The following is a 244,327-nucleotide window of genomic DNA, read 5'->3' on the forward strand; positions in this document are numbered from 1 at the left end:
GGTCCTGGGATGGAGCCCTGCATCAGGCTCTCTGCTCAGCAGGAGGCTCTGCTCTCTGCCTGCCTCTCTGTCTACTCGTGATCTCTCTCTGTCAGATAAATAAATAAAATCTTTTTTAAAAAATGGTATAGAACACACACACACACACACACACACACGAGAACAAGGAAAATGAAAGAAATCCAAAATACACTGGAGGGTTGTATCAATGCAAACAACCTATTTTTGATACTATATTTATGGCTTTGTAAGTCTTATTATTAGTGGAAGTGGGGAAAAATTTACAAGTCATCACTCTATATTTCTTTCTAACAACTCTACATGAATGTACAATTATCCAAATAAAAATTTTCAAAAATTATTAAATTATTAAAGCATCTCTTAGTCTTTCAGTATGATAACCACCCCCCCAACTGCTGATGTAATGGAATTTTCTTCAAAGTGATTAATAATTGATCTTGTAATTCAAAAAGGAGGAAACTAAATCTGTCCAGAACTAAAACCATCAGGGAATACTGGATGAGAACACATTACACGAGAAAATATTGCTAAAACCCCAATTTCAACATTTTTGTAGAGCATATGCCAGCTTGAATTCCTGTTCGGGGGGTCTGATATAAATAAGGAAGTTCTTCAGAATCTTAGACTTCAAAAGTAGACCCTAGGCGTCTTTTGAGTCTTATCCCTTCACTGTTGCAGGTTTGATATAAGAAGAGTGAAATCATAGTTATGCTGTTGAAGTTGTAGTTTCAGTTTTTCAGATTTCACTTCTTTATACTCCTCAGGTAGAGGGTAAAGGTAGAGAACATTATTGGTATGTCAGTGTTGCTGGAATGTTTTTGTCTCCTGTTATTTCTAAGTCTCACAGTCTGTTTCTCTTTATTTGCATTTCTTCTTACAGTGTATGGGAGAGTTGCAATGAGAAAGTTGTTTGATGGATTAAAAGCTACTAAAGGTCAGTGGGAAGTTATATAAAACCAAGATTGTCAGGCTTTATGCCATAGTAGAGTTTTAAATAATATTTTCCACCATTCTCTTAGTGATTTGTACATTTTAGCTTTCAACATTTCCTAATAAAACATTTGCCCCTGATGTCCCGTAGTTTGCCTTTTTATATACTAATTAAAAGTCTCTAACTTACAATTTCTGAACTTTCTGGAGTTTTTACACCAATACAGTAGTATTCACTTCAATGTTAATAATAGATTCCCACATTAGGATTTACCAAGCAACAACATAAAGCTTTTTTATTATCAGTATTGAAAGTAAATAACATTTCAGAAAACAAATTTGAAATACATTAATACTCTCTGGTAAGATGTATAAGTGAATTGATACTGATATCTTCATTAACCAGATAATTATTCAGATAAAATTTATTCTCTTCTGCTTTGACTCCTTGTCAGATTCGGAAATCATACTTTTCAGTATCTTTACATAAATTTGATATATGATCCTTCTCAATTCTGTAAAGATGTGTATATCTTATTATATCCTTGAAATTCCAAGAATTGGGTTGAAATATGTTTCACATTATGAAATTATTATTTGAAATAACTAATCTCTAAAATTCTTGAATGGTCACATTTCATATTTTCAAAGGAAAAAAGATGAGTGTGCAACATGTACCAGATTTTGTAAGCAATTTGGGTGTTGAGCTAACAGATAAAGAAAATAAGAGGCTGCTGAAGAAGCTTCCAGTTGATGGTGAGTCATAAAGATACCTTAGTTGCCTTCGAGAGTACTTAGTGGGATAGTACGCTGGGAGAAGTTTTTAAAAGTTCTCTTTTAGCTTTAAAAATACAGCCTGAAAAGGACCACAGAGGAAAGGAGGGAAAACTGAATGGGAAGAGGTCAGAGAAGGAGAAAAACCATGAGAGACTTTGAACTCTGGGAACCAAACTGAGAGTTACAGAAGGGAGGGGCTGGGGGAATGGGGTAGCTGGGTGATGGGCATTAAGGAGGCCATATATGGTGATGAACACTAGTTGTTATATGCAGCTAATGAATCCTTGAACACTACTTCAAAAACTAATGATGTATTATATGTTGCCTAATTGAACATAATTAGAAAAAAAAAAGATCTCCTAGAGCATTATAGCCAGTCCATGGCCTATGCCCCTGGGTGACTTTTTGGGGTTCCAAGTACACACCTTGAAAGAAAGGGAAAAAAAATGTGTGTGTGTGTGTGTGTGTGTGTGTGTGTGTAATTACAAAAGGTAGGTCTTAGAAAAGGTAGGCCTTCTGTTCATTTTAGCCCAGGCCATCATGAGCAAAAAAAATGTTTTATGTGATGACCTCTAGTCAATGACAAAACTACAAGAATGAAAATGAAGCAATGTGACCTGGGGAGAGATTTTTTTTTAAATTTTTTTTATTTATTTTCAGCATAACAGTATTCGTTATTTTTGCACCACACCCAGTGCTCCATGCAATCCGTGCCCTCTCTAATACCCACCACCTTGTTCCCCCAACCTCCCACCCCCCCCCACCTCTTCAAAACCCTCAGATTGGTTTTCAGAGTCCATAGTCTCTCATGGTTCACCTCCCCTTCCAATTCTGGGGAGAGATTTTTAGAAGAATTAGACACAAGAGATCAAAGAAGAAAGAAATATCAGCATAGAGAGCCTGTTAACAGTTTTGTCAGGTGTTTAAAATTGCATAATTCTCACTGAAAGTTCTCACATAGTCTCCATTTTTTTAAACTGGAGGATGAAATAGGAATATATTTATTCAGTAAATGAAAACTCTCCCTGAAATTATGGAATATATGTAGCATCTTTCTGACCATCAACATAGTATTTTATCTGACATAGAGTATACTTTGCGTTGTAGCTTCTGGGAAGATCTATCAAAATAGATTGTTGGATAATCTGAAGTCTTTCACAGGTGAGTTAATGAGCAGTTTGAGAGTTCACAGTTTATTTATTTTTTTTTAAAGATTTTATTTATTTATTTGTCAGAGAGAGAGTGAGTGAGAGCGAGCACAGGTAGACAGAGTGGAAGGAAGAGTCAGAGGGAGAAGCAGGCTCCCTGTGGAGCAAGGAGCCCGATGTGGGACTCGATCCCAGGACGCTGGGATCATGACCTGAGCCGAAGGCAGCTGCTCAACCAACTGAGCCACCCAGGCGTCCCGAGAGTTCACAGTTTAAATTACTTCATTAGTGTTTTAACCAAGCTACCATACTATGAATTGACTTTTACTTTATTTTTCTAAAGATTTTATTTATTTTTTGACAAAGAGAGAGAAACAAGCAAGGGAAGTGACAGGCAGAGGGAGAGGAAGAAGCAGGCTTTATGCAGAGCAGGGAGGCTGACCTGGGGCTCTATCCCAGAACCCTGGGAACATGAGCTAAGCCGAGGATAAGCATTTAACTGACTGAGCCACCTAGGCTCCCCTAGTAACTGATTTTTAAATGTAGTTTCTTTATTTTAAATGTGGTATTTTATTACAAAATTTGTTTAATTTTTGTAGGTAGTTCCCACACTTTATTATATTTTCCAAAACTTAATCTTGAAAGCATAAGTTAAAGTTGAATTCTAGGGTAGATACCTCAAAACATGAAAAGGACGAGAGGTAGCTAGTCTGAGGATTAGTTAAACAAGCAAAGAAAACAAAAATAGGTCCTTTCTCTTTTCTTTTTGATAAGTCGGGCCAGGGGTTTATCCATTTTATTAATTCTTTCAAAGAACCAGCTCCTAGTTTCGTTGATTTGTTCTATGTTTTTTTTGGTTTCTATTTCATTGATTTCTGCTCTGATCTTTATGATTTCTCTTCTCCTGCTGGGCTTAGGGTTTCTTTCTTGTTCTTTCTCCAGCTCCTTTAGGTATAGGGTTAGGTTGTGTACCTGAGACCTTTCTTGTTTCTTGAGAAAGGCTTGTACCGCTATATATTTTCCTCTCAGGACTGCCTTTGTTGTGTCCCACAGATTTTGAACCGTTGTATTTTCATTATCATTTGTTTCCATGATTTTTTTCAATTCTTCTTTAATTTCCCGGTTGACCCATTCATTCTTTAGAAGGATGCTGTTTAGTCTCCATGTATTTGGGTTCTTTTCAAACTTCCTTTTGTGGTTGAGTTCTAGCTTCAGAGCATTGTGGTCTGAAAATATGCAGGGAATGATCCCAATCTTTTGATACCGGTTGAGTCCTGATTTAGGACCGAGGATGTGATCTATTCTGGAGAATGTTCCATGTGCACTAGAGAAGAATGTGTATTCTGTTGCTTTGGGATGAAATGTTCTGAATATATCTGTGATGTCCATCTGGTCCAGTGTGTCGTTTAAGGCCTTTATTTCCTTGCTGATCTTTTGCTTGGATGCTCTGTCCATTTCAGTGAGGGGAGTGTTAAAGTCCCCTACTATTATTGTATTATTGTTGATGTGTTTCTTTGATTTTGTTATTAATTGGTTTATATAGTTGGCTGCTCCCACGTTGGGGGCATAGATATTTAAAATTGTTAAATCTTCTTGTTGGACAGACCCTTTGAGTATGATATAGTGTCCTTCCTCATCTCTTATTATAGTTTTTGGCTTAAAATCTAATTGATCTGATATAAGGATTGCCACTCCTGCTTTCAAAAATAGTTTCTATTTCAGAAAGATTGGGCAATGTTTCCTGACAGAATCAAAATAATAAATAAATGTTCATTATAGTTTCTTTTAAAAGAATGTTTTTTAGTGAGATTCAGTTAACAAAAAAAAAGTAGACAAAGGCTGTGCCTAGGATTTGTTTTTGTTTTTGTTTTGCTTTCCCTCTTCCCAGTGCTTAATCCAAAGGAAGAGAAGAGCATAAAGAGAATGAAGGAGAGACTTAGAAGCTCTGCCTCTTGAAACCTATGGAGGGGAGTCTCCTGCCACAAGAAGAATGCCTCTGAGCATTCCTGGGCCCTTTGGAAGAGTGGCAGCAGGATTGTTTTCTCATTTAATGTGGACTTAACCATGTTGCTTGATAACTTGATAATATCTTGCTGTGTATGTCTATCAACTACATCATGTGTCCCCTTAGAAATGGGACAATGATAGCCAGAACCTTGTATTGGCAGTCTCTCTGTGGTTGTCTTCCCCCATCTAGCTACTTTTCTCTAGCCTCTAGGCCTCCTGATTTATAGATTGCTTGATAAATTTTCCTTTCCATGCACACCCAGCCTCAGCTCCTGCTTCAGTTTCAGAACATTTTTAACTAAAGTCCTCTCTGATACCAGGCCAGGTAGTTTCAAAGATAATATATATTCTTTTATACCAATAAATAGTTTTCTGTGTTAACATATTCACAAAAAAAAAACTGTGTTCATAAACTATGTCACAGCATGGATTCACCAGGCTCAAGGGAATCGTCAAGCTCCTGTGGAAACCAGTACAAGTTTTCTTGCAACTGAGGCTGTATTCAAAATCTTTCTCTACTATAAATTCCATAAGTTGTCTTTATCTTCAGTTACAAAACCCCTTCATACATTATTTCTTATGCATAGTTTCGTCAAGGTAAAGCTTAAGGTTCCTTAACACAATGTTAAATCAAGTTTGGTACTCATGTTTCAAAGCAATATTTTAAAGATTTTATTTACTTATTTGACAGAGAGAGAGAGATCACAAGTAGGCAGAGAGGCAGGCGGGTGGGGGGGGCAGTAGGCTCCCCGTTGAGCAGAGAGCCTGATGTGGGGCCCCATCCCAGGACCTTGAGATCATGACCTGAGCTGAAGGCAGAGGCTTTAACCCACTGAGCCACCCAGGCACCCCATCAAAGCAATATTAATAGTAGTGAAAAATGGATTCTATTTTTCCTTACTCCTAATTCTTTTTCATTTTAACAGTAAAACAATGTTAAGACAATAGTAATAGAGCACTGATATATTTCTAGTATTTTTTCTTTATTTTTCTTTATTTTTAGAGTGAGAGAGCACATGGGTGAATGGGACAGAGGGAGAATGAGAGGGAGACTCTTGGTTAGGCTCCACACCTAATTCAGAACCAGGCAGGGGGCTTGATTTCATGACCCTGAGAGCATGACTTGAGCCTAAATCAAGATTCAGACACTTAAACGACTGAACCTCACAGGCACCCCAATATTTCTAGTATTTAATGTGCTTCTATACTTTAATGGTTTTTTCTCACCTTTTCTGTCTCTTTCCTAAGGAGGGAAGGTTGAAAGAAGTAAAGTCAATACCGTTCTAGAAAACATGGGACTCGAGCTCACAGGAAAGGAGATTCAAAGTCTAACAGATAACCTATCAGTTGATGGTGAGCACTATAGTCATCACTTGACTTTCTGCAGAGCTTTACCTGTGATTTCTAAAGTAAAAAGAGATACTGCCTCTTTTTTTTTTATTTAAAATTAACAACTTGTTGTTTTGTAGATAACAGAGGAACCAGGGTGTTTTCAGAATAGTTAGAATGTAGAATAAAAATTTTATGGATTAAGTTTGAAAGTGATTATATGCTTGCTAACCCTTTATTTCTTAGCTCCTCCAATCCTGAAACATTTTTTTAAATTTTACATGCCCTCCCTGAGTGACTTGACGAATTCCCACTTTTAACCATTTATTTGAACCATCAGATTTTTAAAAGGTTTTATTTATTTATTTGAGATGGAGCATGAGAGCAGGGAGGGGGCAGGGGCAAAGGGAGAAGCAGACTCCCTGCTGAGCGAAGAAGCCAGATGTGCTGCTCTATGCCAGGACCCTGGGATCATGACCTGAGCCAAAGGCAGATGCTTAAATGACTGCCACCCAGATGCCCTGAACCATCAAATTTTATATTCTTTCCAGTCTTTCCTCCAATCTTCAAGCTATTTTATTCTAAATCTTATAAGACATTTATATTTACTCACCTCAAACAGCTATTCAAACTTAATTTTCTTAATCTTATATATTCCATATCTTCTTAAACTGATCCTTTTTTCTACCTCATAGGCTCTGCTGGAAACATATCCACTGGATTACTTTATGCTGCCTATTTAAGCCACTAAATATTCCTTAAATCCATTCCTACTCCTTATCTCTGTATCACTGTCTTATTTTTATTTCTTTTTGTCTCTGCTTAGACTGCTAGGTAACTCTCTCTCTGCCTACAATTTTGTTACTTCATATCCACTCTTCACATGATAGACAAAATGATCCATTATATGTAAATCTGATCATAACTACATGGAGTTTCTTTCTCTCTCTCTAGTCTTCCCCTCTTCTACTTTTCTCTACCTTCTTTCAAAATGTTGAAGTACCTCAAGGCTCAAATAGGTTCTCTAAGTGATCTTACCTGATTTCTTAGCTCTAAATTTTATTTGTATGATAATGAAGCACTAATATATATTCCTAACCTAAAGCTCTCCTTGGGTCTCTCTCTGGCTTACCTGTTACCTATTTTCAATCTCCATTTGGATGGCTCAAATAATCTGTAACTTGTTTAAGTCTGAGCTCTTGATTTTCCTACTAAAACCCATGCCTTCCCAATGTCATTACAAGGCATCAACACTGTAATTCATTTGTCTTGTGATGTGTTTGTCTAGCTTTCGGATCAGGGTAGCACTGGCCTCATAGAATGAACTGTGTTTTTCCTGCCTCTGTTTTCTAAGATAATTTGTGTAGAGTTGCTATTTTTTCTTTAAACATTTGAAATAATTAACCAAAGAAACCATCTAGGCCTAGGCCTTTCTTTCTGAGAAAATTTCTAATACTTAATCAGTGTTTTTATTTGTTATAAGACTATTCATATCTGTTTCTTCTTGATTCAGTTTTGGCAATTTGTGTCCTTTTCAGGATCTATTTCATGTAAATTGTTTAATTTCTGGCATATAGTTAATCATAGTATTCCCTTTATAGCCTTTAACTACTGTAAATTTAGAAGGTTATCCCTTCTTACATTACTGATATTAGTTATCTGTGTCATCTTCCTTTTTCTTGTCAGTCTAGGTTAGGATTTCCCAATTTTTGTGATGTTTTCAAAGACCAAACTTTTGGTTTTACTGATTTTTCTCTGTCATTTTTCTATTTTCTGTTGCTTTATATCTAGTCTCATCTTTATTTTCTTCCTTCTGCTTGACTTTGCTTTGGCTTGCTTTTACTTTCCTAGATTAAGTAAAGCCATAATTATTGATTTGATCTAAGATAGTTATTTAAGATTATAAATTTTACTCTAAGAACCACCTTCACTGCATCCCATACATTTCATTTTCATTCAGATCAAAATATATTCTAACTTCTCTTATAATTTCTTCTTTGACTCATGGGCTATTTTGAAATGTGTTATTTGATTTCAAAATATTTTTGAGTTCTTAGATTTCCTTTGGTTGTTCATTTCTTTTTTTTTTTTTTTAAGATTATTTATTTTGGGAGGAAGGGACAGAGGGAGAGAGAGGCTTCCAAGCAGACTCGGGGCTTGATCTCACGACCTCAAGATCATGACCCTGAGATCATGACCTGAGCCAAAATCAAGAGTAAGAGACTTAATCCTCTGAACTACCCAGGCTTCCCTGGTTGTTCATTTCTAATTTAACTCTGTTATGGTCAGAGAACATACTTGGGATGATATCAGTCCTTTAGATTGCTTTACGATTTAACATACAAAATAATCAAATCCTCTTTAGAGTCTCCAAAAGCTTTTATGAGTTATCCCCTTATAAATAAAGGATTCTATGATCAAAATGTGTGATTTAAACATTTTTAATATAATTTTTTAATATAATTCTAACATTTGAGTCATCTCAGGGTTGCATGTGTTGGTTACCTTTTCGCCTGGTAATTGATCTCATTTTTCTTAGCTCTTTGTGTGTTAAATAATTCTGAATTATATCCTTAACCTTGTTGACTGTTACGTTGTATAGACCCTGAGTCCTGTTAAAATTCCTTGAACAACATTCACTGTTTTTGTTTTAGTAGATAATCAACTCACTGAAATTGAGAACACAAATTCCATCTCTCCCTCTCTGGATGATTTCAATCTCCGTTCACTCTTCAAAGCTTTGTTTTACTGTTTTGGGTCTATATCTTGCATGTGCCACTTGGGTTAGTCTGACATGGGCCCTGGTTTAACCTTAATTAAGTTCTCAAAGCCTTTGCTATAATACTTTGTGTCTGTCCCATGCATGCAAAATTCAAAAGTAAGTCCAAGAATTTGCAGATTCATATATAGAATTAGGGGGTCTCTTTCTCCATTTTTCTCTTCTCTCTGGAATTCCCCCATGTTTTCCAACCTGAAGGGGGGGCTCCTTTTCCAGGTTTCCCTGGCCAGGGGGATGGAGTTTTTTATCAGTTTAGCTTCCTACTCTGCCTTGTTGTTCTGAGACTGGGGCTCCACCCTCAGGACGAAGCCATTAGGGAAAAGAGAAAGAAAACCAAAAACAGAAGGCTTACCCCCTTGCCAGTCATTTGTGCAAGTTTTGGTTCTCTTGTGTATTATAATGTTGTTGCTTTCCATGTTTTCTTCAGAGTTTTTAGTCTAATCATCAGGAAAAATAAGCTGTAGAGAGCTGATAATGTCATGACAGAATCAGAACCAGCCTCCTATTTCGTCATTTAAAAAATGTTCTTTCACATTTTGATAGGTGCATTAGGATACATCTTGTAATTGTTGTCAATCACATAATAGAGTTATAACATACTTGTCATTGGGTCTGCGTATGTGAACTTGCTTTTAGGTCATCATTGTGGCATATTACCACTTTAAGTTGTGTACTGTTGGTACCACATGTGTTGAGTTTAATTGCTGTTTAAAAACACATCAAAAAAAAAAAAGTCTCCAAAATTTTGCGCTATGGTTAACAATTAAACAGAAAGTTTTATAAATAGGAAAAGCATGGAAATAGTGGCAAGGTATAAATTTGTTATTAGTGAATAAAACAATGTATCATTGGAAGAATGATCACAATTCCATTTTTCCAAATTTTATTGCAAAGCTATAGTGAAATGCTTTTTGGACCCAAGGAAGGAACATGCCCACAAGTAGAGAATCTCTATTACCTGTTGTTAATGATACATATGCAGAAGAATTTTCTGTGATACATTATATACTGCTGTTGAGGCAAAAAAAAAAAAACCTGCCAAATCCTTCAAAATAAGTGGAACAAAATTCAAAGCAACGAAAAGGATGGGCATCAAACAGCAACTTGTCAAAATTTCTTATTAACTTTAATTGCACCAAAAAGAATGAAATGCCTAGGAATAAACTTAACCAAAGAGGTAAAATATGCTTGGAAAAACTATGAAACATTGGTGAAAGAATTTGAAGATGACACCAAAAAATGGAAAGATATTCCATACTCAGGGATTGGAAGAACAAAATTGTTAAAATGTCCATACTACCCAAAGCAACCTACAAATCCAGTGCAATACTTATCATGATACCAATAGCATGTTCTACAAAACTGGGACAAATAATTCTAAAATTTGCATAGAACCACAAAAGACATAAATAACATAAAGACATAAAGTAATCTCAAGAAAGAAAAACAAAGCTGGAGATACCACAATTCCATTTTTCAAAGTATACTATAAAGCTATAGTCATCAAAATAGTATGGTACTGGTACAAAATAGACACGTGGCTCAATGGAACAGAATAGGGAGCCCACAAATAAACCCATGATGATATGGTCAATTAATCTATGAAAAAGGAGGCAAGAATATACAATGTGTAATGAATAGTCTTTTCAACAAATGGTGTTGGGGAAATTGGACAGATTGAAACTAGACCACTTTCTAATACAATACACAAAAATAAACTCAAAATGGATTAAAAACCAAGGTGCCTGGGTTCAGTTCAGTCAATTAAGTGTCTGCCTGTGGCTCAGGTCATGATCCCAGGGTCCTGGGGTAGAGCCAGCATCAAGCTCCCTGCTCAGCAGGGAGTCTGCTTGCCCCTCTCCCTTGCCCCCCCCCCTTCATGCTCTCTCTCTCTCTCACTGCCTCTCTCTCTCAAATAAATAAAATCTTCTTAAAAATGGATTAAAACCTAAATATAAAACCCAAAATGATAAAAATCCTAGAAGAGAACACAGGTGGTAATCTCTCAGACATCTCTCTGACATCAGCCATAGCAGTATTTTTCTAGATATGTCTTCTAAGGCAAGGAAAACAAAAGCAAAAATAATATATTAGGACTACACCAAAATAAAAAACTTTTGCACAGTGAAGGAAACCATCAATGAAATAAAAAACCAACCTACCAAATGGGAGAAGATATTTGCAAATGATATATCCAATAAGGGGTTAGCATCCAAAGTATATAAAGAAGTTTTACAACTCAACTCCAAAAAAAAAATATATAGTGGCAGAGGATCTGAAAAGACATTTTCCCAAAGAAGATATAAGATAGCCAACAGACACATGAAAAGGTCCTCAGTATCACTCATCAGCAGGGAAATGCAAATCAAAACCACAGTGAAATATCTCACACTTGTCAGAAGGACTAAAATAAAAAACCTAAGAAATAACTAGTGTTGGTGAGGTCGTAGTAGGAAAAGGAACTATCACTCACCATTGGTGGGGATGTAAATTGATATAGCAACTGTGGAAAACAATATGGAGGTTCCTCAAGAAATTAGAAATAGAAATACTATATGATCCAATAATTCTACTATTGGGTATTTACCCAAAGAAAATGAAAATGTTAATTCAAAAAGATCTATGCCCCAGTGATTCTGAGTTGAAAAGATGAACAGCAACTAAAAAGAATTAAACTAAAAAAAAAAAAAAGAATTAAACTCTATTATAAAAAATAATAAATTAAAAGACAAAAAACAAAAGAATTAAACTCTAAATATGAATTTATAATAATTGCTAGTTTATTTCACATATTCCTGTGTTTGCATAAGAGTATTTTAAAAATCTGTTTGAATCTAAACATCATTCAATAAATATAAAATAAACATTCTAAATGATAAGATAAACATTCTAAATGATAAAAAAAAGTAAATTTCCAGGCCTAGATGATTTTCATATTCTTATTGTAGTTTTTCATCTATCTTTTGAAGTAGGACACATGTATATTTAAAATATTTTGCTTAATTTGTTATATAGGGAAAAGGAAAATTAGTATGTGGCATGTATGGGAAAACTTCAGGCAATTGGAACAGGAGTCTTCCATAACTGTACACTTTCTCTGAATTTTATTTACTCAGCATACCAGTTTTTCTAAACTCTGAAGTAATAGTAGAAAGTATACTTTAATCATCTTTGTACGCTTGTGACCTAACATATTTCAAATATTAGGTATGTAACTTGAGGGAAATGGCTCTTTTCTGACAACTTTGCTTATCTCCACATAGGCCACATAAATACATCTTGAGGCAAATCTAACCTAAGTCTTTTTTTTTTAATTTATTTTTTATTTATTTCCGGCATAACAGTATTCATTATCTTTTCACCACACCCAGTGCTCCATGCAATCCGTGCCCTCTGTAATACCCACAACCTAAGTCTTAGTTGAAAGCTTCATGATTCCTCGCAGAACAAGGGGAGGTAAGCAGCCTCGTGAGAAGCTGCCACCAGTTTCTCTATCTGTTTCCCTATCTGCAGGAGACTGTTACAAGTTCATTTCTCACCCATCTGCCTAGTTTCTGTTGAACATGAACTTTCCCCCTCTCTCCCTTAGGGTACAGCTGCAGGGTTCTGTGTAAGTCCATAGAACTAATTGATTACAGTTTTGAGTGAGCTCCTCAGCAGTAAAACAACTTATTGTATGTGCCAGTCATTTGGCCCAGCTGGTTCAGTGATGTATCTTGGGATGAAAGAGGCAAGGTTCGACCCTGTGCTGATCTTGCTTCTAGTTTATAAGTAACTGTCTAAACCCATTTATGTTTATTGTCTCATTACCATCAAAATCTGTGGAAATGGGGCAAGCCAAGCTAGGAGCTTCAGTGATGACTTTTGTGACCCTGTTAAACACACACAACACACCATTTATAGGGACTTTTTGGCCACTTGTCTTGGCTAAATATATAGTGACTAAATAAATAAAAGTATTGGAAAATAAGAAAGGAAGGGGAATTTACCTATATGAGATGAACAAAGTCTTTAACAGTTTTTTTATAGGTTTTTTATGTGTCACAAATAACATCCTTTTGGGTTTTTCAACCATTTAAAAATGTAAAAATGATTCTTGGCTCATGGACCATATAAAAATAAGTGATAAAAAAATAAAAAGATATATGGACCTAAAAAAAAAGATCGTGGGCTGGATTTGGCCAGTGTTCCATAGTTCACTGGTCTCTGATAGGGAATATGGCATGTGTTCTATTATAGAAGTTCTGAAAACCAGGATTTGTAAGTTGAAGATTAACATAGGGCACAATGAGAAAAAGTAGACTTTCACAATATAGGGGTTTCATACATTGTTCCTCTGAGCCTGGGTCACTTTATTATTCTTATTTATTCTTATTTTTACCTTTTCTTATAGGTAATGGGAAGGTTGATTTTGATAAGTTGATGGATGGTGTGAAAGCTCTTACAGGTGAGAAGTTGATACTAGCCTAAGAGTATAAATTTTTCTCAAAATTATATTTTAAAGATTTTTTTACTACTTGTTTATTCTACCATTTTATCTTTCATCTGATAGAATTTTTAAAATCTAATTTCTTAGAGTTGGGCTTTTGCTCATCTATACTTTAGTAATAAAATTTCAGTTCTGTGTCTTGGTAGCAAATTCTGTGTTTTTTGAACTTGACATTATCACTTTTCCTATGTTGGGGGAAAATATTCTAGATCAAATCAATGAATAGTAAAGTAAAGCTCTAATAAAGATATAGGTGATTATATTATTTAAAGATGATCAGAAACATTGTCTAATCTGATGACAGAATTATTTGGATCAATCCTAATAAAATCCTAATTCACTAGAAAAATATGTAAACCTTCTTTTCTTGTGTTGATAGCCCATACTTTCTGTAATTATTATTTTATCTCCATTAATAGAACGTGGGTCATTTTAGTAGTGTTAAGGGAAGGGATTTATTTGCATGAATGCTACTGGTTATGTAACTAGATATGTCTACTCTGCCTTCATCAAGCAGTGGAGTTCACATGAACAGGATTAGATGATTTTTTTTCACATTTTGAAATTAGGTCATCCTTAAAGTTCTTATCTGATACCATCTTGTGTTTTTGAAGGAGAGGAGATTGATGCCAGTGATGTGAGAGACAGTCTAGGAAACATGGGACTAGAGCTCACAAAAAAGGAATTGTTGACGCTCCTGAAAAATCTACCAGTAACTGGTAAGAATTTCAAATACTCGTATAGACTTTAAGGGAACATACATATTTGTGAAAAGTTTAAACATTGTCTTTATTTGATCGTGGAAGGAAGAATATGTATCTTGAAATATTAAGCATGACCTTATTCTGCCTCAGAATCAAGAAGTTCCATTTCAGTTTAGGAATCACAAATACAGCAGTCATGGATCCTGCCATTAAGGGAAAAAAATTCATATCGTCACTTTTGAGACCACCTGAGAGGCAAAAAACCATTAAACTGTGAATATGAGAAACAGAAAGTATGCACTAGAGGTAAAGAAGGATAAGTCAAAGCAAGAAATGAAGAAGAATGTGTTTCATTAGCCAAGAGTAGCTGCCTCTACTGCTCATGATTAGGTGGAATGTCTGCATTGTGTATCTTCTTTATTTCTTGATGTCCTTGTTTTAGAGTAAAGTGGGTATTTCTAGTGTAAGTAATCATATATGTGCTGCCAAAGCGAGCACTCTAGTGTAATTAATTAAATATATCTTTTTAAAATTCTAGATCTTATATTTTATCTTAGTGAATTTCTACATAATTTGTGACCCTAATTGTGCAATTTCTTACAGCAGATGGAAAGATCTATCAAAATAGGCTAATGGATGCTGTTAAGTCTCTTAGAGGTGGGTAAGAATTGTGAGAAAATACAGATAGATCTGAAATCTGTCAAGTATTTTATTTCCACTCTTTCCTAGTCACTAAATTTTGGGTATAACTGGGCATCTATATTGATCTTACACTCCTTCATAAGACCGTAATTTGCTATTGTATTTTTACTTTCATGTGCTAGGAAGAAGTCTCATACTCTTAGGGATTTTTTTTGAACTCAGAGGAAAAAAATGAATGAAACCTGTCTGTAATTTTTTTAAATTAAGTAATGATTCAGTTATGCAGGTAATCTGGTCACTAGTAGAAATTAGCTGGAGTTTTAGCTAACAAAAGTAAACTTCACTTATTGGTTAAAAAAATACAAAAGTTATCTCCCTATGACTCTAATACTGAATTGACTTTACAGTAATATCCCCTTATTCATAAGGGATGTGTTCTAAGAGCCCCAGTGGATGCCTGAAACCATGAATAGTACTGAACCCCATATATACTGTTTTTCCTATACAAATATTCCTCTGATAAAATTTAATTTATAAATTAAGTGCAGTAAGAGATTAACAATAGTAACTAATAATAGAATAGAACAGCTATAATAATATACTATAATAAAAGTTATATGAATGTCTCTTTCTCTTTCTAAATAGCTTATAGTACTATGTACTCATCCTTCTTTTTGTGATGATGTGAGGCGGTAAAATGCCTATAATGATGAGATGAGAGGATGTGAATGACGTAGGCGTTGTGATGTATCATTGGGCTACTATTGACCTTCTGAGGTCAGGAAGATATCTGCTTCCAGACCATGGCTGACAGTGTATAACTGTGGAAAGCTAAACTGCAGATAAGGAGGGGGGATCTATTGTAACCTTCAAATTAATTAACTTTCCCCTTTAAAACTTTATGCTATGTAGCTTAGTCCTTGGAACCAGATTTATTTGAAGAGGTTTTAATTATTATGCCTGTTATTGGTTTTTGTTATTTTATCAGACTTACTGACCCTTGGGTCTTAGTCCCTTATGCTAATGGGTTAATCATAATACATAAGAATTAGTAGTTTTGTCACTTTTTGGATTCCTTAAATTTTGTCTATATACATGTCTCTTTCCCAAGGAGGAATGGTTGATGTCAACAAGCTGGACACAGTTCTGGGAAATATGGGCATGAGCCTCACAGAAGAGGAACTTAAAGATCTGACACAGAATCTTCCAGAAAATGGTAAACATGTAAACATTACTGTGCTCCACAAGAGCACAGGAAAATGTGCATTTTTTTTAATTTTTTATTTTTTATAAACATATATTTTTATCCCCAGGGGTACACGTCTGTGAATCACCAGGTTTACACACTTCACAGCACTCACCAAAGCACATACTCTCCCCAATGTCCATAATCCCACCCCCTTCTCCCAAACCCCCTCCCCCCAGCAACCCTCAGTTTGTTTTGTGAGATTAAGAGTCACTTATGGTTTGTCTCCCTCCCAATCCCATCTTGTTTCAAAAACCCTAGAGTATGATTATTTGGAATCAAAGAGCCCTTTTGGGAAAATTACAAGAAAAAATAGGCTTAATGTAAGAATCTTTTCTCCCATCAGTCTCATCAACTTCATGACAGCTTTTTGCACTGTGGAGCTGGGCTCAGGGAAATTCCCAGGACTACTGGCAGGGCAGAGAAAAAGAATAAATCAGAAAAGAGGAAACAGCACTCACCAAATCACATACCCTCCCCAATGTCTATAATCCCACCCCCTTCTCCCAAACCCCCTCCCCCCGGTGATTTGGTGAGTGCTGTGAAGTGTGTAAACCTGTTGATTCACAGACCTGTACCCCTGGGGATAAAAATATATGTTTATCAAAAATAAAAAATTAAAAAAAAAAAAAAAAAAGAAAAGAGGAAACAGTGAAAGAGATAAAGAGGAAGATGAGGAGGAATGAAAGTAGGATATAATGAGGAATAGAAGGAAGAAACTATAATCATTGAAAATTATTAAAGTGCTGATAAGAATTCTCTTAAATAGTGATGGTCATATTTTCTGTAGCTATTCAAAATAGAGAGTTAAAAGGAACAAGGAGTAATGAACATGACTGCTCCTCCACCACAGATGGCAGCTACTGCAGAGGAAAACCATTGTGGTGACTCTAGGAAGTATGTCATGTTTCTCCTATTCCTGGCACTGTGGATTCCCACATCTCTGAGCAAGTCTCCATGAGTGTATGTAGTGTTCAGGAGCTTGAAATCCCAGTTGAAAGATGGAAACAATGAGACTTTTCCTAACCTCCCTATTCATATTTCAGAATTGATGAACGAGGTGTATGTAATTTTAGTTGGCATATTTTCTTTGTAACCTGCCATTTGTTTGATCCCAGGAAACAGACCTGTAACAGAGATTTATATGCAAGAGGTTTCTTGGGGAATACTCTTAGGACAATACCTATAAGAGAGTGAGGGAAGCAGGATTGGGCAGTATGGTTGCTACAGAAGCCTCTGCTGATCCCACAGGGGTTGGGCCTTTGTGCCCGCACCAACCAGTCATTGGATGTAGGCTGTTCTCTGAGAGGGGACATAATCTTAGGTGAGGCAGCTCCTCTGATGTTGATGGTGAGCCTCCGATGGTGAAGGATCATTCAGAGACACATCAGTACATTGGTTAAAGACACAGACTCTTGAGCCAGACAGACTAGGTTTGAATTCTGAACCGTCTGCTTAAAATTTGTGTCCTCTTACTGTTTCTATGCCTTAGTTTCTTCGTCTATGAAAGGGTTATATTAATACCACCTACTTAATAAGAGTTTTTTATAGGGATTAAATGAGACCAGTGCCTGGCACATAATAGTTCAATGAAGTTGCTTATTATTATTATCATCTGTTATTATTATAATCATGATGATTGTTATTAAGTCCCTCTAAAAGCTTATGGGATTATATTTGCAAACCTTTGCAAAATATTTACTTGATACGAGTCATTTAGAAAAACTTTGAGTAGGACCCAATACTAAAGTAAGAACAAACATTTCTCTTGACATTTACTTCAATCTATGTTAGTGATTTCTTATACTGTGAAGTCTACACACTGCTGAGAATGTCACCAGGATTGGTGAAGGGCCAGGAGGGAGGCAAGGAAGGAGAAAAAAAAATGTGGAAAGAGGGTGCAGAGGCCAGGACCTGTGACTGGAATGTAAGAGAATTTAAAAGGGTCAAATGGAAGAGATCATGCTGAGTGAAATAAGTCAAACAGAGAGACTCAACTATCATATGGTTTCACTTATTTGTGGAGCATAACAAATATCATGGAGGACAAGGGTTGTTAGAGAGGAGAAGGGAGTTGGGGGAAATTGGAAGGGGAGGTGAATCATGAGAGACATTGGACTCTGAAAAACAATCTGAGGGGTTTGAAGTGGCGGGGGGGGGGGGTGAGAGGTTGGGGTACCAGGTGGTGGGTATTATAGAGCGCACGGATTGCATGGAGCACTGGGTGTGGTGAAAAAATAATGAATGCTGTTATGCTGAAAATAAATAAATTAATATAAAAAAGAAAAAAAACTAATAAAAAAAAAAAATAAAAATAAATAAATAAAAGGGTCAAATGGAAATAAATAAGGGAGAAACACAGAAATAAATAAGGGAAATAAATAAAGGAAGTATAATAATGATTAAAATTTCACCCAAGATTGCTTTAAATTTTCAGAGACCATGTTCCCCCAGCTATTTACAATACAGAGAAAGAGATATTATATCACCTTTTTTGTTCCCTTATAGACACTTGTCACAGAGCAAAGTTATCCGTAATTTGGGCCAGCATGTTTAACATGTTCTCCCTACTTGAAGGCTTTAGGGATTCCCATGGATGTTAACTAATGAGTCATTGACAACTACATCAAAAACAAATGATAATACTGTATGTTGGCTAATTGAATGTAATTTTTATTTTTTTTAATTTTTTATTTTTTATAAACATATATTTTTATCCCCAGAGGTACAGGTCTGTGAATCACCAGGTTTACACACTTCACAGCACTCACCAAATCACATTTTTAAAAAAAGAAACAAGCCCTGGTTTTTAAGAAATGTTAAATAAAGTTGAAGTGTGACTGTTCACAAAGCAATTCCTTTCCAGAAGGGCAAGAACTAGAATATGTTAACCTTAGAAGATTCCAATAAGGCCAAGAAATATCTCCCCTAGAACATTTCCTACCTAGCTACTCCCATTGGGCAAGTCAGTTTTTTCTCGCCTTATTCTGATGGTGTTCAGTGGCATCTTTGCCATTTCTAGGTTCCTTTTGTCAGAGATAAGCTCTTTATAGAAGACATTTTGTTAAATTACTTTTGATTTTTCCATTATTTTTGATCCACTTGTGCAACATGTGTGTTTTGTTTCCTTATTTTGTTTGTGGCTTGAATTTACACTAACGTATAGAGAAACATGATTCTAGATGTGAGCCAATCAACTTTTGCCTTGAAGACCTTCTTTCGGCTCAAAATGCCTGTGTGAGATCATGGTGGATTTTTGTATTGCCTTTATTAGTTGTATTTTCTCAATAATGTAGTTCACGTTTCACTAATTTTGTCTTCTGCTGTTAGTCAAACAATAGTGCAAAATAAAGGTGCAAACGTATTTTTGCTGCTTTTCTCTTTCTAGAAACACAATACAGTTGAAATTCTGACTTAGTGAGCTAATTCTAAGTAATTTTTATACTTTCTTGTCCGTTTAAAAACTAATATAGGGGCAGCTGGTGGCTCAGTTGGTTAAGCATAAAACTCTTGGTTTTGGCTCAAATCATGATCTCAGGGTTATGAAATCAAGTCCCAGCTCAGGCTCCGTGATCAGTGGGGAGTCTGCTTGAGATTCTCTCTCTCCCTCTCACTTTGCCCCTCCCCACCCACGTGCTTACTCACTTGCATGCTCTCTCTCAAATAAATAAATAAATAAATAAATCTTTAAAAAAAAAAGCTAATGCAACAAACCATTGAATATCTATTATATATCTAAAGGCTATAGTTAACCTCTAGTATGTCTTAAATCATTTCTGACTTGCACATCTAATTTAAAGGGTTGATGAAGTCTTTTCAGTTTAATTGTAATAATGAATAAGTAGTGAGTGTGGGCTGGCTTTACATGAATGGAAATTTTCCAAACTTAAAACATTGAAATATTGTAGATATTAAATTTTTTATTTTTTCCACAATAGCATTGGTAAATAATAATTTTCTAAGATCTAAATGCTAAAAAGCAACTAAGATAGAAGGGATTTCCTTTATATATCATTCTTTTATGACTAAAAGTTTTAATATCTTAAAGGAAAAAAGTTAAAGTCACATTAACTGTGTTTGTGAAGTGTAAAACCTTTCTCTTCACACTAATGAAGGGGGAAAATAGAATAAGATTCTAGAACAGGTAATAATTACTAAATTCTTTTGGCTTAATTTCTCATCTCTAGTGTTACATATGAATATAATTTGTATGTTGTCTTTCAGTTGATGGGAAAGTTGCTATGGAACAGGTTATGGATGCAGTGAAATCTTTCATAGGTTAGTGATACTTTAGTAATAAACTGGGGGCCCCACAGCTTTATAATAGTTTCTGTTTTTCTGTGGTGTTTTTCAGGTATTCTACCACTAGATCCAATAGAAAGTTTTTTCTTAGATTATATAAATTTAAGTTTGGCAAAAGGAAGTAAAAGTAAAACAATACAAAAAAATACCTGTAAGACTAAATCTTAGTAAGATCCTGCATCCTATAGAATTTTACTTCCTAATAAAATGTTTCCCTGCATGAAACTCTAAGCAGGCACAGGAAATGGCACTGTGAATTTTCAAAGGATTGAGTTAACAGTGTCAACAATTACATTATTAATAAAATCACATAACACTTTCTTACATTAGCCACCTCTGTGAATTAACTTGAACAGTAATAGAAATGAATTTATTTTTCCCCAAAGTTAAAAAGATCCCCTTACCTATTAGTACTGAAAGATCAACTAAGATTTCCATACTATGTAATGAATGAGGACTGTGCTGTGCTTTTGTTATTCAACCGAAAACTTGAGATCATCAATAATATGTACACCTATCTCTAACTTTTTGAAGGTGAAAAGGTTGATTTGGATAACTTGGAAAACGTACTGAAAAATATGGGGATTCAACTCACTGATCCTGAATATACAAAGCTGGTGAAAGCACTGCCCGTTAGCGGTAAGCCTAAAAAAATGCAGCCAGAACCTTAACAACTAGACTCTGTACAGCCTGAGAGCAAAAGCCTAAAGCTTTAGAATTTAATGCCTAAAGACTACTGGAAAATAGAAACTTCGGGTTATTTTTAAAAACCTGTCAGCCAGGTTGTTTTACAAAATGAATGTTTTGTACTCTCCAAAAATGTGAAAATCATAAAATACAGATTGATGAATTGTCCCCCATTAAAGGATATCAAGAGGGGGCGCCTGGTGGCTCAGTCAGTTAAGCATCAGTCTTTGGCTCAGGTCATGATTCCTGCCTTGGGCTCCCTACTCAGTGGGGACTCTGCTTCTCCTTCACCCTCTGTCCCTCCCCACTGCTTGTGTTTTTGCTCTCTCAAATAAATAAAGTCTTAAAAAAAAAATAAAGAGCCATGACAACTTAATGCTTAATTGTTATAGATGACATCAGTGGAGCAATTGGTGAAATTGAGTAAATTTTGTGCATTAGTTAGGTACTGCATTGGTGTACTGCACCAATTTTAATCTTTTAATTTGGATAATTATATGGTGGTTGTGTGAGAAGTGTATATATGTGTGTGTATATATGTATGTATATATATTTTTAATTTCGATTTAAATTCAATTAAATCAACATATACTATATTATTAGTTTCAGAGGTAGAATTTAGTGAGACATCAGTTGCATACTTTTTTTAAAGAAAATACACACTAAAGGATTCAGGGATTAAGGGCATTGTGTCTGCAACTCACAAACATTCAGAAAAAAAGGAACATTCACATACAGAAAGGATGACAAAACAAAATGGTAAAATGTTAACACTTGAAAAATCTGGGTGAAGAGTAAAAATTTTTTGTACTATTTTTGCCATTTTCTGTAAGTCTCAAATCATATTAAAATAAAAAGCTACAATTAAAAATTAATAAATCTCTGTCAGTGTCATATAGATTTTGGCTTGAGACTCTGAACTCTCCAGTAAAAACCTGCCATGATAAGGTAAGCAATGACCCAAATGTTGCTTTAAAATGATTTTAGTATTTTTAGATGGTTGGGGGTTTTTGGTTCCTATTATTTTAACTTTTTATTTCTATTTTGACATAATTTCAAACTTACAGAAAAGTCTTAAGAATAGTACAAAGAATTCCCTTTATCCAGATTGACCAATTTGTTCAGTTTACCCATTTGTTTTATCATTTATTCACACCCTCCCTTTCTCCCCAACACACACACACACACACACACACATGTGCATGCACACTTTTTTCCTGAATCACTTGCAGAAATATTACCATCAAATACCCAAAAATAATAAATTCACAAGATTTAAAACCTCTGCATCAAAAAAAGAACAAACCACAATTTTAAAAAAAGCATTTGCGTCAGGTATGACAAAGACATAATGAAGAGCTTCTTAAAGACCTTTATGGTAAGTAAAAAGACAACCTAATGTAAGAATGGACACTGGACAAGGAACATCAACATGTGTGTGTGTAAATGGGTGTGAAATACCTTAGACACTTTTTTTTTACAACCATGTGTATTTCAGCATGATAGAATTCTGCTAAAAATAGTCTTATGAGACAAAGTGTACATTTGTACATTTAAAGATTTCACATTCCTTTAGTGCTACTTCAAGGTAAAACAATAAAATTCTTGGACAAATTGTTATTCTTTTTAAATATAAGAAATAAATTGTATTCTCATGTATTCCCTTATAAATTTCCCTGTATCATAAACCAGCTCCATTTTTTTTAAACAGATGATGGAAGGGTGTATCAAAATGGGATATTAGAGGCCATGAAGTCTTTAAAAAGTGAGTAAGAATTCTAAGATATTGTTGTTTTTGTCTGAAATCTTTAGGCTTTGCTAAGGATTTTGAGTCCTGTGTCTCTCTTTATATTTTTAGGCCTTACTTTTGCTTCTTTCCATATATTTTCACTTGACAGAGAAATAGCGTCTGTATTTTTATCTTCATAGGAAATAACATACTTGAAATTTTCCTGATTTTGTTCCAAAATAAATAACTGGTATCTGGATATGTGCAGCAAAATTGAAGTAGAGGATTAGCTTCACTTTCCCACATTAGGAAAGTTGTCCAGCAACAAACAACAGCCAATCTTGGAGTCTGAGCAATTAAATAAATACTTCTTACTGTGTGTTAGGACTATTAGAAATATTGAACGAGTAGGTGCCAGTTGCCATTAAGTCTGATAATCTTGTTAAGAACTCCTTTTCTATGTATATTTGTCACCAATATAGGTTTTAAAGAAATGTATGCAAAAACAATGAATACTGTTTCGCTGAAAAGAAATGAAAAAAAAATTAAAAAATTAAAAAATAAAATAAGGGACAGTATACCTAAAAATAAAAGAGACAGAGAAAGAAAGAGAAATGTAGGGGGCGCCTGGGTGGCTCAGTGAGTTAAGCCGCTGCCTTCGGCTCAGGTCATGATCCCAGGGTTTCTCTGCTCAGCAGGGAGCCTACTCCTACTTTCTTTGTCTGCCTCTTGAAATCTCTCTCTGTCAAATAAAAAATCTTAAAAAAAAAAAATTTTAAAAAAAAAAGAAAGAGAAATGTATTCCATTTCCATTTTTCCTACTTACTTTCTTTGTCCTCTTGGAAAAGTCAAATGAAAATTATAGTCTTATCAGGACTGTCAGTAACAATCCAAAGAAACAAATCATATTTTTTGTCGTCTCTTTTATTATAAATATCTATACATACTCATTAAAAACATTCAAAGGCATGAATGTATTTTTCACGTTTTAGATCATTTAGTTACTCTCCTGTTCCTTTTCTGCCTTTCTTAAGGAGGAAAAGTTGGTATCAACAACCTGATACCTCTTCTGGAAAAAATGGGTATCAAGCTCACGGAAAAAGAACTTGCACAGCTGAGAAAAAATCTACCTGCTGATGGTATGGATAACAGATAACTATTGTCAGTCCCTAAAAGGGACTTTTTTCTGTCTTGTAGATGATCATCTCTAACACTAGATGTAGTTAGTGGTATAATAAATGCTCAAAATCCTGGAGAACCCTAAAATGAGGAACAAGGCACAGATGCCTACTGATGTTACTGCCACACAACATTATTTTAAAAGTTATAGCTACTTCAGTGAGAAAGTAATATTAAATAGTATCAGGAAAGACACAATATTATCTTTAGTTTCAGATGACATGATCATGTGTCTAGGAAACCCAAGAAGCACACAACCTAAAGGAAATCTATTAAAACTATTGAGTCTTCAATAAGACATTTTTGTTCAGGTTGGCTCAACATGAGATAAATGTGCAAAAACTTAATTGCTTTCCCTAAGCTCACAATAAACAAGTAGAAATAGAAATGGGGAAAATATCAAACCATAGAATATCTAGGAATGAATTTTGTAAGAAATAGGCAAACTGAACATAAAAAAGAAGAAACATGATTCATATGAAGAAAACTATAAAATCTTAAATGGAACATAAAACAAAAAATTAATGTCCTTGAAGCACTAACATACAGGATCAGATATGTTAAATCAGACTCACATGAAACAGAGATCTTATCAAGTATCAAGCTTTACTAAATAATGTCAAGGATAAAAGCATCAAAAAATCAAAACAGGTCCAAGATGTCAAAGACAGCTCCATAGTTTTCTTCCTTCCCATGTTGGACATACCATTCTGACCCAGAATAGATGAAGTCTCTGTACGAAGACCACAAGGTCGCCTTACACAACAGAAGGATTTAAATTATGAAGCCTCTTCAGAGAGTTCTATAGATTGTGTTACATTTCCAATGAGCCATGCCTCATAAGTCATGGGCTCTATTTACTGTAGGTTATTCTTAGCTAGAGACCTACTGGGTTTTTTTAAATTAATTTATTTATTTTCAGCATAACAGTATCATTATTTTTTCACCACACCCAGTGCTCCATGCAATCCATGCCCTCTGTAATACCCACCACCTGGTACCCCATCCTCCCACCCCCCACCCCTTCAAACCCCTTAGATTGTTTTTCAGAGTCCATGAGAGTCAATTATCATATGGTTTCACTTATTTGTGGAGCATAACAAATAGCATGGAGACCTACTGTTAAAGGCATTTCTAACATAAAGCCTCTTCCTATAGCAAATATCATTAGTCTGTTTATCTAGAGGATCATTTGACAAAGATATTAAAGTCACTTACCTTCTTTTCTTTCCTCCAAAGGCATCCCCCTCAGTAAGGGAAGTTAATGGATTATAGACCATCTGCTTTAACACTTTCCTCTCAGAAATATTTACTTACTATAAAATATTTAATTTAATATAAAATTTTCAGAATCCCAGTGGGGTGTTATCATAAGAACTTAGAAATGATTTAAAAGAACAAATGAAAAAAGAAATTCCCAACTATAGCCAAGAAAATTATGAAAAAAGAAAACTAGAATGGAGATTTGCCTTGTCATATATTAGCACTTACTATAAAACTACTATGTAATCAAAAAAAACTTCATTGGCAAGTAATAAATAAATAAATAGATGTAACAAAATAGTTTAAAATAGAGCCCAGTATAATGGCTATCTTGATTCATATTAAAGAATGATTTTAAAATAGTATTAGCTGGGGCACCTGGGTGGCTCAGGTCATGATCCCAGGGTCCTGGGATCGAGCCCCACATCAGGCTCTCTGCTCAGCAGGGAGTCTGCTTCCTCCTCTCTCTCTGCCTGCCTCTCTGCCTACTTGTGATTTCTGTCCATCAAATAAATAAAGAAAATCTTTAAAAAATTAAAATAAAATAAAATAGCAATGGCCACAGTCGCCAAACTGTGGAAAGCACCAAAATGCCCTTCAACTGACGAATGGATAAGGAAGATGTGGTCCATTTACACTATGGAGTATTATGCCTCCATCAGAAAGGACGAATACCCAACTTTTGTAGCAACATGGACGGGACTGGAAGAGATTATGCTGAGTGAAATAAGTCAAGCAGAGAGAGTCAATTATCATATGGTTTCACTTATTTGTGGAGCATAACAAATAGCATGGAGGACATGGGGAGATAGAGAGGAGAAGGGAGTTGGGGGAAATTGGAAGGGGAGGTGAACCATGAGAGACTATGGACTCTGAAAAACAATCTGAGGGTTTTGAAGGGGCGGGGGGTGGGAGGTTGGGGTACCAGGTGGTGGGTATTATGGAGGGCATGGATTGCATGGAGCACTGGGTATTGTGCAAAAATAATGAATACTGCTATGCTGAAAATAAATAAAAAATAAATTTAAAAAATAGTATTGGCTATCTGTCTAAAAGAAAAAATTAGAAACCGCCTTACATTACAGTATAAACAAAAATGCTTCCTATGTGAATTGAAGCTCTAAATATAAAATATAAATAAATTAATTATTGGGAAAAATTGGGGGACTATTTTGTAACATTAAGTTGAGGGAGACTTTCTTAAATAACACAGTTATCCAGAAGTAGGAAAAGAAAAAAAATCATGAGTTTGTGGGGTTTTTTAAGATTAAACATATAAAGGAGATCATACAGTATTTGCCTTTCTCTGTCTGTTTTATTTCACTTAGCCCTCAAGGTCTATCCATATTATTGCAAATGGTAGATTTTCTTCTTATTTATAACTAAATAATATTTCATTGTATATAAACACAATATTTTCTTTATCCATTCATCCACTGATAGATGCCTAAGTTGTTTCCATGTCTTTGCTGTTGTAAATTATGCTACAGTGGATGTGGGGGTACAGATCTCTCTTCAAGATAGTGATTTTGTTAACTTTGGACGTATACACAGAACTGTAATTGCTGGATCACATGATAGTTCTGTTTTAATTTTTTGAGGAACCTTCATATATTTCACATTGGCTGTACCAATTTTCATTTTTTTTTTTTCCTTTAATTTATATAACAGAGAGAGAGAGAGAGATCACAAGTAGGCAGAGAGGCAGGCAGAGAGATGGGGGGAAGCAGGCTTCCTGCTGAGCAGAGACCCTGATGCAGGGCTTTACCCCAGGACCTGGAGATCATGACCTGAGCTGAGGGCAGAGGCTTAACCCACTGAGCCACCCAGGCGCCTGGCTGTACCAATTTTCACCTTCACCAACAGTACACAAGGGTTCCCTTTTCCCCATGTCCTTGCCAGTACTTATTATCTCTAGTCTTTTTGATACTAGCCATTCTCACAGGTGTGAGATGATATCTCGCTGTGGTTTTGATTTGCATCTCCCTGATGATTAGTGAGGATGAGCCACTTTCTCATAGACATGTTGGCTATTTGAATATCTTCTTTGGGAAAATAACTTTCCGGGTCTTTCACCCATTTTTAAATTGTATTATTTTATTTCTATGCTGTTGATGTATATCAGTTTCCTATATAGATATTATGGATATTAACTATAATGGATATTAACCTCTTACCAGATACATGGTTCATAAATATTTTCTTCCATTCTATAGGTTACCTTTTTACTTTGTTGATTGTTTTTTTTTTTTTTTTTTTTTTTTTTGCTGTGCAGAGAAGCTTTTCAGTCTGATGTAGTCCCACTTGTTTATTTTTTATGTTGTTGCTTGTGCTTTGGTGTCACATCCAAAAAAATCATTGCCAAGACCAGCATCAAGGAACTTTTTCTCAATTTCCCTTGGGAGTTTTATCATTATCAGGTCTTACATTTAAGTCTTTAGTTCATTTTGAGTTAATTTTTGTAAATGGTCTAAGACAGGAGTCTAATCTCATTCTTTAACATGGAAATACCCAATTTTCCAAGAACCATTTAATGAAGACACTTCCTTTTCTCCACTGAGTATTCTTAGCTCCCTTGCCAGATATTTGTTGGCCATGTATGTATGAGTTTATATCTAAGCCATTAATTTTATTTCATTGGTCTAAAGCATGTGTGTTGTATGTCAATACCATACTCTTTTGATTACTATAGATTTGTAATACAGTTTGAAATAAAGAAGTGTGATACTCCAGCTTTTTTCTTCTTCTGAGGATTGGTTTGGCTTTTGTGATTCCAAATGAATTTTAGGGTTATGTTTTATATATCTGTCAAAAATGCCATTGGACTCCTGATGAGAATTGCATTGAATTTGTAGGCAGCTTTGACTTAGTATGGACATTTTAGCATTATTAATTTTTCCAGTCTTTGAACACAGGATATCTTTCCATTTAGTGGGTGTCTCTTCCAAATTTATTCCTAAGCCCTTGTTTGTGATGCTATTGTAAATGAGATTGCTTTCTTTATTTCTTTTTCTGATAATTCATTACTAGTGTAGAGAAACACCACTGATTTTTATATGTTGATTTTGCATCCTGCATCTTTAGTGAATTCATTGATTAAATCTAACAAGATTTGTTGGGTTTGGTTGTTTTTTGTTTTGTTTTGTTTTGTTTTGTTTTCTAGTCTTTAGGATTTTATGTATCTAAAATCATGTGATCTGCAAATAGAGACAATTTTACTCTTCCTTTCTGGTTCTGATGCCTTTTATTTCTTTATCTTGCCTAATTTTTCTGGCTAAGACTTAAGAGTACTGTGTTGAATAGAAATAGTGGACATGAGCACCTTTGTCTTATTCCTGATTTTAGAGAAAAGGCTTTCAACCTTTCACTACTGAGTATGATGTTAGATGTGGGTTTGTCTACAGATGGGCAGAGCCAATGGCTGGGCTCTTCACTCAGGCACTGCTGCAAGTGGAACTGTAGGGTGACCTACACAGCCTCTGGAATCCTCTCAATAGATTTCCTGGTCATGTGGGACAGAAGGCTATACTCAGCAATAGGCAGAGGCCATGAATTTGCCTTTTTACCTGGGTGGGGTGGCAGAACAGGCCACAAGACCAGGGTGGCTTATTGGCTGGGGACCCAAATCAGGCAGAGTCCCCAAGCAACCAGCTTGGCTCTGTAGATGGGCAAAGCCACTGTCTACGATAGCTACTCAGGTACTGCTGCTAGGAGAAACAGTCTGCCAAGATCCAAATTCTGGTTTCTATAAGCCATTCTCCCTTTCCCCATTTCAATCTGATCTCCATTGGTCAAGTCCCACAGATTCCTCCCACATTATCTATGGGACAAGACCCAACTGGGTCTTCCAGGAAGCAACCCACAATTCTGGAGGAGTTAGATGTCCACCTTGGGCTCTCTTTTTCCCAACAGAGAAAATGTAGCTCTGGGAGGCCCTCTCAGTGCAGCACTATACCAGCCTGAGAGAGGGGTAGTACAGTTCGAGTGTAGCCGGTTCCCTTACCCTTCTAAGGCAGTCCTTCTCAGTCTCTATAGTTCAGGAAGGTACTTCACCCTTATTCTCATACCCTATATTCTGGGATTTTCATAATGGTGACTTGTCTATGGATACTTGCAAGATGGTCTTTTTATGCGGGGGACTGAAGTTGAGAACAACCTATGTCACCGTCTTGATGACATCACTCTATATTTCAATGCAAATGTAATTTTGTAATGATAAAAGTAATTATAATTTAAAGAAAGTTAGAAGAAAATATAAATCAGTCCACATCATTCCTGAACTTCCCTTCAATGATTCTATATAGCCTAGTAGATGAAGGCTAAGCTTCTTAAAATAGCTTGCAAATCCCTCAATAATCTCAGCCCAACCTGACTCTCTTATATCAGCTTTCCTCTTCCAAATCCATACTTTATGGAGGGCACCTACTGCATGGAGCACTGGGTATGGTGCATAAACAATGAATTCTGAAACACTGAAAATAAATTTTAAAAATAAAATATTTTTTAAAAAATCATACTTTATTCTTCATGCTGAACTGACTCTAGTTCTCCATACCTTGCTTATGTATACAATGTATATATTGTGCCTAGGTTTTTGGCAGGTTTTGTTTTGTTTTGTTTTGTTTCTACATTTCTCAGACTCTCTTCCATGTGGAAGATTCTTTCTACGCATTCCCCTTTCCTTTAGTTAAAGTCTCATATTTTCACTTGCTCATGTACTGCATACTCCGAGATACAATCATTTAACACCCTAGTTCCACCCAGTAGTGGTTCCTATATGAGCTGTGGCCCTCATGGTTCCCTATTAGCTGACCAATACCAATGATCCAGAAACACTGGAAAAGGTACCTTTTTCTTTCTGCAAACTCCAATATCCAAGACATCTTTTTGAAAATACATAGATCCCTGAAATTCAGAGATTTAATGAAAGTGTGGTAAAATTATGATATAAGTGGAACTTACCTGTCATTTTCCATCAATATATGTCCGTTTTTTATGTTTTTGGAGCTCATGACATTGATTACATGTCTCAATTTTCCCCTTTCAAAGCTGATGGAAAAGCTGATCTGAGTGAAGTAATGGATGGAGTGAAAGCTATTACAGGTGAGTGAGAAGCTAATATAAACATAGAAGCCTAATTTTTATAGGAACTGTTTTTCTTCATGCCTTAATTGCTATGCTAATTCTATCATTTTTACCTCCTATTTGTTTAATGTTTTCATATCCAGTAGCCCAGAAGTCAGAGTATTTTCTGATGTTATTTTCCACTAAAACACTTCATTTTCCTTATTTTAAGACAGCCCAAATCTACAATAAAAGGTGAAATTCTTTGGAAAAGACTGTGGTAATCACTTAAAGAAGAAATAATATTTCCTTATGTCAATAGAATTAAGATACACCGTCTGCAGTTTGCTAATTAACAAAAGAGATATGTAATACCCATTTCTTATCATTGTCATTTTGAGTATGTTAGTTCAAGCCTTCCAAGAAGTAGGATTACATGTGAAGGACATTATTATGGGAAATGCCTAAGAGAAAATAAGGAGGGGAGGTGAAAACACTGGGAGGTTGTCAGAGTGCAGTGCAAATCTGACACCAAGTGAAGGAAAGAGGAAGAAATGTTTGGGTGAAAGCATCCAAGACTGCCATGCAGTCTGAGGAAGGTCTGGCAATACTGTTTTCAAGAATCCTCTGGTCAGGGGCACCTGGGTGGCTCAGTTGGTTAAGCCTCTCCCTTCAGCTCAGGTCATGGGATGGTTAGGTCATGGGATCAGGTCAGGTCCTGGGATCTAGCCTCACATCAGTCTCCCTGCTCAGAAGGGTGTCTGCTTCTCCCTCTCCCTCTGCTCCTTCACCCAACTTGTGCTCTTGCTCTCTCTCCCTCAAATAAATAAATAATCTGTTTTTTAAAATCCCCTGGTTAAAGTCATCATATTCCCCAGGAACTGGGCTCCCTTAGGAGCTGCACCCAGCCCTTGACCAGTGCCAATGGTAGGTGTGGATTTTGTGCAAAAAAACACAGATTAATTTCAAAGCAGAAGGTGGGGCCCTTGGTTAATTATGTTCTCCATAGTTGGAAGTCCTGCACGTACATTATCATGATTACCAGTGAGGTTGCCCTCTCTTATTAGCCTTTAGAAAACCAATTATGTTTCTGTGAATGACATCACCTCAGTGTAATTGGTCAGAGCTCAGCAACCCTCACTTCCCCCAGCTCATCCTCATTTTGTATGGGCATCATAATGTAGTTTTATTATTTGCAATCATTTGATTATACTTAAATTCATTGGATGTCATTATTTTAATCTTTTTATTAAGGAGAAAAGGCTGATATCAACAGTGTGAAAACTGTTCTGGAAAACCTGGGGAAAGATCTCAAAGATAAAGTATTCTTGGACCTGATAAAACATCGTCCTTCTAAGGGTAAACGTTTTAAATACTAATGTGACCAAAAAGAAGCTTTAGATTTTCGGTGTCTGTGGGAGCCTCTACAATTATTTCCATTTCCTCAGTTCCAGGAAAAAGAAAGTCTATTTTAAAAAAATTTTTTAGAATGTCCATTTATACCTGAAATGAATCCCTATCTACACAGTTTTACTTTTAGATTGGGAAACAGCATTTCCATTATGATGAGCCTTATTATCAAGAATGGGGAAAAAAAAAAGTGTGATCTGGGATTTGTAGAAAGAGGAAAAGGATTGTTTAGAAGTGAAAAAAGCGAGATTGGACAGAAGAAAAGTTGAATGCCTGATGTGCTAAATTTCACCCAATTTCCTCTCAAATTTTATTATAAAAGAAATTTCTAGTGAAAACTCTTGAAAAGCCATTTATCCCAAGAGTATCCTAATGATTTTCCACATTTCTCTGTGACTTAAATTCTGCCTTTTCTTATAGAAGATGACAAGATCTTTCAAAACAGGTTGCTAGAAGTTGTGAAGTCTCTAAAAGGTATGTGAGCAGCATAATGAAAGTGCAGACAAATACGGCAGCTCCGCATTTATACTGTTTCCAAGACATTAGTGGATGCTGCTCTCTTTCTACACTGATTGTAAATTTATGCTCCCACTGAAGATCAAGCTACACTTAGCTGCCAATCTTTTACTTCTTATCTAGGAAGAAAATCTTGTACTTTTTCAAGGTTTTCCAAACTTTTAAAGAAAACAAGTATCAGATTTCAAGTTGAATAACAAAATATAACAGAAGAGATTAGCACTGACTCAGGGAAGTTAATCAGCTGCCAACAAGTACTAAACTAAATAAACTAAATAACAAAATATTGTTTTTACTACATTTTCCTTCTGCTGTCAACATGGACAAGTAAATGAAACAAATATTGTTCAGAAGTCTTAATCTCACAAAACAAACTTTTCCTCCAGAACTTGAATTCGCTTAGCATTTATTCAGTGCTGAAGTGTGTAAACCTGGTGATTCACAGACCTGTACCCCTGGGGATAAAAATATATGTTTATAAAAAAAAAAATTAAAAAAAAAAAAAAACCTTGTGTTTTATAGTCTAGTCCCCAAGACAAGTCTCAAGAAAAGGACCTTAATTCTAATGTCATAGCTGACTTTCTCTATAGACATAAGGTCCTTAGTCTCTTGTTCTAAAATTGATGGGTTTTTTTCCCCACACTTTACAACAAGAATCATTAACCCTACTACTTGGGGAGGGGGGGATGTCTGTGAATAGGCTTTAAAGAATATATGACCCCCCTGAAATTGTATGTAATCTTTGTGAACACAGATATATAGTTCATGAAATTCACAACAAGAGGTTTAAGAACCTCTTTTTTGGAGTTACATAATTTTCTTCATGGACTGTCTCTCTCCTTAGATGGGAAATTCAATGCCAGCGACTTGAGTGCTATACTGGATAATATGGGAATCAAGATATCAGATAAGGAACTTAAGGCTCTGACTAAAAATTTCCCTGCTGATGGTGAGCAAGTTTTCAGATACCATAGTTACATGCTGGGAGAGTTTAAGAACCATAGCCAGTGGTCTGAAGGAAAGGGGCCTTAGGAATGGTAATCTACCCTGAAAATAATCAAGAAGCTATAAATATCAGCAAAACAAGTAACCAGCATCCAAGCAGGCAATTACCAAAATCAACATGAAAATATTGCACTTTGTATGTATGTCTTTTATGCTCTTTACCCATCTTACGGTCGCTAGAAAACAGTCTTCCACATTTTGAATAGAAAAATGCAGGCAACTTAGATGATGGTACTTCCGAATGTCTTCCAATTACTAACACATATGGGTTTGAAATATTATAAAACTCTAAGTAAAATTTATATTACTGAAATGGCTTATTTTTATATTTAAGTTTTTCTTTCTAATATTAAGGAAGGAAATAAAAACTGCATAAATCAATAACCTAGAAAAATATTGTTCAGTAGGTATTTCTTAAGTAAGCATATATGCTTAAGATAGTGCCTGGCACAAAGTTAATAAGATTTATTATCTTTACTCCTGTGTTTTCTTTCACAGTATTTTCTGAGTCTTTTTTATCTTTTTTGATTTTCTCCTACAGTTGATAGGAAGATTTCAATAAAGAGACCAATGAATGAAATGAAAGCTAACTTTACAGGTAAATGAGAACTTAAGGTTCTTAGGGTTTCCGCCCTTTATATTAGTTTTTTAAATGGCATTTTTAGTATCTTACTTAATTCTGATGTTTCATTATTAAATACATGCTTCTAAGGCCCCTTGGATTGACATTAGGAAGGCTTCTGCAATAGAATACAAGACTATATGTTAATTTTAAATCCTAAGTTTTCTGTTGCTTATGTAAGTAAAGGCTTCATGTCACACAAATGTGTATGGTGAAGCTTAGAAGTGATTAAGATAATGTATTCCCTGAAATCATCAATAATTCTTGCCAAAACAATCAGATGGTTTTGAATAATAATTCAGGTACAAATCTACATTATCTTAATTCACTCAACAGATTTTATTCTGGAAGTTGTCTTTTCCAACTTTAGAAAAAAACTCCCTTTAATTCATTTTAAATATGGTATTTTATAAATACCATAAATCATTCTCAGTGGTTCTACAATTGAGACTATCTTTGCCTAACTCTTCATCTTGAAATTGGCATCTCATTAAGGGGCAGAGAGCATATCTCATAACTTGAGATACTCTGAGAGTACCAGAAGCTCATACATGTACCATCCCCCCTCTTGAAAGGTGAGAAGATTGATCCTAGTGACTTGAAAAATTTCCTGGGAAGCCTGGGGATTGAGCTCACAGATGAGGAAAAAGAGAAACTGCTGAAAACCCTGCCAGTTGATGGTGAGCTATCATAGAAGGGCCATGGTCTTTTGTGGGTCTTTACGTCTGCGTAAATATCTCCAAATTCATTTCTGTTTATTTTTTTCAAAAGTACGAAAGAAAAAATATTAAATTGAGTTCTAAGGTATGTAGCAACCTGAAGGTATATAGCAACCTGTCTTAGTATTTATAATGGAAATTAAGTAACCCTTTAGACAAGAGTGGACATTAATAACTAAACATGTTGTTACTTGTCAAGCCACTAATTTGTTTATAGCATGAGAAGGGAAGAGAGAGAGATTGGAGATCCATGAAGAAAAGAATAAAGATAGGAAGCAGAAATAAAAAGAAAGGGAAGTTCTATATGATTTCACTCATATGTGGAATTTAAGAAACAAAACAGATGGACATAGGGGAAATGAAGGAAAAATAAAATAAAAACAGAGAGGAAGGAAACCCATAAGAGATTCTTAACTATAAGAAACAATTTGTGGGTTGCTGGGGGAGGGGTTGGTGAGAGATGGGGTAACTGGGTGATGGGCATTAAGGAGGGCACATGATGTAATGAGCACTGGGTGTTATATGCCACTGATGAATCACTAAATTCTACCCCTGAAACTAATAACACTGTATGTTAACTAAACTGAATTTAAATTTTAAAAATTGGGGAAAAAAAAAAGAAAGAAAGAAAGGTTGGCTATACTCATGTTTGAGCAAGTAGACTCCCTCGGGTACTGGAATAGGAAGGTTTGTCACCATGAAGTTTCTGTTTCCAAACTTTGCTATATAAGATGAAGTAATCTAAAAATTAGAGACAAGTCTTCTTAAAATGTTTTTTTCTCCATTTATTTAATTCAGGCCATTTTTGTGGTTTTATGTTAGTTTCATCATTACATGAATTATGGCTTTTTTCACAGCTGCTGGGAAGGTATATCAGGATGGGTTGCTGAAGGGTATGAAATCTCTCTATGGTAAGTAAGAAACCCAGTTAAAATTCATATTGTCTGTCTTCCCCAACTTGACACCATTCAATTATGAATCCTGGCTCCTTGCTTTGGTATCATTTCTTATTTATGATTGTTTTCAGTATATCCACATTTTAACCAGTAACAGCATATATTTTTATCTTGTAGGAAATTCCATATACTCGCATTTTTTTTCAACTGTGTACACCCCTCTCCCACCGAAAAAACAAGCAAACCTAGGAAGTCACAGCATAAGTGAAAGGAAGGGTTAGCCTTGTTCAAGGGATTTGGTCAGTTCTATGGGTAGCTAATATAGAAACTCATACAAAAAACATTATATATATGCAGCCCCTATTTTTTACATACAAGTATTAGATTGGTTGTCTGCAGTTTCACTTGCTTAAACTGCTTAATTTGTTTTGTTATATAGGCTTGTTATTAAGACAAGCTCTAATTTGAACTGTTTTCCTGATTTTGTATACTTGAACAAGTCTGTTTCGGATTTGGGCTTTGTTGAAAGGTGATTATACAAAGACACAAAATTTCTCTTTTTTGTTCTGTTTTACTTTAATAGAATTTATGATTATTATATTCATTAGGGGTTTATTAAAGAAGCAAAATCACTATAAGTGACATGGAATAAGAGATTTATTGTAAGAATTAGATTTTATGCAATTGTGAGAGCTGGTAAAGAAGTCTGTGAAAACTGTCACCTCTGCTTTTGGTGGTGGGCCTAAGGCCCTGAAATCAACATAGTCAGCAATGCCAGCACTCAGGAGGAAAAACTGGTATGAAAAAGTTGGAGAGAAAAAGAAAAAACTAGAACCCATGAAGACAAACTGGAATTCATGTCTCTCTTGTTTCCCCCACCCTTAAGACTGTAAGTGACCTGAGAAAGAAACTGGCATCTCCCTTCAAGGAGATAGACATGTGCTTAGCCTAAGACTAGAAGTGGTGAGAGCCAGATCTGGATGCCTGGCTTCCACCCTATGCCAACAAGGTGATCCAGAAGATTAAGAACACTATCAGGGGCTGTAATGGCACCTGGAACCCAACACCGACATTTATGATTGATTGATTATATTTTTTGAGAGAGAAAGAGAGTGTGTGTGAGCCAGGGCAGGGATTGGTGGGGAGTAGGAGCATAGGAAGAGGTGGAAAATCTTTTCTTTTTAAGATTTATGTATTTATTTGACACAGAGAGTGAGATCACAAGTAGGCAGAGAGGCAGGCAGGGGCGGGGTGGGGAAGCAGGCTCCCTGCTGAGCAGGGAACCCGATGTGGGTCTCTATCCCAGGACCCTGAGATCATGACCTGAGCCGAAGGTAGAGGCTTAACCCACTGAGCCACTCAGGTGCCCCGAGGTGGAAAATCTTAAACTCAACCTCACAACCCTGAGATCATGACCTGAGGAGTGAGATGTTTAACTGATTGAGCCACCCAGGGGCCCCCTGACACTGACCTTTAGAGTATAGGAGCAGCTCCTTCACTTGTGCCTTCCAGATCTCCTGCAAAATTTTCTGTGGCCTTGCCAGAACTCTATAGGTGAGGGAAGTCCTAGAAATATAATTCCAGTTTAGCCAATTTGATACAGTCACAGTCTACCATCATCTTCCCCTTGGCAACTTGGCAGCCACATATATATATATATATATATATATATATATATATATATATATATATATATATATTAGCCTCTCTTATATTTCTAATAAAAACAGTAATCACAGTTTCTCATACAACCAAAACTATGCTAACCCTCTTCTCAGGATATGTTTCAAAATCCCAGCTATCACTATCCATCTCTAGGTTATGTTCATTTTCTAACTGACTCACATTCTTCCTTGACATCCTATAATTTAAATAATGATATAAGACTAGCTACTGTTCACAAATCTTCTGTTCACAAATCTCATGTAGATGCAGGGAAAATGGAGGAGGAGATAAAAAGAAAAGAATTGGTTAAATACTCATAACTGTTACAGTCTTGTGCAGTCCTTTAGCAACTGGTCACGTGGATATAGCTAGTATTTATCTTTCCTTTTGCATTTCTATTTCATATTGCCCTCTCTCTCACCAAGAACTTCAGCTGCTCCTACCTCCTTACCTGGTAGGTGACCCTAAATTTTGTTCCTGAAGGATAAGGGCCATTGTCGGACCTGTCTCTATTGTATTGCGTTATTTAATTTACAATTAGCTTTAATCACAGAACAAGGGAATACCAGCAGGTGTCCTAGATTCTAGACATATCTATCCCTATCCCCACTGTGTAGTAGCAGCAGCCCAGTTTCCCCTGATGTTCAGAATAAATCACTCCAACCAGTAAAGTCATCCCTTTTTTTACTTGTAGACACATAGGAACAGGAAGACCAAGTGGCTCAGATTCAGTTTTTTTTTTTTTTCTTCCTCATTCAGTTGGCCATGGGATAGTCTTTTCTTTATCAACTTTATTGGTGCATAATTGACATATAACATGTAGGTTTAAAGTATACAGTGTGATATTTGATACACTTATATATTGTGAAATGATTACCACATTCATCACCTCACCTTATAAAAACCAAAAAATAGAATGTTGATATGCATGCAAAATCTTGGTATAATATACTTATATACTTTTTTCATAATTCCTACATTGTCTCCTTCCTAAGGGGGAAAGGTTCATACAAATGAGCTGGACAACACTCTAAAAAAATTGGGAATTGAGCTCACAGAAGAGGAACTTGCAAATCTCTCAGAAAACCTAGAAGTTGATGGTGAGCTCCTACAGATATCTTCAGGGCATCTTCTATTTTGCTTTATATCTAATGTGTTTAAAAATAGATAGATTTGACAGATGCATATTAGAGAGGTTGGAGGAGAGCCTAATTTCATTTTTTAAATTTGTTTTTAAAATTTTAATTCCTATAAGGTTAACATACTATGCTATATTATCTCAAGTGGACAGTATAGTAATTCAACGATTCTGTATGTTACTCAGTGCTCATCATGACGGGTGTACTCATTGAGCCCCATCATAAATTTCATCCGTTCTCCCACAGACCTCCCCTCTGGTAACCACCAGTTTGTCCTCTATAGTTAAGGGTCTGTTTCTTGGTTTGTCTCCTCTCTCTTTTTGTTTTTATTTTTTATTTTTGTTTTTGTTGTTGTTGTTGTTGTTGTTGTTCATTTGTTTTGTTTCTTAAATACCACAGATAAGTGAAATTGTGTGGTATTTGTCTTTCTCTGAGTGATTTATTTCACTTAGCATTATACCCTTTAGCTCCATCCGCATTGTTGTTGCTGATGGCCAGATCGCATCCTTTTTAATGGCTATAATATTTGCCTGTGTGTGTGTGTGTGTATCCCATCTTTATCCATTCGTTTATCTATGGATACTTGGGGGGAGCCTAATTTGATTTTTTTTAAAGATTCTATTTTTTTATTTGACACAAACCCTGAGAGAGATCACAAGTAGGCAGAGCAGCAGGTACAAGGGGAGGGAGACGCAGGCTCTTTGCTGAGCAAGGAGACCGATGCAGGTTTTGATCCTAGGACCCTGGGATCATGACCTAAGCTGAAGGCAGAGGTTTAACTGACTGAGCCACCCAGGTGCCCCTGGAGAGCCTGATTTTAAAGTCAGAGTAAATCTTGGATCATCATTACAAATAATCAAAGTAGCATCACCTTTCCCTGTGTATACCAAGAATTGCAGAGTGTACTGTCAGAATCTAATAGGTCTAGATAATAAGAAAGCGAAATAATAAGGATTTGAAAATCTATTTATAGAGAAGTCAACAGGCCCATTTTTCTATCTATCCTTCTGTTTACCAAAATCTTCACTCTAAAATGTATTCAAAGATTCTTATCATAGTGCATGAGACCTTCAGTCTCCATCTGCCCATCTGAATATCTTCTCTCATTTTCCTTCTGTTCAAGCCATGTTGAACTATTTGTAGTTTCACACACATAGAATGATAGCCCTCTACTTTTCCCTTTTCTCAGCTTCTCCATATGAAGTTTTTTCCATCCCTCCATATTTTAGATCAGCCGCTCTGATACATTAATATAGTTCGTGCATTATCTCCTGCAGGAAGCAGTCTTAAAACATACCAAGCTAGATTTTTAATGGTCCATTTCTCAGCTGTTTGTTGCTACATGAAGTAAAGTTTCCAGAATACCTAGTCAACTCCGCTATCTTCAACTATGGCTTATAATGGCATCCAAAACACGAGGAAGAGCACAATTTTCCTGACCCAGTTTCTAAGTTATGAGACCTTTGTATTTTTTTTTTAAGAGACCTTTGTATTAACGGAGATCATTTTAACTCCCTGAGATCCAGGCATTTAATAGATGGTCTCAGGTAAAATGAAAATATGGGGAATTTTTCATGGAATTGTTTCCACAAAATATGTGTCTTACGTTTATGTTCTGTACTTCTGACATTATTTGCATTGTGCCTTTTTTGGTAGCTAATGGAATGGTTGGTCTGAAAAAGGTGATGGATGAAGTCAAAGTTACTACAGGTAAGTGAGAAATTATCAATCCAAGACATTTAGTATTTATAGTAATTATATTTTATCATTATCCCTCAATTGCCTTCTAGTTATGGCATTTATTTCCTTATTCATTAAATTACTAACAATTCATGTATTTTCTGGTATATTTTTTATTTATATATTTTCTTCTTTCTTTTAGAACAGCCAAATTTTTTTTTTTAATGAAGGGGCCCAGGTACAAGGATCTTTTTTTTTTAAATGTTATGTTAGTCACCATACAATATAGCCAAATTCTATATTAGTAAAATAATATATGAAGTAAAATTTTGGTAAAGACTACAGAAAGCTTATAAAAATGAGACTAACATATCTTACTTGATATAATTATTTGAATAATTAATTTACAGTATTCTAGTTGAAAAGACAGATACACAATGTCAGTTTCACTGGGTTCAGAGTTGCTTTGCCATTGTCAATATGATTGTGACTTCTTTTGTTAGCATTTAAAGGTCAAATTCTTTTTTCGTGAATGTCGTATTATACTTGGAGAGGTCCCATTGGCTTTCGTTTTTTATTCATATATTTGTATTTATACATTTATATTTATATTTATACATATTCAAGCTATGTAGCCATAGATTGATTTTTCCTATTTGGAATCATTAAATGATCCTCTAAATTCATATATGTCATGATGTCTGCCTTTTTTAAGGAGGGGAGGTTGATGCCAAAGATGTGAAAACTCTTCTGAAAAACATGGGAATAGAATTCACAGATAAGGAACGTTTGAAGCTGATGAAAAGTCTGCCTTTCAATGGTAAATATTTCAAATTAGATGTGACCTTAAAGGGTGTTTAAAAGTTAGTTAACATACAGTGTAATATTAGTTTCAGTTATAGAATTTAGTGATTCATCACTTCTATACCCACTGTTCATCACAAGGGCCCCCCTTAATCCTCAGTACCTATTTCACCCATCTCCCTACCCACCTCCCCTCTGGTGACCATCAGTTTGTTCTCTATAGTTGAGAGTCTGTTTCTTGGTTTTATTCTCTCTTTTTTCCCCCGTTCATTTGTTTTGTTCTGTTTCCTTTTGAGCTCTTTTTTAAAACTCACACTATCCCCATTTGCTAAGATGCAAAAATAAATTTAAAAATTATATCCATCTCAAAATAATTCAAATGTTTACTTATTCCTGAGGGAATTGTCCATCTATGCAGTTTATCTTTCAGTTTTGGGATAAGCATCTCCAACATACTGACTCATACCATTGAAGGGAATAAATTTCTGAGGATACCCTTACCTTGTAGATAGCTACAGGCAATTGTGGGAAGTAAACAAGAGAAAGAGGGGTGTTAAACTGTGAGGGGACAAAAGGTGAGAGGTGTTGTTACCAAAAAAGTTGTGTATATTATAGGGCACCTTGTGCGCTAAATTTTGGATAGACTTACCATGTTATAAGCTTTCCCTAATTTTCTCTCATACTTTATATTAATGGGGGAAATTTCTAGAGTATATCATGAAAATCCCAGTTTTACTGAAATAATTTTAGTGAAAAGCCACCTCATTCCCCCATGACCTTAAATGTACCCTTTTTTATAGATGATAACAAAGTTTTCAAGAACAGGTTGCTAGAAGGTGTGAAGTCTCTTAAAGGTGAGTGAGAAACATAATGAGAATACAAATGAATATGAGATCTTCATTTTATACTGTTTCTGAAATATGAATTTGCTGCCATCTGTCATATATACTGATTGCAAATGTATACTTTTTTAGAGCTTAATCTTTATTTTAGCAGATAATCTCATGTTCTATCTTGGAAGTAAAGCACCATACTTTCTTGTCATTTTCCAAATTTTCAGGAAGAAAAATATCAAATTTCAAGTTTGCATAGCAAAAAAAAATATAGAAAGGATTAGCAATGATTCAGGGAATTTAATAAATAGCAGAAAAAACTAGACTGAGTTCATTCATCAAAAGTCAATCTACAACCGTTGAGAACTGAAGAATATTTACCTCCAGTACCAGAATTCCCTGAGCATTTATTGAACACCATTTATTTTTTCTCCACCAGATTTTTTTTTTAATTCTCCAAGAAAATTGAGGCTAGCAAGACTGATAACCCTCAACTTTCTATCCCCAATGCCTACCTTTACAGGTATCTTTAAGCATACCCATCCTAGTATCAAAGGATGAGTGAAGAGTAGCTCTTCCTCTTCAAGCCTTACCAGGATTGACTCCGTTCTCTCCCACATCTTTAAGACTTCATCCCATTCACCATTTTCAACCTCTTCCTCAGTGGACAAGCTTTCCTTTCAGCCCATCTACATGCTCAGCGTATCCCATCCTATAAAATAAGCAAACTAAAACTCTTCATACCTTTTTGGCCACAACTCAATCTCTTTCTTCCCTTTCTCATTCACTTATTGAGAGACTTGTCCATACTCTGAGCCTCTATTTCTATACCTTTTCAAACTAATTTCAGTACTGAGTGCCCTTTAAAACCTTGTGTTTGTGTAGGCTGGTCCCCAAGACAAATCTCAAGGGAAGTAGCCTTAATTCGAATTTTGTAGTTGAGGGCTTAAAATATTTGGTCTCTGTGTTAAAATTGCTGAACATTAATTAATTTATTTTTTCACTTTATTTGTTTAATGGAGAAGTATATTTTACTAGTGAACAAGATATATTCTACTAGTAAACAATACAAGTGTATTGGCACCAAAGAAGTGGCAATTTTCCCAAATTATTCTTTTTTATTATTATTATGTTCACTTTAGAGCAAATATTCTTTACTTTAGGTAAGTAGTATACTTTGGGGGAATCCTTGAATAGGCTTTAGTGAGTATATAACCTGTCTGAAACAGTGTGCGTATTATATGAGTAATGATCTACTGTTTAAGAAATTCACAATGGAATATGTGTATCAAAAGTGTGTAAGCACTTCTCCTTTGGACTGTTACATTTCTTAGGTGGGAAAGTCAATATCAACAACCTGGACACCTTTCTGAACAACCTGGGGATCAAGCTTGCAGATACAGAACTTAAAGATCTAGTTGAAAACATGCATGTTGGTGGTAAGGATGTTATCAGACACACAGGTTAACCATGGAGAGTGTTTAGTTAAAAGAATCTTTAAGGAAAGAAATGTCCTTTTCCATAAGGGGAAGGGAAGGCCCAAGAGCCAAGTGGTGATATAGCACAGCAATGACTAAAACATGGAGAATGTCATTTGAGTTTATGAGTATCCAGTTAACAAAGTCAAAATTGAAAGATTTTTTATATGTGTTTTTATATGACTTTCATACTCTCTGCAAGTATCATGGTTAGTAGTCTTTCCAATTCTGAATACAAGAATGGAGCATTCTTTCAGCACACTCACTTCTGAATAACTTCCTCTAACACAAATAAATTTGAGATATTATAGGCCAAATTGCATCACTGCAATTGTATGGTTTTCATGTTGGGCTGTTCCTCCCATTCATGCTAATCTTAAAAACTGGAGAGAATAATAATCTAGAAAGTGTGTTCAAAAATATTTGTTAAGGGCTCCTGGGTGTCTCAGTGGGTTAAGCCTCTGCCTTTGGTCGTGGGATCAAGCCCCGCATTAGGCTCTCTGCTCAGCGGGGAGCCTGCCTCCCCCTCTCTCTCTGCCTGCCTCTCTGCCTACTTGTGATCTCTCTGTCAAATAAATAAATAAAATCTTTTTAAAAAAATTGTTAAATAAACATATATAACAATTAGGATGAGGTCTGACACATAGAAGTACAACTATTATACTTGTTCCTATGTTTTTCCACCAACTTTGTATTGTATCTCATAATATGAAATCTATATGATATATGAGATCTAAAACATATGAGATCTATAATATAATATACTGTGATTTTGATCTTCTATAGTTGATGAGAAAATTCCTCTAGAGACACTGATGGAAAACATCACAGACTTTACAGGTGAGAGAAAAGTTACCATAAAATTAGGATTCCTATTATCTACATTAAATTTTTTTTCTGATATTTCCTAGTACTCCATCATTGACTTATAAATTCTGGTATTTCTCTTTATTTTTAATGAAGTATTTGTCTCTAATGTTTCATGTATTGATATAAAATTATCTCTTTTTACAATGAAATTACCATGCTATCCTTGCTTTCAAGTTCTATAATCTCTGTTGTTTATGTCAATAATATAATTCAGTTCACCAGTGATTAATAACCACATATAGAATGACACAGAAAATCAGAATGGAGCCTAAAATTGATTGAGGTAATGTCTTCATTATATTTATCATTTAATTCTTATTTTTTTAATTAAAATACTTTTTCAAAGAAAAATTCATGTAAGCATCTATTTTTTTAATCAATAGATCAAATTTTATTCTGAAAGTAGTCTGTCCCTAATTTTTAGAAGAAACTCTCTTGCTCATATTAAGGAAATAAATTTGACCTAACATCTATACTGATTTTGTTGTTGAAATGTTTTATTTTTACTTTATTCTTCAATCAGAAAGTGAGATGATGATATTAATTATCCTAAAATAATTTTTTCACTAGAAATAATTACTGTTATGTGAAATAAAGGTGTGTACCAAATTTCCTATTTTTTCAAAGGTGAGAAGATTGAGTCAAGTAATCTAAAAAATGTTCTGGGAAATCTGGGAATTGAGTTTACAGATAAGGAACTAGAGGAGATGCTGAAAATACTGCCGATTGATGGTGAGTCATACAAGTGTCTGTGTAAGCTTCCAGGGAACTTAGATTTTTGTGGATCTGCATGCAACTTTTTAATTTCTTCTAAAACATGATAGAACATTTTTTTAGAAACCAAAATGTAATCTACATATAAAAACTGTGAATGTCATTTAGAGTTTATTTTAGAAGCCAAGCAATTCCTCAGATGTAAGTTGCCATCAGAACAAATGTCTTCTATTGCCCTTCAGGGCTTATACCAGAAGAAGGGGGAAAAAGAGATAAGAGAGCAATAGAAGAAATTAAAATAATTAAAAAGAAAGGGAAGATATTTATACAGTATAGTAAGCCTACTCAAGAGGACAAGTTTGTCATATTGAAAAAGGCTTCTCTTCCTTAATTTCATTGTTACATAAAGATGAAAATTTGGAGTAAAACATTTTTAACAGAATTACTGAGACATCATCCACGTATCATACAATTAACCCAATAAAGCGTACAACTCAGTGAATTCTAATGTATTCACAAAATCGTGCCTTCATCACCACAAACAACTTTAGAACAATTTTATTATCCCAGAAAGATACCCCAGACCCACTGATAGTCACCTTCCAATTTCTCCATGCCCCTCAGCTCTGAGCAATGACTATTTTCTCTCTCTATCCCTTTTCCTGTTCTGAATGTTCCACATAAATAGAATCATACAATATGTGGTGCTTTGTGACTAGTTTCACTTAGCACAGTGGTTTCAAGGTTCTTCCCAATCCTGTTACATATTCTCAGTACAGTTGACCCTTGAACAACATGGGAGCTAGGAGCACTGACTCCCTGAGCAGACAAAAATCTGTAATAACTTTTGACTCTCCAAAAACTTAACTACTAATTGCCTTCTGCTGACCAGAAGCCTTACAGACAACATAAACAGTCCACTGATATACGTTTTGTATGCCGTATGTATTATATACTCTTACAGTAGGTAAGCTAGAGAAAAGAAAGTGTTATTAAGAAAATCATAAGGAAGACAGGTGCCTGGGTGGCCCAGTCGGTTAAACCTCTGACTCTTGATTACAAGCTCAGGTCATGAGCTGACATTCAGCTCCATGCTCAGCACAGAGCCTGCTTGAGATTCTCTCCCTTCCCCTCTACCCTTTCCCCCTTCTCCTGCTCGTACTCTCTCTCTTTCTCTCTCTCTCTAAATAAATAAAAATCTTAAAGAAAGAAAGAAAGAGAAAGAGGGAGGGAGGATAGGAAAGGAAAGGAAGAGAAGAGAAGGAAGGAAAGAAATTAATTGTAAGGGAGAGAAAAATATATTTACATTTACATTTACAGCATTGCAAACACTCCATGCAGAGTTCAAACCCCTGTTTCCAAGGTCAACTGTACTTTGTTTCTTTTCACAGCTGAATAATGTGCTGTGTATGGACATACTACATTTTATCTATCCATTCTTGGATTGATGGATGTTAGGATGGTTTCCACATTTTAGCTATTATGAATAATTTTCCTCTGAACATTCATGTACAAGTTTTTACATGGAAACATATTTTCTTTTGTCTTGGGTATATAACTTAAGAGTGAAATTGGTGGGTCATATGGTAACTCTATGTTGAACCATTTGAGGCAGCTAGGTTGTTTTCCAGAGTGGCTGCCCTACTTTACATTTCTACCAGCAGTCCATCAGAGTTCCAATTTCTCCACATCCTAGTCAACACTTGTTATCTGTCCTTTGATTACATCATAGTGAGTGTGAGGTTGTATCTTATTCTGGTTTCAATTTCCCTGGTGGCTAATTATGTTAAGCATCTTTTCATGTGTATATTAGCTAAATGTATGTCTCCCTTGGAGAAAAATCTATTCACATCCCTTGTCCATTTTTAAATTAGGTGTCTTTTTATTACTGAATCATAGAAGTTCTTTATATATTCTAGATACAAGTCCCTTATGTTTTCTAGATACAAGTTCCTTATCAGATATATGATTGCAAAAGTTTTCTCCTGTTCTGTGAATTATATTTTTACTTTCTTGATAGTGTTCCTTGATGTGCAGAAGTTTTTCATTTTGTTGGTGTCCAGATTATAATTTTTTTCTTTTGTTGCTTGTGCTTTGGGTGTCATATATTTTTAAAAAAACCATTGTCTAACCTAAGGTTAAGAAAACTTACAGCTGTTTTCTTCTAATATTTTTATAGTTTTAACACTTATAATTAGGTCTTTGATCCACCTTCGGTTAATTTTTTATTTTTATTTTTTTACAGAGAGTTGAGCAGGGGCAGAGGGAGAGGGAGAGAGAGAATCCCAAGCAGGCTCTACACCCAGCATAGAACCTTATGCAGAGCTCAATTTCATGACCCTGAGATCACAGCCCAAACCAAAATCAAGAGTCACACACTTAGCTGACTGAGCCACCCAACTGCCCCATCTTGAGTTAATTTCGTATATAGTGTGAGATAGGGATCCAAAAGAATATTCTCTTTGCACGTGAATATCCAGTCGTCCCAGCACCATTTGTTGAAAAGCCCGTTCTTACTTCACTGAATGGTGCTGGTAATCTTGTTAAAAGTCAATTGACCTTAAATTGGAAGGTTTATTTCTGGATTCAAAATTCTATTCCATTGATCTGTATATCCACTTTTTTTTAATGCCAGTATCCCACTGTCCTGATTACTGTAGTTTTGTAGTTTTTAAAATGAAAAGTGTATGGGGTGCCTAGATGGCTCCATTAAGTGTCCAACTATTGGTTTCAGCTCAGGTCATAATCTCATGGGTTGTGGGATTGAACATTATATGGGGCTCTGCGCTCAGCAGGGAAACTGCTTAAGATTCTCTCCCTCTGCCCTGTCCCTCCCCCCATGAACACTCACAAGCCAGCATGCTCACTTTCTCAAATAAATCAATAAATCTTTAAATTAAAAAAGTGTGAGAACCCCACTTTTTTTTTTCCTTTTCAAGATTAATTTTGCTATTTGGGGCCCCAGCTTTACCATATAAATATTAGGATCAGCTCATTAATTTCTGCAAACAAACCAACTAGAATTTTTTATAAAATTGCATTGATTCCATGGAATAATTTAGGGAGTATTGCCATATTCACAATATTAAGTCTTCCAATCCATAAACTTAGGTGTCTTTTCATTTCTTTAGGTCTTCTTTAATTTCTTTCTACAAGTGTTTTATAATCTCCAAGGTATAAGTTTTGTGCTTCTTTTGTTAAAATGATTCTTAAGCATTTTACTCTTTTTGATGCTTTGTAAATGGAATTGCTTTCTTAGTTTCCTTTTTGGTTTGCTTATTGCAACAGTATAGATATACAATCAATTTTTGTATATTGATAAAAGACTAGATTTTCTGTTTCCAAAATGACTCTACTTGTGCTATTTTTGTGAATCTCATATTCATTTTACCATTACATGAATTCTGACTTTTCTTACAGCCAATGGAAAGTTATATCGTAATAGGTTACTGAAGGCTATGAAGTCTCCTAAAAGTAAGTAAGAAACAAAATTATAAGGCATGTTATCTGGATTCTCCAGATATATCATCTAAGCATGAACCTTGGCCCTCTTTAAGTTTTTATTTATGATTCTTTCAGCATAACTACATTTTATCTGTTGTTAATATGCACTCTCTTTTGGAAGGCAGTCCAGTATCTTCTTAGATTTTTTTCAACTCTTTCTCAAAAAGAAAAATCAATCCTATGAAATACAAACAAACAAAAAACCCTAATCATTTTCAAAGAGCAATGGTCAGCTGCAATGATACCTAATATGTCAAATCAATAAACAAAAATAACCCTACTTTTTGTGCTGAGTAATTAAGTTAGTGGCCTGTAGTTCTATTTATTCAAGCCCCTTAACCCTGTTTTATTATGTAGGCTTGTCAAAAAGAATAGACTAAAGGAAATACAATTCTCATTCTGACTTTCTCTTGACTTTCTCTTTGGGTCTTCAAGTGGACAGGTCTATTTGGGGTTTTAATCTTGCTGAAATGTAACCATAACAGAGGCATGAAATATGTTTTATGTTTTGTCTCTTTTGTTTTAATAATATGCGGTCATTAAAGTTAGTAGCTTTACTATATTTTTTTAATTTTGCTATATATATACCTTTTTTTTCAAAATGTTGCTTCACTGTCTCTTTCCTAAGGTGGGAAGATGAAAACTAATAACCTCCATACTAATTTGGAAAATATGGGAATGAGGCTCACAGAGGAGGGATTTGCTGAACTGTCAAGACAACTACAAGTTGATGGTGAGCCCAAGAGATAGCACTAGGGCATCTGGTTTTCCTCTCTTTAGATCTCCCTGATATGAGGAAGTGGTGATGCAACATGGAGGCTTAAGTGGGTAGAAGAAGAATAAATGAAACAAGATGGGATTGGGAGGGAGACAAACCATAAGTGACTTTTAATCTCACAAAACAAACTGAGGGTTGCCGGGGGGAGGGGGTTTGGGAGAAGGGGGTGGGATTATGGACATTGGGGAGGGTATGTGATTTGGTGAGTGCTGTGAAGTGTGTAAACCTGGTGATTCACAGACCTGTACCCCTGGGGATAAAAATATATGTTTATAAAAAATAAAAAATTAAAAAAAAAAAATAAAAAAATAAAATTAGGATGAGTCAAATTTAGCTGGAATTTATTATACTATATGAATAATTTATATCTTTTTCTAAGCTCATGTCACTGATTATATGTCTCTTTTGGACTTATGTAGCAAATGGGAATGTTGATCTGCCTAACTTGATGGGAGCAGTGAAAGCTATTACAGGTGAGTAAAAAGTCACTATAAACCTAGAATTCCTATTGGAACAGTAACTACATTTACCATTCACCTTAACTGCCATGTTGATTCTGTTACTATACTCCTTATTGTAAGTATTTGCCCAGAGTTGGACTTTGTGGTATCCATGTTTTGGTAATAAAATTTTAGTTTTTATGTCTTGGCAGAAAGACCCATCTTCTCTAAAAAAAAAAAAAAAAACTTAAACTTAAAAATAACTTTTTTTAGAGTCACTCAATTTTCCTCACAGGCCTTTCTCTTTCTGATTAAGGGAAGGTTGACGTCAAGAACCTGGAAACCGTTATAGGCAACATGGGAATCGAGCTCACTGACAAGGAACTGGAAGATCTGAAACAAAACCTGCCCATCAGTGGTGAGCATATGAAATACTGTTGGATTTTGAGTTTTAGATTTTATGTACCTTTTAGCAATGAGAGGAATGGAATAAGGGAACTTTTTATGCAGAAGATGTCAAGATTGGAGATGAGGCAATGACACTGACAAAGAAACTGGGAATGTAGTTTGTGGACACTGGTGGCACAGTCGCTAGAAGAGTCTTCCCAATTCCAAGAACAAGAAAGCCACTTTTGAATCCTATCTTTTCATTGTCAAATTCAACAGTTAATATTTTATGAAATAGAAAGTCAAATTTACATTTTTGAAATAAGTATATCTTTAATATTTTAATTTTTTTCTACTCTATGCTCATAACATATTCTGAGTAAATATTTATTGAATGACTTTTTGAAGTGCTTAATAAGATGTCCAGGACACTTAAGTGTTATTATAATGTGAAGGGGAGGGATTGTGTTTTACGTCATTGTGTTTTACATATATACATGTGTATGTGTTTTATATCATTTTATGAGCTTCAAGTTATGGATTTTTGTTACAGGTGATAATAAAGTTGCTTTGGAAACTTTGAAGGATAAAGCAAAAGCTTTTACAGGTAAGAATTTGTTATAAATGATTTGTAATAAATCATGATTTACATTAAAAATTTTAGGGGCGTCTGGGTGGCTCAGTAGATTAAGCTGCTGCCTTTGGCTCAGAACATGATCCCAGGGTCCCGGGATCGAGCCCCACATCGGGCTCTCTGCTCTGCAGGGAGCCTGCTTCCCCCCCCCCCTGCCTGCCTCTCCGCCTACTTGTGATCCCTCTCTGTCAAATAAATAAAATCTTAAAAAAAAAAATTTAATAACATGTTCTCAAACTGGCTATAAATTCACATATTTTCAGCATTCATTTTGATAAATATTTGCATCTACTAATCAATAGATTAATCTAACATGATCTGAGTTTATAAGTAAAACAAAAAGATAACTTCCTCATAATAAGTCTTATACTCTGATGCTTCTTTTTTTCCAATGAAACTATCTGGCTGGTACTTATAGACCAAAAACTAGATGGACACAGTAAAAGTAGAGTGGAACATTAAAAATAATAAGTCCACTGCTGCCAACTAATCACATAGTTTTAACAAAATAAAGTAAAATATGTCATAGTTTGTTAATTCTGTATTATATTATACTAACCGTCTCTTGAACTTATTTTTAGGTAACTATATGATCAGATTTGCTTCTGCACTATGTGGTATTATTCTCAGTATCAGGAATATATCCTGTTCACTATCTTTTTGAAAGACATTATTTATTTATTTGAGAGAGGGAGAAAGAGTACAATCAGGGAGAGGGCCAGAGGAGAGAGGGAAGCAAACTCCCTGCTGAGCGCGGAGCCCAATGTAGGGCTCGATCCCAGGACCTCAGGAACATGATCTGAGCTGAAGGCAAACACTTAACTGACTGAGCCACCCAGCCACCCCTTCCTGTTTAGTATTACTAAGGGAAAAATTCTAATTTTTTATTTACCATTTGACTCTTTTTATCAGAAATCTTTCACTCTGCATTTCCTTCTTATTCTGGTATTAGAGAAATACCAGGGAATATTAGAGAAATACTAGTACTAGTACTAGTACTAGTACTAGTACTAGAAATACTAGTACTAGAGCAGCAGAAGTGTATGTCTAGATGATTTAAAATAATTAGATTGTCCCTTCATATTTTAACCTACAACTGTTCCATCTTTTCAAAGGAGAAAAGATTGATGCCAGTGACCTACAAAATATTCTGAAAGGCATGGGGATTGAGCTTACAGATTCGGAGCACAAACACTTACTGAAAACACTACCTATTGATGGTAAGTAAATGCCACATAAATGCCAACTTGCCATCCAGGGAACTTGATTTAATGGATCAATGTGACCCATTCTCAATCTTTTAATAGAACAGTTTTGCCTAAAAAATGCCTTAGATTGATAGAAATTCTGTCATTACTGCTTCAAACACAATTTTAGATTCATCACTACATTGCCATATAGTTGTCCAAGTGACTAATACTTCCCCTTCAGATCAGCCACAGTTTTTCAATCAGAGCAATGAAAAATCAGAAGGAGAAATAGGACATCAGTGGAATAAAAAGAAAGACATGGGCACCTGGGTGGCTCAGTTGGTTAAGCAACTGCCTTCAGCTCAGATCACGATCCTGGAGTCCCTGGATCGAGCCCCACATCAGGCTCCCTGCCCAGCAGCGAGTCTGCTTCTCCCTCTGACCCTCCCCCTTCTCATGCTCTCTCTCTTTCTCCCTCTCTCTTTCTCATTCTCTCTCTCTCTCTCAAATAAATAAAAAAATCTGAAAAAAAAGAAAGACACAGTTTAATGTATTTTTTAGAATTGCACCATGAGAGAGTTCAATAAATGTCTCTAATTCCAAAGAGTTGGTATGTTTGTCACTATGGAAAACACTTATATTTTTAAATGTCCTTATTGTATAACTATAAAATAGGTTAATTTTTAAAGCAAATCATTGAAATGTATCTTCTACAGTCATATAATTTATAATGATTTGGTGACTCTTCATATCAATTTCCTAGAGATCTGAACTGTGCCTTCTCTTACAGCTCATGAAAAGGTGTTTCAGAACAGGTTGCTGAAGGGTGTGAGATATAATAAAAGTGAGTAAGAAGTACAAAGAGGAGATATGAAATATCCCTAAGCCTTAAATTTTTGAAATTTTATTTAAATTTAAGTTAGTTAACATATAGTATTGGTTTCAGGAGTAGAATTTAATGATTCATCAGTTACATAGAATACCCAGTGCTCATCCCAATGAGTGCCCTCCTTAATCCCCATCACCTATCAAGCTCATTCCCCCACCCACCTACCCTCCAGCAACCCTCAGTTGGTTCTCTATAATTAAGAGTCTCTATGGTTTGCCTCCCTCTCTGTTATTTTATTTTTCCTTCCCTTCTTCTGTGTTCATCTGTTTTGTTTCTTAATTCTGCATATGAGTAAAATCACATTGCATTTGTCTTTCTCTGACTTATTTCATTTAGCGTAATATGCTCTAGTTCCATCCACATCATTGCAAATGGCAAGATTTCATTCTTTTTGATGGCTGAATAATATTTCTCTGTGTGTGAGTGTGTGTGTGTGTGTGTGTGTGTGTGTGTGTACCACATCTTTAACCATTCATCAGTTGAAGGACATTTGGGCTCTCTCCCTAGTTATCATTAAATGTATACCAATAGATTATAACACATTTTGCTGCTTGTATCACATCTATGTTTTTCCTGGTAATAACCCTTACTTTGTCTTAGATGAAAGTTTTCTACCGGGTTGCATTTTTCAGGCTTTCTCTGAAGAAACATATGAACAGAACTAAAGATGGAAGGAAAGATAGGAGGAGGGAAGGAAGAAAGCAAGGAAGGAAGTGGGGAGGAAGGAGGAAAGTGGGAGGCAGAGAGGAAGGTTTAACATTTATTCCAAAATGTGAGCAGGAGCAGAGAAAATAATCTGAGAGTAAGAGTTTAGGAAACAAATACGATCTCTGTTTCTGTGTGGAGATTTTTGTTCAGTGCTGTTCAGTTACAGCTGCGCAACCCTGTCCCACCTCACTTTGTCCTGGGCCTGTATGTCTAACACTGGGGGAAAACGTTCTAATTCTAACTTTTAATTCTTTAAATTGTAACTCTGCTTGTAAGGAATCATGCAAATCTATTGTGGTTTTGTTCTTTGCCTGAAAATTTTCGCAGTTATACTAGATTAGGAAGTCATTCTCTTTCAGCATGTGTATTCATGTAACAGTAAACAACTATTACTATCTTAAAGAGGTGTTTATACCCCCATGTTCCTTGCAGGATTATTTACAATACTCAAGACAGAAACAATGTATCTATGGACAGATGAGTGAATAAAGAAAATAGGAGATACACACACAGACACACACACACACACTAGACTATTACTCAGCTGTAAAAAAGAAGGAAGTCTTGCCATTTCCAACAACATGGATGAATCTTGAGGACATTATGCTAAGTGAAATAAGTCAGACAGAAAAAAAACAGTATGATACAATACTATATGATTTCACTTATATCTGGAATCCAGAAGAAACAAACAAACAAACAAACCCAGAACTGACTGATAGTTGCCAGAGGCAGGGGAATGGGGAAGGGAATGGGTGAAGATAATCAAAGAATACAAATCTCCAGCTATAAGAGGAGTAAATTCTGGAGATACAATGTACAACATGTACAACATGGTGACTATAGTTGACAATACTATATCGTATTTGTGGAAATTGCTTAAAGAGTAAATCTTAACTACACACACACACACACACACAATGTAACTGTGAGATGATGGATGTGTTAACTATCCTTATTGTGGTAACCATTTTGCAATATACGTATATCAAATCATTACATTGTATACCTTAAACTTATACAATTTTATATGTCAGTTATAACTCAATAAAGCTGGGGGAAAACAGTATCACCTGTTAGTTGAAGATAATAAAATGTGTTTTATGCATTTTTCTAAATATTTATAATCATTCCATTTTTTCCCTTTCCTTTCATGTTTTCAAGGAGGGAAGGTTGATGTAAATAATCTGGATCCTGTTTTAGAAGCCATGGAGGTCAAGCTTACAGAACAGGAACTCAATCTGTTAAAGGATCTTCTGAGTGGTGAGCCCTATGGAAAACACTGTGATTTTAAAAGATGTTAAGCTTGCAGGATTAACTGTGACTGTTTCAAATGTTTAAATTATTTGTTGCCTGAAGCCATGTGGATAGCTTTTACAGGAACTCAAGGGGCAAAAAGGCCATTGATTTTTGTTGATTTAAAACCTGTAATCTGTTTCTTTATACATACATCTCAGGGTAGAGACAGGTGTGAGTGAGAAGGGGAGGGATTACTGTTGTCTGGTTTTACAAAAATAGGATCTGTAATGTATTTTTTCTCACTGTGCCATATATCTCTGACATCAACCCAGGTTATAACCCAATCCATTCACCCATTCCTCATTTCTCTGTTCATGGATTTGAGATGGCTTTATTTTTCTGGTCACTATAACAAGTTAACAGAAAAATAGGTATAGTATTATTAATTTTGAAAATATAGATATAATATACCTTCATAAACATAAGGAAAATCTGGAAGGATATACACAAAACTGTTAGTAATGGTGAGGAGTAGTCATGAAACGGAGAAGAGGTAAAAGAAGGGACATTTACCTTTTCTTCATACGCTTGTATATTTTTTAATTTGTTACACAAAGTATATTTTAAAATTATAACTTTTTAATCTCAATTTATTTTGCTTTTAATTAAAGATGGATGCAAATGGTCTGGTAAAATGATAGGATTTGGGCTGTGTTCTTATCCACCAATTAGGTTTCAGGAATCACTAAGTTGACCATTTAAGTAATTAGCTTCTCTCTAAAATCCCTCACTGCTTAACACAGAAGAGCCCATTTCATCAACACGTGGTACCACAAGAAAATACTCCTTATGAACCTTGAGAAACATGCATCATTTCATGAACTAAGTAAAAGTAACATTGAAGGACTGCCCAGATCACACAAAGCCACGAAAAATGTGGACCTGGCAGAGTTACAACATTTAATAATTGAAGAAAAAATTCTACATGAGATAGGACATTCAAAATACAAAATATGGATTTCAAAAGATTTAAAGGAACCCTTAGGAAAAAGTCAATCATTTTCATAAAGGTTATTTTTCTACGTCTTGTTTCAAAGTTCAAAAGGATACTGTAGTATACAATTACCTAACTTTCCCAGAAAAAAATATCTCAACACACTTGTAGAAGTCAGTGTTGCTTCACTGCTTCTCCTAAGAATTATTTTACAGCCTATAGAATAACTATTAGAATAGCTATAATTACAACCTGAATTTTTTTAAATATTAGATAGGATAAACTTGTTTTCATAATTTTCATTTTTATTATTTAGTACAACATTTTAAGATCACTTTTATTCATTATTTACTATTAAATCTTGGTCTTCATTGTAAACGAATTTATTTGCTTTGGTCATCTTTGAACATTAAATCTTAAATAAAAAGGACTTCTTGTCTTATGTATCTTTTTTCTGAGTCCATGATACTGTTTTTCTCTGATTAAACTTTGTCTTATAGGCTCTAAGAAAGTTGATCTGAAAAACCTAATGGATAAAGTAGAAGCTGTTACAGGTGAGGAAGAAGTTACCAAGTATATATGATTCTGATTCTTTATATATATTTTTATTATGTTAGTCACCATACAGTACATCATTAGATTTTTATGTAGTGTCTCATGATTAGTTGTGATTCTTCATATTTGTTCTTTCCTGAAAATTCTTTCTTTCCTGTTATTCCCTTTAAATTATGCTATTTTTAATAAACTGATTGTAGTCTGATTTCCTAGACTTTGACTTTGGTTTGTCAGTGTTTCAACAATAAAACATAGTGCCACATTTTGTTAGGCCATACGATCTCTTTTTTTTCCAAATTAAGGTATTTACTTAAAAAGAGGTTAGTGTAATAAAAAGAGACTAAAATTGTATTACCTACTAGTAATCTCTCACAATAGAAAATTATGAAATGCATAATTATGTGCTCTGTTATTTTGCCTCTATTATTACTAAAGTTGTGGAAATAAACACTTCAAGGTTCTACCGTAACTATACTCAAACAGGACTCATTTGACTTTATTATGCATTAAGTAGTTGGGGTTAATATAGTAATAGAAGATTTCATCATGATTTGGAATAATGAGATGGTTCTTTAAAATCAAACGTTACCATTTCTATCCTTTTGAAGGAGAGGAATTTGATGTCAATGACATAGGAACAATTCTAAGAAACATGGGAATAGAACTCACAGATGAAGAACTCTCACAACTGATGAAAACTCTGCCAGTTGATAGTGAGTATTTCAAATAAAAATATAGTCATCCGAGGAAGCATATTGTTAAATTGCAAAAACTTCTAAAAATTGTCTCTATCTTATTGCTTGTCAGAAATAAGCTTATGAGCAATGTTACATAATTTAAAATTACTCTCTTGTATCTTAAAATTTATTATTTTATCTATTTTTTAATCTATTATTTTATCTATTGTATCTGTGCCATTTAATCTTTGGTTTGAGACTCAAACATTGTGTTATCATGAATCCTATCATCAGGGTTCACTTAATATCTTTTATATAATTACGTATTTTGTAACTTTTGAGTCTATCAAGAGATCTGAAATTTAAGCCAGAATAAATAAGAAAAAAAGAAAGAGAAATCTAATAGGGAAAATGAAAATATTGCAAAAGAAAAGGAAAAGATATATTTCAGAATGGTAGAGTGTCCAGTATCCCCATGCCCTATAATTTCATTGTTTGCCACTAAATCAGAAAATTTCTAAGGCAGTTCATAAATATGTCTTACTGGAATTGCTGATTCTTAATGTCAGTGAAGCTCCACTATGAAGTTTCTGTGATCTGAACAGTGTTTTCCTTACAGATGGAAAGGTCTACCAAAGAAGGTTGCTGGATGGTATAAAGTTTCTTAAAGGTGAGGGAGAAACTTACTAAGACACAAATTAATCTGAGGTCATCATGTTTGGCATTTCTACTAATTCCTTGTGATTAAATTGTCAGCCTTGACACCTAACACATTATTACATAATTTTGTTTTTTTAATAGATCAATGTGTCCTTTAGGAGATCTTTTCTTATGATGTAAGTTGGAAAGAACTCCCATGCTCTCTTGGGATTTCTCAAACTTTGACAGAAAAAGAAATTATCAGAGCCCAGGCTATACAGCAAAAGTAAAGGGAAAATTAGCACTTCTTCAGTTAGTTTATTCAGCAGCAAGAGACTACTAATCTGACATTTAGACCAAAGGTGAGAGAGAGAACAAGAGAGCTCTAGAAAGCCTTCAAGAAACTGAAGGAACATAGGACTGAATAGACAGAAAGCAGGCCAGGAAGAAGGTCATGTCTAAGCAAGGTTCCCCAAACTACCTTCGTGATATCTGCCAAATCCACACAGTATTTGTAGTATTATTTATATTTTCATTTAAACTGATTTACTTTAACTTGAATTTTTAAAATATGTTAAATGGTAATGGAGAACCAGCATCCTTTAGCATGACTAGATGTTAACTGTAAAAATAAACACAATAAGGAATTTGAGAAACAAAACAGAGGATCATAAGGGAAGGGAGGGAAAAATGAAACAAGATGAAATCAGAGAGGAAGACAAAATGTAAGGTAGGCTCTTAATCTCAGGAAACAAACAGGATTGCTGGAGGAGAAGGGGATGGGAGGGACAGGGTGGCTGGGTGATGCACACTGGGGAGGGTTGGCGCTAGGGTGAGTGCTGTGAGTTGTGTAAGACTGATGAATCACAGACCTGTACCCCTGAAACAAATAGCACATTATATGTTAATAAAAAAAATAAACACAATGAAAGTGAGACAATAGTCATTTGAGACACGGGAATTATTATCACCTTACTAGAATTCTCTGAGAAGTCATTCCATCACCTTTCAGTTTTTATTCTGGGTATGCTTATATGAAGATTAAAATTAAAACAGTATGTTCTAATTCTAACTCTTATTTTTTACTCTTCTTCTCATGAGGCTTTGGTCCTTTGGATGAATATGATAACCATAATCCTCAGGAGGGTAAGGGTTTATCCAACAATTTAGGGACATTAACTTCTGCTTCTACATCTGTCTCTCTTTCCATAAGGTGGGAAGATTGATTCCAGTAAAGTGGATGCAGTTTTGGAAAACATAGGAATGGACCTTACCGAAACGGAGCTTAAAGACATAACACAAAATCTGCCAGTTGATGGTGAGCATTTTAGAAACCATTAAACACTACAGAAAAACTTCTTTTATAAGCCTATTTATAACAATCATTAAAAATGCTTCTTTGGCATCAAGAAGGCATTCTGAAAAGCTTAGGGAAAAAACTCAGGTCCAAAGAAAGAACCCATCCTGTCTCTTGCTAGTCTTACGTGCAAATTAGAGAAGGATTTCGGGTTATCTCTGTTTTTTTCACTCAGCCTTACCTTTTTTCTCCCTATGGAGTAGGGAGAATTGGTAAGTATTGCTCAAATTCTGCTTGAACTCTTTGGCCACATTTGCTACATGACATCAGTATTTATAAAAGAGATACTGAATATAGGTATGGTGATCTTCAATGTTCTTTCTATTTTAATGTGGCTAGAGTATAGCAGCTCTATCTGGCTGCCATCTCAGTATTTGTCACTTCCACCTGGGTCCTATAGAGAAAAGTCTGTTGCAGACAACTTAGAATATTTCCTCTCTAAGTTTATAACTAGGATGATGTCAGAGCACCACTTCCGCCAAACACTGTTATTAAAACAATCACAAGACGCTGCCTAGACTCAATCTAAGTTCTTGGTAGGAGGTGTATCAGGCACGTTGTAATGAGGTCTGTGGGGCAGGAAATACATAGCTCAGCCATCCTTGAAAATTATGTTCTGACACAGCTTTTTTACTCAGCATACAAGTCTTGGATTCGCCTATATTGTTGCTTGTGTCAGTAATTTGTTTTAATTGCTGGATAATATTCTTTAATATAAATATACCACAGTATGTTATCACTTCTACTATTATTGGGCCTATGCTTTTTTTAGCTTTTCACTAGCATGAATAAAACTGCTATGAACATTCTTATATGAGACATTTTTTGTTTGAGATATTTTTGAACATGTGTTTTTGATTCTTCTGGGTAGATACCAGGAGTAGAAATGCTGCCTCCTAAGGTAAATGCGTCTTTAGTTTTGTAAGTATCTGTTAGGTAATTTTCCAAAGTGAATGTACCATCTTATACTCCCACCAACAACGTCTGAAGGTTCTCTTAGCTCAACTCCTCACCAAAACTTGTTATTATCATTGTTTTTAATTTTAGTCCTTCTGGTTAGCGTGTGATATGTATGGCTTGATTTACATTTCCTTGATGACTAATGATATTGAGTACTTTTCCAAGTGTTTATTAGTCATTTATACTTTTTTAATAAAGTATCTATTCAAATTGTTTGCCCACTTTTTTATCTGATTGTTTGTCCAACCACTTGGGAAATGGTTGTTTCTCTTTCATACCTACATTCTAGGAGTGCTCAGTTTCTTTTTGTCTTTCTGCTTCATTATTAAATGAAGGAATGTAAGGCTTTACATTTTCTTCTGAACGCGGCTTCACTACATCCTTTTGGTTTTGATATGAAGAGTTTTCTTAATCATTACTTTCTACTGACTTATAATTGATACAAAGATTATCTAGTATCTAAAAGTATATTTCTTATTTTCTTTTTAAGTCTTTTATTTATTATATATAAACTTTGGAGTTCTGCCAGATAATGTGGCCACTGAAATGTAAAAAAGAATCTCTGTTTTGTTAAAGGTTTCATTATGGCCATGTACTTTATCAATTTTTGTAAATCTGTAGGCATATAAAAATAATGTATAGTCTCTAGAGAGTGCATATAGATTTTTTTTTATTATTTTTGTTAGCATATAATGTATTATTTGCCCCAGGAGTACAGTTAGTGAATTGTCAGGCTTACACACTTCACAGCACTCACCAGTGCACATAGATTTCTATACATGTATTATGAAATCAAGTTTATCAGTAGTAGTATTCAATTCCTTTGTATCTTTACTTCTATTCTGTCTACAAAATATATCTTCTTCCATTTAGAGGGTTAAATCTCCTATTTTTTTTATTAATTTTTTATTTTTATAAACATATATTTTTATCCCCAGGGGTACAGGTCTGTGAATCACCAGGTTTACACACTTCACAGCACTCATCCAAGCACATACCCTCCCCAATGTCCATACTCCCACCCCCTTCTCCCAAACCCCCTCCCCCCAGCAACCCTCAGTTTGTTTTGTGAGATTAAGAGTCACTTATGGTTTGTCTCCCATTAATTGAATTTTTATAAAATCTTCTTGGGGAATGAGGGTGGTTAAGTCAGTTGGGTGTTCTCACTCCTTTATTTTCAATCTTTATCATTTGGTTGAAATATATTTGCAAAATCATCATATAGCTGGGTTTTTAAGGATTTGATAATCTTTCCTTTTTTATTTTTTTTTTAAAGATTTTATTTATTTATTTGACAGACAGAGCACAAGTAGGCAGAGAGGCAGGCAGAGATAGAGAGAGAGAGAGAGGGAAGCAGGCTTCCCGTGGAGCAGGGAGCCCGATGCGGGGCTCGATCCCAGGACCCTGAGATCATGACCCGAGCCGAAGGCAGCAGCCCAAACCACTGAGCTACCCAGGCGCCCCAATCTTTCCTTTTTTAATGAGAAATTTCCATTTGTTCAGATTTGGTGTAATACTAGACATATATATTTATTTTATTTTATGTTTAATATTCATTTTCTACTATTGTTTTCTTTTTTCTTTTTTTTTTTTAAGATTTTATTTATTTATTTGACAGAGAGAGATCACAGGCAGACAGAGGCAGGGAGAGAGAGAGAGGGGGAAGCAGGCTCCCACTGAGCAGAGAGCCCGATGCGGGCCTCGATCTCAGGACCCTGAGATCATGACCTGAGCCGAAGGCAGCGGCTTAACCCACTGAGCCACCCAGGCGCCCTGTTTTCTTTTTTCTTATCTTATTATTACCAGTTGATTCAAGTTGTCATTCATTATATTTGTTTTCTTCTTAATTAAATTTGAAGTTCCAGAGGAGGGTCACATTTCATTAATTCTTACATTTCTTTTCTTGTCATTCACTGTCATACTTACCTATAACTTAATTATTATTGGTAATAAAATACTGCTTTTTTCTTCATCAAGATACCTTTATCCATCAGATATTTTATTTCAGCTTTATCCCTTCCTCCCCACCCCCCACCCTACAATCCCAATGAGCAGTAACTTTTAGAATACTCTTATTCTTCCCACAATTTCCTCTACTCCCCACCAAGAGATCTTTGGAATGTCTTTACTTCCTCAGCTATAACATTTTCAATTCTCACAATCAATCAACTCCTAAAATATCTCTTACATAATCTCCCTTCTATTTCAAGATTCTTTATTTAGCACTTAATATTACATATTCCATAACATAACTTACAGAAAAGAAGGTAGCATCTGTTCTGACATCTCTATTTTCACCACCTCAGGAAAATAAATGTGTCTGCCCACCTGTTTTATTCCTTCTTGGTCTCTTAGGAATCAGAGGAATTGGAGTATCCTCATACTGGCCTTGACTGAGCTTCCTTGGGGTCTCTTCAGCATTCTAAATGCCAAGTGTTTCCCAGGATCTACTACTTTCCAGTTCTGTTCCTGTGCTCTGACACCTCTCTGCTGCCTCCCTCATTGAGGGGAGAAAGAACCCCACGCCCATTCTTTCCTCCAGGACACAACCAAGCCCAAGAGTTGACAGAGCCCCAGCATCCTAGAAAGACCATCAACATTTGAATTTCAAAAAGCAAACAGCTTTGGGGCGCCTGGCTGGCTCACTGGGTTAAAGCCTCTGCTTTCAGCTCAGGTCATGATCTCAGGGTCCTGGGATCGAGCCCCGCATCTGACTCTCTGCTCAGCAGGGAGCCTGCTTCCCTTCCTCTCTCTGCCTGTCTCTCTGCCTACTTGTGATCTGTCTGTCTGTCAAATGAATAAATAAAATCCTTTAAAAAAAAAGTGAACAGCTTTGAGATAGTAGTAAAAGGGACTGGAGCATGTTCACAAAAGCCCTTCCAAATTAAATTTATTAATTTAATTAATTTATTTATTTTTTAATTTATTAAAGTAAATACAAAAAAGAATATCATTATAAGTAAAGGAAAATGATCAACTTTGGTTTAAAAAAATTTTCCCTGTCACACAGATGTCTCAGTTCCTACTAATAGATTCCTCCTCAACTGAGATAAACTTGGAATATTTTAATGAAAGAGAACTCCCTCCAATTAGATGGCCTATGGCAGAGAGCCCTTTCATCTTGGGTCAGAGTGATATGGTTCATATATACAATGGAATAATTACTCAACAATCAGAAAGGGTGAATACCCACCATTTGAATTGTCATGGATGGACCTGGAGAGGATTATACCAAGTGAAATAAGTCAAACAGAGAAAGACAATTTTCATATATATGGTTTCACTCATAGTGGAACATAAGGAATAGCACAGAGGACCACAGTGGAAGGGAGAGAAAGCTGAACGGGAAGAAATCAGAGAACCAAACAAACCATGAGAGACTTTGGAATCCAGGAACTAAACTGAGAGTTACAGAAGGGGGGAGGGTAACCGAAGGCACCTGTTGTGATGAGCACTGGGTGCTATACACAACTAATGAATCATTGAACACTACATCAAAAACTAACCATATGTTGGCCAACTGAAAATAATAAAAATCATGGAAAACACACAAAAAAATTTCCCAGTAATAAACCAGATAAACAAAGAAAAAGATGGACAGACGACCATAGTGACCCATGTACAATGACAGGCCTGAAAATTGTAATCCCCTCCAAGGATCCCATCTCTTCTTCATGATAGGCTTGGTTAACTATAATAATCCAGGCAAACCAACACACATTTTCCATTTTGCCCTGACCTGTAATTGGTACTGACGCAGAAGTTACTAGTGGTGCATAAACAATGACTCTTAGAACACTGAAAAAATAAAATTAAATTAAAAAAAAAAAAGATGTTGTTAGTGGCCAGGAATACCTTAACAGACAAAGAATAAAGTCCAAAAATTCGCACCACAGAATTAGCAACATTATTGGAAATTGATGGACTTTTCTGGCCATTCTGCTGGCACTTTGTGGGAACTCAAAAACAAGTTTGTTGAATTAATGATTCACTACACTTTATACCATGTTTCCTAGGTTATAGCTAGATTTTCTCATCAACATGGAGTATTATTTTGCTGGGGGAGAAAAAGCACTTTTCTTTTTGGAAACTAAATGACAAGAATTAATCACTTTTCTTCCCTGAGCACAATATATTGGAAATGTTGGAATATTAGTTGTATTCAGCAAATAATTATGCTTACTGTCATTCAAGCTGTCATCCTTCCTCTTCTACCTTCTTATGAAGAATGTAGCAAAAAATTAAATTTTCGTGTGTGTTTGTGTGTGTGTGTGTGTTTGTGTGTGTGTATAGTATGAAACCAGCTCTTTTTTTATATTGAGGTTGTAATTGACATATAACATTTTATTAGTTCAGACTTATAACATGATTCAATATATATATTATAATATTACAATATATGTATATGTGTATATATATATATCAAAATGATCACAATTGACACCCATCACTATATACAGTTACAGTTTTTTTTGTTGTGATGAGAACTTTTAAGATCTACTCTCTTAGCAACTTTCAAATATTATTTCAATATTAACTATAGTTATCATACTGTATGTTATATCCCCAACACTTACTTTAAACTGAAAGTGTGTACCTGCAAAAGGTTAAATTTTCTAAAGCAAATAAATACTAAGTTTTTCTGTTCTATGTAACATATTTTCTTGGTCTCACTGTCATGTTTCCATCCAATTTATTCCTTGTCTTTACAGTAAAAGGTAAAGTTGATCTGGAAAAGCTGATGAATGAAGTAAAATCTTTCTGGGGTGAGTAAAACATTACTAAGACAATTCTAACCTTATGTTATATTTTGATTAGTGTTTTCCTAATATTATATCATAAATTTATTAATGTTGATATTTTACATATTTTAATGAAATATTTATATTCAACTTTACTTCTACATTTGATTTTGAATTATCTAGGGTTTGGCTGTAAAAGTCAGTGGTAAGGGGTGCCTGGGTGGCTCAGTTGGTTAAGCATCTGCCTTTAGTTTAGCTCAGGTCATGAGCCCCACATGGGTCTCCCTGCTCAATGGGGAATCTGCTTCTCTCTCTCCCTCTGCCCCTTCCCCCAATTCGTACTTGTGCTTTCTCTCTCTTCTTTCACTCTCTCTCAAGTAAATAAATAAAATCTTTAAAAAATAAATAAATAAATAAGTGGTGATACTTAAGTCATAAATTCTATTTTCTGTATTTCCTACCAGTGTTATACTGACCTTAACTAGTGTTTAAATCAGAGGTTTAACAAATTGGCTATCCATGAATTGAGTCCAGCCTGCAGTCAAGTTTATAAGATTTGGCAACACTAGCCCTATATTCCCTCACAACAGTAACTGGTATATTGTCTCGTTGGACAAGGCATGTGTTATCTAGTTCACCATAGCTAGTTTCACTAATTTCTTCTATCTTCAGCCTCCTACAATCTTGAGTTAATAACTGCTGGCTTAAATCACCAAATGTGGGTAGGCACAGAATATAGGAAGAGGAATATTTTTAGAAAATTAAGTTGATAAGATTGCTTTAAATAATAATCACATGATTCCGTATTAAAAAGAAAAAAAGGCTAGGTATCCTAAATTACTGGCCAATTATATAACCTGATTTTCTTTTATGGTATCTTGCCATTAGTCTTAGGAGACCATTCAATGGAGAATCAAGAAGTAGATTCTGCCTCATTATCCTCAAACACTATTAGAATATGTGAGAATATGAAAATTAGAATGGCATTCTTTAAACCAGCTTTTCATTATTTTGGATCATTATAATATCCTAAAATTGTCATGCATCAATAATTCATTTTTCTTTCAAAGGAGGCAAAGTAGATACTAGTAAACTTGGAAGTGTTTTGGAAAACTGGGGGATTGAGCTCACACCTAATGAACTTTCGAATTTGGTGAAGACACTGCCACTTGATGGTAAGTCTTACGGGTGCTATAAGCCTAGCTCTGTGGAATTGTTTCCACATGTGAAAAATGACAAAATAGTTGCAAATAACATCCAGTGCTCATCACAACACATGCCCTCCTTAATACCCACATAATGAATCACTGGACACTACATCAAAAACTGATGATGTACCCTATGCTGGCTAACTGAGCATTAAAAAAAAAGAAAGAGGCGCGCGGCTCAACAACTCCTCATGGGCGGCGGCGGCTCCTTGGGCGCGGCACAGTGGTGACTGAGCTGCGAGTCTGGAGGGCATGCACTGAGCCCCGGTCGGGTCTCCGTGTGCCCCACCCCGGGCTTCGCACCCCTGATGCTGCGCGGGTGCTGAGCCTGCCCCGGCCGGGATGATGGTGAAGTATTTCCTGGGCCAAAGTGTGCAGCGGAGTTCCTGGGACCAAGTGTTTGCTGCCTTTTGGCAGCGGTACCCGAATCCCTATAGCAAATGTGTCGACGGAAGACAGTGCACCGGGAAGTGACCCCTGACCAGAAACTCCTGTCCTGGCATCTCCTGACCAAGACCAACAGGATGCCCAGCTGGGCCGAAGGGACTGTTTCCTGCCAATGTCACTCATTCGGTGTACATCCTGGAGGATTCTATTGTGGACCCGCAGAACCAGACCATGACTGCCTTCACCTGGAACATCAACACGCTCGGCTGATGGTGGTGGAGGAACAATGTGTTTACTGTGTGAACTCTGATGACTGCGGCTGGACCGAAATCCGCCGGGAAGCCTGGGTCTCCTCTAGCTCATTTGGTGTCTCCAGAGCTGTCCAGGAGTTTGGTCCTGCCCAGATCAAAAGCAATGTGACCAAGACTATGAAGGGCTTTGAGTACATCTTGGCCAAGCTGCAGGGTGAGGCCCCGTCCAAAACCCTCGTTGAAACAGCCAAGGAAGCCAAGGAGCAGGTGAAGGAGATGGCACTGGCAGCTACAGAGAAGGTTAAGGACCTTGTCAGCAAGGCAGCCACCAAGAAGCAGCAGCAGCACCAGCAGCAGCACTTCGTGTAGCGAGCCCAGGCCATGGCGCGGTAGGACACCTGACCATCCGGCTCAAGTCCCTCTGCCTGTCCCCCTTGTACTTTATTATTAAAAGTCAACTTCCAGCCCTTTCTGCTATCTGGGTGGGTTCGGGCTGGGTGTCCTGTTTGGCCCACATCTGGCACAGGGAGGGGCGGGGGCCTGCCCAGTCCCAGACAGTCCGCTGGTACAGGGCTAGGAAGCGCCAGACTGTAAGCTCCATGAGAGCAGGGACCTTTGTCATGCTCTCTGATGTGTCCCAAGTACCTGAAACAGTATCTAGCACATAACAGGCACTCAATAAATAGTTCTTGAATTCAAAAAAAGAAAGAAAGAAAGAAAGAAGAGAAAAATTACAAATTAAAACAAAAAATGTTTTAAAAAGTTAATGCAAATACAAAGAAAAATTTCATCACTTTGGATTTTGATTTAAAAATCGTCAGTCTAATCTGAAGGGGCACATGCACCGGAATGTTTATAGCAGCAATGTTCACAATAGCCAAACTATGGAAAGAACCTAGATGTCCATCAACAGATGAATGGATCAAGAAGATGTGGTATATATACACAATGGAATACTATGCAGCCATCAAAAGAAATGAAATCTTGCCATTTGCAACAACGTGGATGGAACTAGAGGGTATCATGCTTAGCGAAATAAGTCAATCAGAGAAAGACAACTATCATATGATCTCCCTGATATGAGGAAGTGGTGATGCAACATGGGGGGTTAAGGGGGTAGGAGAAGAATAAATGGGAGGGAGACAAACCATAAGTGACTCTTAATCTCACAAAACAAACTGAGGGTTGCTGGGGGGAGGGGGTGTGGGAGAAGGGGGGTGGGATTATGGACATTGGGGAGGGTAGGTGCTATGGTGAGTGCTGTGAAGTGTGTAAACCTGGCGATTCACAGACCTGTACCCCTGGAGATAAAAATATATGTTTATAAAAAATAAATAAATTAAATTAAAATTTAAATTTAAAAAAAAATCATCAGTCTAACCCATTTAAATTATAAGTTGCTATCAAAGGCAAAGTGCATTACTCAGCCCCCAGGCTGCTGATCAGCTGGATTTTGTTTTTAAAAAAAAAAAAAAAAAAGGATTTTTTAAAAAGATAAAGAAGAGAAGGATAAAGGCATTCAGTTTCCCCAGCACCAGCTAATAATGTAGCTATGTGTGTTTCTGCAGCATCAAATATATAGTTTGCCAACAAGTGGGTAATTTTGTGCATTGAGAAAAAGCCACAATTCTTAACTTCATTAGATTAAATAAAACCAAAAAAATTATCAAAAATGCTTTTTAATCCAATAACCCAAAGATAACCATTATTAATATTTGGTACACTTCCTTCTAGTGCTCAGTAGATGATAGATTAATAGATAATATGTGTATATTGATTTACTTATAATTCTCACCTCTTCACAATATTAACATGTATATTTATCACAGAAACCTTGATGATGAAGGTAAGTGAAAATAAAACCATCTCTATTCCCAACTAAAAGCAATAACTACTATGAGAATTTTGATGTATATTTTTTTTCTAGCTCTCCATCTATGAATATATATTCTTTTTTTATTTGGCAATTTTGTGAATAAATCTTTGCAAATATTCCAAAATTTTTCAAGATAAATTCCTTAAGTAGAGTTGTAAAATGGAAGACATTTTGTTTGTTTTCTCACATATCATTCCAGAATATTGTAATTTGATCTCCCACAAACAATATTTTAGGATGTTATTTTCTCTACATTCTCAATACAGTGGGGGGAGAGCATCTCATGATTATGATTTGCAATTCACTCCTTTACTATTAAGAGTGAACATTTTGGTATGTCTATTTATCTATTTGCATTTGAAATATTCCTTATGCAAAGATTTTAAATTCTTCCTGATATTAAAAGATGTGTATTTATATGGTGGCTACCTGAACATAATAGAAATAAATAAATAAAGTGTGCTATCTTTCTGACTCCATTTTCAAAATATCTCATTTTTTATAGCTGATGGAAAAGTGTATCAAAAAAGGTTGATGAAGGGCATAAAGTCTCTCAAACGTGAGTAAGAAGCACAGGGAAAGGACTGACTCTGAAACCTTTATTTGTGTTGTTAAAACATGAATCATCCTTTCCTATGTAATTGTATTTATTTATGCTTTCTTCAGTAAATCTGAATTTTACCACATAAACCAAGTAGTTTCTTGCACTAAGATTTGGCAGGAAGTATTAAACTTTCTTGAATTTTCCTAACTCAACCCCAGAGAAACAAGATTAAAACACAAAGCAAAAGGTGAAGAAGGAACATTGTCAGATAATGATTTCAGTCAGAAGCAGAGGCAAATAATTTGAAAGTGCAGACAACAAAAGTAACTCCTGTTTTATAGAATATTATGTCAGTCATCTCTAGCTCTTGTTTTTCAAAATCCTAATAGAAAATTGAGGAGAATTTTTATTTTCCTATTCCTGAGCAAAACTAGGTTTTTGGTGTTTGTCTTGAAAACCTTAATAATACTAAGAGATGGGTGAAATGTTTTTTTATTGGAATAAAACACATGCTTGATGAAAAGGAATAATAACAGCAGAGTGAATGCATGGTCCAGTTTTAGAAACATTCATTTTTACTATATTCCTTTTCTGCTCCTTACTTAGAAGGTGATGTTGATGTCAACAAGCTGGACACTCTTTTAGAAAACATGGGAATCAGCATCAAAGAAAAAGAGTTCATGGATCTGATAGGAAGACTGCCAGAGGCTGGTAAGCACATAACTGTACTTTTTAAGGGGTACTGCTTGTTTTCATCTTTACTGAGATGTAATTGGCATATAACATTGTGTAAGTTTAAGTACAACCTGTTGATTTGACATACTTGCATATTGCAAAATGATTACTGCCATAGCTAACACCTCTGTGACATTACATAATTATCTGTTTTTTAATGGTGAAAACATTTAAGATCTACTCTTAGGAACTTTCAAGTATATAATACAGTGTTGTTAACTATAATCACCATTCTGTATTATATTCTCAGAATTCATTCACACTCAAAACAGGAGTTTATACCCCTTACCTAACATCGCTCCATTTTCCCACCTCCTCCCTCAGCCCCTAACAGTGACCATTCTACTCTGTTTCTATGACCTCAGTGTTTGCTTTTGTTATTTTTTGAAGTTTTATTTATTTGAGAGCAGGGAAGTGCAGAAAGGGAAGGAGAGAGAGTCTTAAGCAGACTCCACACTGAGCTTGATCCCACCACCCTGAGATTACAACCTGAGTCGAAACTAAGAGTCAAATGCTCAACCAGCAGTGGTACGTACACACCCTGAGTTCAGCATTTTTAGATTCCACATATAGTCTCTCTCCATCTAACTTATTTCACTTACCATAATACCCTCAAAGTTTATCCATGTTGTCACAAATGGCAAGATTTCTTTTTTTCTCATGGCTGAGTAATTTTCTATTGTATATAATATACCACATCTTCTTTACCCATTCATTCACTGACAGACATATAACTTAACTATTGTGATTAACATTACAGTGAACATGGGAGTATAGATACCTTTTTGAATCCTATTTCAAAGTGGGCTTTTAAATTTTATGCTGTGTTATGGGATTAATTGATCATATTGTAGTTCTATCTTTAATTTCTTAAGGAACCTCTATTCTGTTTTCCACAGTGACTGCACCAATTTTTATTCCCATCAATGAAGAGCAAGGGCTTCCTCTCCTCCACATCCCCACCAGCATTTGTTATCTCTTATCTTTCTGATGAAAGCCATTCTAATAAGTTTGAAGTGATATCTCATTGTGGTTTTAATTTGCATTAATTTGCATTTCCCTGATAATGAGTGATAATACCTATTGGCCACTTGTGTGTGTTCTTTGGAAAGATGGCTATTCAGTTCCTCTACCCATCCTTTAATTGGATTGGGGGGTGGGGGAAGTTTGGTATTGAGTGTATGAATTCCTTATATGTTTTGATCTCAATCCCTTATCAGATATATGGTTTGCAAATATTTTCTCTCCTTTTGTAAGTTGCACTTTCACTTTATTGATTGTTTCTGTTGCTATACAGACTTTTTGTTTGGTGTAGTCCCACTTACTAATGTTTTCTTTTGTTGCTTGTGCTTTTGGTGTCATAACTAGAAGAATAACTCAAGGCTCAAGCCAAGAAGCTATGTTTTCCTCTGGAAATTTTGTTTGGGGTCCTACATTTAAGTCTTTCATTCAAGTTTATGTTTTTGAGTGGTATAAGATAGTCGAACAATTTCATTCTTTTGCCTGTGGTTATCCAGTTTTCCCAACACCATTGAAGAGACTGTCCTTTCCCTATTGAGTATTCTTGGCTGCCTTAATAGTTGACAGTATGTGTGGGGTTTTATTTCTGGGCTCTTGATTATGTTCTGCTGGCCCATGTATCTACTTTTATACTGTGCCATACTGTTTGATTAACTTTGTAGTATAGTTTGAGGGGGAGGAGTTAAGGCAGTGGAGGATTAGGGAGATCTTAAGCATGTCTCATCCCTCGAATATGGCTAGATAGTTATCAGATCATTCTGAATACCCAAGAAAATCAATCAGAGGTCTAAGAGGATGAAAACTACAAGTCTCCAAGCAAAAAAGTGACCACCTTTTGGAAGATTCTTTTAACAAGCAGACCAAAACACAAGCAGAATCTAGTTTTGTTGTTGTTGTTGGGTTTTTTATTTTGTCTTTTTCTTTCTTCTTTTCTTTTCTGGACAAAATGATGAGATGGAGAAATTCACTCCAAAAGAAAGTACAGGAGGTAGTACAACTAGGGATTTAATCAGTATAGATATAAGTAAGATGTCTTAACTAGAATTTAAAACAATGATTACAAGGACATTAGCCAGGCTTTAAAAAAAGCATAGAAGACACTAGAGAGACCCTTACTACAGAGACAAAAGAACGAAAATCTAGTCAGGACGAAAATTAAAATGCTATAACCAAGATGCAATCCCAAGTGGAGTCCATAAAAGTGAGGATGGACAAAGCAGAATTGCAAATCAGTAATATAGAAGATAAAATTATGGGGGGAAATGAAGCTGAAAAGAAGAGGGAAAGAAAGGCAATGACCAAAAGGTAGACTTAGGGAACTCAGTGACTTATTAAAATGTATTAACATGTATATCATAGGAGTCCCAGAAGATGAAAAGAGAGAAAGGGGGACAAGTTTTATTTGCACAAATTATCACTGAAAACTTCCCTAACCTGAGGAAGGACATAGACATCAAAATCCAAAGAGCACAGAGAACACCCATTAAATTCAACAAAAGCCGATCATTGCCAAGGCATATCATAATCAAATTCACAAAATACACAGATAAGGAAAGATTCCTGAAAGCAGCAAGAGACAATGACTTTAACCTACAAGGGAAGACAAGACAGGTTTGCAGCAAATCTGTCTACTGAAAGCTGGCAGAGCAGAAGAGAGTGGAAGGAAATGTTCAGCATGCTAAATGGGGAAAATAGGCAGCCAAGAATTCTTAACCAGCAAGACTGTCATTCAGAATAGAAAGAAAGAGTTTCCCAAACAAACAAAAACTAAAGGAGTTCATGACCATTAAACCAGCCCTGCAAGAAATTTTAAGGGGGGCTCTCTAGGGTGAAAATAAAAAGACCAATAGCTCTAGTTCCATCCAAAATATATGTTTATAAAAAATAAAAAAATTAAAAAAAATAAAAAAAAATAAAAAAAAAAAAGACCAATAGCAACAAAGACTAGAAAGGACCAGAAAGCATCACCAGAAACACCAGCTCTACAGGTAATACAATGGCACTAAATTCATATCTTTCAACAATCACTCTATAGTATCATTTGAAATCAAGAAGGGTAATGCCTCCAGCTTTGTTCTTTCTCAGTATTGCTTTGACTATTCAGGGTCTTTTGTGGTTCCATATAAACTTAAGGATTTTTTTCCTATGACTGTGAAAAACTACCATTGGAATTTATATAGGAATTTGATTGAATCTATAAATAACTTTTGGTAATACAGACATCTTAACAATATTAATTTTTCTGACCCATGAATGTGAGCTATAATTCCATTTGTTTTTTTTTTATTTCTTTCATCATGGTTTTATAGTTTTCATTGTATAGATCTTTTACCTCCTTATTTAAATTTATTTCCAAGTATTTTGTTGTTTCTTTATGCCATTGTGAGTGGTATTATTTTCTTTATATCTTTTTCAGATGTAAAGTTTATAGAAATGCAACTGATTTCGGTATGCTGATTTTGTATACTGCAACTTTACTGAATTCATTGATTAGTTCTGACACTTTTTTGGTGGAGTCTTTAGGATTTTCTACATTTAAGATCATATCATCTGCAAACAAAGACAATTATGCTTCTTCCTTTCCTATTTGGATGTCTTTTTTTTTTTTTTTTTCTTGTCTGATTGCTCTGGCTTGGACTTCTAGTCCTATGTTGAATAGGAGTGGTGAGAATGGGTACTCTTGTTCATAGGCTTACTTTTTTTATAGGCTTTTCTTTCTCCCTTCAAACTAGGGGGTTAAGTGAGTATTTTTTACTGAAACAGTAAAGCTAGATATTGTTTCATGAACCTTCATAATCAATTGTGTGTGTGTGTGTGTGTGTGTGTGTGTGTTTAGAGTTCCTAGTGTGACTTACAGTAAAAAATTTGAAAATCACTGGCTTAGGGGTTCGTGGGTGGCTCAGTGGGTTAAGCCTCTGCTTTCGGCTCAGGTCATGCTCTCAGGGTCCTGGGATGAAGCCCCGAGTCGGGCTCTCTGCTCAGCAGAAAGCCTGCTCCCCCCCCCCCCGCCCGCCTGTCTGCCTACTTGTGATCTCTCTCTGTCAAATAAATAAATAAAACCTGAAAAAAATCACTGGCTTAAATCATAGTAATATAACAGTTCTATTTTCAAAGTATTGTTCTTTCTACACACTTCCTGGCTGATTCCAATTAATCATATGTATTTAAGATTTCAGTGGGTTAAAGGGTCCTCATTTCCTCTCTGCCTGCCTCTCAAACCTAAAAAAAAAAAAAAAAAAAGATTTCAAATAATTATTTCATTGCATGCATTTCAGGCTAGGAAAGTAAGGTCTTTTTATGTAGCATAATGGGGGCAAGTATTTGATCAGATACTCTAAAAACCCCATTAGAGTAAGGAATAATAAAAATGATATATATGTATTATGCATTTTTTCTTTCCATGAAAAAAGGGGACTACATTTTAGCTTAATGTAGCCATACTATTTGAAGATTTTCTTGTGCAAAAATACTCCTTTGTCATCTGAAATACACTCTCATTTTCAGTTTCTCTTAAGTGGAGCAAAGTACTTTTTTTAGAAGTTGAGCAGAAATTTCTGTCAGAATCCATCTAGATTTTCATTCTTTCCCAAGTCTTTTTTTTTTAATTTATTTTTTATTTATTTTCAGCATAACAGTATCATTATTTTTTCACCACATCCAGTGCTCCATTCAATCCGTGCCCTCTATAATATCCACTACCTGGTACCCCAACCTTCCACCCCCCGACCATTTCAAACCCCTCAGATTGTTTTTTAGAGTCCATAGTCTAGTCTTTTTTTTTTAATTTTTTATTTTTTATAAACATATATTTTTATCCCCAGGGGTACAGGTCTGTGAATCACCAGGTTTACATACTTCACAGCACTCACCAAAACACATACCCTCCCCAATGTCCATAATACCACCCCTTTCTCCCAAACCCCCTCCCCCCAGCAACCCTCAGTTTGTTTTGTGAGATTAAGAGTCACTTATGGTTTGTCTCCCTCCCATTCCCATCTTGTTTCATTTATTCTTCTCCTACCCACTTAAGCCCCCATGTTGTATCACCACTTCCTCATATCAGGGAGATCATATGATAGTTGTCTTTCTCCGCTTGACTTATTTCGCTAAGCATGATACACTCTAGTTCCATTCATGTTGTCGCAAATGGTAAGATTTCATTTCTTTTGATGGCTGCATAGTATTCCATTGTGTATATATACCACATCTTCTTGATCCATTCATCTGTTGATGGACATCTAGGTTCTTTCCATAGTTTGGCTATTGTGGACATTGCTGCTATAAACATTCGGGTGCACGTGCCCCTTTGGATCACTACGTTTGTATCTTTAGGGTAAATACCCAATAGTGCAATTGCTGGGTCATAGGGCAGTTCTATTTTCAACATTTTGAGGAACCTCCATGCTGTTTTCCAGAGTGGCTGCACCAGCTTGCATTCCCACCAACATTGTAGGAGGGTTCCCCCTTTCTCCGCATCCTCGCCAGCATCTGTCATTTCCTGACTTGTTGATTTTAGCCATTCTGACTGGTGTGAGGTGATATCTCATTGCGGTTTTTTTTTTTAATATAATTTTTTATTTTTTATAAACATATATTTTTATCCCCAGGGGTACAGGTCTGTGAATCACCAGGTTTACACACTTCACAGCACTCACCAAAACACATACCCTCCCCAATGTCCATAATACCACCCCTTTCTCCCAAACCCCCTCCCCCCAGCAACCCTCAGTTTGTTTTGTGAGATTAAGAGTCACTTATGGTTTGTCTCCCTCCCAATCCCATCTTCTTTCATTTATTCTTCTCGTACCCACTTAAGCCCCCATGTTGCATCACCACTTCCTCATATCAGGAAGATCATATGATAGTTGTCTTTCTCTGCTTGACTTATTTCTCTAAGCATGATACGCTCTAGTTTCATCCATGTTGTTGCAAATGGCAAGATTTCATTTCTTTTGATGGCTGCATAGTATTCCATTGTGTATATATACCACATCTTCTTGATCCATTCATCTGTTGATGGACATCTAGGTTCTTTCCATAGTTTGGCTATTGTGGACATTGCTGCTATAAACATTCGAGTACACGTGCCCCTTTGGATCACTACTTTTGTATCTTTAGGGTAAATACCCAATAGTGCAATTGCTGGGTCATAGGGCAGTTCTATTTTCAACATTTTGAGGAATCTCCATGCTGTTTTCCAGAGAGGTTGCACCAGCTTGCATTCCCACCAACAGTGGAGGAGGGTTCCCCTTTCTCCGCATCCTCGCCAGCATCTGTCATTTCCTGACTTGTTGATTTTAGCCATTCTGACTGGTGTGAGGTGATATCGCATTGTGGTTTTGATTTGTATTTCCCTGATGCCGAGTGATATGGAGCACTTTTTCATGTGTCTGTTGGCCATCTGGATGTCTTCTTTGCAGAAATGTCTGTTCATGTCCTCTGCCCATTTCTTGATTGGATTATTTGTTCTTTGGGTGTTGAGTTTTGCTAAGTTCTTTATAGATTCTGGACACTAGTCCTTTATCTGATATGTCGTTTGCAAATATCTTCTCCCATTCTGTCAGTTGTCTTTTGATTTTGTGAACTGTTTCCTTTGCTGTGCAAAAGCTTTTGATCTTGATGAAATCCCAATAGTTCATTTTTTTTTGCCCTTGCTTCCCTTGCCTTTTGCGTTGTTCCTAGGAAGATGTTGCTGCAGCTGAGGTCGAAGAGGTTGCTGCCTGTGTTCTCCTCAAGGATTTTAATGGATTCCTTTCGCACATTGAGGTCCTTCATCCATTTTGAGTCTATTTTTGTGTGTGGTGTAAGGAAATGGTCCAATTTCATTTTTTCTGCATGTGGCTGTCCAATTTTCCCAGCACCATTTATTGAAGAGGCTGTCTTTTTTCCATTGGACATTCTTTCCTGCTTTGTCGAAGATTAGTTGACCATAGAGTTGAGAGTCTATTTCTGGGCTCTCTATTCTGTTCCATTGATCTATGGGTCTGTTTTTGTGCCAGTACCATGCTGTCTTGATGATGACAGCTTTGTAATAGAGCTTGAAGTCCGGAATTGTGATGCCACCAACGTTGGCTTTCTTTTTCAATATCCCTTTAGCTATTCGAGGTCTTTTCTGGTTCCATATAAATTTTAGAATTATTTGTTCCATTTCTTTGAAAAAGATGGATGGTACTTTGATAGGAATTGCATTAAATGTGTAGATTGCTTTAGGTAGCATAGACATTTTCACAATATTTATTCTTCCAATCCAGGAGCATGGAACATTTTTCCATTTCTTTGTGTCTTCCTCAATTTCTTTCATGAGTACTTTATAGTTTTCTGAGTATAGATTCTGTGCCTCTTTGGTTAGGTTTATTCCTAGGTATCTTATGGTTTTGGGTGCAATTGTAAATGGGATTGACTCCTTAATTTCCCTTTCTTCTGTCTTGCTGTTGGTGTAGAGAAATGCAACTGATTTCTGTGCATTGATTTTATATCCTGACACTTTACTGAATTCCTGTATAAGTTCTAGCAGTTTTGGAGTGGAGTCTTTTCATTGCGGTTTTGATTTGTATTTCCCTGATGCCGAGTGATATGGAGCACTTTTTCATGTGTCTGTTGGCCATCTGGATGTCTTCTTTGCAGAAATGTCTGTTCATGTCCTCTGCCCATTTCTTGATTGGATTATTTGTTCTTTGGTTGTTGAGTTTGCTAAGTTCTTTATAGTCTAATCTTTTTACAGTTATTTATCCACACCAAATTCAGCTTTACATAAACTTCTCAAATCATTCAAATTTGCTTTTATGGTAATAACTCCCTTTTCCATTTATAGTTCATCAGTTTATATAATGATTAAATTATCAATTTAATAAGTACAACTCTTTATAAACAAACCTGGAAACAAGCTCAACAACTCAACCCATAGGAACACAAATGTGTTGGCTTACTAAAAGTATAGCTTTTGTTTTTCATAAGTATAGCATGCCATCAGCATCAGTATGAATGTTTTACAGTAGAAATAATGAATATAGTTCAGGCCATCAGGGTAGTTAAAGGGAGGTCAATTAAGAGATCTCCTATATCAACAAATCTCTGTTGAGATGTAGATTTCCCAATGGAAATCTGAATTCAACATATAAAAAGTAAACTATTTTCCCTGTTAAATTCCCAATTCTTTATTTTTTTTTATTTTTCTGCCACTTTTATCCACCCACACTTCTTACCCATGAAATAATCCAGAAATTATCTTTAACTTCTCATGTTCCTTCATTTTTCCTCTTAAGAATATCCCCAATGGGGCGCCTGGGTGGCTCAGTGGGTTAAGCCGCTGCCTTCGGCTCAGGTCATGATCTCAGGGTCCTGGGATCGAGTCCCGCATGGGGCTCTCTGCTCAGCAGGGAGCCTGCTTCCCTCTCTCTCTCTGCCTGCCTCTCCAACTACTTGTGATTTCTCTCTGTCAAATAAATACATAAAATCTTAAAAAAAAAAAAAAAAAGAATATCCCCAATCTATCTCTGTGTTTGCTATGCTACTCTTTTTTTTTTTTTTTTTTTTTTTTTGCTATGCTACTCTTAAATCCTCATCATTCTTTGCTTACACTACTACAGAAGGCTCCTGACTAGTATAACAACCATTGGTCCCATTGCCTTAAATTCATTCTACACACACTCACAAGATGACTTCACTAGAGTGAAAATCTGACCTTGTAATTCTTCCAGTTAAAACCTTTCAGTGACCCTTCACAACTTACATGCATTGAGTCTTGCAATATGCCACAGCATTGGCACTTTTATGATAAATTAATTTATTCATTCATGTGACAATACCTATTGAACACCTAACACCTAGCAGGCTCTGTTTCAGCCTTAGGAATACAGCCATAAATAAAACAAAATTATGTGTAAATTTTGTGGAGCCGGGATTTTTTTTTTTTTTTTTTCTTTCACGGCTCTATTCCGACTCCAGGCAGTCTAAACCCAAGGTCTAAAATGTTAGCTCCAACCAATCTCTTTCAACTCATCTTTCCACTCCCTACATGGCATTTTTTCCCTCAAGCAAAATTTGAAAGCTTTTAGTTTACCACACACTGTGCTCTTCATTGCTCCTTTTCCTGGGATTCTTGGTCTTTCTCCAGTGAAAGAAAATAGCATAATACCATAAACAGTAGTTTTATTTTTATTAACATATAATGTATTATTTGTTTCAGAGGCACAGGTCTGTGATTCATCAGTATTACACAATTCACTGCACTCACCATAGCACATACCGTCCTCAGTGTCCATCACCTAAACATCTCATTCCTCCTAACTCCTACCCCTCCAGCAACCCTCAGTTTGTTTTCTGAGATTAAGAGTTTGAAATTTTCTTTGTTTATAAAGGGAAAAAAAAAAAAGAGTTTCTTATGGTTTAAACAATGGTTTTAAATGTATACCAATCATGTGTTATCAACCAGTCCTAGAGAAACATGGAGTTAGAAATAGAATGAATCCAAAAGACTTGAGAGAACATTTTTCCTAAGAGAGACTTCATGATTCAAAGACTCTTAGTGCCCCTGGGAGATAATGGAGCTATCTATTATTAAAATCCAAGAATTATAAATTTAAGAAGGACAAGATATAGTGAAAGCTTTCATCTGGACTCTACTTCATAATTTAAGTATTTTATGCTTTGTGCTTTTTTTCGGAGTTCTGATTACCAGTGTGTAAATTTTGTCTTAACTTATAGATAAAGGGAAGGTCAAACTAAATACATTGATGGAAGAATTGAGAACTGCTTTAGGTAAGTGAAAAATAACTTAATTCTTTACACAGTTTTAATGATATTTTCCACCATCCCTTTAGTCCCTTGTTAATTTCACCATTTTAACCCTTATTAATTAAACATTTTTATTAATTAACTAATTAAACATTTCTACCTGCTTTAATAATATGTGATTTTTTTAATAATCTGTGCTTTTGCAACAGAGGTACTAGGTCTTTGCATAAGACAGAAAATTTCAAGATTTAGGTTATAACTGAGATATTATATGTAGCCATAATTATTTGAATAAATCATCAACAATATAATTTCTTGGACAATGATATTAGCCTTACATTATCATATGTAGTATTTTCCTCTAACATTATAAAGACATGCCTTTTATTATAAATAACAGACAATGTTATATTTTTAAGTCTGATATTAACTCTGCATAATATAAGAGGTGACCTTAGGTCTTTGTTGTTCTTGTAGCAATGGAAGATGGCACTGTACAGACATTTTGTTTTGTTTTTCATAATTTATATTCATTTGATATTCTCTTATAGCCATGGCAACAGCCTTTTCTTAATAATGTGGGAATGTTTTTATTCTTCATTCCACCTTTTGATCCTCACTCAACCAAAAGCACAGGCAAGGTCATCAAGAACTGTCCAGACCTTCACTATTATAGATTTTCCTTCAGAGGAGCTGACATCTGAATGTCAGGATAATTTTACACTGGTTTTGTCTTTGAATCATTTGTTTAATTATTTGTTCATACACTGACTACACAGAAGCATTTAAGACTCTGAAAAGCAGACTTCAAATAGCTGTGAGACAAACAAAACTAGCTGAAGGTATTATAAGAAGGAAATGGAAAGCACTCTAGAATCATGGTCCAGTATTTCTCAGACCTGAAAGAAGCAGTTCCTATAATGCCTTAAGTCTATTTTACATACCCAACTTGTCTTTTCTTAGATAAATTAGATCTGTAGTGTGTATTGAAATACAATATGCATTATTTAAAAAGGTGCGCACCCTCCTGTAGTCGGTCAAAAGAAAATTCAAAGCAATTCTGTTGTTTATCTAGGAAATTTTAACTGGCTTATTGTACTGAATGATAGGGTGTGAACTATATTATATGCTAAGTCAGTTACAAATTTTTTTATTACTATGGATAAAATACATTATACTTAGGAATCTTTTCCACCAGATATTATTTATTTCCCCAGAAAAGTTTTTATCCCTTTGGACTAAGAAGACAGGATCCACTGAGAACATTGGAAAGCCATACACAATTCATACACATAAATTTTCAATTAGCCCTACAGTAATTCTTTAAATTGATTTGCTAGTAAAAGACTGAGTTATAGAGTTAGTGTTGTCCTAACTCTAGCAAAGTGATTGTCTCTAGTAAAACTTAAACCTCAGTAAGTTATTGGTAGAAGTAAGGAAGATCATGATAGGCTAAGTCAGAAGTGTATAATACTAAATAATAAAAAGAAAAGATATGACAAAAATAATGAATAAAAATACATGAAAAATACACAAAGCACTGACAGTCAGTGTATTCTTATTCTCACATTCTTGGATGGAAGCTCTCTACTTCATGCAGTTTTCCACTTGTTCTGAGGATCTTGGACCTTGGGTCCACAGGTGACTTATATGAACCACCTGCTTCCTGGACACTCTGTGGAACCTCAATTTAAGTCTCTAATATAATTTTGTAATTCTGATAATATCTCTTCCATTTTTCCAGAAGTTTTGGTGTTCAAAACACAGTGAAGTTTTAAATGATGGACAATTATTATTATATATTATACAATTATTACTATACATTATATAATTCTTGTATAATTATGAATAATTACAAAAATGAAGAATATTACCCTATAATTGAACAGATAAGATGGAATGCTCTAAATAGGTAGCAGGATATCCAAAGTTTGTTGGCCAGTATGAGTGCTATGGATTTTTGACGAAAGAGTGTTTCAACCCATCCAGAAAATAAACATAATATTATTAGTATATATTCATAACTCAGAGAGAAGCAACTATATAAAATCCATTTGGATATTCCCAGAGGGTTCCTTAGAGTGTGATTCTAATCCAGGGCTCAAAGTTACAGATTTTCCATAATTATTTTTATTTCAGATGAGGCATGAATACCAATTCATACTCTCTAGTATAATATAAAATATCTTAATCAGTGTTTAAGAATGTGGAAAATATGATCCTATAGGGATAGGATGTTTTATGTAAGATTCTGGCAAATGTCAATTTGAAATATTATCTGATGCAACCAGGTAGCAGTCTTGGCTTTGCCAGATCTTACCCTTATGGATATTATAACCTGACCATTCCAATTATTTCTTTACAAAATTGAGGTCAAATTTTGTGCTTCTATAATGGAGTCTTTGAATCTGATCCTATACTTGTTTTTCTTATTTATAAAAGGTCCTTCAAAAAGAATGTTAATTTTTAAAAAATGAGAAGATAAACCACAGGCTGGCAGGAAATATTTGCAAAACACATATCTGATAAGGGGCTTATATCAACAATATTCAAAGAATTCTTAAAACTCAACAATGAGGAAACAAGCTAGGGAGACAAACCATAAGTGACTCTTAATCTCACAAAACAAACTGAGGGTTGCTGGGGGGAGGGGGTTTGGGAGAAGGGGGTGGGATTATGGACATTGGGGAGGGTATGTGCTTTGGTGAGTGCTGTGAAGTGTGTAAACCTGGTGATTCACAGACGTGTACCCCTGGGGATAAAAATATATGTTTATAAAAAATAAAAAAATAATTAAAAAAATTTTTTTAAAAAGTGAATAAAAGCTCTGAATATTCACCTCACCAAAGAAGATATACAGATGGTGGATAAGGATATGAAAAGATGTTCAACATCACATGTCATTAGAGAATTGCAATTTAAAATAATGAGGGAACACTACACACCTATTAAAATGGCCAGCAAGAGGAATGCAAAATGGTACAGTCACTTTGGAAGACAATTTGGCAGTTTCTTACAAGGCTAAACCTACTCTTTTCATAAGCTCCAATAACTACAAATTAGGTATTTACCCAAATAAGTGGAAAACATGTGAACACAAAACCTGCACACAAATGTTTGTAGCAGCTTTATTTGTAATTGCCAAAATTTTCAAGCAAATAAGATGTCCTTGAATATAAGAATGGATAAACAAACTTTGATATAACCATATAATGAAATATTATTCAATGATTAAAAAGAAATGAGCTATCAATCTGTGGAAAGATGTGGAAAAGTCAGTGGTTACCAGGAGTTTAGGGGGGTGGCATAGGTAGCATAGGTGGCATAGGCATAGGGAGGCATAGGGAGACGAGATATAAGGGCCACAACAGAACTGTAGGTCAGTGAAATTATTCCGTATGTTACCGTAATGGTGACTACATAACATTGCATTTCTCAAAACCCATACTACTATATGATACAAAGAGTGAACACCAAGGACATAGCTTGGATCAGTAAGAAGAAAAGATATAGGAAGCTTCTAGAAGAATCCATGTGCAGACTTCCTATGCTCTCCTTCTTATGAGGGGTTACACGTAACATACCTTACTTCCAGCAGCAAAGATGTAGTTATACACGGATGCCCTGGGAAGCCTGTTGGAGTCTCAGTCCCCAAGGTTTTTTATTTAGGGCTATTCACATAGGCACCCTCTGCCTATCAGCTATCAATATACCAGACTCCCAGAAGAAAAACAGGTATTCACCAGAAATCACATTGTTTGCACAAGTTTAGGCACAGTGAACTAGCGTTTTCAGTTGGTATTAGAGGAAACATTCTAAAATCTAAGTTCCCAGATACCAGCCAAGTACAAATAGCATGCAGACTCTTCTAAAGGTAGCAGCCTCAGGCCTGCTATGTTAACTCTTTTCTGTGCAGTCTATTTAGTAAGATCTGCTGAAGCATTATCTCTAGTCATTATACCATCTGTTTTACTGTGGGCTTTTTTTACCTTTAAGACAGCATTTCTTTGACCAGAATCAAAGCACCAAGTAATAATTACTATAAAAGTATATCACCTATCATTTAGTTTTACCAATTTGAAATCTCTAGAAAGGGCCATTTTTCAGTCACTTGAACCAACCTTATATCTGAAGGACTTATATCTTTCAAGAAAAACTAAACTAATTATTGCATCTTTAACCTACTATGGTCCCTTTTCACTATTAAGGACCCATCAACAAATAATATTAAGTCAGTGTGGTACTCGAATACCCAAAAGATGTGTTTAGGACATGGGCACTTATTGAAATACAGAAATACAATTATGGAAATTATAATTATAGAAGTAGAAATCTTCTTCATAGGCTAAAGGTAATAGAGTCACTGATTGAGAGTGTTATACCAATGGATAATAGTATGGGGAGAAAGTAGCAATATTCCATAATTAGTAACTAATTGGTAAAAAAAAAAATTGGATATTTTCAGTTAACAATAGAGATCGTAATTCTATATACTATCCTCAGATTTAAATATGATCTTAATTTAAGATTGAACAAGCTTTGCCTAGCAATTTAGAAACTGCAATTGCTCTGAAGCAAAAAGGATATAGCCAAGGCTACTGATTTAAGGGATAAGCTATAATAAGTAATGGGTCTTTTATTTAATTTTTAATTTAAAATAAATTTTATTAACACGTAATATATTATTTGCCCCAGGGATACAGGTCTGTGAATCATCAGGCTTGCACATTTCACAGCACTCACCATAGCACATACCCTCCCCAATGTCCACAACACATCACCCCATCCCTCCCACCCACATCCCAGCCACCCTCAGTTTGTTTCGGGAGATTAAGAATCTCTTGCAATGAGTCTTTTAATGAATACTATTGATACACTGTGTTAATGCTTCTGAAGCTTGGCCTAACCTCATGCACATCAGAATGAATCAGTCTGGGGTGCCTGGGTGGCTCAGTGGGTTGAAGCCTCTGCCTTCAGCTCCAGTTATGATCCAGGGTCCTGGGATCGAGCCCCACAACAGGCTCTCTGCTCAGCAGGGAGCTTGCTTCCCTCTCTCTCTCTCTGCCTACTTGTGATCTCTGTCTGTCAAATAAATAAATAAAATCTTTAAAAAAAAAAAAAAAGAATGAATCAGTCTGACTCCTGTCTTGAAGGATACTCTTCTCAAAACAAGAATTTCACGTAAAGAGCAGTTCATCATTTAAAATTATTAAATATATACGGAAATGAAACACCATGAGTAAGATACCTGTCATGAACAACCTTTAGCAAAATCAGATCAGTGAAGATTCTAGATTTTGAAATTATCAGACCAAAAATTATTAAATAAGCATGCTTAATATAATTTAATAATTAAAAGAGAGGCTTGAGTACATTTGAGTAAAAAACAAGCGAATTTGATAAAGAACCAAATAGACTTTGAGAAATGAAAATAGTAAAAATTTAAAACATTTTAAGATTTTAACAGTAATTTATAAACAGCTGAAGAAACAACTAAGGAACTTAAGAAATTACAATGTATATAGCACAGAAAGACAAAGAAATGTAAACTATGAAAGAGAGGTTATGAGACACCAAGGATAGATAAGAAAATCTAACATATATCTAGAAATCCAGGAAGAAAAGATAAAAGAGCAAAATAGAGGAAATATTTGAAAAGAACTTCCCAGATAAATAGTGCCAATCTAAAGAAGCTAAATGACTCCTAAGCAGAATAAATAAAAAGAAATATCCATATTAGACATATACATTTGAAATATGCAACATACCTAATTTATTGATTGAAAGTTTAGGATTCTAGACAGTAAGCTTTCAGAGATTCACTTTCCACTGATTTAAACCAAAATTGGTTTTCCTTTCTAAAGTTACAAAAGTATAAAACTATTTATAATAATCAAAAGATTACCATAAAAATAATACAAAACAAAAATTATTGGGGAAGCCCAAGACCCTATTTTTGGAACAATTTCTAATAAGCATCAACTGTGTGCATTTATATATATATTATATTCATATAGGCCTCTAATCTATGTACCTATCTAGACTTATGTGCCTAATATTCTACTGCTCCTAACATTATTATAATTTCAAACTATCAGGAAAACAACCTCCATTTCTATTTTGTGAAGGAAAGACCCAAATTATTAATTGTTTTGTTTTTTTATGTATTTATATAACCACTCAAGGTGATCATTTTAATTTTTTGTTTGTTATAGAATACATGATTTTTAACTACCCATGAAGTTGTCTTAATGGCACATGAGTGAAAATATTGCTAGTTAACAGCATTTGATTGTAATAACTCACTACTTTTGTGTTCTTCCCAAATTCTTCTTCGTCACAATTTCTGTCTTTTCTAGGTGAGCAGATAGATGTCAGTGATGTATATGATGTTCTGAAAGACATGAAAGTGGAAGTCACAGACAAGGAATACTTTAATTTTGTAAAAACTCTACCACTTGACGGTAAGGATTTAAAATATACTGTGTATACTTCAAGGAGCTTTAGAGTGCTTGACTGTAGGATTTTCTTCTAAAATGATACCAGATTGTTACTAGGTTGTTTTGTTTTCTTTTTTTAAAAAAATCATTTTTAAAAATTGTTTTTTCTAGAATGCAACTTTCTTTTTAATTATTTGATTTTTGCCAAAGAAAATTTGGGTCATTTAGTTTTTATTATGGTGGGCAATAGCTCTCTCACTTAATCCTGCCAATAACATATATGTATTGTTGTTCTCAGTTCCATTAATACTCCTGAGAGTGGAAAGATATAAAAATGGAAGAATAAAGAGTGTAAGGAAAGAAACCAGCGATAAACATTAATCAAATGAGATACATGCTTTATAAGTTTTAAGCCATAATCCTTGCCTTTAATGCAAGAGTGAATAAATTTGCCTCATTAAAATCTTTCGTATGTGATTTGGTGAGTGCTGTGAAGTGTGTAAACCTGGTGATTCACAGACCTGTACCCCTGGGGATAAAAATATATGTTTATAAAAAATAAAAAATTAAAAAAAAAAAAAAAATCTTTCTCCAAAGAAACTTTATTATTATTTGAGAATAAGCCAGGTAAATTTCAGAAAAATTATTAACAAGTCTATCTTTTTGGAATTATGGAGTTAGGGAAAGAATTGTAGGATACTTATTGTTTCGGTGACTCTCCCTTACTATTTTTCTCTCACCTGAATTATGCCTTTTCTTACAGCTGAAGGGAAGGTATACCAAAAAAGGTTGCTGGATGGTGTGAAGACTCTTAAAAGTGAGTGAGAAATATAATAAAAAAGCAGATAAATCTGAGATATTCTCTTATTTTTCATATACATTAATTTATTTTTATTACATTAAAAATTTTACGTATGTATTTTCTAATATTTATGGATATGTTATATGTGCCATAAAGCCCTGGAAAATTACCCAGCCCTTTTCGAACTTGTACTATGTTGATATGAACAAAAGATACAATCAAACAATGAGACTTTACATCTAGTTTTAATGCTGATCCTCCTTGTACACTTGGCCAGGTCTTACTGGGCTTTAATGTCTTCATGTGTAAAGTTAGAACCATAATATACATGAACTAATAAGGAATTTTTCCACATCCTTGGTTGTTTTTATGATCTTTGTCTCTCCTAAGGAGGAAAGGTTGATATGAATAACCTGGACACATTTCTGAAAAATATGGGGATTGAGCTTTCACATAAAGAACTTGAAGATTTTTCACAAAACCTACCAGTTGATGGTGAGCATTGTACATAAAAATATATCCCCTTTAGGACAGCTTGGGTTTGAGGGTATCAATAGAACAATGATAGTATTTACTACCAACAGGATATTTTTAAAAAGATTTTATTTATTTATTTGAGAGAGAGCACAAACTGGGGGGAGAGTCCTGAGGAGGGGAAGAAGCAAGGTCCCCACTGAGCAGGGAGCCTGACTTAGGGCTCACTCCCAACACATCTGGATCGTGACCAGAGCTGAAGGCAGCTGCTTAACTGGCTGAACCACCCAGACACGCCTCAACAGAACATTTTTAAAAGCATGTAGCTGAATGTAGGTCTCAAATGAAAGCACATCAGACTCCTCATTAACAGAGTATTCTATGAATAATGAAAATTAGTGAGAGTTCTGACAAACCATTCTTAGGTCAAAGCAGGAAGAAGAAAAGGAAAATAAAATGTGAAACATTCAAAAGAAACATTAAACAGTGAGTAAAAGAACAGTCTATGATGAAGAATGATTAGACTTGGTTGTTCAGATATAGTCAGAAAGACTAGAAAGGGATAGAGGGAAACACAATAAGAATTTCAAGAGATATAATTGTGGATATGGAGTAAAATAATATTATTATAATAAGGTATTATGTATAACATGAAATTAAGATGTTAATTATATTAATAAATGAACATTTTTCCAAAGTAAAAGAAATAAATTACCAATATTGACCAAAGAAGAAGTGAAAAATATGAATAGGCCAATAATGACAGTTGAAAAAAACTATCAAATAATTACATCTGTCAATTTCCCACCAGCACCCCCCACTCTAACAAAGGGTAACAGACCCAGAGAGTTTTAAGAATAAATTCTTTCAGATCTTTAAGGAACTGTTTACTTTAATGCTTACTGATCCAGAGGACTCCAGTTTAAGATGATAAAGAAACCAAAAATCTGTCTAGTTTTTCTTTCCTCCAATATCTAACAAAGTGAACAACAAGAACAAAAAAGTAAAAAATCAGCAAAGGAAATCATCACCAATCAAATAATAAAAGGAGGCCAGTCTAATGCCATAAAGGTTTAATGAGGACAACTAAGGAGATAAAAGATTTTTTTTAGTTCAAACAGTAGTATAACACAATTAGACTCCTCTTAGCCTTTCTCCTCCCTCAGAAATTAACCTGGTAAAATCCAGGTAAAATCACTAAAATGCCCAGATCTAGAGTGAAGCAAATTGGATAGATAACTTCTCTCTCTCTCTCTCTCTCTAAAAAATCTAGTATATATGGATAATTCACAAAGTGAACCAACATAAGAATATCAAATATATTTAAAATAGAGAATATAGCAAATAAAAAAATTTTTTAAATCAAATCTAGTTTAAGGAAAAAAAGAAAAGTTTTCTAAAATGAAGGAATGAAGGCAGGTCAAAGACACAACACCAGTTCCAGAAAATGTTGATCCAGAATATTCTACAGTGAAGTAATTCTTAGTTTACTTATTGAGGAAAAATAGGAATTCTTAAAACATACAGATGTTAGAAAGCATGTAATAGATTAGGAGGGGAGGTAATAGGTTTCCAAACCAACATTTAATTCCAGAAAAGAATGGATAATCATATCAAAAAATGGGCAGAAGTTATGAACAGACACTTCTCCAGTGAAGACATACAAATGGCTATCAGACACATGAAAAAATGCTCATCATCACTAGCCATCAGGGAGATTCAAATTAAAACCACATTGAGATATCACCTTACACCAGTTAGAATGGCCAAAATTAGCAAGACAGGAAACAACATGTGTTGGAGGGGATGTGGAGAAAGGGGAACCCTTTTACACTGTTGGTGGGAATGCAAGTTGGTCCAGCCACTTTGGAGAACAGTGTGGAGATTCCTCAAGAAATTAAAAATAGAGCTTCCCTATGACCCTACAATTGCTACTGGGTATTGCCCCCAAAGATACAGATGTGGTCAAAAGAAGGGCCATCTGTACCCCAATGTTTATAGCAGCAATGGCCACGGTCGCCGAACTGTGGAAAGAACCAAGATGCCCTTCAGTGGACGGATGGATAAGGAAGATGTGGTCCATATACACTATGGAATATTATGCCTCCATCAGAAAGGATGAATACCCAACTTTTGTAGCAACATGGACAGGACTGGAAGAGATTATGCTGAGTGAAATAAGTCAAGCAGAGAGACTCAATTATCATATGGTTTCACTAATTTGTGGAGCATAACAAATAGCATGGAAGACAAGGGGAGTTAGAGAGGAGAAGGGAGTTGGGGGAAATTGGAAGGGGAGGTGAACCATGAGAGACTATGGACTCTGAAAAACAATCTGAGGGGTTTGAAGCGGCAAGGGGTGAGAGGTTGGGGGAACCAGGTGGTGGGTTTAGAGAGGGCACGAATTGCATGGAGCACTGGATGTGGTGCAAAAACAATTAATACTGTTATGATGAAAAAATTAATTAATTAAAAAATAAAAATAAATAAATATTTTTAAAACTTACCTTATACAAGTAAGTATGATGAAAAATTAATAATCTAGAACTAAAATTCAAGATGATATCAACATTCTAGTTGGGGGACAGGTGTCATAGGTAGAGAAAGCAGAAGGACCAGTCTCATTCTTTGTCTTTGACTGCTCTGTTTTACAGTTGATGGGAAGGTTGATCTGGAAAATGTGACACTGAAAATGAAAGATTTTACAGGTGAGTTTCTATAACACTGAAACCCTAATGCCTCATAATAAAATATTTTATTTATTTATTTATTTATTTATTTTTAATAAACAGATATTTTTATCCCCAGGGGTACAGGTCTGTGAATCACCAGGTTTACACACTTCACAGCACTCACCAAAGCACATACCCTGCAATAAAAGCTATTTTAAATGAAATCTTGCCATTCGCAACAACATGGATGGAACTACGTATCATGCTTAGCGAAATAAGTCAATAGGTCATATGATCTCCCTGATATGAGGAAGTTAGATACAACATGGAGCTTAAGTTAGAAGAAAGAATAAATGAAACAGAAAAGATGGGGATTGGGAGGGAGGGGACAAACCATAAGTGACCATCTCACAAAACAAACTGAGGGTTGCGGGGGGAGGGGGTTTGGGAGAAGGGGGTTATTATGGACATTGGGGATGATTTGGTTGCTGTACCTGGTGATTCACATTTTCTGGGGATAAAAATATATGTTTATAAAAACATTCTATAAATAAATAAATAAATAAAATACGTATCATATAGGTCAAGAACTTAGAAGTTTTGAACCTCCATAATACTGAGTTATTAATTTCTAATATTTTCACCTATAAACATTCTATTTTCAAAGGAGAAAAGGTTGATGCCACTGATCTAAAAAACATTCTTGGAGACATGGGGATAGAAGTCAATGATAAGGAATGTCTTGATCTACAAAAATCACTACCAGTTGATGGTGAGCTGCATCTGCAACCTCCAGAAAGTTTGGTTTTAAGGTTCTGCTTGTGATGTTGATTCTTTAAAGTGACATATGTTCAGGCACCCATCCTTCAGCTCTTGCTTCTGTGTGAACAGTTTGTTACTCTGTGCCAATTCAAGTACAAAATCCAGCTGTCAAAAGAATCCTTTTCCACAAAATCATTGTTAGGGAAAGATGTTACTAATGATTTTTAAAGGGAGAGGAAAGAAGGATTTATATCTTGTCTCTCTCAGTAACATTGCAGAAGTCCCCATAAATTCCTGTTCTCTCCCAGAGTCAGTTTTCCTTGCGTTGCCCCTGGAGATTCCCTTTTCCTAATCCTTATCCCTCCCAGAGCTAAACTCTGAAAACACCTCCCTCTGTCAAGCTCAATTTATTTTCTTTATCAAGTTTTTGTTTTATTTTAGTTTAGTTTATAAATATTTAATAAAATATAATTTATTTTCATTCCAATGCCGCTAACATACAGTGTCATATAATATGTACATATATAGTACAATATAGTCATTCAACAATTCTTTACATCAGCCAGTGTACTTTTTTTTTCTTACGATTGTATTTATTTATTAGAGAAAGAGAGAGAGCATAAACAGGGAAAGGAGCAGAGGGAAAAGGACAAGAAGACTCCCTGCTGAGTACGGGCCCAACACAGGGCTCAATCCCAGGACCCCAAGTTCATGACCTTAACTGAGTGACCCAGGTGCCCACAAGTATGCTTCTTAATCCCCATCACATATTTCACCCATCACCACACCTACAGCAGGTTCTCTGTAGTTAAGAGTCTGTTTCCTGTTTTTTTTCTCTCTCTCTCTTTTTTTTTTCCTTTGCTTGTTTTGGTTGTTAAATTCCACAGATGAGTGAGATCATATGGTATTTGTCTTTCTCTGCCTGACTTATTTCACTTAGCATAATACTCTCTAGCCCCGTCCATGCCATTGCAAATGGCAACATTTCATTCTTTTTTATGGCTGAATAATATTATACTTATATAATAAACATATATATTCCATATATATATAATATAGTATACATATATCCCACATCTTCTTTATCCATGTATCTATCACTACATACTTGGGCAGCTTCCATAATTTGGCTATTATAAATAATGCTGCTATAAACATGGGGGTGCATGATTCCCTTTGATTTAGTGGTTTTATATTGGGGGTATGATTAGTGGATGGATTACTGGGTCTAGTAACAATAACAGCTAACATTTGTTGAGACCTAATGATGTGCCAAGTTCGTTCTCACATCACAAATGACGGCACCTTATGCCCATTTTATAGTAGAGGAAATTGTGGTACAGAAAGGCCACAGTTTCTTCCGTAAGGCCACAAAGCTAGGCAGCAGCAGAACAAGAATTTGAACCCAAGCTTTACCTCTACATTATGTATCACTCTGTACCATAGTGAGAAATTTTTAATTGCTTAACTTTATCATGATTTGAAGGTGAAAGTGGATGGATTTCTAAAGTTAGTCACACAAAGGAAACTCTGACCCTTATATTCTATTTGTGACTCATTCTGTGTCCGGAACTGTGCCTTTTCTTACAGATGATAAGAAAGTTTTTCAGAACAGATTGCTATCAGCTTTGAAGTCCTTCAAAGGTGGGTAAGAAATAGAATGAGAAAATATATAAGAGATTTTTAATCTCTGTATTTGTATTTTTTCCTAGTTGTTAGATCATGATTTCTCTGCTGTTCCTTCTACATATTAAAGTCTTTTTTTTTTTTTTTTTTTTGGTGCTATATACACTCGATCCTAGTGTGAGACTCAAAGGAATCAGTCCTAAGGATCTCCACAATTGTCTTTCTATGTCTTTCTATGATCTCCACAGTTGTCTTTCTATGTCTTTTAGATAGGTCCAATTAGACTCTTAACCTTTACAGTGCTGAAAATAAGCATCATAATGCTCAGCTGTGAACTGTTAGTTTTCTTCTATTTTTTCTTTTTTTTTTTAAGAGAGTTCAGGGGAAGGGAGAAGGAGAGGGAGAGAGAGAATCCTTAGCAGGCTCCCTGACCAGTATGAAACCCAATGAGGGGCTCAGTCTCATCACCCTGAGATCACAACTGAGCTGAAGGAGAGTCAGACACTTAACTGACTGAGCCATCCAGGCATCCCTCTTCTATTTTTTTCAATATAAAAGGTGCTATATGCCCACTAAATATAAATTAAAGAAAAAATAATCATCTATAATCCTACTATCTAATCATTACCATTCTTAATATTCTGAAGCCCTACATAATTAAACTAACAATAATCTCATTGAGTCAGAAGTGCTCTGAAATTCCATTGGAAGGCTCTATAAAAGACACCAACATACCAGTCTTGATAAGTCAAACATAGTCACTTTTTCTTGCAGTGATGGAATACACTGTTAACCCTATAGCTAAGCAATTAACCTATTTACCTAAGGGCCACAATATTAAAGCTACATCCAATATTAGAATCACATTGACTTAAGATAGTTACAGTACAATAGGTTTAGGGGAAATAAAAGCACGTGATGGAATAATAAACCGATGTTGTCCATCTGAGATTCACTCTATTTATGTGCTTGCTGACTGTGGAATGTCAGAGTCACATGCATTGTTTACATTATTCATGTATGTATATTTTTACTGGGCATATGATTTTAATTCATATATATTAAATGACTTCATGATACAACTTCACCCTGTAAAATAACATTTTTTTTTCCTGTGCAATCACCTTCTGTAACAGCTATGGCTATGTCACTTTCTGTGGAATGAAGATATAATGGTTTACTTACCAATTCCCTGTTAATAGAAATTTAAATTATGGTTCTTCCTTCTTCCTTCCCTCCCTTCCTTTCTTCCCTCTTTCTTTCTTTTTCTTTCTTTATTTATTACAAGTAAGATTATAATGAGCATTTCCCTTCCCCTTTTGCATAGCTTTTTCTGCATTCCCAAAAGTGGAATTAGTGGGCTAAGAGTTATGAACATTTTAAAGAATCATGATAGTTATTGCCAAATCACTTTCCAATAAGGTAATTCCAGTTAAAACTCTAACCAGCAGCCAGGCCTATTGAGAGTTGAATTAACTTATCAGCACAAGAAATGTTTTTCATATTGTGTCTTTATTGTTTTTTTTTTCTTACATCTCCCTCTCTTTCTAAGGAGGGAAGATTAACGTCAATAACCTGAACACAGTTCTGGGGAACATGGGGCTCAAGCTCAAAAATAAGGAGCTTAAAAGTGTGCTACAAAAGCAATCTATGGATGGTGAGCCTTGTAAACAATTATTTTGCCTTTTAGGGGAGGGCTTAGCATCTTGGGATCATACATAAGAACTTTTAGAACTAGATTGATTTGATGAATTTAAGATATATTTAAAGATTATGAAGAAGAACTTGGCCTTAAGGTAAAAAGAAATCCTGTGTTCATCTGTATTCATCTGAATTCATCTGTATTCATCTGAAATTCTCACCCTACTCACAATGATTACTGCTGAGAGGATATTCACAGCTGATGTCATGCCAGAGGATGGTAGAGAGAAACAAACATGGGATCAGTGGGGGAAATGACTGAATGCCCAACCAAGACAGCCTGAAATAATTGAGAGAAAAATATCCATGATAGGAATTATTAGATCATTAATGTTTCCTCAAATATCTAATAAGCCCATGTCACCACCATACTGAGACAAGACACAGGAGTTGAAACACTCAAGAAAAGCTTATTGTGAACAGATGGAAGATTATGAAGTCCCTGGCTTAGTATTTGGGCTAGATGTAAGGTTCACCAAAAACAAACAAACCAAAACGAATTGACCTTTATTGATGATTTCTTTTGCCATACTTACAAGAAAGTCTCTGAAGATCTGAGAACTGGAGCTAATATGTTTGTCATAGTCAGACCCTGTGTTCAAGGGACATGGGCCAAATGCCATTGTCCTTACTAATAAGGAATCAAGTGCTCAAACCAAGGAATATAAATTTAAGGTGAACACAATTATTTAATAGAATATATGGGCTTTTCACTTCGCTCCATGTCACAGCTTTCCTGTCTTGTGTCAATGTCTGACTTTTTTATGTTTTGTATTACAGCTGATGGAAATGTATCTCTGAAAAAAGTAATGAGTGATGTGACAGCAGTTATAGGCAAGTTAAAAAGTTATCATAAAGATTAAAATTCTAATTCTTTAATGACATTTTCCCATCTTGTCTTTTCAGTGAACACATAAATCTATAAGCGTTTTACTAATTTCTATGACTCCCCCTCAACAAAATAACAGAATATTTCCAGTATCGTTACATCAACACATGGTTGCTTCCCTCTCCTTTTACCATGCCTTCCCACTTTTTGAGATAACACTACCCTGAATTTTATATTGCCTCTTCTTCTTTTTAAAAAATCGTAATTTTATTACCTATATAACAACATACTCTTTCATTTTGCTTCATTTGCCTCTATAAAAATGCTTTCATAAATGATATGCAATGTTCCCTAACCCTAATAATGGAAGGGTTCTATAACTTGTTTTTTGAAAGATAATTGTGAGAAATGTGTAAAGAAAAGCAAAAAATCCGTGTCCAAAAAGTCAGGATAGTGATAACCTCTAGAGAAAGAGTGTGGATAGGGACTGGAAAAGACAATGAGAGACCCCCAGAATGTTACCGTGTTCTGTTTCTCACCTAGATGGTGGTTACAAGGGTGTTGTTACAAGTGCTTGTGTCTAGTTGTCCAGAGTCAGTCTTTGGGTCACCTGGATTAAATTTTTTCCTCATTTCTCTGTAGCAAGTCTTATATCCTCTAAAACACCAATAATAATGCTTCTGATCTTTACCACTGAAAAGCTGAAAATCTGTATCAGGGTAAAACAAACTACTGGCCACACACGAAATCTAGTCCCCTGCCTCTTTTTATAAATAAAGTTTTATTGGAACTGCATTATTAATGGCTGCTTTTGTGCTACAATAGCAGAGTTGAGTAGCTGCAACAGAGGCTCTATATCCTGCAAATTCTAAAATATTTACTATCTGTCTCTTTACAAAAAAAGTGTGCTAATCCTTCATCTAGATTATCACAATAATACTTGAAGTAAAACTAAGATACTGGCCAAATAATCTAATAATTTTGGGACAAGCAGAGAGCAATATTAGGTTAATCTTTACATTCTAATTTACAAGACAATAATTACTTAAATCCACAGTTTACTGAGAATTATGCTTTGTTAGCTCCAACGCTATGAAAGTGCGTCTTTCCCTAGGGTCAAGGGAGTAAATCCTAATTCTCTGCCTGCCCTGTACTCCACTGGGCAGATCTTACTGTACCTTTGTCTTCCATCTGGCAGCCAGAGATGGTGATTTATAAATGTGGACAATTTTATTTCATTTTTTGAATACTTAGATAATTAGAATACTCTAATACTTAGTAATACTTACATAATAGTGTTAACTATAGTTGCCATTTCTCTTTTTTAAAGGAGAAAAAGTTAATGTCAAAGATCTGAAAAATATTTTAGAAGATATTGGGATAGAATTCACACCTCGAGAATACCTGGAACTGGTAAAAAGTCTTCCAATTGATGGTAAGCTTTTCAAATACTATGAGAGCTTTCAAGGGAAGTTGATCCTTTGTGTTTAAGACAACTTAAAAAAAAAAAGCTGTATTTATTACATATTCTAATTTTAAAACAACCACAAAAAGAAAGTGTAAGAAATTTTAGCATGGCCTCGTTCTTCCTTTGGGAAGTGTAATTTCGTTCTTTCTTTGGGAATCAGCAACTCTATTTTCTTGCCTTTGGGTATAAAATGTTATTGTTGTCGCCTTCAAAACTAAAAGTTAAGCTGAGAGATGTAAAAAAGGGTGAGAGGAGTAGAAAGGAGTAGGAGAAAGAAGGAAAAGCCACAGAAAGTGAAAGAAAGATGTGTTCATATTCCATTAAGGCGTTTGCCTCCAGTTGCTGGCTTTGCACTCAGTCAGACACAGCACCCTGAGAGTTTTCTCAGAGTTCCAGGTTCACTGGAGGGTAAAAATCAAAGTTATCCCTAAGGCAAATCATTTAAAAGTATCTTTGTGAAATGATACATTTGTTCTCTTTAAATATCTGTAATTACTTTATCTGTGATATCAATTGTGCCTTTTCTTACAGATTCTGGAAATGTATATAAAAATAGATTGCTAGATGATGTGAAATCTTTCAATCGTAAGTACCATGATGAAAAGAAAGATAAATAAGGCTCTCCTGCCTCATATGGTCATTGGCTCTTCTCTTGTGGATCTTACCACCTCTCATCTGAACTGATTTGCTATTTTGAATATAGATGCCATGTTCAAAATCTTTCCTTTTGCTGCTTAGTAAATTTGGTCTTTATCAAATTTAGCTTAAGAGCAAATTTAAATCTGGGTCTACATGGAAAATGTGAGGTAAAAATTGGCAGCTGTTCAGGGCATTTCAGTGACTAGAAGAACTAAACTGAGCATTTTTGCCCCACCTACCAGAAAGAAGTTTTTAATTTGTTGTCTCTACCATTATAATTCACTGGAGATGAATTTGTATTTTGTAAGATTGTCCTCAAGAGCAAGGAAGAGTTATAATTCTAATTTCATTTTGTCCACCCTTGTGGACACTTGAGTGTGAAGTCATTGATATTTTTGCTGCTAGTTGTGGTGCATGGGGATTCATTGAAATTTTCTCCTTCAGGAAAGTCATTATATTCCTCTTGTGTTGCTGATTCGTTCTTTAGGTGGGAAGGTTGATGTTAGTAACCTGGAAGAAATTTTAGAAAACATGAAAATCAGGCTCCCAGAGGAGAAGATTAAAGATCTGTCACAAAACCTACCAACTGATGGTGAGCATCATAGATATGAGAGAGCTTTTAAGGGAAGTTTAGATTTATAAGCTTATGTCTGAGAATTCCGGAAACTAAATCTGTTTGGATGCTAATACGACTTTTTAACAGTGAGAAGCTATTGGGTTTAATCCTCAGGCTAGAGGATATTATGTACATATGGAGCTCAGATAAGTGTTTATTAAACCCAGATGAAATAAATAGTATTCTGCTTCCCTTAATGTTTCCCATTATCATCATATACATGATTCTCCATTATACCTTTGCTATTGATCCTATGAAATCAGCACAAATTTTCCTTGCTATCTTAGAATAAAAAATAAAAGAGAGGTTTTTGAAAATGTGTCCTGATGGAGAAGCTGAAAGAAAGATCAAGTGTCTTCCTACCTAGGCTTAGTGGAATAAGCAGTAAATGAAGACTCTGTGCAGAGAAGAGCCATGTCTGTGTTGCTCACTGCTGTATCTGCCAGTGTCTTGCACATGTATGCAGATATTTGATACTTTATAAATATTTATTGAATGAATGAGAAATTGAATTAATTTAGTAATATGTTTAGCCACTATTCAATGCTTTCAACAGGGACTTTCAGTTAGGGTAATTAGGGTAATCAGTAGGTGTTAACTGATAGTTCACTGGAAGTTTTAAGTAAAATGACCTTGTGCTGTCCATGTAGCACTAAGCCCACAAGGCGCAAATCTGTTAACTCAGTGTATGGAGAGGAAGTACTGGAAACTACCCCAAAGGAAGAATGGGATCCCATAGTAATAAATAGTGTATTTTTTTGGTAATAAAATGCTAATAATATGCATAATTTCTAAGTTTGAGGTATTGCCCTATAATATACTGCATCTGCAATCCTGGAAAAACATTCTGATATAAGAGCTTAATTCTGTTATTCGAACATGTTCCATTTCACTGTTTAATTTTAAAGCATTTAATATTACTATGTGCAAAGCATTATGCTACTTATTGGGCTAGAATGTCTAGGTGAATTACAGAATACATACATTCTTTTCATTTAAAGGCACTCACAATCTTTGAGTATGTAATGAACTTATCTACAATAAAAAATGCAAAAAACTAAGCTAATTTGGCAGTGTCAGTACTGGAGAGTGTTAAACGGAGAAATAGCTAGACTTCAAGTGCCAAGTGGAAGTTTTTGCTCTTGTTCTGGGGATCTGGTGTAGTAGGTGGTAGAGAGTGAAAAGAACAAGCCTGAGGAGGGAGATGTTCCATGGTGTGGAGAGGTTGGGATATTAAAAGAAAGAGAATAAATAATGAAATTAACAGTAAACATTTTTAGACAGTAGTTTTCTGTTTCATGCTTATCTGCATATGTGTCTTCAACAATAAATCATAAAAAATTAATTCTCTTGCTCTGTTTAACAGTTTTTCTCAGTCAGTACACAATTGTATCTGTTTGAATTAATGTCTTATTTTTTAGCTTTTGGGATGGCTGATCTGCATAAACTGCTAGAAGAAATAAAGACATTCACAGGTGAGCAAGATGTTTTGTGAAAAGATGTAAAACTAAAATGCAAATACCTCACATTTAAAGTTGTATTTTCTTATCTGTCATTGACCTTTAACTTCTACTTTTTTAATGATTAAAGTTGATTCTAATGAGCTGAAGATTACATTGGATTATTTATGTTTTGGCAAAAATGCTGTGGTGCTTTTTCTTTATAACAAGTTACTGTATGCTCTGCAACTTCATTTTTATTTTGTGACTCATTCCAATGGGCAACACACCTGTTCGTTCACTTAAAATATTTAACTAACATCTACTGTAACCCAGTAAATTTTCAGGCGAAACTTTGACAGGGATACAAATAATGTGGGCAGTGAAGATGATCTACCTCACAAGCCAGGCAAAGCAACGAGTAACAGATTTTAGTGATAATAATAAAATTTAGATTAGGTAGTTGCCTATACACAAGTTAGATCACTTCACCTCTTATATATTCCTTTACTATGATCTGGGCTAATTCTTCCCAGGTCATTAAGAGCATTAGAAATAAATATTTTAGTTAGAACATAGAAATAATGTCAAATAACCCGGTGCAAGCTTAGATACTTCATCATTTAGATTCAGTAGGCAATCCTCATCCATTACCATTCCTATCTTTTAAAGGAGGAAAAGTTGAACCCAAGGACATACACAAAGAACTGAGAAACATGGGGATAGAGTTCACAGACAGAGAGCTCCTGGGGCTGTTGAAAACGTTGCCAGTTACAGGTAGGTAGTTTATGTACCACTGTGTTTGTGTGGAGTATCTCTGTGCTAGTGTGAACTTTGGTGTGAGGGCATCTGAAGAATGGAATCACCTGGTCTCCCATAAAAATCTAAAAGGCAAAACGATCAAGCTTTACTTGTAAAGAAATTATGACTTTGACATTTAGGTAGTTTTGAGAAGCTATGATATCTTTAAACCGGGGTCCTGCCATCGGAGTATCATTTCTCTGGGGCACCTGGCTGGCTCTGTTGGTAGAGCAGGTGACTCTTGATCTCAGGGTTGTAATTTTGAGCCCCACATTGTGTGTTGAGATTACTTAAAAACAAAGACTTTTTTTTAAAAAAAAAAAGTATCATTACTCTGAGGTTAATAAAGCTTAGTCAGGGCAAAGAGAAAAGGCTAAATTAGCAGGTAATAGAGGATGGAAAAGGAGAAATCAGAGTGGGGGAAAAAGGTCTCTCTGTTTCAGTGTAGAAGAATTGTCAGTCTGTCCACATTAAGAATTTTCTCTTCATCTTATTTTTTCTTACTTATGAAGAGGTATGTGGGCCTGGGACATGCAGGCACAGAACTTAAGAAAATATTTTTAAAGTATGTTTTTATGAAATTATGCCCTTCCTACTCTTTTTTCACTGTCCATATAACCTTTTTATCTTACCTTAAATGTGTCTTATTTCACAGCTGATGGAAAGATAGAGAAAAATACGTTGCTTGATTATATAAAAGCTTTTCCTGGTAAGTGAGAATCTCAATAAGAGGGCAAGTAAAACTAAGATCTATAGACTTTAGTTGAACTTTTAAAACACCTTATCATTATACAACAATTAGATTATTGATTTTATTATCCCATTAGCCTATAGATCTGCTTAAGATGCAACTACATCCAATGTGGTAATTTAGACTTCTCTGACATGGAAAAAGTTATAATATAAAAAGGTAGCATATGGAATTAATATATAAATACAATTATGATTTTTTTCTAAATACATCTTTCCTGCACACTGTATAAAGGACCCCTTAGATGAGATTGGCAGAATATATTCTATTCCTGGCTTCCACAATTAATCTCCATTGTGGAGTGTGTTGAACATGTCCCACATGTAGCCCTAAACAGTTTTTTTTTTTAAATTATCGTCCTGTGGCTTTGTTTCATTGGTGTATGAATATAGCCAGCATTTTCCTTGGATATTAGTTCCTATATTTTATCCCTATTCCTTCTTCCCTGAGGTGGAAAGTGTCGCACCTCTAAAATAGGAAGCATCCTGGAAAACTTGGGTTATGAGCTGGAGGATGAGGAACTTGAGGACCTGCAGAACCGTCTGCCAGCTGCTGGTGAGCATGTTGTACCTTTAGGGAGAGTGGGCTCCTAATAAAACTTCCAAAGGTATTCACGTGGGAAAAGGTATTAACTCAGATCATTAGTGTTTAAATCAGAAAATAGTGACTCCCCGCTCCAGAACTAAATTCATTGACGCCAACTAGAAATTGACAGATTTCTCCACCTGCTTCTTGGAGAAATGGAACAAAGGAAAGTTAAAGAAGAAATTTTACAAGTCAGGAGAAAAAAAATAAAAATAAAAATCCTTTAAATCACCATAAATTTTAACTAGACTAAAAGAAGGAATGTATAATGGCAGAAAAGACAGTAATCACTTCCTCCAAATCTCTACGTGTCTTGAAGATTATCTTCAGGTGGGAGATAATCTTCCTTGGTCCTGCTTATTTCTGGGACTTCGTCCAACACAGTGTGAATACCCCTGCTCCACACTTCTTGCTCCCTCTTCTGGCAGAATTCTTAAGCTTGTTGTCTTCTCTGGTTCTTAAAACATATCAGGCGGGCTGTTGAACTAAAACCTCTCTTTTGTTTTCCAAAAGGTGGAGCTACAGCTCAAGTTTGTGGTTTCTCCCTTGCCCACAGACCGTGGAATGTTTTCTGAGGGCACTCCCGGTTTACTCTCACCACCACATTCGTGAGCAGGCACAGGCAGCTGCTGCAGGTAGTGCCCATAGGCCAGGTGTGGAGGTCTTCAAGTAAGGTTCTTCCAGCAATTCATGGACAAGCTTCCCTACTGAGTCCTGAAGGCAGTCAACAGAAACCACATTTGTTTGATGCTCTTTAATATTATCTGCCTGTTCCTGATCTCATCCTTTTCGCCAGTCACAGAGACCCCACCTCAATACTTGGAGTGCTGCAGGAGAAAAACTGGCTTCCCTAGCAGCATTACGCATAACTGGAGTAGCTAGGAAATCACTCCCAGATTTCCCTCCCCACCTCCCCGATCCTGGAGAGAGATTGCCACCAGCTAGTAGTGCAGCTCTGCAGTGTGTTGCCTTGGGGGTGGGGCAGCCCTAGCAGGATTCCTCTCACCCACTCCAGTGCATCCAAACTCATACTGTTTTGCTCCCAGTAGAGTACTGGAATCTCCCCTCAGGAAAGCTGGACCTCCACAAAGCCTTCCCATTGTGGGTGTCTGCCCAAGTCATTACTCTCCTGGATTTCCCAACCACACCTGAGAGAGGCTGGGGCTGGTTCTTAACCCGTACCATGGTCTGTCTCCTTGTTACTCAATACCCATGTGGGTAAATTTCTACTGGGTTCCTTGGCAAATGGTGCTGGACCCCACAATCCCAACAGAGATACTTTTGTTCATAGATGGATGCTGAATTTCGTTGTTTAAAGGGTGGACAAAAAAGAGGGATGTCTTATGCTGCCATGATACTGACATCATTCCTCAATAATTATAAAGAATTAAGTGCTGCTGTATGCCACAAACAATATTTGGCACTTGAAATATGTTATTGATAGTCCTCAAAACAACTCTGAAAGGTAGATTATTATGTTAGTTACCCTGATATGGAAATTGAGAGTCAGTACAGAAGCTAATTGACTTGCCCAAATCCACATGGCTGCTCAGTGGCAAAGCAAAGATGCCAGCCCTTAAAGAAGCCTATATAGGTTTATATGACCTCAGAGGTTTGCCCTTTCTACTAAATAATACTGCCTTGTATAAGAGAGGTGGGCGGGGCTTCAAAGACTCTGACATGAACGATACCGTCAGAGGGGTTGTGTGACGTGGCCCTAGAAATGAGATTTTCAAACAGTAATTACACAAATTTAATTTGGAAATCTGATGGCTATGGAATTGGAGCATGAAGAATGTGCTGAGTAAAGGCCGCACATGGAAGTAGTAATCTACAATATTTTAAGTAGGTGAACACAATGATATTACAGTATACATTGCTTTTAAATCCTGTGATAGTAAGGTGGCCAGACATCATGGTACTCCTGGATTCTAAAGTAGAACAAGCCAAATGGAAAGCAGGTCCACCAATACTTTTAAAACTTCCTAGCACTGCTGGTATTTACCCAAAGAATACAAAAATACTCATTTGTAGGAATATATGCACCACGATATTTATTGCAGCACTATCAACAATAGCCAAATTATGAAAAGAGCCCAAATGTCCATGGACTGATGAATGGATAAAGAAGATGGGATGTGTGTGTGTGTGTGTGTGTGTGTGTGTGTATATACATACATACATACAATGGAATATTACTCAGCCCTAAAGAAAGAATGAAATGTTGCCATTTGCAGCAACATAGATAGAGCTAGAGAAAATTTTGCTAAATGAAATAAGTCAGAGAAAAAACAAATACAATATGATTTCACTCATGTGCAATTAAAGATATAAAACAAACAACCATGGGGGAAGAAAAGAGAGAGGAAAACCAAGAAACAGACTCTTGTGCTCGCTTTAGCAGCACATATACCAAGAAACAGATTCTTAACTATAGAGAACAAACCAATGGTTACCAGAAGGGAGATCATTGGGGCGATGGATTAAGTAGCTGCTGGGGTTCAAGGAGGGCACTTGTGATGAGCACTGGATAATGTATGGAAATGTTGAATCAACAAATTGTACACCTGAAACTAAAAACAAACAAAACTTCCTAGCTCTGTTATGTATAGAATTTGGTATTTTTTACTACAGTTTCTTCTTCGGTGTTCTATATTTACCATATTTAGAATTTGATCCAATTCCATGCTTAACCGGGATACATTTATAGAACAAATTGGTTTAAGTTTCTACATTTCAGTGTTTTGTTTTACAATATAAATTGTTTATAATGTTTTCTGGATCTGAGTCATTATGACTGGGTCTCATTTGTATATTATCTTACAGATGAAAAGGTTAAACTGAATACGCTCATGAAAAATGTAGATCCATTCAAAGGTAAGTGAAAACTTATAGAAAAAAATTATTACATTCTGATAATTCTGTTATGTTTTTAAACATTTTATTCCTATAATACTGACATTATTCTTCTTCTTGGTATATTAGTGGTATCTTTTATATAATGATCCAGATTACTTTTTGGCTATACACTTTTTGAGCAAAACTGCTGAATTTTTATGTCTTAGTAAAATATCCAGTGTTCTCTGGAATTTTTTTCAATACTGCATATCACTTTCCATTGTTTGAACAGCCAAAAATCTATGTTGCCACAATAATTGGCATGATAAAACATTGGTATAAATCTATTTTCTGATTAACTTATCACGTAGGCAAGTAAAAAATAATATAGATGCCATCTTTATAGAATTATTTATATAGTCACTTAGATAAGTGGTTCTGGTCTCATACAACTCCCATTTCAGAGTGTCAATTTATCCCACTTTTATAAGAGCATTCAAAATGTATTTTTTCCTCTCTAGAATTATGAGATTTGGTTGTTTTTGATAGTCCCTTAGAGTCTTGACTCAGCACTTTTGTCAACCCTGTTCTCAATTCTGCAATTAAACTTAGATAAAATTCATAATTTAGAATCACTTATCACTCTTGAGTTTTTCATCAGTCATAATTTCCATCTTTTCAAAGGAATCAAGATTCATGTTGATGAAGTAGGTGATTTTTTGAAAAAAATAGGGATAGAACTCACACCTACAGAATGTTGGAAGCTGCTAAAAACTCTGCCAATTACTTGTAAGCATTTCTGACACTGCTGTTGCCTTTAGGATAATGTAGTTTGAGTGTATATATTGTTGGGGTAGGTAGGGAATCATTAAACTTTTAAGTATATATTTATAGTCAATGTATTCATTGAGCACTTCTTAGGTTATAGAATTACAGACAAAAACCTTTGCCCTCATGGAGGCTATTGTAGGGGGGGTGGAGCTGACTCTATTGGCCTTTAGCTTGAGAACTTCATAAAGAAATTGGGATTTTTAAATTAATAAACTTTAGTTTAGGATATTGACTTTGAAATGTCTGACAGTCCTAAAGCATAGAGAGAAAGAAGCTGTTGGGGGTGGGAGGGCACCGGAGAGGAAGTCATGTAAAAAAGTCAAATCCAAGAGATGCAAAGTTTCAGAATGGTGAAATGGATAAATTTAAAACCTTACTCTGTTCCTTCCCTCTATTCTTAAAACCAAGGAAAAGAAGGGTGTATGGATAAGAAATTAGATAAATTTGGGGGTGCCTGTGTGGCTCAGTCGGTTAAGCATCTGCCTTCAGCACAGGTCATGATCCCAGGGTCCTGGGATGGAGCCCCTACATCAGGCTCCTTGCTGAGCGGAGCTCCCTCTCCCTCTTCCTGCCTCTCCCCCTGCTTGTGCGCTCACACTCTCTCTCGCTATCTCCATTGAAAGAATATATAATATAAAATCTTTATTAAAAAAAAAAGAAATTAGGTCAATTTATAAGGCCAATCATGTGACATTATTGTCCTTATGAAATAGTTGGGGGGCACCTGGGTGGCTCAGTTGGTTAAGTGTCCAACTCTTGGCAGCTAGGGTCATGATCATGGGGTCCTGGGATAGAGCCCAGTGTGGGGAGTCTGTTTTTCCTCTCTCTCCCTCTTCCCTTACTCCCATTCATGTACTCTCTATCTCTATCTCTAAAATAAATAATTAAATCTTAAAAAAAAAAAAAAGAATAGTCCATACTCTTATTATGAATTGCTGTGTCACTTTCTCCATGATATCAATTACGACTTCTCTTATAGCTGATGGAAAGGTGTATCGCAGTCGGTTGCTAGATGGTTTAAAGACTTTCCAAGGTGAGTGATAAGCATAATAAGATAAGAATAAAAATACGATAAAAATAAGAAATCAAGTAAAAATGAGATCTTGAAGTTTTGTGTTTCCTTTTGGAAATCCTTTTAATTGCTTAATAATAACAATAGCTAATTTCTCTTGATTATAATGCCAGGCACTGTCCTAAGTACTTTACATCTAGCAATTCATTTAATTATTACAAAAGTCCTAAGAGATATGTACTTAACATAAGCACCATTTTACAGATGGGAGATACTGACTCACTTGTCAAAGGTCACACAGTTTCAACAGAATTTGAAAGAGAATTTGAAAGAGAATTGGAAGAGAATTTGAACCCATATTCCTAACCACTCTGTGATATTTAACAGTTAGGTTATTAACCTTTTTCATTCTCCTTTATGACTTATAACTCAAGTTCAAGTAACCAGTAAATTTGTAGAAATGGTTTACTGTTATAGTGGCAGATTTCAAGCTCAGTAGCCAGAATTATGGCTGTTGTTTCTGACATATCCCCCCCATTATGAATAAGAAATGAAGAATGAGTAATTGGCCTCACTTATTTTCTTTGCTTTAAATATCTATAAGGAATTTTAACAGGGTGTCTTATAACATGTATAAGGAACAATGTTCTTTATTTCACATTCCCCAGCCCTGCCCGCTGCCACCTTAGTTTTGTGTTTCCTTGAACATCTGCATTGCAACTTTTTCTCCCTCCCATTAGGGTTTGGTTCATAGACTTAACTAGAATTCTTTTAATTTTAGACATAATTTCACATTTTTATTTCACCTCTTTCTTTATTAAGGTGGGAAAATTTTAGAGAATAAAATAGAAACCATTCTGGAAAACTTTAACTATGACCTTGAAAAGAAAGAAATCCAAGATCTATCCAATCATCTGAAAAGGGACAGTGAGTATTTCCTTTATCACTTACACTTTATATCAGAAAAATCTTTGAAATCTTCTCAGGAAATCTGAATACTCTTAATGAATTTCACTTGGAAAGTTAGAAGTACTTATAAAGTTATAATCCTTAAAGATGAGAAATATGACTCCTTGTTATTATTCTCAATATTGTCAGAGGACCAATAGGACAAATTTAGCTAGGAAAAACAAAACAGCTCTTCAGAGGAAAACAACGGAAGTTATTGAAATAGATGTCAGAAAAGGTCAGAAATTTACAAAACCAAAATGAGTTAGAAAAGATCTGGAATTGTTTCGTATGTAATGTACAACTAGAGACGATCATATTCTCATTTAACAATGTCATGTTGGGTTAAAATAGAGGCTCAGTGATATCTGACTTTAGAGCAATAATATGGCACCAAAGAGATACCTGTTAGGTGAAAAGGAGGATCAAATGGAAAAGAATTAAAGATGTAATTTAGTATTTGTTAAAGATCTAATTTAGTATTTGTTAAAACACCTTCTTTACAATTCTGTAATGTGGTTGGATATAAAAGAAAATGTTTAAATCAACAAATTTCCTCTATGTAAGGAATGACAACTTGGAAAATTTCATGGAAAAAATGGACCCTATTCGCAATAGCAATGCATATTTTATTAACATATGCTTTATGATTTGTATTTCAGATAATGGAAAGATTGCACTGAACTCCTTTATGGGTACAGCAAAGTTATTTTCTGGTGAGTGAGAAGAAATGATGAAAAGATGTAAAATCCAGATCCTTTGTTGTACATACATACCATATTTTAATTGTATATCCCAGTATTCCATAATTATACAGAAGCCTTATTTTACTAGTATAGTGATGACACATTTGTTTTTAAGAATATAGATAGATGTTTTATTAGATAAAACAAATTAGATACGATAGATGGTTTTAGAAGTATCATATTCTTAAGAAGTGTATTTTATTATAGGCTGGTTGGCTTGTCCCTATTTTTTTTTTAGAGCATTAATAAAAACATTTTTTTGACAAGACTTAAAGCAATGTTATCTTTTAACCCCTTCTTGTGATGCAATTAGGCAGGCCCCATTGTTTCCTTGCTCTTCTGCCCTTGTATCTCTAACGAGTTGAGATAGTGCTGTTTTATTATAATTATCTTAAAGTAGAATTATTATATATGAAAATTCACATATCACACTTCCCATCTTTTTAAAGGTGGTAAAATTAATGCCAGTGACACACAACTTTATCTGGAAAATGTAGGGATTGAATTAACAAAGAGAGAAAGCCAGGAGCTGCTGAACATATTGCCATTGGATGGTAAGCATTTCCGGCATTGCCGTGGATTTCAGAGAGTATTTAGTTATTGTATAAGATTCTGGAAACATAACTCTTTAAAGTGCTATTAAAGTTTTTAAAAGGTTCAACCCACGTCGTCGCAAATGGCAAGATTTCATTTCTTTTGATGACTGCATAGTATTCCATTGAACTAGAGGGTATCATGCTTAGCAAAATAAGTCAATCGGAGAAAGACAACTATCATATGATCTCCCTGATATGAGGAAGTGGAGATGCAACAGGGGGGTTAAGGGGGTAGGAGAAGAATAAATGAAACAAGATGGGATTGGGAGGGAGACAAACCATAAGTGACTCTTAATCTCACAAAACAAACTGAGGGTTGCTGGGGGGAGGGGGGTTGGGGGAAGGGGGTAGGGTTATGGTCATTGGGGAGGGTATGTGCTATGGTGAGTGCTGTGAAGTGTGTAAACCTGGCGATTCACATACCTGTACCCCGGGGGATAAAAATATATTATATGCTTATAAAAAATAAAAAATTTTTAAAAAAAGAAAAAAAATTTAAAAGGAATGACATCAGCAACATGGCATTTAAGTTGTTCCTCCTCTATAATCACCCTTTTTGATCAATGATTTGGACACCCACACACAAACAAGAATGTTTTGGAACTAGCACCTTTCTCCAAGGGACCCAGGAGGAGCCTCGATCACCAGTGCAGCTGTAAGAGACAGGCAATCTCCATACAGGGCTGCAGAACCAACACAGTCAGCAAAATTGCCTATACCTCTCTCTCATGCTATCAGGCAAAGATCTGGTGAGTGCTGACCCAGGCATGAGAACTTGCAGAACAAGTCCAGCCTTCCAGGAGGGAGACTCCAGCACAGCATCAGAGAAAAAGAAAGACAAATATGAGTTTGGCCACAGCAGAGGCACTTAAGAAACTTTCCCGGCACCACTCTCCCCTAAGGGAGTGATACATGGGCCACAGTGACCTTTCCCACAGGGGAAAGGAAAGCAGTGAGTGAGTGCTTGGCTGCCGCAGCAGAACAGGACCAGCTGAGAAAACCCATTTTTTTCCACCAGCACCCACAGCACTAAGTGGGGAGCTCCCTGACTGGCAAAGAGGCAGAGATGATTTTCAGTTGGCATTCAAGAGATTGCACTCAGCAGGAAGTCAACCCGTGAGCCTCTGCGAGTACCATACCTTGTGATCTCTCTGTAGTTGTCAGGCATCTCCAGTGCTCAGATGCTAAACCCACACCTCCCCCTATTCTGCTGCTAGTTCCTTGTGCAAGGGCCACACGTGCATCCTCCCCAAGAGCTACTGCAGTAAGCACGCTCAGAAAACGAGCTACCCGGAGTCACTAGGGGCGAAAACCATAAACTTAAGCTATAGCGCCACCTAGTGGAAAGAAAAAGTTCTCAATAGCCAACCTAGTGAATTATAAGAACCAGAAAGAAATCATAAAAGCTTAAAGGCATTCTGTTAAGTGTAAGGTAACATCTCCTTGTGGTTCTGATTTGCATTTCCCTGAGATGTAACCTTGGAACTGTCAGAATGGATAGAATAAAAAAGACAAGAAATAACAAGTGTTGACAAGGATGTGGTGAAAAAGGAACCTTTGTGCACTATCATTGGGAATGTAAATTGGGGTAGCCATGGTGGAAAACAGTATGAAGTTTCTTCAAAAAATTAAAGGTAGAAATACCATATGATCTAATAATTCCACCACCAAAGAAACAAAAACACTAGTTTAAAAAGATATGTGTGCCCTTTATTGCAGCATTATTTATAATAGTCAAGATATGGAAACGGCCCAAGATTGATAGATGAATGGATAAAAAAGATGTGGGATATATACACAATGGATTATTTCTCAGCTATAAAAGATGAAATCTCCATTTGCAACAACATGGATGGACCTAGAGGGTATTAGGCTAAGCAAAGTAAGTCAGACAGAGAAAGGCAATTTCCATTTGATTTCACTCATATGTGAACCTTTAAATTAAAAAAGATTAAACAAACAAAAAGCAGGATCAGACCTATAAATTCAGAGAACAAATTGATAGTTGCCAGAGAGGGGAAGGTGGGAGATGAGCAAAATGGGTGAGGGGAAGTACAGTAACTGGAGATACAGGCATGCAGTTATGAAATGAATAAGTCAAAGATACAGCATAGGGAATATAGTCAATGATATTATAATAACATTGCATGGTGACAAATGGTAGCCACCCTTCTGTTGAAGAATGTTCCTTCTATCCATACTTTTTTTATGGTTTTTGTCAGGAAAGGATCTGTATTTTGTCAAATGTTTTTTCTGCATCTATTGAGAGGATCATAGGGTTCTTTTCTTTTGTTAATGTGGTATATCAATGTCGATTCATTTGTGGATGTTGAACCATCCCTGCAGCCCAGGAATAAATCCCATTTGGACATCATGAATAATCCTTTTAATGTACTGTTGGATCTGATTAGCTAGTATCTTGTTGAGAATTTTTGCATTCATGTTCATCAGGGATATTGGTCTGTAATTCTCCTTTTTAGTGGGGTCCTTGGTTTGGGGATCAAGGTAATGCTGGCCTTGTGGAATGAGTTTGGAAGTTTGCAGAATGAAACTTGCTTACATCATAGACAAAAATAAGCTCAAGATGGACAAAAGACCTAAATGTGAGACAGGAATCCATCAGAATCCTTGAGGAGAGCACAGGCAACAATCTTTCACCTCAGCTGCAGCAACTTCCTATGAGACATGTCTCCAGAGGCTAGGGCAACAAAAGCAAAAATGAACTATTAGGACTTCATCAAGATTAAAAGTTTCTACACAGCAAAGGAAACAATTAACAAAACTAAAAGCCAACCTATGTCATGGGAGAAGATACTTTCAATTGATGTATCAGGTAAAGGACTGCTATCCAAAAATCTATGACGAACTTATCAAACTCGACACCCAAAAACCAAAAAATCCAATTAAGAAATTGGCAAAAAACATGACCACACATTTCTCCAAAGAAGACATACAAATGGCTAACACAGAAAAAAATGCTCCACATCACTCCTCAGCATCATGGAAATACAGATCAAAACCATAATGAGATACCACTTCACCCCGGTCAGAATGGCTAAAATGAACAAGTGATCACAGATGTTGGTGAGGCTGTGGAGAAAGGGAAATCGTCTTACACTGTTGGTGAGAATGCAAACTGTAGCTGCCACTCTTAACACAAGTGTCAAGATTCCTTAAAGTTAAAAATAGAGCTACTACAATGAAGCAATTGCACTACTAGGTGTTTATCCAAAGGATACAAACATAGTGATTTGAAGGGGCACCTGCACCCCAGCGTTTATTGTTTATCGAAGCAATGCAGTGGAATTGTGGTTATCACAGGCTGGGAAGCATAATAGAAGAATGGAGAGATGTTACTTAAGGATACATACTTACTAGTGGATAAATAAGTCCTAAAGATGTGGTACACAGTAAGGTGATTATAGATACAAAACTGTATTGTAAACATTAAAATTGCTAAGTAGCCAGATCTTAATTGTTCCCAAAATGAAAAGAAACAATACTTATTTGACATGATCGAGGTATTAAGTAGTGATACAATGGCAATCATATTACAACATAAATGTTTCAAATCAATATACCTTAAACTTCACAATCTTTGTGTCAATCATAACTCAATGTTTAAAAATTAAGAGAAAAATAAATGTAGAAAGAGCCTTCTGGCATAAAATATTTTATCCTTACCATTTAAATCTTAATTCCGCAAATAATGTTCTCTTTGGGTATTACTGCTGTGGGTAAACATTTTTAAATGTTGGAACCAGCATCCAGAACAAGTCTAAAGCCAAAGATAGGGAAAAGGTGATAAAACAGTTGTAGAAGAAGGGATATTTTAGAAAAAAAGAAGAGAAGAAATCTGTTTCAATGTTAATTTCAAAGTTGCACCAATAATACATCAGATGCCAGAGAATGAATAGTTACCTTGAGAATCTTCGTCATTTCTTTGCTTCCTTCTTTGGAGTATAACTAATAATAACTTAGAAAATCTAAAAATAAGTACTAATATCTTTCTCAATTTCCACTTCTTGGTAAACTAAATTGACCCTTATGTTACAGATAATAAAAAGGTGTATAAGAATAGATTGATGGATGGAGTGAAGACCTACAGAGGTGAGTGAGAAGCATGGTGAGGAAGAGAAAACATCTTCGAACTTATGCATTTACTTTTCTAAAATCTCTCTTATTTCTCAATGATTAGATTGCTAATTCTGCTATACTTTGTTTTTTAATGAGCTGGCATTCTTAATTATATACAATCACGTTTGGGAAAACGGCCTATGTATTTTGTCATTGTTGCAAACTTGGAGTCTTACTTAATGGTAAGAAATTTTTGTATTGGTTGTCTCTTTGCTGTAATTTACCTGTCTTGCTTGTTCTTCTCTTTCTTCTGGGCAAACGCACCTTAGAAATTTCTGTAATAATATTTTCTGGGAAATTGAGAGGGAGACTTTTTCTACTCTTAATTCCGAACTAATTCTTTTGCTCATTCCAAGACCTTTATGGTGACATTGCTTTTTACTTCCTGTTGGTGTTGGTCAATTTATACAACCAAATATTTTTTCCCTCTCTGGCATAAATACAAATTTATTTTATTCTTATCTCTTTCTTTTTTAAGGAGGAAAGGTTAATGTCAATAAACTAGACGATGTTCTTGAAAACATGGGATTCTCACTTGAGGAGGAAGAAATTGAGGAACTGTGCACTCACCTGCCAATTGATGGTGAGCATTTCAAGTACACAGTGCCCTATAAGGAAATTTTTGTTTTTCTGTGGAAACCTCTCAAACGTACTTATTAATTTCATGGAAAAACCAGAAGTTTATAGAGATTCGATCCTAAAGAATGGAGATATACTGTCTCAATATTAATCTTAGATAAAATACCAATAATTGCTCATGTTGCTGCTTGCAGAGTTCCTATGCCAGAGAATACCAAAACAAAATGACAGTGTTGGGATCAAATAAACATTAAAAAATAAAACAAAAAAATTACATTGAGGGGTGGGAGAGAAAATTATATTTTTTGAGGGGTGGGAGAGAAAATTATAAAGGATTTCAGAGAACAACAAAAAGAAATTGGAGGGAGGGAAGAGTGCTAGAAACTGTTTGGAGTTTTTTTGTTTTTTGTTTTAAGATATTTATTTATTTATTTATTTGACAGACAGAGATCACAAGTAGTCAGAGAGAGAGAGGGGGAAGCAGGCTCCCTGCTGAGCAGAGAACCTGATGTAGGGCTCAATCCCAGGACTGCGGGATCATGACCTGAGCTGAAGGCAGAGGCTTTAACCCACTGAGCCACCCAGGTGCCTCGCAAGTGCTGGAAACTGTTAAACGTTGCTTGTACTGTTGCAAGATATATACAATATATATCTAACAGTTACATTAATAAATTTATAGGTATTAAGCTTTAAATTACACAGAAATTACCCACCCCCTTCAGACTACGTTCAAATAGGTCTTAGGTGGAGCCCATGAATCTTAATTTTAAATAAGCAACCCCCACTACAGTTAATTTTTTGAAATAGCTAAACTTTGGAGCGCCTGGTTGGCTCAGTCAGTTAAGCATCTGCCTCCAGCTCAGGTCATGATCCCAGGGTCCTGAAACTGAACCCCACACTGGGCTCAAAAGTGTGGGGTTCTCACTGCTCAGCAGAGAGCTTGCTTCTCCCTCTCCCTCTGCCCACCCCCACCCATTTGTGCTCTCTCTCTCTCTCTCCCAAAAATAAATAAATAAAACCTTATTTTTTAAAAAAAGAAATTGGGGTGCCTGGGTGGCTCAGTGGGTTAAAGCCTCTGCTTTCGGCTCAGGTCATATCCCAGGATCCTGGGATCGAGCCCTACATCGGGTTCTCTGCTCAGCAGGGAGCCTGCTTCCCTGCCTCTGTCTCTGACTACTTGTGATCTTTGTCAAATAAATAAATAAAATCTTAAAAAAAAAAGGAAGAAGAAGTAGCTAATCCTTATCATATAAAGAAAAACATGTAATAGTAAATTTATGTGACATTAGTACTTTTTTAAGATTTTATTTGAAAGAGAACAAGCAAGAGAGAGAAACATGAAGCAGGGGAGAGAGGTAGAGGGAGAAGCAAACTCCCCACTGAACAGGAAGCCTGATGTGGGACTCGATCCCAAGACCCTAGGACCATGACCTAAGTTGGAGTACTAACCAAGTGAGCCACTCGGGCACCCCATGGGATTAGTACTTTTTGGCATGATTTTTAGCAATAGCATCTGATCAGGGCAGTGTATTTAACTCTTAGTATCTTGAGCATCTTAGCATCTTTAACATCTTGAAATGATTCTATTGACTGACTAATAATTTGATAAGCATCCTAGAAGTGTTGGTTTACCTAAGCTTATTTAATATGATCTGATGATCCTTAAAATCAAGACTTTCTGCTTTTCAAAAAAGTGGTCTCCTATTTCTTTTCTAATTCTAACCCTTTTCTCATAATTCTGTAACACATAAGTCAAGCAAGATTATATAAAACTCCTGTTGGAATTGGAATATGGCCCCACCCTAAATTATCTAGAGGGCAATCTAACTGAATGTCTCAAAATAAATATCATTGCCCCTGCTCAGTAAAGGTAACAAGATCTGAGTTTTAAAAATATAACCAAAGACAGGTGCCTGGGTGGCTCAGTGGGTTAAGCCTCTGCCTTTAGCCCAGGTCATGATCTCAGGGTTCTGGGATCGAGCCCTGCATCGGGCTCTCTGCATGATGGGGAGCCTGCTACCCCCTCTCTCACTGCCTGCCTCTATGCCTACTTGTGATCTCTCTGTCAAATAAATAAAATCTTTAAAGATATATATATATATTTAATATCTTTATGTATCTTTAAAGATATTTTTATATATATATATATATATATATATATGTTCATATTCAAAGAAACAAAGATACAGTGATAAACCAAAGAGAGCCAAGGAACAGGGATATAGTAAAAGCACTTTAAATAAATTTCTGTTTTATTGCAATGCTCTATTTTTGGTCTGAAATTATTCATAACCCAGTGGTTGCTTTGACTTTAGTAGTTGTTGCGACAGAAGCAGAGATTTAATGTTGTTTGCTTTGTATTGCCAGCACTGAAAATAGGGCCTGGCATATAAGGAGGCATCCAGCAAATATTTGACAAGTTAAAAAATGAAAAAATCAGCCTACATCTAGATGTTGACTGAGATCTTCCATTTTGGAACACTGACAAGTCTGGACATACCCTCAACTACTGGTAGCCACGGAAAAAAAAAGAGGGCAGCTTAAATAATCACAAAGGTTTGAGACAACAAGGAACTCAGGCTAAGCTTAACAGTAAGGTTTATCTCCTACATGAGACCAGTCTAGCAAGACATTGATTGATGAATGGATAAAGATGATGTGGTATACATATATGTATACCACATAAAATTTATATATTTTTTAAAAGGAATACTATTAATCCGTAAAAAAGAATGAAATCTTGTTATTTGCAAAAACATAGATGAAGCTGTATGAAGCTAGAGAGTATTATGCTAAGTGAAATAAGTCAGAAAAAAATATATAGCATAGGATTTCACTCATATGTGGAATTTCAGAAGCATAAAAAACAGTAAAGGAAAAAAATAAGAAAGACAGAGACAAATCAATAAACAGGCTCTTAGTTATAGAGAACAAACTGATGGCTACCAGAGGAGAGGGAAGTGAGGGGACGGGTCAACTAAGTGATGGGGATTAAGGAGGACATTTGTGATGAGCACAGGGTGATGTATGAAAGTGCTGAATCACTATATTGAAAAAACTATCTGAAACTAATATAACACTGTTTGTTAACTAACTGGAATTCAAACGAAAACTTAAAATAAAATTTTTTTTTTTTTTTTTTTTTTTTTTTTTTTTTTTTTTTTTTTTTTAAAATTTTATTTATTTATTTGACAGAGAGAAATTAGAAGTAGGCACTTTTATGCAGAGGTAGAGAGGAAAACCAGTGGAGTCAGAGAGAAACTCGAAGAAGATCATGACCTGAGCCGAAGGCAGCGGCTTTCCACTGAGCACCCAGCGCCCAAGAAATAAAAATTTAAGAAACAGGTACCACTTTTAATGCAATAGATAAACCAGTTTAAATGAAGAATCAAGAAATAGTTCCAGAGCAAATGATCATAAAATAAATGTTCATTGAGGTCATAAAGAAATAGATGTATTGATTTTACCTGATCAAGAGTTCAAGATAATGATCATAAAATTGATGTTCATTGAGGTCAAGAGAATAATGTATGGACAAAGTGAGAATTTCAACAGATAGAAAACATAAGAAAGTGCTGAACAGAAATCCCTGAGCTGGAGAATAAAATGACTGAACTAAAAAATTCAGTAGAGGGGTTCAACAGCAGACTAGATCAGTGGAAGAAAGAATTAGCAAACTCATATACAGGGCAGTGGAATTTACTCAAACAGAGGAACAAAAAAAAAAAAGAATGGCAAAGAGTGAAGATAGCTTATGGGATTTATGGGCTACCAGGAAGTAAACAAATATTCATACTTCACAATATCTCCCAGAAGGAGAAGAGAGAGAGAAAAGGACAGAAAGCCTATTCAAAGAAATAATGCCTAGAAACTTACTTAACATGAGGAAAGAAACAGACAGTAAGATCCAGGAAGCTCAGGAAGTTCCAGATCAGATGAAACAAAACTAGCCACACTTTAACTAAGATACATTAAAATTAAATTGTTAAAAGGAAGGAGGAAATTTTAAATGTAGAAAGAAAAAAATGTATTATATAGAAGGAACTCTCCCCACCACCACCACCGCCGCCCAATAAGACCATCAGCAGATTTTTCAGGAGAAACTCTGCAGGTTCGAGGGTAATGGCATTATATATTCAAACTGTGTGAAGGAAAAAACTGCCAACCAAAGATACTCTACCTGGCAAAGCTGTCCTTCAGAATTGAAAGAGAGATCAAGAGTTTTCCAGGGGCACCTGGGTGGCTCAATCAGTTAAGCTCCTGAATCATTTCAACTCAGATCATGTTCTGATCCAGATAAGCAGAAGCTGAAGTAGTCCATCACCACTAGAGTAGCCTTGCAAGAAATGTTAAAGGAACTTCTTCAGATTTAAACTAAAGGTTGCTAATTAGTAACGGGAAAATATATGAAAATATAAATTGCATGACTAAAGGTAAACAGTTATTTCAGAATATTCTAATGTAATATTCAAAGATAAATCACTTACTAATCTAGTATGAACATTAAAAGACAAAAGTATTAAAAATAATTATAACTACATTAATTTGTTAGTGGATACACAGGTAAAAGATATAAGTTGTAAGAACAAAAGCTTTATGAAATGGGGGGGAATAAAAATGTGTAGTTTGGGTGTGCATTAAGTTCTTATAAGCTTAAAGTAGACTGTTATAAATATGTTTTATGTAAACCTCGTAGTGACCACAAAGCAAAAACATATAGTGGATACACAAAAGATAAAGAGAAGGGACTCTAACCATACCACTAAGAAAATAATCAAATTACAAAGGAAAAGACCAAGAGAAGAAAGGATCAAAGGAATTATGAAATGGCCAGAAAATAATTATTAACAAAATGGCATTAGAACACAAACTCTCAACTATAAGATGAGCACGGTCAGAGAACCAAATGTATGATTAATAACACTGTATATAGTGGTTAATAACACTATATTATATAACTGAAATTTGCCAAAAGAGTAGAAAATTCAAATGTTCTCACACACACAAAAAGATAAATATGTGAGGTGATAAATGTGTTAGTTAACTAGGTGGGGTACTCCTTTCATGTATACATATATCAAATTACCATGATGTACACCTTAAATATATTACAAATGTATTGGCTAATTATACTTCAATAAAGCTGACATAAAAAACAAAAAATGAAAATAATTTCTCTTCTTCCATTCTGGTAAATGAGGAACACAAAAAGAAAAAGTTGAATGAATAGAACAGACGTATCTACCATATTTAGCTTTTTTTTTTCTTTTTTCAACCTTGTGCTTCTATAGTGTGAAAATAAAATATCTAATTTGGGGGGGAAACAGCTTTGGGAAACTGATAAACCCTTATACTTTACTCCGCAGTTTAAGAATTTTATGTAATGGAGACCTGTATTAGTCTACTTGGGCTGCCATAACAAAATACCGTAGTCTGTGACTTACACCACAGAAATTTATTTTCTCACAGTTCTGGATTCAGGGAAATCCAAGATCAAGGTACCAGCTGATTCAGTTCCTGAGGGGGATTTTCTTGCAGAGCCTGTCTTCTCAATGTGTCTTTACACGGCAGGGAAATAGAAAAGGTGGAGAAAGGGGGAGAAACAGAGAGACAGAGACAGAAAGGGGTATTGTCCTGTTCTCATAAGGTCACAGTCCTATCAGATTGGGGCCTCACAACTACCTTTAACTACCTCCTAAAGGCCTTATCTACAAATAGTCATATCAGAGGTTAGGGCTTCAAAATATGAATTTGAGGGGACACAATTCAGTTCATAGCAGGACTATATCTAAATTTTGTCTTGCCTTATAGGGGAGAGAAGAGTTAAACTGGATAAACTTCTGGATGAAGTGGGTGCACTTCTGGGTGAGTGAGAAGAAATTATGATAAGGCATAAAAAAATGACCTCTTAATACTTAAGAAGTTATTTTTAAAGTATTTTCCGTTATTTTATCCATGATATATTAATCCTGTCATTATATTTCTCTTAACCGGTAATGTACCTGTAACTAAAGAAACAACCTTATAAATTAAATGTTATTCACTATTATAATCAGTTGTTACCTACATCTTATTTGAAAGGCCACAGGGTAATGCATAAATAACAACCCATATGTTCTTTAGAGTTTTTCAATAATATAATTTTATTTTCTACTATTCCAATAGTGAAATGCCAAGGCAGATTACACATACAGGTAATATGACTATGTGAACAAGCTCATAATTTAGACAAAAATAAAACAATAGAGCAAATATTACATGCTGGCAGAATTATTTACACCAGTTAATTTAGTGGGCTCTTAAAACACCCAACTTTCTTCATACTATACCTTGTTCCCAACACTGATGAACCCTTTTTTACCAAAAAGAAGTTCTATTTCTTGGGCATCTGGGTGGCTCAGTCATTAAGCATCTGCCTTCAGCTCAGGTCATGATCCCAGGACCCTGGGTTCGAACCCCACATCAGGCTCCCTGCTCAGCAGGAAGCCTGCTTTCCCCTGCTTGTGCTCCCTCTCTCACTGTGTCTCTCTCCACCAAATAAATAAATAAAATCTTTAAAAAAGAAATTCTATTTTTGAATCTCCCTCCTAATTTTCTATAATTAGACAATGCTTAATGTTTCCCTTGCTTTTTAGTCTATATTTGAGAATGATGCTACACAAACATAGTTGATGATGATGATGATGATGATGACTTAAAGCTTGAAGTCTGAGCTTTTACCTTTGTTTTTTTTTTTTTTTTTTTTTTTTTTTTTTAAGGGGAAGAAGTTAACTCTGAAGACCTGGAAAATATTCTGAGAAACATAGGGTTAAGACTCAGGCTAAAGGATAACCCTGTGTTGATGAAGAGTTTGCCACTTGATGGTGAGTGTTTACTTTGCCAATGAGGTGTTCATACACCCAGTAAAAGTTAATTGGTTGCCATTTTACTAGACATAATACTGGGCTCTAAGTTACAAAGATGAAGGAGACAAAGTCCACATCCTAAAAGCACTCAGTGTAAAGATGGACAGCACATACAAAACAAAAACACAAATGCTATGCACTATGATATGTGCTCTAATATTAATAATATCTATATTGCTATGAAAGTACAAAGGAGATATTGACCAACTATCCCTGGATTGTCTAAGGCTTCACAGAGTGGTTATTACTTCAAACAAGCCTGAAAAGGTTGATGGTAGGAGGTTCCAAGGACTAAAAATAAAAGGAAAAAGGTGAAGGTGCATTCCTTACCATGGCAAGTTTGGGGAATCATGTACAGTATCATGTTGGTCAATCGCAGAGTACACATTCACATTATGTGGAGGAACACTTTATTAATTTGACTCAGTCTGATCAATAATTCAGATATAATCTATCTATGAAATAAGTTAATAACAATGCCTATCTATGATGATGGTGAGGATAATAAAATGATATCTATGGAAACATGAGAAATTTTTTAAAATATAAAATAAAGATAGTTATTAGATTTTCTATTTCAAAAAAACAGCAATGTTTATTAAAATAATTTCTATATTTAAGTCATTTTTCTAGATTCAGGAACTATGGAGATATATGCCAGAATCTTGCTGCTTAAAATAAAAGAGTCTCTGCACTTAAAAAGTTCATAATCTGGTTGAGTAGATAAGACAGAGATACATATTTTGAGCTTCTGGATAAACACTGTACTTTTTTAATATTTGCATTTATCTATACGACTTCCTAAAATACTAAAAAGATGTAAAAGAAATTTAAAAAGGCGTAATCCGCAAAAACTAAGAGAAGAGTAGACAACATTATAGCAGATAAGAGGTGTCAATTAAATTTCAAAAAATAGAAAGTGTATGAAAGACCATAAAAGGTAAAAACTGAGCCTGAAAGGGGAAGCAAAACAAGAAGGTCACTTCAAGGACACTCAGTTGGCTCAGTCAGTAGAGCATCCAACTTTTGATCTCAGGGCTGTGAGTTTGAACCCCAGGTTGGGTGTAGAGATTACTCAAAAATAAAATCTTTAAAAAAAAAAAAAAAAGTAGCCACTTCATGTCACAAAACTATAAAATGCTCAGGAAGTGGAGACACCTGTTACCTCCAAAGTCAGGAATGTGAGTATGGTTGAAAATAGAAGAATTGGTAGAAAGGCTTTAAAAAGAGCAGTGTGATCTACAGATCCCTTTCCTCAAACCACAGTTAAGCAAGTATTTCTTATCCATGCTACATGCTACATAGACATTTACTCTCTGGAGAGGTTAAACTAGAAGGATTCTGGGACATCAGACACAGCCAAGTTTGGGAGTGAATTTTCTAATGAAACAGGGAGATTAAGTAAAAGTCAACATACTGCATGGCGAGATTTTCCAAGTCCTCTTCTCCCACCGGCCTCCCTAGATGCTGGGAGGTGCTTATTCAGATACTGACATCTCTAACCTGCAATGAAAAGACATTTGTGCTACTAAAACAACAAAAAAAAAACTCACCAAGAATCGTATGATGTATAAGAAAATGCTGTGATATAAAAGACAGAAATAAGAACTAGCAACAAAGAAGGAACTTGGAGGAAATACAGTCATCCCTTTTATGTGTGGGGGAAATGTTCCAAAACCCCCAGTGGATGCCTGAAACCATGGATAATAACAAACTCTCCATATATGTTTTTTCTTATATATACCTACCTATGATAAAGTTATGTATAAATTAGGCACAGTGAGAGATTAACAATAATAACTAATAATAAACAACTATAATACTGTACTGTAATAAAAGTTACATGCATGTGACCTCTTTCTCTGTCTCTCTCAGTATCCTACTGTACTGTATTTACCCTTCTTCTTGTGATGATATGAGATGATAAAATGCCTACATGATGAGATGAAGTGAGATGAATCATGTAGATATTGTAATTTAGCGTTAGGCTACTATTGGACTTCTGATGACACATCAGAAGGAAGGCCATCTTTTTCCAGACAGCAGTTGACACAGGTAACTGAAACCAGGGAAAGAAGAACTGCAGATAAGTGGGGAATACTGTAGTCAAGGAGAAAGGAGAAAAATAATTCAAAATAATTTTAACTAATATCTTAGAAAAATGAGAAAATCCCTAGTTACAAAATAAGAAAAGGAGGCCATGCAACAAGATAGGAAGCACTGTGGAAAGGGAGCACTTTAAAAAAAAAAAAATTTTTTTAGGGCGCCTGGGTGGCTCAGTGGGTTAAGCCTTTGCCTTCAGCTCAGGTCATGATCTCAGGGTCCTGGAATCAAGTCCCGCATTGGGCTCTCTGCTCAGCAGGGAAACTGCATCCCCTCTCTCTCTGCCTGCCTCTCTGCCTACTTGTGATCTCTCTCTGTGTGTCAAATAAATAAATAAAATCTTTTTTTTTTATTTTTTAAAGCTTTTTGGGAAAAAAGTTAAAGAAATTTAGTAATTCAGTGGGTGGAAGGGCTAGAGGATGAATTTGAATATTGGAACAAAAAGACAAAGGAGATGAAAAATAGGAGGGAAAAAGATAAGAAAAATAATCCTAGAAATCCAACAACTGAATAATAGAAGAATTCCCAAGAAAGACAAAACAGAAAACAGAGGAAAAAATTGTGAAATAAATCATATTTTTAAAAGTCTCCAAATTGGAAAGAATGTGACTCCAGATTTAACCACAAGGAGCAAAAAAAGAGTCACACCAGAATATACTGTGAAATATCAGAATACCAGAAAGAAAGGGATTTAAAAAGTTTCCAAAGAGAAAGAAGCAAGTCACTTAAAAAGCTTGGGGTATGTGAATTGTACTAGACTTTACAACTCCTGAAGATGAAAGACAATTGTGTAATACCTTCAAAATTATTAGAAAATTTTTTCCCACCTGGAATTCTTTTTTTTTTTTTAATTTATTTGTCAGAGACAGAGGGAGAGAGAGCGAGCGAGTACAGGCAGACAGAGAGGCAGGCAGAGAGGCAGGCAGAGGCAGAGGGAGAAGCAGGCTCCCCGCCGAGCAAGGAGCCCCATGCGGGACTCGATCCCAGGACCCCGGGATCATGACCAGAGCCGAAGGCAGCTGCTTAACCAACTGAGCCACCCAGGCGTCCCTCCCACCTGGAATTCTATATCCTACTAAAGCATCCATCAAGTGTGAGAATAAAATTCATATTCTCACATATTTCAAAATAAGACATTTTCTGAGAAGAGTGTCAGAAAAAAAAAATTCTGTGTAAATATCATTTCTTAAGAAACTACTTTGAGAGGACACCTGGGTGGTTCAGTTGATTAAGCATCTGCCGTCAGCTCAGGTCATGATCCCATGCCGGGATGGAGCCTGGCATCAGGCTGCCTGCTCAGTGGGAAGCCTGCTTCTTCCTCTCTCACTCCCCCTGCTTGTGTTCTCTCTCTTGCTGTCTCTCTCTCTCTGTGTATGTGTGGGGGGGTAAATAAATAAAACCTTTAAAAAATAAATAAAAATTTAAAAATAGACAGTTATCCACAAATGAAAACAACCCTGGGAGACCTCAGGAGTCTACTTAAAAACTTTAAGCAACATGGTGGAGCAAAAACAAAAAACTAAAAACAAAAACAAAACCCTGAAGATGATCGCCAAAAAGGGGGTAAAAAGAGCAGTTTTGTTTTGCCTACATCATCCCATCCCTTAGACCAGTACTTCTCACTGCCAAGAAGGAACTCTCCAGCCCAAAAGAGTTCCCCTCACAAGAAAAAGAGAGTGGGCTGTATGACCAGCTTCCCCAAACTTTGGGGGCACTACACAAAGGACCTGCTTATGTTTCACTCCATCCAGTAACCAACGAAAGTGAGACATCTAGAGATGGCTAAAAACGAAGAAAAAGGGAAGGGGATCCCAGTATCAGGCACATAGTGGGAGCAACCATAGTTCCAGTGGCCTTATCTGCAAATGACCCCATCTGGAAATGACTCCCACAGTTATTGCTGCTGAGGACCTCAGCAGCCCTTGCAAACACTAAAAATAACCCCCAGTTTTCATCACTGAAGACCTCATTACAGACCCCAGCAGGATGCTCCACAGAGGATCCCAGCAGCTTTTGCTGCTGAAGAAACCAACTGTCAAAACAGCCACTGCAGACTTCCTGCAGATTTTGCCACTGAAGTTTTCACTCCACAGGTTTTTGGGCTCGCAGAAGCCAGCCAGCCTCATCACTAGGAGTGTATCTGCAGCCAGCCCCTGCTGTTATAGATGCACCTGCGCCAGCTCCCACAGCTGAGCATGTCCAAACCACTAGCTCTAGCCACCACTACCACCTTCCTATTCCCTAGCCACTGGACCCGTGGGTGCTTCTAAGCACCCCAAAAGCCCCTGAAGCCACTCTGGATCTCCCACAGTTCTCACCAAGAAATGTGCAGTCTTTGATGTCATGGATCCCAGAAATGTAAGCAGAAAAGACACTACATACCCCCCAGACCTGGAGCCACCACACATCCCCTCTTGGCACCCCACACTGCTAGATCCAGAATTGCAACTCAAGTATAACCTTATAAACAGGTGAAGGTGTTTTCTTACCAAAAACAGTCCATAAAGTCAGAAGAGGAGACTGCTTCTTTACATGCACAGACATACACACAAGCCTACAAGGATCATGAAGAATTAGAGAAACATGACACCACCAAAGGAACACAGAAAACTTCCAGTAATTGACCCCCAAGAAATGGAGATACACAAATTGCCTAACAAAGAATTCAAAATATCTTGTTTTAAAGATACCTTATAAAGAATTCAAAGTATCTTGTTCTAAAGATACTCAGCTATAAGAGAACTCAGAAAAACAATTTAAGAAATGAAACAATACAAGAACAAAATGAGAAGTTCAACAAAGAGATGGAAAATGTAAAAATGAACCAAACAGAAACTTTGGAGCTGAAAAATACAATTACTGATCTGGGAAATTTATCAATAAAGAGCTTTAAAACCCAGCTGAACCAAGCAGAAAAAAAAGAATCAGTGAACCTGAAGAAAGATCATTTTAAATTATCCAATTAAAGGAACAAAAAGGATAGAGAATGAAAAGGAACAAAGAAAGTAGGGGCTCCTGGGAGGTTCAGTGGGTTAAGCCGCTGCCTTGGGCTCAGGTCATGGTCTCAGGATCCTGGGATCGAGCCCCGCATTGGGCTCTCTGCTCAGCAGGGAACCTGCTTCCCCCCCCCCTCTCTCTTTCTCTCTCTCTCTCTCTCTCTGCCTGCCTCTCTGTCTACTTGTGATCTCTGTCAAATAAATAAATAAATCTTTAAAAAAAAAAAAAAAGAAAGAAAGAAAGCCTATGGGACTTATAGGACACCATTAAGAGAAAAAAAAATCTACACATAATTTAAGTACCAGAAGGAGAAAAGGAGAAAGGAACAGAAAGCTTTTTATTTTTTTTAAACTGGGCTGATAACTTCCCAAATTTGGGGAGAGATTTGAACACCCAAGTTCATGAAGCTCATAGTTGCCAATAAAAATTCAACCCAGAGAGACCTTTGCTGAAACATAATATAATAAAGGTATCAAAAATCAAAGATGAAGAGAGAATTTTGAAAGCAGCAGAACAGAAGCTTGTCACTTACAAGAAACCCTCATTAGGTTGTCAGCAAATTTCTGAGCAGAGACCTTGCAGGCCAGGAGAGAGTAAGATGATATATTCAAAGTGCTGAAAGAAAAACCATCAACCAAGAATACATTAAAGTCCAGCAAAATTGTCCATCAGCAATGAAGAAGAGGTATTTCCAGACAACCTGGAGCTGAGGAAGTTTATTATCACTTGACATGCCTTCCAAGAAATGCCTCAAAGAGTTCTTCAGGCTGAAATGAAAGAATGCTAATAAGTAACATGAAAACGTATGACAATATTCAGCCACTGGTAAAAGTAAGTACATAATCAGAATAGAATCCTCTAATGTGCACCATGGTCGTGTGTTAACCACTTAACTCTAGTATAAAGGACCTTTTGTCCTTTAACCTTTTGAAATAACTATAGCTACAATACTTTGTTAATAGATACACAATATAAAAATGCAAATTGTGCCATCAAAAACATAAAATGTGAGGAGGGATTTAAACAGGTAGAATTTTTGTATGCAATGGAAATTAAGCTTAAAATAGACTTAAAAAGGGAGTCAAACTATATCACTGACAGAAAATCACTAGTTCACAAAGGGAGACAGCGAGAAAGGAAAAAAGGAACAAAAGAACCTACAGACAAGCTACAGACTAATTAGGAAGATGACCCTAGGTCCAGTGGCTAGGGAACATTATTTGAGAGACAGAGAGAAAGAGCAGGAGCAGGGGTAGAGACAGACAGAGAGGGAAAGAAACTCAAGCAGACCCCACTGAGTGGGGAGCCCAACGCAGGGCTCGGGCTCACAATCCTGAGATGGTAAACTGAGCTGACATTAAGAGTCTGACACTTAACCAACAGAGCCACCCAGGTGCGTGCCCCTCTATCATGCTTATTTTATATTCCTGGTCCTTTAATTCCAATAATTCTTATTCAAATGGAATATATTATTCCATTTGTTTCTTTGTGGTTTGTTTTTGGAGCAGTGGTATTCCTCAGATGATGAGTTACTTTGGTCCTGTGCGCCCTTGTTCTCGGGGCATCATTAATGTGTTTGGAAATGTGCTTTAGGTCAGGGGGTAAAGTCAAGCTCTGTTCCACATCAGCCTGTTGGGTTTAAGAAGAAGGGAAAGGGGAAGTGATGAGCCCCAGGGCAGAGAGATGCAAATACTGTTGATCATTTTACTGATCTGAAATTGTTCCAGGCACCACCTCTGGCCAGTTTCACCTTCAAATTCAGGAGTAGAACTGGAAGAAGGCAACCTGTACAGATTGTAATCCAGCAGCTGTAGAGATTTGAGAAGAGAGATGGAGGATAATATACCTGAGGCAGCTTGTCAGTCTTCACCTGTTTACATCCAGTCCTCTCTCCAGAAGCGTTTATATGCTGCCCTGATATTATCTTCCACTTGCACTAGGGATCTAGGTTTTGCTGCTACTTTCTGTAGAAAAAAAAAAAAGGATGGGCAATGGTAATCTTAGAATCATAGTACAGAGAGGTGAGGGCAGAAGTTTCTTTTAGTATTTCCCTAATTGGTCCTTAACTGCACTGCCAGTAAGCCCTCCACTCTAGGCTGTAAGCACATACGCTCACACCGGGACAGCTTTCCATCACCCACTGGTGTCGCTGTGGCTTTTCATTTCATTCCTAGAATCCAAGCTTCTGCTCAGACTTCGGTTTCTTCAGGGTTGATTTCTGGGAAAGGAGCCAGGAATTCATGCTAGCACGTCATCTATGTAGGAATAGAAATCTATATTTGAATTTTTGTAAACTATGAAGCCTGTAATGGCAACAGATTAGAGAGCTCAGTAAGGGATTACCTTGTGGAATTTATTTTCATGGGCTTGTCAATGAAAATATCTAAAACAATATCTATTTGATATCATGTGAAAAACATGTAGACATGTTAAATGCTAATAGTCAAAGATGTCCTATTGTGGCCATCAGGTTGTTTAGCTCAGAACTCATCCATCTCTTCACTCATGAGTCCCACTGGATCTGCTCTTACCCTTGGGAGCATTAATGTGTGTGACCTTATGCAAAAGAGTAGGAAATGAGAATTAGATGAAAAGATATGAAAAAAGTATGGCAAGACACCACCAATAACTGTTTCAATTGTCAAATCATAAAGTGGGTAGATTACTCTTGAGAGCTTTCTGCCATTGGTCTAACTCTTAAGTTGGAATATAAACAGAAAAAAAATGAGTAAAACTTTAAGAGTTGTCCTTTCTGAAATTGCTATGTTTTGAATTAATACAACAGGTCCCCTTACCAATTCCTTTATTGTGTCCTATCCCACAGCTGCTGGAAAACTGTATAAGCATAGATTGCTGGATGGCATAAGGTCTCTCAAAGGTAAGTTAGCAGTCAGGTAAAATTGAGACTCCCTATGTTTTACATTTAGGTTTTAAAATCCACATTAATTTTTGGTGATGACAAATTTGCCAACCCAACCCATTTATTTATTAAGTATTCTTGTCTCATAGTTTGCAACATTTTTTTAAGGCAGTAGTGGTTTTTTGTTTGTTTAAAGATTTTATTTATGTATTTGACAAAGATCACAAGTAGGCAGAGAGGCAGGCCGTTTACAACTTCTAATGTAACTACATTAAAAGGAATTATTTTTGTCTTTATCATTTCAAGTCCCATTTTTGGAGTAGGATTATAAAGGCAGAAGTCTTACCAGAATTCAACAGACTGGCCTAATCCTTTAGTTTTCTCCTTATAAGTGTCTCATGAGAGCTATAATCCTCTGGACAAAAGTGAGGAACAGATTCTGTTCTTGATGCCCATGATAGCTCTTTTCATTTAAATGAATTTATTATTCTTTGATTATACTCTCTCTAAATAATGCCTGGCAGTTTTTACTTTATCATTATTATTTGCTTCTCTCATTCCCATCCCCTTTTTCCCTAAGGAGTGGAGCTTAATGTTAATAATTTGGGACCCTTCATGGAAAGTATGGGCTTTGACCTGGAAGAAGAGGAATACCTTGACCTGCTCAGCAGGCTGCCTGCTGATGGTAAGCTGCTTCTACTGCGAAACTTGGCATTCATATATGAGAATTTCTGAGAGTATATTTAGAATGTGTAGAAACATAAGAAGAAAAAAAAAGAAAGAAAGTTAAGGGCCCAGTCCTCAAGAACTCATCAATTCCTACAGTGGACTTTGAGCGCCTAATATACATAGGTATTAGGAATATAAAAATAAGATGACAGATTCTCTGTCCTCTAGGAGTTCACTCAGTCTGGTAAGGAGGCATATATGCTGACAGGTCATCATAACACTATGTGGTTGTGCTATAATACTAAAAATGCATTCAGTAAGATCCTAAAGGTGAGAAAAGCTAAGTTGGCCAAGTAGGGAATTGGGGAAAGACTTGTCGGAAGATATATAGAAATTCTCCAGTAAAAAAAAAAAAAAAGGCTCTAGTTCCATCCATGCTGTTGCAAAATCTCACAAAACAAACTGAGGGTTGCCGGGGGGAGGGGGTTTGGGAGAAGGGGGTGGGATTATGGACATTGGGGAGGGTATGTGATTTGGTGAGTGCTGTGAAGTGTGTAAACCTGGTGATTCACAGACCTGTACCCCTGGGGATAAAAATATATGTTTATAAAAAATAAAAAATTTAAAAAAAAAAAAAAAAGGCATTCCGTGGGGACCAAGGAGTGTGTTTGTCGTTATGAGCAGTGAGTAATGTACACAATTGTTGAATCACTATATTGCATACTTGAAACTAATATAACACTGTATATTAACTATACTGGAAGTAAGATTTTTTAAAAAAATGCTGGGACAACGCCCAGAAAACAAGCACCCATGGAAATTCCAGCAGGCGACAGGCACAGTGCAGATGGAGCCCGTCCTTGCAAGTGCTTGCTTACACCCAGGTACCTCAGATGGAGGTATTTTTTCTTATTATATTTTCCAGATATCTTGAAAGTTTACTGAAATACCACAACAGGGATTTTGGTTGTGAAAGTACCAGCCATCTCCCTGAGTATTACTTTTCAGGTCAATGAGCCCACAGGAAATAGCATTACAGACCTGTTTCAGACTATCCTAAGTCTTCTGTGGGACTAGTTGAAATACATGAGAGTGGATGAGACATTTTCCTGTGAGGCATTAGCAATCTCAGGCTGTTCCTTCTACATACCCCCATTTAAGAGGAAAATACTACATAAAGATTTTAAAAATATAAAATTTAAAAATTTTTATTAAATTTCAATTAGATTGATCAAAGCTTTTTAAATATATCATGAGTGTGCATAATGAAAGAACACAGCTAAGTGCCACCTATCATTCCAGTACAGAAATAGACATTATTAATGCTCAAGTCCCATCTTTCCTATTGAAACATTTGCCCCTTTTAAGATGCTGCTCAGCATCATAATCAATAAAATGGAGTTCTTCCTTATCTGAAAATGGAGGGCTACTTTTTATTTTTATTTTTTAAAGATTTTATTTATTTATTTGAGAGAGAGAGAGAGCGCGCGCATGAACGGCAGAAAGGCAGAGGGAGAGGGAGAAGCAGGCTTCCCGCTGAGCAGGGACCCCAATGCTCAATCCCAGGACCCCTCAGCACCATGACCTGAACTGAAGGCAGACACTTAATGAAATGAGCCACTCAGGTGCCCTGAGGGGGCTTTTTTTTAAGTGTCAGCCCAGTGCTCTGCTATGTGGAGCTTATCTTAGTAGAATAAAAACTGTGGTTAGAAATATGAAATTAAGTATCTCTTTCATAATCAGGGCTTTGTCTTTCCACGTTTTCCATTTAATAAGAAAATAGGATAAAATTCTAGAGCAAATCATTAAAATTTACTGAATTTTGTGTTGTACTTCAATGATGACTTTTATGTCTTCTATTTCTCTCTATTATTGTATTACACATAAAATTCTATCTTACAGATGAGGGGAAGATTGATGTGAATGTGGTAATGGATGAAGGAAATCTTTTTACAGGTGGGTTAGATCTTTATTATCTCATTATTCGACATCTCTATATCCCAAGTATGAACCAACAAAAACCAACCTTCCAGGAGCTTATTTAGCTGGGCCAAGAAAAAAACTTACAAATACATATGAATAAATACAGTAAAATGTCATCAGTGCTATGTTAAAAACCTACACACAGTAAAGAAGGGGCAGAATGGTCACTTGTACCTGAGGAAGAGAAATTAGGAAATGCTTTAATAGAATGGGCAACACATGAGCACATCCTCAAAAGTTAGGTCAGTTTTTTCAGAGTAGGATGGGCATTCCTGATAGGGAAAGAAAATAATAATAAAAGCCACGAAAATGAGAAACTGTATGATACTTTATGGAACTAGAAAAAAGCTGGAGTAGCTAAAGCATAAATGCTGTCGGGAGTTTGGCAAGGAATAAACTTAGAGAATAAGAGTGGGACGTGGTGGGCTGAATAATGGCTCCTAAAGATATCCAGGTCTTAATCCCTAGAACTTGTGGCTGTTCCCTTATATAGCCAAAAAGACTGTGGAAGTGTGATTAAGGTCTTGAGATGGGGAGGTTATCCTTGGTTATCCAGTTGAGTGCTAAATATAATCATAAGCGTCCTTAAAACCGGGAAGCAAAGTGATAGTGGATAGCAGAAAAAGTAGAGGGCAATGTGACAACAGAAGCAAGGTGCTACACAGCTGGCTTTACAGACAGAAGAAGAAGAAGAAGAAGTTAAGGAGTGTAAGTGGCCTCTAGAAATAGAATAGGCAAGGGAGCGGATTCTTCCTGAGAGTCTCCTCAAGGAACCACCCAGCTAACTCATTGATCTTCAGCTCAGTGAAACTAATTTGGGGCTTCTGACCTCCAGAACTATAAGAGAAAAAAACCTGTATTGTTTTACACCACCAGGTTTTTGGTAATTTGTTACAGCCATAGGAGACTCATAAATCACAGAGGACCCTGAATACCTAATAGAATAGTATGAATTTGATCTGCACAGAACGGGGAGGCATTCCGGGGTTTTAAGCAGGAGTCTATGTGATTAGATTTGCATATTAGAAACATTGCTCTAGCAGAAGTATAAAGGACAGATGAAGGTACATGTACAAGAATAGAGTCAAGGAAACTAGTGAGAGAGCATGTTGTAATTGTCCAGGCAAAAGACAATAAAGGGCAGAAGTAAATCATTCTCTGTGAGACTTGAGAGGAAGGGACATAGAGAAGAGATGTTACGGATATAGAATCCATAGAATTTGGTTACTGATCAGGTATAGAGATAGAACAAAAGGATGGAATGAAGGATGACACCTCAGTTTCTGAGCTGGCTAGTTGGGTGGGTGACAGTGACATTGAACAAAATAAGGAATTCAGTAAAGTAAATTTAGAAGTAAAGATACAGTTTCCATTTGGTCATATCAGGTTTGAGGCTCCTGTAAGACACCTAAAGGAGACTAAACCTTAGGCAGTTAAACTATGTAAGAATCTGAGGCCACATCTTTTTCTGAGACCATCAGACTTCAAGTCAGGAAGGATACTGATATAGAGAATCTACATATCTGTGGAAGTAAAATTCAGAGGATTTTACCTAAAAGCTTCAATTTTCTCTGTATAGTAGGAAACAGAATCATCTATGAAAAGAAAGTGCCCAGTGGTGAGGTAGAAGACTTTAAGGAAAGTGTTGATGATTTGGGATAACTCTGATAGAGAATAGGAACTAGAGTTGAGGAATATATATGATGAGGAATATATATATATATATATATATATATATGAAAACCCTACTGAGAAGTCCCAAGAGTCTAACCAAAGTCGGGATGTTATATATAAGTAATGGAAATTGCTGGGTAGCTCTATTTTCAACTTTCTGAGGAAGCTCCATGCTGCTTTCCAGAGAGGCTGCACCAGCTTGCATTCCCACCAGCAGTTCAACAGGGTTCCTCTTTCTCCACATCCTCGCCAACAGCAGGATGGTATAGTTAGGTGATGGACACTGAGACAAGGACATGATATAATGAGCACTGGGTGTATACACAACTGAGGAATCACTGAACTCTACCTCTGAAACTAATAATATACTACATGTTAATTAGTTGAATTGGAATTTAATTTAATTTGAAAAAATAAATAAATGGTTCTGGGAAAACTGGACAGCTATATGTAGAAGAATGAAACTTGACCATTCTCTTACACCGTACACAAAGATAAACTCAAAATGGATAAAAGACCTCAATGTGAGACAGGAATCCATCAGAATCCTAGAGGAGAACATACGCAGTAATCTCTTCGATATCAGCCACAGCAACTTCTTTCAAGATATGTCTCCAAAGACAAAGGAAACAAAAGCGAAAATCAACTTTTGGGACTTCATCAAAATCAAAAGCTTCTGCACAGCAAAGGAAACAGTCAAAAAAACAAAGAGGCAACCCACGGAATGGGAGAAGATATTTGCAAATGACAGTACAGACAAAAAGTTGATATCCAGTATCTATAAAGAACTCCTCAAACCCAACACACACAAAACAGACAATCATATCAAAAAATGGGCAGAAGATATGAACAGACACTTCTCCAATGAAGACATACAAATGGCTATCAGACACATGAAAAAATGTTCATCATCACTAGCCCTCAGGGAGATTCAAATTAAAACCACATTGAGATATCACCTTACACCAGTTAGAATGGCCAAAATTAGCAAGACAGGAAACAATATGTGTTGGAGGGGATGTGGAGAAAGGGGAACCCTCTTACAGTGTTGGTGGGAATGCAAGTTGGTGCAGCCTCTTTGGAGAACAGTGTGGAGATTCCTCAAGAAATTAAAAAATAAATAAATAAAAGCAAGACTTTTCTTTTTCTGTAATTAGAAATGATTAGGAGGTCCAAACTGCCTACCTAAATAGCATCTTTCCCTCTTTCCCTCTTGCTTTCTTAAGATACAGTTGATATTTAACATTGTGTAAGTTTAAGGTATACAACGTGATGATTTGATACACATATGTATTTCACAATGTTTACCACAATGTGGTTAGTTAATACATTCTTCACCTCACATAATTACCATTTTGTTGTTTTTGTTGCTAAACTGCCTCTTCAAGCTAGAGGGACAAGCCATCATGAAGGAAAATTTCGCATAGCCATCCCACAAGCAGATTGGGGAATAGCTACAGGGGGCAAGGATAAGTGGTGATCCTGCCCTTATACCCAGCAACTAAAATCAAGTCCATTACCAAACAAAACTTGTTAGCTTTGTGTCTTACACTTTTTGGGGATAGTCTAGTGTTCCCTTGTCTGTCTCATTGTAGCACTTATATTAAAGCCCTAACAATAAAAATATCTATGTGCTAGTATTCCTGGGACACTAAAAAGAAACGAGCTGGAAGACTCGTTTCTCGTGCATCTATTTTCCTAGCCACCCTTAAGGAAGCCCAAAGAGTATACTGGGTGGTAGTAGCTGCCAAGAAGAGAAGAAAGCAAGCCCACCAAATCCCTGAGGCATGACAGAGAGCCAGTCTGGGCTTAGAAAGTAGCCCCTGGAGAAAAGTCCCATATGGTTCCATGATATATAATTAAGAAGTCTCTGCAAAATCAAGATTTTAATGTTGGCAGAAAATTATATTTCAACAACATTATTTTCCTTATTGATTGTTCTTTCACTCTACCCATATACTGGTGAATGTTTACATCTCCTAACTCCCAGCCTACATTTGATCATCACTGTTTTAGCCAAAAAGCTCTAAGACTATGTCTTAGCTGGCATTCTTGTTGGGTTTACTTCATTGTTTAATCAGCAAATGTCATATGGACATTTTTTTATAACATAGGATCATTATTCTTCAGATTTTCAACCATTACCACCTTTTACTTTTTAAAGGTGAGAAGGTTGATATTAGTAACCTGGATAGTTTTCTGGGGGAAATGGGGATAACGCTCCCAGAAGATAAAGGCCTGGACCTACAAAACAAGCTTCCAGTCGATGGTAAGCATTAAAAATATCATACTGGTGGGGGGTGGGGCATTAAAAAATCACAGTGACCCTCAAGGAGAGTTAAGTATGTGGACTTTTTATAACTAATACTCTATAACGAATGTTTCATGTCCCCCACCCCTGCCCCCATCACCAAAATGATTTCACCAAAGAGCTTGTTTGGTGAAACAAGCTTGTTTTACTCTTTTTTTATTCTTGAAAGTAAAATAATATAAATTTTTAGAATAAAACATTTCAAAGTCTATGTTTCTGAACTTAAGCATCTTCCATTTAAATTCATTTAAATATCAACACTACTGCCTGAAACTTGAATTTTTCCCTTTCTTACAGACAAAGGAAAGGTATATGTGAACAGATTGATGAAAGAGTTAGAGTCTCTTGAAGGTGAGTAAGAAGCTTGATGAAAAGGCAAGTAAAACAGGTCACCAAGCTTTGCTTTGATTTTCAAAATTTCATCCTGTTTTATAATTTTCAGATTATTAATCCAACTTTTCCAACTATTTGTTAAGTCAGTGGTTATTCTTTATATGCTTCAAGCACACTGCCATCACCAAAATGGTTTAAATACAGTAACCAAAAAGCAGTGGTTCATTGTTTAATCTGTATATCAGAATAAAGCTGTATATCAGAATCACAAGAGGGGAAATAAAGCATTCAAATAGCTAGGCTCCTTTCCAGTCATATTGATCTTGAATTTCCAGAGATAGTATTTAGAAACATATGTTCTTTAAAAGTTTCCCAGAGGATTATAACAGAGTAAATCCATGGATTGGCTGTCTATCTGACTCAACAGATGGCTGGCTGGCTGGATGGGTGGATGGGTGGATAGATGGATTTATAATTCTCCATTAATTTGGCAAGTTTTGAGTTCTTCTGTGTGAACACATGTAAAGAGGCTGATTTTAGTCTTTGCCATGACTTACAAATACCCATAACCACTCACTTTCTCCTCAAATTCCTAACAGAATCCCTCAGATCAGGGTTTAGGAATTCCTGACTTAGTTACCAAAACCACATTGACTTGGTTGGTTTAATTTTTCTTTGCTTTTCATTGTCTATGTAGTACCGATACCTAGGCATGATCTATAATCACCCACTCTTGACATCATTGCAAATATTTTTCATGTCTCATCCCTTTCTTCCCTAAGGGGTGAAGGTGTCTCCAAATAAGGTGGACACTTTCTTGGAAATCATGGGACTTGATCTCAAGGAGAAAGAAGTTCAGGAACTGAAGGACTGTCTACCAGTTGATGGTGAGAGTTTTGAGTGACAGTATACCCGTGAGCCAAACTTTGGACTTAAGGCTGGTCTCAGACCTGGAATGACTGAAGATAGGATGTATAAGAGAGGAAGAAAAAGAAAGAGTGAGGCCTTTAGCATAGCTACCAAACTGGGCCCAGTGGTTATCACTTGGGGAAGGATAACCAAGAATGCTGCCCCATATAAATTGCAAGTGTCACTCTTCACAGGAATGCCAGGGTCTAACAGAGAATACTCAGATTTTAATCTTTGAGTCCCTACTGCTAACCCAGCATTAAATAACAATGACTGACACTACGTGGTCCTGACATATGCAAGGCACTGTTTTAAGCACTTTGTGTATATTACCTTATTTAATCTTGCAAATAACTCTACAAAGCAGGTTCTGTTTTTACTCCCATTTCACATATAAGGAAACTTATATGTGAAGACATAGAGAAGTCGAGTAGTGTGCCTAAATTCAGAGATCTAGTAAGTGGTGGACAGATAATCTGGCTCCAGAAACTGTCTCTTAGCCACTCTGCCATACTGCCATGAACTTCCAGAACTAATAAATTTAAGAAGACAGATAGCATCACTTCATGTAATTAATTGGCATACATTAGACTCATGCCAGTAAAATCGAGGAAAATTCATGAGGATATTTTAAGAGACATCTGTGCCCTTGAAGAAATAGTAAAGATGCAAGATTGATCCAAGTCAGTGAATACGGGCTTTTCTAAATCAGTAGTACCTTTCATTCTTTTATTCCATAAACTTGAATTGAATGCCTGTGATGTGTCAGGCACTGTACTAGACCCTCAGATCATTTGTCTTAATAAGAGGTAAGCAGTTTTTCCAAAAATGACTTTTTCTTTGCTTTTTTAATCCCTTTCATAGCTCTTTTAATCTATCAACCAGTTCAATAAATGCAGATATTTGTCATTGCCTTGTTTTTGTAGTATACTGAAACATGAGAAAAGATACCAGCACAATGATTTAAAGTGTGAGGCTAATTCTAAACTAATTCTTACAAACTACTTTGTATATCTGTGGCATCATTTGAAACAGAATGCAAAACTCTTTCAGGGGTCCAGGGGTCTCAATGGAGCTGATTAGAGACCACAAAGTAAAAGACATAAGGGGATCTGTCCTTTATAGTCACAGAATATTCTCCACTAAAGGTTCTTCCTTATCCTACTTGAAAGTCATAACATAATAATATTCTTCATCATCATCATCATCATAAATGCTATAAAATTATAAAAGGATACCAAGAAAAGATTATCATAATTGAAAAGATGTAAAAAAGAATAAGCAAGGAAAAATTCCGTATCTGAGAACCTAAGGTATGTGTATGGTTTCAAAGCTAATTCATTCTTTATAATATGTTTGCATTTTACTGGAACTTAATTATAAGTAAAAATTTCTTTGGGTCATCAATCTTGTGCAGACCCTTAAACCAATGCTGAAGTAGTAGGAGGAGTACAAAATGATTCTTGGTTTCTCACCTTTGGGGGAATTTACAATCCTAGGATTATTATTACACATAAAATTAGAATGTGAACATGTTTGAGTGGTGATGGACTGACACCATTGACTAAGTTATAAGTGGAGAAAGAGTAGGTCTGTAGACAGCTTAAGGTTCCAGACAGAATCTTTCCTATTAGAGCAGTAGCATCTTTTAACTACAAGCTTAACATTGCAATCCAGTGTTTCTCAAACTTGCAATTTTACAAACTACTAAAAATGTATCCACTGGCCTCTAATAACTTCAGACTTGGAAAAATATACTAAAAAAACTAAGTGTGTCATCTATGAAAAAGACTTCCAGTTGAGAATAGACACTGCGAAACAAAAGTGTTGTCATCATACCTGGAAATTTAACTGAATACATCAATGTTATTACCATGTTAGCAACCTAAGAGCAGCCAGGCACGCATACCAACACGTTGTCCTTTAAGAGGATTACTTGATGCCAAGGTGATCATAAGCCCAAAGGTAAGGTCAGCACTGACAAAATGGAAGCATCATTTTTAAACAAGATTTTTAAACTCTCAAAACATTTAAGACCCTGAGGAATGCCTGGATGGCTAAGTTGGTTAAGCAGATGCCTTTGGCTCGGGTCATGATCCCAGTGTCCTGGGATCGGATCCTACATCAGGCTCCTTGCTCTGCAGGAAGCCTGCTTCTCCCTCTGCCTCTGCCTGTGCTCTCTCTCTCTCTGAGAAGTAAATAAATGAAATCTTGAAAAATAATAATAAAATATTTTTAAAAATAAATTTCAGACCCTGAAAAGAGGTCATTTCAGTGCCTGGAAAGAGTAGCCTAATAAGTAGCAGATTGTCTTGAAGGACAGGAGAGTGCTATAAACCTTGCCTCGTGTATTGTGCTGTATAGATTCTGATAGCATAAAATACAGGAGCTATATTAACTTAAATTGATGACATGAAAAAATAATAAACTTCTAGGAAAAATGTTTCTAAATGGTTGAATTTTGGGTTTCTGTTTCATAATTTTTCTAAAAATCTTTTTGGCACTTTTTTGTCTTAAAGATAATGGAAAGACCGACTTAAATGTGTTGATGGATGAAGTTAAAAATATCACAGGTGAGTGAGATGTTATGATGAAGATTATATTATGTGGTCTTGAAGTTTTATACGGAACTATATTTTTAACACAATAGTGATTCCTCCCTCCTTTATTCACCTAACAACTGTTTATTCAGCACTTACTACATGCCAGGCATTGTTCTACAGTTATGATACATCAGCAAACAGAATAAAGATCGTTGATTCTCTGGAGCTTACATGCTACCAGGGGAAATAAGCAATAAACATAATAAATAAGTCATTATAAAGTAGGTTTGAAGTGATAGATGCTTTAGAAAACAGTGAAAAGGAAACTAAAGGAGACTGGAGGGGGAAGGAGGCACTTGTGGCTTCAAACAGATCACCAGGCCTCTTTGAAAAGGTGACATTTGAGCAAATACTTGAAGGAGGTGAGGGTTTTATCCATGTGAAGACTTCTAGGAAAAGAGTTGTAGGCAGAGAGGCCATGGACTAAGACCCAAAGACAGGAGCATGCCTGGACTATTCAAGAAACAACAAGAAGGCTAATGTAGCTGAGGCTGAATAAGGAAGGAAAAAGGTAATAGGAGATGAGAAAGAGGTGGTGGATGCAAAATTGGTCAGGACTGTGAAATCTCTGCCAGGACTTGGGGTTTGTCCTGAGAGAAATGGAAGGCCATTGCAGGTTTTAGACCAGAAATGTGATATAATCTGACCTATGGTTTTATTAGATCGTCCTGGATTCTATGTGGAGAACAGGTAGCAGTAGGGAGTAGAGCCCTAAAGGGTTTTTAAAGTAATCCCTGTGAGAAACGATGGTGATTCTTACCAGGGCAGAAAGCAATGAAGATGTAAAAAGTAGTTGGATTCTGGATATATTTTTAAAGGAGTTATTGTGGTAATGGATTTCACTAGACTTATTGTGGTGATCATTCATAATTTAAACCAATATCAAACCATTATGTTGTGTACCTGAAACTAAAATAATGTTACATGTCAATTATATCTCAATTCTGAAAAATAATAAAAAGAGTCAACAGAGTTTCCTCATGGAAACTAGGTAAAGGGAGAAGTCAGGATTGACTCCTAAGATTTTTTTGTCCTGACCAACTAAAAGGATGAATGTGCCAGTAGAATCTGGAGAAACTTTCCAGAAATACAAGTTTATGTGGAAGAAAATTAGCTAAACAAGGCTTCATTGTGCCTAGTTCGTACCCCCAACCCTACCTGGGATGTTTCATTATGTATATGTATTTCTTTCCGAAGGAGAGAAGATTCCTACTGAGGACCTGAAAAATGTTCTGAAAGATATGGGAATAAAGATCACAGACAAGGAACATAAAAAGCTTCTGAAAACTCTGCCAGTTTCTGGTAAGCATTGAAGTTCTATTTCACTGATATCTAAAAGCTTCCTCATTCAACAAACATTTATTGAAGATCTGTTTAATGCATGGCACTATCCTAAACTCTGGGAAAGTAGGTACCATGTCTGCAGTGTCTCCTATCTCCTCAAGTCCTCAAAACTTCACAGAAGGTTTGTTTTAAAGTTTGTATTAGAAATTCTACTCTTTAGGGCATCTGAGTGGCTCAGTCAGTTAAGCAACTGACTATGGTTTCAGCTCAGGTCATGATCTCTGGGTCCTGGGATCCAGCTCTCATTTGCCCCTCCCCCCACCCATGTGCTCGCGCGCTCTCTCTCTCTCCCTCTCTCAAATAAACAAACAAATATTATTGTTTAAAAAAGAAAGAAATTCTACTGCTCGGAACATTTTATGTCAATTAAAAATATTTTTTTTAAAGACTCAATCCTAGCATTTAAAAAAAATCCTGTTCTTACCATTTAAATTTTGGTCTAGGGAGCTGGGGCCTCTTCAGTCAGAGGTCCCATCATAGGACAACTTCTTTTGTCCCTTTCAGAGAAATCTAAAGTCTAAACTGGAAGAACATGAAAGGATAGAAGGGCAGGAAAGCCTAACAAAGAAAAAATGAAGTAAAACTTGGGAGGAGAAAATGAGAAAGGAAAAGCTGTGTGTATTTCAACAAACTAGCCACTAACAATGGCCTTGTATTCTGTCCAGGGATAGAGTCAATACACTGAGTTTTCTAAATACTTCGCATTTCACTGAGCATGAATTGTGATAAATTTCTAAATTTCCCCTTTCTGAAAGTAAACACTAATTTCTATGAATCATCAAAAACTCAAAAATGTTTTGTCTTACAGCTGATAAAAAGGTGTTTGAGAAAGAATTACTGGAGGGCGTGAAATCTTTCAAAGGTGAGTGAGGAGGAGGAAAAGGACAATAAAATCTGAGATTGTTGTAACTGTTTTTTTCTGATCATATAAGCAATCAGGAAATTATGTATTTATTCAACAAATATCCAAGTCTCTACTGTGTGTTGGCTATTTGAGAAAAATCTGGAATATATAAAGTAGCATACAGGGAAAAAATGCAATTACCCATAATGCCAGGTAATATTACCTTTTTTTAACTACAGTTCTTTCTATTCTTTTTTTGTATATATGTATGTATAAATAATTAAAATTTTACTGTATATTTTATATATCCTATACTTAATCCTAAAATTTTAGTGTAAGAATTCCACCATGTCATTTAAAAATTCTTTGTAAACATCATTTTTAATGCTCTATCATCAGGTTGTATTTATAATTTACCTAATCATTCCTTTCTTATTGAACACTTAGGAAGTCTCCAATGATTTGCTCTTATATATCTGTGATCTTTGTCCAACTTTAAGCCATTTTCTTTGGATAGATTCTTCTGGTAAATCCAGTAAATCTTAACATATTTAAGGCTGCAATAAATGTAAGTGGATAAAAGTACAGGTTCCCATTTTGCCCTGGCCACAATAAATTATTTTCACATTTTTTGATCCTTGCCAATTTGATAAATGAAAAACGGAATCTAATTAATGTTTCGATTTTTTTGTTATCAATGAAGATAAACTGTTTTTATACCATTCTGTCTTTCAGTCTTTTAATTATTTGTTTCTATCTTTTGCCCATTATCCTATCAGAATCCAACCTTTTTCCTATTAATTTGGGTTTTTTCCTATTAATTTGAATGACCACATTATAAATTAAAGATAATAGCACAATTGTCATAGCTATAGAAAATATTTTCCCAGGTGGTTATTTGCATTTTTACTTTATTATCTTGTATTTTTTACAAAAGTTTATTGAAATGTAATTTACATACCATGTAATTCACCCATTTAAAGTGTACTGGTTTTTAATTTACTAACAGAGATGCATAACCATCACCACAATCAATTTAGAATATTTCATCACCCCAAAAATATACTGTACCCATTAGCTATCACTCCCCATTCAACCATGGGCATCCCAGATGAGCAACCACAAATCTACTCTCTGTCCATTATGTTTCATTTTGATACACAGACATTTTTAATTTTTATGTTTTTAATTATGTCAGTCATTTCTTCTGTGATTTCTTCTTTTTTTGTATTTAGAAAGTCCTTTACTATCTAGATGTATATAAAAAGTTATATATACTTAATCTTTGATTTCCTAAGATTTCACTTTTTTCATTTATTGTTTAACTCATCTGAAATTGACTCTATAAATCCTATTTTATAGTGACTTGATCAAAACTACAACAGTAGTTTTCAGTTATTCTGGCCTATTAACTGGTGTTTTTCTTTAAGTATAATTATATTAAGAAGGTAATCTGTTGTTAATGTAGCAAGTTTTAAATCTTACTTTTTGGCCAGAATAACATGATTGTCTTTGCCTAATTCACCAGGAGCCAAACTCTTTCTTTACTTTTTTCTCCCTCACATAAATTTCTCTCAGAAGCTCAGTTATGGTACCATGTGCTCTTTCTGACTCCCATACAACTTGCTGTAAATACCTTCTTTGTACTTCCATTTCTAGGTAAGGCTGATGGCCTGCATTTTTCCATTTGTGACATCCTTATTTACTTTTCCTTGTTTTTATTAAGGAGGAAGGGTTAGTGTTGGTAACCTAAAAAATGTTCTACAGAATACTGGGTTCAGTCTTGAAGAAAACGAAATCCAGGACCTGCAGAGCCACCTACCAGTTACTGGTGAGCATTTTAGGATTCCTTTATGCTGGGGCACCTAGCTGTCTCTGTAAGTAGAACATGCAACTCTTTTTTTGTTGTTTTTTAAGATTTTATTTATTTTTTTGACAGAGAGGGAGATCACAAGTAGGCAGAGACAGGCAGAGAGAGGAGGGGCAGCAGGCACTCCACCGAACAGGGAACCTGATGCAGGGCTCAATCCCAGAACCCTGAGATCGTGACCCAAGCTGAAGGCAGAGGCCTAACCCATTGAGCCACACAGGTGCCCCAGAACATGCAACTCTTGATCTCAGGGTCATGAGTTCAAGCCTTATGTTGGGTGTGGAACCTACTAGATAGATAGATAGATAGATACATACATACATACATACATACATACAGATACAGATATAGATAAATAAGTACCTTTATCCTGTAGACAATGACTAGTCTACTCTGAAAACAATGAGGAAACACATGCTGGGGAGAGAAAAACCAGGGGTAGCGATATAATTTAGAGGCTGCTGCCAAGGTCCAGATGATAAGGGTCTTTATTAAGACCCTTATCTGGTCTTTAAAGGTCTATTAAGACCTTTATCTGGTGATAAAGGGAGAAAGCTAATGGGATGTGGTTGGTGAAAGGAAGAAAGATACTAGAAGTGTGAAACAGAGGTTCATTGCTTATATGATTAACACACACACACACAAATGAGAGTCGGGGAGAGACAGAAAAAGGAACAGAATGAAGACAAAAATGTTTAGAACAGTGGTGCCTGGATGGCTCAGTCAGTTAAACATCTGACTCTTGGTGTCAGCTCAGGTCATGATCTCAGGGTCCTGAGATCAAGCCACACCACAGGCTCCCTGCTCAGCATGAAGTCTGCTTCTCCCTCTCCATCTGACCCTCCTGCCCCTTGCTCTCTCTCTCTCTCTCAAATGAATAACTTTTTTTCCTTTTTTATTGTTTTTTTTTACATTTTTTATTTAAATTCAATTAATTAACATATAATGTATTGTTGGTTTAATTGGTTTTAGAGGTAGAGGTCAGTGATTCATCAGTCTTATAGAATACGCAATGCTCATTACATCATATGCCCTCCTTAATGTCCATCACCCAGACACCCCATACTCCCACCTCTCCCCAACTCCAGCAACCCTCAATATGTTTTCTATGATTAAGAGTCTCTTATGGTTTGTCTCCTTCTCTGGTTTCATCTTCTTTTATATTTTCCTCTCTTCCCCTATAATCCTCGTCTTTTTTCTTAAATTCCACATATCACTGAGATCATATGATAATTGCCTTTATCTGATTGACTTACTTCTCTTAGCATAATATGCTCTAGTTCCATCCACGCTGTTGCAAATGGCAAGATTTCAATTTTTCAATTTTTTTGTGGCTGTGTAGTATTTCATTATATAATGAAATATATATATATATATACTACATATAATGAAATACTATATATATATATAAATAATCTTCTTTATCCATTCATCTGTTGATGGACATCTGGGCTCTTCCCATATTGTGGATATTGCAGCTATAAACATTGGGGTGCAGGTGCCCCTTTGGATCACTACATTTGTACCTTTGGGGTAAATACCCTGTAGTGCAATTGCTGGGTCATAGGGTAGCTCTATTTTCAACTTTTTGAGGAACCTCCATGCTGTTTTCCAGAGTGGTTGCACCAGCTTACATTCCCACCAACAGTGTAGGAGTGTTCCCCTTTCTCCACATCCTTACCAACATCTGTCATTTTCTGACTTGTTAATTTTAGTCATTCTGACTGGTGTGAGGTGGTATCTCATTGTGGTTTTGATTTGTATTTCCCTGATCCCAAGTGATATGGAGCATTTTTTTCATGTGTCTGTTGGCCATTTGTAAGTCTTCTTTGGAGAAATGTCTGTTCATATCTTCTGCCCACTTTTTCACTGGATTATTTGTTTTTTAGGTATTGAGTTTGATAAGTTCTTTATAGATTTTGGATACTAGCCCCACATCAGGCTCTCTACTCAGTGGGGAGCCTGCTTCCTCCTCTTTCTCTCTGCCTGCCTCTCTGCCTACTTGTGATCTCTGTCTGTGAAGTAAAATTAAAAAATTTTTAATAAATAAAAATAAAAACTCACATTTGTTCTTATCTAATTATATCACCAATCTAATTTTAAAAAGTGTTTAAGTATTGAGAACCTATCAAGTCATGATGTGGATATAAGGTTCTCTAAATTTAAATTTTTGTTTGAGAGCTTGAACTATACCATTAAAACATCTACCATCAATTCTTTTCTTAAGATAACAGGCTCACTTTGTTCATTTTCAAGAAGATGCTTCCCAAATACCAAACTCTAGGTTTTCTCCATTTTTCCAACTAAATATGGTGTTCATGAAAAAACTAATTTGCTTGAGACTCAAACAATCATACAGGTTATTTTCCTCAAGAAATCATTATATTTTCTTAAGGAACTGAAATGCTTTATACAAACTTCTCAATTCATTGTACAGAATATTGAAAAGTTCGTTCTCAATGGTTAAGATTTAATAAAATCAATACCTTTTGCTACATTATCAAGAACATTCTTAAGTGAAACTGACATTCTTTTACTCCCAGTATGTACAATGGAGAACACCATAACTAGTAGTACATTTGTTGCCATGGCCTTGATTCATGGGAGATGCCAGCAGTTTCACCCATCTCTGCTTTTGCACCACCAGTGCAAATGTCAAAAGTGTAAAAGGCAAAGAGTGGGTGACAACAGAGGTCCCTGGACCACACTTTGAGAACTGTGGCTTAACCCATCTCAGCCTTCTACTAAGTGCAAGAGAACCAGGTCTAAATAAAGGAAAATTGACCTCTAGGATAGAACTGACTTCAAACAAACAAAACATTCCATTCACCATGACATTCTAAAGATTTTTAACACCTGGATGGCTTAGCTGTTAAATGTCTGCCTTCAGCTCAGATCAGGATCTCAGGGTCCTGGGATCAAGTCCCACATTGGGTTCCCGCTCGGTGGGGAGTCTGCTTCTGCCTCTCCGTTTGCCCTTCCCCCCATTCATGCTGATTGCAGCTGGCTTCTCTACTCCCATTCATGCTCTTTTTCTCTCTCTCTCTCAAAATAAATAAAACCTTTTTTAAAAAAGATTTTTTAATAGCTTATGAAATAAAAAAGAAGTCATGCTAATTGAATGGATATATACTTAAAGCTCAAACCTTTTTGTTATATGTTCCTGTGGATTGAAACTATAATAAAAATTTTAGAAAAAAAGCATGAAAAATTATTGGGATTCCATACACCAAATTTTATTTAGGAATTTAGATAGGGGCACCTGGCTGGCTTCGTCAGTAGAGCATGCAACTCTTGATATCAGGGTTATGAGTTTAAGTCCTATGTTGGTTTTAGAGATTACTTTAAAATATTTTAAGGGACACCTGGGTGGCTCAGTCGGTTAAGCATCTGCCTTCAGTTCAGGTCGTGATCTTGGGGTCCTGGGATTGAGCCTCTGCTTCACCCTCTGCTAACTGCTTCCCCTGCTTGTGCTGTCACTGTCTCTCTCTCTTTCTCTGTCAAATAAATAATCTTTAAGAAAAACTTTTAAGGATGGCTGGGTAGCTCCATTAGTTAAGCAATTGCCTTCAACTCAGATCATGATCCTGGAGCCCCAGGATCAAGTCCTGCATCAGGCTCCCTGCTCAGCGGGGAGTCTGATTTTCCCTCTGACCCTCCCCCCTCTCATGCTCTGTTTCTCTCATTCTCTCTCTCTCTCTCAAATAAATAAATAAAATCTTTTTTAAAACTTGTAAAATCATATTTTTAAAAGTTTATTTTAAAAATGACTTCTATATTGGGGGTGCTTGGGTGGCTCAGTCAGCTAAGCATCTGCGTTTGGCTCAGGTAGTGATCCCAGCGACTTGGGATCAAGTCCTGCATCCGGCTCCTTGCTCAGCAGGGAGCCTGCTTTGCCCTCTGCTGGCTGCTTCCCTTGCTTGTTCTCTCTCTCTCTCTCTCTCTCTCTCTCTTTCTAACAAATAAAATCTTTAAAAGAATTTTCTTTAATTTTCAAAAAAAAAAGAATTTAATTTTTCAAGTCTAGTTTTGTTCATCTGAATCTAAATCCTGAATTTTTCTACAGAAGATGAAAAGGTTGATTTGGATACATTAATGGAAGCTGCTGGTGCTTTTACAGGTGAGTGAGAACTTGTATAAGATATCATAAAATTGAGATCTTGACACTTTATAGAGAATTATTTTTTTAAAGCAGTAGTTTACCCCCTTCAGCCATCGTTAATAAGTTTGCTTTTCTCTTTTACTTATTTATTGATGATTTTGTCTTATTGACAATAATATAGATCATTAGAGATTTAGAAGTGTGGGCACACTCAAATATTTTGGCCAGTCATGTGTTCATTTCTCTAGTGTTCAAAGAATCAAAATACAGGTGCAGCTCATAATTCAGGTCATGGAGCAGTAACAGAGATATTCCTTACCAGTACAATTATGTATACTCATTATACCATCATAAATCATCAGGCATTTATACTCCATGCTATATTGACCCATATGCAGAATAGGAGTGTTATATTCTTATTTTGACTAAAGAAAATTTTCAGGTACTGAATTTTACAATAACTCTGTGTAAGTGAAGTCAGCTCATGTATTTCAGTTTCATCCTGTGGTTAGAAATAATCCTGTATGGGGTTATGTCTTTCATAGTTTAGAATAATTGTATTTTTTAATATTGTCGCCTGAAATGATTCCCATCTATTCAAAGGAGAAAAAGTTGAAGCCAACAACTTAAAAAATGTGCTAAGAAACATGGGAATTGAGATTACTGAAAAAGAACAGTTGATGCTGTCGAAAACTCTGCCAGTCTCTAGTGAGTGTTTAACATGCCATCATGGTGCTCAGGGAATTGTGGTTCTGTGGGCTTCTGGGTGAGAATTGTCTAATCCCCTAAGAAACTCCCTAAGGAAAATGCATTCCAGACATAAGAAACCCCATTCTTGTCACTTGTGCTTTAGTTTAGAAGTGAGAAGCTTGTAAGTGAGAAATTTCTCTCTTTTCCATTCAGTCAGTGGACCCTTTGATATATATCTCAAATGCTACACAGATAAATTCTTCTGTAGCCTCCTGAATGTGCCCCCACATCCCCAGTCCTACCCCTGATAGCCCTCCCATTTCCCCATAATCCAGCAACTAAAAGATAAACACCTGAGAGCAGGGGACCACCAGGACCATACGTTAAACTGTCAACATTTGATTCTGATTGGTCAGTGATGTAGCCAGTCTGTCTCTTAAAAATTCCACCTCCAGGGAACGTGCATATGCTTATCCCCAGAGACCCTAGAGGCCAGCCTGTGCTTCACCTGTGCCTCCTGTCCACTCTCAGGGACCTCCATGGAGATGTTCTTCCCCTCACCCTATAGCACCTGTCCCCAGTTGTCCCCCGAACAAGAGCAAGCCTACACATCTTGGTGGGTGCTAGTACTCCTGATGGCAGAAGCAGGAACCCAGGGAGCAAATGCTCAGTGCCCATCCATATTCCCCTCACATATACCTAAGGCTGTGGCCACTCCCTATTTCTAGCATTCCCCCAGATCACTCTCAAGGGGCCAGCTTTGAGAACTGCAGCATGCTTAGGATATTGGCTCTGGGGGAACAGGGTAGAGATGCACAAAGAAGCAGATGGACTATAATGGAGACAACTACAGCCACATGCCAAGCATTGTTTCTGTCAACACTGTAGACACTCCTTCCACAGGAAGGGGGGGACAGACAGCACCTGTAGAGATAGATTGGGCTGGCAGATGTCCCATGTTCTCTGCCCCTGTTGAATTTCCCCTCAATTTATGAAAAGAGTTTGTTTAAGGAACAAAATATACTTAAATATTGTTTTATGCTACTGTTTGAGTTGATTGCTATTTTTAAGAAAATCCCTTTATAGACTCTACTGTTCAGGCTAAACATATGAATACCTTATGGGCCTAGAGCATGGGCAAGAAAAAGAGAAAGACAGAGGGGTTGAAGTGCAGTTCACGAAGGGAAAAATAAAAGGAAAGAAACACATGGGTGGGTTATATGTAGCCTGCATCACTTACTGCCATGTGTTCCAATTAGGGAATAGACTGACCACGATGTGGGCATTCCTTTTATAATTATTTGAGGGTGAGGCAGAATAAATTTCTAGAATTAAATAAAATGTCTTTAAAAATTATAGTTCCTTTTTCTTTTGACTTGAATTTTACCCTATCTCACAGGAGATGGAAAGGTGTATAAGAAGAGATTACTGGAGAGTGTGAAGCCGCTCAAAGGTGAGAATCATGGGAACAGCAGCTAAAATTTATTGTGCTTTGCATTTTCTTTTTTAGATTTCTGATTAGAATCGTGCTGTGTCATTATTCCACTGGTTTAGTGACACTGAACATCGCCTCATAACCCACCACTCTTCTTTCAGTATAACTACATTTGAGGAATTTATTCTTAGTAATATGCAGCAACTTTGAGATTTTGATTTCATTTACTCTGGTTATCTTTATCAATTCATTGGACTTATCTAATTCTTCTTTCTCATCCATGATTATTTCAATTAAAAGTTATAGCACAATGATGAGGGCGCATTTTCTCCTCTCAACTCCCAACACTGACTATCTGGGGTCATTCAAAGGGCCAGTGTTCCACTGTGCTTACAGTGGGTGCACACTCGAGGCTGGAATCGTCCACTTCCTGGACTTACTTGAATTATTTACATCCTCTTCTCTCCTAAGGGAAAAAAGTCAGTGTCAAGAACCTGAACACCATTGTAAAGAACATGGGGATTCAGCTTAAGAAAGAGGACTATCAGGACTTACTGAACCACCTGCCTATTGATGGTAAGTCTTTCAGATAACCAGTGTACCACAGGGCAAATCTTAGGGCCTCTCTATGAGGTCTTCTGAAAATAAAGCTATTTTTTATTTTTTATTTTTTTTAAAAGATTTTATTTATTTATTTGACAGACAGAGATCACAAGTAGGCAGAGAGGCAGGCAGAGAGAGAGGAGGAAGCAGGCTCCCTGCTGAGCAGAGAGCCTGATGTGGGACTCGATCCCAGGACCTGAGATCATGACCTGAGCTGAAGGCAGCGGCTTAACCCACTGAGCCACCCAGGCACCCCTATTTTTTAATCTCTTTGAAAAACTTATGAAATATTTCAAACATCTATCAAAACAGAAAACAAACACTATGACAAACACTTGTGTATCCACTGGCTAGAGTTAACAAATATTACCATTTTGCCATATTTCTTTCCTATATCTGCCTTCCTTCCTTTCCTTTCTTGTACACTTTTTTTTAAATAAGATAAGGTTTCATCAATGACTGAATAAGACCAATTTAGGTGGATAAAAGTGTCACAGAGGCAAAGATGATAGAATTCATTAGAAAGAATTTTCTAATGGGTGAGTCCCAGGCTAAAAGTTCCTGAGTTAGAGAACTCTTAGATTCAAACATAGAGCCAGTGGTTTCCCATTAAAAACCTCATGCAAGGGTTGCCTAGGTGGCTCAGTTGGTTAAGTGTCTGCTCAGGTCATGATCTCAGGGTCATGGGACTGAGCCCCATATCAGGTTCCCTCCTCAGCAAGGAGTCTTCTTCTCCCTCTGCCTCCCCTCCCCCCTCATGCTCTCTCTCACTCTCTCTCAAATAAATTAGCAAAATCTTTGAAAAAAAAACTTGAAGAAAAACAACTTATAATAGAGCCAGACAGCACATCTTCCAGCACAGTCAGCACATGCCAAACCAAAATAAACAAATTGTCCTTCCTCCCTAACTCAGGGTTCCTACTCTCAACTAATAGGAAGTTGGCAGGTGTGGCCAAGGGAGGCCACTGTCACCAGCAAACATCTCCTGCCCCCACCTGTAGCTGCTGAGTTGGAATTCTTTGTATTACAACTTAAATTTTTCTTTTTTTTTTTAAGATTTTATTTATTTATTTGACAGAGAGAGAACACAAGCAAGGGGAGCAGCAGAGGGAGAGGGAGAAGTTGGCTCCCCACTGAACAGGGAGCCTGATGCAAGGCTCAATCCCAGGTCCCCGGGATCATGACCTGAGCTGAAGGCAGATGCCCAACCAACTGAGCCACCCAGACAACCCCCTCAACTTAAATTTTTCTTTTCTTTTTTTTTTTTTTTTAAAGATTTTATTTATTTATTTGACAGATATCACAAGTAGGCAGAGAGGCAGGCAGAGAGAGAAGGGGAAGCAGGTTCCCTGCTGAGCAGAGAGCCCGATGCGGGGCTCGATCCCAGGACCCTGAGATCATGACCTGAGCCGAAGGCAGAGGCTTTAACCCGCTGAGCCACTCAGGCGCCCCGTCAACTTAAATTTTTCATATCATTTTTCTAAGTCTAAGGTTGGTCTCTGTGCCTAAATTGTCTTTTCTTACAGAGAATAAAATGGTTGATTTGAATGCAGTGATGGATGATGCAAAAGCTTTTACAGGTAAGGTGTGGTAAAAAGGAAATTCATTATTAACTAAGACCCTAATGCTTTATTTAAAAAAAAAAAAAGATGTTTTTAAGTAGAAGTTTTCTCTTCAGACTATTACTGACATGTTAAGTTGAACCGCTACAAATTTAATGATTAAATGTTTGTTTTATAACCTTACCGTTTGCTTTGGTATTTTTCCTGTTTAGACCTATATTATGGGGAGTTTGGGCCAATAATATTTTCTACTTCACCATTGTTTAAACAACAAAACTAGAGATGAACTCTGTTCAATCCCAAGATGAAGCTTTTGTAGGCCATCCAGGAAATATGATCACTGTGTCAAAAGACCCCATAATTCAGGCTATATATTGGCATTCGACTTATACCTAAGATTATATGTGCTTTTCTTTTTGCTTGAACTAAAGGTATAAATTTTATTTCTGACATGATCTATACACATACGTGTACTCAGAATCTATATAAGTTAACAAGTTTCATTGTCAATTTGCTCTTCTAATTAAGCCTATAGCCCATAGGTCATCTTCATCATCATTGAAATCCTTCACCCATTCCTAAAATTCTTATATGTTAACAATTTCCATATTTCCAAAGGAGAGAAAGTTAATGTCAATAATCTGAGCAATGTGGTGAGGAAAATGGGACTGGTACTCACTGATGAGGAAAAGAAGCAGCTGCTGAAAACTCTGCCCATTCATGGTGAGTATTTAGCACATCTTTGAAACCCAGATTTATGGGCTTGTGTGTGAAAACTGCTGAAATTATGTGTATGTCCAGTAAGACACATTTAGAAAGCACAGTTTCACAAAAAGAAGAAATCCTGTTCTTGTCACTTACATTTTAATATTGGAAACTGGCAACATCTTTCACAGGTCCCCACCATCAAGACTAAATTATCCCATTCCCCCTAGGAGCATCACCTCCCCTAAGTCATGACCAAGGGAAAGAGGAAAACCAGGGGAGTAAGAGTAGGAAGGAAAGGGGGAGAAATAGGGAGATAAAGACTTTTAAATTCAACCACATGTAGATTTATATCAGTGAAAGCTTTATCTTTGATTTCATTCTTATTTGAGAGCAAAATAAATAAAATCCTGAAGAAATCTGAAGGGTTTTTTCCCCCTGAAATTATAGATGTTGTATTGTCTTTGTGCTGTCTTTGTTAATCTTCCCTTCATTTAACCTCTGTTCTTAATTGTGTCTTGTCTTACAGCTGATGGAAAAATATATAAAAACAGGTTGCTAAAAGGCGTGAAGGCCCTCAATGGTGAGTGAGAAACACAGTGAAAGAGCAAATAAAAATAAAATCCTCGTGTTTACCATTTGTTTTTAAACATTCCAACTTTGCTTCTTGCTGGTTTTTTTTTTTTAAGATTTTATTTATTTAAAAGGAGAGCTTGTCTGCACAAGTGGGAGGAGGACAGAAAAAAAGAGAAAGAGAATCTCAAGCAGACTCCACTGAGCACAGAGCCCGATGGAGGACTCGATCTCACAACCCCGAGATCATGACCTGAGCCAAAATCAGGAGTCCGATGCTTAACCAGCTGAGCCACCCAGGCACCCCTGCTTCTTGCCAATTTTTTGATCCATTGTTATGGACTTATAACTTGCCATTTTTCTTTGGGCACATTGACATTTGGGGATATAAGGAGAAGTATCATCTTACTGTAGGAAGTTCTAACACTGTTTTCTAGGTAGAATTGTACAGACTGGTTGTCGTTTCAACTCTAAGTAGATGTGCCAATTCCTCCCTGTTCACCTCTCATGGAAAACTGAAGGGCGCCTGGTTGGCTCAATTGGTTGAGTATTTGCCTTCAGCTCAGATCATGATCCCAGGGTCCTGGGATTGAGCCCTGCATAGGCCTTCCTGCTCAGCAGGGACCTACTTCTCCTCCTCCCTCTGCCTGCTGCTCCCCTTGCTGTGCTCTTTCTCTGCCAAACAAATAAATCTAAAAAAAAAAAAAAGTGTGCCTGGGTGGCTCAGTTGGTTAAGCCACTGCCTTCAGCTCAGGTCATGATCCCAGAGTCCCAGGATCAAGTCCCACATCAGGCTCCCAGCTCTGGAGAGAGTCTGCTTCTCCCTCTGACCTTCTCCCTTCTCATGCTCTCTCTCACTCCCTCTCTCTCAAATAAATAAAATCTTTTTTTTTTAAGATTTTATTTATTTATTTGACAGACAGATCACAAGTAGGCAGAGAGGCAGGCAGACAGAGAGGAGGAAGCAGGCTCCCTGCTGAGCAGAGAGGCCGATGCGGGACTCGATCCCAAGACCCCGAGATCATGACCTGAGCCAAAGGCAGCGGCTTAACCCACTGAGCCACTCAGGTGCCCCTCAAATAAATAAAATCTTTAAAAAAAAAAAAAAAAAACCTGAAATTCCCCTGGGTGGGTGTTAAGGAAAATATCCTGTCTCTACTCCTTATACTACTTCTGCTATAAACAATTCCATTTTTAATTTTTGATTAGAAATATATTGTTAAAGCACCAAATACTACAAGAAAAACTATCTAGTTCTACCAGATGGAAAACAGATAAAAGAAGTGTAAGTCAGGTCATGGGGATCTAATGTACAGCTTGGTGACTATAGATAGTAATATCATGTTGTATATTTGAAAGTTGCTAAGAGAACAGATTTTAAAAGTTCTCACTACCAGAAAAAAAAAAACTGTAACTTTGCATGGTGATGGATTTTAACAAGAATTATTGTGATGATCACACTGTAATATATACAAATACTAAATCATTATGTTGTACATATGAAAATGTTTATATGTCAATTATATATGAATTTTTTAAAAAATGAGAGTCCCTCTACCTCTCACCAATCTCATCCCTCCCCATAAAGGTAAATACTGTTTACTGTTTACCTTTTTCTCAAAGGTTATCTTTCTCAATTTTTTCCTATTTTCAACAGACATATCTAAATCTGGGAGATATATATGTATTAATGGTTTCTTTAAGGCCTTGTGGCTTACCCTCCAGTTGGGATTTATGATGCATGACCATGATTAGCATTCTTCAGTCTTAAGCACCAATATTCATGAAATTATTTCATGCCCCTCTTTCTTAAGGACCAAGGGTCCAACTCAGAAAAGTGAAATCCGTCTTGGAAAACATGGGGATTAAACTCAAGGAGGATGACCTTGAGGAAATAATGACCCAAGTACCAACTGATGGTAAGTGTTAAGGCATCATTGTGCTCTTATCTGTGTTCATTGTATTCTTTTTTTTTTGTAAGATTTTATTTATTTATTTGACAAAGAGAGACACAGCAAGAGAGAGACAGAGCACGTAAGCAGGGAGAGTGGCAGAGGGAGAAGCAGGCTTCCCGCCAAGCAGGGAGCCTGACGTGGGGCTCAGCCCCAGGACCTTGGGATCATGACCTGAGCCGAAGGAAGCTGCTTAACAACCGAGCCACCCAGGTGCCCCTATGCTCATTATATTCTCGCCTATTTATTTCTTTGAGAGAGAGCACGCATGAGCACAAGCAGGTTGAAGGGCAGAGAGAGAGGGATAAGCAGGCCTCCTGCTGAGCAAGGAGCCCGATGTAGGATTCTATCCCAGGTCCCTGGGACCATGACCTGAGCTGAAAGCAGACACTTAACTGACTGAGCCATCCTGCATATAACTTTTGACTCCCCCAAAACTTAACTACTAATAGCCTACTATTGACCAAAAGCCTTACCAGTAATGTAAGTCAATCAACACATATTTTATATGTTGTATGTATTATATACTGTATTCTTACAATAAAGTAAGCTAGAAAAAAGAAGGAAAAAATACTTTTACAGAACTGTACTGTATTTATCAAAAAAGTCCACATAATATTGTTCCCCCACAGTTCAAACCCATGTCATTCAAGGGTCAGCTGTATTTTTTTTTCCCATTCAAGCTCAAGGACTCCCTGAATTCTATCATTAGAGAGCCCATAGACCCCAGGTTAAGAAATCCTGATTAAATCCTAATTAATTCCTGATATAAGTCACCCATGCAACACACTGGCCTCCTGTTCCTTGACCTCTCTAATTTTAATCATCTTTTACTCCCATCCCTTTATTGCTCACCTAATACTTGACTAATACTAATACTTTATCACCCCCAAAATCTGTTTCATCTACACACTCTCTGACCTTTATCATTCCAGCTTATTTACTTGCAGATTTTCCTGCCATAACACAATACAAGAATGCCTGAAAAACCTCCCTTTCTAGAAAATTAAAATTGCCCACTAAAGTGAGCTTATGGGGAAAATTGGAGAAGCCCATTCAAAATATGTGCCACCTTGTGACCAGAACAAAAGCAGCAACTGATCCTGTGTGAAGAAGCTTAAACGTCACAGGCAGATAGCTCAGAGTAGCTGGGATTTTTTTTTTTTTAATGTGCATACACACCCACAAGGAAAGAGTTGAAAAGCTGGCTTGCAGCTCTGAAATCACGTAGATGGAAGCAGAACCCTGAGCCACGGAACCTGGTTCCCCTTCCTATATTACCGGCAGGTATTTTTTATAATTTTACTAAAATAGAACTGAAAAGGCCCCTGCCATAACCAACCCAGAATTTTTTCTTTTCCTTCTGACATTCATAATTTTAATTCTTCCACTTAGAAAACAGGTGTGTGAACCAACTCACCATCCAGATTGCTGGGACATTATTCCATCCCACAACTGAATGTGATGAACTCGAGTCACCAAGCAGGCGCTAGATAGAGCCCAGAGGAGTGCAGAACTCCCGCTCTAGCTCCCCGCCACCTAGAGGCCATCACCTCTGCCCCTGTGGTGGGCGGGCCCTTCCGATCTCATTTCCCCTTGCCTCCTCCAAGACTGCACTGCTGCAGTTTCCCCTTTTTGCCTGAGTCCTCAGGTTCTCCCTCTCTGCTCTCTCTCTGTAGATCCCACTGCCCTGCAGATTATGCTTTCGTCTTCCCCCTGGTCCCCTGCTGCTACCACTCCACCTCGTAGCTCTCTTCACAGCAGAACCTCTCAGAACGTTGTCATTGCTTCATGTTGTGTGGTGACTGGTCGTGGCCACCCTTGCGCTGAACACACCGTAATGTGCAAAGTTGTCAAATCTCCATGCTCTTCGCCTGAAGCTAATGCAATATTGTGTGTCAGCGTGGTTCAAAAAGAGAAATCCCAAACTCACAGCTCCTTTCTGTCTCCACTTCCTTACTCCCATTCCACTCTTGTTCAGTCCTCTTCCTAGGAGACTGCCTCCAGCCTCACCGGATCAGATACCTTCTTGAAGCTGACCAGAGCAAATTTCTATCTCCCACTCATCCTCCCTAAGTCAGGAATGGTATCTCAAACTAGCTATTTGAGATCTCCACGTGGATATCCAAAAGGCATCACGAATTTAATGGATTAGTAATTAATCCCCCTCAAAAGGACTAAGCCCTCCCCCCCCCTCAGTCATGGCATCCCATCTACTCTGCTGCGTGAGAAGGCGGCGGGTGAGGGGAGATGAACAGTTTTCTTCCTTGATTCCTCCTTTCCCTTCCATCCCACATTTAAATCTCGGCTCCACCTGAAACATACGTCCTGAATCCATTTCTCTGCGTCCCTGCTGCTGCAGCTATAGCCCAAGAGACAGCATCTCTTTCCTGGGCCACTGAAACCATCTCCTGTCTTGTCCCCCTTCCTCCGGTTTCCCCATCCTGCACACATCAGCCAGGGTGAGCTTCTGAAAGCTGCCGTCAGGTTAAATTACTCCCCTTCTTCACGGCCTCCAATGACATTCTACTGCAACAGAATAAAACCCCAACTTTATCATCAGGGCCAACAGTTACCTTCGTGATTTGGCCCCTGTCGCCCCAGCCTTTTCTCTGCCCCTCAGTTACAACAAAAAGCAGCAACTGATACTGGGTGAGGAAGCTTAGACAGCCCAGGTAAATAGCTCCAGTTTCATCCCCATCTGAGGGCTGCCACACATGCCGTGTCTTCCTCTCCTAGTTCTTTCCATGACCACCCTTCTCTCATCATTCAGGTCTCAACCCAAATAGACTCTCCCTGATTTCCCTGTCTAACGCACCCTACCATTGCTCTTTATTATGCAACCCTATTTTATTTTAGTACCTCAAATGATCCTTTTTGTTTTGGTTACATGCTGTCTGTTTCCTTCTGCTAGATGTACACTCCTTGACAGCAAGAACTCTGGCAGTTGGTTTACTTTTGTATCCCCAAAGCCTAGCAAAGTGCCTGGCACGTAAAAGCTACCTCCTAAATATTTGTTGATTAACTGACTACATTAAAAAAATACTCAGGGTCAGGTTCATTTGTCCTGTCTCGCTATACTCAACTGTAACAAATCACTTCTTAATTTAATCTAAAGCAAAAAGAAGGGAGATACAAGAATGATTTGTTACAGATTGAAAACTTTCTTCATTTCTAAGATAGCACTATTATCTCTGAGCAGTCACATTCTAGGAAAAATTTGGGGAGAAACTGCTGAATATTTCTGGTCTTCATTGTTTCAGGGTCTCAGTAACATCAGTTTGTCTGATTCTGAAATTTATTTCCCTTGCCTTACAGGTGATAGAACAGTTGGTCTGAATGATGTGATGGATGCTATCAGTGGGTTCAGGGGTAAGTTGAAAGCTATGATGAAATGATACTATAAATAACATCTTAATATTTTGCAATATTATATTGCAAATACAATATTTTGGTGGAGAAAAATATTTACCCTTCATATATATTTAAATTCTTTCATAGATGTTCCATTTTTATGGATGCTTCTGAACTTGGGTAAACAGTAATCAATGTGTGTTAATATATCAGTGCCCATGACATTCTCTGAAACTTTCCCCAAAAGAGTTTTTCAACATAGGGCTAGGTATTAAGAGTCAAAGAACTATTCCTTTTCCCACACGAACCTCACTCCAAGGAATTTATCCTCTGGAAATAGTTAAGCTAAATAAAAAGAGGAAAACCTCTGCTTAAAGCCCTTCAGAGAAACTTGAAACAGCCTAGATATCTAACAGTACAGGAATTAGTACATACTCCACGGCCTGGTAAGCTAGTAGAGTTTCATGTGTTGAAATGTCAACTGTAAAGATTATGTGGCACTTTGGATGTTAATGATGTAATTTGTTAATGATGTAATATCAGGTTGGAAAAGCAAAATACAGAATTGTGTGTATATTATATTTCCACACAATGAAAGTACAGCCTTATTGTCAAAGACCAGAAATGGAATTTAAAAAACTACAATGGTTTTTGTGGTAGAGTAGTAGAATTGTACTTTCCCCCCTTTATTAATCTTTAATGTTGTATTGTTTTTATGATGAATGAGAGAAAATTACTTCTGTGTTGAGATGAATAAAAATCTTGAATGCGTAATGATCAGAGAAGCAAACTCCAAACAAATATTTTTAAATGAAAATAAAATTTTAAAAGCTGGTCTATAGAGGGGCACCTGGGTGGCTCAGTGGGTTAAAGCCTCTGCCTTCGGCTCAGATCATGATCCCAGGGTCTTGGGATCAAGCCCCGCATCGCATCGGGTTCTCTGCTCAGCAGGGAGCCTGCTTCCCTTCTCTCTCTGCCGGCCTCTCTGTCTATTTGTAATCTCTGTCTGTCAAATAAATAAATAAAATATATTTTTAAAAGCTGGCCTTTAGAAAAACCCTGAATTTTTCAAGTAGGGTAGAAGGAAGAATAAAAATAAAACCAAATCCCTGTATGCAGCTTAATTTACTATGGATTTTATAATAAATCCCAGTCAGTTCCTAACCCATGGTATACTTTGTTTTTTGTAGCCCCCAGAATTAAAGACACAAGACTTTTCTTTTTCCTTTTTTTTTTTTTTTTTTTTTAGATTTTATTGATTTATTTGACAGAGAGGGAGATCACAAGTAAGCAGAGAGACAGGCAGAAGGAGAAAGGGTGAAGCAAGCTCCCTGCCCAGCAGAAAGCCCGATGCAGGGCTCAATCCCAGGACCCTGAGATCATGACCTGAGCCGAAAACAGAGGCTTAATCCACTGAACCACCCAGGTGCCCATCTTTTCTTTCTTTTCTTTTTTAAGATTTATTTATTCATATGGCAGAGAAAGGAAGAGAGAATCTCAAGCAGGCTCCCGGTGCAGACTCTGCACTGAACACAGAGCCTGACGCAGGGCTCTATCTCAGGACCCTGAGATCAGGACCTGAGCCAAAACCAAGAGTTGGATGTTTAACCAACTGTGTCAGAAGGCACCCTGACACAGGACTGTTTTCTGACCCTACTGTTAATTCTGGGTCTATGTGGACAATCATATATATAAGTACATTTACATATATATAAGTAGCATTTTTTCATCCTTTATATATAGTTCTATAATGTTTCTAAAATTTATTTCTTAATTTTTCTAAGGAGAGGTGATTGATATCCAGGACTTAGACAAATTTCTAGTGAGTGAGGGGATCGAGCTCACAGAAGAAGACATGAAGGAGCTGATGTCTCATTTGACTGTTAATGGTGAGGTTTTTAAAAATTCTCTTGTCTTTCTAGAACTGTCTTTGTTATCCTGTATATAAGATCCTAAGGATCTTATCTTTTTTTTGATCCTTATCTTTTTTTTAAGATTTAATTTATTTATTTCAAAGTGAGAAAGCATGAGAGTGGGGAGGGTCATGGGAGAAGCAGACTCCCCACTAAACCTAACCGCTGAGTGGAGAGCCCAATGTAGGTCTCAATCCTGGACTCCAGGATCATGAACTAAGCCAAAGGCAGACACTTAACTGACTAAGCCATCCAGGTGCCCAATCCTTGTCTTTTTATCATCTACAACAATGCTTCTCAAACTTGAACATGCATATGTGTCACCTGGGCATTTATTAAAACATAGATCATGATTTGGGTCTGAGTTGGATCCTGAAAAATTCTGCATTTCTAACGAGTTCCCAATGATGCCAGTGCTACCACTGTATGGACCACACTTGCCCATGAAAGTCTTCAAAGATGTAGAAATGATAGATTACAATTATACCTGGCCTTTCATTTCTTAAGTCACAAGTACAAGCAATATTTAATTTGTGCTTGAGGGTGAGATTCCAGCCCAAAAATAAGAATAAAGAATATTAGGGTAATTGAAATTAAAAAATAAAAATGAGTATTAGGGAGATGTACACAAGAGGAAGCAGGGTAGTTAAGGGTTAACTTATTTCATTTATGCTTGTTTTTTGTTTGCTTATTGAGATTTTTATTATCGTTTATTGAATCTGGCTACATGACTTATCTGCAGACTGTTCTGTTCTATAGCTACTTTAGATTAGTCTTCTTTTATTTCTACTACTTTCTTTGTTCTGGTTTCTTTAAAAAAAAAAAAAAAAGGTGATCTGGGAGCATTTGGGGAGTAACATTTCTTACCATAATGCTTCAGTGATGTTGCTTGAATTCTGACCTTGAATGTATAAGATTGTATATTGATTGATTGATTCAACCAACAAATATTTATTGATCATTGAATATGTGCAGGCACTATACTAGATGCAAGGAATATAAGAGTGAAGCAGGGAGTGCAGGCTTGGTTTTCTCTGCTAAGCCTAACTGAAAATAGGAAGTAAAACACTGAACCAATATGTTTCTCAAATCCCAGTTTTAAAGCAATCACTTTGAACCTATTCATGGCAAACATCACTTTCTGTTCTCTCCAGTTTACCGTTTCTTCTTGTTCACCTAGACTTTCTTCCTCTCCTCTCTCCAATGGAGAAAAGGCTCCTTCAGCACCTCCAAATCCATTGCTCTTGATTTGATCATCTCCCACTTTGTCAAAAATTATTTTTTAAATTGAGATATAATTGGAATACAACCTTATATTTTATTTCAGGTGTACGACATAATGACAACATAATGGTTCAATATTTTTACAAAAAATCATTTCTTTCATAATTCCTTTCCAATACATTCAGTTTCATCTCTTTCTCTCTACTCTGCCTATGAAGAAGCACATGGTCCCCCAGTCCTTTTACACACTAACCTTCAGCTGGTTCTTCTGCTTCCTAATTATGATCATTCATCCCTTATTCCTTTCTCAATCTGCTGCTTAATTGTCTACAGGAGCCACTTCTGCTTCCTTATTTCACATTCTCTTTGAATCCTTGCAGTTGGCTTCCCCACTCATGTAGCCTGTGAGGCTACAGAAATAGCCCTTAGAATCCAAAATCATGAATAATTTCCTTTGCCAGCCTCACTTATTCTATCTTCCGAACATAGGAACAATCGAGGGTTTGTTTCTCAGTCTTCTCAGTTTTAATTCCTTCCGTCTTTTGATGATATCACTCCTTGATTGTTGCTTCATTATCAGCTCTCTATGGCAGCAGTTCTCAAATTACCATGAGATTAAAACTATTTTTAAAATAACACTAAAACAATATTTGCATTTATCATTCTCATTCACTCACAAGTGTACAGTAACTTTTCTAATAAGTTATATGATATATTCACACATGACATATCTGAAAACCCTATTAAAATATTTCTTTTCTGGGTGACTATAGGTGACTCAGACAGTTGAGCATCAGACTCTTGATTTCAGCTCAGGTCATGATCTCAGGCTCATGAGATTGAGCCCCTTGTCAGGCTCACACTGGACATGGAGCCTGCTTGAGTTTCTCTCTCTCCCTCTGCCCCCCCCCCCCACCTGACGTATTCTCTCTCTCTCTCTCAAAAAAAAATAAGTAAAATAATAAAATATTTCATTTCTGACTACATAACTCTATAAGGCCAGATTTTCTTCAACTGAAAAAACATATCACAGAAAACTAAATGTAGAAACAGATTGAGGATCCCAGCTGTCTTCTATTAAGCCAGACATTAAAGAGATTTGCAAAAATGTAAAACAATGCTATTTTTGCCTAGGCCGCTATAACAAGAATACCATACACTAGGTGGCTTCTAAACAACAGAAATTTATTTCTCACAGTTCTGGAGCCAGAAATCCTGATATCAGGGTGCCAGCAAGGTTGAGTTCTGGTGAGAAGCCTCTCCTGGGCTACAGATTGTCACCTTCTGGTGGTTTCCTCACATGGCAGAGAGCACAGAGCAGCAGTCTCTCTCCTCAACCATAGGGTCAGTAATCCCATTCATGAGGGTCTGTCTTCAGGATCTCATCCAATCCTAATCACCTCCCCAAAACCCTGCCTCTTAATACCATCACACTGGAGACAGAATTTTAATATATGAATCTGGAGGGACACCAATGTTCAGTCAGTAACACTACTATTCCCCCTAATTTTAATGCCTTAATTTTTTCATTTTCAATTAATATATATTTTTCATTTAAAAATATGCTAACATATACTAGATTTAGAGATACCTGGATGGCTCAGTCAGCTAAGCACCTGCCTTCAGCTCATGTCATAATCCCAGGGTCCTGGAATCAAGTCCCGAGTCGGACTCCCCACTCAGCATGGAGTCTGCTTCTCCTTCTGACCCTCCCTACTCTGAGCTCGCTCTCGCTCGCTCTCTCTCTCTCTGACAAATAAATAAATAAAATCTTTTTTTTTTTTTTTTAAATGTACTGGGTGAAATAAGTCAAGCAGAGAGAGTCAATTATCATATGATTTCACTTATTTGTGGAGCATAACAAATATCATGGAGGACAAGGGGAGTTAGAGAGGAGAAGGGAGTTGGGGGAAATCAGAAGGGGAGGTGAACCATGAGAGACTATGGACTCTGAAAAACAATCTGAGGGGTTTGAATTGGCAGGGGGGTGGGAGGTTGGGGTACCGTGTGGTGGGTATTATAGAGGGCACGGATTGCATGGAGCACTGAGTGTGGTGCAAAAATAATGAATACTGTTATGCTGAAAATAAATAAAAAATAAATTTTTAAAAAATGTACTGGGATGCCTGAGTGGCTCAGTGAGTTAAAGCCTCTGCCTTCGGCTTGGGTCATGATCCCAAAGTCCTGGGATCAAGCCCCACATCAGGCTTTCTGCTTCTCCCTCTCTCTCTGCCTGTCTCTCTGCCTACTTGTGATTTCTGTCTGTCAAATGAATAAATAAGATCTTTAAAAAAAAAAAAAAAGGGTGCCTGGGTGGCTCAGTGGGTTAAGCCGCTGCCTTCGGCTCAGGTCATGATCTCAGGGTCCTGGGATCGAGTCCCGCATCGGGCTCTCTGCTCAGCGGAGAGCCTGCTTCCCTTCCTCTCTCTCTGCCTGCCTCTCTGCCCACTTGTGATTTCTCTCTGTCAAATAAATAAATAAAATCTTTAAAAAAAAAAATAAATAAAAAAATAAAAAAAAATAAAAAAAAATTAAAATTTAAAAATGTACTAGATTTATTGCTATTTTAAAACATTTTTTTAAAGATTTATTTATTTGTTTGTAATAGAGAGAGAGTACAAGCAGGGGCAGCTGCAGGCAGAGCAGGCAGAGGGAGAAGCATGCTCCCTGCTAAGCAGGGAGCCGGGTGTGGGACTCGATCCCAGGACCCTAGGATCTTGGCCTGAGCCGAAGACAGACACTTAACGACTGAGTCATGCAGGCATCCCTATTTTAAAACGTTTTTTTAAATTTCTCAGTTTTAGTATCTAATGTGGTGATGATAACCCACATAATAGCTATAACTCACATAAACCTCTTGGAGGTCCTCAGAATTTTTTAAGAATATAAAGAAGTCCTGAGACCAAAATGTTTGAAGACTTTTGTTCTCTGGATTATTCTTTGTCACCACTTTTTCCAGCTGCCTACTGGATATTTCTTCCTTTTTGTCCCACCAGCACCTTAAGCTGTTCTTGTGGGGAGAGAGTGGACTTCTCCTTAAACAGCAGATACATACAACTGAGCTAATCAAACTCCTCAGTTATGGCACACTATCATCATTGGTCCATGCAAGGACAGTTTGTGTTTTGTTTTATTATTTTCCCCTTTACCACCTACTTCCATTCCTATTTCCTTCCCCCAACATAGGTACATTTTCTATTATAGCTACTGTATATCCTTCCAACCCACATCCCTCATGTGTATTTTAGATATGTGTTTATCCCTTTAAAAATGCAATGTTAGGGTACCTGGGTGGCTCAGTGGGTTAAAGCCTCTGCCTTCAGCTCCCAAGGTCCTGGGATCAAGCCCTGCATCAGGCTCTCTGCTCAGCAGGGAGCCTGCTTCCTCCTCTCTCTCTGCCTGTCTCTCTGCCTACTTGTGATCTCTGTCTGTCAAGTAAATAAATAAAATCTTTAAATAAATAAATAAAATTTAAAAATAAATAAAATAAAAATGCAATGTGTGTGGTATTTAATTTCCTTAAATGGTATTGTGCTATAAAACTCATTCTTTTTTTTCAATCAACATTTTTAACAGCCCTATTGAGATAGAGGTCACATACCCAACAATTATCCATTTAAGTATGTAATTGGATGGTTTTCAGTACTGACAGATACAAGCAACTATCACCACAGTCATTCTAGTACATTTCCATCATCTTAAAAAAGGTGCTATGTGTATGCAGAAGGTGCTAAGGGGGCATTTAGCCAAGACTGGGGTTTTCTGGAGAAGACCCTACGCTGAACAAGTATGGGAAGATCATTCCATCCAGAGAAATATACTCTGTACCCTCAAGAGTGACAAGTCTACCACCCCAAATATGTTGGTTCTCAAGAAATCCTTGGTAGAAGGAAACACAGAGCAGGTCCTTCTCTACCTATTCCAACTCTGAGCAATTTGCCAATATAGTCACTTCATATCTATTTTTTTTAATGTCATCTGTCTGAGTTCAGAAAAGATGATGTCAGATTTGAGCCTTGGTTCTTCTTGTAATATCCCTTCTCTACATGTAATTTTTGGAGTTTCATACTTTGAAACATAGAAAAGAGGAACTGTATTGAAGAAGTAGAGAGATTTGTCTCACTAAAGATTTATCCTTTCTTCCATTATACTCACCTGAGGGAAAAACAAATGCAATTTCCACGCAAACCAGTTTCTCTAGTAGTTCTAACTCATAGGAGAAGTTCCAGTCTGCCATGTCATTTTAATAATTTCACAACTTTTATCAGTTTTATGAGTTTTTTATTTAAATTCAATTAATTAACATATATTATTAGTTTAGAGGTAGAGTTTAGTGATTCATCAGCCCATACAGCACCCAGTGCTCATTACATCACATGTCCTCCTGAGTGCCCATCACCCAGCTACCCCACCACCCACCACCCCTCCAGTAACCCTGTTTGTTTCCTAGAGTTAAGTCTCTTTTTTTTTTTCTTTAAGATTTTTATTCACCCATTTGACAGACAGAGATCACAAGTAGGCAGAGAGGCAGGCGGGGGAGGGGGGAGCAGGCTGCTCAGCAGAGAGCCCATGCGGGGCTCTGAGATCATGACCCGAGCTGAAGGCAGAGGCCTGACCCACGGAGCCACCCAGGCGTCCTAGAGTTAAGTCTCTTAAATGGTTTGTCTTCCTCTCTGAATTCATCTTATTTCACTTTTCCCTCCTTTTCCCTGTGATTCTCTGTCTTGTTTCTTAAATTCCACATATGGTAAAATCATATGATAATTGTCTTTCTCTGACTGACTTATTTCAATTAGCATAATACCCTCTATCTATTTCCATCCATGTCAGATATGGACAAAGACGGGAACCCTCTTACACTGCTGTTAGGAATGCAAGCTGGTATAGCTGCCCTGGAAAACAGTATGGAGGTTCCTGAAAAAGTTTAAAAATAGAATTACCCTCCAACCCAGCAATTGTGCTACTGGGTATTTACCCAAAGGATGCAAACACAATGATCCAAAGGGGCACCTGCACCCCACTGTTTAAAGCAGCAATGCCCAAAGAGCCAAAATAAAAGCCCAGATGTCCGTTTACAGATGAGTGGATAAAGAAGATGTGGTATATATTGGGGCACCTGGGTGGCTCAGTGGGTGAAAAAGCCTCTGCCTTCGGCCCAGGATCCTGGGATCAAGCTCCACATCAGGCTCTCTGCTCAGCAGGGAGCCTGCTTCTCCCTCTTTCTCTGCCTGCCTCTCTGCCTACTTGTGATCTGTGTCTGTCAAATAAATAAATAAAATCTTAAAAAAAAAAAAGATGTGGTATATATACAATGTAATATTACTCAATTTTTATGAGTTTTTATGTGACTTCCTCTGTGTCTGATTCAAATGTTTTACAGGAAATGGGAAGGTTACAGTGGATTCAATAATGGAGGGCCTAAAGAAGTTTAAACGTGAGTGGAAATTCATGATTCATTTTATAAAAATGGATAATCTGGTGCTATGAGTTTATTTTTACATGTGTTTTCTTGGTTGTTAAAGTAATACATGTTCATTATAAAAATTTCTATATCCAAAAAACAAAAGAATGCAAAAGGGAAATTTTAGTAATTCTTAATTCTATCACCCGGTGATATTCTATAGTTTTTCTCACCCCTAATTTTTTTCCTTGTACACACATAATTTTTGTGTATTCAGCATTAAAGCCTCACTTTCGAAACTACTCTTCCATTTTCCTATTAATGTTAAAATCTTACCTATTGATAGGTATGTCTGAATACCTAAAATTCCTTTTTGGATGCCTGTGAAATTTAACGCATAACCTCAGAACTTTCTGTTTGCAGGCCTCTTAGCATATTTATTTCTAAAATAAGCTTCCCAATGCCAAATGCCACCGTCTGTACTTACTTAGAAAAGAATGAATGGGAGGTTTGAAAATGATGCTGTGAAACCCATCAGGAGAGGCAAGTTAAGACTTGTCTTCTGCCCTCTTACCCCCACACACGACATCAATCTGTACTTCATTCTCCAGTAATTTTGATTTGCTCTCTGCATTTTTTCAACAAGAATGATTTTTTTTAATTGATGTGTCTCTGAAAGCCTGATCGTGTTTCAAAAAGAAGAACTTAAGAATAATTTAAGGTGCTTTATGTAAGTATCTACAAAATGAATGTTAATAAGAGAAGATAAATTTAAATTCTGGGCACCCACACTTAACATTTCCAAATGAGTCCTCTTGTATTTTATTATTTGCAAAAGAAAAAAGATCTCTTTGAATAGGTCCCATTCTATCCCATATATTGCTGCTTCTGTCACTGGTGCCAGAAAACTTTTGAAAATGTCTGCTTAGTAGCTTTTAACCCCAGCATTTAAAATCATGATGCTGAATTTATGGATACTGAAGCAATCCTCTGTGATTATGTATAAGATCAATGTTTTTGATTTATTGAGTACCCACCCACTGTAAAAAATAAAGTTAAGCAGTGAAAAAGGGACAAAGTTCCTGCTCTCAGCAAGGCTATTTTTGAGTAGATAGTACGTGCTCAATAAATGCTTGTGGGTTGACTAATAGAGGTTCTAGTCTCCTGCTTTCAGATAATGGAAGATTCACTAACCCAAGCAGCTATATCAAGGTCATTCTTATAATCACCCTCCCAATCTGGGCCATTTGAAAGAGTTATAGAACACCATGTAAAACCCCAGGGCATGTAAGTGAGTCACCCCAATCAGAAGCCAAAAAAGCATGGCTTCCTAGTCTTGCCTGCTTCTTTTCCATCCTTCTTCTTTGTCACCTTCCATTTCTTCCTTTTCTCTGTTCTTCTTCTCTTCTTCCTATCTCTATTAATAGATTATTTTTCTCTCCTCCCTGCTTCTACTTGTTTTCTGACTAGTATTGCCTTTTTCTCTTTTCTTTCTAGTCTCTGTCAAACATACACGGTTCACATGCCCACCCTGCTCTCCCACTTGCTTTCTTCACTATGTAAGCCATTCCACTTGCTGCCATCAAAATGTATGTTATTCTGTGAAGTCCACAGTGCATTAAAGAAAGAAAATGTAGACATTGAAAAGTGTGTTTCATAATTTTAGAAACCTTCAACATTAGCGTGTATTCCACAAATTCACCAAATATTACTCAGTGTCCACTTACTGTGTTTTCTCTATAGATACAGGTACTAAGAGAACAGATTTTATTTTCTTTTTTTTTTTTAAAGATTTTATTTATTTATTTGAGAGAGAGACAGTGAGAAAGAGCATGAGCGAGGAGAAGGTCAGAGGGAGAAGCAGACTCCCCATGGAGCTGGGCGCCTGATGCGGGACTCGATCCCGGGACTCCAGGATCATGACCTGAGCCGAAGGCAGTCGTCCAACCAACTGAGACACCCAGGCATCCCCAGATTTTATTTCTGAATACTGTATACTGTATTGACATTTTTTGCACATTCAAACATGTGCTACCTATGATTTAAGTTTTCACTTTCAAATTTCTGATGACTAGATATACTCATTTTTGAGACTGGCATTTTTTATACTTAAGTTATCTTTTTTCTCCAATCCCCATTTCACCATTTCTCTTTTTCTAAGGAATAAAAGTACATTTCAGTTACCTAAACATAATAACATGAAAATGACACTTCTATATGAACAACTTCAAGACCTGCTAACATTTCATGTCATTTGATGGTGATCATTCAAAATTCTACTCTGGCTTGTAATGGTGTAGGTTGTAGGGTTCTATATGAGAATTTCTCTTTTATATAATTTTTTTTATTTTTTTATTAACATATAATGTGTTATTAGCCCCATGGGTAGAGGTCTGTGAATTGCCAGGTTCACACACTTCATAGCACATACCTTCCCCAATGTCCATAACCCCACCACCATCTCCCTACCCACCTCCCCCCGGCAATCCTCAGTTTGTTTTATGAGATTAAGAGTCTCTTATGGTTTGTCTCCTTCCCGATCCCATCCTGTTTCATTTATTCTTCTCCTACCCCGCCAAACCCCCCCATGTTGCCTCTCAACTTCCTCATATCAGGGAGATCATATGATAATTGTCTTTCTCTGATTGACTTATTTGAGAATTTCTAAAACCATACTTATTAGGACTATAGAGAAACTAAAAACATTTAGAAAAAAATCTACTGTGTAAAAATAAAGGCTGCCTCTTGTCAGAAACAGAAATTTTCCAAGTCCCATTCCCAACCAGTGTGGTGCCACATGCAGCATCCCAGGATGGCACAGGATCCCTCTAGCAAACTAATGTCTAGGCAGGGAAAATAACCAAGCAATACAGAAGAGAAGAAGAGAGAGAAGGGAGGAATAAAGGTGTTTGATTAGTTCTTCTTAATCCTATAAATTGTGTTTCATGTTAGTATTAATCTCTCCCTTTGCATAAAGAAAATGTAGCCATTTTGTGTGTCCTGCTTTCTGCATGATATATTACCCTGTATAGGCTTTACAGCCTAAAGGTACTACCAAAACCTTTCCATGTTTCCATAACCTGCAACTGATCTTTCTTGATATCAAAATAACATTATTGGCTTTATCTGGCCAAACTAAACCAAACTTAGAGCATTGAACTATTATACCCAGCACTTTTCTCCTGAGTTAATCGCCTTGTACCTAGAAAACCAAACTACCCAACATTTTGAGAGGACGAAAAGAAAAGAATTGAATCTACTATTAAAGTACTTATTTCATTGTTCTTCTGGCCATAGGGTAGAGTAGGGCAAGACAGATAGATTTTGTAGTCAATATTATAACAAATATTATATGTACATACTTCACAGGAGAAGTATGTAATAACTATAAAGAAGAAAGAAATAACTATATCACAAAAAGACATGTAATTAGTCAACAGGTTATAACCAAATCACTAATGCAAATGAAATGGATAGCAAGTTGTCCTCCTTGAGTCAACAATTTTTCAAAATTGCTTCACTTCTTTTCATCCTAAAAGATGATAAGTGAATAGTCTTTCCTTCAGTGTTGACTCTATTTGTTGTTTCAAAGACAATTTTTTTGGAGTTTGATACATTAAGGCACCAAAAGAGGCAATATGAAAATATGAATTAAGAAGTATATCTCTAACTGAGGATGAAAGAGTGCACTCATCGTGATGAGTGCCAGTGTTGTATGGAGGTGTTGAATCACTATATTGTACACCTGAAACTAATATTACACTGAATATTAATTAACTGGAATTTAAATAAAAACTCTAAGAAAATCCAAGAGATATGTCACATATAACTGATATTTTCACTTTCCCACTCATAGGAGGAAAAATTAAAAGAAAACTGTAATTTGCTCCTATTCTACTTTTCAAAACTTCAGAAATGGATATAACTTTGACTCTTAATTTTATCTTTAAGCAAAAGGGATGGTGCCACTGCATAAGTTGATGAAAACTGGACATGATACTAAAGGTGAGTGTGAGACCTGACGTGAAGGTATTTAATACTTTGACTTCTGTATTTCAATCCCATAGTTATATTCCCTCATAGTTTTGTCAGTCACTACCCTCTATCTACTTGTTGCTAGGCAACTGTACACTTAGCTCTCCAGTTGTTTTTCTGAGTTCTTTTTGCTTTTATAGTCCATACCACACTGCATCACAGGTGATTATCAAGTATTTTACTTTGTCTTCTAAGGGATTTATTTGTGATGGAATTGTTTTTATCTCTAGTTACTTTGTAACTTACTTGGTGCAATTTATTTGAAACACAAAGCAGGTGTTCCTAACTCTGTCACTAAAGAGATGAATTCAACTCATTGTGCTTTAGTGTCCTTATCAATAAAATGAAAAAGGTAAATTCGATTAATGATCTGTTAGTTCTTTCTCAGCTGTAAAATTCTAACTTTTGTGGTTAAAAAGACACTATCAAGAAAATGAAAAGACAACCCACGGAACAGGAAAAATATTTGTAAATTATGTGTCTGATAAGGGTCTACTATCCAAACATATAAAAAAAAACCCTTGTAACTCAACAGTTAAAAAAAATAACCCAACTTTTAAAATGGGCAAAAGATCTAAATAGACATTTCTCAAAAGAAGATATAAAAATGACTAATAAGCACATGAAAAGATGTTCAATATCATTAGTCATTAAAGAAAAGCAAATCAAAACTGCAAGCTACCACTTCACACCCACTTGGATGACTATAATAAAAAAAAAGACAATAACAAATGTTGATGAGGGCATGGAAAAATTGGGAAACCTCATATATTGCCGGTGGGAATGTAAAATAGTGCAGCTGCTATGGAGAATAATTTAGCAGTCCCCAAAATGTGAAACATATGACCCAGCAATTCTACACCATGGGATATACCCAAGAGAAATGAAAACATATGTCCACATAAGAACTTGTCCAAGATTGTTTATAGAAACATGACCCATAATAGTCCAAAAGTGAAGACAATCCAAATGTCTATCTACTGATAAATGGATACACAAAATGTGGCCTATCCGTACAATGGAATATTGTTCAGCCATAAAAAGGAATGAAGTATGGATACATGCCAAAACACTGATGAACCTTGCAAACATTATACTAAGTGAAAGAAGCCAGACAAAAAGGCCACATATAATATTATTCTGTTTGTATTAAATGTCAAGAATAGGCAAATCAATAGAGATAGAAGATAGATTAGTGGTTGCCTGCAGGCAACTACTGTGAGAGGGGAGTGTGGGAAGTAGCTGCTATTGGTACAGGGCTGCTTTCTACGAGATGAAACTATTCTGGAAGTAGATGGTTACTGATGCCTGTACAAGTTTGTAAATATACTAAAAACCACTGAACTCACACTTTTAAAAGAGTATGTTTTATGGTATGCAAATTATATTTTAATTTTTATTATATTATTTATTTTAATATATAACATATTATATTTATTATATTATATTTTAATTTTTTTAAGTATAGGACTGACCAAAAAATATATATAATATATGTATATATATATATATATTATATTATATATATAGTATATATATACAGAGCTTGACAAACTGATGCAGATTTGGCATTCTTGGGGTTTTTTTTCCAGCAGATAGATAGTATAGTATATATATTATATATCTACAGAGCTTGACAAATAGGTGCAGATTTGGCATTCTTGTTGGTTTATATATATAATATATTATTATATATTTATTTATATATTTTATATATGTATAAATAATATATTATATAATTATATAATAATTATTAATAAATAGTTGAAAAATTAAATAAATAATATATCATATATATTTTATATGTGTATTTTAAAAAACAAGAATGCCAGATCTGCACCTGTTTATTTGTCAAGCTCTGTAGGTGGAAAAAATAAACAATAAGCTGGACCCAATATAAGTCCTAGCCCCAAAGCACCTTCCATATATCCAGCGTACCTATCTGTGGAACCCAGCTTATGTCCTAGTACTATCAGCCCCACAGATAAATACCATACCAGTCCACCAGTTCTAAGCCCCACAGATAAATACTACACCAGTCCACCTAGGATATGCCCATAAGTAAATTAAGTGAAATCAGCCCTTCATCCCATTTGCTTCTGGCTAGATGACTATTGGTGTAGCTAAATTATAATACATGCCTCCTCCCTGGGATATTTTAATTTCTTATGTGTACCACCCTATTAATTTTGATGACTTCTGTCACCACTATTCACTCATAAATCATGGGAACCCAAATTTGAATGAACTTGTCCCACTTCCCTGTCAGCTACTTTGGGGTAGGCATGCCATCTTTTAAGTCTTTATGTTCTTTTCCTACCAGATAGTAGGTATCTGCTGAAGGGATGAATGGATGCACAGTCAGTGTCTACCATGTGTCAAGCTTTATCCTACATGCTTAGGACAAAAATCCCTACTCTCAGGGAACTTAAACTGTAGTGAAGAGATATATGCAACAACAAAAAATAAGATAATAGTATGACAAAGATTACAGAGATTAAAATAAAGCAAAGACATGTTTCCAAAGAAGACATCAGATGGCTAACAGACACATGAAAAGAAGTTCAACATCATTCATCATCAGGGATACAAATCAAAACCACGATGAGATACCACCTCACATGTGTCAAAACTCGAGAACCATACAGAGGTTCCTCAAAAAATTAAAATTAGAACTACCTTACAATCCAGCAATTGCACTACTAGGTATTTATCCAAAGGATACAAACATAGTGACTTGAAGGGGTATGTGTACCCCGATGTTTACAGCAGCATTATCAACAGCAGCCTAACTCTGAAGAGAGAACCCAAATGTCTATCAACTCATGAATGAACAAAGAAAATGTGGCCATATATAAAATGGAATATTACTCAGCCATCAAAAAAACTGAAATCTTGCCATTTGCAACGACATGGATGGACCAAGAATGTATAATGCTGAGTGAAATAAGTCAGTCAGAGAAAGACAAACACTGTATGATCTCACTCATATGTGAAATTTTTAAAAGATTGTATTTATTTATTTGAGAGAGAGAGAACACAAGCAGGGGGAAAAGGACAGAAGAAGAAGCAGACTCCCCACTGAGCAGGGAGCCCAACATGGGGCTCAATCCCAGGACCCTGAGATCATGACCTGAGCCAAAAGCAGACTCTAACTGACTGAGCCACCCAGGCAGCCCTCATATGTGAAACTGAAGAAAGAAAACAGGTGAACATCTGGGAAGCAGGAAAAAAAAAAAAAAGAGAGAGGAAAACAAGCCATAAAAGACTTTTTTTTAAAGATCTTATTTCTTTATTTACTTATTTTTAGAGAGAGAGAGTACAAGCAGGGGGAGGAACAAAGGAGATGGAAGAAGGAGGGGAAGAATCTCAAGCAGACTCTCCTGAATGCAGAGCCCAACGTGGGGCTCACTACCCCAAGACCATCATCCAAGCTGAAACCAAGAGTCAGATGCTCAATAGACTGAGCCACCCAGGTGCCCTGAGACTCGTGACTGTAGAGAACAACCTGAGGGTTGTTGGAGGGATTGGGTGCGGGATGAGTTAGATGGGTGATGGATATTGAGAAAGGCATTGTTATCATGAGCAATGGGTGTTGTAAGTAAGTGATGAATCACTAAATTCTTCACCAGAAACCAGTATTGCATAGTTAACTACCTAAAATGTAAATTTTTAAAAATGAATTAATAAATAAAGCAAAGGAAATGGGTATAAGGAATTCTGGAAGTGAGGGAAAGTAAACAAGAAAGGCCTTGCTGATAAAGGACATTTAAGCAAAAAGGTTAAAGAGGTAAGGGAGTGAGCCATGCGTAATCTGAGGCAAGCACACTGCATGCAGAGGGCAGAGCAAGTGTAAGTGTCTTTATACAAGAGCGTGCTTGCAGTATTTGAGAAAAAGCTAATTGGCCATTCTGGCTAGAACAGGGTGAGCAAAGGCAATGTAGGAAGAGATAAGATCATAGAATTGGGGACAGGACCATCACCTTCAGTCACATAGCCTATGCAATACGCAGTTCCAGGGTTGTGCAATAAGGTGTTCCAGTAAGAGGGTGGGGCAGGTGCCGCCCGTAACAGATCACATAAGCCTGAAGGCTATTGTAAAGGTTGGATTTTTGCCCTGAGTGATGGAGAAAACTACTGGAGGATTTGAGCAGAGACATAACATGCTCTGACTTAAGTTTTGAGATTATCCTGCCTTCTATGTGTAGGATAGACTTGGCAGGTAGTGGAAAAGGCAAGAGCAGAAGCAGGGAGACCAGTTAGACCAGAACAGCAGGTAGCGGTGGAGACGGTGGAAAGTAACCTGATTACATACATATTTTGAAGATGGAATCAACAGCATTTCCTGCTAGGTATATTCCTTGATATATCCCAGGGCCTAGAAACACAAAAAAATATTTACAGAATGAGTGGATTGGATTAGATGTCAGATAGAAGAGGATTGGAGCATATTCCAGGGGTTTTAGCCAGAAAAGAGGAGGGAGCACAGGCCTGGAAGGATGGAACTGCCACTTCCTAAGGTGAAGAGATGAATGAATAGGTGACCAGATACATGGTGTTATACTTGCTCAGTTAGTGAAGAAATTAATTCAAATCCATATGGATGCCAGTACTGTAAGAAGAGGAGATATTTAAAAAAAAAATCAGAGTATTTAGGGGCAGCTGGGTGTCTCTGCTGTTAAGCATCTGCATTTGGCTCAGGACAGATTCCCAGGGTCCTGAGATCACCCCACATCAGGCTCCCTGCTCAGCGGGGAGCCTACTTCTCCCTCTCCCTCTGCCTCCCCCTTCATGCTATCTTGCCCCCTCGCTCTCTATCTCAAATAAATAAAATCTTTTTTAAAAATCAGAGTATTGGGATGCCTGGGTGGCTCAGCTGGTTGGGCAGCTGCCTTCGGTTCAGGTCAGGATCCTAAGGTCCTGGGATTGAGTCCCAAGTTGGTTCCTTGCTCAAGAGGGAGCCTGCTTCTCCCTCTGCTTGTGCTCTCTCTCTCTCTCATTTAGATAGATAGATAGATAGATAGATAGATAGATAGATAATAGATAGATAAACAGACTATTTAATGGCTTTCAGTAATATTAAAACTTGCTATAAAGTTGGTGCTGGTGAAATTTTCTGGTACTTTGGATTGATTCTTGAGAATAAACCAATAAGGAAGAATATATTTTATATTTTCCTCCTATTTTATATTTTCCTCCTATTGCCTACATATGTTGATTCTTATAATACCCCTCACACCCTTACACTCCATGCCTTGTTTGAATGGTGTGGGGGTAAGTGTGTATTGCTATGTATTTTCACTGTTGCTGCTCAACAAACTAACCATGTTGGTGTACATAAATTTTTAAATTATACCTCTTGGTCAAAGTGAGTAATAACTAAAGTGGTATTTTATAAAGGAGAGTAAGCCCTTCTATTTTTGCAAATATTTCCATTTTCATTAATCTAGATTAGTCAGGAGGGAGCAAGAGAGGTATTGGGGCTCATCAGGATTACGCCATCCCAGAGGACTTTGCCTACCCAGGTTACCAGAGTTGAAGTTGGAAATAGTTCCTTCATGCTAACTTACCCTGTTGATTTCTAGATGTTAAAAGGCTGAGAAAAGCCAAAGAGGTGGGATTAATAATGAAGCACAGTATCTCTGCCTAAAAAGGAAGGAACATCTTGCCTTTCTCCAGTCATTCACCGAACACCTCTTATGATTCTGTCATACAACCTTGAGCTTTCGACCTCAAGGTGCTTATGCTCAGTGAAAGCAAAACAGCCAGGGAGAGAAGGGAAGGAACCTTCCTATAAAGAAATTGGCCTAAAAAAAAAAGAAAAAAGAAATTGGCCTACTGGGGCAGTATCTCTAACAGGGAAGTAGCTACATTTTTTTTTAATTCTGAAAAGTTCAGTTCCATCAATCTGGTAAATGACAGAATTTGTGAGATTATCTTCTCCTTGAGGCCCATATATCTTTAACTTCACAAGATGAATTAGACATTAGATATTGGGTTTTCCGGACTTACATATTGTAAATCACGCTGAGACACAATCTTTTGTCATGGCTTTTTTCCTTTAGCAAAACAGTACTGCATAGGAAGAAGCCTTATATCAGATATTCATTTCCTTTCTATTCTTCATAAGGTCAGAAGAGAATATGAGCCTAGACAAATATTAGAGTAATATGGTTGAATTAATTCCAATCAAAAACAGCTATATTCATTCAACATTCCTACTCAAATATCTTCAGGATTCTAGCCAGTGCTAATAAAGACCAGATTGCCTTAGCTTAACAATGAAGATGTGCATGTGTCTTAAAAAATAAAATTTAATTTAAAAACCAGACTAAATGAGTAACATGGCTGATACAAGAAACTAAAAAAAAAAAATGATGGGGACTATGGCAATCAGGAATCTTAGGGTTTCAGCTAAAAGAGTGACAGTTGTTCTGCTCCAACCAATTACTGCTACACCAGAAAGTGAGCCCTGTGTTCTGATCTTTGGGTTTTTCACGCAAAGTTCTAAACTGATAAGTTTTCATTTATCCATGTTTTCACTTATGAAATTCAAGTTTTTAAATGCTCTGTAAGCCAAAAGAAACTTGTATAAGGATCAAATTCTCAATCTCTGTTCTGTTTACCAAGCCCAATCCATCATACCTAATCTTTTTAGTTTCCACTACCTCACTTTGTGTAATCCTGTCCTCTACTGGGTCTGCACTGTTCCTCATCTCCTAATCTTTGTGATTATTCTACCTGCTTTTGGTCTTCCTTCACTCTAAACTGCTCTTCCCTCAGTGCTACACATTACAGTTCTACTTCTCCCTACACATAAGACCTAAAACAGTAAACTCTTAAAAGAAAACATAGGAGAAAAGCTTCATGACTTTGGGTTTGGGAATGACCCTTGGATATGACATCAAAAGCACAGGCAACAAAAGTAAAAATAAATAAACTAGACTATATAAAAATCTAAAACTGCTGTGCATCAAAGAACATAATCAACAGACTGAAAAGGCATCCTACAGAATGGAAGACAATATTTACAAATATTTTAAATAATAAGGGCTTAATATCTGGAATATATAAAGAACTTCTACAACTCAACAGTAAGAACATAAAAAAAAAAGTGGGCAAAAGAACTGAATAGACAGTTTTCCACAAAAAATATGCAAATAGCCAGCGAGCATATAAAAAGATTCTCGGGGTGCCTAGTATTTTGAGTGACTGGCTCTCGATTTCTCAGTTCATGATCTCAGGGCCCTGATATCAAGCCCCAAGTCAGGTTCCCCGCTCAACAGGGAGTCTGCTTAAGTATTCTTTCTCTATCTCCCCATCCGTCTGTCCCTTCCCCTCCTCAAATGCGCTCTCTCTAAAATAAATAAATAAATATTTTCTTAAAAAGAGAGAGATACTGGGGTGCCTGGGTGGCTCAGTGGGTTAAAGCCTCTGCCTTCCGCATAGGTCGTGGTCCCGGGGTCCTGGGATCAAGCCCCACATCAGGCTCTCTGCTCGGCATGGAGCCTGCTTCCTCCTCTCTCTCTGCCTGCCTCTCTGCCTACTTGTGATCTCTATCTGTCAAATGAATAAATAAACTCTTAAAAAAAAAGAGATACTCAACATTACTAATCATTAGGGAAATGTAAATTGAAATCACAATGAGATATATCACCTCACACCCAATAGGGTGGGGGGTCTTTTTGTTTGTTTTACTGTCAAAAAAACAGAAGAGGATATGGAGAAATTAGAACCCTTGTGCACTGTTGGTGGGAATGTAAAATGGTGGCCACTATGGAAAACAACATTTCTTCAAAAAATTAAAAATAGAATTATTGTGTGACCCAGCAATTCCACTTCTGGGTATATCCAAAAGATTGAAAGCAAGGTCTCAAATAGGTATTTGTATACCGGTGTGTCATAGCAACATTATTCGCCGTAGCCAAAAGGTGAAAGCAACTCAAGTGTCCATTGGCAGACAAAGGGATAGATAAAATGTGGTACATATAATCAAATATTATTCAAGCTTAAAAAAGAAGGAAAATCTGACACAGGCTATAACATGGATGAACTTTGAGGATATTAACTAAGTGAAATAAGCCCGTCACAAAAAGAGAAATACTGTGTGATTCCACTTTTATGAGATCTCTAAAGTCAGATTCATACAAAATAAAATGATGGTTGCCGGTGATTGATGGAGGGGGTACATGGTGAGCTATTGTTTAATGAAGGTTAGAGACTTATTTTTGCAAGATAAAAAAGTTCTGGAGATTGGTTGCATGCAATGGGAATATACTTAACAGTACTAAACTGTATGCTTAAGATCATAAATTTTATGTATTTTTACCACAATTTGAAGTATTAATAATTAAAATAATAATATTAACTTATTTCTCAACAATCCATCCAATAGAAGCTGCCATTATTCCCATTTTAATCTAGGTAGGCCCTAACATAGTTGGCCCTTATTAAATACTTGTTTAATCCATCTGTAAATCAAACCATTTTCTTTCCCTTTGTATCCCAAAGCAGAATAGGAGGCAATGCACCAAGTTCAGAAAGACTAGAGAAATGTCAAACTATGCTCACAGTAAACAAAACTCTAAGAGCAGGAATAGAAAGCCTCTAGAACTGCTACTAAGTGAGGCCTGAAGCAATTTGGGGGACTCAAGCTAAACCTTGGGTGCCAAAGGCATCTATGCTTGGCCATGATGAAGACTAAGGACATGCCTAACTCCTATGCAAGATGATTTACAATGCCATGAAACCTGTGAGATCTTGAATATTAAAGTTTCTAATTAAAGCAATCATAATCTTTATTTAATTGCTCTTTTTAAGTCACTCTTTCCAATACTACTATATAGTCTGCAAACCTATGAGAGTTTGGGGAATTTTTGTCCTTCTCCCTAGGCTTAAGCAATTAATGAAATCAAGGCATTTGAGTAAAATTTTTCATTTGAACAACTTCCAACTCATTAATTTTTTTTTAAAGATTTTATTTATTTATTTGACAGACAGAGATCACAAGGAGTCAGAGAGGCAGGCAGAGAGAGAGGGGGAAGCAGGCTCCCTGCTGAGCAGAGAGCCCGATGTGGGGCCCGATCCCAGGACCCCGGGATCATGACCCAAGCCGAAGGCAGAGGCTTTAACCCACTGAGCCACCCAGGCGCCCCCAACTCACTAATGTTTAACATGGTAATATATTAATACAGAATTAAAACAAAAACAAAAACAAAAAAGCTCCCCCCTCCCTGAAATTCCCACAGTGTCAAAATGTTCTCACACCCACACATCCCCCAAAGGATAGACCACATTGAAAACATGGTTGCTCTAGAGCTGGAAGGAGGTTATAGGTCATTCTCACCTGGGCCTGAGCCTGAGAAGTGAATGAGGTCACAGTTGTATGATGAAACAAACCCTTTATTGGATTCTTGATCTGATTGAAGCCCAGAAGTGGTAGGTAGCGCGGCTTAAAAGTAGGCAAATATCTGGATTTTGTAGAAATCAATGCTGAGTCCTTTTTTTTTTTTTCTTAACTGATTGTCTCTATGAGAGATTGAAGGCAGTTTTTTTGTTTGTTTGTTTGTTTGTTTAAGTAATGATTATTTTGCGCCCTGAGGATGATTTCACAGCACCTTTCAAGTGCCTAAGTTATTGAGCCCCTCCGGAGTCCCCAGCTCTGTGGTAGGTTTCCAGATTTTGAACACATGTAACTGAGTTGTTTAGAAACAACTGGCTTTCTAGGCTCTGAGGTGAAGACATAGGAAAATGGACCAAACTATAACCACACATTCAAAGTCATTTTCTTTGTGGTTTCATAGTATTTGTCTATCATTCCTAAATCAGTAACCCAGTATTCTTGTCGGTGAACCACCTAGTACAGTCTACACTTTGAAAATAGTAATTGGAGAAGTAAAACCAACAATAAAAGGGGGAAGCCTGGGGTACCTGGGTGGCTCAGTGGGTTAAGCCTCTGCCTTCAGCTCAGATCAAGATCTTAGGGTCCTGGAATTGAGCCCCGCATCAGGCTCTCTGCTCAGCATGGAGCCTGCTTCCTCCTCTCTCTCTGCCTGCCTCTCTGCCTACTTCTGATCTCTCTCTGTCAAATAAATAAATAAATAAATAATAAAATGCATTTATCTTTAAAAAATAAATAAATAAACAAAAGGGGGAGGCCTTACCAACCCATCTTCTAGTCCATAGGCAGCTGAAGTGGAAAGGGAGGACTAGGGAGGCTCTAGTGGTTAAAAGTCCATCCAGGAAGGTCTAGGCTGGCAAAACGGCATTGTATCCCACCTCTGCTCCTACCAAATGAGTTCCCATACAGTGAGTTCATAAGAACTGACAGGGCAGGGCCAGACCTCCCAGAAGGAAATTCTGAAAAATCTGTTTATTACCAGGCAGATATCCAGGACATAAACAATCAGGTAAATATTTTAAAGACACTGTAACATTTTACTCTCTGTCGATTATAACATGAAATGTTCTACTGATTTCAGAAATAAATTTTGTCTTTATTTCAAGTTATTTAAATAAGTTTTTGTACATATTTCCAGGATGCTTTATCTATGTCGCATGGTATCGCTTATTTTTATATATGATTAGAATGACATTATTTGAAGGGGGGAGACATAAGACATTTTGCTTAGAGATCTTGGGGCAGTGAAGCAGTCCTTCCACACGGCCTTCCAACTTTGCACACACCTCTAACTTGAATTTGCGCATATAACCATTCCTCAAGGCTCTGGACTTCAAACTCTAGATCTTGAGCTAGGAAATTTGCAAAAGAAAATAGAAGAATTAATCTGTGATTTGATCCTATTTGTCTCTGAATTCCAGACAGAGTTATTGGCCCCATGGCAGTTTCTGACATTAAAGCAAAACTTAAGCTGAATCCTCTAACTAAAGTACCCAGCTCCCGTGGCAAGAGGTAAGTAATGAATGTATTCAGGTGATAGATTAAGGTAAAGATTTTTTTTTTTCCTTCAGATTTTACTTATTTAGGGACACCTAGTGGGTCAAGTCTGTTATGTGTCCATCTTCAGCTCAGGTCATGATCCTAAGGTCCTGGGATTGAGCTCCTTGTTCAGCAGGGAGCCTACTACTGCTTCCTCTGCCTGCCACCCACCCTGTTTGTGATCTCTCTGTCTCTCTCTCACAAATAAATAAAATCTTTTACCTAGTTTTGAGAAAGAGAGAACATGCATGCATGAGCAGGGGGAGGGGCAGAGGAAGAGGAAAGAGAATTTCAAGCCAACTCTGCTCTGAGCATAGAGCCCAACTCAGAGCTTGATCTCATCACCCTGAGATCAGGACTTGAGCCAAAATCAGGAGTCAGACACCCAACTGACTGAGCCTTAGGTGCCTCGAATAGATTAAGGTGAAGAATTATTAAGGTGATAAATATTTTAAATACCCATAAAGGCTATGAGTAAACAAGTTAGAAGGCTCTTCAAGTACCCTGTGATAAATTTAGTTATAAAACTAAATATATGAATTGAAGATAAAGGATTTTTTTATGAAAAGAAAAGAATATGTATCCTTTTAGGTTGGAGAAACAAAAAGTTCTCTTTCCTATTCTCCCGATTGAGAGGGAATTTTTGTGTGGGGATCAGAATATCCTGGAGGGCTTAAGAAGTTGTCAGTAATACATTAAGATATTTTGAGTGCCAATTTAAAGGAGAATGAAGTTAGAGGATCAGGAAGAAGACCTAATCTCCTAAGCAAGTCAGTAAAGAAAAAGGGTCTATAGCTCAAATACAGCCAGTAAAACGAAATCTTGGTTAGTCATGACTAACCTTGAGCTAAAACTGAGAAGGGAGATTTGCCTGTGACATTAATACTAGCTTTTTTCTCAGCCTGATAACTATAAATTCCAATAAACCAAAGCCACTAATGACTGAAAATAAGATCCTGATCTATATTTTATCAGAGCATAAGAAGAAAAGCCTCTCTTCTCTCTCAAAACATCCATTTTCTGGACGACTTTAAGAGTATTTTCCCCCTAGAGCCCTTGATTGTGCCACTGCTACAAGAATAGATCATGACCTTTTTCCATGACCTTACCGCTGCCAAATCCCTTGATCTCATTGGCCCCTTACCCTGCATTACAAGCTGTCTCTCTAGTGACATCCTTGTCATTGAAAGTAGTCAAGCAAAGACCTGACAATACCACATGTAGAGGGAATTCCTACATGAGATGAGAGGCTAGACTGAGCTCATTCCAAATCTAAGGTACTTCAAACCTTTGAAACATTATAAAATAAAAAGATTGTGTGAGCCAAGATATGATTTGAAATTCTGCCAAGAGTATCCTTTTTTTTTTTTTAATGTAGCTAATAAAGACTTCATACTGCCTGGCCTGCCCTTTCCTCTTGCTTCTTCAGAACTCCATATTTCTCCATCTATTGCACTTTTATAGCATGCAAAAGAAATTTGTTTATATTTAGACATACAGCAAATATAAAATAACGTATCTGAGTAAGGGCCAACTTGAGTTTTCAGAAGTTCAGAGAGGTGATTAGAACAGAAACATCAGCAGAAGAAATCAGTGTTAGTAAAAGCAGAGAAAATAAGACTAATTAGGTAAAATTCCATGTCGAAAAGGAATGGTGCATTTTGAGACCTTATCACCTCAATTTTACTAGGTCCATCTTTGAAAATGAGTTGAACCTACTAGATACTCTAGAGGATACTAAATTCATAAACCATAACTTTTTAAGTGCAGCATGTTTAGTATTTCTTCCTGCTTCACTTTTTTAACTGCTTCTTGTAAAAACAAAAACTCAGAGATCCCATGTTAAAATTTTCAGTTTAGTACCAAAGCTTAATATTTTTTAAATTAATTTCTAAAATCATGATCACTTAAGTCTACTTGTAAATGACCATATTATAAGCAAACTCAGTTTTGCATAATGTATTTTTATGTTCCTAAACTGCAGGAGATCTCCTCCTGCAGATCTATACAAAATACACCCAAAGTATTAATACATTTTCTCTTTTTCTGAGAAAATGAAAAGTCACCCAGGGTTCCAGACTTTCCAGAAGTGCTCTCTGTCTCAGATGACAGATAAATAGATAGACAGACAGGCAGATGATAGATAGCTGATACATACATAGATGCTATATAAGTTATAGATATAGTTGTAGATATATCTACCTCTATCTAATATGCTGGTAAAAATATAGTTTAGCAGTTAAAGTCATAAGATAAATATCATTACAAAGCTTTCAGGATATTCACTGTAAGAGTATTGAAACCACTTAAAAATTTGAAACAACTTCTATTTCTAGCAATTGGAATAGTGTAGGGCTTATGTCCTTGACCTTTGGAGTCATATAAGCCTGAGTTTGAATCCCATGACTTTCACCTGTTATCTGTGCAATTTGGGACAAGTTATTTAATCCCTCTGAGATTTAGTTTCCTCTTTTGTAAAATGGAGAAAATCAGATATTTTAAGAGCAATGGACAAGTATAGGGCAGATGTGGACCTCACTGGCCAGCACTTCCTCACTGTCCCTCCTGTAACTATTGACAGGTGACAGTAACAGGTCCCTTAAGAGGTGAGACTCTGGATATACTGTGATGCTTACAGCCATTCCGTTCAGCAAAAACTGATGAATAGAACTAATATTTGCAGGTTTCATGTATGTATTGAATCTTTTCATGTCTTTTGTTCAGGGATAAAGATTTACCAGGATCTCTCCCCTGCCAAAGCAAAGAAAAGAAGCTGAATGCTTCACAAATGCAAGGTAATGACGATAATCCCTCAGATGAAAGCATCGACTAATGCCCCTTGATAAATCTGACCGTTTTCTTCTCTAAGAGAGATCTGCAGTTTCAAGAGTTATCTGTACAACTCTGCTTTTTGAGAGCAAACGTTCTAATTCAATGTCTAACTTGTGAGAAGGAAGAGGGACTACTGTCAGACATCTTCCTAGGATTTGGATAATCCTGGTCAAATATTTTTATTCAAATAAGAACTCGTGAGCATACAAAAGAACAAATGCAAAGTCAAATAGAAATCAAATAATGGGGCAGTATAAATAGCTATACTGGCTGTAGTTTATTAGTCCAAACAGCAAATATTTATTTAAAGCCCACAGTATACCAAGCATGGGAAACATAAGAAGTAACAAGTCAGACATGGTCACTGCCCTGATAAGGAATCCTTCAGGGAAGTCAGGCCATTAAACCATGAATTTATTTATTTATTTGTTTGACAGACAGAGAGCACAAGTAGACAGAGTGGCAGGCAGAGAGAGAGAGAGGGAAGCAGGCTCCCTGCTGAGCAGAGAGCCCGACATGGGACTCAATCCCAGGACCCTGAGACCATGACCCGAGCCGAAGGCAGCGGCTTAACCCACTGAGCCACCCAGGCACCCTAAACCATGAATTTTTGAGTGAAACATTTAAATCACAGTATAACACAAGTTATGATGGGGAAGTACAAAGTATTTCAGGAGCATAAAAGAAAGACCTGACTTGGTCTTGGGAGGGTAAGAGGGGAGTCCCAGAGAAGGTGGGATAATAAGTAGGAGGCAAAGAGTGCAAAAGAAGTGTTCTGGACAGAAAGAGTGGAATCTGTAAAGGCCCAAAGGAAAGGGAAAACATGACTCCCTGGAAAAAAGAAACAGAAAAAAAAAAGGAAAGAAAGAAAGAAAGGAAAGAAAGAAAGAGAGAAAGTCAAGCATGGCTGTGTTTGGGTTCTGGAAGGCTAGTGCATCACCCCTCCAAGTTTGGAACCAACCGAAAACAAAACAGAAATTTAAGAATCACCTATATTGCTGGGAAAGCTGGCTTAAAAAATACAAAAGATTATCAAAATCAGAATAACATTTTTTATTGTTAAACTAAGCTAAATGCCTTAATAATAAGTTTACAGCCTTCTAAAATTGTAAAGTTCCTAACGTACATTCATATACATTGGTGCCTGTATTTTTTTTTAAGATTTTTATTTTATTTATTTATTTGACATAGAGAGAGATCACAAGTAGGCAGAGAAGCAGGCAGAGGGAGAGGGGGAAGTAGGCTCCCTGCTGAGCAGAGAGCCCAACGCGGGGCTGGATCCCAGGACCCTGAAATCATGACCTGAGCTGAAGGCAGAGGCTTAACCCACTGAGCCACCCAGGCGCCCCCATTGGTGCTTGTATTAAGGGTTCCCAGGATCTTTTTTTTTTTTAAGATTGTATTTATTTTATTTAAGAGGGAGAGGGGGGTACGCAGAGGGAGAAAATCTCAAGCAGACTCCATGTTGAGCATAGAGACTGACACCGGGCTCAATCCCAGCACCCTGAGACTTGAACCAAAACCAAGAGTCAGACGCTCAACCCACCAAGCTACCCCGGCGCCCCCCGACCCAGGATCTATTTTAATCAGGTATTATCAGACATACAGACACAGAAATGACTGTCAAAGAGGAAGAAGTATTTTATGTTCGGTGGCAAAGGAGAGCAGGAAGGGCCACAAGCACCATAGTCAGTCAGGAGGCAAGTAGGGGGAAGTGGGCAAGAGCCTTTCCTATGGTTTCAGAGGAAGGAACAGGTTTTAAACACTATATGCTAACAAATCTCAAGTGTATATGTCTAGCCCACGCCTCTCTCCCCAGCTCCAAGCTCATATCTGATTGCCTCCTCGACACCTCCAACTGTATGTCTAATAGACACCCAAAGTCAGCATGTCCAAACAGAACTCCTGATGTGCTCCTCATACTCATTTTATTGTGATAAAATACATGTAACATAAAAATTACAATTTTAGGGGCACCTGAGTGGCTCAGTCAGTTAAGCATCTGCCTTCGGCTCAGATCATCATCCCAGGGGCCTGGGATCAAGTCCCACATCGGGCTCCCTGCTCAGCAGGGAATCTGCTTCTCCCTTTGCCTGCCTCTCTCCATGCTCATACTCGCTCTCTGCCTCTCTCAAATAAATAAAATATTTTTTAAAAAATACAACTTTAACCATTTTCAAATATTTATGTTCAGGTCAGTGCATTAAATATGTTCACAAATTCTACAGCCGTCACCACATCCACCTTCAGACCTTTTCATCTTCCCAAACTGAACCGCCACACGCACCAAACACTGGCTCTTCCCCACATCCTCTTACTCTTAAAACACGCTCTACCCACAGCCTTCGGCATCTCCTTTTGCTGCTCTGGAAGAAATCTTGGAGACATCCTTGACTCTTCTGACTCAACCTACCTGTCAGTGCATCAGGAGATCTCATTGGCTCTACCTTTAACATATCTAGAAGCAGCCAATTCCTACCACCTGTGCTACAATCGTGGTCTGAGGCACATTGCTGCTCACCCAAAACAGCCCCCAAAATTAATCTCCATTCTTCTACCCAAACCCTTATAAAAGTCTGTTTCTCTAACAAAAGCCAGAGTGATCTTGTTAAGTCATGAGTCGTGTGCAAGTAAGAGAAGGAGCTGACCTCAGGAACTTCGAAAATGGTGTTTTGACTAGAAACTCTTAAGACCGAACACCAAAGGATCTATACATAAACCACGTACTCTAGCCAGTACAGTTGTTTCTCATTAGGAGGACAGCATAACAATTCTGAAGCTGTTGTACACGTCTACTAGGATGAATAACTCAGTAGATGGATGGTGGATGCTGGGAGCCAAGCTTCCCACTGCTGGAGTGGGCAGTTACAGATAAACAAGGGGAGAAGGCCAAAGTGAACCACTGGTACTGGCTTGCGTCTGAGACATGAATGTCTCGGAACTCATGTGAACTCAGGTTTGACTTCATATGGATACAGATGGATGGCTCAAGGAGTAAATGCATGTGTGTATACGTGCGTTAGTATTCACGCACATACTTCCTAGCTCTGTCTGCTGAGAGGACTTAGAGGCTGTGACACCCCCGCAGCAGCACGCAGACCCGGCCCCCAGATCTGGACTTCTAACGCCAGCCTCCTGTGAAAGAAACAGAGTTGCTTGGATAAACGGCCAATTCTAGGGCCCAGGCAGGGATAACAAGACAAACCTGGGACATCTTCTAGTGACAGAAAGGAAGGGGGTGCTCAAAAAACAATAGGACACGGGAGCTTCTCAAGGGGATGCAGAAGCCAACCTCAGCACGTTCACAATGGTGAAAGCTGGAGCAATTTGGGCAACAAAAATACAATAAATAAGATAGTATTGGGTCATAACTCCAAGTACAAAATAAGTACCTGCAAGTCCATACTGACAGCAATAAATGACTGAATTTTTTAATGAAGAAGAGACAAATCTCTCTTACAAGAGAATTCCAAATAACGCATGGAGATACTCCAGGAGGTGGAAGGTAAATCCCCCTGTCCCCAGCCCTCTGTCCCTTGAGTCTGGACTTCCCTTAGTGACTTGCTTCCAAAGAGTAAAATATGGAAAGGAGGGAAGTTACTTTACAGTGGAAAACCCTGACAAACACTCCCTCAGTCAGGTAATCAAGATAAACATCATCGGTGATAAGTCACTTTGGCAATACGTAGCCTTGATATGATGATGAGAGTGGAACTTCACTTTGGTCACCTTCTTTCCAAAAATCCATCATCTCAGGCTAACCATGAGAAAATCCCAAATTGAAGGACTTCCACAAAATACCTGAATAATATTCCTCAAAACTGTCAAGGTCACCCAAAACAAGAAAAGTCTGAGAAACTGTTACAGAAAAGAGGCTAAAAAGATGTGACAACTAAATGTAATATGGCATCCCGGATGGGATCCTGGAAAAGAAAAAGGGCCTTAGAGAAAAACTGATGAAACCTGATCAATGTCTACAGTTTAGTTAAGAGCACTACACCAATGTTGGCTTCTTAAATGCAGTAAATGTGCCACGGTAATGTAAGGTGCTAACATTAGGGGAAACTGGATGAGGGACCTGCAAATTCTCTGGGCTACCTTTGCAACTATATCCAAAACCAATCTAAAATAAAAATTTAAGGGGCCCCTGAGTGGCTCAGTCAGTTAAGTGGCTACCTTTGGCTCAGGTCGTGATCTTGGGGTCCTGGGATCGAGCCCCACATCGGGCTGCTCAGTGTGGAGTCTGCTTCTCACTCTGCTCCCCTCCCCCACTTATGCTCTGTGCTCATTCTCTTTGAAACCCTTTTAAAAACAAATAATAAATTAAATAAATTTTAAAAACAAAGAATAAATTAATAAAATAAAATAGAATTTAAATTGTTAAACATTAGCATGCACGCGCATGCACATACACACACACATTACCTTTTTGACCTCTCTTATTCTTCTGCTGCTGCTCACTCTGTTCCAGCCACATTACCCTCTTTGCTGTTCCTGGAACATGCCCGGCCCGTTCCCCTTAGTGCCTTTGCTCTAGCTCTTCCCTCTGTCTGGCCCTCTCCTCTCCAAGAAATCCACTCCCTCACCCCCATCAAGTCTTTGCTCTGATCTCAGCTCTGTAATACAGCAACCTGCCCCTCAAACCCTAGAACTCCCATCGCCCCCCCCCACTCCATTACTTCGTCTTTTTTGCAGAGCACTTACATCTTCTAACCTTCTAACATGCAATCCAATTTCCCTATTCATTGCATCCATACAAGGGCAGAGATCTCTGTCTGCCCTAATGCACCCTAGCACTGGGGGCAGCCCCTGGCACATAGAAGGCATACTCTAACTCTAACAGGCTAGAAATACTGGGGAAAATGAGAAACAAGTCAGAGACGGCTCCAGCCCTAGAGAAGCCTATCTTCAACCAAGAGAGAAAAATATTATCCATTCACACCCTCATAAGGCTATCATTAAATCTCTATAGAGCGAATCACTCTCACACATCCAGATGCTAACACTCAAATGTTGATATGAAATGAGTTTTCTTCTGGTGCCCTTTGAGATATACTTTGTTCTGGGTGTATTTCGTCATTCACAAATTTTAGGAAACACATGTCTAGGGGCACCTGGGTGGCTCAGTGGGTTAAAGCCTCTGCCTTCAGCTCAGGTCATGATCTTGGGGTTCTGGGATCGAGCCCCATATCGGGCTCTCTGCTCAGCAGGGAGCCTGCTTCTCCCCACCCCAACTCTCTCTCTGCCTACCTCTGTACCTACTTGTGATCTCTGTCAAATAAAAATAAATAAAATATTAAAAAAAAAAGAAAAGAAAATACAGGTCTAATTTGGGCTCCAGTTAATACCCTGCATATGTCTTAGAAAAAAACATTGAGTCTATTCAAAACATTCACCTACATATAATTTGGGTCCATTGTAGTGCATCAGTTTTCTGTTGCTGCCATAACGAATTGCCACAAACTTAGCAGCTTAAAACAAAACAATTTTATTATCTCCCAGTTCTGTGGACCAGAAGTCCAGGTGGGCTGGACTAGTTCTTCTTCTCCCAGTCTTCCAAGGTCAAAGTGAAGGAACTGGCCAGCCTGGCTTCTTATCAAGAGGCTCTGAAGGGGAATGCTTGGGTGACTCGGTTGGTTAAGCATCTGCATTCAGCTTAGATCATGTTCCCAGAGTCCTGGGATTGAGTCCTACATTGGGCTTTTTTGCTCAACAGGGAGCCTGCTTCTCCCTCTGCCTGCCCCTCCCCCTGCTTGTGTGCTTTCTCTCTCTCTCTCCCTCTCTCTCTCTTTCTCTCTCTCTCTCTCTCTCCTCTGACAAATAAATAAAGTCTTTGAAAAAAAGAGAGACTCTGAAGGAAAACCTGCTTCCAAGCTTGTTCGGGTTCTTGATGGAACCTAATTCCTTGTGGTTCTAGGGCTGAAGTCCCACTTCCTTACTAGCTGCCAGCCAGGAGCCTCTCTCAGCCCCTTATGGCTATCTCTGTCCCATGTCACATTGTCCCTTCCATCTTCAAACCAACAACAGAGTCCTTGTCATGCTTTCAATCTCTCTGATCTCTCCTTCTGCCACAGCTCTCTTGCTTCTAGCGGCCCAGGGGACCCTGTGATTAGATTGGGCCCACTCAGTAATCCAGGGTAATTTATCTTAATTATATAAGCAAAGTCCCTTTTGTCATGGAAGTAATACATTCACAGATTCCAGGAATTAAGGTGTGGACAGCTTTCAAAGACCATTTTACCAACGTATTTTGTTTTCCACCACGTAGTTTATTCCAAATCAGATCTCACAGAAGGACACTGTTCTTTATATGAAATGTCTATTAAGTACTCATTTTTCTCTCCATACCTTTTCAGAATATGATGTCCAGTCAACTATATAGTCAGTCCTAGTTCCATTAGAATATGTACTTACTCTTGAATAACTGCCCAACTAACTTAATTATGTTTCCTCAGCCTTCCAAGATGCCTACAACTTCTTTAACAAGGATAAAACTGGCTGTATTGACTTACATGGAATGATGTGCACTTTAGCTAAGCTGGGAATGAGTCTAACCAAGCATGATGTCTATAATGAATTAAGATGTGCTGATATTGATCGTGAGTACTTTAACTTGTAATTAATTTTCTCATAAAAGCTTTTTACAAATACATATTTTTTTCAATGATTATAAAAACAGAAATAAGGGGCGCCTGTGTGGCTCAGTGGGTTAAGCCTCTGCTTTTGGCTCAGGTCATGGTCTCAGGGTCCTGGGATCGAGTCCCACATCGGGCTCTCTGCTCCGCAGAGCCTGCTTTGCCCTTCTCTCTGCCTGCCTCTCCACCTACTTGTGATCTCTGTCTGTCTATCAAATAAATAAATTAAAAAAAAAACAGAAATAAACTTCATTATCAAAAGTACATATATGTGTTCCTCTTTAAGGATATCAGTACGGTATGTGTACAAGTTACAAAATCAATTTAATGCAAAAAAAAAAAATCTAATGCTACCAAGTAGACTATTCTTTGAAAAATCCTATGTGGAAACTAAAAATGATTATCACATTTCAACATTAAATTCAGATTACCTATGGTGATGGACACTTTGGAGGGTGCCTTGAAATAACAGATACAAAGGCATTGACAAATTCAAAAAATGACATGTTACCAAGAAAATCCAAGCCCTTTGTTTCCATTTGAATCACGTTAGTACAAATCTTCCTTTGATTCATGGAGCCCACCTATATTGAATTTTAAACGCCACAGCATTTACGTTGTTATTTTTTAAATTTTTAGATATTTCCTTTGAATATAGGGACCTAGCGATTATAACCCGATCTGATATGGAATATATAGTCAGCAAATTATCTCCTCTTCACCTCTCCCCACCCAACGGCCAGTGCCCCATTTAATTAGCATAAGTTCCATGTGTGAATCAGTGTCACCAGTTAATTAAGGTGTCACTTGTTGCCACTAACTCTGCCCAATTTTCCTGTTCTTGCCTCAAAACATGCACACCTGCCTCTAATAGTACTATCCTAGTTATAGGAGACTGGGTACAATTTGGGGGTTTTAGAATAATGGAAATATCAGAGGTAAGAAGGGAGTGGGAAAGCAGGAGCAGATTCCTTGCAAAAATCGCAAATCTCGCAAAAAGGTGTGAGTGGATAGGACTGCAGGGGCTGGGGGCCCCTAGTTTGGTGTTTGTACCCCACGATTGCTTCTGGCGGCTGTGGGTGACTCACCTAACAGTGCCAAAACCACTTCAAGAAGCGCAAACCACTTTCCTGAGCGCATCGGCAGCCTTAACGTGCGGTCTGACTTTAAGTATTAGACAGTCCCGTGTGTTTTCATTTTCTATTTAGTATATAATCTGATGACTAAAACGCATCTGATATCCTTGTTCTGAGCCTTTGATTTCTGTTGCAGAAGACGGGAAGGTGAATTTCTCAGACTTCATAAAAGTCCTAACAGATAAGAACCGCTTCCTGAAAGCTGTGGGTGAGTAGAGATACTGCTGAACGTGGCCCTTGTGTGGCTGCGATTCGCCGCACAGTGACCACGATTCCTCTAGGCCTCCAAGCACTATTCCTAAAAAATATCTTCCTCGCCCTCAGGAAGTCTGCCCTCAGTGTGACAACAGGAGAGTTGACTGGAGGCTAGAGAGCGTGATCTCACACAAGGTCATAAGTGATATAGACGTGTCCTTGACCTACTGTTATTAGTCCTCTGATGGTTTGTTTAGGAGCTTAAAGGTCTACCTTGGAAAAACTAACCACAATTTGTATCATGTTTTTCTGGGGTAAATACATTCCAAATTCCAAATACTGTGTGTGCTTTCGAAAATACATTCATTCATAGGCTGTGAACTGTCCTTAGAAGAGACAGAAGCTACTGCTTCAAGTACTATTGTAATAACAAGGGTTTGCCTGCAAGCCTGAGGCTCGTTTATCAGCAATTCCTTTACCCAGAAGAATGGGACAATAGTCCTTAATACATTAATCACGTTTATGTTAAATGTATTAACTTACAAGAGTCAATATTTACTTAGAAGTCATAGAACTAAAAGCATTTTTTAATGATTATTGTGTCTGTTCAGTAATCAAAATGACCTTTCTATCAAACAGAACAAATTTTGAATGTTTTCTATAACTCTCTAGTACCTGGCTCGGTATTAATATTGTAAATAGACTGAAAAGACTGTCAGCTTATGACTTTTTTTGACAGATTTTTTTTCAGAAGCCACTTTGAATTTTTTTTTCCCCTTATAGTTCCAGAAAAGGAGAAATGTTTAGATTTAGCCAGCAACCCAGGGATCCTGTTGTTTGAAATCCTATCAAAGCTTGTAGAGACTTCAGCTTTACCCAGAAGGGCTATAATGGAAATAGTAAGGTAAGTGGCAAAGAAGGGTAAAACCGGCCTTCTCAGAAGCACTTGTGAGGGTTGGGGTTAGGGTTAGGGTTAGACTGACCACAGACCATCTTAGGGCCCACTGAGGGCCTAAGATAGCCAAGAAAGTTCAGACTCTTACCCTAAGCTAGAAAATCCCAGAAGAGTAAGACTTTTCCAGGGATGACTTTGGGTGGGCTTGGAAATATAGTTTGGAAGACACTCCCATTCACGCTGCCAACTGCCAAGGGCTCCCAAGAGATCTTTTGACTCTGTGATGATGTAGAGCAATCTTAGACCTCCCAAAGCAGCCATGGACTGGAGAAGAGCCCAAACTGGACTTGAGACTAGAAGATGAAGAAACATTCTCACACCCAAACGTGCTTTATTCCAGCAAATACCACGAAAGATAAATTTCCTCAAACTATTTATATCATTGCATTATAGATATTGAGTATTGCTATTATTCAATATAATTGCTATTATTCAAGGATAATGTGAATATCCTTGGCTCATCTTCTTTCAAAGCATTCTGCTTCCCCCTTTTTTTTTTTTTAAGATTTTATTTATTTATTTGACAGAGAGAGAGATCACAAATAGGCAGAGAGACAGACAGAGAGAGAGATGAGGAGAAGCAGGCTCCCTGCTGAGCAGAGAGCACCATGCGGGACTCGATCCCAGGCCCCTGGGATCATGACCGGAGCCGAAGGCAGAGGCTTAACCCACTGAGCCACCCAGGCGCCCCTGCTTCCCCTTTTAGACTTAAAAATACAGAATGTTTTCAGAATCCTCAGTGGATAATATCTGTGCTATCCTCTATTTGTCAGATGTGGAACCAATGGGTACACAAAATTCTATTCTTCATTCCATTTCAAAGGCATTTATTAAATGCCTGCTGTTGATACACAAATTTAACACACTGCTTAACTTCTCAGCCTTGGTTTCCTCACCTACAAAATGGGACCAAAAAATGGGAACAACAATATTAATACTTACCTTAAAATAATAATAATACCTACTTTATAGGGCACTTGTGGGGATATGTGATAATACAGGTGAAGTGGTCCAATAAATATTCCTGGAGCTCAGTAAATATTATTATTATGCAGAAGTAGCTAGCATAGTCATAGAACAAATACATTATCTGCTTTAATCCTCCTCTCCTTAATGGGCACTATTATCCTCATTTTACAGATGAAAAACCTGCAGTATAAGTAGTTAAGTAACTTGCCCAAGAAGCAATAGTGCCTAGATTTTAGCACAACAGTCTGATTCCAGAACCAATCCTCTTATCCACCCCCCTAGACTGCCTCTCGGGAAATCTTAGCCAATGTTGGTGTTTTTATTACGTTAATGATTATGTTGTTACTTTTCATATACCTGGTTTCTAAGGAGATCAAGTGTTTAATATGTAGCATTTGCATTTAAGGAAATTAAAATATAAATTGAGAGAGAAGCCATAAGTAAATGTAAAATACTTAGGAAACATACAAAAGTGAAAGGACACAAAGTATATCACATAATTACTGTCCAATGAGTGGCAAAGGTCATTCATTTAGTTTCCGAGAAAGCCAATCTCGAGCTGGATATGGTAGAATTTGATAGATATTCCCGTGGTTGACTACAGCATTTTTTGAGCATTACATGCAGAGTTGTGTGTGTGCACTTTACATGCATTAGCTTTTTCCTGGATTACTGTCTCCTAACTGGTCTCCCTGCTTGCACCTTTTGACTCCCACCCCCATGACCTGCCCACTCCACAGTCTGTTCTCAACACTCCCTCTGCCTAGCTGAAGCCTTGACGCCTACAGCACCAGATGATCCTTTTAAAACCACCCCCGGGTCTTTGTCAAATGTTGTCATCTCAGTAGGGCCTTCTCTGGCCTTCTCTGGCCACCCTATCTAAAAGTCAGCCCTCCTACCATTCCCCGTCTCCCCCTTCTCTATTTTTCCAAACTCTCTATCACCTTCTAATGTAGTATGTAATTTACTTACTTATTTTGTTTGTAATGTGTTTTCTCATGCCAGAATGTAAGCTCCAAGAGAGCAAGGATTATTTTTGTCTGTTTTATTCACTATTATATCCTTAGTGTCTAGGAAAAAAAAAATACACTCAGTAACTCTCTGTTGAATGATCTTATTTAATCACTACTTCAACACTGTGAGATGGTTTCCAACATCCCCCTGACAGGCAAGGAGAACAAGGCATGGGACAGATCAGGCTGTGTACCTAGCCCAGATTCCCCTCTAGAGTTTCCATCTGCCTACTGGGTAGTCCCATAGGTACCTCAAACTCAAAATTCAAAACCTAATTGTCCTGCTTCACCCACCTCCACTTCCACTAGTTCTTCCACTTGGGCTCCAAATCTCAGGGAGCGGTCCACCATCTCACTGTGTTTACCCAACCGCCGAAGACCCAGCGTCCTCAGCTGCCGCTGCTCTGTCACTCCCCACCTCTAACTAATCATGAAATCCCGCCTATTTGACCTCCTAAACCTGCCTCGTAACCGTGCGCTTCTCTCTACTGGAAAGAAAAAGAGGTCAACAAAGGAAACATTAGTCATCAAGAAGGGAACCAGGAGAGTGTGAAGTCAGAGAAGCCTGGGCCACAGAGAAATCCAAACCAGGACAGACGTCCCCCGGGATTAAATGCTAAAGTGAGGCCAAGGGAATTCAGGACTGAAAAGGTAGAGTTAGATTTGGTAGTTAAGATGGGAGTTAAGAAATCATAAGGGGGGGAGGCATGCCTGGTTGGCTCAGTTGGTTAAGTGTCTGCTTTCATCTCAGGTCATGATCCTGGAGTCCCAGGGATCAAGCCCCACGTCGGGCTCCCTGCTCAGCCGGTAGTCAGCTTCTCCTCCCGCTCATACTCGCTGGTTCGCTTGCTCTCTCTCTCACTCTCAAATAACTTTTTTAAGAGAATTAGTGTATTCAGCATATAACTTGCAACTAGAATTTTTTCTTTTTGTCCAACACTAAGACACTTTTTCAGCAGGATTATATAGCACTTTCTATTCATTCTTGGATTACTTTTTTTTTTCTTTTCTCTAGCTATTTCCAAAGAAAATTCCAGGATACCACATTGGGAATGCCGTGGAGTCCCTACACTGTGGGTTATGGGAAAAGGAGATTGAAGCCAGACATCTGCACACCTCCAGCCTCAAGCACAGCTGCCTTTGCTAATGCTGCCCGGATCTCAATAATGAAAGAAAAGGATTTACTTAAATTGCTTGAAGAGATCAAGAGTAAGAACCATTTATCCCCTCCCCATTATTGTAAAGGACTTGTTTGTATATTACTAGTCAGAAATAAATACTAGAGGCCAAGCGCTAAAGAAGCCTGACCACAGCCTACTCTGAGTGACTGGCCTCTGTCACAAAGGCATCATTTGAAAGCAAATCTACATCTTCACCTGTATCAGGAGGATATAGAAGCCTAGAAGCCTAGAGACTGGATGAAGCCTAGGATCTGTGGATGGGGAGGGGGTGAGGAGAGTGAAAAGAGGGGTCATGGCCACTCAGAAGACTAGACAAAGAGCAAAAGAGGCGCCACATGTATGTCTTTATGTGAATTTCTTCTTACATTGTTCGTAATACCATTTTTGTTTTTATCTTTTAAGGGTACAGTCCTCCTTCAGATAGCCCATATTCCAAAATACCCATCTTTCCATTGCTTCCTAATGTGGATGGGGTGGTGATGGGAAAGCCATTCAAAGACATACAGAAATTAGAAATGCTAAGGAGAAGGGAGCCTCTGGATTTCTTTGAGAACTATTTTTTCCATAAAAGAGACTGGAAGACACAGGTAAGATTTTGGCTATGTCACATTAGTTAATTTAAATACTTAGGTTTTCAAGTTCTAACTTAACGGAACTAATTTGTTTTAAAGATTTTATTTATTCATTTGAAAGAGAGAAAACACAAGCAGGGAGAGAGGGAGAGGGGAAGGGAGAAACAGGCTCCCTGCTGAGCTGGGAGCCCATTGTGGGAGTCAATCATGACCTGAGCTGAAAGCAGATGTTTAACCATCTAACCCACCTGGACACCCCCAGAACTAATATTTTTTTTTGAAGACTTTATTTATCTATTTGTCAGTGGCGGGGGTGGGGGAGAGAGAGAGCTCACAAGCAGAGTGGCAAGCAGAGGCAGAGAGAGAAGCAGGCTCCCTACTGAGCCAGGAGCCCAATGCAGGACTCGATCCCAGGACCCTGGGATCATGACCAGAGCCAAAGGCAGTGGCTTCACCGACTGAGCCACCCAGGCATCCTTTTTTTTTTTTTTTTAAGCTTTTATTTATTTACAACTAATATTTTTTTAAAGACTTTATTTATTTATTTGACAGACAGAGATCACAAGTAGGCAGAGAGGCAGGCAGAGGGAGAGGGAGAAGCAGGCTCCCGCTGAGGGGAAAGCCCGATGCAGGGCTCGATCCCAGGACCCCGGGATCACGACCTGAGCCGAAGGCAGAGGCTTTAACCCACTGAGCCACCCAGGTGCCCCTAGAACTAATTTTTTTTTTTCACGAAAAATATTTTCAGCCATTACATTTCAAACCAGATTCCATAGCCATGTTCCTAAATTTAAGGCCAGGTATAAATATTTCATTTAAATTCAGCAAATAGAGCACCTGGGTGGTTCAGTGGGTTGAAGCCTCTGCCTTTGGCTCAGGTTGTGATCCCGGGGTCCTGGGATCGAGCCCCGCATCGGGCTCTCTGCTCGGTGGGGAGCCTGCTTCTTCTCTCTCTGCTTCCCTCTCTGCCTACTTGTGATCTCTGTCAAATAAATAAATCTTAAAAAAGAAAATTCAGCAAATAGTTAAACTTACTGAAAAATACAACCCTAGATTTGGGGTTAGAGGTGGGGAATATAAGAACAACACTACAAAGGCCCTCCCATCCTACCTACCTCTGCTCTCCCTTCAACCTATCGGCCAGAAGCTCCATTTGGGCTCCCTCAACTGGCTCTAGATTGTGGTTGGGCCACACACCATGGGATGAGAGGAACAGTTCCACAACTCAGTGGAGCGATCTGTGATGGAGTGGCCATCCTGCTCTTGGACTAGAAGCCTACTTACATTCCCGGCTATACCTTCTGGCCCCCTTCAACCTCTGAGTGGTAAGGTCTCAGGCAGCCATGCCTTGGTTTCTGGATATTCTCTGAGGAAACTCTAGCCTTATTCCTGGTTTATGAAAGGCCTCCCAGCCCAGATTTTACTGGAGGGGCACCTGAGTGGCTCAGTGGGTTAAGCATCTGCCTTCAGCTCAGGTCATGATCCCAGGATCTTGGGATCAAGCCCCGCATCGGGCTCCCTGCTCTGTGGGGAGTCTGCTTCTCCCTCAACTGCTCCCCCTACTTGTGCTCACTCTCCCTCTCTCTCTCTCTGTTTGTGTCAAATAAATAAATAAAATCATTTAAAAAATAAATAAAAGAGGGAGACAGGAGACTGACTGGAGACCACTGAGGCATCTCTGGGTTCCAGAAAACCATATAGTGTTCACATCACTATGAAACCTCTTAGAAGGCCCCCCAGGCATAGAGTTTAATAGTCCCTGGGGCTGGGAGCAGAGGGTAACGGGCAGCTGCTAATATCAACAGGCTTACAGTCTCAGTTATGCAAGATGAGTAATTCTAGAGATATGCTGTACAACACCGTGCCTGTAGTTAACAAAACGTATCGTACACCCAAAAAAAATGTGTTAAAAAGCATAAATCTCACCTTAAGTGTTCTTACCACAGTAAAATAAAAAATTTTTTAAGATTTTAGGGGAAAACAGGTGCTGGCAAGGATGTAGAAAAAGGGGAACCCTCTTGTACTATTGATGGGAATGCAAACTGGTACAGCCACTCTGGAGACAGTATGGAGGGTCCTTAAAAAGTTAGAAATAGAACTACACTACGACCCAGCTGTTGCACTATGAGGTATTTACCCAAAGAATACAAAAGTACTAATTCAAAGGGAGACATGCACTCCAATGTTTAGCAGCATTATCTATAATAGCCACATTATAAGAATGGCCCAAATGCCCACTGATACATGAATAGATACAGAAGAGGTGGGGGGTGTGTGTGTGAGTGTGTGTATCTTTTTTTATGACTGAACAATATTCCGTTGTGCATAAAGAATGAAATTTTGCCATTTGCAACCATGTGGACAGAGCTAGAGAATATTATGCTAAGGGGAAAAAGTCAGTCAGAGAAAGACAAATCCCTTACGATTTCACTTATATGTGGAATTTAAGAAACAAAACAAACAAGGGAAGAGGAAACAGAGAGAGAGAAGCAAGAGACAGACTTAATTACAGAGAACAGATGGTAACCAGAAGCAGGCTGGGTAGGAGGTGGGTTAACTAGGTGATGGGGATTAAGGACACATTGTTGTGATGAGCACCAAGTGTTGTATGCAGGTACTGAACATCATACGTTAACTAACCAGAATTCAAATAAAAACTTAAAAAAAAAAAAGACTCTAGAGGAGTATCACAGTCACATATGACCTTAACTTCAGATTTTGAATTTCTCTCTCCAGATGAAGTCATACCCACAAGCAGATATCACTGACAAGTTGGAAATAAGGGGAAATTTATTCCCCTTTAAATTTATTTCCCAGCACTAAGCCCTCCTCCACCTGTGATCTGTATGTGTTTACTGTCAGTCTCTCCAACCAGAATATAAGGTTATGTAGGATTATAAGTTACGTATATTTCTTTCACTGAGGGATCCAATCACCTAGAACAGAACCTGGCCCATAGGAGACTCAGTATGTTTTGGATGAAAGGAAATTATAATACAAAGCCTTTATTTATTAAGAGCAAGATTTTCTCTAATCATATCAGCCAGCAGAGAGGGTGTCAGTAGCATCCTGAATGGTCGGTTCTGTCTTCGTCCTCCGCAGTCTGTTCTCAACACAGCAACCAAAGTGGCTCTGCTAAAATCAGCTCAAAACTTGCCAACGGGTTTTCATATCACTCAAAGTAAAAGCCAGAATCTCTCCTGTAACACTCAGGGTTCTACACCATCTAAACCTGAGTCTTCCAATGATGGTAGCCACAGAGGCTATTTAAATTTAAATGTAAAGGTCACCTGGGTGGCCCAGGAGGTTAAGCATCCAACTCTTTTTTTTTTTAAGATTTTATTTATTTATTTGACAGAGATCACAAGTAGACAGAGAGGCAGGCAGAGAGAGAGAGGGAAGCAGGCTCCCTGCTGAGCAGAGAGCCCGATGCGGGACTCGATCCCAGGACCCTGAGATCATGACCTGAGCTGAAGGCAGCGGCTTAACCCACTGAGCCACCCAGGCGCCCAGCATCCAACTCTTGATTTGGGCTCAGGTCATGATCTCAGAGTCCTGAGATGGATCCACACACCTGGCTCCCCACTCAGCAGGGAGTCTGCTCCCTCTCCATCTGCCCTGCCCCACCCCACACTCCTGGGGGGGTGCACTCGCGCGTGCGCACACATGCTCTCTCTCTCTCAAATAAATAAATAGATCTTTTATAAAAAAAAAAAAAAAAGAAAAGAAGAATCACTGGTTTGAATCACTAGTCAACACGAACTAAAATACTATTTACCACCGTGACACAGGAGACGAAGAGCGTGGTACTCAGAATTAAAGCTTTCTCTATTTTGTTAAATTTATTCTTTGTTAAATTTATAATGAGTGTTAAAAGTGTGAGGATAATCATTAAAAGTAATCATGAATGATTTAATGAATAACTTTCGAATAGAAGGGGGAAGAACAAGAAAAAAGGGAAAACACGAAATAATAGAAAGTGCAAAACAGAATAAGCAGAAAAATCCAAATACATCAATAACAATAAAAGATTAAAACATACTAGTTTAATTAAGAAGTATTAAGAAAAAATAGATAACGGATCATCTTTCAAGTCTAAAAGAAAGGATACTGAGACTGATTTTTAATAATTTTCAGATATCTGTTCTTTAAAGAAGATACACCTAAAATATGACACAGAAAGTTTGAAAGTAGAGGGTGGAGGGTTAGGTGAGCCCGATGATGGGTATTAAGGAGGGCACATATTGCATGGAGCACTGCATGTTGTACACAATGAGTCATGGAACACTACATCAAAAACTAATGTATGGTGACTAATATAACATAATAAAAAAAATAAAAATTTTTAAAGATTTTATTTATTTATTTGACAGACAACACAAGTAGGCAGAGAGGCAGGCAGAGAGAGAGGGGGAAGCAGGCTTCCCACTGAGCAGAGAGCCTGACACAGGGCTTGATCCCAGGACCCCGGGATCATGACCTGAGCTGAAGGCAGAGGCTTTAACCTACTGAGCCACCCAGTCTCCCCTAAAATAAATTTTTAAAAAATAAAGTTTGAAAGTAAAAGAACAGGAAAAGAGAGAAACTGAAGACATAGTAGAGAGGCAGGACTGGTTACGTAATTTGTGGAGCCAAGGGCAAAATGGAAATATAGGGCCCTTTGTCCAAAAATTACTAAGAATTTAAAGACTGCAACAGCAGAGCAATAAAGCAAATTCAGGTCCCTTCTAAGCACACGGTCCTGTGGGACACACACCCATGAAGCCAGCAATGGAACAAAGGGAAATGGTCCAGGAAGGGAATTAATAAAGATTCAGGGGGGAGACTTTGGCCTTGGAAATCAGGAGAAACTCTCACACGGAGGAGGCAAAAAGAATTCATGTTAGCTAGTCCTGGAGAGATGATCATTAGCCAAGGGAGTGTGCAGATCCAGTTTTCCAGCAGGCACTAAGAGGACAGCTGTGAGATCTGTAACAGAATTAACAACATTCAGTGAAGAAAAGTAGGGTCAAGCAGTACTAAGGGCCCAGATGAGACTGGGAACTACACATTTTCCAAGAAAGCAGTCCACATATTTACATGATTTCCACCAGCATTGTTCAGCAGCCCAGGAACAGGGAAAATGGACAGCTGGTTCCCCAGGGCAAGTTTGGAAGTAATACAGGTTGTACGCTGTGGAGGGCACCTTCTTCACTTTTCAGTGCTTGGTGATGGCTTGGGAAATTTGGTGAGGCTGGAGTTGGCTCCTCTCTACCCTCCATGTCCATTCCACACATAAACCGTCTTCCGGTCAGTACTTCTGAGTAGGCGTCATCATTAAGAAAGAGAATGTGCTGAGTGCTCAGTTACACACGGTGCTGTACCAGGTGTCCCCAAACAACAGACAGGTGGCTTAGCAATAACCTTATAAATCACATAGAAACCCCTTCCTAGTATGGCATATTTCTGTGTATTATGTCTTTGTTATATAATTTAACCCAAAATATATCACCAACCTTTGTTTTTTCAAATGTCCATAAAGGCAGCAAATATAAAGCCTTTCGACCCAGTCTCAGGCTACCCAAATGACATCCTCGCCATTGACCAACTACTCAAGAAGAAGCAGAACTGGACCGTGACCGACGCAGCCGCTATTAAACAGCATGTGAGTATTCACTGTTGCCTGCCCTCCCAGAATGCGCCGACCAGAATGTTTTCCTCTTCAATATCACAACCACCCAGACCAAAGATAATTTTTCTGCTCTGTGTCTTTAAAATAAGACAAGTCCATCTCTTGTTTTTACCCATCGTAATGATGCTTCTTGCTCTATGATCAAATGGATTCAAATATTAACTGTTATCATTCATCTTGCTAATCACCCAGGGAACGACACCCAGCATCGTTTCTGGGACCTTTGTTTGTGTCATGCTGGGAATAGTTAAGGCAGTAAACCAGCAGTCACAGTGAGTGTGGTGTGCTAAGAGACATATGATGTGGGGCGCCTGGGTGGCTCAGTGGGTTAAGCCGCTGCCTTCGGCTCAGGTCATGATCTCAGGGTCCTGGGATCGAGTCCCGCATCGGGCTCTCTGCTCGGCAGGGAGCCTGCTTCCCTCTCTCTCTCTCTCTCTCTCTCTCTGCCTGCCTCTCTGCCTAATTGTGATCTCTCTCTGTCAAATAAATAAATAAAATCTTAAAAAAAAAAAAAAAGAGAGACATATGATGCATAAAGACTGGTTATAGCAGCTAAAAAAAGGTGGAGAGTTTGAGTGCACTTCTTAGGGGCCAGGCAGAGTGCTCTAGAAGTACTCTACGGGCGCTAATTCATTTACTGATCACATCAGTCTCCTTCCTGGTAGGTGCTATTATCATTGTCATTTTATAGACAACGCACAGAGAGGTTGACTTGTCTCAAGGCAGAAGTAACAGAGGAAGTCATAGAGCCAGAATTACAAGCATGAGCAGCTTGGCTCTGGAATCCACACTTTTAGCCATAACTCCATGCCGCCTGTCTGCTTTTGTGCCCTAGCAACTTTCGTGCTTCCCAGAGACGGACCGGGGTGTGTCTATTTCGTGCTGCCTCCCTCTTGCCTTCGACACTGGTTATCAAGCTTTCTACTTCCTTGGCCTTTACAACACTGCATCTCGCCGCGCTGTGTTCTCTTCTCTCGCTTCTCTTTCCCGAATGTTCATCCCTTTAGTCTTGATGTTTCTTTGTGTTCTAGTCCCATACTACTGCTCTTCCCATTCTAGGCTTTCATCTGTTCATTTGTTTAGTAAATATTTTTATGTTATTTAGTATATATTTAGTAAATATCAGTAAATATTTAAAATAAAAAATAAAATAAAATAAATATTCACTTGGGGGTTCTTGGTGACTTCAGGTGTCGATACCACTACCTACCCTGTCAGTGAAACTAGAAGGCCAGGAATCTTCCTAATTTATATGTTTTCCTCACTCCTTACATCCACCTGCGACCAAATGTGGCTACTCGCGTTCCCCGAAGATTTTTCAAATTCCTCCCCTTCATCCTACCACTGCTGCCTTAACTGAGGCCCTCCCTCGGTCTCGCCTGGACAACACCCTCCGACCCCCTATCCCTGCCTCGCAGCTGCTCCCCTCTACCCCTTCTCCACACAGTGGCTCATGATCTACTGTGAAAATACAGCTACATCCCTGTCCTGCTTACAAATGAAACTTCCCCTCTCGACAACGGCAGGATTTCTTAACTATATTTTCTGCTCCACACTGAGATTTGTCTCACTCCCATCAGAAACACTGGCTTATCTGCTTTCGGCTCAGGTCATGATCTCAGGGTCCTGGGATTGAGCCCCGCATCGGGCTCTCTGCTTGGTGGGGAGCCTGCTTCTCCCTCTCTCTTTGCCCACCGCTCTGCCTACTTGTGATCTCTGTCTGTCAAATAAATTTTTTAAAAAAGAAACATTGGCTTACTACAGCATGATTTCCACCAAAGCTTTGTCAGCCTCACTGAGATCAAGTCGAAGGGCCATTACAGCAGACAATGTCTTGCCCGCCTTACCTGCATCATTCCTTCCCTCTCACTTTCAAAACTTGACACGTTAGCAATGCATGCTTGTGCCTCCCACCAACTCCAGAGGTGTATTACCTCTGTCCCTTTGTTCATGCTGTCTCCTTTCCCTGGAACACCTTCCCATCACCACTGCTCCCTCAATCTGGTCAAATCCTTGAGGAACTTCTCAGTATCTTCTTCCTCTCTGCCGTGGGCAGGATTGAGTGCCATTCTAGACACTCCTTTTATATCTAGAGACTATCTCCACGCCCCCTTTCCTCCTTGGTTTAGTTTATTGTGTTTTTAATATTGTCATAAAATGTCTTATCTCATTATTCCCAAACCATACATTTTGATTGTCCGTCAACTCCTAACTCCCACGTCCTTCAGAGGTTCCACCCAATGTATAAATTCAGTATTTTTCAACTAGCCTGGGAATGTAACTCTTGGGATATCTACAATTGTGGTTCATAAATCAAAGATATGTTCATGTAACTACTGCAAATGTCTGCTCTCTCGCTGCAGGTGAAGAGGGCTACAGAGGCCTATAACTTGGGAATTGCCCTTGAGCACCGGAAAGACATGCTAAACCTCTGGCGGAAGATCCGAGGAGATCTGATTGGAATAGAGACTAAAAATGAGGCCTTTTATGACACCTTTTCTACCTATACATGGTCCTGGAATGTTTGCCAGGAATTACTTTCGCGGAAGGACTTAAGGTTATATGATGCCTACATGAATAGGAACACCTTCCACAACTCTGTATCCTCTTCTTCCTCGGATATCAGTGAATGTGACATAGAGACAGGAAGAAAAAGAAAACGGAAAGGTTCCAGAGGGTTCCAACAATGAAATTTCTACATTTTCTAAACAGCTCATTGCAAACTACTTTTTCATAGATATCAAAATTATGGTTTCTTGCTTTTGTCTAGTACATTCTTAGCAGCTGGAAATGTTGACATCTTTTGAATTCTGACCAGTAAAAAAATTTAAGTCATAATGTGGTTTCCCTTTCCTTATTCTTAACAAGTAAACAGAGGTCACGCGGTTATCTCCGCATCAAACAGCTGCGCTCTGCTGCCCCCACCTGGCTCGAAACTGCCTGGACAGAAGGAGGAAAGCAGAACGCAGGCTCTTACCTCAACACAGGGCTGCCCCTCTGAGCTCCTAAGGGCTCTCCGAGTAATAAGCATCTGAGTTTATGTGACCATAAGTGACACTAGGTTCTTGATTATTTGTAAAAGAGGCCACAGGCAGCAGATGACAATGATCTTTCAGTTCCAGGGAACAGTATCACCATCTCCCGGGGAATCTTGATTAAATTTGGGTGTTCCTAAGGCTCCTTTGTCACATGTCATTAGGCTGATCTCCTGGATCCCACTAAAAATAGTTGATCTCACCCACTACCCTGGTTGCTGTCTTTCTTTAATGTATTTAGTAAAGATGCACATGTATAACTATTACAAGTTTGTACTTTTGTATTATAGAAAAATATGCTTAAAATTTACTATTTTAATCCTGTTTAGGGATTATCATCCATTACATTTTTTTTCCTGTTAGAAAAAGGAAAAGACGTGTTCGATATTGATGGAGACAGTGGCTTATAATATAAAATCATACCATGCCAGAAAAAAGCAAGAAGATAGGGGTGCCTCGGTGGCTCAGTGGGTTAAAGCCTCTGCCTTCGGCTCAGGTCATGATCCCAGGGTCCTGGGATCAAGCCCTGAATCGGGCTCTCTGCTCAGCGGGGAGCCTGCTTACCGCCCCCCCTTTGCCTGCCTCTCTGCCTACTTGTGATTTCTGTCTGTCAAATAAACAAAATATTTATTTAAAAAAAAAAAAAAGCAAGAAGATAGTGAAGGCTCCTGAAACTATTTCATGAAACGCACTTGAAGTAAATTTGTGTTAATCTTGAATATTCAAAACTGCCTAAACATAGTTGACATTCTTTACAATATTATGATGTTGATAAAGAGAACCCTGGGGCATCTGGGTGGCTCAGTCAGTTAAGTGTCTGCCTTCAGCTCAGGTCGAGATCCCGGGGTTCTGGAATTGAGCTCCATGTCAGGTTCCCTGATCAGCAGGGCGTCTGCTTCTCTCTCTCCCTCTGCCCTTCCCCCTGCTCATGCTCTCTCTTGCTTGCTCTGTCTCTCTCAAATAAATAAGATCTTGAGATGCCTGGGTGACTCAGTCGGTTAAGCGTCTGCCATAGGCTGATTCATGATCTCAGGGACCTGGAATCGAGTCCCAGGTAGGGCTCCTTGCTCAGCAGGAAGCCTGCTTCTCTCTCTGCCTGCCGCTCCCCCTGCTTATATTCTCTCTCTCCTTGTCAAATAAATAAATATTTTTAAAATAAATAAAATATTTTTTAAAGAATCTTATAAACAAGTGACCACTGTTTCCTATGCAAAAAAACAAGATTTATGGTTTCACACATTTTTTTTTTTTTTGGTATGACTATGACTGTAGTAGGCAATCTAAGAGATATAATTTGGATGACAAAATATTAAAATTCCTGAAATATTTTCTTGGATCAATGGGATAACAGGGTAGAATATTTTTAAGTCTATCTATCCTGGAAAATCTATGATGTATAGTAATACGGTCTATCAGTCTGTCCCACACTGTGGTTAACAGTAGAAACTGGCATCTTGCGGATGAAATATAGTATAGCAACAGGTATCCAGCCATTCCTTCAACAATTATTTATTGAGTTGCATACTGTGTGCTGGCCCCTGTTCTAGGACTTGGATGTATAACAGTGAATGAACAGAGAAAATGCCCTGACCTCAACAACTGAGTAATGCAGCTAATTATAACCACTGACTCAGTACTTCCACTTCTAGAAATTATTCCTAAAGAAGTAATCATGAAGGGCGCCTGGGTGGCTCAGTGGGTTAAAGCCTCTGCCTTCGGCTCAGGACATGATCTCGGGGTCCTGGGATCGAGCCCCGCATCGGGCTCTCTGCTCAGCAGGGAGCCTGCTTCCCTTCCTCTCTCTCTGCCTACTTGTGATCTCTGTCTGTCAAATAAATAAATAAAATCTTAAAAAAAAAAAAGAAGTAATCATGAACATACAAATGATTTTAAAATGATTTATAAAGATGATTATCATGTTGGATTTTTAATAGTATGAAACTTAATGGAGCCTGAATGTCCAGCAAATCACATACAGCTCTATAATACAATACCAAGGTCATTAAAACAATGTTAGAAAAGAACATTCAAAAAGAAAAGAACATTCAAGCAGAAGAGTGATATTCACAAACTATTATCAAGTTATAAAATAGGCTACAACTGCTCAGAGCCATGAGAAAACTTGATGGTATTTTTCTAAAACCTAATAATGGTGGTAGTTGCACAATTATAGATTTTTATGAAAATGTATCAAACCAAACACTTAAGATAGATGAATTTAATTGTGTGTAAACTAAACCTCAATGAAGCTGTAAAAAAAAAAAGGCATAATGCAACTCTGAAACTATTTTAACTCAAAAGTTACTTGTATAAATCAATTAGAATAAAAGACTGGAAGGATATAAATCAAAGTGTTTAATGGATTAAGGATAGAATAGGATAGTTTCTTTTTTTTCTTTTGTCTAAATGTTCTATAATAAACATATTTATTTTGCAATAAGAAAAAAAACCACAAAGTCTGTTTAAAGTTGTTAAACCAGAGTATTCAATTCCCTAAAAGGGCTCCTCCTTGTTCCATGAAACTTTAAGAACAAATTAGGACACCCTTCCCCCACCTTTCAGTTCCAGAGCACATGCTTAAACGGACCAGAATTTCCACTGATTGGAACTGAAAGAAAGGCATGAAATAATTAACTACTCCTGTCCCAGGTTGACACCCAAGGCAATAATCCAGACTGAGAGCTGTTAACCTTTCCAGGCTTTGAACTCACACCTCCCGGCTAGAAGAGCTCTTGCGGCTCACCACCAGAGGGACCCATAGGTCTCCGGAAAAGCATTGCTGAAGTAGTATATAGTGTGATACCACAAAAGATGCCCACGCATGTCTTCCAAATTCTTCAGAAAAATGATCTTAGGTGCTTAAAAAGATGAAGAAAAGTGAGCTTTACAGGTCAACCAAAAGCAATTGTATAAAAATTAAGTTTAGGATACTTTTATCACATTTCATCAAAAGGGCCCAAGTTGGTTGACAATTTAAATGACTAATTATTGAAATTAATATAATAAATGACTTCAAGGGAAAACAGACAGTGAGCCCCATGCAAGAAAATGTGTGGTAGGACTGCTAAGAACAATAACAGTTTTTGGTGTAGGGAGAAAAAAAGCATGTGAAAGAACAAGATGCCAAGAATAAATAAAACCAACCACTCTATCAAACAACTGGCCTTGAGAAAAGATAAAAATCCTTGTACTTGTTTATTGGAAAGGAGGTTTTTGTTCAAAATGTTTCAAAAGACTAGGAGAATGGCAAACATGTTTTCAAATAAGGTACAAGTTCTTTACTATCTTATCTTTTCCATTCACTCACATATTTTTCTTTGAGATTAGGTGGGTTTAGGGCTTGTTTCCATTTCTTTTCTGAGAAAGATACACAATCTCTCATAGCTCCCTTCAGTTTTGTCTATGGAAAGAATGTGCAATTAAGTAAATGATCACTCGTTACCAGTGGGCTGTCTAGTACCGCACCACTTAAATAACTAATTAACCCTTTCCTTAACTTACTGCAAATGGTAGTCCTTACTCCCCTGGAACTCTTCTCAACTAACTTTATATCAACAGGATACTTCCTCACAGATTGTTTCCAGAATCAGTTTATCGTAATTATTGAAACAAATGCAAGGCTGAAAATTATTAGTATAACAAACTGTATTATATTACAGTCCTGATTGTGTGACCAAGCTTGGGTATGGATAATTCCAAAAAGTAGGTGGTTATAAATTATATAATTATAGGGGCCCCTGTGTGGTTCAGTCCGTTAAGAATCATGATCTCAGAGTTCTGGGATCCAGCCCCTCATTGGGCTCCCAGGGAGCCTGCCTCTCTCTCTCTCTCTGTCTCTCCTCTGCTCCTCCCTCTTTCTCTCTCATTTTCTCTTAAATAGCCTTTTAGAAAATAGTTTAAAAATTATATAATTATATAAATTAACCTCATGTCCTCAGAATTCATTCCATATCCCCCCTTCCCCAGAAAAATAGTATTCTTTTATTCTTTTTCATAGCTTTCACAGTATGAAAAGCTGACTACAGCAGCTGGAAAACTGTCCTATTTCCTCAGCCAGCTTGCTATTTTCCTTAAATTCTTCCGCCATCCGGTCTAAATGGACCTAAGGCACCCTTGACAATGAGACACCCTTAATTGTTAAAGTGATTCAAGATAATTTCCCGTCTTAAAACTTGAGAGAAACTGGGAAACCTGCTAGAGGATCCCAGCATAGACAGGAGGCTCAAGTGCAATGCCTCCCCCACCCCCTTTTTTTTTTTTTTAGATTTTATTTATTTATTTATTAGAGACCGCGCACCAGCACAACCACGGGGGGTGGGGGTAGCAACAGGCAGAGGGAGAAACAGGCTCTCCACTGAGCAGGGAGCCTCATGTGGGACTCAACCCCAGGACCCTTAGGATCATGACCTGAGCCAAAGACAGACGCTTAGCCGACTGAGCCACCCAGGGATCCCTGTCTCCCACTTCCATACAGGCCTGCACTACCTCCAGCCCCTTTGCGGGGAAGACAGAAAGCCAGCTAAGAGAAAATCAGTGGGCGAGCGCCCCTTCCCGGGAGAGCGCCTCCCAACTCAGGGCCCGCCCCCACCGGGCGGAGCTCCAGCTCCAACCTAGACCCGGGAGTTCAGAGCTGCCCCGCCCCTCCTTGCTCTTTTCCCGCCCAGATCCCGCGACTTCCGGAGGGGGCGTGGCCCCGCAGGAAGTTTTCGCGTATCTGAAAGACAGGCATATCCGGCTCCGGTGTCATGGCGGACTCCCACCCTGAGTGCGCTTCGGCTGCTGTCGGCGAGAAGCGGCAACAGTTTGGGAGCAGATTCCTGAGCGATCCGGCGCGCGTTTTTCACCATAATGCCTGGTAACCGCCCTGCCCCTCGTCCGATCTGCGGCTCGCCCCCTGTCCCGCATCCCCGTGTGCTCTGAAAATCCCCTGATCGCGGGCCACGAGTCCCGCTGCCCTGCTCGAGGCGCTGTCCTTCCACCGGAGAGGCGCTGCATGGCCAGAGACTCATCCTGCCCGCAGCTGGAACGTGAGGCCCCTAAACTGCCCGTTTGATTTTCCCAGGGACAATGTGGAGTGGTCAGAAGAGCAGGCCGCCGCAGCGGAGAGGAAAGTCCAGGAGAACAGTACCCCGCGGGTGTGCCAGGAGAAGCAAGGTGCGCTTAGGTGGGCCCTCAGTGGTAACAGCAGCCAGCGTACTGTTCGAGGCGCTCTCCCCGAGAGGCTAGAGATCCTAGACCGCCAAGACTGTCCCCGAAGTCGGGGGTAGAACGGGAGGGGAGGGGATGGGTGAGGACGCAAAAGAGTTTCACCCTGAAATCTTGTTAGGGCGAAGAGGGAGTTTGGGTTTTGGCTTTATTTGAGAAGGAGTAACTGTATCTTGATTTTCTACCGATTAATTTTTAGCTAGTCGACTAGACTGTCCGAGCGCAACCGTGTGGTCACATGGCCAACTTAGAGGCTCTGCTTCGTCTATATGATTACACTTTTTTGGCTGGGGAAATGTGATTGAAGCTAGATTCTAGCGATCAGGTTCTCAGTTTATTCGGGGAGGGAGCTAATGAGTGGTGTGATGGCTGTGAGGTTTTAGGGCTTCTGCCAAGGAAAACTGGGTGAAGAGGAGTGTAGGTAAGTGTGGCCAAAGCAAAAAGACCCTCTGGAGAGGTGGGTGATTTCATTGCAAAATATCTCTAGATACTAAAACTGGCTGAGCCTATGTCCTATAAGACAATTTGCAAGTAGGAATTGAACTTGGGAGAGTAGTATCCCACAGTTCACTATAACGATTAGAAGATTCCAGTTATAAAATATTCACCTTACATAGTTTGACAGAAACTAGATAGATCAAAGTAAGTTAGAGTTGAAAGGGATTTTGAAAATCATGTAGTCCAATATCCTCTTTTTACAGTTAAAGAAACTTGGACCACAGGACATTAAGTGCCTTACCCAGAGGTAAGCAGTTAGATAGTAGTAGGAGTGGAGAAACTAAAATCCGATTTCTTAGGTTTGGGGTTTTTTTGGTTTTTTGTTTTTTTGTTTTCTTCCGTTTCTACTACTCTTGTCAAGGCCCTGTATTGCAAAGAGAAAACTGAAGTCTAGGGCTTGCCAATGCCTTGATCACCTGAAGCTACAATGGAAACAGTCTACCTTTCTTAAGTCTCACCTGTCCTCTCTCATCAGAACTCTATAATCATCTGAAGATATTTTTCCCTCTTCTCAGCATTTCTCCTTTCCTTTTAACCTTGTTCCCGTTTTTAGGATCTTTTAGTAGTATTGAATTCATTTCTTAGCTCCACATTCAATAAAAACCGCAGACAGGAGTGTATGTAAAGAAGAGCTGTATGTGTCATTAATGCTTGAGTTCACATGGGGAATGACTGAAGAACCTGGAACATTTCGCCTGTAAAAGAGAGGATTTAGAGGGGGAAAATAACTGCCCTTAAATACAAAAGAATTGTTCTGTGTAGCCATAAGAAATAGTAGGACTTTCTGACCAGATTTTTTTTTTCCTTAATGCTAGAATTTTCAAATAGCTAAGAGTCACCCAGAGATGTGGGTGAAGAATTGGTAGAAAGTTTCCTGGTAGAAGTTCCTCCCTACAAGGACAAGACGCAGAGGGAATTCAGATAGGGTAGGTGATTAGGACTACAAGGTTTCCAGCTCTGAGATTATGGTGCCACTTGATGATGCTTTTAATATAAAATGACACTCAGTGAAGCAGAATGACATTTGACATTAAGGGTACATAAAATACCAAGAGATGGGTTTTTAAATTCTTTCTTTAATATTTACAGTTGATTATGAAGTCAATGCCCACAAATACTGGAACGAGTTCTACAAAATCCACGAAAATGGGTTTTTCAAGGATAGACATTGGCTTTTCACTGAATTCCCAGAGTTGGCACCTAACCCAAACCACAATGACTTGAATGATTGGCTCTCAGAGAACAAGAGGAGTGAAGTACCTGAAGGTAGGAGGAAAGAGGAGGGACCTGGTTTAAAAACAGAAGAACAGCACACGTGTTCTTCAGATAGTCTTGGACATAAAACACAGATGCCTCCTTTGGAAGAAGATGTGACTCGGAAACTCAGTCACCTGGAAATCCGTGCCGATGAGTTCCCTGGGTCCTCAGCCACCTACAGAATACTTGAGGTAGGGGCGCCTGGGTGGCTCAGTGGGTTAAGCCTCTGCCTTGGGCTCACATCATGATCTCAGGGTCCTGGGATCAAGCCCTGCATCAGGCTCATTGCTCAACAGGGAGCCTGCTCCTTCCCCTCCCCCCCCATCTGCTTGCGATCTCTCTCTCTCTCTCTCAAATAAATAAATAAACCTTTAAAAAAACAAAAAAGAATACTTGAGGTAACCCCTCTCTGTTGTCCTGATAGTGGGGTTAGTGAGGCTGCTCTCTTGTACATGTGCTCGGCCTGGAGAGGCAGATCCCAAAAGTGATTCTTCCTGAAGACGCTGACTAGCACTGACCATTAGGTTGGCCTAGAAACACCTCCACTTTGGAACTAATGATATGCCCTGAATTCAGTCCAGATAGCTGGGTGTTGTGGCAGACAAAGGTAGGTCACCTGTGGTGCTGTCTGGGAACGTCCTCTTCATCCGAACGTTGTATATTGCTCTACCGGCCACTGGAGGAGTCCTGCGGGGGATGGGGTCGGTTGGGATGGTGCCTGCTTCTCAGGCAGTGGACAATTCTTGTCTTCTTTTTTTTTTTTTTTTTTTTTATTAATTTTTTATTCAATTCTTGTCTTCTTAGTGTGCATGTTGGTGCTGAGGCCAGGCTAGACCTGGAAACGTGTCTGGGTAGCAACTGTAATGCAGATTTGTAAGTGGTGACTCTGCACTCCACTGGAGGCTGATTAGCCTTGGGGTTGAGTACTCTAGCCCTGGCCCTGTTCCTAATCCCTTCTCCTCCCCAAGCAGAAGGGGTCTTCCTCTCTGTCTGCCTCACAGCGGTTATGAGAATTACATATATTAAGATATTGATGTAAAATGGCTAACAATAGTGCCTGGCATGTAGTAAGGCCTTAGTAAATGGACGCTGTCTTTTTTGGATTTGGGGGTTTTTTTGTCTTTGTTTTTAAAGATTTCATTCATTTATTTTAGAAAGAGGTCATGCGTGAACACGGGAGAAGCAGAGGGATAGGGAAAGGGAGATAATTTCTAGTGGACTCCACACTGAACACAGAGCCTGATGCAGGGCTCGATCCCATGACCCCAAGATCATGACCTGAGCTGAAACCAAGGGTCAGGTACCCAATCCCAAATGGTCACTGTTATTAGGACACCCAGCACCATGTTTAGGACACTGTGACCCATGATCTCCTTTTCATGAATTTTTCTGCTAAGTCTGAGAAGCATGTTTCCAATAATGACACCGTGCCGTTTGGTAAGAAAATCTTTTATCTGCCTTCTCTGTCTTCTCCGCACCGGGAGCGGCTCTCCTGCCATAGCCCCTCATCCCCGGAAAATGTACACCTGTGCAGAGTTCGTCTCCACGCCCTCCTTGGTCAGGTGCGCCTCTCAGCTGTTGAGCCAATCACTGCAGCGGTGCTGAAAGCCCCGGAGACACAGATGAGAGCCTAGCAGCTCGGCAGCCCCACGTCCCCTGACCTCTCTACTAGCTGCAGCTTCCAAACCAATGCGATTTCAACAGACATCAACACAGTAGCCAAGTTCATTGGGGCTGGGGCTGCCACGGCAGGGGGACTGGCTCTAGGGCTGGAATTGGGACTGTTTGGGAACCTCATCACTGGTCGTGCCCCCTCTCCCATGCCATTCTGGGTGTTGCCGTCTCAGAGGCCATGGGGCTCTTTGCCTGATGGTGGCCTTTCTCCTCTCCCAACATGGGGAGGAGCTGTCTCCGCCTCCCATCAGTCTTTCTGTGTCTCTTCTGCCCTGTATGTTCCTTTTCCTATACCTCTCAGGCAGCGTTGGGCAAGTGGTTGGCTCAGGATTTGACAGGCAAGACAAATAAATACTGTATCAATAAAAAAATATAGGGCGCCTGGGTGGCTCAGTGGGTTAAGCCGCTGCCTTCGGCTCAGGTCATGATCTCAGGGTCCTGGGATCGAGTCCCGCATCGGACTCTCTGCTCGGCGGGGAGCCTGCTTCCCTCTCTCTCTCTCTGCCTGCCTCTCCGTCTACTTGTGATTTCTCTCTGTCAAATGAATAAATAAAATCTTAAAAAAAAAATTAAATTAAAAAATAAATAAATATATATATATATATATATTTCATCTATAGGACCATTTGCTAAAACTCAAAAAGTAAAAGCAATCCATGCCCTTTTTTCCACATCAGCTCCCTTCAGCTATCAAGAGCCTTTGCAATTATCTTTTATGGCTACCTCTTTTTAAACTTCCTGAGGTCAAGGTCAGGGATTGTCATGGGTACTGTTCAACTGTGATCACTGTACCTTTCCTACTAATACAATTAGGCAAGATTATCTATGGTTGATTATTTATCTAGCGCTAGGGAATTAATTCTTTGGAAAGTCCTGTAACTAAAAGTTCATTTCTGTCTGCAGGTTGGTTGTGGTGTGGGAAACACAGTCTTTCCGATTTTACAAACCAACAAGTAAGTGTGTTGTAAAGTTTAACTATAGGACAGCACAGAGGAGAAAGGGGTGTGTTGTTGCTCAAAACTTACTGCAACAGACTGGTAATAGTGGTTACTGGGAACCATGGGTGACAGGAGGTGTCAATTTCTAAGTTATCTTTGTCATCAGGAAAATTGGTGAGCTTTAAACCCTGTTTGACTGGGGCGCCTGGGTGGCTCAGTGGGTTAGGCCGCTGCCTTCGGCTCAGGTCATGATCTCAGGGTCCTGGGATCGAGTCCCGCATTGGGCTCTCTGCTCAGCAGGGAGCCTGCTTCCTCCTCTCTCTCTCTCTGCCTCTCTGCCTACTTGTGATCTCTCTCTGTCAAATAAATAAATAAAATCTTAAAAAAAAAATAAATAAATAAATAAACCCTGTTTGACTGCTAATATCTGATGCCTTTGATATTTTAACTTTGCTACACAGGAGAGAAAACAGAAATAATTCAGTTTCTCGTCTTAACTGTTCTGTTTTTTCTGCCCATTTCAGTGATCCGGGACTCTTTGTTTACTGTTGTGATTTTTCTTCCACAGCCATAGAACTGGTGCGGGTAAGTGCAATAGTTCCTATCTGTAACTGTCTCTGATTAAAGAGGAAAGGGTCTCTTAAAAATCAAGGTCTCTAGCAACAGCTGGGAGTAGAGGAAAGAACCAAGCGTGAACCTGGAAGGTGTCACTGGCCGCTGTGGAGCGTCAGGCAGGTGTCCTGACCTCTGTAGACGTAGGTTTTAAGTATTAAAATGAGAAGATTGTTTCTAGTCAGGGTTCTTTGAGTTACAAGTCACAGAAACACCTAGACCAACTCAATCAATGAAAGAGAAGGTCATAGAAGCCAAGGGCATAAAATGTAGCCAGGGCTGTCACTCAGCCCTGAAGAGGTGGCAGATACCAAGGCAGGTTGACTAGCTGGTGACATGTTACCATTCCCTCCTCTTCCTGTCACAGTAACTCCCTCAAGCGCATGGTTTTGTATCTGCCACAGCCCACAGCCCACAGCCCACTTGTCCTTTGTTCTCTTTACAGACCAGCTTTCCGTAATGGGGTTTTCACAGGATCCCGACATACCTGCCCCTTACACATCTACCCCATTCAGGCATTCTCAGAACCTCACCAGAACGGCTCGTCCTGATTCCAAAGTCCCCAGAAAGAGTCTGGTTGACCTGGCCAAGCTGGTAATCTACTTGCCCTGTTTGAATTAGCTGTGGCCAGTGAGAAGCGAAGTCACATTTTTGGAGAAGAGAGATACGGAAAGAGAAATTACCCTAAAATAAGTCGTTACAATCATGTCTACTGTTCCTAGCACAGGAGCTCCAGAGTTGGTAACTCCAGGTCTTTCTGGAGTGAGTTACTTTTATGGATCTAGACCAGTTGAATATTGAGACTTCTCTTTAGTTAATTTTATTTATTTTTATCTTTGTTAATTTTAGGACAAAATATAAAGTTAAATTTTCCATATCCAATAGGTTTTCCTGGAGAATTCTGTGATCTGTGTAATATGCTATAGTTGGGTTGGGAGTTGTTTTAAATTATGCTTTTAAATGTTTTTAAAGTGTCGGTGTGTTTCTCTCCTGATGAGATTTTTCTTTTTCCTTGTGGCCATTTACCTCCCTGAGCACTTTGCAATCCTCAAATCTAATTTTTGTGCATCAGAGCAAGAATAAAGAATAAAAGTAAAATAGGGGCACCTGGGTGGCTCAGTCGTTAAGCATCTGCCTTCGGTTCAGGTCATGATCCCAGGGTTCTGGGATCAAGCCCCGCATCAGGCTCCCTGCTCAGCGGGAAGTCTGCTTCTCCCTCTCCTGCTCCCCCTGCTTGTGTTCGCTCTCTCACTAGGTCTCTCCCTGGCAAATAAATAAAATCTTTAAAAAAAAAAAAAAAAAAGGAAAGAAAAGAATAAAAGCAGAATAATCAAGAACATTCTTTCTTTTTTTTTTTTAAAGAGACTGCAGGTGTGTGAGAGTGGGTGTGGGGGAGGCAGAAGAGAGATAGAGAATCCTCATGTGGACCCCAACACAGGGCTCCATCTCACAACCCTGAGATCATGACCTGAGTTGAGATCAAGAGTCAGATGCTTAACTAACCGAGTAACCCAGGTGCCTCCCCTCATTCATTCATTCATTCATTCATTTAGTTTTTAAAATTGAGTAAGCTATACCCTCAACATGGGCCTTGAACTCACGACCCTGAGATCAAGAGTCACATGTTCTATCAACTGAACCAGCCAGGTGCCACTAAAACATTCCATTTTAAAGTACCAGTTTTGGGGGGTGGGGGGCACCTGGGTGGCTCAGTGGGTTAAGGATCTGCCTTCAGCTCAGGTCATGATCCCAGGGTCCTGGGACTGAGCCACCACATCAGGTTCCCTGCTCAGCAGGGAGTCTGGTTTCCTTCTCCCTCTGCCCCTCTCCCCGGCTCATGCTCTCTCTCACGTGCACTCTCTCCCAAATAAATGAATAAAATCTTTTAAAAAAAAAAAAAAGTCCAGTTGGGAGTCTGCTTCTCCCTCTGCCTCACCCCATGCTCTCTCACTCGCTCTGCTCTCTCCCTCAATAAAATCTTTTTTTTTTTTTAAGTTTAAAAAAAAATAAATAAAATGAATGGGGCGCCTGGGTGGCCCAGTGGGTTAAAGCCTCTGCCTTCAGCTCAGGTCTTGATCCCAGTGTCTTGGGATCGAGCCCCACATCGGGCTCTCTGCTCAGCAGGAAGCCTGCTTCACCCTCTCTCTCTGCCTGCCTCTCTGCCTACTTGTGATCTGTGTCAAATAAATAAATTTTTAAAATCTTAAAAATAAATAAATTAAATAAATAAAATGAAAATGCCACTTGGATTCCACAGGCTCCTCCCTGGAATTGTTGGGCGTTCTTAGCCTTTGAGTCAGAATGCACGCCTTCATGATTAGGGCGATAACCCTCGGCAGCCGCAGTTACACTTAAAGCAAGATAAGCTTTCCTCCGGGCTGGGGGAACATTTTCGTGTGTGTGTGTGTGTGTGTGTGTGTGTGTGCGTGTGTGTGTATGGTGTGTGTGTGAACATTTTCTAACCTGTGGTCTTCCGTGCAGACAAATTCAGCATATGATCCTCGTCGGTGCTTTGCATTTGTTCACGATCTGTGTGATGAAGACGCGACTTACCCGGTGCCCGGGGGTAGCCTCGATGTCATCATCCTCATATTTGTTCTCTCGGCGGTCGTTCCAGACAAGTAAGTTTTGGGTCCCTTAACCAGTAGTGTAACGAAAACGAAGCTCGTGTCAGGGACCTTGATACCAGGGTTGGACCCCGAGTAAGCAGGGTGATCTGATGGGCCTGGAAAGGCCACTCTGTCAGAGCGATGCAAGTGCCTCACCCCTTTTCCTGAACCTGTATGCCTGTAAACCTCTGCCTGCTGGCGGTGTGCCACAGCTATTAGATACCATCCCCTTGTCGGCCTTTTTATTTTTCTTTAGGATGTTATTTTTAAAGGGCACCTGGGTGGCTCAGGTGGCTAAGCGTCTGCCCTAGGCTCGGGTCATGATCTCAGGGTCCTGGGAGCAAGTCTCGCAGTGGGCTCCCTGCTCAGTGCGGAGTCTGCTGCTCCCTCTGCCTCTCCCCATCCCACCCCCTCCTGTGATGTCTCGCTCATTCTCTCTCTCTCTCAAATAAATAACTAAAATCTTCAAAAAAAAATAAATAAGCCTATAACATGTTATTTTTAAGTAATCTCTAAACCCAGCGTGGGACTCAAATCCACAACTCTACGATCAAGAGCCACACACTCTACGGACTAAACCAGCCGGCTTCCCCTTGTTGGGCTTTTCAGATGCTTTCAGTAAAGCAGGCTTATTAACACAATTTATAGTGAAGCCTTACTCAGGGGTCCCTTTATGTTTAAGCTCTTTGGAAAACCACAGTATAGGGGAATTCCATAAGATCAAGTTCAGGTGAAACGAAAGTCAGTTCCTAAACCCTGCAGGATAACTGTTAGAGCTTCCTGGACATGGGGGAGCCAGCTGTCCTGATGAGATACTGTCCTCAGGAAGCAGCGTCAGCCAGAGACCCAGAGGAATGAGCAGTTGTCTCTGTCCCACATTTCCTTGAGGCGAGCACTGAGTCATCTGACCTAACAGGGATATTGTGAGCGTGCAAATAGGCAGGTGCAGGACAGCCCAAAAGGCCAGGTGTGGTTCTAAATGCTCGTAACTGTAGAGGTCTCGGGGCACCTGGCTGACGCAGTCGGTAGACCACACAACTTTTGATCTCAGGGTTGTGAGTTCAAGTTGACATTAGAGTTTGATAGCTAAAATATCAGTAGAAGTTTAAATGCTACAGACTTAAAAGCTGACATGGACTGAAGCAAAACATTAAAGTTAAAACTCTTGATTCGATATTTAAGTGGGCTTTGTAGCATTGATACTTGGACGTTAGTACAGCCGAAACCAGCACTGGGCCTGCGTGTGTGAATCGTGTAGTCAGAAGGTAGAGCACTCTGCCCGTGGCACCCGTTCGCCTACTGACTCACCGTGTAAATTGTGAGTGCTTGAGGTTTCGTCTTCATTTAACAAATGGAAAGGTGCAGTCTGTGCCTTCGGAGCGCTCAGGCCCTGGGGGCAGACAGGTGAGTCAACTCACCAGCCAGCAATCCTCACCGCAGATTCTTAGGGCTGGGCCCTGAGAGCCCCGGAAGCACAGAGCAGGGGTAGCTTCCCCATGAGGCCATCCCAGGAGGAAAAGGAAGGGAACCAGCCGCAGAGTATGGAAGTTGGAGCCCTCCAGCAGAAGCAGGTTATTCTCAGGCCTCTGCATGTGGAAGGGAGTGGGTCAAAGCCATGTCCGTGAGCGGACAGCAGAAGGCACCTGAGAAGCAGAGTGTGTGCTCCCATGTCGCCGAAGCGAGGAGCGGAAATGTCGGGGCTTGTGTGTGTCAGGGTTAGGAAGTCCGCTGGCTGTTCCACGCACGCTGCAAGGAAGAGGAATGTTGTTCTTGAGGAGACCTGGTCTTCATTCTCTGTTGGCCCGCAGGATGCAGAAGGCTATCGGCAGGCTGAGCAGGCTGCTGAAGCCCGGAGGGATGATGCTTCTGCGAGACTACGGCCGCTACGACATGGCGCAGCTTCGGTTTAAGAAAGGTATTTTACTGCTATAACCAAAGCAGCAGTTTTGCCATCAGACTAGACCTGTAAGTCAGTGAAATCACATAGAAACTCTAGAATTAGAGCTCCTTATATAAAACCACCTAATACATGATGAGAGTGGTATGTTTTTGAAGACTGGTGCCCTCTACATATTGGGGGGATCCCTTAACCAAGACAGCTACTTTCAGAATAGCCACCTTGGGGAAAAGATTTGATTACATAAGTAATTTTTAAACGTGGCGTGCCCCAAGATGCCATTCATAAATTGAAAGACAAAACATTTCCGTGTCTAGAACAGATGAAGACTTAGTTATTATCTCTGCTCTTCAAGGGCCTCTTGGCAAATTGATGAGGAGATCGGCCTCCCACCCAAAACAACAGGAAGGAAAATTTTAGAGTTGATTCACCGAAGGGCAGATTCAAGTGGCCAGAAACAAAGGTAACAAAACTTAAGAGTGAGATAACCACTTCTTAAACCTACTGCTGGCCATTTCACAGAAGGAGATGTACTTTTCTATTACTGGTAGAAATAACAAGTTGTTAAATGGTGTTTGGGTTTTGTGTTTGTTCTGTTCCGTTTTGTTTTTTTAAGCACACTGGTGTTATCTACTCAGTCTAACAGTCCTTTAGGGAATTACTCAAGAACTAGCTCGTAATGTGGGTTTAGGCAAAGTCTTCGAAACAAAGTGAATGCCTCTGCGGAAGGGGGGCATCGTGCCTGCCGCGTGAGGCAGACCCCACACCAGTGGTCCTGGGGGGAGGGGGTCTCCATCCTGCCTTCCCAGACGAGAAAAGCAGAGTGCGGGGTAACTGTCTCCAACTGGCTCGCACGTACAAGAGTGGCTGGGGAGGAATGAGCAAAGCAAGTGAGATTATAGTGACGTCCCAGAGGCGTAGGATTACCTAGCAGGCTGGTAAGCTGACGTTAGGTCAGAGGCCGTGCTGGCTGAGGGGAGGGCACGTGAACCGGACCTGGGAGTGTGTGGCCGTGTGGAGAGACGTGGGGAACGGTCGTGGTGGCTCAGGTTTCCTCCCTGTCGGTCTAGCTACAGTCTGTGGCTTTGATCGATCGACTGATTTTTATTTTGTTTCACAAAGAGTCTATGGTATTTTTTGAATGCGGGAGGGGGCAAAACATTTGCGGCATGAACCGGCTCTAGACGAGAAGGCTGAGGCCCGCGGGACGGAGCACTGGGGTTTGAGCGCCTCCTGGGGCTGCCCGTGTCCACAGCACGAGCCCGCAGGTGCCCAGCGTCACTAGGAAAGTTCTCTGCCCAAGAAATCGGTGTCAGTGCTACACATGGGATTGGCCGTGAGCATCAAAGAAGCCCTGGAAAGTTTCTGATTTTTATCACCTCACTTCGCAGGTCAGTGTCTGTCCGAAAGTTTCTATGTGAGAGGGGACGGCACCAGAGTTTACTTCTTCACACAAGGTACAAAAACGCTCCTCTTTACATGCGCCAGTGTCCCCCAGACACCAGCTTGGACATTGCTCCGTTCCCCCTCAGAGGGAAGACTGGGGGGCCCCTCCCGCCTTTGGCAGCCTTTTCTTGCCATTCAGCCCCCTGCACTCAGCCGCCCGGGACCCGCTCCCTGCTTCCAGGAGCCTTCCGCCCTCCGCAGGGCCCTTCTGCTGTCTCCTCTTCCTCCCTGTCACTCTGCCCCAAACAGGAAAGCTGTCCCTTTTTGCGAGACTTCAGTGCAACTGGTGTCACCCTGCAGACTGAGTCGTCCTATAGGTGCCCGGAGCCAGGCCTGTGCTCCCCGGCTCCAGCTGTAGCCCAGAATGGCTCTCCTTGGCGGCCAGCCCTGCCTCCCATGCCCACTGCCATTCTGGGACCCTTTATTGTGTTGCTTGTGGAGCCCTGGGTCAAAGTGGCAGAACCTCTCCCCTTAAAAAGTGGCTTTGTTATTACATTTGTGTAGATTTTTGTATGTCATCTTAAGGTGTCCATAAAGCCCTTCTGGAACATTCCTCCCCTGAGCTGACTTTTCAGCTCTCCCTCTGGATATCAAGCTGCCCTTCCCAGATGGTTTGGGTTCCCCCATTTAAATGCGAGCTCCTTGCTGTTACCAAGCTGCTACTGCACTTATAAATAAACAGCTCAGCTCAAGCCACTTGAAAAATATAAATAAAAATGGTCTCACAGAGCTCCATTAAACATAGGAAGTGGTAGACAATGTTTTTTCTTCAGCGGGAAGTACATAAACATCTCTTTTCCAAACCAGAGGAGCTGGACACGCTTTTCACTACCGCTGGACTGGAAAAGGTTCAGAACCTGGTGGATCGCCGATTGCAAGTGAACCGAGGGAAGCAGCTGACAATGTACCGGGTTTGGATTCAGTGCAAATACCGCAAGCCTCTTGTGTCTGGTGCTGGCCCAGAGCCACCCGTTCCTGACAGGATACTGAGTTCATCGGCGGTTTTTTAAGAAAGAACATTCACAAACGGTGTCTTGTTGATCTTATAAAGTTCAAGGATTCAGACTTGAACCTTGAACCTCGAACAAATCTTTTTTTTTTTTTATTCTAATAATTGCCCTTATTTGTGAAGCCCTTTACTCTATACTTTCCTCAAGGTTTTGTAGGGGGTTTTTTTCTTTTTCTTTTTTCTTTTTCTATTTTTTTAAGTAGGCTCCGTGCTTGGCATGGAGCCCATCACCGGGCTTGAACTCACGACCCTAACATTAAGACCTCAGTTGAGATCAAGAGTCGGATGCTTGACACTGAGCCACCCAGAGGCTCCCTCAGAATCTTCCTTGCCATTTTGTAATTTATCATAACTAAAATGGTCATGGAAATGATGAACTTAAAGGAATCAAGAATTTTTTATATATGAATATAATAAATCAAGACATTATTATGTATCATCAATAACACGTCACTTGACTATGAGTCCCATTAAATTATTTTAGAGTTCAGATACATAGGCTAGCCAGTTGATACATACAAAAGGTCAATAAAAGTTTCATTCAGTGAGAAGCACATCAAGAAGAACCATCTTTCTTTGGATAAAAACACTGCTTTAAAGAGCGTCAAAATGAGTCCTTGTGTATTTATTTGGTCATGGTTTCCACTTAACCTTAGTTCTGTGGAATTTTAAGCACTGTTTCCTTTATAACGTCTTTATAAGAAATTAAAAGAATCTTGACTTTTAGCAAAATTGTCTCTCTTTTTTTTTTTTTAAATTGTGCTCCTAAATGTTTGACACAAAAGGCATTGAGAGAACTTTAAGGATTGAGAGAGAAAGAGAGTAGAGGTGGGAGAGTTGGGGAGGGGGGCAGAATCTCAAGCCAGCTCCCCACTGAGCTCAGAGCCTGAGGTGGGGCTCGATCTCACAACCATGAGATCATGACCTGAGCCAAAATCAAGAGTTGGATGCTTAACTGAGCCACCTAGACGCCCCTGATAATTTCGAATTTAAAAGTAACCAGTTACCAAGAATATTACAAGAATAGGCCATTTTCTTCTGAATCTTTTAAGATTAAGTGGGTTGCAAGGCGATGTCCCAACACTCCTGTATATTTTAATGTGTAATTCCCATAACTGAAGATGTTCTATATCACCAAATAAATCCATCAGAAGCAAAAATAAACCTGAAAACACTACCATCCACAGATTTTCCCAATGAGCCCAATAATACCTTGTATCACCAGAAAAATGTTGCACTTAGTTGTCCTGTCTCCGTCTCCTATAGTCTGGAACAATCCACATTTGTTTCAATGACCTTGACATTTGAAGATTACAGTCTGTTTTGCAGACTGTCCCTCAGTTTGGATTTGTTGATGCTTTCTCAGGGTTTGGGTTCCAGTTACACATTTCTGGCAGGAATATCGGTGGTGCTGTGCTCCTCCTGCTACATCCTATTGAGGTAATATAATTTTGAATTACTCTGCTGGTGGTGGTAACCTTGATCACTTAATGGAGGTGGTATCTACTAGGTTTCTCTGAAAAGTTATGAAGAAGCTTCATGTGTGCTTTGAAATAGGGTAGATAACCCATTCCTCATCAAACTTTGCCCCCTAGTCTGTGTTGCAATTTCTTGGCTGAATTACCACTATAGTGGTAGCCTTGAGTGTCTCCTAATCCTGTCATTCTTTGTATATTTATTGGTTGGCATTCTAGAAGGAAAGCTTTCTCTTTTTTTCTTTTCTTTTTTTTTTTTTTTTTTTTTTTTTTTTTTTTTTTTTCCTGCATCAAAAAACCACATTGGGGCGCCTGGGTGGCTCAGTGGGTTAAGCCGCTGCCTTCAGCTCAGGTCATGATCTCAGGGTCCTGGGATCGAGTCCCGCATTGGGCTCTCTGCTTGGCAGGGAGCCTGCTTCCCTCTCTTTCTCTGCCTGCCTCTCTGTCTACTTGTGATCTCTCTTTCTGTCAAACAAATAAATAAAATAAAATTTAAAAACCACATTTATTCACATTTATTCAAAGAAAAAAAAATGACAAGATGTCCATCCCTTGGCTCCCTTTCCTCCCCACTCCTGTCCCTCTTCAGTCCCCCAGACTGAACCCTGGGTAGCAGAGCAGGACAGCCCCTAAGATGAGGTCAGCAATATTGAGGGGCATCTCCTCAATGGAGGTGTTGTAGAAGGTCTCGCTGTCTCGAAGAATCCTCCTGGCTTCTGTCACCATGATGATAGCCACACCCTTATGTGCAAATAGTCTACCAGGACTGATTCTGTGGGTAATAGCTTTCCCTATTGGTAGGAATGTCCTAGTTGGTGACTAAAGAAACCTGCTGCACATCCATGCCTCTGGCCTAGCCCAGGGGAGAGGACACGTCAGCAGGAGAATGAGAAGGGGACACAGTCTATCCAGAAGGGACTGAAGTGTGTGTAGGCAGCCAAAGGAAGGCAAAGGAAAAGAGCCATCCCCTCTCCCTCAACCTCAAGCACAGATTTTATTCCAAGTTGCTACTAGGAAAGCTTTCTTTACTCTTGGACTCAGATTTCTGTTTTATTTAATGATCATTATACATACTATCATTATTTTGGTGCTCATGTTACCTCAGATTGGGCCAGTGGGGACCCCTTCAAAGCTTCTGTGACCTTGTGACTCCCCATTGTTCTTTGAGCACAAATTGTTCCAGGCTCATCTTCCCATTTCTCTGCCCCGGTCTCAATCTGCCATTTCGCCCAAGAAGTTCTGGTTTCTTTTAGTGCAGAAAGGTATTTAGAAACCAAGCTAAGAGTGCTCATTGCTTTTGGGGTGTTCCTGTTCCCAACGCCCCTCAGTGGACGGAGCTCGGGGATATTTGCATGTATGTGCACACACGCATACTTGCGTCTGTATTTCTGTACTTAAACATCTATCCGTTCAGATCAGTGCCTTCGGTGCAGATCCAACACCACAAGCTTTCTTCTAGCTGTTATTCTTTTCTGTACTTGAAATTTCTTTATCCAACAATCCCGAACTCCCAGGACCCTCAATACGTTGGACCAGTGCCCGCATATGTCACGTTCTCCCTTTGCCACCACTCACACATGGAGGCCGCGTCAGCTCTCGGGTTCTGACACCCCACTCCAAGTCACTATAGCCAGAGCTCCCTGCCTCTCGGAGACACTCTCCTCATCTGCCCCGGGTCCAACGCCCCCGCCCCCAAACACACCATCCTTCTACCCTTGCACTAACACACACCTTGTTTAGCTTCATTCGTGACTTTTATAGGGGGGAGGGAGGGAGCATCCCATCTCTTCCATCACACTGAATGTACTCAAAACTACGGAAGACAGAGTGACCGGGATGGTATTTCATTTATCTTTTGGAAGGAAGAACAGATCTATTAAATGATCCACTAAAACCTTCCTTTGGCATCTCTGAGGCACTTCAAAGTAACAGGAAGAGGTTTTACTCCATCTTCGGGCCACTGGGTTTGGGCTTCGGGCTTAAAGTATAAAAAAATGAGCCTCTTCCTGCCTGTTGCTCTCTTTTCTTCTCTGTCATCTGCTAAGCTCTCTTCCCTTCCTCTCTGACTTTTTAATCTGTCAAGCTACCTCAAACTCTGTAAGGGACTCAGCATACCTTTTTAGCCTCGGAATCACTAGTAATGGTAAGAGGAAAATTAACTATGGTCAGGGGAAGATGAGAGTATGGCGGGGCACGTGGGTGGTTCAGTCGTTAAGCAGCTGCCTTCGGCTCAGGTCATGATCCCAGGGTCCCAGGATCGAAGCCCACATCAGGCTCTCTGCTCAGTGGGAAGCCTGCTTCTCCCTCTCCTGCTCCCCCTGCCTGTATTCCCTCTCTCGCTGTGTCTCCTCTCTCTGTCAAATAAATAAATAAAAATCTTAAAAAAAAAAAAAAAGAGAGAGAGAGAAATGATTAGAGTATGACTTTGGTGCCACTCAAAAACACATAGACCGTCCAAACAATAGGTCTGACTCCCAAAAGTATCACTTGGTATTCTTTTTTTTTTTTTTAATATAGTCAACAAGCAACGTTACGTCAGTTTCACGTGTATAACATAGTGATTCAACAGCTCTATGTTATGCTGTGTGGAGCTCCAGATGTGAGCATACGACAGTCCTCTAGTCCCATTGACTCTGTTCCCAAGGCTGTGCCTTCATTCCCCCTTCTTCACTTCTGTCCTCCCCGTCTGGCAACCTCCAGTTGGTACTTTGTATTTTCAGGTCTGATCTCTTGATATTCTTGGTGCAAGAAAAATGCTGCGCTGGCTGGGAAGGCAGCTCCACGTGTGAAGCTGCTCAGGAAGTTATGTGGTTTAGATTCGGGTCGAATGGAGAAGTTTCTGAAACCTGCTGCTCTGCCTACGTAGTCGTAATTTGGCTGAGGAGATAAATTTGATGGTGTTTGGAAAATGAATAACAGTTTAATTTGAGTGCTCTGGAACCAGGGGAGTAAAGCCACGTTGGTGAAGGTGGCACCCAGGGTCAGGCACCTGGAGAGTGCCAGCTCTTGCCCCGTGAACCCATTCATCGCCGGGACCTCATCTGCTCATCCGTAGGCTTCATCCTGAGCCTGGCCTCTAAGGACGTGGCCACACCTCTGCTTTGCGTTGACTCCATGACCCGCCTTCTGGTCAGTTCACTCTCTTGGGCTCCCGCAGGCAAATTAGGGCCTTGGAAACTTAATCAGGAAAAGAAAAGCTGATGTATTAAGACATTCTACTTTCTACTTTTCTCCAACTGATTCCTACCTTTACTATGTTATTTTAGTAAAAGCGGGGAGTTGTATCTGTGGCTTAAAAGATGAGCCCGGGGCAAACTGCTTCTTTCACTCTATTCACAAAGGTCTGTTCTCTGGTTTGTGGCTTCAGCTGCTATTTTCAGAGCCCAGGTGCACTGATGCGTCGCCGGCTCTTTCCTACGCTTCTGAAGCTGGCGTGCAGGTTGATGTGGGGACCTTGGGGAGGTGGTAGAAGAAGCCCTGGCAGTAAGTTTCACGGGTAAAAACACTGCAGCGGTGCGCAGTGGCCAGCTCACGTCATTTCCATAAATTTCTAGGTCCAGGATTGGACATTGTCTCACCTGTAGTCAGTGGAACCCAGTGTGTGACCAAGTCACGGAGCAAATAGCCACAGTCAGATCCCGGGCCCCAGCAGCGGGGACCTGAGACACAGAAGCCAGTAGCCTCAACGAAGGCTCGAACTCCGCAGCTTCACCCCAAGGTGAGCCTCCAAATTGCATTCAGCCCTTCATTCCCCACCTTCCTTCCTCGGAGTTTGGATTTCATCATTCAAACTTAAAACACCCGGGGGCACCTGGGTGGCCCAGTCGGTTAAAAGTCCAACTCTTGATTCTGGCTCAGGGCGTGATCTCAGGGTTGTGAGATCAAGCCCCCCATTGGACTCACACGCTGGGTGTGGAGCCTACTTAAGATTCTCTCTCCTTCTCCTTCTGCCCCTCGCCCACAAAATCATAATAAAAATAAAATAACTTACATTCTTGAATTTAAGTCAGATGCTTAAATCCCTGAGCCACCCAGGGTGGTATTTTTTTTTTAATATTTTATTTATTTATTTGACACAGAGAGAGAAAGAGGGATCACAAGTAGGCAGAGGGGCAGGCAGAGAGAAAGAGGGAAGCAGGCTCCCCGCTGAGCAGAGAACCCAATGCGGGGCTCGATCCCAGGACCCCAGGATCATGACCTGAGCTGAAGGCAGAGGCTTTAACCCACTGAGCCATGCAGGTGCCCCCAGGGTGGTATTTTTTTAAATAAATATATTTCTATATTAATTATATTATATATACATATATATTACATATATAAGTATATATATATATAAAATGAGGGACAGTTGGATGGCACAGTGGGTTAAGCATCCAACTCTTGGTTTTGGCTCAGGTCTTGACCTCAGATTCATAAGGTCGAGCCCCATGTTGGGCTCTGCACTCAGTGCAGAGTCTGCTTGGATTCTCTCGCCGTCTCCATCCGCCTCTCCCCACCCTGTGCTGTCTCTCTCTTTCTCTAAAAAATGAATACATCTTTTAAATAAATAAATACAGTGAAAATGAAAGAGTCTTATAAGTTCTAGCTGGATGCCATCACTGCCCAAAGGCTCTGAACCCTAAGAAACCTAGAAACACCACAGCAAACACAGCAGTCACAGCTGTCTTGGAGCTCACATTTGGTGGCAGAAACTCCAAAGAAGCCCATGATACAGGCGGGCAGGTGCCGGGCAGAAGTGGGCCAGGTAGACCGAGGGAGAGGTGGGGAGTGGAGCGGAAAGTGCCCTTGGAGATGGGGGTCTCCTGGAGAAGGGGACTTCCCTCCTGCCTGTCTGTCCTTCTAGGTAGAAGGACTAGCCACCTCACAGGCAGGAGGACTGCAGAGGCCTCCCACGTTCCTCACCCCACAGCATCCGGAGTTGCGTTGCTTGCTCTTGTCGTAAATGTATCTGCCTTCAAACACATTTTGATGAGACTATTACCCAAGTGCACTGTGTACTAAGAAATGAGTAAGAATGATTACCTGTCTCCTCCTGACCCTCATGTCCAGGGTCTGGATTCTTCTCGGTTCATCCAGGAGCTATTAAAATTATGAAGCTTGGGTGCCTGGGTGACTCAGTGGGTTCAGCCTCTGCCTTCGGCTCAGGTCATGATCTGAGGGTTCTGGGATCGAGTCCCACCTCGGGCTCTCTGCTCGGTGGGGAGCCTGCTTCCCCCTCCCTCTCTCTGCCTGCCTCTCTGCCTATTTGTGATCTCTCTCCCTCTCTCTGTCAAATAAATAAATAGAATCTTAAAAAAAAAAATTACGAAGCCAGCCCGACTCACAAGAACCTGGCACATAAGCCAGGATTATTGATCTTGACCTTAAGCATGACTGAAAGGCGAGGGGACTCCCCCCAGGAAAGGAAGCTACTTGAGAAACTGAAGATCAGAAGTTCATGGTTAAGAATACACTAGAGCCCAGGAGTCAGGTGGCCTCAAGGTTCCCGGCAAACCGAGGTCCTACACGCCCCGCCCCCCCATGAGCTGCTGCTGAGCGGATCTGCGGGCACGTTAACAGGCATTTGTTTAGACCTTAATACTCTTTAAAAAGCTTTTCATATGATTTAATCCTCACAGCACCCCTGTGAAAACTAAGTGTAATTATCTCTATTTTACAGATGAGGAACTCCGATGTTCGGGGGCGGGGGGATACATGGTTTACCGAGGTCAGACGACAAGTGTTAATTGTAAGGTAATTAGCCTAAGATTAAGGAGGGGTGTTTTGATATAAATGGTATTTGACATAGTGCCTGGGTTTAAACATTCTTGGCTCCAGCCTACTGCGCCTGTCTGGAAAATGCTCCACCTGCTCAGAGGTCAGCCCCGCAGCCTGCCATGTGCGGGCAGAGGGAGGAGAAAGGGTACCGGCCCCCCTCTACCCACCCACCCCCAAGGAAAAATAAAACAGCGCAACTCTCAGAAGGGTCCCACGATTATGGAGGGGCCACGAAATCAGCTATGGCGATTGTGTTGGTTTGACAACATGGTACAATTTGCAACATTTTCATGAAAAGAGAGAAATGTAATCCGCCACCTTGACCCTGTGCTCGGGGCCTGTCTGTGAGCCCCCTGGGGCGCAGGGAGAACCTGCGCCTTATCTTCCCGGGAGGGGGCCGGCAGCCGAGGCCGGGTCCGGTTCTGTCTCGCCAGCCAAAATCAGAGGGGCCCAGTAAGGCTCACTGCTCTCGCTGTTGCCCTCTGGAAATTCTTGGTAAGTTTTAACAAAGGGCCCTGCCAATTGCTTAGCCAGTCTTGCTGTTGCTTCCTCCTTGCTCGTTCTTCCTCCCTCTCTCTCCTTTCTTAGGAAGGAGCGGTGTTCTCTTGACTTACTTGACCCTTCCCGCCTGTCTGCGGACCCTCGGCTGCTCTGGGTGGGGCCCTCTTGGCCGGGGCAGGACCCCTTGCCCGCCCTCTGCCCTTCCTGCCTTTCTAAGCTCCTTCTCCATTCTCCTGTCAAGCAGGCTTTCCAGACAGGCCATGCCCAGACCCCTCAGGACTTGCTGCTCCTGCCCTCAGGGCCCTGCGTTTTGTCCATGACTTGTGTCTTCTCCTCACCCAGATTTCAACTCGAATGTCCCCTGACTCGTGAGAGTCCTTCCCTGCTGACACCCTTCACCAGGGTCACTACCACCCCCTAGAGCCCTCTCTCCCGGCCCTCAATCCTACCGCATCATGTGGCTTTATCTTCCTCCTGACATACAGCATCGCTCTTAATGTTTTATTATCTGCCTCCTGCCTCTCTACTATGATACGACCTCTTTGGGGTCAGGATTTTGTCTACTTTGATCACAACTGTGTCCTCAGTACCTACAATGATGTCCGGTACATAGAATGTGCTCAGTGAATATTTCTCAGGTGGGTGGGAACATTGAATGTCACCCAGGAACTGGGTCCCTAGAGCATGTCACCAAAGTGAAGAAAAGTTCGATGCTGTCATTTCATCCAGCAAGGAGTAGTGTGTCTGGAGATGGAAGCCCCGAGGCTGTGGATGGAAGGAAGGTGCCCCCTAAACTTCTCTCAGAAACCAGCCATCCCTGCGAAAGAGTAGCGAGCAAGAGCCACTAAGGGAGCAAGGCTGCCCAGCTCCCAAGACAAGGACCAGTCAGAACGGTTTAAAGGTACAGAAACAGGCACCTGGGTGGCTCACTAGGTTAAGCATCCAACTCTTGGTTAGATGCTCACGGTCCTAAGATCAAGCCCCGCGTGGGGTCCCCTACTCAGCGAGGAGTCTGCCTTAAGATTTCTCTCCCTCTCCCTCTGCTCCTCTCCCCACGCATGTGCATTGTCTCTCCTCTAAAAAATAAATAAATCTGTTTAAAAAACATAAACAGCTGTAGGGAAACTGGCCAACTGGCCCCGTGACACAGAGAAACCAGCACAGCGAATGAACAAACGAGGTGGTCCGCTTTGAATCGCCAGAGGCCACCCATACTTGGATAATTCCCTAATCTGTGTCATAAGCTAAGGCTCTCACTTGAGCCTTGAATTAGTTTATCTAAAGGCCTCCTAGACCTCTCCACTGGAAGGCCTTTGGGCACCCCTAACTCCCAAGTGTCCAGAACAACTCATGAGAGTGCAGACAGAGGGTGAGATGCTGGAGTCACTGTTGGGTCAGTTTTCTGTGCCATCTTGGCCCAGTTACTGGATTCCCCTGACTCTATCTCCGCAACTGTGACTTGGATTTAAGTGAGAGAATACACATGATCTGGCAGCCCTGGTAGCCCCATCACACAAACCAACTCCTCGCAGGGAACAGCGTCAGACGCCAGCTTCAGTGGGCTGTTCTGCTCTTAAAGACTCCTTCGTGTAAGGTACGTGTCATTCTGTGCTGCTTATTTAGTAGTCGTATCAATGCTTTGTCCCTCGGCCTGGAGAGAATAAACGTGTTGTTGTGTGAGTGTGTATGAGATGGTGGCAGGAGCACTAATCTACGTTTCTTCCCTAAGGTCCCAAAGAGCTGTGACGAAGAAGAGGTAAGACCTTCAGGCTTTTAACAAATTTGGGGTATTTGCCCTTAGTCAAGGTCAGCTTCTCCATTAGGTACAGAGCACATTCTCTAAGGCACAGTGTCTCTGGCCTGTGATACCTCGGGGGCCCTGGGAAATGTTTATTTGTTTGTTTTTATTTTTTATTATTTTTTTTTAATATGTAACTTTCATCCATTTTATTTTTTTTTTTTAAGATTTTATTTATTTATTTGACAGAGAGAAATCACAAGTAGATGGAGAGGCAGGCAGAGAGAGAGGGAAGCAGGCTCTCTGCTGAGCAGAGAGCCCGATGCGGGACTCGATCCCAGGACTCTGAGATCATGACCCGAGCCGAAGGCAGCGGCTTAACCCACTGAGCCACCCAGGCGCCCTATTTGTTTGTTTTTAAAGATTTATTTATTTATCTATTTATGAGGGGAGCGTGCATGGGAGGGGCAGAGGGACAGGGGGAGGTCTCAATCAGACCCACTACGGGGCTCGATCTCACATCCCTGAGATCAGCACCTGAGCTGAACCAAGAGTTGGACCCTTAGCAGACTGTGCCCCTTCGTTTTCATTTATTTTAAAACCAGAAAATAAAAAATTTAACACTAATGGATATACGATTGTGAATGCAGCCTTATGTTTGTTTTTGTATCAACATGTATGTGTGATACAGTTCAGAAAGTTGTTTTTCCTTTCTTTCTTTCTTTTTTTTTTTTTTTTGGAAGGGAGGAAAGGACCCACGAAAGCAGAAATGCTCAGGACCCATGTACGTCACAATGCAATCTCGCTGGCATCAGCCCCCCAGATGCTGGGGCAGAGCTGGTAGAGCTAAACGTGGGTGACCTCTCACTCCACCTTCCCTCTCTGTCCAACTCACACTGCCTCAGGGAAACATTTGTGGAGAGAAGTGTTGGGTGAAGTATTTAGCATTTATATATGCACATGGGGGGGGGTTCTAACTGGGCGAGATATCTGTGGGGGAGGAGCTTGGCATGGCAGCGTCCAGGGCCTGAAGTAACAAAATCTAGCCTTTTGCATTTATTCTTACAGAAGTGGTTTCTATTTATATGTTTCTTGCTATAAATGCCATTTTCCCAGAGCACAGAAAAACAGGGCTTCTCAGGGTGGATGTCACAAGCAGGTAACCCTCAGGCAGGGTCTTGGAGAGTGAAGTGTTTTTGTTTTTTAAAGATTTATTTATTTTGGAGAGAGAAAGGGCTTGGGCAAGAGCTGGGGGGAGGGGCAGAGGGAGAGGGAGAATCTCAAGCAGACTCTCCACTGAGTGGGGAGCCCGATGCGGGGCACAGTCCCAAGACCCTGAGATCATGACCTGAGCCAAGATCAAGAGTCAGCCTCTTAACTGACTGAGCCACCCAAGTGCCCTGAAGGTGAAGTTTTTCCTGGTGGATGGGGATGAGGTAATAGTGTCTGATCAAAATAATGGAATTTCACAAAGACCCTTTTACACAAAGGAGCAGCAAGAGGACAACGTTGTGGATGTCCTGCATGAGGCAGGTCTTGGAGTGTTTCCTGAGAATTACAGATGTCTTCCAGTCAGTTCCTCCCAGACAGGTTGTGGGAACCTCAGATGCCAGGCTGATGAGTTGGGCCTTAATCCTGTGGACAGCAGAGGGCCACTGCAGAAACTGAAAGGAAGACAAAAGAATAATTGCGTGGGCATTCAAGAAAATTACCTCTGGCCCCAAATCATGGAGATGATCACAGGGGATGAAAGGGTGTGTGTGTTTCGGGGGTGGGGGGAGCAGTGATGCAGGGGCAGGGGAGACCAGCGCCAGGGAGGTCAGAAAGAAGATTCCAATAGTTCCAACAAGAGGGAATGAACCAATGCTGTGGAAGTGAGGGCAGAAAGGTTGGAATGGGGCCAGCCACATTTAACCAGTACAAAGGATAGGATTGCCGATGGGTATGAGGTAAGGGAAGTAGGGAGTGAGAGAAACTGAGAATAACCTGGAAGTTTCTGGCTCTAACCATAGGGGGGATGTTGATGCTATAATTAGGGTTTCAATCAAGAGAAAGAGGAAGAGATTTGAGGATATGGAGGGAGAGTAACAAGCCTGTAGTTTGAGCCACCCACAGGCATCTCATGGACATGCCAGGTCCAACAGACAGCTAAAAATTTGTAACTAAGAAATAGGCAGGAGAGGATTTAATGAGGGAATCATCAGCACGAGGGTGGTGGTTGAAGTCACTGCAGGGAATGAGTGAGAATTAGAAAAAATGGGGTTAAGAATCAGAACTGGGGGCAGCTAAGATGGCTCAGTTGGTTAAGCATCTGACGCTTGATTTTCAGCTCAGGTCATCATATCAGGTTGTGAGATAAAACCATGGGCTCCAAGATAGCTATGGAGATCCTCTCTGCCCCTCCCTCTCCATTAAAAAAAAAAAAAAAGAGGCAAACTAAAATAAAAATATATGCTCTTACAACCCTTTAAAAAAAAAAAAAAAGAGGAATCAGAACTAAGGGTTGCCTGGTTGGTTCAGCTGTTTAAGATCTCTTGATCTTAAACAACTGTTTAAGTTGTTTAAGGCTCTTGACCTCAGCTCAGGTCTTGATCTTAGGGTGTTGAGGTCAGGCTTTGCATTGGGGGTGGAGCCTCCTTAAAAAAATAAATAAAGAGCGGCTCCTGGGTGGCTCAGTCGGTTAAGCGTCTGCCTTCAGCTCAGGTCATCATCCCAGGGACCTGGGATTGAGCCCCACCTCCAGCTCCCTGCTCAATGGGGAGCTTGCTTCTCCCTCTCTCTCTCTCTCCACCTCGCTTCGGGTGCCCACTCTGTCTCTCAAATAAATAAAATCTTTAAAGAAAAAAAAAGGGGGGACTCATAATTGCACTCTGAGGAAGCTGCCAGCAGACGGGCCCTTCAGGTTGTGATTGGAGCTTGTCCAGGGAGAGGACAGCACAGCCAGAGAAGGCTACCAGTGGTTGTCATCAGCTGGTAGAGATCTGGGGTCTCTTTCCCCACAATTTTCTATATTTTTGAATTCTTTTATCAGTAACTATATACTGGTTTAAAACAACTTTTCACTAACCAAATAAAAGAGGCAGTCCCCAGTAGGTTAAGCGCTGCTGACCAGCGCAGCGTACTGAACACTGAGCAGAGACAGAGACGGTAAACCCCAGGTCATCACACAAACCCCTTCGCCAGCAAAGGCTCCCACTCCCAACCCTCCAACCCCAGAGGACTAGGGCACCATGGCTGCCGCGTTTCCGCCCAGTGACCTCTCTGGCCACAGATGATTGGACGGGGTGTGCATGTGACACTGGCTAAGCCAATCAGAGCCCTTCGCAGGACATTGCCGAGAGACGGCCGCTGAGTATGGCGGCCGGATCCGGGTGGTGTGCGCTGCGGGGCATTCGGCTGCCAGGAAGGCGGAAGGCCAGGCAGCCATTGAGATCCCGGGTGAGCGTGGCGGGCAGAGGCCAAAGAGCCGTACAAACAAGAGCCCCGAGGGAGGCCAGGGTTGGGTCACCAGGAACAATGGTAGAGGAGGGTCGGAAAGTGCCAGGGCTCGTAAGACCACCAAGCACCTCGTGAACCCTGCTGATATGGGACGTTCTCTCAATACATTGAGAAGTTGTAGAAGAGTTTTAAGAGAAGGAGTGGCCCCACCTGGATTATATTTGAAAAGATTAACAGACTCAATACAATGAGAAGTTGTAGAAGAGTTTTAAGAGAGGGAGTGGCCCGACCTGGATTATATTTTAAACGATTAACAGAGCTGGAAAATGCATTGTGGGGGTGGGGCGAGGGTAGAGAGCAGTTTGGAAGCCCCTGGGGTGTCCAGGCCACTAAGGGTGGAACCAGATTTTGTGGTAGCCGACAAGGTGGAGGGAGCGTGAATGGAGACAGGACCCTGCCGGGGGGGCGGGGGGGGAGGCAAGGAAGGAGAGAATCAGGACCAAAAGGTAAGTAGGTGATGGTGACGCTGTTAATGAGATGGCAAAGAAGGGAAACATCGGGGCTTCCATTTGGACATAATCAGGTTGAAGGCGCTGCTGGCATGTCCGAGGGGAGAGGCTGAGAAGAAGACAGTGGGGTACATCGGTCTGGAGTTGGGGAGACATGGGTTATAATGGGTTGGCCCCGGATGCTGGAAATGTGGGTGGCATCAGTCGGCCGCTCGTGCTAAAGCCAGGGGCGTAGATGAGACCACCTGGGAGCTGGGGACGAGGGCCCAACACAGAGGCCTGGGGAGGACAGACAGAGGACGGGGAGAGGGGAAGGAGCAGGAACGTGGGAGGAAAGGACTATGTGTGACCTGGAGTCCAGAGGAGACTGCCCTGGCTGAACCCCCATTGAGGCCAGAGAAAGAGCCTTTATTTTATTTTTTTTTTTTAAAGATTTTATTTATTTATTTGACAGAGAGAAATCACAAGTAGACGGAGAGGCAGGCAGAGAGAGAGGAAGGGAAGCAGACTCCCTGCTGAGCAGAGAGCCCGATGCGGGACTCGATCCCAGGACCCTGAGATCATGACCTGAGCCGAAGGCAGCGGCTTAACCCACTGAGCCACCCAGGCGCCCGAGAAAGAGCCTTTAGATTTGGTAATGAAGTTACCCTGATCTTGGACAGTCTGGGTGGAGGTTTAATCTGGATGTTAAATTGGGGCAGGCCTCATCCTTCTGGAATCTGGATTAAAAAATAATTATGAAGGACATTTTCAGTGCAAATGGAGAACTGTGAAAGCGGACCTTATGTTAAATAATATGGTATTAGCATTCAATTTCTTGTAATAACGGTGTGTGGTTAAGTAAGAGTATCCTAGCTCTTAGGAGACACACATTGTAGTATTTGTTGTAGTACTGAGGGGTGAAGAAGCAGGATGCCTGCAACTTCCCAGTGATTCAACAATAGCAATAAAACTAAACATGCCCACCTACATGCATTTATATACATAATTTGTATATACTCATTTATGCATCTATTACCTATGTATAAGTTATGTACTATATATAGGTATGTTATCTATTAGAGAAAAGAAAAGCAAATGTGGCTAGGCCAAGGGTATTTTAATACTTTTCAACATTGCTGCAGGCTTATGTTTTTCCTCGGAAAAAAAAAAATTGGGAAAAAGGCAACTTAGAAAAAGTGAGCGGCAGGTGAGGAGGAAAGGGAAACCACAGAATTCTGAAGGAGAGAAATGGTATAGGAGCTGGAGCAGAACGTGACGTCAAGGCAGGATTTTAAACACAATTTTTAAAAATGAAAAAACGTTTTTTAAATGAGAACATGTGAATATGTATGTTGAGAGAAATGATCCTATGGGAAGATAAATTGGTGAGGTCAGAACTGGATCAGAGGTGCAGGACAAGGTCTTTGGTTAGGCAGGCGGTGGACAAGGGCCACCAACACACGGAGGGCGGCCTATGGCCCGAGGGGACACTGTTCCATGCTGGGCTGGGCCACGGGGGTCACTGATGGTAGATGTTCCTGTCTGATGCCTTCCATTTTCCTCACCCAAGTAAGATCTGGGGCTGGCAGCTGGCTGACAGGACCCCGAGGGCAAGTGGGAGGTTCAAGCAGATTGGGGCATGGGGCCAAGAAAAAATTGGCAAATGTGTGGTTTTGTGTTTAAGATCTGAATGAATGTTCTTCATTGGCTTAAGGAAGGAGCCAAGAAAGGAGAGATTTAAGTCCTTTCACCTCAGTTTTTCCATCTGTAACAGGAGGGAGTCATACTGGGAGATCTCAAAGGACCCTCCACACTCCAGTGCGCTCAGGGGCCCTTTGTGACAGGCACCTGCTGGGGAGTTTTACTGAAGAGCATGTATTCACATTGTTTAAGAATTAGAGATAGCTAGTAAAAACTGGACGCTTGCCTAAGAGATTTCTAATTGAGAGTAAAAACTAACATATACAGAGAGACCCTTGAAAGGCAGGCTGTGTAAGGCTTCGGGGCACCCCTGGGGAGTGCGGGGGTGGCCCAGAGGTCCCTGGGGTTCTGAGATGCCTTGACAAGGCACCGTTTGGGTGAACGCAGCACGAAGCCCTTTGAGAGTAAATTCTGCTCTCTCCTGGCTCTCACTGAAGTTGGCATCGCACAGCGTGAAATGAAACAGCAGATTAATGTGATTAACACTGAATAAACCTCTGTGTGCGGGCAAATATAGCATGAAGTGGGTTCGGGAATTTTAAAATATCTATTATTAAAGACAGCCCGCGGGGCCGCGGCGGCCCTGAAGACAAAGCCAGAGGCTGCGCTGGAACTTGATATCCCTGCGGTCCTTTCCCCTGCAAGGTGCAGCTGCCGGCTTCTCTGTGAATGCTCTTTCCGGGGCCTCTGGAGGGATCACCACCTGCACCCCATTTTAGAGATGAAGAAACTACGAGCAGTCAACAGTCGGCTTCCAGTATCATTGAGGGCAGAGACAGGGGATGTCCTCACTGGCTCCCTGTTACCAGCTGAGCCCCAGGGGGAGGGAAGGCACCTCTCAAACACCCCCCCCACCCCCCACCTAGAGCTGGCTGGCCAGCCAAGTGCACGGGGAAGTCCATTTCTGGCGGGCTTGCTGGGCGCCGTGCTCTGTGCTGAATGCTTTGTGCAGATGGTCTCACTTAGTCTTGATGACAACCCTCGGCGGTTGGTATTATTAACCCCAAGAGGAAGCCAAGGGCAGAGAGGTTAAATAACTTGCCAAAGGCCACCCGGCAGAATCAGGATTCAAGTTCAGATGTGTCTGCCCCGGAGCTTGTGCTCTCAACTGTCCGTCGGCTGCTGTCTCCAGGAGAGCATGGTGCGGACCTTGGAACTCTATAGAGCCCTTCACTCGAAAGCCCTAGCACAGCGCAGAGCTTGACAAGTATCAGTCTGGTTGGGAGAGGGACTGACAGTCTGAACGTGTGAATGAATGAGTAGAGCTGTGAGTGCCTGTCTTGTGGGGTCTTTCTCTTCAAATTGAAGATTTCCCCATAGCTTATGAACGCTCGATCTAATTAAGGCAAAGAGGCATCAGAGAATTGCGGGGCCTTTCCTTTATTAACTGTCAAGCCCAATCTGTAGGCTGTTTATGTGCCAAGGTCAGAGATCAGCCTTTAGCTGCTCTCCTTTGATTCATTCTGCAAAGCCCCGAACATAAAGTTTATTGATGCAAAACTGATTGGCAGGCTGGGGTAACGAGGTGGCAGGGACAGGGCAGAGCAGGAGTCCCAGCCACGCTCGGGTCAGTCCTGTTCCTTTGCCATGCGGACTGCCCTTGCTCCAGGTTACTGGGTCCTCGCCGTGTGCGCTACAGTCCAGAGGGGCAGCAAATGTTGTCTGGACCTTGGGCAGTGTTCAGGGAGCCCATCGAGGTGGGGAGGGGAAGGAGTCCTGACTCCCCGTTTTGTCTAATAATTTGGAAAGGAGAGAGTGAGAGACGGGACTTAGGTGGGGATGGTGGTAAAACTTCACAGACCAAAGGAAATCCTGTGTAAGCCTCCCTGAGACAGGCCTGGGAACCGGAGAGAGGGAGGTCAATTCACATCTGCAGTTTGCAGCCAGCCCATCACTGGGATTACCCCCGTTAGCCCGATGTTCAGCTCTGTCTCTGCGGAGCTCCTGCCAATGTGTCCTCCTCAAAGGAGGTGGGGGGAAGCGCGTGCCACTCCACACCTGCCTCTTGCAGAGCGTCCCAGGAGTAAAAACCAAGAGGGAGGCAGTAAGTTCCAGGAGAAGGAGGCAGATCCATGAGTTGCTGAAGCTCCTGCCACTCAAAGCATAGCAAGTTCTCTACTATCATTCCTTTTTATCAAGACCAAACTGGATTCGGTCTGATCTGAGCAAAAGCCGTGGCTGCAGTTCATTTTATTTTTTTTTAATATTTTATTTATTTATTTGACAGAGATCACAAGTAGGCAGAGAGGGAGGCAGAGAAAGAGGGGGAAGCAGGCTCCTTGCCGAGCAGAGAGCCTGATGTGGGGCTCCATCCCAGGACCTTGAGATCATGACCTGAGCTGAAAGCAGAGGCTTTAACCCACTGAGTCACCCAGGTGCCCCTGCAGTTCATTTTATTTTATTTTTTAAGATTTTACTTCTTCATTTAACAGAGAGAGAGAGAGTATGAGCAGGGAGAGCAGCAGGCAGAGTGGGAGGGAGAGCATACTCCCTGCTGAGCCAGGAGCTGGGTGTGGGACTTGATCCCAGGACCCTGGGATCAGGACCTGAGCCAAAGGCAGCCACTTAAACTGAGCCATCCAGGCGTCCCCCTGCAGTTCATTTTAAATGCTCTCTTAGTGTAACTCAGAAATGGTGGTTTTCCACAGCAAACACGCATCTGGATGGAACCCTGGCCCCCTTACAAATTGAACAGTCCATTTAGAAGCAAAATAATGATGATGATGATGATAACGAAATCAAACAAACCAGCCCCCACCCTCTCTTGTTTTATTTCCTTAGGAAACAGTTCAGGTTCAAGGTCTAGTCTGAGGAGGGAATGTCTCCTTTCTTGGCCTGTTTCTGGATAGGCAGGGAGACAAAGTCCCTTTTCCTTTCTCTGTGACAGGGCTGGGCCTAGGCTGCACAGAGTTCCAGGCAGAAATGTCGGCCAGGGAGCAGGGAGGGACCTGGGGCTTCAATGGCTGTGACCCTCCCTTGAAGTCACTAAATGATGAGCAACTGTTACCGTCAGGCATTAGGATAGAAAGGTGATTAAGGAAGGATCCCAGAGTGGCACTGGGCTAGCTCGGTCAGTAATATTCTCATTCTCACGGTCATGAGTTCATGCCCCATGTTGGGTGTAAAGCTTACTTAAAAATTTAAAAAAAGGTCCTGGAGACCCCCCACACTGACCACTAACTATATAGATATATACTATATCTATATAGTATATATCTAGATATAGATCTAGTATATATTCTATAGATATATAGTATATATCTAGATCTATATCTATAGTATATATACTATATATATACTATACTATATACTATATATTATATATACTACTCTAGATATATATATCTAGATATATATAAATACAATATATAGTATATATACTATAGATATAGATCTAGATATATACTATAGATATAGATATATAGATATGTATCTAGATACATATCTAGATATATCTATATATATGACATAATAAATGCTATATTCACAGCAGGAATAAAGTGTTAGGTGCACAAAGAAGGGGAGTGGGAATGGCTGCGGTGGTTTCTCAGAGCGGTTCCCAGACCAGCAGCACCAGCCTCACCTGGGAAATTAGAAATGCAAAGGACAGGCTCCACCACAGACCCACTGAATCAGAAGCTCTGGAGGGGGGGACAGAGTGGTAAGAAGCAGCCCCCAGGTGATTCTAACATAAGCCACAGTCTGGGAATCACGTTGCAGCCAGCCTCTTATTTTTGCAAACAGAGTTTAACTGGGAATGGCCATAGTCTTCACTTACATATCATCTGTGGCTATTTTCCTGCTAGCCCGTAGAGTTAAGTAGTTGCATCAGGGACAGTAGCCTGAAATAGTTCCTGTATCTGGCCTTTTTCAGAAAAAGTTTGCTGCCTCCCGAGGAGTGGGGGTGAGGAGAGGCTGGTCCCCTGCTCCCTCACCCCTCTCCTGTGGCTGGTGCTGCTGGGGCCTCTGGCCATCACACTTCAGGCTGATGGTGCTGGGACTCAGCTCTAGTTTAGAGACCTCCTGAAAACTGTATAAACAAAGTCAATTTTATGTATCATAAATACATATTGGTTAACACAATTAGGAAGATGGTTTTTTAAAAGTCAAATGAGCAAAAAGAAGAAGTCCTCATTCCAGGAAGCCCCATGTTACTGTCTGACTGTCTGACATCAAGCACTGTGCTTGATGCTTTAGGTATACCCTTCTGGATGGGTATTGTGCCCCCATTTTACAGATGAGGAGGTTGAGGCTCAGAAGGAAAAGTAACCAGAGAGAGTTCAGCTGCATAGAGCTTGAACAGGATCCTGGGGTCAACCTTGCTCCTGGTCAGCTTCCAAAACAATGTCCCCAGTGTCCCTCAGTGGACTAAGGGACACTCCCCAAGAATCTGTTAATGTAACATACTTTTCATACTTTCTCTAGTGGAAGAGATAAACGAGCAGGTGCTGGAAAACCAAACCCAGGCCTACTTCCTGGGGGTGTTCTTGGGGGTGGGGTGTGCTCCAGGGAGCACAATCAGGGGAGGGAGAGGAGACGGAGGGCCCACGAGGGCACAGAACCACCTCCCCCTGCACCAGCCCCATGGGGCAGCATGCAAATTCTGCATCAGTGCCAGGTGTGAGGCCGGCCTTCAGGCAGTGTGAACACCCGAGGCCTCCCAGCGCCCTTCCCTTTCCTCAAGTATCTGTACAGCAGGCGGCAGGGCCTCTGCCCAGCTCGTGGTTGTCAATGTGGGGGTATGTATAAGGGCACCCCAGGGAAGAAGAACCTCTTGGTCAGGCAAGTCTTGTGTCCATGTGTGAGGAAAGAAGACCCTACCAGGGTGTTTCTGGCTCTGATACAGGAGTGGAATAGATGCGCTGGTCAGTAAGATGCCAAGTTTGCAGTCCAACTGGGAAATCTGTTACCATGTGATATCCTGGCAACACTGATGCTAGAGACTGAACATCAGAACAAAAGTAAAATCCTGCCACCCCTTAAGCAGCCTGGGAGTTGATACACCATTGTCTTGGTGGCAAAAGCAGCAACTAAGGAAGTTTTTTTTTTTTTTTTTTTAAGATTTTATGTATTTATTCATGAGAGACAGAAGGAGAGAAAGAAGCAGAGGGAGAAACAGCCTCCCTGTGGAGCAGGCAGCCCGACTGCAGGACCCGATTCCAGGACTCTGGGTCATGACTGAGCTGAAGACAGACACTTAACCGACTGAGCCACCCAGGTGCCTGGAAATCCCCTCTCCTGTACACAGTTATCTGTTTAGGAAGATTTAAAAAAAACATTATTTTTTGTGTTTTTTCAACAAAAAACATTCTTAAACAAAAGAGCCTGGGATATCTGGGAAAAGCTTAGAAGTTAAAATCTCTGTTTTGAGGAGACTAAAGATAAACAGCTTTCTTTCATCAAACAAATTGGTAACTGTGACCAGACATTTTTATTGTTAATAAAGTATTAAAGAAGTATTTATTTATTTGAGAGAGAGAGAAAGAGGGAGTGCTGTTATGGGATAGGGGAGGACTTCTTCCCATAACCTCAAGATCATGACTTGAGCTGAAATCGAGTCAGATGCTTAATTGACTGAGCCACCCAGGTGCCCCTGACATGCCTTTTTTTTTTTTTTTTAAGATTTTATTTATTTGACAGAGAGAGATCACAAGTAGGCAGAGGCAGGCAGAGAGAGAAGAAGGGAAGCAGGCTCCCTGCCAAGCAGAGAGCCCGATGCAGGGCTCAATCCTAGGACCCTGGGATCATGACCTGAGCAGAGGCTTTAACCCACTGAGCCACCCAGGCGCCCCCTGACATGCCTATTTTAAACAAGCTTCTTTGAACAAAATTAATAAGCATCTAAGCATCTTCTGAGTGTCTTCTACATACTGGCTTTATGCTAGTCTCTCTCTCTAGGTTACCACATCCCAGCCTCCCAGCAACTCCGAGGGGCCCCTTTAACAGTTGGGTGGCCAGAGCTCAGTCAGGGGAATGACATTGGACTGGGCCGCACTGACAGGGAGGCAGAGTTTTGAACCAGGTCTTATAACTCTGATTCTTGTATTGCTTTCACAGCATCACATTTACTCTGCACCAAAATCTGGATTAGGGAAAGAACAATGGGAGACCAGGCAAACAATATCTCTATAGTCTGTGGATGGCTTCAAATCAAGAGGGGACCTGGATGGCTCCCTCAGTTAAGTGTCTGACTCTTGGTTCTCTCTTTCTCTAAAATAAATAAATCTTTAAAAAATACCAAGATACAAAAGTGTATTTTAGGGTGGCAGTTCTTGGACCAGATGGAACCACGCTGCCATCAGTAATGGACCCCGGGCTACTGGGAAGATTGTATAGGCTGTAGATTGTGTGCAGTTTTCTGGGCCCAGTTGTGATGTCAGCTTCTCTTTCCCTGTTGCAACTATTGTTTTAGGGAGATCTTGCCTTGAAAAATTATTTCATTTTTGCATTTACATGATTTTTTTTCTTCCAAATCTCAAAAAGCTTTATTGTGTTAACAGGTTTCATCCTTAGAGCAAGCTTGGGAGGAGGACAGGTGTTAGCTGTCAGCTTGATATATAACACTTTAGGAAAGTTACTTCAATTTCCTAAAGTCTCATGCTAGTAAATGTTAAAGCAGAACCTAAAACCCGAGGCCTCACCAAGATACCTGCAAAACCCTGAGAAGAAGACTTGGAAGACTCAACAAGTGTAGGCTGAGATCAGCCACCTACAAAGAAGCAGAGTTGGCTAAAAATGGGCGATCCAAATGTCTAAGAAAACGTAAGCCTCTACATTGCTTGTGGTTTCAGAAGAGCTGTGATCTGCCCACCCAGCACCCAAGAGAGAAGTCTAAAAAGCAGGGCTTTGGTGTCATTCTATACCAGGGACAGACCAACACCCTGGCTTTTTAGAAGACAGCGTCCTGTTTCGAGGAATTGGGAACAGCAGCTGAATGTAGCTCACCATGGTGGAGCCAGGAAGTTAGCCCAGTCATCCCCCTGTCTTGTGGAGGAACCTTGTAGTGTTGGTTTGCCTTCCTGAGTAGCTTTTCTGTGAGGAAAGTCAGCTGGTCAAATGTTGCTGCTTGGCGGTCATGTTAAAGTGAATCAACATCATGGGTGTGTACCATTCTCTCCATATTTTGATTACATTCTTCCTGAGTTAGATGAGCTCTGAAGCAAGGGACCTGAAGACCAAGAACCACATTCTAGGTGATGATGAATTTGATAAGAGTCTTACTTAAATAACTACCCAGCCGTCCATGGGTAAACCTTCACAGGAAGTGAAAACTAGCTGGCAGATGGGAAAGATGGGGGAAAATAAATATGGGATCATGAAACAAGACACCAGAACGAGGTGGAGTAAAGTTAGAGTTAATTGAACTAAAGTAAAAGTGTAGGTGGAATCTGGGACAGGCCAGGAGGGGCAGAACAGAGCACTTGGGCCACCTGAAACAGCCTAGACCTAGACCCAGTGGAGCGGGGGTGTAGGGGGTAGGGCGGGGGCACTCTGGACCCAGATGTTCTCTGGGAGAATTATGATTCAGCTGCCTATAGCTGACTGGGGACCTCATACCTCTTCTCTACTCTCTCCTTCTCATCTGTATGGTGGGCCTTCCTCAAGGTT

General features: G+C 38.6%; 3 protein-coding genes, 1 non-coding gene and 1 pseudogene across 8 annotated transcripts; 4 read left to right on the top strand and 1 right to left on the bottom strand.

Moving 5' to 3' along the window:
• Nucleotides 1-33,780: 33,780 nt before the first annotated feature.
• On the top strand, nucleotides 33,781-106,375 carry LOC101679735. Its single transcript, XM_013054250.2, has 46 exons — nucleotides 33,781-33,825; nucleotides 34,425-34,529; nucleotides 35,426-35,479; nucleotides 38,125-38,229; nucleotides 39,925-39,978; nucleotides 40,664-40,768; nucleotides 41,553-41,606; nucleotides 42,920-43,024; nucleotides 43,850-43,903; nucleotides 44,561-44,665; nucleotides 48,068-48,121; nucleotides 48,780-48,884; nucleotides 49,349-49,402; nucleotides 49,686-49,787; nucleotides 50,310-50,363; nucleotides 51,506-51,610; nucleotides 52,371-52,424; nucleotides 54,342-54,440; nucleotides 55,911-55,964; nucleotides 56,574-56,678; nucleotides 57,262-57,312; nucleotides 58,495-58,599; nucleotides 64,311-64,364; nucleotides 65,411-65,515; nucleotides 68,568-68,621; nucleotides 69,213-69,317; nucleotides 79,065-79,118; nucleotides 85,454-85,558; nucleotides 86,298-86,351; nucleotides 86,727-86,831; nucleotides 89,465-89,518; nucleotides 90,150-90,254; nucleotides 91,835-91,888; nucleotides 93,423-93,527; nucleotides 94,352-94,405; nucleotides 95,731-95,835; nucleotides 96,400-96,453; nucleotides 96,995-97,099; nucleotides 98,545-98,598; nucleotides 99,235-99,339; nucleotides 100,019-100,072; nucleotides 100,565-100,669; nucleotides 103,526-103,576; nucleotides 104,222-104,326; nucleotides 105,348-105,401; nucleotides 106,203-106,375. The coding sequence occupies exons 1-46, from the start codon at nucleotides 33,798-33,800 to the stop codon at nucleotides 106,373-106,375; spliced, it is 3,684 nt and encodes a 1,227-aa protein (XP_012909704.2). The 5' UTR covers nucleotides 33,781-33,797.
• Nucleotides 65,894-66,650, top strand: LOC101685168 (annotated as a pseudogene).
• Nucleotides 106,208-204,288, top strand: EFCAB3 (EF-hand calcium binding domain 3). 2 transcript variants are annotated; one of them, XM_004749234.3, is made up of 38 exons: nucleotides 106,208-106,307; nucleotides 106,991-107,044; nucleotides 107,524-107,628; nucleotides 111,727-111,780; nucleotides 112,286-112,390; nucleotides 118,198-118,251; nucleotides 119,145-119,249; nucleotides 127,216-127,269; nucleotides 127,832-127,936; nucleotides 129,823-129,876; nucleotides 133,742-133,846; nucleotides 134,186-134,239; nucleotides 135,004-135,108; nucleotides 137,650-137,703; nucleotides 138,931-139,035; nucleotides 139,886-139,939; nucleotides 141,648-141,752; nucleotides 145,858-145,911; nucleotides 146,497-146,601; nucleotides 147,983-148,036; nucleotides 148,490-148,594; nucleotides 150,148-150,201; nucleotides 150,802-150,906; nucleotides 151,418-151,471; nucleotides 153,276-153,380; nucleotides 156,732-156,785; nucleotides 158,552-158,656; nucleotides 165,285-165,338; nucleotides 169,257-169,310; nucleotides 180,162-180,252; nucleotides 183,004-183,074; nucleotides 189,567-189,710; nucleotides 191,019-191,090; nucleotides 191,861-191,981; nucleotides 195,030-195,223; nucleotides 195,598-195,782; nucleotides 201,289-201,411; nucleotides 203,802-204,288. In XM_004749234.3, the coding sequence occupies exons 2-38, from the start codon at nucleotides 107,020-107,022 to the stop codon at nucleotides 204,126-204,128; spliced, it is 3,474 nt and encodes a 1,157-aa protein (XP_004749291.2). In that variant the 5' UTR covers nucleotides 106,208-106,307; nucleotides 106,991-107,019; the 3' UTR covers nucleotides 204,129-204,288. The 2 variants fall into 2 exon arrangements, with proteins under 2 accessions (XP_004749291.2, XP_004749294.1); XM_004749237.3 differs by lacking the exons at nucleotides 106,208-106,307; nucleotides 106,991-107,044; nucleotides 107,524-107,628; ... (24 more) ...; nucleotides 165,285-165,338; nucleotides 169,257-169,310 and adding an exon at nucleotides 178,777-179,006.
• Nucleotides 204,289-209,178: 4,890 nt separating this feature from the next.
• Nucleotides 209,179-222,344, top strand: METTL2A (methyltransferase 2A, methylcytidine). Of its 4 annotated transcripts, XR_006606991.1 has the most exons (10): nucleotides 209,179-209,328; nucleotides 209,536-209,627; nucleotides 211,266-211,624; nucleotides 214,011-214,060; nucleotides 214,570-214,630; nucleotides 217,139-217,278; nucleotides 219,075-219,181; nucleotides 219,519-219,626; nucleotides 220,555-220,620; nucleotides 221,417-221,446. XR_006606991.1 is itself a non-coding variant. In XM_045080865.1 (9 exons), exons 1-9 carry the CDS (start codon nucleotides 209,219-209,221, stop codon nucleotides 221,617-221,619), a joined length of 1,188 nt encoding a protein of 395 aa, XP_044936800.1. In that variant the 5' UTR covers nucleotides 209,179-209,218; the 3' UTR covers nucleotides 221,620-222,344. The 4 variants fall into 4 exon arrangements, 3 of the variants coding, with proteins under 3 accessions (XP_044936800.1, XP_044936802.1, XP_044936801.1); XM_045080865.1 differs by lacking the exon at nucleotides 219,519-219,626 and having other exon boundaries at nucleotides 221,417-222,344; XM_045080867.1 differs by lacking the exons at nucleotides 214,011-214,060; nucleotides 219,519-219,626 and having other exon boundaries at nucleotides 211,266-211,442; nucleotides 214,614-214,630; nucleotides 221,417-222,344.
• Nucleotides 222,345-224,018: 1,674 nt separating this feature from the next.
• Nucleotides 224,019-224,130, bottom strand: LOC123392319. Its single transcript, XR_006607040.1, has one exon. It is a non-coding gene; the product is annotated as a small nucleolar RNA SNORA67 (small nucleolar RNA).
• Nucleotides 224,131-244,327: the final 20,197 nt, after the last annotated feature.

This window comes from Mustela putorius, unplaced genomic scaffold (assembly GCF_011764305.1).
Source record: "Mustela putorius furo isolate JIRA1106 unplaced genomic scaffold, ASM1176430v1.1 tig00000487_pilon_pilon_pilon, whole genome shotgun sequence".
Classification (NCBI taxonomy): domain Eukaryota; kingdom Metazoa; phylum Chordata; class Mammalia; order Carnivora; family Mustelidae; genus Mustela; species Mustela putorius.

Bases quoted from the DNA above. Each gene is read 5' to 3' on its own strand.
- METTL2A (XM_045080865.1), top strand. From the start codon at position 209,219: ATGGCGGACTCCCACCCTGAGTGCGCTTCGGCTGCTGTCGGCGAGAAG. The intron at 209,628-211,265 runs GTGCGCTTAGGT...TAATATTTACAG, and splicing joins GGTGTGCCAGGAGAAGCAAG to TTGATTATGAAGTCAATGCC. The intron at 214,061-214,569 runs GTAAGTGTGTTG...TGCCCATTTCAG, and splicing joins CCGATTTTACAAACCAACAA to TGATCCGGGACTCTTTGTTT.
- EFCAB3 (XM_004749234.3), top strand. From the start codon at position 107,020: ATGGGTACAGCAAAGTTATTTTCTG. The intron at 127,270-127,831 runs GTAAGTTAGCAG...TTTTTCCCTAAG, and splicing joins TGGCATAAGGTCTCTCAAAG to GAGTGGAGCTTAATGTTAAT. The intron at 158,657-165,284 runs GTGAGGTTTTTA...AATGTTTTACAG, and splicing joins GTCTCATTTGACTGTTAATG to GAAATGGGAAGGTTACAGTG.
- LOC101679735 (XM_013054250.2), top strand. From the start codon at position 33,798: ATGAATGAAATGAAAGCTAACTTTACAG. The intron at 38,230-39,924 runs GTGAGCTCCTAC...CTTTTTTGGTAG, and splicing joins AGAAAACCTAGAAGTTGATG to CTAATGGAATGGTTGGTCTG. The intron at 98,599-99,234 runs GTGAGCAAGATG...TATCTTTTAAAG, and splicing joins AGAAATAAAGACATTCACAG to GAGGAAAAGTTGAACCCAAG.